This window comes from Moschus berezovskii, chromosome 9, assembly GCF_049115385.1.
Source record: "Moschus berezovskii isolate FMDL1 chromosome 9, NW_MosBer_1.0, whole genome shotgun sequence".
NCBI lineage: Eukaryota > Metazoa > Chordata > Mammalia > Artiodactyla > Moschidae > Moschus > Moschus berezovskii.
The window spans coordinates 49,095,648-49,336,445 of record NC_142468.1 but is presented as its reverse complement, the minus strand read 5'-3'; the positions used below and the strand labels follow the sequence as shown (position 1 = coordinate 49,336,445).

The 240,798-nt window shown below is 38.3% G+C and overlaps 6 protein-coding genes across 13 annotated transcripts; 4 read left to right on the top strand and 2 right to left on the bottom strand.

The window, feature by feature from the left end:
• The first annotated feature begins 25,898 nt into the window (after positions 1-25,898).
• On the top strand, positions 25,899-53,066 carry PYGO1 (pygopus family PHD finger 1). Its single transcript, XM_055436180.2, has 3 exons — positions 25,899-26,092; positions 43,792-43,877; positions 44,914-53,066. The coding sequence occupies exons 1-3, from the start codon at positions 26,044-26,046 to the stop codon at positions 46,033-46,035; spliced, it is 1,257 nt and encodes a 418-aa protein (XP_055292155.1). The 5' UTR covers positions 25,899-26,043; the 3' UTR covers positions 46,036-53,066.
• A 7,162-nt stretch (positions 53,067-60,228) lies between these two features.
• DNAAF4 (dynein axonemal assembly factor 4) lies at positions 60,229-139,912 on the top strand. 2 transcript variants are annotated; one of them, XM_055436790.2, is made up of 9 exons: positions 60,232-61,750; positions 62,145-62,292; positions 67,496-67,629; positions 101,760-101,991; positions 116,649-116,794; positions 118,076-118,185; positions 135,414-135,567; positions 137,149-137,254; positions 139,132-139,912. In XM_055436790.2, the coding sequence occupies exons 1-9, from the start codon at positions 61,628-61,630 to the stop codon at positions 139,242-139,244; spliced, it is 1,266 nt and encodes a 421-aa protein (XP_055292765.2). In that variant the 5' UTR covers positions 60,232-61,627; the 3' UTR covers positions 139,245-139,912. The 2 variants fall into 2 exon arrangements, with proteins under 2 accessions (XP_088695756.1, XP_055292765.2); XM_088839630.1 differs by lacking the exon at positions 137,149-137,254 and having other exon boundaries at positions 60,229-61,750.
• An 11,551-nt stretch (positions 139,913-151,463) lies between these two features.
• Positions 151,464-161,574, bottom strand: PIERCE2 (piercer of microtubule wall 2). Of its 2 annotated transcripts, none has more exons than XM_055437337.2 (2): positions 161,287-161,574; positions 151,464-151,808 (listed from the first exon to the last, which is right to left on the bottom strand). In XM_055437337.2, the coding sequence occupies exons 1-2, from the start codon at positions 161,302-161,304 to the stop codon at positions 151,464-151,466; spliced, it is 363 nt and encodes a 120-aa protein (XP_055293312.1). In that variant the 5' UTR covers positions 161,305-161,574. The 2 variants fall into 2 exon arrangements, with proteins under 2 accessions (XP_055293312.1, XP_088695753.1); XM_088839627.1 differs by lacking the exon at positions 161,287-161,574 and adding an exon at positions 161,114-161,161.
• A 150-nt stretch (positions 161,575-161,724) lies between these two features.
• Positions 161,725-207,390, top strand: CCPG1 (cell cycle progression 1). 5 transcript variants are annotated; one of them, XM_088839624.1, is made up of 11 exons: positions 161,729-161,858; positions 181,928-182,036; positions 182,158-182,226; positions 184,457-184,577; positions 189,149-189,225; positions 190,211-190,415; positions 192,273-192,368; positions 194,153-194,404; positions 198,700-198,821; positions 202,626-204,034; positions 206,588-207,390. In XM_088839624.1, exons 3-11 carry the CDS (start codon positions 182,167-182,169, stop codon positions 206,775-206,777), a joined length of 2,532 nt encoding a protein of 843 aa, XP_088695750.1. In that variant the 5' UTR covers positions 161,729-161,858; positions 181,928-182,036; positions 182,158-182,166; the 3' UTR covers positions 206,778-207,390. The 5 variants fall into 5 exon arrangements, with proteins under 5 accessions (XP_055293306.2, XP_088695750.1, XP_055293305.2 ...); XM_055437331.2 differs by lacking the exon at positions 181,928-182,036 and having other exon boundaries at positions 161,725-161,858; XM_055437330.2 differs by lacking the exons at positions 161,729-161,858; positions 181,928-182,036 and adding an exon at positions 162,049-162,217.
• PIGB (phosphatidylinositol glycan anchor biosynthesis class B) lies at positions 207,358-236,169 on the bottom strand. Its single transcript, XM_055437336.2, has 12 exons — positions 235,890-236,169; positions 232,957-233,090; positions 232,424-232,543; positions 228,757-228,861; positions 227,053-227,183; positions 224,416-224,556; positions 223,108-223,159; positions 215,400-215,611; positions 214,415-214,479; positions 210,276-210,489; positions 208,063-208,243; positions 207,358-207,733 (listed from the first exon to the last, which is right to left on the bottom strand). Exons 1-12 carry the CDS (start codon positions 236,023-236,025, stop codon positions 207,596-207,598), a joined length of 1,629 nt encoding a protein of 542 aa, XP_055293311.2. The 5' UTR covers positions 236,026-236,169; the 3' UTR covers positions 207,358-207,595.
• A 17-nt stretch (positions 236,170-236,186) lies between these two features.
• PIGBOS1 (PIGB opposite strand 1) lies at positions 236,187-238,953 on the top strand. Of its 2 annotated transcripts, none has more exons than XM_088839629.1 (2): positions 236,187-236,411; positions 237,605-238,953. In XM_088839629.1, exon 2 carries the CDS (start codon positions 237,680-237,682, stop codon positions 237,842-237,844), a length of 165 nt encoding a protein of 54 aa, XP_088695755.1. In that variant the 5' UTR covers positions 236,187-236,411; positions 237,605-237,679; the 3' UTR covers positions 237,845-238,953. The 2 variants fall into 2 exon arrangements, with proteins under 2 accessions (XP_088695755.1, XP_088695754.1); XM_088839628.1 differs by having other exon boundaries at positions 236,194-236,404.
• The last annotated feature ends 1,845 nt before the right edge of the window (positions 238,954-240,798 follow it).

Genomic DNA, 240,798 nt, shown 5'->3' with positions numbered 1-240,798 from the left:
TCAAAGCATTTGGGTTTGTTTTCGTTCAGGTTTTGTTTAGGGATAAGTATTCTGAGCTCTACTAACTTGTTTGTAGTTTCTTGAATTCTTAAGAGAATTTGGTACTCTGTTTAATATTCCTTCAGTGTCCATGCTGTGAACGAGGAAAGCTAACTCCAGTAGTGAGTTAATCCTCTTGCTGGTTTGAAATCCATAAACTGTTTACTTAGCCACACAGAATATGCCTTCTCTCAGTTTTAAGACAGTTACCTATTAGGTGCCCAGCAGTGGGAGATGATGAAGAATTAAACCCATGGTATAGAGAGGGAATCCTGTTATCCTTTAAAAAACATATCTTCAAATTATCTGGAAATGACTTTTGAGCCTCTTTTTAAAAGGAATCTTTATCCCCCCTTGAAACCTTTGTTTATAGACTGGGGATGAGGTCATGTTAAGTGGTGTTCTAAAGACAAAAAATTATTATTGGATGATAGTCCCATCTGTGTCATCTTCTTTCCCAGTATCTGGTGATACAACATTTTTTGGTTGTTTTTCAATCTGTAGTTTTGTGCCAAATTGGATGTGCTCAGAAGCAGACCACCATTAAGTGCCAGTTAATGCAGTTCTGAACTAAATTCACAGTCCTCCATTTAGTTACCTAAGTATGGGCTTCATGGCAAAACAAAAAAGCAGAGCTTTAGGTGAACAATCTGAGGCAAGGAAAAATGCTGCTCCTGCCTTTATAGCTCCTGTTTATACTACCTCCTTTTAAAGTTATTCTAGTGTTATTTTTTTTTTTTTCCTGTACTCAGGGAATGTTTTGTTACTTTTGAGCTGCCTCATGGAAGCATGGGCAAATTGACAGGGTATATCTTTGTGGGCTTGTAAGTAGAAAGTATGTGGGGCCAACTTTTATCAGTATCTAAAACAAAGGAGTACAATGAGTTCATTTTATTTTTTTTAAACTTTTGTTAAAAGGCAAACAAAATCTATCAAGTTGAAACATCCTCCATCCTGTCTAGGAGGCTATTCATTTGACTCATTTTAAAAGCCTAAAATTGATAATTTGAAGTCCTTAAGGAAAGTATTTTGTTTTGTTTTTGATGACTAGGCCCATAGTTATTGTAGATCTTTAGGCTGTAACTATTTGCTAATTATTTACCAGTATGTTTTTTAATCTTTCACCTTTTCATTTTGTTCTTGTATAAGATTTTTTCATAATAATCTTGTTACCAAAGAAGTTTCAGTAGAGAGTGAAAATTCAACTATGATTTCCCTCCACATTGAATTAACTAGAAACATCTATAGATATGAAGCTTATACAAGTAGTTACTAACCCAGAATAATAGGGGTTATATTGATTGTTATAGTTGATTAGACTAGTAATTTTAACTACCTTATTGTTACCAGAGCATTTAAAAGTTCTTTACCAGCAGATAGTTCCAAAGAATTTCAAGTGTAATTTTTTTTCTTCAGCAAGTAAATCTTCAGCTATACAGTATTATAGTATTTAAAAATTGTTGAAACTACTTGTCGGAGAGGAAAAAAATCTTTTCACCAAAGACAAATATTTTAGTATCATTGAATAAGATATTTAGTATACACCAAAGACTTCTTTTTACTTGGCCAAAGCTAGCTTCTTTGAAGTCTTAAGTATGAAATTGTAACTGAAATGTGAACGTTCTCATTCATCTTTCACAGTGGTGTTACTTCATGGTGTTTCACTCTGAAGGGGCCAATATGCAAATAGTAACTATTTTCTTTTCCAAAGACTTATTTGCTATAAGTACTAATACATGCATGTCATTTTTATGCCAAATATTACAAGATACTGCTCATCAGTATTTTCATACCAAAGACCATTTAAGTATATAGATTAGCCTGTAAGTAAGTAAAGATGAGCAGATTTGAAATAAATTTATTTAGAGGCTGATAGAGACTCTAGCTTTAGTAGCAAAGGGTATCAAAGGGCTAAGTTTACATAATTAAAAGCAATACAGTTATATTGGTATTTATCAGTGTTTTAATTCATGTGCTTTTTATCAGGAAGTTTTTAAAAAACCAAAGATAAATTTAAGGTTTCCTCCACATATGGGCAGATTTAGTTGTACATTAAACTGTTGTTTCTTATTTCTATGTCAACCAAACTTGTCTCTCCAGAACTCAGTCTGTATACAAACTGCATACAAAGGGACTTTCCTTTGAATCTGCTGATTCAACTACAGGATGTTTTTGCCAAACGATGCGATACTTTCCTAAGCACCTTGAGTGTGGGATGTCAACAGAAACATCAGCAGGCTCTTCCATTTCGGAGCATTGTGGCAACCCCTGAATCAGCCTGTGCAGCCTTCCTCCTGCTTAAAGCATTACCTGGTTTACTCTGAAGGCTTGAGGGAGTCACTTAATAACAAGGATGTTCTCATGTCTGGGGAGCAATGGGATATAACAAGGAAATGAATCATATCAATTTTCAAGTGGCTGTTCTTTGATAGATGTGCTCTTTGAAGTTGTTCGTAAATTGACATATTTTAATTGCAGCAAGGGAGCTTGCTATTTCAAATTTCAGTGGAACCATGGGTAAAACAAATACCTTGTTCATGAAATACAGAGTTTTATATTTTGATTAGCTTAAAACTAAGGACACAATTTTATCTACTAAGTGGCTTTAAAAAATTAGCCTTGGAACATCAGGGAAATTAGATCCTCTGGGAAGTGCTTTTTATTTGCCTTAGCTTCAAACAAGAGTGGTGCCAGCCTTGGGAACAATGACAGTGATTTGCATCGGTTTGTCTTGGCTTTGTTAAGGACATTGTGCTTGCCCATGGTGACGACTCAGGGTCATTGTTCAGGTCCATGAAGACACCTTTGGAGACAATTGAGGCTCACAAAAAAGATGGATTTGAAAGGTTTTTTTTTTTAATGCTAGAATATCCAGATGTGGTTCCACCTCAGCAGTGGCTGTCATGATTCACATGTACATTTATATTTCACTGAATGTAAAATTTTAATAGTGAATGTAAAACAAAGTTACAGTATATTGAAAGAGTCATGATTTAAGACTAAACATGTATTTTGTAGATTTTGTTTCTGACAGCTTGCCACGTGGGTCTCTCATAAAACTGCTTTGGTTTAATGCTCATAATTTCTGTGAGCACAGAATAGAGGGTTCTGGAGATCACCATACACAATCAGTTGTCTAATTGTGAATTTTATTGATGTTTAGGAGGACACATACATAGAATTGTGTGAAGCTGATTTATGCTCAGGACATAAGATTGCAGGCTAATGCAATGTGTATGTTTGCAGGCTTTAATCTTCTCAGGCGATTTCCCCTGGTAAGCTTTTGAAGGTGTTTAAGATTAACATGACAGTCTTGCATTTTTACCAGACAGATACTGTATTATTTTCTTGCTACCGCTATAATAAATTACCACAAAGAAGGCCTTAAAGTAACACAGATTTATTATCTTACAGTTCTGTAGGTCAGATGTCTGACACAGGTCTCAATGGGATAAAATCAAAGTTCATTTCCTTGTCTTTTCTGGCTTTTAGAAGTTGTAGATCCCACCCTCTGTCTTCAAAGTCAGCTACATAGCAGCTCTCTGACCCACTTCCATTAACATATCTCTTTTTCTGACCCTAACCAGCAAAGGCTTTCAAATGTTAAGGACTCACTTGATAAGATGGGGCCCATTTGGACAAACCAGGGTACTCTCTCCATCTGAAAATTCCTGACTTAATCACATCCTTACTGTCTTTTTTGCCCTGTATGGTAACATACTCAAGAGTCCTGGGATTTAAGCGTGGACTTCTATGGGTGGCCATTATTTTTCCTACAACAGGTACATTATTTCTGTAGTACTCTGATCCCCATAAAATGTCTATTGCATTACAGAGATTGGAAGTGTGAAGTCATGTGTCCCTTAGGGATCTTCAAAATTTCAAAGGTATGAAAACCTTGGCTTATCGCCTATCAAATGTACACAATAAGCTTTCTCTCTAAATCACTTGCAAAAACAATTCAACTTTAAACTTTTTGAATATGTATTTTGTGAATTAACATCTCAGTTCCATCTGTTTAACAGGAAAGTTTCCTATTATTTGGCTCTAACTTTACGGAATTTCATCAGAAATTTTTGAAACCTGTTATTATTATAGTTGAGGTTTGTCCTTTTTTCTTAAGTGATTGTTAGGGTAGAGTGGAGGAAAAGACCTCAAACATAGGAATTCAGAGTAGATGAACAGAACCATGCTCAAGTTCATTCTTCATTTCCTTTTAAAAGCATTTTGCAACATGCACGCCTTCTGACTTTTAAGTCAGGCTTATTTCTTCAGCTTTACAAGCCACTGTTTGGTTTTCAATTTGATAGAGCTTCTTGATTTTCCATGAGCCTCAGCTAGAGCCTCCACTTAACCTTATCAACATGTACAACTCCTGGGAAATTTTATCTTTCTTGTAATTCTTCTTTGATGTCAATTGTTCCTTTTCCTGGAAAGCTTTAGATTCCACTGCTGTAGTTTGTTCTGATTCCTAGGTCATGTCAATCAAGCCTTCTTTCAGATATAAAGATAGTTTATAATTCTACCCTAAGTTTTAGCATTTCTGCAACGAACAAGATAAAGCTTTCTCCTTTAAGAGGTAGAGCCCGTGATTATATTATGAGTAAGGTTAAGAGAACTGGTCATTTTTCAGCCACTTCTGATTCTATTCCTTCGAAAGGGATGTGCCATTTACTGAGCATATGTGATGTGCCATGTACATGCTTCAGCCATGCATATTGCTACTTTCTACAGAGTAAATAGTATCCCCATTTTAGAGATCAGGAAGTAGTGTCTAACTTGCCAAAGATCACAGCTAATATGGTTCTTAGCCAAGACACAAACCCAAATTGGTCCAACCGCAGCATTTACAGTATTTCTACTATGATGCTCATCTCAGCTAAGACATGATATTTAATTACCTAGGCTCATGGTACCTTCCACTCTGTCAATACAATCTGTCTACATAATCATAGCCAACCAACAGAGAGAAGTCTGTCTTACTTACATCCATTTATTCACAGGAGGAAATTAGAGGGGCTGTAATTCACTCTTTGTCATCTCCTAACCACCCTTCTTTGCTCCTTTGAAACCTTCAATTTCTTTTAGTCAGAACTGAGTGTGAAAGCTGATGCTTGTCCCTAGAGATGCATTAAATAAGGGAAATATGGTTTCTGGAGCCCTTAACTATTCAAGCATTTCTTTATTAGACTAGGTGTTCAGAATTGACTTTTTATTTTTTGTAATTTTCCTGTTGTCTCCAAATCTAAGTAGAAATTTATTAACTGGAAAAAGCCAGGCCTGTAACCAGTCATCCCTGTTTTGCTTGATCTGAAGAGCATAGGCGTTATTTGAATTCAACTTAATTAATATAGGAGGGAGCAAAGTTGAAGGTGAATCATATAGTAGAACAAGTATAATGTTAGTCTTTGGCACACCTAAATTTTAGTCCTTGACCATTTTGAAAATTGGTAGGAAAAAAATCCTTAACTCATTTTTTGTTCCTTTTATTCCATACTTTGTTGTGCAGAATGAAGCAGTAGTACTTTGAAAACTTAAAAGTATAAATAATTAGAATCCTAAAGTCATTTCTAGTCAGCTATGAAACATATCTTAATAGCTTTTTCTTTCTTTACCTGGCAGCCTTTCCAATTACATTTGCCTGTGCTAAAATGAAAAATGCTTTCGTTTTCTATATACGCACCAGAAAAAAAACTAGCAGAAGAAAGTGGGGGATAAATGATGTAGACAGGGATTTAAATACTCATCTTTAATGGAGGTAAATCTATATGCTGAACAGGGGGATTTACAGTGCTTTTGAAAGTACTAAACATGAAATCGTCTTACCCTAATTTAAATCTTTTATTTTTTGATATCTTGGCTTTTAAAGATTTAGGGAGAGAGTCAAATATCCCCAAAGTGGTAGATGGGTAAGGACAGAGTGCATTTTTAGGATTCTTCTCTAACATCTACTTTTTCAAGATTATGGGGCATTTCCAAATTTCTTTAAACTGTTTGGAATAAATTTTAGGGTAAGACATATGGCATCTAATTCTAGTTTATTCAAGTCAGCCTTTAAGGCTTATTGACAAGAATTACATGCTTCTCTTTTTTTAGAGAAAGAAAATATTTTCCCTAACTTTCTTGAACCAGCAAATATCACTCTTAGTATAATCCATGAGATTCTGAACACCTTTCTTGATTTACTTGTTTGTATCTTGTAAGTAGTTCATGGTATATAGACATAGTCCTAATTTACAGATTTTATCTTTAAAATTTATGTTATAGAAGTTTGTTTTTCTGCAGAACTATCTTTAAAAATAACAGCAAAAAATACTTAAAAATTTTTACCTGAAACATTTTTCTCCCTTTTACCACATTCTTTATTCTGTTTGCAAATGAAAATAATTACCAGTGATTTAACATGAGCCTGTTAAAGAAATTTGCAAAGCCTTAATCACACACATTGCCTTAGCCTGTCAGTAGACTAGAGGACATATATTGTCTGTCTGTTGCTGTTGTTGGACAATATTTTATGTCTGTGTATGTGTGATTTTTTTTTTTCTATTTTCTTCAAAGATGTGAATTAAATGAAAGTGTGGGAGCCAGCTGTATACTGTTTCATATCATTGGGTGTTCTGGATCCTTTCACTCTGTATACCATTTTCTTGTAAGGGCAGCATTTGCAGACTAGCTAATGGACTCTGGAGCTGAGCTATTTTAATTTTATACTTGACTCAGGGGATCAGCTCTGTGAACTCCATTGCATGAAGAAAGCAAATGTTTGCCTTGATTTTGAATGTACCTTTTTAATGTCTTCTTTAAACATATTTTGCTTAATAATGTGGGTTTGTTTTCTTTTTCTAGCATCATAGTAAATATTGCCTAGTACTTTTCCCATCCTCAGGATAGTTTATATACTATCCTACAGGTCATGCCAAAAATGAATAAAAGTTTAAATGCCAAAATGTTTATGAAACTGCTGTCTAAATACTGATTGATTGCACAGTTTAAATAAAAATTTTTCCTTAGTTAAAAAAAGAAAAAAAGACGTTTTCTTTTACTTTTCACTTTTGGGTGATAGAGAATGAAAACTTTGAGTTTATAAAATGATGGCTTTCATATCCTGCGATGGGATGATTATAGAGTCTACTCCAAGCAGTAGGAATAGAGCTGGGAGAAATATCAATAACCTCAGATATGCAGATGATACCACTCTAATGGTAGAAAGCAAAGAAAAACTAAAGAACCTCTTAATGAGGGTGAAAGAAGAGAGTGAAAAAGCTGGGTTAAAACTCAACATTAAAAAATCGAAGATCATGGCATCTGATCCCATCACTTCATGGCAAGTAGATGGGGAAAGGGGGAAACAGTGACAGATTTTATTTTCTTGGGCTCCAAAATCACTACAGATGGTGACTGCAGCCATGACATTAAAAGACGCTTGTTCCTAGGAAGAAAAGCTATAACAAACCCAGACAGAATATTAAAAAGCAAAGACATTACTTTGTTGACAAAGATCCATATAGTCAAAGCTATGGTTTTTCCAGTAGTCATGTGTGGATGTGAGAGCTGGACTATAAAGAAAGCTGAGTGCCAAAAAATTGATGCTTTTGAACTGTGGTGTTGGAGAAGACTCTTGAGAGTCCCTTGGACTTCAAGGAGACCCAACCAGTCAATCCTAAAGGAAATCAACCCTAAATACTCATTTGAAGGACTGATGCTGAAGCTCTAGTACTTTGGCCACTTGATGCAAAGAGATGACTGGAAAAGACCCTGATGCTGGGAAAGATTGAGGATAGGAGGATAAGGGGGCATCACAGGACGAGATGGTTGGATAGTATCACTGACTTATTGGACATGAGTTTGAGCAAACTTCTGGAGATAGTGAAGGACAGGGAATCTGGCATGTTGCAGTCCATAGGGTCATAAAGAGTCGGACATGACTTAGCAACTGAACAACAACAGCAAGGCATCTTAGAATTGTTTTCATATGGCATTTATTGAATAGCAGCAAGGAAAGAGCAATTTTCCCATTCCAGTAGATGACTGCTTACCTTAGAAATAAATAGCCTAAAAGCTATGACTCATCCAGATAGACACATTTCTAATTCAGTTAAAATTTTTGTTTTTTAATATTATAAAAAGTGATTGAGAAATATTGAAAGCCCTTCCACTTAAAAAATCTAGAAATAACAGGTAAAATATGACCCAAACAAACTTTGTAAGATAGCTGAATTATTTTTTTAAAAATCTCCCAATTTGGATAATGAAAGGGGAACTGAAAAACAGAACAGTAGCTTCTCAAAATGACATTGTGCTGACTGTGGAGGACATGAAAGAAAGAAGACAAAAGAGAACAAGAAACTATATCAAAAAAAAAGAAAAGTGAAAGTCACTCAGTCGTGTCTGACTCTTTGCAACCCCATGGCCTATACAGTCCATGGAATTCTCCAGGCCAGACTGGAATGAGTAGCCATTCCCTTCTCCAGGGGATCTTCCCAACCCAGGGATTGAACCCAGGTATCCCGCATTATAGGTGGATTCTTTACCAGCTCAGCCACAAGGGAACAAGTACATTAAAAAAATAAATGAAATTATGAAAAAAAATAGTTGTTGAATTTTTAAAAATCCATTTAACAGCATATCAACTACATTGAATATTCTAAAACTGGAAGATAGATGTGAGGAAACTGTCCAGGATGCAGCACAATAGATAAGTAGAAAATAGAAATAAACAGAAGATTCAGCATACATCTGACTGTCATTCTAAAGTGAAAGAATGAAGGCTAAGCAATTTTCAAAAAGAATATGACTAAATTTATGAAATCCTTGGATTTAGGAAGCATAATCCTCAGTCTAAAAATAAAAAAATCTACAGCAAGATGTCTTTTTTTTCATATTAAGAAAGTCTTGAGTTGTATTCAGCATTTTATCAGAGGCTCTAATGAGAGTGAAAGAAGAAAATGATTGTCTCACATTCAATTTTAAGGACTCTTTTAATAGTGAAAGCACACAGACTAACAATCTTGAATGTATGAAATGCATTGTTTACAATACACAAAAATACCATAAAGATTTTGTATCAAAAGGAGATAGTCTGAATATCTGCAAAGTTTCTCCAATCTGACGACTCCAACAGTCATTGTTGTTTTCCCCAATTCTAACCTAGAACTCTGGACAAAACAAACAATACAAAAAACTTTTCTAGGCAAAGGAGTCTCTGCTGCTTCAGTTTAGTCACTAAGTTGTGTCTGACTCTTTGCAACCCCATGGACCGTAGCCTTCCAGGCTACGGTCCATGGGATTTTCCAGGCAGGAATACTGGAGTCGATTGCCATTTTCTTCTCCCACATCAAGATGTGAAGTTGGTGAACTGCAGAACATCAAAGACAAAGATAAGAATTTAAAGGAAGTTAGAGGGAAAAACGGAGAAGGCAATGGCAAGCCACTCCAGTACTCTTGCCTAGAAAATCCCATGGATGGAGGAGCCTGGTAGGCTGCAGTCCGTGGGGTTGCTAAGGGTTGGACACGACTGAGCGACTTCACTTTCACTTTTCACACATTGGAGAAGGAAGTGGCAACCCGCTCCAGTGTTCTTGCCTGGAGAATCCCAGGGACGGCGGAGCCTGGTGGGCTGCCGTCTATGGGGTCACACAGAGTCAGACACGACTGAAGCGACTTAGCAGCAGCAGAGGGAAAAAATGATTAATAGATTTCACTAATAAGATTTCTCAATATAAGAAGCAAGATGGTGGGATAATATCTTCAAGACATCACACACAAAAAATAACTACAGTGTGGAATTATAGAACTCCACACTGTAAAGAAGTGTATAGCAGAAGAAGCGACAATAAGCAGGAGATACCAATCAAAAAGATAATGAGCTGCTGCTGCTGCTGCTAAGTCACTTCAGTCGTGTCCGACTCTGTGTGACCCCATAGACGGAAGCCCACCAGGCTCCCCCATCCCTGGGATTCTCCAGGCAAGAACACTGGAGTGGGTTGCCATTTCCTTCTCCAATGTGTGAAAGTGAAGTCGCTCAGTCGTGTCCGACCCTTAGCAACCCCACGGACTGCAGCCTACCAGGCTCCTCCACCCATGGGATTTTCTAGGCAAGAGTACTACTACCCGATATCTACTAGGATGACTAAAATAAAAGACCATAACAAGTGTTGACAAGAATGTGGAGAAATTAGGACCCTTTCAGATTGCTGCTGGGAATGTAAAAGGTATAGCCTCTAAACTATTTAGTTTAGCACTTCCTCAGAAAGTAACATAGTGTTACCATATGACCCACCAATTCACTCCTACCCAAAAGAAATAAAACATGTTAATACAAAAACTTGTACAGGCATAATCACAGCAGCAGTATTTATAATAGCCCCAAAGTGGAAAAAAACCCAAATATCTACCAACTTATGACTGGATAAATGGAATGTGGTATATTAACTCAATGGACTTTATTCAGCAATATAAAGGAATTAAGTACTGATAAATACTATAGCAAGCATGAGTTTTTTAAAATACTAAGTGAATGAAGGCAGTCCAAAAGAGCAACATGTGTCTATAGAGACAGAAAGTAGATTAGTGGTTGCAAAGGACTGGAAGCTTGTAGTGAATGGGAAATTATCACTGATGGGTACGAGGTTTCTTTTGGAGAGACGAAAATGTTCTGAAATTGATTGTGATGATGGTTGAACAATTCTGTGAATATAATAAATATTGAATTGTATATTTTAAATGGGTATATTGTATGGTATATGAATTAACTTTTTCTTTTTTGGGCCACACCACATGGTATGTGGGATCTTAGTTTACTGACCAGAGATCTAACCTGTGCCCCCTGCAGTGGAAACAGAGCCTTAACTGCTGGACCACCAGGGACGTCCCTGGTACACAAGTTACATCTCAATAAAACTTTAAAAAAAATTCATGATGCGCAAAGAGAGAAAGGTGGGTAAACCTAAATCAACACTGACTATATAAAACCAAAATACTACTAACGAATTTTATATTAAAACAAGGTTAAACTAAAATACTAGAAAGAGTGAACCATAAGGCTAGGAGAAAACTGAGCAGAGCCAGAGTATTCTACCATTCTTTTAAAAAATAACTGTGTTAAAAATTTAAGATTAAGTGCTAAAATAATAGAGTGAGAGTTGGACTGTGAAGAAAGCTGATCGCTGAAGAATTGATGCTTTTGAACTGTGCTGCTGGAGAAGACTCTTGAGAGTCCCTTGGACTGCAAGGAGATCCAACCAGTCCATTCTAAAGGAGATCAGTCCTGGGTGTTCATTGGAAGGACTGATGCTAAAGCTGAAACTGCAATACTTTGGCCACCTCATGCAACGAGTTGACTCACTGGAAAAGAGTCTGATGCTGGGAGGGATTGGGGGTGGGAGGAGATGGGGACGACAGAGAATGAGATGGCTGGATGGCATCACCGACTCGATGGACATGAGTTTGAGTGAACTCTGGGAGCTGGTGAAGGACAGGGAGACCTGGCGTGCTGTGATTCATGAGGTCGCAAAGAGTCGGACACGACTGAGCAACTGAAAAAAAAAAATAATAGAGAAGTTATCATTTCTAAGTCTACTAATTTAGGTAGAAAAGGAAGACACGATCAATTTAAGAGAAGAAAATGAAGTAGACAGTGGGAAAAAAGCAAAGATAACCGTGAGAAAAAGAGTAATATGGAATGAAAAATACAATGATATCTGTAGTAAGCAAACTACTTTAAGGGTTGGATGAAAAAATCTTCCTGTATGTTGTTGCCACTTAAAACATAATGACCCCAGTCTCCCAAGGCAATAGAAAAAAGCAAAAATAAACAAATGGAACCTAGTTAAACTTAAAAGTATTTGCACAGCAAAGGAAACCATAAAAAAAACAAAACAGACAACCTGTGGACTGGGAGAAAATATTTGCGAACGATTTGGCCAATAAGGACTTAATTTCCAAAATATATAAACAGCTCAGCATTACTACAAAGAAGTAGACAAATGGCTAACAAGAATATGAAAAGATGTTCAACATCCTGAGTCACAGGAGAAATGCAAATCAGACCACCACGAGATGCCACTTCATATCTACTACAATGGCTATAATGAACCCTCACACATGGCTAGCAGGAACACAAAATGGTGAAGCCAGTGTGGAAAACCATTTGGATTCCTCAAAAAGCTAAATGTAGAATTACCATATGAAAAAAAAAAAGAATTACCATGTGGGCCACCTCTTCTAGGTACATACCCCCAAAAATGAAAACAAAGACTGAAACAGATACTTGTACACCAGTGTTAATTGCAGGTTTATTCACAATAACTGAAGTTAGAAACAACCCAAATGTCCATCAACAGATGAATAGGTAAACAAAACATAGTGTGTCCAGAAAATGAAATATTATTCACCCATTAAAAAGACATTAAGTTCTGATACATGTCACAGCGTTGATGAACCTTGAAAACAATACCACCCCACATGAACTAGCTTAGTAGGTAGACTTGTAAATGAAGAAACTGTCATTACATGCATATGATGACTGTCTACATAGGAAATCCAAGAGAAGTCTATAGACAAACCATTGGTCCAAACAGAAGATTTAAGCAAGATTCTTGGGTATAGGATCAAAATACAAAGTGTAATAGAGTTCTCATTTATCAGCAACAAACCCCTACAATGTGTAATTTTTAAAGGTATAATTTACCATATCAACAATACTTAAGGATTAAAAATATCATACCAAACATGTAAGCCTTTTACAGAGAAAATTATAAAGCTCTGTTGAAGGACGTATTTGAAGAACTATTTACAGAAGGAGAGAGCCCAAGTAAATGGATAGGAACATTCATTATTTTTAAAATTTCAAAACCCCCAAATCTATATACTTAAGGCAATTCAAATAAAAATCCTATAAGATTTCCCACAGATATTTCCACATGAAAAAGATAATTTTGGATGCCTATATAATCTAAATGAACAAAATCACAGATAAATGAACAAAACATTTAAAGGCTTGATTGTAAAAAGCCCAGCAGAATCCTATATACACTTGCTACTATTCTAAGCACTTGACGTACATTGACTCATTTAATCCTCACAACAGCCCCTTGAAGTAGATGCTATAATTGTCCCTATTGTAGATGAGAGCGGTGAGGCACAGAAAGATCAAGGAACTTTCCCAGGATTACACAACTAATAAATGTAGAAACAGGATTTGAAGTCAGGCAGCCTGGATCTAGGTGTCTGGGTACTTAAGCAGTATACATACTGATTTCTTTTACATGTATTTATACATATATTCAGATCAGTATAAAGAAAATTAATAATTAGTAAAACTGCCTTTTGCTCTATTAGACCCTTGCTGACTTCCTCCAATTCTTAGTGTTCTCTTTCTCACCCTTCTTCATTTCTAGTTTCTTCCAGTTCAGTCTTATAAGAGCTATCTACTAATTTCTTTGTAAGGTGTAAACTATAAAGTGGTTAGAGCTAGGTAACATACATTTTTAATAGATAATTCTTTAAAACCAGGGCAATTTTACAATCCAAAAGCATGGTGCAGTGACATCAAAATAATAGTGGAGCAACAAGTGGTGAGGTTGACATTTTGGGGAAAAAAGAGCCTGACTAAAATTCAAACGAATGACCATATACTTTCAAACTGTGCATGTATACATGAGTGCATATGCTTATAATCTGTATGCATTGTTAATATACATTTGAATATGAAAACCTGTACTTTTACATTTTACTTATATTGTAACAAAAGCTATAATAAATATGGGAACTCTGGGAGCCAAGGTTCTCAATTCAGGAGAAGAAAGATACAAGGAGGGAAGGGGTAAAGACAAAGAACCATGTAAAATTGGTTTGGAATTAGAGGTATTCATATGTATTGATATGAATTCATGATTTACTGTATGTAGTTGCACCATATGAAACTGCATTTTTCCAGAGTCTATAAACAATGACACTTATTGGCAACGAGTGCATCAAGCACTCTGTTTTTTAAATACCATTTCCCACTAAAGGAACCAGGGCTCCTTGAGGAAAATTGCTAAATCTAGGGCTGGGGCAGAGACAGTCTTTAATCCTGGAACATCTTGTGTCAGAAGGAAAGTAATTGTTCAAGAAATTATGGGATATGTTTAAAAGATTACAGGAGTCACCCAAAGGGCTCCAACTAGCCAAATCTAGAAAAAATGGAATATTACAGTGAATAATGAATTACTATTATAATTCCTTGAATAAAATAAGTTAATTCTGACAAGAAATAAATATAGGAGGGAGAGAGGAAAAACAGGAGAAAGGCAAGCTCTTTCTTACACTAGAATGTCGAGTAAGAAATGTAGGGGAGTGGCAGAGTTAGAAATGACCATTTTGCAACTATGATAGTAATAACTGATTCATGTAAGAATCACCAGTGAATACAAAAGGGGGTGGCTGCTGATCAGCACAGTTTCTCTTTGGGGTGATGAAAATATTCAGATTTATTAGATAGTGGTGATGGTTGGCACAATTCTATGAATATACTGCTGCTAAGTCACTTCAGTCGTGTCCGACTCTGTGTGACCCCATAGACGGAAGCCCACCAGGCTCCCCCGTTCCTGGGATTCTCCAGGCAAGAAGACTGGAGTGGGTTGCCATTTCCTTCTCCAATGTGTGAAAGTGAAAAGTGAAAGTGAAGTTGTTCAGTCGTGTCCGACCCTTAGCGACCCCACAGACCGCAGCCTACCAGGCTCCTCCATCCATGGGATTTTCTAGGCAAGAGTACTGGAGTGGCTTGCCATTGCCTTCTCCAATGAATATACTAATATACACTAAAAAGTGAATATACTATATGCTAAATGGTATATATTTCAATGGTGAATTTTATGACATAAATTATATCTTCATAAAAAAATCTCAATGTACAAAAACTGGGAGAACTCAAAGAAATGTTCCTGTGCCAACTTGTTATTGTCTTACCTCCCCTTTCCCAATCTTTCCCTGCCAACACACATACAAACTAAAAAGGCTTAAAATTGGCACATTTTCTGTCTTTTAAAAGAGATTTCATTAAATGACAATTGTTCCATATTTACAGTTTGTTGTTTTAACACCCAGATTTGTCATGTTCCTTAGGTAGTCCTGCTGTGCTGTGTTTCATTCACAAATATGCACATATCTTTCTCATTCCCACATGCTCTTAAAATTTTCTCAAGCACCAAAGTGTTGCAGTCTGCCTATGTTGGCAGTATTTATATCCTGAAAAAAATCTGCCTCTTTTCACATTTTGCTGTAAGAAACAGAGCAAAACAAGGCAAAACTCCCATTTTACTTTGCCATATTGGTTTATCAGCTGTCACATAAGAGGTACGTGACTCACTATGTCTTTAGAATCAAAGATCAGACACAGACACAGGTGTCCCACTGGAGGCACCTCATTTAACCATGAATGCTTTAACCACATTGTCCCAGGAAAGATTCTGAGGACCTTCCTTGATTATCTTAAATTCAAGTCTGTGGTTATTACAAAGGGTATGTCATGTTCATATGACAGTGATCAAGATGAACAGTTACACACTTGTCCCTTTCTTGTATTGCTAGCCTCCTGAATATTTTAAAAGGATTCAGTTCAGTTCAGTTCAGTCGCTCAGTCGTGTCTGACTCTTTGCGACCCCCTGAATCACAGCACGCCAGGCCTCCCTGTCCATCACCAACTCCCGGAGTTCACTCAAACTCATGTCCACAGAGTCGGTGATGCCATCCAGCCATCTCATTCTCTGTCGTCCCCATCTCCTCCCACCCCCAATCCCTCCCAGCATCAGACTCTTTTCCAGTGAGTCAACTCGTCGCATGAAGTGGCCAAAGTTTGGAGTTTCAGCTTTAGCATCAGTCCTTCCAATGAACACTCAGGACTGATCTCCTTTAGAATGGACTGGTTGGATCTCCTTGCAGTCCAAGGGACTCTCAAGATTCTTCTCCAGCACCACAGTTCAAAAGCATCAATTCTTCGGCGATCAGCTTTCTTACATATGCCCAATCAATCATTTTCTTTGTTATTTTTCAGTAACAATTATCCAGGAGGAATTCTGAGAAAATGCTTGGTCTGAAATAATATATTTCATAATATATTCGTCTAAACTGTATATGACTGAAATTTGGCTGTGTCTGAAAGTCGCTCAGTTGTATCGACTCTCTGTGACCCCATGGACTATATAGTCGATGGAATTCTCCAGGCTAGAATACTAGAGTGGGTAGCCTTTCCCTTCTCCAGGGGATCTTCCCAACCCAGGAATTGAACCAGGGTCTCCTGCATTGCAAGCAGATTCTTTATCAACTGAGCCATCAGGGAAGCAGAAATTTGGCTAGAGGAATCTATTATTTAGTTGACCACTTTAAACATGAGTAGTTAATGTATCTTTTTTCCCCCAGCTTTAGAGTAGTTTGTTGTTTAGTCACTAAGTCATGTCTGAATCTTCTGTTCTTTTTTTCTTTTGGCTGACAAGTGCAGCATGTGGGATCTTAGTTCAATAACCAGGAATCGAACATATGTCCTCTGCAGTGGAAGAGCAGAGTCTTGACCACTAGACTGCCAGAGAAGATGCTGTCTAACTCTTTTGTGACCCCATAAACTATAACCCGCCAGGCTCCCCTGTCCATGGAATTTCCCAGGCAAGAATACTGGAGTGAGTTGCCATTTCCTTCTCCAGGGAATCTTTCCAAACCAGGGATCAAACCCATGTCTCCTGCATTGGTCGGCAGATTCTTTACCATGGAGCCACCAGGGAAGCTTAGAGTAGTTAGTATAAATTAATCAATAGACAAAGTTATAGAAGGTTAAGACTTTGACACTGAATTCTCAGCAAGTATATACTTCATTCATTCATTCCAAAACATGTTTGTTTAGCACATAATATGTGCCAAATAATAATAAATAAAAATCAACACAGCCCTTTTCTCATGAATTTTGAAGTCTGAAAATAAAGACAAAATGTAATCAGATAGTCACAAAAATTAATATGTAGTTTCAAACAGAGAAGTGAAGGAAAGTACATGAAAAAACAGAATCTGAGGTAGACTACAGGGAGGCTTCCCTGAGGAGAGAAATACTTGAGAACGAAAGAGTTTGAGTTAATTAGACTAGGAGTAGGGAGAAGAGCATTCCTGAAATAGAAAACAGCATTTGTAAAGCCCCTGTGGCATGAGAATGTTGCAGGAAACTTTTAAAAGGTCTGTGAACAGTAAGAGCAAGGGCAGTGGTATAGGATGAAGCTGGAGAAATCAGTGGAAATTATTGTATAAGCCTTATAGTTTGTGTTCAGAAAAAAGAAATCTAGCTTAATTGTAATAGCAGTGGGAAGCTATTGAGAAGTTTTATGTAAAGTGATGACAAGATGAGATTGTGTTTAAAAAGAGCACTGTCCATTTTGGAAAACAGGTTGGTGGTTATTTCAAACTAAAAATGAACTTACCATATAACCCAGAAACTGCATTAAATGAAGACTTAATTTTACACAGGAACTTGTTCATGGATGCTCATTACGGTTTTACTCATAACAGCAAAAAACAAACAAACAAAAAAGTAGAAACTATCCATATGGTTAACAAACTGTGGTACATCCATACCATGGATTAGGAGTACTACTAAACAGTTAAAAAGGAGTAAAATATTGACACACATTATAACTTGGATTAAGTTCAAGAAAATTGTATTACATGAAAAAAATCTCAAAGGGATACATACTGCATGGTTTCATTTGTGTAACCTTCGTGAAATAAGATAACTATAAAAATGCAAAATAGGTTAGTGGCTGCCACTAATGGGTTAGGAGAGTGGATGGGTGTAGCTGTAAAGAGAACTCTAGGGAATCATTATCAGGGAATCTTGTGCTGATAGTATGAGTATTTTGATTGTGGTAGTGGTTATACATGTGATAAAATTGCATAGACACACACACACACACTCATGTATGTATAATTGGTAAAATCTGAGTAAGTTCTATGGATTGTACCAATATAAATTTCTTTAAAATTTAAATTTTTGGTTATCAATATTGTACTATATTGTACAAGAAGCAACAGTTAGAACGGGACATGGAATAACAGACTGGTTCCAAATTGGGAAAGGAGTACATCAAGGCTGTATTTTGTCACCCTGCTTATTTAACTTATATGCAGAGTACATCATGAGAAATGCTGGACTGGATGAAGCACAAGCTGGAATCAAGATTGCCAGGAGAAATATCAATAACCTCAGATATACAGATGACACCACCCTTATGGCAGAAAGCAAAGAACTAAAGAGCCTCTTGATGAACATGAAAGAGGAAAATGAAAAAGTTGGCTTAAAACTCAACATCCGGAAAACTAAGATCATGGCATCTGGTCCCATCACTTCATGGCAAGTAGATGGGGAAACAATGGAAACAGCAAGAGACTTTATTATTTTGGGCTCCAAAATCACTGCAGATGGTGACTGCAGCCATGAAACTAAAAGATGGGTAAAAAAAAGTGATGACCAACCTAAACAGCATATTAAAAAGCAGAGACATTACTTTGCAAACAAATGTCCGTCTAGTCAAAACTTTGATTTTTCCAGTAGTCATGTATGGATGTGAGAGTTGGACTATAAAGAAAGCTGAGCACCGAAGAATTGACGCTTTTGATGTGTGGTGTTGGAGAGGACTCTTGAGGGTCCCTTGGACAGCTAGGAGATCCAACCAGTCCATCCTAAAGGAAATCAGTCCTCATTAGTCATTGTAAGGACTGATGCTGAAGCTGAAACTCCAATACTTTGGCCACCTGATGCATAGAACTGACTGATTTGAAAAGACCCTGATGCTCGGAAAGGTTGAAGGTGGGAGGAGAAGGGAATGACAGAGGATGAGATGGTTAGATGGTATCACCAACTCAATGGACATGAGTTTGAGTAAACTCTGGGAGTTGGTGATGGACAGGGAGGCCTGGCGTGCTGCAGTCCATGGGGTTGCAAAGAGTCAGACATGAATGAGCGACTGAACTGATTGTACTATAATTGTACATGGGGCTTCCCTGGTGGTTCTAGAATCCTCCTTCCAACCCAAAGAAGATGTGGGTTCAATCCCTGGGCTGGAAAAATCCCCTGGAGAAGGAAGTGGCAACCCACTCCAGTATTCTTGCCTGGAGAATCCCAAGGGCAGAGGAGCCTGGCAGGCTATAGTCCATAGCCTCACAAAAGAGTCGGACACAACTTAGTGACTGAACAATAACATAGTTGTACATGATGTTAACATTGGGGGAGACTGAGGGAAGAATGCACAGGACTTCCCTGTACATTTCTTTGCAACTTCCTGTTAAAAATATAATTATTTCAAGATAAAAATTTAAAAAGTAAAGAACACTCTAGCTACAGAGCAGGAAACAGATTGGAGTTAAGGCTGATATGGAAGAAACTACTGAGTGATTATTATAGTAGTCTAGGAAAAAGCTAAATGATCATGGCTAAACTTGGGTGGTGGCAGTAGGGAGGGAGAGATGACACATCAGAGAAATATTTAGAAGGTAAAAAGTAAAACTTATAGAATCTGGTGATGGATGGGATATAAGAGGTTGAAAAGAATGAATTCAAGGATATTTTGAAGCGTAACTTTCCCCCATATTTCATACCCTAGAAAATAAATATACATTTAGGACAAGACAGCAAAAAATTGGAAGCCATCATCTTATGACAGCATATTCCACAACCAAAGGTGATGTTGCTGTGAGTTGGGGAGCTTTGCTAGCCTCAAGTACACACTGTTGTGTCAAAAATCAGTTTATTATGGGGGACTTCCCTGGTGGTACAGTGGATAAGAATTTGCCTGCCAACTCAGGGCACATGGGTTCAATCCCTGGTCCAGAAAGATTCCACATGCTGCAGAACAACTGACCCTGAGAGCCACAAGTACTGAGCCTACATGCTGCAACTACTGAAGCCCAGGCACCTAGAGTCCATGCTGTGCAACAAGAGAAGACACAGCAGTGAGAAGCTCACATAATGCATTGAAGAGTAGCCTCCGCTGATCACAACTAGAGAAAGCCAGTGCATAGCAACGAAAACCCAGCACAGCCAAAAATAAATAAATAATCAATTTATTAGGGACTTCTCTGGTGGTCCAGTGGTTAAAACTCTACATTGCCAATGCAGGGGGCACCTGGTCATGGAGCTGAGATCCCACATGCCCTGTGGCATGGCCAAAAGATTTTTTAAAAAATTTATTGCCTCTCCATCCCATTTTACCCTTCTTTGTCTTTTCTCCAAAAAGGAAGATGAACCCTTTTTTTTCCTTTGCCAACCAGCATGATGTTATACTTTCTCAGCAGAGGGGGTTAGAGAGACATTACAGGAGGAAGGGGCTTTTCTTCCTGCTCCAGTTTCTCCTCTTGGTATGCTCTGTGCAGCAAGCATGGCTTTTCCAGTGTGCAGCTCCTGCCATGCTGGCAACTTATCCAGTGCCAGGATCCTGCAATCCAGGCAGCACCTAGGGAGCAACACTTTCTTGGCACTCCCCTTAGACTGCTGGCTGCACATTCTCCAGTCAGGTTAGGATCTTAGCCTGGAGAGAGACAGCTCTAACTCAGTTCGAAGGGTTGTAGCTCCTCCCAAATTATATTTGCATTTCTCCTATTTTTGGATTGTCTCTGTGGCTCAGATGGTAAAGAATCTGCCTGCAATGAAAGAGACCTGGGTTTGATCCCTGGGTCGGAAAGATCCTCTGGAGAAGGGAATGGTAATCCACTCCAGTATTCTTGCCTGGAGAATCCCATGGACAGAGGATCCTGGCGGGCCACAGTCCATTGGGTCACAAAGAGTCAGACATGACGGAGTGGCTAACATTACTACTACTACTATTTTTTAGCATTCTCTTTACTCTTTACTATCCAATCCCTTCCCACTGCAACCTTCTGCTATAGTCAGTAATTCTTCAATTAAATTATTGTTCAAATTACTACACGATTTTTATGTTTTGACTGAATCCTGACTCAAACAAGCAGTCCTCCAAAGTGTGCTGTTTTGATTCCCTCAACATTGAACGTTAATAACTCATCTGTATTTGTCAACAAAGGGATCCTGGATATAGGTGACCAATGTATGGAGGCTGAAGAACTGACCACGGTTTCAATTGTCTTCTGAAAGCATTTAAACCAGTATTGCAAATTTACGAAATATCTAGAATTGGGTTTTTTAATCTAAACCAACTTATTTTTGTTGTTCAGTTGCTGTCATTCTGACTCTGTGACCCCATGGTCTGCAGCACACCAGGCTTCCCATCCTTCACTATCTCCCAGAGTTTGCTGAAACTCATGTCCATTAAGGAGGTGATGCCATCCAACCATCTCATCCTCTGTCGCCCCCTTCTCCTCCTGCTCTCAATTAGCATCTTTATGTTTAACAACTCTACTATGTTCACTATGCTACCTATAAACAGGTAAAATTTTGAAATGTAAAAATTTAACAGCAAAACTATAAAAATACTTCAAAATATAAGAAAACAAGGAGATTGAGTAGATTCCAGGTCAAGGATGATATGACAGAAATGAGTATTTCTTTCTGTAGCATGTGAAAGTGTTTATCATTTCTCCCTTTTCTTGAGTGCCCTAACACTCCTATTTTTGTTTTTTGGTTTTTTTTTTAATTTTTAATTCCTTCTTATATTCCTTTACAGGCTCCTCTATTTCAGTCCATCCTTTAAAATGTCAGAATTTCCCTGGATTTTCTTCTTGGTATTTCTCATTGGTATTGGGTGAGTTTATCCAGTCTTAGGTAATGTCTTCCTTATTTGTATCTGCAGTCTATGCCTGTCCTCTGATCTCCAAAGTCTTTTATATGATCCAGTTTATAGTCTGGGGTCAGCGGATTACAGCCTATGGGTCAAATTCAGCACACTGTTTTTATATATGAACTCTTACTGGAACATGGCCACACCCACTTACTTATATATTGTCTATGGTTGCTTTCCTTATATAAAGACAGAATTGAGTAACTGTGACAGAGAATGCATGGCCTACAAAACTCATATTATTATCTGGGCTTCCAGAGAAAAAGTTTACTGATCCATAGGTTAGCCTAAGCTATGCATTCTCCTGTGGTTTAGGCATGACTGAGCATGTACTTTTTTAAATAAAGGGACAGGCCTATCAAGAACAGCTAGCTTTACCTGCATCTTTCCATCAGTTCAGTTCAGTGGCTCAGTCGTGTCCGACTCTTTGTGACCCATGGACTGCAGCATGCCAGGCTTCCCTGTCCATTACCAATTCCCGGAGCCTACTCAAACTCATGTCCATTGAGTTGGTGATGCCATCTATCTCATCCTCTGTCGTCCCCTTCTTCCACCTTCAATTTTTCCCAGCATCAGGGTCTTTTCAAATGAGTCAGTTCTACACATCGGGTGGCCAAAGTATTGGAGTTTCAGCTTCAGCATCATCCTTCCAATGAATACTCAGGATTGATTTCCTTTAGGATGGACTGGTTGGATCTCCTTGCTGTCCAAGGGACTCTCAAGAGTCTTCTCCAATGCCACAGTTCAAAAACATCAATTCTTTGGCAGTCAGCTTTCTTTATAGTCCAACTCTCACATCCATACATGACTACTGGGAAAACCATAGCTGTGACTACACGAATCTTTGTTGGCAAAGTAATGTCTCTGCTTTTTAATAAGCTGTCTAGGTTGGTCATAGTGTTTCTTCCAAGGAGCAAGCATCTTTTAATTTCATGGCTGCGATCACCATCTGTAGTGATTTTGGAGCACAAAAAAATAAAGTCTGACACTGTTTCCATTGTTACTCGGTCTATTTGCCATGAAGTGATGGGACCAGATGCCATGATCTTAGTTTTCTGAATGTTGAGCTTTAAGCCAACTTTTTCACTCTCATTTTCATCAAGAGGCTCTTTAGTTCTTCTTTGCTTTCTGCCATAAGGGTGGTGTCATCTGCATATCTGAGGTTATTGATATTTCTCCTGGCAATCTTGATTCCAGCTTGTGCTTCATCCAGCCTGGTATTTCACATGATGTACTCTGCATGTAAGTTAAATAAGCAGGGTGTTGGTGTTCACTTTTGTCATCGCCTGTTTGACCACTTCCAATTTGCCTTGATTCATGGACCTAACATTCCAGGTTCCTACGCAGCATTGCTCTTTACAGCATCAGACTTACTTCCATTTCCAGTCACATCCACAACTGGGTGTTTGCTTTGGCTCTATCTCTTCATTCTTTCTGGAGTTATTTCTCCACTGATCTCCAGTAGCATGTTGGGCACCTACTGACCTGGGTATCTCTCATATGAGAGACTAAAGACCTGGGCATCTCTCTATATGAGAGACTAAAGACAAACTCTGGAACTCATATCCAAGACCCATGAAAAAAGAGTACAGCAGCAAGGCGAAAGGATGTTTTTGTTAGGAATTTTGTCACACTGGGAACATAAGGAGTATCATGCACCATGGTCTTTTTGTACAGTCACTGAGAGAGCCGTACAGTCACCGAGAGAGCATTTAAAGACAGATTGCTAGACCTCTTCCTGGAGATTCGGATTCAGAACAATTGGGGAGAGCCTTGGGTATCTGAAATTTTGAGTGCTTTTCAGGTGATTCTGATATGGAGCAAGCAGTCAGGATTTGGAAGTCAAAATGACCTAAAAATCCATGGCCAAGTAAAATGGTCGTTTTTTTTTTTTTTTTTGCCTCCAATTTGCCATAGGCAGGATCTTAGTTCCCTGGCCAGGGATGGAACCCAAGCTTCTTGGAATCTCAGAGTCTTAACCACTGGGATGCCAGGGAACTCTTTTTATTCTTGATGAATCATTAAGAAGAGGCCAGTTTGTTTCTCTTCATTATATATTATTTCTGAGTCTCTAGCTTTAGGAAATACAATAAAGAATTCAAAATCTCATAGCCATGATTTTTCCCAACCACTTTTCTTGCACTAAGGATCATATAAAGAAACTCTGTTTCCATATTACCTGATATTTTCAAAGTGCTTTCACATCTTCTCTCAAGGACCATGTGAGTTAGGATATACGATCCAATACTTAGCATTTGCTTGAGTTTATCACACTTACCAAAATCCTGTCGATCTAGTTCACTAAGGACCACTTCCAGTTGCATTCATTCAACAACGAAAAAATGTTTGAACACTTGCCAGTCACTGTTAGGTACCAAAGGATAGCATACTGCATAAAATTCCTGCCTGCGTGGAGCTTACATTCTAGTTGTGGGGTCTGCGTTGTTGGGGGTGGGGGTTGGTGGGTGGTTCTCCTTACACGTGCCTCCTGTAAAAATTTTCCTAGCCTAATCTGAATCTTAAAATTAGAAATTTCTCTCCAAACCTATTAAATGAGAAAGGGTAACATTTGTTCCATGGTCACACCATATCCTGTCTTTGAAGCTGATTCCTCTGCTTCGGTGCTTGTTTGTCACGTAGTTCTTAAGACTGTACATCGGCTTCATGTTTACACCTGTTCTGTCATTATCCGTGCAACTCAATGAGTTCTATGTGTCTTGTCTTCGAAAGGAAGAGACTCCTGTTTGTAATCATATAATTAATGAGTGCTTCTCAGTGATTCTGGATCAGAATGGTCAGTGCCTCACCTGATTGAAGATTAAAGTCTACATCTACAGATGTCTTTAGCAGAACTGGAAACCTAACAAACAGGGAAAACATTTCCGTGAAAGTTAAGTCAAAGAATGTCAGAGTAGTAAGAGATCTCAGAGATGGAGCCCCACTGCCTTTTCAAGGTCAGAAATCTGAGACTCAGAGAGGTTACTTAAGTTGCCTTAGGTCACACAGCATAAATGGATGTGGAATCAGTAATCAATCACATGGCTTTGTGTGTTGCGGGGGACAGGGCGCGGGGGGGGGTCCTTCTCCTAAAATTTAACGTCTACATCAGGTTCAGGTGCCCCATCACTCCCACCCACCTTCCTTTCTTGTATTAATTCCGCATCGCTTTCTGAAGAATCAGGTCGTGAAAACTTGCAGTTGTGGCATTCTACAAACAGGTGTCCAGACCACGGGCACGGAGTGGGGAATCTGGGTCTCCACTTGCCCGCGGAGAACTCTCCAGCTCCCGCATACAAAGTTTTCTCGGTTCGTACGTTTCTCTTTCAGATCCCTGGCTGCGAGGCCAAGATGCCTGCTGCGGCCTCGGAAGAAGTTCGGAGATGCCGATTCCTCGAAGAAGCCGGGGCGCGTCGGCCGCCGAGCCGGGCGTCCTCTGGCCGGGCGGTGGCGGCGGCGGCGGAGGGGGAGCGCCGCGCGCGGAGCAGCGCGAGGCTGGGCCGGGCGGCCCCTCGGCGCGCGCTGCCCGCCCCGACTGCCAGGGCCGCGGGCCCGCTAGCCCCGCGCGGAGCGAGAGGCGCGCGCGGGCCGTGGGGGCTGGGCCGAGGCGGAGCGCTAGGCGGCGGCGGGAGGCGCCGCGGGACCAGGCAGCGGCCCCCGCCCCCCTCCCCGAAGTCCGTCCCCACGCGGGGCTGGGGAGCTCGGGGCGGGGAAGCCGCGGGGCCGCGCCACGTCCCTCGCCCGCCCCAGAGCGGGCTGTGCAGGCGGCTCCAGCCTGGGAGCTTTTGTGTCTGCGACTCGAGAGCGGCGAGAGCGCAGACCTCCTCCTCAGAGGGCGCTGTGAGTGCGCCGCCTGGGCCCGGCCGCCCGCCTCCCGCCTCCCCTGTCAGCGGCTCCTGAGGCGGCGGCGGCGGCGAAGAAGGAGTGGGAGGAGGCGGCGGCGGCGGCGCACTCGTCCTCCGCACACGCCGGCCCCGGGCGGGGGGCCGCCCCGAGGCCGCGCTCCCGCCGCCACCGCTGAGCCCGGCCGGACCCCGCACGCCGCCCGGCCGCCCGGAGGCCTCGTCCTCCTCCCAAACTTTGCAAAGTCGGCCCGCGTCCCTGCCGCCCTCGGCCGCGCCTCAGCTCTGAGGCTTGCCTCGCAGCCGCAGCGGCCCCGCGAGCAGGAGGAGGAGCCGCCGCCGCAGCATCAAAGAGACCGAATTCCCGCGGCCTGGGGGGGAGTCATGCTTTGCGGTCTGTAATGTCAGCAGAACAGGAGAAGGATCCCATTTCGCTGAAGAGAGTTCGAGGTAACCGAGAAGGGCGCCGGGCTGAGGGAAGCGGGGTGAGCGGGGCGCGCGGGGGCCGCGTGCCCGGCCGCCGGGAGGCCACGGGGCTCTGTCCGGGCCTAACTCCGCGCAGCCCGCGACCCGCCTGCGCCCCGGGGCCCGGGCTGCGGTCGAAGGCGCGCGGCCCCGGCGCTCGCCCGCCCCCAAGACCCCCGCGCCGGGCCCTGGGCGCCCCGACTTTGTGTTAGGAGGCAGTTGAAGCCGCACTCCGCATCCCTTCATACCCCGCTTCTCGCCCACCTTACCTCGTTGGCCAGAGACAGCACAATAGGCAGCTCAGAGGGTGAGAAAGAAACACCCCCGGCAGAGACCGCGAACGATGCCTACCCCCCACAGAAAAGTAAGTTGGACCGCACTGGAGTTGACGCTCTTGCAGAAGGTGTGCCGGGCCTTCGCGTCTCTCCCGGTCCCCCTTCAAACCCTCCAAAAGGCAGCAAACATGCAGCTTATTTTCCTTAGGAGAGGAAAAACTATATTCATTCAAAACGCTTTCCTCTATTGGCTTATGGATAAGAAGTAAGTCGCCCCAAATCAGTTGTACACACGGTCGGGTCGGCTGGCTTCTTCCTCGCACACGAGTTAGGAATTTCCCTGCTGCCTTACTAAGAAATATCAGAGGGAACGTGCGCCAAACAAAAGATACTGCCTATAAGTTCAGACGTCAAGTGCCGTCTCGAAATTTGGGGAGTGTCCTCCAGCTCTTTATTTCTAGCGTTCAATAAGGTTAAGGTTGAAAGTCCTAAAGTTGAAGTCATACAGTTTGCTCATTAAGCAAATATTTATTGAACATCTACTCTGTGCTCCCCACTGTTTCTGACACTGGGATACCACGGTGAACAAAGCAAAAAGACCATCTTCACCCACCAGGAATTCAAACTCGTGGGGTAAACAAATGTTGAACAAATGAAAGGTATAGAATGTCAAATGGTAAGTGCTATGGAAAAGATCAAAGCAGGGAGAGTGGTTAGAAAGTATGTATGGGGGTGGGGAGGTAGTGATTATTTATGAGAGGGCTCACCTGGAAGATGAAGTTTGGCAAAGATCCAAAGGAAGTGATAGAGCAGAGCCCTGTGGATAGGCGTGGGAATAGCAGTATTGGCAAGAGGAACAGCCAGTGCAAAGGCCCTGGGTCTGGAATTTGCCTAGTGTGCTCAAGCAGCTGCATAGAAACTCTTGTAAGTGCCATGGAGTGAGCAAACGGACAGTAGTGTGAGCTGAGCTGAAGGATAGGGGCAGTGTGTATTGGGGGTCTTGTGAGCCATTGAAAGATTTTCCTTTAGCTTTCACTCTGAGATAGGTGTGGGATGGTTTTGTCTAGGAGAGTGACTGATGTGACTTGGCTTTTTACTTGCCGCTGTGTGGAGAATAGACTGTAGAGAACAAGGCTCACAAGGGAGGCTAGTTAGGAGGCTATTGTAATAAGCCTTTCATCCAGACAGATAAAGTGCTTTATAAATCAGTAGTAAGGTAAATTTCCAGTTGATTTAAGTGATGTAGAGATTGAGGGCCGCAGCCATTCATCTGTGTTTTTGTTCCTTGTGACTAGAGATTAAATCTGTAGAACTGGCTTGAGACACAGTGACAATGTGGAATCCAAATAACATCACTTGAATTTAGATAGAGATTGATTTTCTTAACCATTTAAGCAAAAACATAATTTAGAGCAGAATATTGTTTTTACAGGCTTAACATCAGCACATTCTTTCTCTCGGTGAAGATTTCCTATTTCAACTTTTCTCTTTGTGGTTATGCGTTGTTGCCAAGCCTTTAAGGAGTAGACTTTCTGAAATAGTTATTTCTTTGATGTGTGTACCATATTGTTTTGCCTATTATTGTAAATTACTTTGGGCTTGAAGGAAAAGAAATCGTTATCAAGTTTATACCTTTGAATTCAATTGTCAGTCTTAATCAAATGTAATTTTAAATAAAATTGATGAGTATTTCATTGTGGGTCAAGAGCACAGATCTGTCTTTGTTACAACTGCGGGTTTTAACTTAGATGTTGGGAGTTCACTCAGGTGTCAGCTCAAGAATACTGTGAGAGTTAAGTACCAGAATAAAAGACAAAGCACTTTTTAAAATAAAAAGCCAATATGAAGAGGAGTTTTTATAATAAGTCGTTTTGTACTAATTAGAACATTAATTTTTAAAGCATTCTAAAATTATTTTATAATCCATAAAAGGTACAGTATATCTACATGAGCTCTTTTGGAGCACAGTTCTGCTGAACTTCACTGCCCTGAAGCTTTTGGTTATAATTTGTATCATCTGACTGCTTATAAGAATGTGGTGTTTGCAGAACATAATCTCTTGAACAGTGCTTCTCAAACTGTTTCTCCATACATTGATATACATAGACAGACTTTTTAATGGTTATGTATTTCATGTGTATAAAAAATGTAAGTCATCAGACCTCTTGCTGAGGATAAGGCTAAGATATAGATGATAGGCAGACATATATAGGTAGATAGAGCGCTCTACGTATCTGTGTATGTTTAGATATGCATATATATGTGTATCTGTCTATACATATATCTCTACATATGTCTGTCTATAGAGAGACCTATATATATATTTAAATTTAGAAGAATTATTAGAAAATAATATTATAGCTGTAACTCAGATATGGCAAAATTAGGACAACATAAATGACTTGACTTTATAATAGTATACTCTGTAGACCTAAAGCACCATGATCCCTTAGGATGCTTATAAAGAATGTAGCTTCCTGGACCCACAGAATTAGGATTTCTGAGAGATTTCTCTGCATCTTAATAAGCTCTGCTGGTGGTCCTTATGTTCACAAAAGTTTGAGAACTGCTGTTGTTAGACCTAGATTCTGATAAGTAAGTGGACCAGAGGAAGTGGATTGGAAGTTTTCCAAATTTGTCCTGATATTTTAATGTTAGATTCAGAGTTCATATTTAGTGGCAGAGTATCTTTCTTATATTTCCTACCAGTTCTTATCAGCTCCCAAACCCTCAGCCCTTGACTGAAAGACAGATCCATGAGGATATGTACAATATCTTATTTTTCTATTTTTTCCCTAACTGCTTTGCTCACAGGAGATACTAAATGAGTGAACGAGTGAATACATGAAGGAACTCTTTCATATCTTCATGCTGCTTTCAGACTGTCCATAGTCCCTCCCACCAATTTTTACTTGCCCTTTTCCCTTAAAATGTTAACATCATCCTTATTTTAACCAACAGTCCTGTTATCCAGTATTCTTAGCACTCTTAGGTGTTGATCTGATGACAATACTCGTTCATTTATTCAACAAATATTTATTGGATAGACAATGGGAATACATTGATAAGAAGACATAACGCTTGTCTTCACTAACTTTTAGTGTAGTCTGGGATACTGAAAGGTAATCATTTACAAACAGCGTGATAAGTGCTGTGATCATCTATGGACAAATAAACATATAACCCCTCTTTAAGGGAGTCAAGGAAGGCCTCCTGGAGGAAAGTTTTAAGAAGCAGTGGGTGTTCCTTTGTTTTAAATGTTGTAGAAAGAGCAGCAAGGAGGATGAGGGGTGAGAAGAAGGTCTAGGAACTTAGTGATGATTTTGAGAAGGCACTTTTGGGAGAAAACCACATTTCAAAGTACTGAGTATTAAGTGGTGAAGATGTGATTTGAAAGAAGCTTGGTGGCAGAAGGAAATACGTAGCCAATAGATTGGAAAGAGTCAAGATAAAGTTTGTATGGGTTCTCTTTGTTTACTTTTTATCTCTTGAAAAATGATAGACATATTAGTAGACCAACAGAAGGACCTGCTTTAGAGGAAGAGGGGAGAAACTGAAAAAGCAACAGAAAAAGAGGGTAATTCGTTAATAAAGCATTCAGTACATTGAAAAAAATATCTGCTGTGTGCTAGGTACTCGCTGTTGTGGAAGCTGGGCATGAAACAGACAAGGCTCCTATCCTCATAAATCAAGTTTCTGCATATGAGAGAAGGAATAGCATCAAGGATGCAAATGAAGAGTTACTCTTAGAGAATTAAAGAGAAAATGAAGAAGAAAAGCAAATTTAGAGATGAAGAAGGAAGTTGAAGCATTCATTTCAGATGAAATGCTATTTTTTTTACATAAATGTCACATTTACTGTTTCAAATACAATTCTCTCTGATTTATTACTGGTTTTGTGTGGAAAAATTAATACAGCTGACATTATATGACTCATGTCAGAACTGTGCTGAACACTATATAGTATCAAGATAATTCCATCTAGACTATGAATAAATGATAGTTCTTTAGTAGAAATTTCACTAGTCATGAGGCAAAAGTGATTTAAGTAGCTATCTGCTTTTAAAAAGCTGTACACCCTCAGGTGAAAAGCTTTTAACCAGAGTTGAAATGACATTGGAGAGGTGAGGATGTATTTTAGAGTGGCATGATAACACAGAAATGTCACAGAAGCATACAAGGTAGATGGTACTAAAAAAAATTACAGACCATCTTGATAACAGGAGTGTATGGAAGATTTGGAATAAGATAGAATAGTAAGCATAATTTACATAGTCATAGAACTGAGGGAAAGAACCAGTAAGAGAAAATCTAAAGGACAGGATTTTGAGGGGGATTGTTGTTTTTATTTTTTAATTAACATAAGCAAGTACTAGGCAGGGTGTCAGGAAAGCAAGTTTGGTTTTCAGCACATTGAATGAGTATCCCCGTGGGATGTTGCAGAATATGCAGGGGATATACATGGTTTGGAACTGAGGTGGGTGGTCTGAGCCAGAAATAGAGATCTGGAAGTTATCAGTAAACATGTTAATATTAATTTGGTGCCTTGCGAGTAGATGAGCTTACCCAAGAGAGTGAAAAGTTAGAAGAAAAAAGCATTGAGGAAAGCTACTTTGGGAACACTAATATTTAGGAGATAAGAGGGAAAAGAGGGCCCTGAAAAACAGAATGCCAAGGAGTAGCCAGAGAGATAGAGGAGGAAAACAGAAGACAATGTTGTCACAGATAAATAAAAGAATACATTTATGAGGGAGCGATAAATGGGTTTTGTTGTTAACAACTGGAATGAAAGGTGTCTGTGAGACCTTCAGCATGCTCTTTCTCCCATATTCCCTAACTTGATAAATATAATTTATTTAGTAACCCAAACCCATCCCCCACTGCAACTCAGCACTGTGCCAGAGTCCTAGATATTCTGTCTCTTTAGTTTGTTTTGCACCCGTCATCTCCTAGTCTTTCCACAGCTTCTTTAGTTCAGATTTTGCTAATCTCTTTGATTATTACACTAGCCCTGTCACTGGTTTCAGTGACCCATTTTGTCTTTTTTAACCCATTTTCCACATTGCTACTTACTGCTGGTGATAAATAGCTACCATTTATTAAGTACTTACCAAGCAGTTTTCTAAGTAGTTTAAATGGATCATCTTGCTTAATCATCTCAATAACCCTGTAAGTTATGTTATTATTCTAGGTTTACAGTTGAGGAATTGATGTTCAGAGAGGTTTAGTAACATGTGGTAATGTAACATATTCAAGTCTGCCTGCTAAGTTGCTTCAGTCATGTCTGAGTCTTTGTGACCCCATTGACTGTAGCCTGCCAGGCTCCCCTCTCCATGGGGTTGCTATTTCCTCCTCCAGGAAATCTTCCTGACCCAGGGATTGAACCTGCGCCTCTGGTGTCTCCTGCATTGGCAGGCAGGAATTTTACCACTAGTGCCACCTGGGAAGCCCATATTCAAGTCTACCCAGCTAGTAAGTGGCAAAGCTAGAACGTAAATTCTGGGGCCTCAAATCCTAGCCACATAGTGCTCCCCAAACACAGTTTAGTCACATTACTCTTTTTTGTAAAATTCTTAATTGATTTCCCATTGCATTTCTGATGAAAATCCAACCTTCTTATATTGACCCAATCCAACATTCCTATATTCTTATTTGACCCAGGCCTACCACTTAGTCCTCCATCCTTCATATTCATGAAATGTTCATCCTTGTCTCCCATGCTGCCTTTCTGAAATATTCACATTTCCTCTCTAGATGTCATGAGCTCTCTTGGGTTTACATTTTCTTTGCACATTCTGTTCCTTCTGCTAGGCATGTCTTCTTCTTTTTCCTAACTTTGGTAAGATACCCATCCTCAAAGAATCAGCTCCATTGAGACCTCCCATTATTAGAGGTGTAATTATATAGAGTCAGCTTTCCACTTGGACACCATCCACACACCCGTCCAAGCTTTACCTTTGTGAGCAGCCTTAAACTTCATGCACCGCCTAATGCAAAGATTGTTAGTTTGGGGAGAACAGCTGGCACAGAGCCACAAATATTTGAAAACTTAAATGACTGAGGCTGAGGGCTTTCTTAATTTAATATTTATTACATGCCCAGATTGATATAGGTTTGAGGCATCATATAGTGGACACTTTCTGCCTTGCATTCGAAAAGGAAATAATGTGTTTTTCATTTCAGTCATATAAAGCCATTTTGCCAAATGCTTTATGGAATTCATGTAACACTATATTCACATATTCACAATGTTTCCATTCCATAGTAGAGACCAGTATTATAAAAGTGTGTGTTTCAGGTGAAGATAAAGCTGTTTGGCTAAGAAGCTCACATCCAACTGACGTTATATGCTAGATTTCTGTGCTGGTATGAAAAACTGATATTTGACTGTCCAGGAATTGTGTCATCACTACTGGTTATTAGATATTTTGATAGGATGTTAAATACTACAGAAACTGAAGTGAGGTATGCTAGTGATAAAGTTTAAAGGAAAACTGAGGACTAGCAATTGAGTGTCTGCTCTGTGCCAGGCAATGTATTAGGTACTGTTTCAGTCTGTTTGGGCTGCTGTAACAGAATACCGTAGACTGGGTGGTTTGTAAACAACAGATATTTTATTTCTTACTGTCCTTTTTTTAAAAACTTTTATTTACTTATGTTTGGCTATGGTGGATCTTTGTTTCTGTACACAAGCTTTTCTCTAGTTGTGGCATACAGGAGCTACTCTAGTTGCAGTGTGCATGCTTCTCACTGCAGCGGCTTCTGTTGTTGCAGAGCACAGGCTGTAGGGCACACAGACTTTAGTAGTCACCCCGCACAGGCTGAGTAGTTGTGATACACATGCTTAGTTGCCCTGCATTCATGTGGATTCTTCCCAGATCAGGGATCAAACTCATGTCCCCTGCTTTGTTATTCAGATTCTTAAACACTGGACCGCCAGGGAAGTCCTATTTTTTAGATTTCTAACAGCTAGAAAATCTAAAAGCAAGAAGCCAGCAGACTTGGTGTCTGGTGAAGACCTACTTCGAGGTTCATAGACAAGTCTTCCTACTCTGTCCTAATATGGAAAGGGGTGAGGAAACTCTCCTAGGTCTATTTTATAGGGGCAGACAGAGCCCACTTGACCTAATCACCTGTCAAAGACCCCCACCTTGTAGTACCATCACACTGAGATTAGGATTTCAACATAAGAATTTTGGAGGACAAAACCTGGTTTCAATCAATTGGTCTAGCGTACAAACTTATTCTATTACATTCCCATATTAAAATACACACTTGGAATAATGCTGAAGCAGGTCGGTGTAAAGAAAAATACTAGAATACTCATTGGAAGGACTGATGCTGAAGAGCCAATAATTTGGCCACCTGATGCGAAGAACCGACTCATTGGAAAAGACCCTCATGCTGGGAAAGTTGAGGGCAAGGGGAGAAGGTGGTGACAGAGGATGAGATGGTTGAATGGCATCATCGATTCAGTGGACAAGAGTGTGAGCAAACTCTGAGAGATAGTGAAGGACGGAAGACTGGCATGCTGCAGTCCATGGGGTCACAAAGAGTTGGACACTACTGAACAACAACAAAAATGTTTTTAAAATAATGTAGTCACATTACTTATGAGAATAGTTACTATCACATACCAAACCATAATTGTGAATAGAATGAGTTTAATAACAGAAAATTTAAAATATATGAAGCACACTACTATCCAACGTAGAAGACTAATGTCTTTGCTCCCTTTAAAGACCTGATGCCAAAATAGATCGAGTCTTAAACCTAAAGAATAAAGAAGTTGTACCTAGACCAAGAAAAAACCATAAGAGGCCTAAAGTAAATAATGCACTCTTTAAAAAATAAAAAAATCCACTCTTTAAGAAATAAAAAGTGCTTACAAATACTTCCCTGGTGGCTCAGTTGGCAAAGAATCCCCCTGCAGTATGGAAGACCTGGGTTTGATCCCTGGGTTGGGACAATCCCCTGGAGAAGGGAATGGCTGCCCACTCCATATTCTGGCCTGGAGAATTCCATGGACTGTATAGTCTATGGGGGTTGCAAAGAGTCAGACACTACTAAGTGACTTTCACTTTGGCTTCCCTTGTGGCTCAGATGGTAAAGTGTCTGCCCGCAATGCAGGAGACCCGGGTTTAGTCCTTGGGTCAGGAAGACCCCTGGTTAAAGAAATGACAACCCAATCTAGTATTCTTGCCTGGAAAATCCCGCAGATGGAGGAGCCTGTCAGGGTATAGTCCGTGGGGTTGCAAAGAGTCGGATACAACTGAGTGACTAACACACACAAAAATGATTTTATCCTTATAAATGAGTTTCATATAAAAATCATTAATTTGTAGAGTCTTTAGATGGGAAAAAATAGCTTCATTTAATAGATTGGAAACTCCCCTAAGACGATAAGGAGAGAAATAAGCTTCCAGATCTACATAAAAGGTAAAAGTTTATTTTGATAATTGAGATTGATTGACATAATGAAGGGTGATAATATATGGATTAAATTTCTTTTACTTTCTTAGGATGAGAGAGGTTTCTTTCTCTATTGTGGACAACACTCTTTCCAACTTCTCTGCCCCTTGTGCGTTAGGAGGGCACTGGGCAGGTAGGAGTGAAGAGATGAGATTAAGAAGTTCAAGAATTAACAAAAGGATGAGAGTAGCCATTGTTACAACAAGCTTTGGAAGTTCCCCTTTTCTTGGTCCCGTGCCCCACGGCTCTCAACTTCTGTCTGAAATGGTCATGGTTTCCCTTGCAGAATGTAGAGCAGATAGAGAGAAGCTTTGGCATCAAGTTATTAAGATAACGTAAATAACTACCTCTATAACCACTACTTTCCCTTCCTCTGGATTTTGGCCTTGCAATTTCATTTCTAAGGAGTAATAATTACAGAAATTCTTGGTAGCTTATGTTCTAATTAGCCCCAATGAGCATGAATCTGATTTAACATGACTTATTACATCATGGAAATGACAGAACCAGCATTATTACAGACAGTGATGGGAGGGACCTAGGTAAGGCCAAGAGTCAAGCCATTGGAAATGGCATCATTAACTTTTTAGATGAATAATCAGTGGGGCAACAGAAACCAGTGGGAACTTGAAGGATTGTTTTATGGAGGAAAATATTAGACTCTTAAATAAAAAAGTAATACTATAAAATTGAATTTTCAAGAAAGAATTTTAGATGGCTTTGCTCACAGATTACTTGAAAATATGGAATTTATTTAAGTGATTCCAAATGTCAGAGTTTTGCCTTACAGTAAATATAGAAATTATTATTAAAGTTTTTAAAAGTGAACAGAGATGGTGGAGTACATTTTGTTCATCTTTAAATTACAGTATTTTAATAGAAAAAGTTACAGCTATTCAGTAGTCTTAATAATGCTGTGAAAAAAAGGAATTTATATGTGCTAGAAGAGACTAATGTATTAAACAGTTCAGTTCAGTTCCTCAGTTGTGTCTGACTCTTTGCAACCCCATGAACTGAAGGACCCAGGCCTCCCTGTCCATCACCACCTCCTGGAATTTACTAAAGTTATGTCCATTGAGTCAGTGATGCCATCCAACCAGCTCATCCTCTGTCGTCCCCTACTCCTCCCGCCTTCAATCTTTCCCAGCATCAGGGTCTTTTCAAATCAGTCAGTTCTTCGCATAGGGTGGCCAAAGTATTGAGTTTCAGCTTCAGCATCATCCTTCCAATGAATACTCAGGACTGATTTCCTTTAGGATGGACTGGTTGGATCTCCTAGCTGTCCAAGGGACCCTCAAGAGTCTTCTCCAACACCACAGTTCAAAAGCATCAATTCTTCGGCGCTCAGCTTTCTTCACAGTCCAACTCTCACATCCATACATGACTACTGTAAAAACTATAGCTTTAACTAGATGGACCTTTGTTGCAAAGTAATATCTCTGCTTTTTAATGTGCTGTCTAGATTGGTCATAACTTTTCTTCGAAGGAGCAAGCGTCTTTTAATTTCATGGCTGCAGTCACCATCTGCAGTGAATTTGGAGCCCCCCAAAATAAAGTCTGCCACTGTTTCCACTGTTTGCCCATCTATTTGACATGAAGTGATGGGACCAGATGCCCTGATCTTAGTTTTCTGAATGCTGAGTTTTAAGCCAGCTTTTTCACTTTCCTCTTTCACTTTCATCAAGAGACTCTTTAGGTCTTCTTTGCTTTCGGCCATACAGGTGGTATCATCTGCATATCTGAGGTTACTGATATTTCTCCCGGCAATCTTGATTTTAGCTTGTGCTTCCTCCAGCCCAGCGTTTCTCATGATGTACTCTACATTTAAGTTAAATAAGCAGGGTGCAATATACAGCCTTGATGTACTCCTTTTCCTATTTGGAACCAGCCTGTTGTTCCATGTCCAGTTCTAACTGTTGCTTCTTGACCTGCATACAGATTTCTCAAGAGGCATGTCAGGTGGTCTGGTATTCCCATCTCTTTCAGAATTTTCCGCAGATTGTAGTGATCCACACAGTCAAAGGCTTTGGCATAGTCAATAAAGCAGAAGTAGATGTTTTTCTGGAACTCTCTTGTTTTCTCCATGATCCAGTGGATGTTGGCAATTTGATCTCTGGTTCCTCTGCCTTTTTTAAATCCAGCTTGAACATCTGGAAATTCACGGTTCACGTTCTGTTGCAGCCTGGCTTGGAGAATTTTGAGCATTAGTTTGTTAGCGTGTGAGATGAGTGCAATTGTGCAGTAGTTTGAGCATTCTTTGGCACTGCCTTTCTTTGGGATTGGAATGAAAACTGACCTTTTCCAGTCCTGTGGCCATTGCTGCGTTTTCCAAATTTGCTGGCATACTGAGTGCAGCACTTTCACAGCATCATCTTTTAGGATTTGAAATAGCTCAACTGGAATTCCATCACCTCCACTAGCTTTGTTCATAGTGATGCTTCCTAAGGCCCACTCGACTTCACATTCCAGGATGCCTGGCTCTAGATTAGTGATCACACCATCGTGATTATCTGGGTCATGAAGATTTTCTTTGTACAGTTCTGTGTATTCTTGCCACCTCTTCCTAATATCTTCTGCTTCTGTTAGGTTCATGCAATTTCTGTCCTTTATTGAGCCCATCTTTGCATGAAATTTTCCCTTGGTATCTCTAATTTTCTTCAAAAGATCTCTAGTCTTTCCCATTCTATTGTTTTCCTCTATTTCTTTGCACTGATCACTGAGGGAGGCTTTCTTATCTTTCCTTGCTTTTCTTTGGAACTCTGCATTCAAATGGGTATATCTTTCTTTTTCTCCTTTGCCTTTTGCTTCTCTTCTTTTCACAGCTATTTGTAAGGCCTCCTCAGACAACCATTTTGCCTTTTTGCATTTCTTTTTCTTGGGGATGGTCTTGATCACTGCCTCCTGTACAGTGTCATGAAACTCTGTCCATAGTTCATCAGGCACTCTGTCTATCAAATCTAGTCCCTTGAATCTGTTTCTCACTTCCACTGTATAATTGTAAGGGATTTGATTTAGGTCATACCTGAATGGTCTAGTGGTTTTCTCTACTTCCTTTAAGTCTGAATTTGGCAATAAGGAGTTCATGATCTGAGCCACAGTCAGCTCCCGTCTTGTTTTTACTGACTGTATAGAGCTTCTCCGTCTTTGGCTGCAAAGAATATACTCAGTCTGATTTTGGTGTTGACCATCTGGTGATGTCCATGTGTAGAGTCTTCTCTTGTGTTGTTGGAAGAGGGTGTTTGCTATGACCAGTGTGTTCTCTTGGCAATACTCTTATTAGCCTTTTCCCTGCTTCATTCTATACTCCAAAGCCAAATTTGCCTGTTACTCCGGGTGTTTCTTGACTTCCTACTTTTGCATTCCAGTCCCCTATAATGAAAAGGACATCTTTTTTGGGTGTATTAGTGAATTCTTATTATTAAGCATTACCTTTTTCTATTTACACTTTTGTTATAATGAAGTACCCATAAAAATGTTAGGAAAGACAGGGCTTTGATGTTTGGCCCCTTTGTTTCTTTATATAGTCACTTTATTATTTTACCTCAGGCCCAGTGCCAATTCTTTTCCACAGAATTTCTAGGTATTCAGATTCAAGAACAATACATTTCTCTGTTCAGTATGTTAGTATATATTGTTATGGGAAACTGCATGCAAATTGTTAATATGAACTCATTAGTTCATTTTATATAGGTTACCGAAAGTTATATATTAATAAGAGGTTTAGTCATTCTTGAACCATCTGATTTTGAATAAATGACCTTAAGGAGTGAACTGGATCTGTCTTAGTGCTTTACTTACCATCTACTCAAGTGGGATTACCATGTCAAATTAGAATTGAAAGATTCCCTTTATTATTTTTTTATTAAAAAATTTTTAATGGTCAACTATATTTTATTTCAGTGAATGTGTTTATCTTTCCCAGTTTGTAGTTTTTTTAAATTAAAGTATAGTTGATTTCAATATTATATTAGTTTCAGGTGTACAACATAGTGATTCAATATTTTTTATAGATTATACTAAGATAGGAGTTCTTTAGTTTGAGCCAGAGGTTTCCACTTTTGCCTTTTGTGGGCCATTGAGGAAGACATTATATGTATATGATTTCTGGAAGGCAAACTTATATTTTAGATACTAAATAAACTTAGTTTTACTTAAGCAACAAAGCAAAAATAAATAAGTTGGACTTCACCAAAATTAAAAACTTAACGTGTTTTACATCTGATAAGATTCTAGTATCCTTAATATATATGTAAAGAATTCTTAAAACATAACAGAAGAGACAATCTAAGTGAAAAAATAGGCAAAGAACTTAAATAAGCATTTCTGCAAAGAAGATCAATAAATACATGGAAGGGTAGTAATTTTGGAAATGCAAATTAAAAGCACAAGGAGATACCACTTCACACTCACTAAAGTCACTATTAAAATAAAAAAAAACAAAATAAATCTTGGGGGGGATATGAAGAAATAAGAACCCTCCGACTTCCAAGGTGGGGAACATAAAATGATGCAGCCACTGTAGAAAACAGCTTAGTGTTTCCTAAAAATGTTAAACATAGAGATATCATGACTCAGCAACTCCACTCCTAGGTGTATACCCAAGAGAATTGAAAATACACATTCATTAAAAAAATGTATACATAAATGCATTATTCATAGTTTCTTCAAAATAGAAACAACCCAGATGTTCACCAACTGATGACTGGATAAAAATAATGTGGAATGTTGTTCAGCCATAAAAAAGAATGCAGTAGTTATGCATAAAATAACATGGTTGAACCTTGAAAATATTATGCTAAGTGAAAGAAGCCAAACACAGAGCCACATATTATATGGCTAACAGGTACATGGTTTCTTTTTGGGATGATGATAGTGTTCTGGAATTAAATATGGTGATAGTTACACTCCTTGGTGGTGGTGAATATGCTAAAAGCAAAACAAAAACCCATTGAATTACACACCTAAAAGCGAAAGAAAACAAATCCTAGTTTCAGATCTCAGAGCTGCTTTTTACCAGAGGTATGGCCCATACCTTTACAATTTCATTTCTCTTTGTTTCTTTTTTCAAATGAGGATGATTTTCCTCATAGGTTTGTTATGAAGATTAAGTGAATGAACATAGATATAGTTAGATAGAAACTTCTAAGATAAGATACTATAACAAACCTACAGAGTCTTTTCTTAAATTTCAAGTGAAATGAACCACAACAGTTAAAAAAAAAAAAACAAAAAACGGCAAAAAATGTCAGCAACAAACAAGGGAAGTAGCACAGCCCAGTAAGGTAAATCTGGAACAGTCTGAAATCTGAATCACTGTTTTAGGCTTCTAAAACAGCCCCTTCCTCTTGGGAGCTGTTGTTGATTTACAAAATTTTGAGAATTCTCACTAGTAACCCCAAGTCTGGAGAAAAGCAAATTAAATGAGTGTTCTTTTTGTCTCACTTTTTCGAGTGAGGAAAAAAACGAGTAAAACAGGTTTGTTGTTGTTTTTAGAGGACTCTCTGACAGAAAAGACGCCTTTAGGGATACAAGGTGAATAAGACAACACAAGGGAATACTCTAATGTGAGTGGGTTACTGCACCCTACAAATAGGTAGATATGCATTTAACAAAACCTCAAAATTAAGAGCCTGGATGTTTCAAGGAAACACAATAGGTTAATAACCTTACTAAGATAGGCAAACATTTTAAAGAGAATATCCAGTCTAATAAATGTAACTTTCATATTGGGTTTATTCTAGGAATGTCAGGCTAGGTTTAACATTAAAATAATGTAAAGGAAAAACATCATATGATTAGATACATACCACCTAAACCAAGAAAACCACCTAAGCCAGGCAAACAACCTTAGATACGAATAAAAGGGTCAAAGTCACATACATTAAATCAGAGCTTAAAAGGTCTGGGCAAAGTTACAAGGTAAAAATAAAAACATGGTAATTACTCAGACATACTATAGCAATCTAATGAACTAACACACATAGAGAAGAAAAAGAAAAACAGCATGCAGAAGATGAAGAAACCATAACCTACAGAACAAAAAGGAAGAAGGAAAGATTTATATAGCCCTCAACTTTCAATGCAGAAGTTGTCAACATTATTTAAAGAAAAAAGAAAGATCATGTTTTTAATGTTTTTTAATGTTTTTATTGATGTTTTAGCCTTAGAGAATTCTCTTTTGATGAAGAAACATTTAGCATATTCATCATTTTAACTTGTTTCTTTTTCCTTATTAAATTTGAATAAGTTAACATTTAATGTTTTTATTTAAAAATATCCCATTTTTGTAAAGATATAACTGTCACTTTATACACAGGAGTGAAAGTAGGTAGGTAGATAGTAAGCTAAAAGTCTGGACTGATGTTAACTTAGGAGTAATGATAGTTTCTGGCTGGTAGGGTTTGAGCTATGTATCAGTCAGGGTCTAATCAGGAGGCAGAAACTATACCAATTATTTTTAACGTAAAGAATTTGATATAAAGTATTGCTAACAGATATTAAACTGGCAAAATAGAATACTAAAGATTTTACAGAGGTAACAACTATGGAAGAAGCTCCCCATGAGTTGGAATTATAAAAATATGTCCACTCAGAAGAGGGACCCTGTGGAGTTTAAAATCCAGTCTCTGAGAAGGGGGTGCTGCTTAGACTGATATACATGCCCATGGGGTTAGAGGATGGGACTAGTGACTCAGTGCTGATGTCTCTGAGGAGGGCACAACCAGGCTATCTGGGATAATATGTGCTCTAAAGAAAAACAGTGTTATTTTGTTCTAGATGACTAGCCAGAACAGGGAGTACCTTTCCACTCATTAGAAGACTTCATCTTTGTCCCTCAATAGGGCTTTTTTAAAAAAGTTTTTATTCATACTGGTCTTGCACATTTCTTAAATTTATTGCTAGTTATTTTAGTTTAGTTTTGTTTCTGAAAATGAAAACTTTTCTTCTACTTTATCTTCTAATTAGTTGTGGTTTTTACATATGAAGGCTTTTGGTGTTTAAATATTAATTTAACATCCAGAATCCTTACTAAAATTTTGTTATTGTTTGCCATAGTTTTTACCTCCAGAGTGTTTAAACTTGTCCTAAATAGCCCTTACAGAAATCTGCTTTGCGTTTTGTTATGTGTGGGACTATTGCCAGCATGCTGATTTCTCTTTATTACCATGTACCATTTCTTTCCCTGAACTGCTGTTGTGAAGATATTACAGGTCTCACTGCTCTGACCCCATTCTCATCACCAGTTTATTCTCAGCACAAATGCTAATGTAATCTTTTAAAAACACAAATTGTGTTACTTTCCTGTTTGAAATTCTTAAATGATCATCCACTGTTCTCCAAATATAATCCTGATTCCTTATCATAAACTACAAGGCTCTGTATCTCAGTCAGCTTGGGCTGCCATAACAAGACAACATAGGCTGGTTGGCTTAAACAACAGAAGTTAATTTTCTCACAGTCTCATGCTAGGAAGTCCAAGATTAAGGTGCCAGCCAGTTTGTCAGTTCCTGGTCAGAGCTTTCTTCCTGGCTTGTAGGTATATGCCCATCTTCTTGTTGTGTCCTCACATGGTCTTTCCCAGTGTATACATGAGGGATGAAGGAAGGGAAGGGGAGAGAGAGAGAAAGGACAATCACTTTTTCTTCTTCTAAGGCCACTTCTAAGGGACCCACCTTTGTGACCTAGCAGAACCCTAATTACCTCCCAAACCCCTCATCTCCAAATACTCTCAAATTAGGGTTAGGGCTTCAATGTAGGAATTGTGGGGGGATACAGTAATCAGTCCATAACACTTTAAAATGATCTGGTCCCTGTGTGTCTCTTCAGCCTCTTCTGAAGGCACTCTCCAGAGTCCCGTAACACACTGGCCTCTTTTAAATGTCTCAGACACATTCATGCTCCTTTTTTATTTATTCTCTCTGCCTGCAGGCTTATTGTTCTGCTCTTCACATTTGTTGTCATCGTTATGTCTCAGTTTAAGTTTCTCTTTCTTAGAATCCACATGTATGAGCAAGTCTCCTGTAATCTTCTGTCAACCCATTGAATTTATTTATTATTCTATTATAAATATGTATTATATGGCTACATATATGTATACATAATTTTATTCTGTCTGCTTTTGTATATGTTCAGAATTCTCTATAATGAAAAATGTGCTTTTTTAATGGAAAAAAGTTCCATGATAAACTTACTTTTTAACATCGTCAAGCTTTTGCTTTTAATTGGTCATATTGAGAAAATCATGCCCACATTCATTGTTGTATTTTGACAATACCTTTCAGAATTAAAAGTCATATACCTTTGATGCCATAATTCTAGTTCTAGGAATGACTTGTACATGAGTGTAAAGACATTTATACATGGATTTTCATTGCAGAACAGCAAAGGTTTGGAAACAATTGAAATCCATCAATAGGGAGAAGACTAGTTTAATGAATTATGGTATAATCATACTATGAAATACTACTCAGTTGTTAGAGAATGGAGCAGTTCTATATGTAATGGCATAGAATGATTTCCAAGTAAGAAAGCAAGGTACAAACCATTGTTCCATACTAAACATGCCATCGTTTTTGTACTCCCTAGAGATATACTAGAATTAATCTAGATTATCTTTGGAAAGGTGGAGAGAAACTAGCAACAGTGTTTGCTTCAGGAATAGGAAACCAAATGACTGAAGGTTTGAGGGTAATATAGAGATTTACTTTTTTACTGAAAAAAAAAAAATTAAAAAACAATGCTGTGGGAGTAGAAGTGAATGACTCTGGCTGAGATTATGGGGAAGGCTTTTTGAAGAACAAAGATAATAAAAGCTTAATAAATACTTTTATCTAATAAAAATAGAAAACATATGAACAGGTAGCTATAATGGTATGGAAGATATAAAATTTCACGTATGAATAGAAATATTATTTGGATGTATTTACTTATTTTTAGGTGGTGATAGTGGACTGGATGGGTTAGGAGGACCAGGTGTACAACTAGGAAGCCCAGATAAGAAAAAACGCAAGACAAATACACAGGTAAATTGGCATTTTCTTTGTTAACAGTTTTTCTTCACTGATATGATCACACTATGAGGTAAATTTAACTTTGGTCGTGGATTTTGTTTACTATCCTCATTCTGAACCTAGTAGTAAATTCTGCAGTGATTGTATTTTTATTTAGTTAGTTTTTACTCTGCAACTCATGGCTATTATTGGACTGTAGGCCTAGAGTGAATACTGCAAGAAGGAAATGTAGGCAAATAAATTAAAATGCTTATTCTTAAATCTAACTTCAAAGGAATAGATGCCTGTAGTTTTATGGAAAGATTTAAAAATATATGGACACAAGTTTAACCTGGAGTAATGTTCAACTATTATAATAAATCAGTATGTATGTACGTAACATGGAGCAAAAAGCATCTTTTGTCTATAATATTTGGTCGTAATAAACATTTATAAATACTGACTTTCTTGGTTTTATCCTCTATAAATTTGAAGCACTCTTTTTGTTATAAAGAGTATAAAGTGTGTACACTTTACATTTCTCCATTTTGGCTACACTGTTAAACTTGCAGTGTGACTGAAACTGGCAGTTAATTTTTCTAGTCTGAGGTCTAGAAATAGTGCTTTGGGACTACTTCACTCCCTGAAGTTTAGCCAGGAAAAAATATTTAGGTCCTGTTTACTGCTATTTAATTTTATAGCTATTTGGAGGTGTAAAGGTATTTTTAGTTAAAATTTTAAGTGAAAGATTATAGTTATAGGCTAGCATATTAAATGAAAATTATGGTAATGAAGCTTCTTTTGAAGACTGAATACATCTGGAGTATGAAATAATTGATTTGAGCTCAAAAAAACATACTGTATTTCCTTTCTTAAATGAAAGAAACCTACATATTTTTATCATTAAATATAATTAAATATAAACATTATTTGGAATTGAAAGGTCAAGTGAAGAATTAAATTTTCATAACACTTCAAAAGAAATTTAACTAAAACTGGGTTCATAAATGTTAACATTTGTGACTTCTTTGATCAAAAACATGTATTTCACTTTACATTCTCATTTCAGGGGCCTTCTTTTCCTCCATTGTCTGAGTATGCTCCGCCACCGAATCCAAACTCTGACCATCTAGTGGCTGCTAATCCATTTGATGACAACTACAATACTATTTCGTATAAACCACTGCCTTCATCAAATCCGTATCTTGGCCCTGGTTATCCGGGCTTTGGAGGCTACAGCACATTCAGAATGCCACCTCACGTTCCTCCAAGAATGTCTTCCCCATACTGTAGTCCTTACTCACTCAGGAATCAGCCACACCCATTTCCTCAGAATCCTTTGGGCATGGGTTTTAATCGACCTCATGCTTTTAACTTTGGGCCACATGATAATTCAAGTTTTGGAAATCCATCTTACAATAATGCACTGACTCAGAATGTCAACATGCCTAATCAACATTTTAGACAAAATCCTGCTGAAAACTTCAATCAGATTCCTCCGCAAAATGCTAGCCAAGTATCTAACCCTGACTTGGCATCTAACTTTGTCCCTGGAAGTAATTCCAATTTTAGTTCTCCGTTAGAATCTAATCATTCTTTTATTCCTCCCCCAAACACTTTTGGTCAAGCAAAAGCACCACCCCCAAAACAAGACTTTAATCAAGGAGCTACCAAAAACACAAATCAAAACTCCTCTGCTCATCCACCTCACTTAAACATGGATGACACAGTGAATCAGAATAATATTGAATTAAAAAATGTGAATCGAAACAATGTCAGTCAAGAGAATAGCCGTTCGAGTAGCACTGAAGCTACAAACAACAGCCATGCAAACGGGACACAGAGTAAACCACGACAGCCTAGAGGTGCCACAGATGCATGCACCACTGAGAAAAGCAATAAATCTGCTCTCCACCCAAGCCGCCATGGGCATTCTTCTTCTGACCCAGTGTATCCTTGTGGAATTTGTACAAATGAAGTGAATGATGATCAGGATGCCATCTTATGTGAAGCCTCTTGTCAGAAATGGTTTCATCGGATCTGCACTGGAATGACCGAAACAGCTTATGGCCTCCTAACAGCAGAAGCGTCAGCAGTATGGGGCTGTGATACCTGTATGGCTGACAAAGATGTCCAGTTAATGCGCACTAGAGAAACATTCGGTCCACCTGCAGTGGGCAGTGATGCCTAATAACAGGCATTCACTTTGGTGTTTCCCCACCCTCTGTGTATTACAGAGGGTCAGTGACATAGGATTTTTATGTTTTACATAATTTTTCTAAATGCGTACATGAAAAGATTATTTACCTTTTAGTTTTTATTAATACTCCACTTCATTGCTAGGGTGTATTTTGTATTGTCTTGTTTGCTATCTTAAATAAGAATAATGTATATGGGGGTGCATTAGAAAGTACTATACAAATAAATTTTAGTTGTTGTTAAACATAAAAGCCTCTTGAAGCTTCAAGATAATGTATAGCAAACGTAGGCAAGTTTTTACTTTTTTAAAAGTTACAATCGTGGAAAAATGTGTCAGTTGACCCTTGAACAACACAAGTTTGAACTGCATAGGTCCACTGATTTTCTGTAAACGTATACTATAGTACTACATGACCCTTGGTTGGTTAAATCCTAGGATAGGGAAACACAGTTTTGGGGGCTGACTGTAAAGTTGTATGCAATTTTTTGACAGTGAAGAGATTGGTACCCCTAGCTTCCTATTGTTCAAGGGTCAAGTGTATTTCACTGCTGAACTTCGGCAATATCAAATTAAACATTTAGTTCAAAGAATATTTGAGAATCCATGTAATGTGTTTTCAGAAAGAATATATGTAACTAAAACATGAAAGCATACATTTTTATGGATCTTCTAACAAATAGTAGAGTATGACAACAGATTTCTCCCTTACTGGTGTTTCTGAAATTAGTGACTTTCATATTATCAAGTCAGTCTTTCCAGGATGTCTGTTTGTACAGATACAAGACAGATGTTAGCATATAGTAGATGTTCAGTACATATTTGTTGATTAACTTGTGGATTGTACCACATGAAATTGCTAACGTAAGATCAGTTGAAAATTGACTACAATTAGTAGAGTTGTCATAAAGGGTGTTTTTAGTTGTGCTCTTTAGAAATATAACAATATTATGCTCTTCACTCTTTGATTTTCCTTGATTATTGAGTTGTTTTGTTATTGTTTTCCAGAGAAATAAATAATACAGTATTCTCAGAAGAATTGTGAATACTTTTTTTAATATCATTTCAAACTGGGACATAGGAAAATGAATTTGGCCTTCCAGGGCTCTGCTGGCAGAAGAACTACTCAGTGGTGGTTTGAAAAATCTTGTTCTGGGGATCTGAATTTAAAAATGAGCCTCACAGGAGTTCAAAATCCATTTTAAGTGAAGATCAATTAAGAGCCAAGGTGAGAGCTTACTCACAACCGTTTGAGACCCTGCAGGAGACACAAGTTTCTGCTGGGGCTGGGGAGAGTGTAAAAATAGACTTAAAGGTATTCTCTTGAAAGAAGATCCAGAATGGAGACAGTTGGAGGTACACTCATTAAGATTTGAAACAACAGAAACCTGTTTTTGGAGTGGATCAAAACCTGTGACCCAAATAAAGGATTCTATATAGCAGTTGATAGCAATTTACACAATGGTTGGATGTTGGTAAAGCTCCCAAACTTGAACCATCATTACTGTTGTGACCAAATCTGAAGACTGTGTGGTGATCTGCAAGAGGGATAGTGACAACCATTTAAACCTTGGTGAAATGACGGCAGCAGCAATATTGCCAAGAAACTTAAATTACGCTTGAAAATTTTGATTATATGCCCTTTGATTAGTAAACATGAACCGACACTTTTACATGACTGCACTGGCATCACATGTCACAAGCCACTAACGCAAAGTTAATTGAATTATTCGATTCTGGCGTTTCCAGCATAGTCACCGGAACTTTATCCAATGAACTGGTGTAGTTCTCATCGTTTGGAGCTTTTTCTAAGAAACTACATATTCTCCAATTGAGAAACAGTAATTGGAGGGTTTGAACAATTTGTACAACTTAGCAAATGATGAATTTTATAAAAATGAAATATTTAATATCCTATTAGAAGAAAATTATTAATGCTCATGATGCGTATTTTGATTGAATAAAACTTATTTTTTTAAATAGTGTTTTAATTGTGACCAACAAAAACAGCAATTTCATATGGTACAAGGTAATATAAGGTTTTTTCCATTTACCTGTGACTAGTTAGAGGTGAGTACAAAATATTTGAAGTATAGTTGTAAGATAAATATCTTTATAGTTTTAGGAAATGAAATGATATAAACTCATACTAGGTACTCCTTTATGTGAAAATTTAACCAGTTGAAGCAGATTAAAATGCAGTACACTGGGCTGACTCTTGACATTTGATTGTTCAGTAGCATATTTGAAGATCATATTTTGCTTACATTGTAGCTTTTGTTATTTTCTAAATGTTTAAGGATCTAGTTGTGTTGATTTTGAAATCCCAGTAAGTGCTGTTTTTTAAGATATGATGCACTGCATGCTATAAACCCAGTTCTAGCATCAGATGGTGATTTTAAAAAAAATGAGTACAGTTAGATACTGAGTAGAACCTTCCAGTGTCCTCAGGAGTTAACACAGTACTCGCTGCGCTCATTGCTAAAACTGGTGAGAAGCCATTTCTAAAGCCCTCAGTTGCTTACAGTGTTATTAGTTAGTTGTTTTGTGAAAAGGAAATAACCTCTCTCAAATTAGTCTAAAAATACTTGATTTATAATGTGACTTTTATTTTCCATTTCCAAATAATTGTTTTTAAAATTTTACAAACAAGTGAATTTGTTCATGTGTTTAGGTCTTAAGAACACCTTACTTACTTAGATAAGGATCTGTTAAATATCCAAAAGAGAAAAAAACCATGGTTGATTCCAGCAATGAATTACAGGCAAACTGTAATCATAACTGATGAATGTTTTCATCTATTTGAATTATTTTCTTACTAGTTCTACATTTGTCTCTATATAACACTGTCAAAAGTTTTCTAGAGGCTTTTTGGTAGGGAAGTGATGAACTTTAAGAAGGCCAGATATTAATTTGCCTAATATGACTCAAAGAAGACTGTTACACAAATTGATGTGGCTTTCATAATGCAAGTGACCAGTTGCCCTAAATTTCAGAATATTTAAAGAGGGAATGAAATGCATAATCTTCTAGTAACATCACACCTTTTTTAGTGTAATCCTCTTCCTTCACTGAAAGGACCTCATCTCACATGCACACATGTATACAAGGACACACATAGGTGCAGTTGAGCAGGAAATCTTGGGATTTCTCTTACATTCTCAAGTTTTGCCAGAATTCAGCCTGGCTATCAGCAGCTGGCTCCCTCAACTGATAGAAAGTTTTAAAACATCAGTTCCTTTCTCAGAACTTGCTTTGTTCATTTCACGAGAGAATTCTTGAACCACTTGCTTCTAGATGCTACTGGACTCACTTATACAGAAATAATTTAGCTTGTAAAAGAAAAATAAATTATTCTTCAGATAGAGTGCTTAGAATTAGATTTGTGATCTGTGTTTTCCTTGTGTGTGAAATACTTTAGAGTACTGCTAGTATGATTCTTGTTATCCAAACTAGAAGATTATGTACATAAAACTGAAGATTTTCTTGTACTAGTGCTTATTCTTCTTAGATGAACACAATATAAGAAATCCAATTTGTGTGTGTATGTGTTTGGATTCCCAACTCTTCCTAGTGGTAGGAAAAAAACTGCAATAATAGGTCACCCTGATATCTGCTGACTTTAATCATCCAGGTAAAATACCGGGAGTTTTCTTTTAATACTCTTCCAAATTTGTTTGTCATGAACAAACTGAGTGCTAGTACTTACTATTCAACATGCCATAGTGATTGTATTTAATAGTAAATATATATATATATAAGCAATGATTTTTAAAAGGAGCTCGAGAGAGTTTTTTGATTTCTTTTTTGCAGTGTATAGAGGTTTCATATGCATGAGTGTTTTGTTATTTAAGATCTTTTTAATTAAAAGCATCCAGATTCCCAAAGTTCATTTGTAAATAGTGATTTAGAACTCTCTATAAGATGATTAGATTCTTAGTGAAGCTCATAAAGGCTTATTTAAACCATCATATAGTTAGCCAATAGTATCATGCTGAGTGCTCCTTCTTTAGGAGAACCAATCAATGTAGGAAGGAGAAAGGAGAGGTCTTACCTTTTCCTGATTGGATACAGGAAGGTTAAGTTCTTTGGTGTGAGTGTTTCCAAGTTGCCCTCCTACCATCCTAAATTCTCCAGTGGAATGCTCTAGGAACCAGCCTGCCTTTTCCCTTCCTGGATGTTCTGTACTTCAAAATTTCATATCTTTCCTCAGAATTCACACTTCTTTGTTGGCTATGGTTGGCTTGATTTTTAAGGGGAAAGTATTTTCCAATAAGTTTTGAACAAAGTGAAGAACATGGGATTAAATTTCTCTTTTTTTTTAAAGACTTTATGCAGAATGAATCTTAGATTTCAGACAGTACGACCATATTTCAGGCACCATAGAAAGCAGTATTTTTATTAGATCGATACCTTGAGAGTACTTCCCAATTTCCTTTGAGACTTTTCACTATTTCTTTTTCTCTACTTCAGAACTCAGAGATTTCCTTCTCATTTCCAAATTTCAGTAACTTCCCCATTTCCTGTATTCCATTTATCCTATAAAGTAGTATGGATGTCACATCTGTGTATTTCCAACTCTTGGTACAGTGATGGGAGCCTAGAGGCACCCCTGGAGTAAAGGAACTAGGGATGGCGTTAGTATTTGCCAAGACAAGTGGTCTAGGGCAAGTAAAGGGAAGGAAGTTTTCGTTGAAAACTTAATGAAACCCAATGGATAAGCTTCATCTTATGTCATATTTTGTCAAAACACATTATTTGTAATTATAAAAATTCTAAATACCTGTCCTTTTCTTGTTCTGTAGGTGATGTAGATGATGTTGCTTGTTAGTTAAAATACCTTTTATAAAAGAAAGTCCTGCTTCTTATCATGATGTATGTGACTTAAATGACTGTTTCATATTAAAACTATTTCTTCCTTATGTACTGCTTACATATACCTCTTTTTGGGATATTAGTTCAGTACTTTTATACAAATCTGAGTGTGTTCCACATTGGTGACATGTATTTTTGCAGTAAATTTTTGTTTTGTTCTTAGAGCATGTTTAAAGTAACACATGCATTAGTGCTGTGATCTGTGGCAAAATTACTGTAATTCAAATTGGAAAATAAAATGTTTCCAGACTTTGTCCAACATTTATTCCTATGGCAAAGGAAATTACTATGTAATACTAATTATTTCTTATGCTGATATGTTTAAGCTACTCTATGAAGTATGTGAGACATCAGTATTTATGGGTTAGTATTAATAGATGGCCTGATGTCTGAACTGGAAGAGAGGAATAAAATTTGGTATTGGCGGTTCCTAGAAACACTCATAATAAATACTTCTTAAAAATTTGATCTTACAGTTATAATTTACTAAGGAATTATCTTAACTGAGTGCATATTAGATTTTTTTTAGCCTGTATCATTAAAATTATATACTAAACTTTGAACTTATTTTAATGTCTTCCAACCAAGAAAGATATCATTTACTCCACCATAATCAAAATAAATAGTATTAGTAATCTTCATTTATTGAGAAGCTGTTTATTAAAGTAACATGAAATGCCTCTAGTTAGAATTTGTAACCATTGATACAGGGCTTGATTGGTGTTTGTGCTCTCTGATGAAAAGATTTGTTAATTAAAATGATAAGATTTTAAAGAAAAATGTTTAATCTTGAAAAAATTTTTAGCTTTTTATAAGCATTTATTTCAGAATAGTAGTTTAAAAGCATTCTTTTGTCATCAAGTACCCAAAATAATTATAATAGATAATACTTGAAGATTTGCATATTTGAAATTACACACTTAACAGAAAAAAATGCTTGTGAGTGCTTAAACTGCATATCTTTTTAAAATATTCAAAATTTCAGACTTTTATCAATTTAAACTATCCTGAATTGATAAGATTTTACTATATCAGTGATGTATATTACAAGGTTAATGTCTACTGATGTTGTCATTTTTGGCATGGTTGTTTTGGTATGTATCATACATTTGATTGTCAGCTATTGATAGAACGGACATAGCAATGAATCTGATTCAGTTCTTAAAATTCCAGATGCCATACTGTGTCATAATCCCATTATATTTTATTTGAATACTCAACGTTTTCATGGGTTTCTTTTATTTTATATGTTAGTTTACTTTTCCTGGTACTTCATATACAGTCTTTTAGAACTGGATCTGTTTCTGTTTTAATCATAGAGTTTTAAAGAAGTATTCGTATTAAATGATTCATGAATTGCTTTGTGGAAAAATTTGAATAAAGTATGAAATGACTAGGTTACCCCCAAATTTTTTATTTGTAATTTTTTATTTGTTTATTTTGTTTATGTAGTTAACGTGCAGGTTTCAGTTTTCAGAGAAATAAAATTGGCTTGGTAACTGAATGCAGTAGATAATGGGCAGTTTGGCTTCCAACTAGTAAACCAAATAATTCTCAATTCTAAATACTTACTGTAAATAATGGTAAGCCAGTTTTCATTTTTCTTTTTAAGATACTAATTTCATCTTCATTCTTTTTCCTTAAACATCTGCTAGAATTTTAAAATTGGAGTTTATCTTCCACATTTTAGTTTTTTATTCTATAGGTAAGTAGTAAGATGTGTAGAGGTTCTATCAAAACAGTCTGTGTTATTGTTGGCTGTTCTTTTCAGGGATCATGCTAAATGTCATTTGTGCATTGTATAAAGAATGTTATTTACCAGTATATAGACCTACTATTAGTTGAAATTATGTATGGCAGGCTTTCTTGAACAATATGTATTGTAAATTTGTTTCCTGTTAGTGTTATGCTTTAGATTCTTTTAAATAAAGCTAGTTTTTAAAGAGAAAAATAACTGTTTTTAAATACTTGACTTTCATCAAGACAAGTGTGATAGTCTTGGCTGTGGGTAGATGTGCCAGGAAGCGTTAAGCAGGGCGATAGCTCCACTTTACTAGGAATTTAGTTTTATACTGAGGAGCAATTGTAGTTTTTCTTATGAAGTTTGTACATAACACTGAGCCCTGAGTTTCCTTAAGAAAATGTGAACATACCTCTATTTTGATTGTTACAAATTAGGACTCTAGTTTTGTTAATAGAAAATTAATTGGAGAGGAGTTCTACAATCTCAGCAGCATAGTGATCCTTGAAGTAGAGATACAGTGTTGCTAATACTGTAGCAATATTAAGAACAAACTTGCTTGAATGATAAAATTAGGTTTACAAAAGACACCCAAAGTCTGTTTGAAACAATCATCAGGCGCCTTGAGAAAAACAAAGATGCATAAAATGTGACTGTATCAGTTGATGCAACTTGGTATTAGAGGTAATGCTGCTGCTGCTAAGTCACTTTAGTCGTGTCCGACTCTATGCGACAATAAGATAAAAGTACATCAAGGTAAAATTTGAATGTACCAAAGGTTTATTTAAATGTGTTGGAAGGGAAAAAAAAATTAGCCCATCTGTTGTAGGAAAAAGATGTACAGAGACTTTTGATCAAATAACATTATGAAATTGATGCTCCAAAGTATCACTTTGTTTCAAACATATGACAATGATAAATATAAAAAGATTGGGTTGAAAACACACGCACGCACGCACGCACGGATAAGAAATAAAGGAAAAAACATAAACTATGCTGAAGCAGCATCCTGCATGACTCTGAGCCCAAGGCAGAAATCTGTCAAAAACTCTAATCTGGCAGGGTAATGAGGTCTAAGTGCGACTACATTCGAAACTTGAGATGCAGTAACGCAGTACTTAAGGGGAAATGTATAGCTTTAGATAATTTTTCAGCCCAAAATATAATGAGCTAAGCGTTGATCTCAAGAGCATAAGAAATAAATAATCCTAAGGAATAAAATCCTAAGTAACAAAAATCATAAGGAAAGCAGAGGAAGGAAATAATAAGATAGTAGGAAAAAGAATAGAAAACAAGCACTAGAGAGGAATAATAGGACCACAAATTGGCTATTTAAAACATGTAAAAGATTTTAATATTTAAAAGATTTATTTAAATGGGTAATCTTTATCTTAAAAGATAAAAGTGTATTTAAAAGGTGAATAAAATTGATAAGCCTCAATTTGGTGAAGTTGGTGAAACTGATTTTTTTTTTTTTTTAATGGTCAATAGAACAGGAATAATCGCTTTAAGCCTGGTGGGAGCTGGGATTACTTGTGCTGCCGCCTCCCATGTGAAAAAGGTTAAAAAGCAAACTTGGCTCCAGCTGATACCTGGGACTCTAGCTTATAGGCCTATACACAGTTTTGTAATTTTCTTAGTTGGTAACTTGTGTACAGTATCACCAAATTGAAACAGTAAATTGATGTAAAACTTGGCTGAATTGGAGTTCCTAGGACACAGGTTAGAAGCCACTTAAAACTGCCAGAAAAGAAAGGAAGAACCTAGAAGAAAGAAACAAAAGTAAAAAGAATGGAAAAAAAAAAACCCACTGTAAATCAAAATTTCAAAACATGAAGAAAACTAATGATAAAAATAGCCAACAAACATCTTTTAAAATTTCGATCCACTCAAGATGAAAATGACAGCACAGCCTGAAAAAGACTTTAAGAGAAGTACAATTCAGGATCCTGAAAGATAAAGAATAAAAAACAAAAATTATGAAATCCAATATATAGATATTCATTCAGCATTTAATAATGAGTGTTATGTCAGTCACTGTTCTAACTGCTAAGAACATCACAGTGCATGCCGTAAATCAACCAGACAAAACTCATGAAATTTTTATTCTATAGAGAAAGAAAATAAACTAAAAGTGAATTAGAGAATAAGTGCTAAGAAGAAATAAAAAAGGGAATGCTGAGCCTGGAAAGGTGAGGTGCTAGAGCAAATAGAGTATGTTTCACTTTGTAAGAAACCACTAAACTGTCTCAATTTTTTGCATTTCCACCAGCAATGAATGAAAGTTCCTGTTCCACTTCCTTGTCAGCATTTGGTGTTGTCACTGTTGTGGATTTTGGCCATTATAATATGTGTTTAGTAGTGGTATGTCATTGCTCTAATTTGCATTTCCCTTATGACAGATGATGTGGAACATCTTTTCATATTCTTATTTATCATCTGTGTATCTTCTTTGGTGAGGTGTCTGTTAAGGTTTGGCTCATCTTTTAATCAGGTTGTTTGTTTTCTTAAGAATTCTTACGTATTTTGGGTAACTCCTTTATTATATATATCCTTTGCAAATATTTTTCTCCCATTCTGTGTCTTGTCTTTTCATTCTCTTGATAGTGTCACTCATAGAACAGAAAAAAACTTACTTTAATGTAGTGCAGCTTACCAGTTTTCTTTCACGAATCATGCCTTTGGTGTTGTACCTAAAATTTATCACCAAGTCAGAGGTCATCTAGATTTTCTCTTGTGTTATCTTCTAGGAGTTTTATAAGCTTACATTTTAATTTTAGGTCTGTGATCTAATTTGAATACACTTTGTGAAGGTTAGAAACACTATGCCTAGATTTACTTTTTTGCATGTGGGTGTCCAGTTGTTCCATTTGTTGAAAAGACTGTTTTTTGTCCATCATATTGCCTTTGAACCTTTGTTGAAGATCAGTTGACTATATTCCTGTGGGTATATTTCTAGGCTCTCTATTCTGTTCCACTGATCTATCTGCCTGTCCTTCCACCAATACCACACTGCATTGAAGTTCTTCAAACTTCATCTATCAATTAAATGCAATCACAATCAAAACTCTAGCAAGTTATTTTGTAGATATTGACAAATTGATTCTACAGTTTATATGGAGAGGCAAAATACCCGGAATAGTCAACACATTACTGAAGGAGAAGAAGAAAGTTAGAGGACTGACAATACCTGACTTCAAGACTCGGCACAAGGCTGGCCTGTCTTGGAGATTTCTAGGTGCTGGTATGTCTGGCTTTCTAGAATGAGTTAGGAAGTATATCCTCTGCCTCTGTCTTCTGAAAGAAACTATAGATAATTGGTATAGTTTCTTCCTTAATGTTTGGTAGAATTCACCAGTGACCCCCATCAGGGTCTGGAGCTCTCTCTTTTGGGAAGTTATTGATTATTGATTCAATTTCTTTAATAGATATAGGCCTATTCAGGTTGTCTATTTCTTTTTGCGTGAGTTTTGGCAGATCATGTCCTTCAGGAAGTTGGCCCATTTTGTCTAGGTTATCAAATTTGTAGGCACAGAGTTGTTCATCAGTTCAGTTCAGTTCAGTCGCTCAGTCGTGTCTGACTCTTTGTGACCCCATGAATCACAGCACGCCAGGCCTCCCTGTCCATCACCAACTCCTGGAGTTGACTCAAACTCTTGTCCATTGAGTCGGTGATGCCATCCAGCCACCTCATTCTCTGTCGTCCCCTTCTCCTCCTGCCCCCAATATCTCCCAGCATCAGAGTCTTTTCCAGTGAGTCAACTCTTTGCATGAGGTGGCCAAAGTATTGGAGTTTCAGCTTCAGCATCAGTCCTTCCAGTGAACACCCAGGACTGATCTCCTTTAGAATGGACTGGTTGTTCATAGTACTTTTCATATTCATGGTATCTGCAGTGATATCCCCTCTTTCATTTCTCATATTAGTTATTTGTGTCCTCTCCACCCCCCTAACTCCCCTGCTTTTTTTCCCTTATGTAGCCTGGCTAGAGGCTTGGTGATTTTATTCTCATAAAACCAGATTTATTGATTTTCTCTACTGATTTCCTAGTTTTAATTTTATTGATTTATGCTTTAATTTTAAATTATTTCTCCTTTTAAAAAACTTATGTTGGATTTATTTTCCTTTTATTTTTCTAGCTGCCTAAGGTAGACACTGATTGATTTTTAGATCTTTCTCTGATATATGCATTTATTTTTTTTATTTATTTATTTTTTTTTATATCTAAAAAAGAATTTTATTAAAAAAGCACAAATGCAAAGAAATGAACAGAGGAAAATTTATGCATCGAACCTAGACTGGTCACTTATGATAATATACATGCTACAATACAAAATGATATATGCATTTAATGCTATAAATTTTTTCTAGTCAAACTCTGATAAAACTCTTAGCAGTTTAAGCTCTGGTTAATTTCTTCCAAGGTAAGGTCTTACTAAGAACAAATAAATGCTCTGGCATATTTCAGAATCATTCATTTCCCATCCCCCTGATGAGAGTGTGAGGATATTTTTGTGTAAATATTCACTGTGAGAAACTGGTGGAATTTCAGAAAGTAAAACTCACAAAAATATTGGGGGCTGAGTCCCCCTGGAGCTTTTGTCTCTCAGATGTGCCCACAGTGAGCCTCGAGCAATTTGTTAACTACATTCAGGTTTTCCTGCCTTGGCACTAGTTCCCATGGACGTTTCTGCTTTGATTGGTTGTGATTCACTATAAATACAATCTCTCCCATTTGGGGGACAGTGGCTTGCCCTGTGACCTCACTTGTCTTGTGCAGTTAAGAAGAGTTGTTGATCTTTCATTTTCTTCCGTCTTTTTCTTGTTGGGATGGAGTGGTGACTTCCAAGCTCCATAATGCCAGATCAGGAACTAGAAGCACTTAAAATTCTTTTTAAAAAACTGATATGCTAAAACAAGTCTAGTAGGAAAAATCATTAAGATCTGCACTCTGTAAATATCAACCTAAGATATTTCGGCCAAAAATAAAAAGGATAAATGGACACTTCACACTCTCTACATGAGCTCTACCTATATATTCTTGTCTAGCTGTAAATCACATTGTCTTTTCCTAAAGCCCAAATTTAAAATAGTAAAATAATGAATGCATTTAAAACTTAGTGCTGAGATACTGACTTGAAAGCTATTCTGCATTAAAAAGAACTAAAGTTTCTTGGAGAATGACTGATTCCATTTCCTAGAGTAAAAGAAAAAAATTCCAAGTGGGTCTAAATCATTTTGTTGCAAGAATAAAGGCTTTTCAGAAGGTTTTTTAAAAAAGTTCCGAGGTGGTGTTAAAAAAAATCATAAATCAACCTTTCCTTATGGCCAAATTTGAGTTTGATGATCAAAGAATAAATTATGGTTAATTAATTTTAGGTGAAGAATAATAAATCAGATTTAATTTTTGCTTTGTAATGTACATTTGCACTCCCTAAAAGCCTGACAATATGTAAGCAGAAAATAAGGACATGCCTCTATTATAGAACTTGTTTTTAAATTTTTACTTTTTCTAATATTTGTTACATACAAAATAATATAGAGATTTGTACATGTACATTATGAATCAAAAGATGAATAAAGCAAATCCATCTCCAAAACTAGAGACAGAGGGGGAAAAAAACTTGGCAATTTTTTTGATGCTCTCTAATGCCATACTTTGTTATAATGAACAAAATAAAAAATAATTTGAGGTGTTCTCTCAATTTTTCTAGGGAACCAGCCAATATCCTCCTGTCTTCCAGTGGGAGGAGCTGCACCTGAGCTCTTTTTGCCAGTGCTAGTAATTTTTTTTTTCCAACTTAATCTTTCTGTGTGAATCAAGGTCTCCAGATACTGGGTAGCTGGCTTTCTCAGATAATTCTTATAGTTTGCACCTAAACCACCAATTGCCTGGGTCCCACTAGTTTCCCTCCTGAAAAGGTTCCCCTTCATGTTTGCCCTTACAGAAAAACTTAAGGATGACAAGATCACACACATGCGCATGTATGTGTATATAAACATACATATATTTAAGCTTTAACCTTATATGTTCTCCTTTCTTAAGAAAGGGAGGACAGCAAGGGGATGGAATTCCTCTAACGCAGAGCTATATTGCAGATCGAGCATATTGCTTTGGGTCCTATATGCTTCTCCTTGGGATGAGGGGAGAACGGGGGAACCTGTGTTGTTTTGTTATTTTCTTGGCTTTGTGGGTTTCTCCTTTCCCCTATTAAAAGCTATCTCTTACCCTTGTGGTTCAGTCTTTGGTGTGTATCAGAATTACCTGGAGGTTCTGTTAGAACACAGATTGCTGGGGCACAGTTCCAGATTTTCTGGTTCAGCAGGTCTTCAGTGGGATCTGGGAATTTGTATTTCTAGCAAGTCCCCAGATGATGCTGACATTGTTGTCAGGGGACCATGCTTTGAGCAACTTTGTCTTTATTCATGCAGTATGTCTATGCAGAAATCAGCTCTTTTGGCTACCACAGAGTGTCACTTGCAAGAGTTCCACCTAGGAGTTAACTGTTTTCCTTTCTGATATCTTAGCTTTCCTTTATAGTTTTACCACATATACAGGAATCCTTAACCAACAGATTTGCTTTTCATTAAAGTTTTATAAAAATGGCATTATTCCTTAAGGGTCTTTGCTTTTTTTCCACTCATCCACCCAGTATAAAGTTATAATTAATTTTTATTGTTATGTGATATTCTTTTGTATGAATATACCTACGGATATTTGGCTTGTTTTCAGGTTTTTGCTAGGAAGCCGCTATGGACAGTTACTTCTTTATTCAATCACAGTTACCCTCTCTTTATGAAAGGACCCAATCTAGAGGAAATCCTCCCTCCCTTTGACTTTCCCCCTAGTTCTGACCCCCCTTACTGAGACACTTAGTGTGGTACGTGTCCTTCCTTGCTCATTGACTGAATAAAACACAAGTTATTCAACTACAGATGTCCAATATATATTGAAAAATATATATCCTGTCATTCTTCATTGTGCCTGCTGGTGAATACAAGTTCTTAATCTTAGTTCAGGTTTTCAATCTTTTTTCTTTAACATAAGTGCTTTTTGATATCATACTTAAGAAAAGCTTAAGTGTGACAAGATCATACATACACACATGTATGTGTATATAAAAATACATATAAGTTTTTAATTTATATATCTTCATCTGAAATTCATTTTTGTGTGTGACACCATATGCATGTAGCAATCCAATCTCATTTTTCCCCCATATGGTTACAATTTCTAACACCAGTGTATTCAATAGTCATTCCTTTCTTTGCTTTTCCTCATTTATGTGCACACTTTTGCCATATATCAAGTTTCCATCTATACTTGGGTTAGATTAAGATATGTTTGTTTTTTAAATCTGTTAAGGAACACAGATAAGGAACACTTTTAAGACTGAATTAGTTTCAAGGCTTGTGAAACACTTTTTAGGGAAGTACCTAAATCTTGAAGTATAAAGATTAATGGTGTTTTAAATTGATATCAGCTGGTGTAATGATTCAGTAATAAAACTGATCAAGTTTTTTAAAAAAGATATTCAGAGTGCAAAAAGTTTCATAAGACTGATAGAACAATTTCATCACACAAGTTTGTATGTGCTTAACGAAGTGATTGTTAATGAATTTCCCTGAAACTCGCAAACAGCTCAAAGTATGCTTTTAATTTACCATAAATATATCACTTGTGTTTCTCTATAGTGGCAGAATCTACACTTTAAAATTTTGGAATACATAAACTGTCTTTAGAAGACACAGAGAGTTTGAAACAAAATGGTGAAAGTAGGCATTGAGCACAAGACGGAAAAATGCTAAAAGCAACATGAAAAGAATCTATAGGATTGATTTTTAGGTTTCTCTGCTTGGAAGGACAAGAGACAAAAAGTCTAACATTGTCCCAGTATTCAAAGTTAGGATATCTTGAGACGATGAATTGTACTGAGGGGTGGCCTGTTTGGGGGGTAAAAGATGATATTTTTCCCTCCCAAGTCTGTTGTTCCTTAACTTTCCTCAAGGATTTTTTTTCAGTAGCTTTTAAATTTGTATTAATGACTTCCAAAATAAAATGTTAAAAATCCCTATCCCTAGGTGGCAAATAGTTTGTAGGTGTTTAGCTTTCATGTTACTAAAAAAAAATCAAACTCTGGTAATTTTTAGTGTCTCCAAAAAGCATCCCAAACAAAGAACATTGGGAGCTACGGCATCAGGATCTTAATCACAGTGCAGCCACACTAATCCAAGTGACAACAGGGTTGGGTATATGGATCTCAGATTCCTTAAACACAGCATGTAGGAAGACTAACATGGTCTTCAAGTTTCCTTTCAGTGCGAAAGTTACAAGTCTCCCCAAGCAACTATAAAACATATCCGTGTCAATTTAACTTATCCTACAGTTGAGTTGCTGCCAAGCGTTCTTCAGGTGAGTCATACGGTCATCAGTTCTCAAACCGAGGAGCGAACCCTATCTACACGCCTGTGAGTGGCTTCCGACTGACAGGATTTGAACGACTATAACGGGACAGGCAAGCTTCTAGGCCAGAACGTCTATATGAGCAGGAAATTCCCCGAACAAGAACACCAAATGGTGCTAACTTCTACAGCTTCCGTCACAACAAACAAAAGGCCAGGCTGCCACGGCGCGTGGGCGTCGCACCTGCTTCTCGCGGGTGACGCTTTCCTACGTCCCTTTTTTGCATTTTCAGGCGTGAAGCTTCTTTCTTGCTTAAGCGGAACTGAGCCTGCTGCTTCGCAGATTCCCGAAGGGATAAGACCCCAACTAGCGGGAACGCCCCCACAAGCTGGCCCAGGCAGTCGCGAGGGGAGTCCGCAGGGCGGCCGCAGGGGCGCGCCCGGGGCAGGCTGGGAACGCTGGGTGCCCCGGCCCTCCTGACCCGGAAGGGCTGGTGTGTGGTAACCCCGGCTTCCCTAGCAACCGAGCGGGCGTGAGGCTGCCTCACTCGCGCTGGCTGCGCCCCAGGATGCCGCTGCAGGTTAGCAATTACAGCTGGCAGCAGACGAACACTGCGGTCTTCATCTCTGTGCCCCTCCGAGGCGTCAGCGTCCGAGACGCGGACGTGTTCTGCACCGAAAATTATCTGAAGGTAGGAACGCAAGTCGTGCCGGCTGGCCCCGGGGGTGTGGTCTGAGGCGTCTGCGAGGGCATGGCTGTGGACGCGCAAGAGGCGCGTCCTTGCAGATAAGCATCCTAAAATATTAGTCCTATTAAAAATAAAACAAAACAAACAAAATAAGATACGAATCTCATACAGGTGACACCTCGTCTGAAGATAGATGTCATCGGGTCAGGGATGATTTTATCTATGGCTTCCTTTTATCCATGGTTTCCGTATGCCTTGCTACTTTTATCGTGACCTGGGAATAAATTTATAGCAAGAATTTAAGAAAATGATTTTAGCCTCCATCACTTATTTCTTAAGGGGTGAGTCTTTCATTTTGTGTAGCCAAATTAACTTCCGTTTCCCCCCATCTGAATAGGTGAACTGCCCTCCGTTTTTATTCGAGGTGTTTCTCTATGCTCCTATAGACGATGAGAGCAGCAAAGCTAAGATTGGGAATAACACTATTGTTTTCACCCTGCACAAAAAAGAAGCAGCCATGTGGGAGACCCTTTCTCTGTCAGGTGGTAAGTTCTTTACTAAAAGATGTTAAACTGGTTGTGCTTTTTAAGCTTTATACCATTCAAAAATCTATCTTTTGAAATAATTATGTTGCTCTTCTAGGAAAACAAAGCACGAGTGTGACTTAAATGAGGTAGTGCTTCAGCTGCCTCTTAAATAACCTAATAACCTAATTACTGAGTAATCGAATTTCTAAAAAATTAGAGTCTGTTAATAATAGCTCTTAAACGATGTGAGCTTCTATCTTCAGAGGATATGGCCTCCTGGTGTGGCCTTTATGAGCACTCATTTTGTATTAGGCTTTAGTTCATCTATTCATCCTTGTAATAGTCTATCACTTAGGTACTCCACCACCCCTGCCATTTTTTTTTTTCTATTAAGGTGAGGCTACTGAGGTGCAGAAAGGTTGAGTAATTGCCAAAGGTCACACTCAACAGTGGCTACAGATTTGAAGATATATACTACAGAAGATAGTGAAGGACAGGGAAGCCTGGTGTGCTTGCAGTCCATGGGTTTGCAACGAGTTGGATGTGACTTTTGACTGAACAGCAACAGAACTTTTACAGAATACAGATGTCTGAATCTTCCCCTAGACAGATAAAATCAGTTTCTGGTTCAGTTCAGCTCAGTCGTATCCCACTCTTTGCAACCCCATAAATCACAGCACGCCAGGCCTCCCTGTCCATCACCAACTCCCGGAGTTCACTCAAACTCATCTCCATCGAGTTGATGATGCCATTCAGCCATCTCATTCTCTGTCGTCCCCTTCTCCTCCTTCCCCCAATCCCTCCCAGCATCAGAGTCTTTTCCAGTGAGTCAACTCTTCGCATGAGGTGGCCTAAATTGTTAAAATGGTTTTTAGAGATTAAAATGTACAGTCCCAAGTTGAGATCTCCTGTTGTCTGTACTCTTAATCTGTATTCTGTTCTTCTGCCAAGATCAGCTTTGTGGTCATTAATTGCCCTCTACTGCTTTAGCTCTTATTATCTTCCTCTCTGATAAAGTTATCATGTTTTCTTGTGTTTTCTGTCTACTGTCTGAAATTTCTCTTAGGTCTTTGGCTTTAAGCCTTGAGTTGGAACTATTGAGAATGGGGAAATTGCAGCCATTCTTTATGTTAAGTTTTCTTTATATCTTGCAGTGGAATTAAATTTTTTAGTTCTTAGTACTAGGTACAGAGAAGGCAATGGCACCCCACTCAAGTACTCTTGCCTGGAAAATCCCATGGACGGAGGAGCCTGGTGGGCTGCAGTCCATGGGGTCGCTAAGAGTTGGACACGACTGAGTGACTTCACTTTCACTTTTCACTTTCATGCTTTGGAGAAGGAGATGGCAACCCACTCCATTGTTCTTGCCTGGAGAATCCCAGGGACGGGGGAGCCTGGTGGGCTGCCGTCTACGGGGTCGCACAGAGTCGGACACGACTGAAGTGACTTAGCAGCAGCAGCAGTACTAGGTAAAGCTGAAACTCCAATACTTTGGCCACCTCATGTGAAGAGTTGACTCATCGGAAAAGACCCTGATGCTGGGAGGGATTGGGGGCAGAAGGAGAGGGTGGGGGCAGAAGGAGAGGGTGACGACAGAGGATGAGATGGCTGGATGGCATCACTGACTCGATGCACATGAGTTTGGGTAAACTCTGGGAGTTGGTGATGGACAGGGAAGCCTGGCGTGTTGTGATTCATGGGGCTGCAAAGAGTTGGACATGACTGAGCAACTGAACTGAACTGAACTGAACCCCTGCCTTACTTTTTGCTTCTTTAAGTCTGAGATGATGTCTGAAAATATGTCATGAAACACACACAGGATGTTCTGACTTCTCACCTAAAATTAAATGTAAATACTTTGATTTATTTCTTTTGATGTTGATAATCTTAATTTTGAAGTTAGATGAGACCAGAATCATCATCTATTATAACTTAAACAGATCACATACATGCTAAGTTGCCTCAGTCATGTCCGACTTTTTGCAGCCCCATGTCCTATAGCCCACCAGGTTCTTCTGTCCATGGGATTCTCCAGGCAAGAATACTGGAGTGGATTGCCATGCCCTCTTCCAGGGGATCTTCCTGGCCCAGGGATTGAACTTGTGTCTCCTGTGGCTCCTGTGCTGCAGTCTTATTCTTTACTGCTGAGCCACCCAGGATGCCCAAAAATAAACAGATTAGGGGTTGAGAACTACCTGGGTGGTTCTGATGACTGGCCAGGTTTGAGAACCACTGAATTAAATGTTTGTATGTATGTGCATATGTGTTGCTGGTGCTGCTGCCAAGTCGCTTCAGTCCTGTCTGACTCTGTGCGACCCCATAGACAGCAGCCCACCAGGCTCCCCCGTCCCTGAGATTCTCCAGGCAAGAATACTGGAATGGGTTGCCATTTCCTTCTCCAATGCATGAAAGTGAAAATTCAAAGTGAAGTCACTCAGTCGTGTCCAACTCCTAGCGACCCCATGGACTGCAGCTTACCAGGCTCCTCCATCCATGGGATTTTCCAGGCAAGAGTACTGTAGTGGGTTGCCATTACCTTCTCCATATGTGTTGCAGGTAACATTTTGTACACCAGCTTTTTAGGTATAAAGAAGAGTCATATCAGTAAACCTGTTGCTTTTTCCTGTTTCTGACTTGAAACACTTTCTTCTATATCATATTCTCTCTTTAACCTGGTTGGCTCCTTATGCAGGAATGGGAAGGGAATTTTGTTTTCTAACAATCCTCTCTGATTTACATATCTACTTTCATTGCACAGCTGCTTGATTCTTCTTTTTCATAGTTACATGGTCAGCTATTCCAAATTTTGACCATTTAAGCCAAGTGTTAGCAAACTTTATCGGTAAAGGACCATTTAATATTTTGGATTTTGTGGGCTGTGTGGTCTGTGCTACAGTTACTCAGCTATATCATTGTTATGCAAAAGCAGCCATAGACAATATATATTTATTGACACTGAAATTCCAATTTATTCTAATTTTTAAAAGTGAAAAAGTGAAACTGTTAGTCACTCAGTCATGTCCAGCTCTTTGGGACCCCATGGGTTGTAGCCTGTCTGGCTACTCTGTTCATGGGATTTCTCAGGCAGGAATATTGGAGTGAGTTGCCATTTCCTTCTCCAGGGGATCCTCCCGGCACAGGTCTTCTACATCACAGGCAAACTTTTTACAGTTTGAGCCACTTATGTCATTAAAAATTACTATTATTTTTGTTTTTTCAACTATTTAAAAACTTTAAAAATAATTCTTAGCCTATGTGCTATAAGAAATCAGGCAGCAGATTGGGTTTGACCATAATTGCCAATTAGATGAATCAAAACAGTCTTAAAACTAACTTACATAACAAGTAATGAACATTGACTTTACTTCAGAAACCAAGTTTGAGAATCTTTTAGAAGTCAAACTCAGTTTTTTTAAAATTTGTTAACCTTAATTTTTATTTTCAAACTCTGTTTTACATGCAATTCAGTGAAACTGTTTTAACAGTCTTTTTTTCCACATGTAGTATTATGAAACCCCAATATCTACTCCAAGCCTGCCTCCCTCATTATTCACAAAATACTGCTCCAGTTTTTTCTGAAGTTCCTTCTTGATCCATTTTTCATTTCTTTTAGATAAGGAGCATTTAATTTGGAAACTTGATATTTAAAGAATTATTTCTGCCCCTGAAACTGGTCCAGCTCTCTGCCACCCTGTTACTAAAATTTGTGGATGGTTGGGGAGAGGCTTCAAACCTCATTCCAGTCCTGATTTCCAGCCAGGATCTTGGATGGGTAAAAATTCCATACTCTTTACTCATTTTTAACTGAAATTTGATATTCCCTTCAATTATGAATGTAGACAACAATCAGAAGTAGTATCAATAAAAATCACAACATGTTCATATCAGGTACCTTTGTCTTTTAGATGCACTACTTTGAAATTATATATTAGACATTTTGCTATATATTATTTAATGCATTAATAAGCAGATATTTGTATATCACAAATTTAATGTTTTGTGTTATAACACTTAATATTTTGTAAGTATTTTAATATAACACTTTGTAACTAATTTTCTTTATGTATTATTTTCATATATTTTAAAACAATATGAAGGGTTAGTATAAGGGTTTACTAAAAAGCAATGGCACCCCACTCCAGTACTCTTGCCTGGAAAATCCCATGGATGGAGAAGCCTGGTGGGCTGCAGTCCACGGGGTTGCTAAGAGTCGGACAAGACTAAGCGACTTCACTTTCACTTTTTACTTTCATGCGTTGGAGAAGGAAATGGCAACCCACTCCAGTGTTCTTGCCTGGAGAATCCCAGGGACGGGGGAGCCTGGTGGGCTGCCGTCTATGGAGTCGCACAGAGTCGGACACGACTGACGCGACTTGGCAGCAGCAGCAGCAACAGCAGTCATCCCTCCACTCCTGCCCTCCTTGTCTCTTCTTCCTTCACACTCCCAAGTTTCCTGTCCCTCCTTTGTTTTTCTTCAAAGTCTGGATCCCTTCCTTCATCCTTATTCTCTTAAAATAATTTACCCCATAATGGATCACAGCCTGCAGTTTCTAAAATACTGAATCACTGAATAAAAAATGACTGTGAATGGTAAAGTTTTGTATGGAACATGTCATGTGACTTTATAATTTTTCCGAAAGCTTTCCCTGTGCTCTTCATACATAAAACTAACTGTTTATGTTTTTGAAGGTGATTGATCATGTCAGATCATCTCAACTCATATTCTCTTCTAAGAGACCTCATAGTGATGCTTTATTGTGATCAGGTTTATAAGCTAGTAGAAGAGAGAGGAGTACCAGTGTGTTCTCTTCCCTCCTCTCCGGCCCCCTTTGCCTCTCGCATCCCTCTCACTGCACACCCTCTCTCCCCGTCTTGTGGCCCTCTCCTCCTCCTCTCCCTCCCCTCTCCGCATCCTCATTCCCCTCTCTTGTTCCCTCTCTCCATTGCTCCTCTTCTCTCGTATTCATATCTTCCCTCTCTGTCTCTCTGTGTCTGTGTCTTTCTCAGCGCACAAAGGCATCTATTCTTTACAAATTCATTACTGTTACAGTCACTCTTATTAGCTTCTTGACTAGTTTAATACTGAGAAATGTTCCTTCTTCTCCATGTGAAGTTGGGTCCAAAACCATCTTATCCCAGATCAATATGTAAGAAAAACAAATTCTCCTAAGTAAAACAAATTCATCATGATTCTCATTTAGTGAAATTCTTTATGTTTTAGTTGACAAAGAGATGATGCAAAGAATAAGGGAGAAGTCTATCCTACAAGCACAGGAAAGAGCAAAAGAAGCTATGGAAGCAAAAGCTGTGGCAAGGAGGGAAGATCAAAAATATACACTAGATGTCATGATGAAGGTAAGTTGCAGATTGATTGGAAGGTCCTTTAATTAAAGATATAATAGTAAACTGCTGCTGCTGCTAAGTCACTTCAGTCGTGTCCGACTCTGTGTGACCCCATAGACAGAAGCCCACCAGGCTCCCCCATCGCTGGGATTCTCCAGGCAAGAACACTGGCGTGGGTTGCCATTTCCTTCTCCAATGTGTGAAAGTGAAAGTGAAGTTGCTCAGTCGTGTCCAACCCTTAGCGACCCCACGGACTGCAGCCTACCAGGCTCCTCCATCCATGGGATTTTCTAGGCAATAGTACTGGAGTAGTAAACTATGCAGTGATAATTTGTTCCATCTACTGTACTTTCTCACCTTTGTTTATACTTTGGTTACAGGACTTGCTGTGTTACATAGGCTGTCTGCTATTTCTGAAAAGCTGTATGAAAGCATGAAGGTTGAACAATAGAGTTACCTGTTTTAGGGAGAATGTTCTATTTCCAGGGCAACAAAAGTTATAAGGTTTTATGGTGGAAGTGTTTTACTTTTTTTTTTAATCTTGAAATTGATGGACATTATTATTTAAAGCAAGAAAAACATAGATTCAACACTGAATATTGACCAATAATATCTTTTAACTGTTAAGGCTTTCAAGTTAAAGCTTTAATCAGCAATATATTTTTTGAGCTATAATTCACATGCCATACAGTTTGCCTATTAAAAGCTTACAATTCAGTGGTTTTTAGTATATTTAGGGTTGTAAAACCATCACCACAGTCAATTTTAGAACATTTTCATCACCCCAGAAAGAAACCCTGCACCATGAGCAGTCACTCCCTGTTCGTCCAAACCTCTTACCCTAGACAACCAGTAATCTACTTTCTGTCTCTATAGGTTTACCTATTCTAATTTCTACAAATAATTTCCCATCTTAAATTCTCATTTTGAAATGACTAAGAAATCTATAACAAGCATTAGCTCATCAAAAATTCTGTGGACTCATGATTGTTCTTTTGCATTTGGATCACTAGTATTGTTTTTATAATCAACAATCCATAATTCCAAAGACTTCTCTGCTTCTTTATCACTTTTACTTAACTTTTAAATATTGCCAATGGTTAATATTTGTTTTTTACTTAATAATTGAACATGTGGTAGCCATCCAAAGATTCCTGTTTTCAGTATACTTGATGAGTTCCACCTTTTCTTGATCATATTATCACTACTATCAAACTTTTCCTGAATTTTAAAAAAATACAAGCAAAATAGTATAAAATTGGTGGCAGCAAATAAATATTTATTGAACTGATAAATAATAGCCCACATACTGCTTCACTGGTAAATATAACAAAGTTGAACAATTGATTGCCAGGCAGTACCACAATGCTGTACCTTGAAGTTGATAAATATCTCCTGACATATGAAAGCCTGACTTTGGTATTTGTGAAGGTAGTTTAGGGTCATTAATGTATAAACAACGAAGCTGTAGTTTACATTGAAGTGATAGAACCAATGAAAGTCTGTACCCTATACTACAAACTATTCATTTTGTCTGTCTCTTCCCCTGAGTATTGTTGAGAGTTGAGACTACATTTTCTTTCATCCTTATCATAACCATTGCCAAGTAAATAGTAGGTGCTCAAATATTTGAATAAATTAATGTGACTACATTGTTTGAGTACTCTGTAATCATAGTAAAATTCTATTCTGGTGGATAAATGTAGCTAATTTTACTCTGTACAATATAGACTCCATTTAGAAAAGAATTTTTATGGTCCCTTAAGAGTAAATGAAGCAATATGATGACAAAGGCAGCTCATTATTAGCTTAAACCATAAATTAGCTTAAAACTTGATTTACATATACCAAAAACAAGGTTTTTTTCCTCATAGTAATCTTTTAAAAACAGTGAGCAGGGCCAGTGCTAAGACTCACTGTTTCAGTTTGCTATGCTGTATAGTGGTAACCTGCTCGGGTTTCCCTAACAGAACACCACAGAGTGGATGACTTAAAGCAACACACATTTGTCTTTTTGCAGGTCTAGGGCCTAGAAGTGTCAGATCAAGGTATTCAGTTCAGTTCAGTTGCTCAGTCGTGTCCGACTCTCCGCGACCCCATGAATCACAGCACGCCAGGCCTCCCTGTCCATCACCAACTCCCGGAGTTCACTCAAACTCATGTCCACAGAGTCGGTGATGCCATCCAGCCATCTCATTCTCCGTCGTCCCCTTCTCCTCCCGCCCCCAACCTTTCCCAGCATCAGAGTCTTTTCCAGTGAGTCAACTCGTCGCATGAGGTGGCCAAAGTATTGGAGTTTCAGCTTTAGCATCAGTCCCTCCAATGAACATCCAGGATTGATCTCCTCTAGAATGGACTGGTTGGATCTCCTTGCAGTATAAGGGACTCTCAAGAGTCTTCTCCAACACCACAGTTCAAAAGCATCGATTCTTCGGCGGTCAGCCTTCTTCACAGTCCAACTCTCACATCCATACATGACCACGGGAAAAACCATTGCCTTGACTAGACGGACCTTGGTTGGCAAAGTAATGTCTCTGCTTTTTAATATACTATCAAGGTTGGTCATAACTTTCCTTCCAAGGAGCAAGCGTCTTTTAATTTCATGGCTGCAATCAGCATCTGCAGTGATTTTGGAGCCCAAAAATACAAAGTCTGACACTGTTTCCACTGTTTTTCCATCTATTTCCCATGAAGTGATGGGACCAGATGCCATGATCTTTGTTTTCTGAATGTTGAGCTTCAAGCCAACCTTTTCACTCTCCTCTTTCACTTTCATCAAGAGGCTTTTGAGTTCCTCTTCACTTTCTGCCATAAGGGTAGTGTCATCTGCATATCTGAGGTTATTGATATTTCTCCCGGCAATCTTGATTCCAGCTTGTGCTTCTTCCAGCCCAGCGTTCCTCATGATGTACTCTGCATATAAGTTAAATAAGCAAGGTGACAATATACAACCCTGACGTACACCTTTTCCTATTTGGAACCAGTCTGTTGTTCCATGTCCAGTTCTAACAGTTGCTTCCTGACCTGCATACAGGTTTCTCAAGAGGCAGGTCAGGTGGTCTGGGATTCCCATCTCTTTCAGAATGTTCCACAGTTTATTGTGATCCACACAGTCAAAGGCTTTGGCATAGTCAATAAAGCAGAAATAGATGTTTTTCTGAAACTCTCTTGCTTTCTCCATGATCCAGCGGATGTTGGCAATTTGATCTCTGGTGCCTCTGCCTTTTCTAAAACCTGCTTGAACATCTGGGAGTTCACGGTTTATATACTGCTGAAGCCTGGCTTGGAGAATTTTGAGCATGACTTTACTAGCGTGTGAGATGAGTGCAATTGTGCGGTAGTTGGAGCATTCTTTGGCATTGCCTTTCTTTGGGATTGGAATGAAGACTGACCTCTTCCAGTCCTGTGGCCACTGCTGAGTTTTCCAAATCTGCTGGCATATTGAGTGCAGCACTTTCACAGCATCATCTTTCAAGACTTGAAATAGCTCAACTGGAATTCCATCACCTCCACTAGCTTTGTTCGTAGTGATGCTTTCTAAGGCCCACTTGACTTCACATTCCAAGATGTCTGGCTCTAGGTCAGTGATCACGTTATCGTGACTATCTTGGTCGTGAAGATCTTTTTTGTACAGTTCTTCTGTGTATTCCTGCCACCTCTTTTTAATATCTTCTGCTTCTGTTAGGTCCATACCATTTCTGTCCTTTATCGAGCCCATCTTTGCATGAAATGTTCCCTTGGAATCTCTAATTTTCTTGAAGAGCTCTCTTGTTTTTCCTATTCTGTTGTTTTCCTCTATTTCTTTGCATTGATCACTGAGGAAGGCTTTCTTATCTCTCCTTGCTATTCTTTGGAACTCTGCATTCAGATGCTTATATCTTTCCTTTTCTCCTTTGCTTTTCGCCTCTCTTCTTTTCACAGCTATTTGTAAGGCCTCCTCAGACAGCCATTTCGCTCTTTTGCATTTCTTTTCCATGGGGATGGTCTTGGTTCCTGTCTCCTGTACAATGTCACGAACCTCCGTCCAGAGTTCATCAGGCACTCTATCAATCAGATCTAGTCCCTTAAATCTATTTCTCACTTCCACTGTATAATCATAAGGGATTTGATTGAGGTCATATCTGAATGGTCTAGTGGTTTTCCCTACTTTCTTCAATTTAAGCCTGAACTTCGCAATAAGGAGTTCATGATCTGAGCCACAGTCAGCTCCTGGTCTTGTTTTTGCTAACTGTATACAGCTTCTCCATCTTTGGTTGCAAAGAATATAATCAATCTGATTTCGGTGTTGACCATCTGGTGATGTCCATGTGTAGAGTCTTCTCTTGTGTTGTTGGAAGAGGGTGTTTGCTATGACCAGTGCATTCTCTTGGCAAAACTCTATTAGCCTTTGCCCTGCTTCATTCCGTGCTCCAAGGCCGAATTTGCCAGTTACTCCAGGTGTTTCTTGACTTCCTACTTTTGCATTCCAGTCCCCTATAATGAAAAGGACATCTTTTTTGGGTGTTAGTTCTAAAAGGTCTTGTAGGTCTTCATAGAACCGATTAACTTCGGCTTCTTCAGCATTACTGGTTGGGGCATAGGCCTGGATTACTGTAATATTGAATGGTTTGCCTTGGAAACGAACAGAAATCATCCTGTCATTTTTAAGATTGCATCCAAGTACTGCATTTCCGACTCTTTTGTTGACCATGATGGCTACTCCATTTTTCTAAGGGATTCCTGCCCACAGTAGTAGATATAATGGTCGTCTGAGTTAAATTCACCCATTCCAGTCCATTTTAATTCACTGATTCCTAGAATGTCAACGTTCACTCTTGCCATCTCCTGTTTGACCACTTCCAATTTGCCTTGATTCATGGACCTAACATTCCAGGTTCCTATGCAATACTGCTCTTTACAGCACCGGACCTTGCTTCTATCACTGGTCACATCCACAACTGGGTATTGGTTTTGCTTTTGCTCCATCCCTTTATTCCTTCTATAGTTATTTCTCCACTGAGCTCCAGTAGCATACTGGGCACCTACTGACCTGGGGAATTCCTCATTCAGTATCCTATCATTTTGCCCTTTGTTACTGTTCATGGGGTTCTCAAGGTATAGTGGGGAATAAGTCTATTCCTGGCTTGCAGATGACTGAAAGAGAGAGAAAAAGTCTCTGGTGTATCTTCATATTAGGGCATATCCTGTTGTATCAGGGCCCCACCCTTATGACCTCATTTATCTTTAGTTACTTCCTCAGAAACCCATGTAAACAGGAGTTAGAGCTTTAACACATTTGAGGGGACACAAACATCTAGTCTGCAGGAGACTGCCTGCAATACAATATGCCCAGGTTCAATCCCTGGGTTGGGAGTATCCTCTGGAGAGGAAAATGGCAATCTACTCCAGTATTCTTGCCTGTGAAATCCCATGAACAGAGAAGCCTGGCAGGCTACAGAATCAGTCACGACTTAGCGACTAAACCACCAAACCAAATATTTAGTCGATAACACTGTAAAAACTATCCAAACTTTAGTGGCTTAAACAGCAATCCCCATCTTTTTTGGCACCAGGAACCAGTTTCATGGATTTTGCTGTGGACCAGGAGTGGAGGTGATGGTTTCAGGATGATTCAAGCACATTACATTTATTGTGTGCTTTATTTCTAGTCTAATAACTGCCACTAATCTGAGGAGTTACTGATCTGTGGCCCAGAGATTGGGGACCTCTGGCTTAACACATTATTTCTCATGATTCTGCATGTTGGTCAGGCAGTTCTTGTGGTCTGAGTTTGCCTTTGTTGTGGCTGGATGTTCTAGGATGATCTCACTCACATGTCTAGAGCTTTGCCTGGGAAAGCCGAAGTCCCTCTCCATGTGGTATTTCATTCTCCAGGTTAGCACAGATTTCTTTACTTCATAAATAGTGTTTCTGGGAGCGGGAATGGGAAAGCCCTAATGTACAAGCCCTTTTAAACACACTTCTGTGTCACATTTTGTAATGTTACGTTAACCTAATGTTGCATAGAACCAAGCCCAAATTAAGGGTTTGCACCTTTTCTGGGGAAGGAAGATGAAGTCACATTGCAAAGGGACATGCTTATAACTAAGGAAGGAACTTTTGGCCATTTTACAACTTAGTTTGAATTGAAAAGATTGGAGTTTAAGCAATAAAGATAATTAGATTTCATCTAGCAGGAGAAATTCAGACACAGAGCAGTGAATCCAAGCCCTGACTCCATCTCTCTACAACATCCTTAGCACTGCCCTTTCTTTGTAACTGCTTCATCCTTAGGCTGGTAAGAAGATGATCCACATCTGCACATAACCAGGAACCAGCAGGAGACAGTCTGTCTATTCTCTTGGCTCTCTTTCAAGCCCCATAAAATGATTGCTTTATATACTGTAGAATGGTATTTCAAATGGCAGTCAGTTTTACATAAGTGCAGATATGTCTTTACTTCAAGTCTATTGCTTCAAACTTGGTTTACTGTGTCCATGTTGCCTTATCTTTGCTACTGATCTGTCATTCATTTGGCAGACATTTACTGAATACTTTAAAAGATATTGAGGCAGAGCTGACAAGTCAGTCTTCTATTTCAGTTTACTCATAGTGTAGAGAGGGTGACAGACAATAAAAAAACAAAGATTGCAGCCTAGTATGCATAAGAAATCATGAGCAGGTAAAGAGAAAACACTGGCCAAAGATTGGTATCTCAGTCTGAAAGGATAGTCAGGAAATAGGAGGCAGTGTAGTTTGTGCTGAATACTGGAGAATGAGCTACAGTTACCTGGGGATAAATGGGAAAATGACATTATAGTCAGTTTTATATAAGTGCTCGACAGAATTTGGCACAGTGAGGAACAGTTGTGATGAGAAATAAAATCTTGATATTTAGAAAAATCTCTTGAGGGGACTATTTAGGAATTTTCAGCAAGAATACAAAAATAATTGGTTTTGTGTTTTTGAAAGCTCATTCTGGCTAACGAGTATGAAGAGGTTGCAAGGAGGAGGCAGAACTTTTGTATTCTTAGGATGAAAGGATTTTGAACATATTTATGTGTTGAAGAAAGAAGCCAATAAAGAGGGAGAGATTGATAATATAACCAGGAGAGAGGATTGATGATGAAGCAGTTTTTTTGTGGTGGGATGAAGGTTGGAACAGGTGAAAAAATTAAGTCCTATGCAATAGGGGCTGTTTTATCTTTTGACTAAAGGGAAGGAATAAAGAATAACTAAGGGTTTGGAAAATTTTTCATGACACAGATAGTTAAAGTAATCCTTTGTTTTCATGGTGAAGAAGAAAGTTCATCTACCCAGAGCATGAATGATTGAGATGGAGCAGAGGTGACTAATAGAAGCTTGGAATATCAATGCCAGACTAATCTGAAACATGCTTTTCCCCCCCTTTACTTTGGACACTACTGCCTACTTTTCTTGTTTTCTTCACTCTTTGTTTTGTAGGTTATCTTCTATTTTGAATTTTTTGGTTCCATTTTATTTTCCCATTTAAGGAACTTGTTTTCTCACCAGTTTTTAACCTAAATAGGTCAAATTTGAAGTGCTTTCTTCTGCTATTTTTCATAAAGTTGAAACTCAGAAGCATGGAACTGTAAAATAACTTTGCCTGATTATGTGTGAGTTGATTTCTGGAGTTGTCTAGATTATACTGTAGGGGCTTTAAAAAGTCCTTATTGGTGAAACCACATGCCCTGTTTATTGGAAGCATGTATAACTAAGGTATAGAAAAGCTACAAGTAACTGCTTTCTCATTTTTGTTCTATGCAATTGTAAAGGTGATTGTTTTATTTATGTATTTAACCTTGCAGCTTATGGGATTCCAGTTCCTTGATTAGGAATTGAACCTGGGTCATGGCAGTGAAAGCCAGGAATCCTAACCACTAGGCCAGCAGGGAACTCCTGTAAATATGACTTTTAAATTTCTCTTTTTGATAGTTCGTCGTTAGTATATATAAATGCAACAGATTTCTATAGGTTAATTTTATATCCTTCAACTTTACTGAATTCATGAGTTAATTCTAATAGTTTTTTGGTGGCATCTTTAGGATTTTCTTTATATAGTATCATGCCATCTGTAAATAGAAGTAGTTTTACTTCTTCCTTTCCAGTTTGGGTTCATTTTCTTTTTATTATCTGGTTGTTATGGCTAGGACTTTCCATGCTATGTTGAATAAAAGAGGCAAGAGTGGGAATCCTTGTCTTGTCCTGATCTTAGAGGAAATGCTTCAGCTTTTTACCATTGAATGTGATTTGGCTCTCGGTTTGTCATATGGTCTTTAATATGTTGAAGTATATTCCCTCTTGTATCCACTTTGTGGACAGTTTTTATTAAATGGAGGTTGAATTTTGTTGACAGCTATCTGTGCATCTGTTGAGATGATCTTAAGATTTTTATTCTTCAGTTTCTTACTGTGGTGTATCACGTTGATTGATTTGTGGATATCCTTGCATTCTTGGGATAAATCTCACTTAATCATGGTGTTTAATCCCTTTAATGTACTTTTGGATTCAGCTAGCTAATATTTTGTTGAAAATATTCACGTCTGTGTTCATCAGTGATATTGGCCTGTAATTTTCTGTTTTTGTGGTATCTTTGTCTGGTTTTGGTATCAGGGTAATGCTGGCCTGGTATAATGACTTGTGAAGCATTCCTTCCTCTTCAGTTTTATGGAGTAGCTTTAGAAGGATAGATGTTAACTTTTCCTTAAATATTTGGTCCAGTTCACCTGTGAAACTGCCTGTCCTGTACTTTTGTTCATTGGGAATTTTTGAAGTCAGTAATCAATTTCAGTACTGGTAATTGGTCTGTTCATGTTGTATATTCTTTCTTGATTCAATCTTGGGAGATTTTACGTTTCTAAGAATTTATCCATTTCCTTTAGGTTGTCTATTTTATTGATGTATAAAATATGATCCTTTGTATTTCTGTGATGTTAGTTATAACTTATCGTTTTTCATTTCTGATTTTATTTGGGCCCTCTGTTTTTTTAATTGATCTGGGTAATAGTTTATCAATTTTATTTTTTGACAGATTCAGCTTTTAGTTTCAGTGATTTCTTAAAATTGTTTTTTAGTCTCTATTTATTTCTTCTTTGATCTTTGTATTTCTTTCCTCTTTGGATTTTATTTGTTCTTTTTCTAGTTCTTCAGTTGTATTATTAGGTTGTTTACTTGAGATTTTTCCTGTTTCCTGATGTAAGCTTGTATTGCTGTAACCTTCCATCCTTGAACTGCTTTTGCTTCATGGCATAGATTTCAGTCATTATGTTTCCATTTTCATTTGTCTCCAGGTATTTTTTTATTTCCCCTTTGATTTCTTCAGTGACCTGTTTTTTCTCAGTAGCGTTTAGTTTAGCCTCTACATGTTTGTGTTTCTTGCACTTTCTTTCTAAGCTTATAGCGTTGTGGTAAGAAAAGATGCTTGATATGATTTGTTTTCTTAAATCTGTTCAGACATATTTTGTAGCCTAGAATGTGGTCTATCCTGGAAAATGTTCCATGTGCACTTGAAATGTTTATTTTGCTATTTTTGAATAAAATGTTATGTGTGTGTATATAAATATATACATATAAGGCCATCTGATCTAATGTGTTATTTAAGGCCAGTGTTTCCTTATTGATTTCTTTGTCTGAATCATCAATTGATTTAAATGGGATGTTGAAGATCGCTACTTTTACTTGTTAATGTCAATTTTTGCTTTTATGTTTGTTCACATTTATGTATTTAGGTGTTCCTATGTTGAGTGAACATATATTTACAATGATTATATCTTCTTGTTGGATTGATTCCTTTATTATTATGTAATGTCTTTTTTCATCTCTTGTTACAATCTTTGTTTTAAAATCTGTTTTGTCTGGTAATAAATATTGGTACTCTAGCTTTCTTTCCATTTCCATTTGCATGAAATACCTTTTTCCTTTCTCTTACTTTCAATCTGTGTGTCTTTTCTCTTGTTGGCAGCATACAGATGGGTCTTGTTTTTGTATATATTCAGCCACTCTTTGTCCTTTGATTGATCCTTTTAGTTCTTTTGCATCTAAACTAATTATTGATAGGTACGTACTTATTGCCATTTTGTTAATAGTTTTGGGGTTGTTTTTGTAGTTCTTTTTATTCCTTTCTTCTCTTGCTCTCTTCCCTTATGATTTGATTCCTTTCTTTAGTAGTATGTTTGGATTCATTTCTATTTTGTGTTTCTATTATACATTTTTGGTTTGTGGTTACCATGAAGTTGTATACAGTAACCTATATATGTATGTGAGTGTTTGTTTTTACTCTCCCTCTTCCCATATTTAATGCTTTTGACATTATTTTTTACTTCTTTTTGTTTTGTATATCCTGTAACTGCCTATCATGGATATAGATGATTTTACTACTTTATTATCCTTCCTACCAACTTTATAAGTGGTTGATCTACTACCTTTCCTGTATATTTGCCTTGCCCAATGAGATTGTATTCTTTTATAGCTTTTATATTTCTAGTTCTGGTCTTTTCTTTTTTGCTTAGAGAAGACCCTTTAATTCTTTGTAAAGCCAGATTAGTGGTGCTGAACTCTTTGCTTTTGCTTGTGTGTCAGATTATCTCTTTCAAATCTGAAATAGCTTTGGCATGTATTCTTGGTTGTAGGTTTTCCCCTTTCATCACTTTAAATATATAACGCCACTCCCTTCTGGCCTGCAAAGTTTCTGCTGAAAAGTTACCTACCAGTCTTATGGGAGCTCCCTTGTATGTAACTAGTTGCTTTTCCCTTGATGCTTTTAAGATTCTCTCTTTATCTTTAATTTTTGCCATTTAATTTATAGTGTGTCTTGGTGTGGACCTCTTGGGATTGATGTTATGTGGGACACTGTGTTCCCAGGACCTGGATGTCTGTTTCCTTTCCTAGAATGGGAAATTTTCAGCTATTACCACTTCTAATAAGTTCTCTGCCCCTTTCTCTGTCTCTTCTCCATCTGGGACCCATATATTGTAATTATTTGTTTGCTTGATGTTGTTCTAGAGGTCTTTAAGACTGTCCTCATTTTTAAAAAATTCTTTCTTTTTTTCCTGTCAGCTTTGGTAATTTACACTACTTTGTCTTCCGATTCGATGATCTATTCCTCTATATCATATCTAGTGTTTTTTATTTCACTTATTATATGCATCAGCTCTGTTTGGTTCTTCTTTATATTTTCTAGCTGTTTGTTAAATTCTTTTCATTCTTAAATCCTTTATTGGTTAGATTGTTTGTCTTCACTTTGTGTAGTTCTACTTCTGGACTTTTGTCTTGTTCCTTTGTTTGTACATAGTCTTTTGTTACCTCATTTTGCCTAATTCTTTGTGTTTATTTGTAGGTATTAAGTAGATGGCTTATGTTTCCTGATCATGGAGAAGTGACCTTATGTAAAAGACAACCCTATGGGACCCAACAACATAATCCCCTTGGGTCACCAGAGTTATATGATCTAGGGCTAACTCCTGTGCGGCTTAGTGGGGCCTTCTCTTGTGTCAGGGCCAACTACTGTGGGCATGGGCATGTTGGTAGACAGGGCTCACCCCTATCCCTGTTGTATGTGAGGCCCTTCTGATAGGGAAGCAGTCAGCTGACAACGGACAGAGCTGGGTCTTGGTATTTTGGCTGCATGGCTTGGGCTGTCCCAAAGTTGGCACCAGTCTGATGGTGCGTGGGGCCAGGTCCCGCTAAGGCTGTCTGTGGGCAGGGGACCCTGGAGTGTCTGGCTGCAGGGCCTGGGGGATCTCGGGATTCGTGTTACCTGCTAGAAGGTGGGGATGGCTCCTGGGGGATCCTGTGTCTTGTGTCAGCCCACTGGTGGGCAGGGCCAGTTCCTAAAGTCTGGGATCTGGCCTTGGCTGGAAGGCTGTGTAGTCAAGGCTGGTGCTTGCCCACTGGTGAGGAAAGCTAGGTCTTCTTTAAAGCTTGCAGCTTGACCGTACATTTCCTGGTACTGGTGCTGATAGGCTGGTGGGCAAGTAAGCTTCCTGCTAGAGGGAGAACTCCAGAATGTTCCTAGCACCAGTGTTCTCATGGTAGAACAAGCTCCCCAGAGTGCCTGCTGCCAGTGTCCTTAGGAGGAATCCAAGTCACTTCCTGGCTCTTTGGAAAGTTTTCCAGTATTAGCCAATGGCTTTGACCTAAGCTCTTTTCACCTTACTGCCTTTGTTCTGGGTCTTTGAGTGTGTGAAATTTTGCTACTCAGCTGTTTTGGTTACTTCCCCATAACTATTGCTTTTAAATTGTATTTTTTTATCTTTCTCATCTCTGATATTTCTAATAACAGTTCTACAGACCAAATGCATGTTGGCTTTTTGTTTGTGTTCCTTCTTCATACTGCTGCCATGGTGACTTTTTAAATTTTTAAGCTGTTTTTTCCAGCTACTGCAGTAAAATTGACAAATAAAATTGTAGTATATTTAAACCACACAGTGTGAAGATTTGATCCATGTTTATATAGTGGAAGGAATCACATTTTCAAGTTCACTAATATATCTGTCACTTCACATAGCTACCTTTTTTTCATCTTTTTTTTTTTTGAGGTGAATCCTTCAGATCTACTCTCTTAACAACTTTCAATTATGTAGTACAGTTTATCACTATAATCAATATGTTGTATACATTAGATCCTCAGCAGTTACTCATCTTACAGCTGAAAGTTTGTGCCCTTTCAATGTGTTCCCATTTTCTCACCTTCCCTCCAGCACCTGGCACCACAATTCAACTTTCTGTGATTCTGATTTTTTTTTTTTAAGATTCCATGTATGGGCTTTTCTGGTGGCTCAGATGGTAAAGAATCTACCTGCATTGCAGGAGACCTGGGTTCGATTTCTGGGTTGGGAAGATCCCCTGGAGGAGGGCATGGCAACCGACTCCAGTATTCTTGCCTGGAGAATCCCCATGGACAGAGGAATCTGGTGGGCTGCAGTCCATGGGGTTTGCAAAGAGTCAGATATGACTGAGAGACTAAGCTCAGCACATGATACCATGCAGTATTTGTCTTTGTGTGGCTTATTTTGCTCAGTGTACTTCCTTCCAGATTCTTCCATGTTATTCTACATGGCACGATTTCCTCCTTTTTTAAGGTTGAATAATACTCTATTTTGTGTGTGTATGTGTACATATATATTTGTTGTTGTTTAGTCACTAAGTCGTGTCTGACTCTTCTGCAACCCCATGGACTGTAACCCACCAGGCTCCTCTGTCCATGAGATTTCCTAGTCAAGAAAACTAGAGTTTCATTGCTATTTCTTTCTCTAGGGGATCTTCCCAACCTAATGATCGAACCTGTGTCTCCTGGCAGTGGTAGGTGGATTCTTTACCACTGAGCCACCATGAAGGTCCATACATATATATAGAAATTAAAAAAAAAGCAAAGTGTACAATTTTTTGGCTTTGTTTATTCACAGGTTATACGACCATCATTACTATCTAATTTTGTAATATTTTCATCACCTCTGAAAGGTACCCCATGCCCATTAGTAGTCACTCCTCACGCTTCCCTCCCCTAAAAATCTCTAATATCCTTTTTGTGTCTATGAATTTGCATATTCTGGACCTTTCACATACAATATATGGCCTTTGGTGTCTTCAGTCTTCACTTAATATAATGTTTTTAGAATTTATCTATGTTGTAACATGTCTGAGACCTTTATTCTTTTTATGGCTGAACAATATTCCATTGCATGAGTGTACCGCAGTTTGTTTATCCATTCATCAGTTGGTGGAAATTTAGTTTCTTTTCATCTTTTGGCTTCTGTAATTCGTGCTACTGTTAACATTCACTTATAAGTATTTGAGTAAATGTTTACAACTGATTTGTGTATAAACCTAGGAATAGAATTCCTGGGTCATTTGTAATCATATATTTAATTTTTTGAGGAATCACCAAATAATTTCTCATAATTGGTATACCATTTTACATTCTTTCCAGCAGTATATGATGATTCCAGTTTCTTCCATCCTTGTTAACACTTGTTAGTTTACTTTTTTTTTTTTTTTAAATTATAGCCGTCCTATCAGATGTGAATTTGTATCTCAGTGTGATTATGGTTTGCATTTCTCTGATATTAGTGATTTTGAGCATCTTTTCATGTGTTTCTTGGCCATTTGTATATCTTATTTGCCAAAATGTCTATTTAAGTCATTTGCCCATTTTATAATTGGAATATTTGTCTTTTTGTTGCTTTATTCCTAGTTTTATAAGGAATCTCCATACTGTCCTCCACAGTGGCTGTATCAATTTACATATCCAACAACAGTGCAAGAGCGTTCCCTTTTCTCCACACCCTCTCCAGCATTTATTGTTTGTAGACTTTTTGATGATGGCTATTCTGACCAGTGTTCAGTGATATCTCTTTGTAGTTTTGATTTGCCTTTCTCTAATAATGAGCGATGTTGAACATCTTTTCCTGTGTTTGTTAGCCATCTGTATGTCTTCTTTGGAAAATGTCTGTTTAGATCTTTACCCCACTTTTTGATTGGGTTGTTTGTTTTTCTGGCATTGATTTGTATGAGCTGCTTGTATATTTTGGAAATTAATCCTTTATCAGCTGTTTCATTTACTATTATTTCCGCCCATCTGAGGGTTGTCTTTTCACCTTGCCTATAGTTTCCTTTGCTGTGGAAAAGCTTTTAAGTTTAATCAGGTCCCATTTGTTTACTTTTGTTTTTATTTCCATTACTCTTAAGAGGTGGGTCGTAGAGGAACTTGCTTTGATTTTATGTCATCAAATGTTCTGCCTCTGTTTTCCTCTAAGAGTTTTATAGTTTCTGGTCTTACATTTAGGTTTTTAATCCACTTTGAGTTTATCCTTTTGTGTGATGTTCAGTTCAGTTCAGTTTAGTCACTCAGTCGTGTTCGACTCTTTGCGACCCCATGAATCACAGCATGCCAGGCCTCCCTGTCCATCACCAACTCCCAGAGTTCACTCAGACTCATGTCCATTGAGTCGGTGATGCCATCCAGCCATCTCATTCTCTGTCATCCCCTTCTCCTCCCGCCCCCAATCCCTCCCAGCATCAGAGTCTTTTCCAGTGAGTCAACTCGTCACATGAGGTGGCCAAAGTATTGGAGTTTCAGCTTTAGCATCAGTCCTTCCAATGAACACCCAGGATTGATCTCCTTTAGAATAGGAAGTGTTCTAATTTCATTCTTTTACATGTAGCTGTTCCGTTATCCCAGCACCATTTATTAAAGAGACTGTCTTTGCCCCATTGTATATTCTTGCTTCCTTTGCAAAAAATAAGGTACCCATAGGTGCTTGGGTTTATTTCTTGGCTTTCTATCTTGTTCCATTCTATATTTCTGTTTTTGTGCCAGTACCATACTGTCTTGATGACTGTAGCTTTGTAGTATAATCTCAAGTCAGGAAAGTTGATTCCTCCAGCTCCATTCTTCTTTCTCAAGACTGCTTTGGCTATTCGGGGTCTTTTGTGTTTCCATATGAAGAGTGAAATTTTTTGTTCTGGTTCTGTGAAAAATGCCATTGGTAATTTGATAGGGGTCACATTGAATCTGTAGATTGCACTTGGTAGTGTATTCATTTTCACAATATTGATTCTTCCTACCCAGGAACATGGAATATCTCTCCATCTGTTCATGTCATCTTTGATTTCTTTCATCAGTGTCTTAAAATTTTCTGTGTACAGTTCTTTTGTCTCCTTATGTAAGTTTATTCCGAGATATTTAATTCTTTTTGTTGCAGTGGTGAATGGGATTGATTCCTTAATTTCTCTTTCTGATTTTTTATTGTTAGTGTATAGAAATGCAAATGATTTCTGTGTATTGATTTTGTATCCTGCAACCTTTCTAAACTCACTGATCAGCTCTAGTAATTTTCTGATACTATCTTTAGGGTTTTCTATGTATAGTATCATGTCATCTGCAGACAGTGAGAGCTTTACTTCTTCTTTTCCAATCTGGATTCCTTTTATTTCTTTTTCTTCTCTGATTGCTATAGCTAGGATTTCCAGAACTATGTTGAATAATAGTGGTGAAAGTGAACACCCTTGTCTTGTTCCTGATCTTAGGGGGAATGCTTTCAGTTTTTCACCACTGAGAATAATGTTTGCTGTAGGCTTATCATATATGGCCTTTACTATGTTGAGGTAGGTTCTTTCTATGCCCCTTTTTTGAAGAGTTTAATCATAAATGGGTGCTGAATTTTGTCAAAGGCTTTTTCTGTCTCTATTGAGGTTATCATATGGTTTTATCTTTCAGTTTGTTAATATTGTGTATCACATAGGTTGATTTGTGTATTTTGAAGAATCCTTGCATCCCTGAAATAAATCCAACTTGATCATGGTGTATGAGCTTTTTGGTGTGTTGCTGAATTCTATTTGCTAAAATTTTGTTGAGGATTTTTGCATCTGTGTTCATCAGTGATATTGGCCTGTAGCTTCCTGTTTTGTGTTGTCTTTGTCTGGTTTTGGTTTCAGGGTGATGGTGGCCTCATAGAATGAGTTTGGAAGTGTTCCTTCCTCTGCAATTTTTTGAAAGAGTTATAGAAGGATAGGCATTAGCGCTTCTCTAAATGTTTGATAGAATTCTCCTGTGAAGCCATCTGATAGAATTCTCCTGTGAAGCCATCTGGTCCTGGGCTTTTGTTTTTTGGGAGATTTTTTATCACAGCTTCAATTTCAGTGCTTGCAATTGGGTTGTTTTGGTCCTCCTCCTGTGTGTTCTTGCCTCCGATGTCCACAGCTATTAGAACTGGTGTGTTTTCTTTTGTGGCAGCTCTCAATGTCCTTTTATATATTTCATAGACAGAGTCTGCCTAGTTGATCATGTGGATTTAATCTGCAGCTTGTACAGCTGGTGGGAAGGTTTTGGGTCTTCTTCCTTAGCCCCACTGCCCTGGGTTTCAACTGGTTTTATCTCCTCTTCTGCATGTGGGTCGTCCACTGGGGTTTGCTACTGCAGCTGCCCTGGAGGATTGGGTTTGCCCCTGTGAGGGCCAGCTGTGGAAGTGGTGCAGCTGCTTGGGTCACAGGGGTTCTGGCAGCACCAGGTGCTCAGGGGAGTTGGCGGCTAGGGCAGCAGGAAATATAGTGCTCTCGAAGGGTATGGCAAGCATTATTGGCCAATATGCTCCACTATTCTTGCCTGGAGAATTCCCCTGACGGAGAAGCCTATCAGGCCACAGTCTACAGGGTCACAAAGAGCTGGACACAACCAAAGCGACCCTGCGTGCATAAATGCAAGACATTTTTTGCCTGTGGCAGCTCTTCCACAATGAGAGTTGAGTGTGAAGGTGGCACAGCTGCTTGGCTTCAGAGACCCTGGTGGTGCCAAGTGTGCTGGGACATGGACTACCTTTACCACAGGAGTTATGGCCCTATCAGTGTCTTTTTTTGAGCCTCTTGTAGCTGGAAGTCAGAAGGCCTTTCTGGCCAGTCTACCTCCACAGCTCCACCGTTCAGACACTTAGAGGGCTCCCTTGCCTGGGGTCCTTCTCTGTTGTTTGACACATCAAGCACATAGAGGGGCCCTCCTGGCTGGGGTCCTGCTCTGTAAATCACGCATCAGGCACTTAAAGGAGCACCCTGGATGGGGTCCTACTCTGTAGTTCAGTGCAGCTAGTGTTTGATGGGCCAGCCTCTGTATTGTTCCGCTGTTGATGCTGGCGTGTGGGGAGAGAGGCTATGGTGATGGCTCCACCCGCTATGCGTGACTCAGCAATACTGCCTTGCTTCCATGGCTGCCGGGCTTTCCTCCACAGGCATCTCCCACCACAGTCTCCTTCCTCACATCCCCTCTATCCGTCTCTCTGCAGTCAACAGCAGCCCTCGACCTGGGATTGCTCTACAATCCCTAAACTCCAGCTGCTGTGCCTTCCAGGGGACCTGTGTCCCTGTCTGCAGCAAGGACTATCTGGTTGTCATTCCATTTAGGCTGCCGCAGATCAGCTGTTTCACTCTCAGCCTTAAATGTTTCTTCTCTGACTCAGACAGTTGCCCCAGTGTGGGGATCGGACCCCTGCTTCAGTTCCCCTACCTGCTGAGGGCAGATCCAGTCCTACTAACATTCGTGTTTTTCCCCCTAGTTCCTTCGTCCTACCAAGTTTTGCATGGTTCTATATATTCTTTTCCGTTGGTCAGGTACTCCTATCTGCTCTCAGCTGGTGTTCTGCATGCACTTCTGTGTTTGAAGGTGTACCCTGATGTATCTGTGGAGAGAGATGTACTCCAAGTCCACCTCCTCCTCCACCATCTTGTTCTGTCTGTGTTTTTGTTGTTGAGTTGTAAGAGTTCTTTACATATTCCAGATACTAGGCGTTTATTAATGACTTTCAGATACTTTCTTCTATTTTGTAGATTGTTTTTTCACTTTGATAGTATCCTTCTTTGGTAGTATCCTTTGGTACACAAAAGTGTCTTTTTGAAAAACATGTCTTTATTTTTGGCTGTGCTGGGTCTTTGTTGCTGACTGGGCTTTTCTCTAGTTGTGGCTGGCAGGGGCTTCACTCTAGTTGCAGTGTGTGAGCTTCTCACTGTGGCGGCTTCTCTTGTGGAGCACAGGCTCTAGGGGGCGCAGGCTTCAGTAGTTGCCACGCAGGGTCAGTAGTTGTGGTTCCTGGATTCTAGAGCACAGGCTTAATAGTTGTGACACACGGGCTTAGTTGCTCTGTGGCATGCTGGGATATTCCCAGACCAGGGGGTTGAATGTTGTCTCCTGCATTGTCAGGCAGATTCTTTACCATTGAGTCACCAGGGAAGCCTCATGAAAGGTTTGAATTTAAAGGCCAATATTTTTTTTTCTTTTGTTGCTCATTCTTCTGGTGTCAGTCATATCTAAAAATCATAAAATTTGCCAAATCCAAAGTTATGAACATTTACCCTATGTGTTCTAAGAATTTTATGTTTTTACTCCTTATATTTAGGTTGCTGTTCCATTTTTAGCTAATTTTTGTATATGGTGTGCAGTATGGGTCCTGTCTCATTCTTTGGCTGGTGGATCTTCAGTTGTTCTAGCACCATTTGTCAAAAAGCCTATTCTTGCCCTCTTTGAAAGGTTTTGGCAACCTTATCAAAAACCTGTCAGTGCACAGATGTGTAGGTTTATTTCTGGACTCTCAGTTTTATTCCATTGGTCTGTGTGTCTGTCCTCATGTCAGTACCACACTTGCTTTTTTTAAATTTATTTTTATTGAGTTGATTTGACTGTGCCGGGTCTTAGTTGTGGCATGCAGCATCTTTCGTTGCAGTGCCCAGACTCTCAGGTTGCGGCACGCAGCATCAGTAGTTGTGGTGCACTGGTTTTGTTGCTCCGTGGCGTGTGGGATCTTAGTTCCCTGGCCAGGGGTTGAACCCGAGTCCCCTGCATTGCAAGGCAGATTCTTAACCAGTGGACCACCAGGTAGCCCAATACCAAACTTTATTCATTACTGGAGCTTTGTAAATAATATATTTTGAAATGGAGAAATATGACCCTCCCAGCTGTGTACTTTTAAAGACTATTTTGGTTATTCTGGGTCCCTTGTAGTTACTGCATTTGAATCTGAAGAAAGACTTTTCTATTTCAGTTAATATTATACCATATCTATGTGTTTTCTGACAATTTGAAGAGGCCTTTACATGAAATCTTAATTTTATAATTTAAAAAGTATAAAAAATGAATGGGGAGTAAGATCTCTTGTAATTTTCTCTTTTGTTTTTTGTATTTTTTTATGTTTTTCTAATAATAAACATTTATTTTTTCTGAATAAGAAAACATTTATTTTTGAAAACAGAACAGTGCTTATCTTCCTATGATTATTTTTAGACTTTTAATTTCTTTTTGTTCTAACAGGAATTTACTAAAACTCTGTGTACATCTACCAAATTTCCAAACATATCAAAAATTAACTGTAGCCATTAGCATGGTATCATGAGAAAAAGCAGTATCTTTGACACTGTCTTTCTTATATTTACACTTTGTCAAGTCTGCTGACTTACTTCCTTTTTGTGTAAGCATATCTCAAATTCACAGAGTCTGTGCCGAAATAAAATTTCAGCAATTATATACATGTCCACTTTTTTGTTTACTGCAGGCTTTTTCATCTTTTCCAGAGGTGTGGTTAAAATCTTTTTTTTTTTTTTTTTAATTTCATTTGTCCTGTTGCCTCATGAGCTTAGGGAAAGTCTTTGGTCAGTTTTTCAGAGCTGTTACAACTTGCGTGCAGGACAGTCAGTCTCCTTTTCCCTGGGCCCCTGAATCTAGACCCTAGTGAGCTTTTTGGGAATTTACTGAAGGTTTGTAAGTAGATAATTTTAGGACAGTAATTTTTTTAATGCTCTATGTATGGAGTCAGTTGCCCATACTTTATGGAGTTTAGCTTGAATACCAGTTGAGTTGTTAGTGGCTAGTATATGTATTATGGAAAAGAGATGGTTGGTGTAGGGTCATGCATTCATAATACTGATTAGGGTGTTTGTTAGCTTTGAAAAGAACAGAGTGTGGAAGAAGAAATACTTTTGTTTCAGAGAGAAGTTGAAAGAATTTAAGATGTTGATGCTTCCCATCATCTCAACAGCAAGGTCTTTTGAACCAGAAGTAGCTTAGTTCAATGGGACACCTCCAAAAAGAAATTGTTTGCAAAAGTCTGTTATGAGAGATGAATAAGGTTACTATTGAGCAGCAAGGTTAAGGTAAAGAGTAGGGTACAAGAGTAAGATATTAACTAATTTCCATTAGTCAAAATCTGGTTTAAAAAACTAAATTTTACTTCTATTCCTCCATTCTGTCAGTTTTGCTCCTTGAAGCTGAAGGCTAGTTTAATAGAAGCATTTTAGCATATGTAACATTAAATATATCAGTACTGTGTCTCTGTGTAGTAAACCCGAGTACTGACTTCAGGATGATTTCTTCAATAGTAAGCCAAAGCTGGATCTTTAAAAGATACCAGCAAATCATGATAAGACTGTAAAGTCATATAGTGTAAGACCAAATAATTTTCTATCAAGTAATAACTTTTATTCAAGGACAGATAGAGCTAACGCTTTAGTAAGAGTTTACTCTTATTTTTGTCTGTGTGCTTAGTCACTAAGTCGTGTGTGACTCTTTGTGACCCCCTAGAATTGGGCTTCTCTGTCCATGGGATTTTCCAGGCAAGAATACTAGAGTGGATTGCCATTTCCTCCTCTAGGGGATCTTCCCAACCCAGGGATCAAACTGGCATCTCCTGCGTCTTCTGCATAGCCAGGCAGATTCTTTACCACTGAACCACCCGGGAAGCCATCCTATCTACACATGGAGTTTCGAAAGCAGCACTTACAAATTGTTATGCTTTATATGAAAGTCCAGATAGCAGTTTAGTTAAGTAAACTGAAGGGTAGAATCCCTGCGTCCCAATTTGCTGGTGAGTTAAATAAGTTCCTGTCAGTTTTTCTGAGTTTGACTTTTCACTTTGTGAATTATTTAGCCTTTGGTTCTTCTTACAGCTCTCACTGATGTCTTTGGGCCACCTTTGACCTATCTGAAAATCTGCCAAAGGGAAAAGAAAATGTCTTAGTCTGCTTGGGTTGCCATAACAGGCCAACAGCAAAAACACAGACTGTACAGCTTAGGTAATAGAAATTTATTTTTACAGTTCTGAAAGCTGGGAAGCTCAGTATCTGGCTTCAGGTCAATTCATTTTCTGATGAACCCTCTCTGGCTTGCAGCTGACTGTGTCCCCACGTGATGGACACAGAGAGAGTGTCACTTCTTATAAAGACAATAATCCTAGTGAATCAAGGCTCTACCCTTATCACCTCATTTAATATTAGTTTCCTCCTTGTAATTGTGAGCCTTATCTCCAAATATTGTTTCATTGAGTGAGTGTTAGGGTTTCAACACACAAATTTGGAGGAACATGATTCAGTTTTTAGTGAGAAGAGAACTGAAATGAAAATCAATTTTATTATGTTTTAGCTTTGAACACATACTTATGTCATTCTAAACACTAGATTATATTTTCTACAGAAATAACTAAATAATTAAATTTAAGAAATTAATAGAAATTTTACACTATATGAAACTTCAGGCTGAATTAATAACACACAGCCGAAAAGTTGAGAGTTATGTTTTTACTAAGGACCCAACTGAGGACTGTAGCCCTGGAAACAGCCTCTCAGATAGCTCTGGGGAACTGTCCCACAGAGGTGAAGAAGGAACTGGGGTATCAAGGGGTCTTGCTGAAAAAACGAACAAACAAAAGCCATGTAGTCGAACATCAAAAGATTACTGCTTGTCACAAGAAACAGACATCTCAAGTTAATGTTTTTAGTGCTTTTCTGTGTATGGGAAGATGCTCGATAATGTGCTTATTGAAATTATTCCTTTGAAACTCTTGTTAACTGTCTAGGGCCAGTATCCTGCACCACTGGTGCATCTGCAGTGACTGATGGCTTGATGGTGAACAACATTGTTTATTACCAGAACGACAGGCAATGTTCTTTGTTGACAAGATAATAAGGCTTAAAGATACTCTTAGGCATTTTTGCATGTTTTTTTCCCATTAGCGCCCTTGACATATTAAGCAGTTATTTTAAATTCCATGCCTAATAATTCTTACATCTGTGTTGTATCTGAGACTGGTTCTGATTATTGCTTGTCTCTTTGCAATGTGTATTTATTTACCTTTTGGCGTGCCTTACAATTTTGTTGTTGTTGAACACTAGTCATATTGTATCAGGTAATAGAAACTAAGGTTAATAGGACTTTAGTGAGTAAATTTATTTACTTTAACAGGATTTGGGGTTATGTTTAATGTTAGCTGAGTTAGCTGTACAGGTATAGGTATTAGAGGCTTCAAATTCCTCTAGTGGGTTTTTTTTTCCATTTCTCTTTTGAATCTTGGCTTTTCGGCTTCTCTGTCTACTCATCCTCAGAGAGAGCCTTTGTCATACAGCTCTTCTGTGATCCAGTGTCATTATCCTGGAACCCTGTTGGTGTGGTGGTAAATTGTAAGGCAGTGGAAATATTCTCTCATCTTTCCATCAAATCCCAGTCTTTTCAGGGGTCTGTATCTTGGTTGTGTGATCTCTTTACACGTGTTCCTCCAGTGATTCAGCTTTTCTCCCCTGGCCCTCATTCTTTTCCTGGCTGCATTGTTCCTGTCTATTTTCCTGAAGCTTGACAACTAACTATGTTTTTTTTTTTCTCCCTTCAGGTGGGACAGGAAGTCTGGGGAGGACAGGAGTGGGAGGAATTCCCTTCTCCCAGTGCAGATAAGGGACTTTAGCTCTGAGAGGTTGCTTTCTCCTGGAGAGTCCATCTTTATTATGGAGAATGCTTTGGGTATTTCTGTATTTCACAATGATTTTTTAAAATTATTTTTTAAGGATAATTGCTCTACAATATTGTGTGGCTTCTGCCATACAACAATGTGAATCAGCCATAAGTACACATATGTCCCTTCCCTCTTGAACGTCCTCACACCCCCCATACCATCCTACCCCTCTCGGTTGTCACAGAGTACTGCGTTGAGCTTCCTGTGTTATATGTCAGCTTCCCATTAGCTATCTATTTCATTAATACATATGATACAGTATATGTTTTAATGCTACTCTCTCAATTTGTCCGCCCTCCCCTCCCCCATGCCTCATTGTGTCCAAAATCTCTTCTCTGTGTCTGCATCTCTGTTACTGCCCTGCAGATAGGTTCATCAGTACCATTTTTCCAGGTTCCATATATATGCATTAATATGCGATATTTGTTTTTCTCTTTCTGACTTATTCACTTTGTATAGCGGGCTATCAGTGATTATTCTTCCTTACCTTCTGCCAGAGTTCTTATTCAGATCTTAGTCATGGTAATCTAGTGGGGTTTCTGATGGTAAAGCTCACAAAAATATGGGGTCACCCTCTAAGACTGTGGCTCCCCAGACTTTCTCACTGCCATGCTGGGCCACACTTAGACTCCAGCATTTTGTCAAAGTTACGGTTTAAGTGTTTTTGCCAGTTTATAGCTCCAGTTGCTTCTGGAAAAGACAAGCAGATCTTTGTGTCTTTCTGGACACACTTGTCTCTCTGGGTTTCAGAGTAGCAGTTTTCTCTGTGACTTACTTCTCTGATGGGTCCAAAAGTCTTTGTTTTCAGTGTGTCCATCTTTTTCTGTTATAAGGATAAGAATAACAACTTTTTAACGTGTCAGAGTGGAAGCTGGAGCTCCTTTGTTGACTTTTTAGCTTTATACATACGTGTGTGTGTGTGTGTATACATACTCTGTATAAATAAACATAATTTTTATGAAATGAATATACATTTTAGGTTATTCAAATTTTTAATGGTTGCCATATGCACCTTTAGCTTATCACAATCTATGATCTACTTCAGTTTAACACTGACTCAATTCCAGTAAAATATAGCAAGTTTGCTTTATCAATTCAGTTCAGTCGCTCAGTCGTGTCCGACTCTTTGTGACCCCATGAATCACAGCACGCCAGGCCTCCCTGTCCATCACCAACTCCCAGAGTTCATTCAAACTCATGTCCATCGAGTCGGTGATGCCATCCAGCCATCTCATTCTCTGTCATCCCCTTCTTCTCCCGCCCCCAATCCTTCCCAGCATCAGAGTCTTTTCCAGTGATTCAACTCGTCGCATGAGGTGGCCAAAGTATTGGAGTTTCAGCTTTAGCATCAGTCCTTCCAATGAACACCCAGGATTGATCTCCTTTAGAATGGACTGGTTGGATCTCCTTGCAGTCCAAGGGACTCTCAAGAATCTTCTCCAACACCACAGTTCAAAAGCATCAATTCTTCGGTGATCAGCTTTCTTCACAGTCCAGCTCTCACATCCATACATGACCATGGGAAAAACCATAGCCTTGACTAGATGGACCTTGGTTGGCAAAGTAATGTCTCTGCTTTTTAATATACTATCTAGGTTGGTCATAACTTTCCTTCCAAGGAGTAAGTGTCTTTTAATTTCCTGGCTGCAATCAGCATCTACAGTGATTTTGGAACCCCAAAAAATAAAGTCAGCCACTGTTTCCACTGTTTCCCCATCTATTTCCCATGAAGTGATGGGACCAGATGCCATGATCTTTGTTTTCTGAATGTTGAGCTTCAAGCCAACCTTTTCACTCTCCTCTTTCACTTTCATCAAGAGGCTTTTGAGTTCCTTTTCACTTTCTGCCATGAGGGTGGTGTCATCTGCATATCTGAGGTTATTGATATTTCTCCCAGCAATCTTGATTCCAGCTTGTGCTTGTGCTTCTTCCAGCCCAGCATTCCTCATGATGTCCTCTGCATATAAGTTAAATAAGCAGGGTGACAATATACAACCTTGACGTACTCCTTTCCCTATTTGGAACCAGTCTGTTGTTCCATGTACAGTTCTGACTGTTGCTTCCTGACCTTCATACAGGTTTCTCGAGAGGCAGGTCAGGTGGTCTGGTATTCCCATCTCTTTCAGAATGTTCCACAGTTTATTGTGATCCACACAGGCAAAGGCTTTGGCATAGTCAGTGAAGGAGAAATAGATGCTTTTCTGGAACTCTCTTGCTTTCTCCATGATCCAGCGGAGTTTGCTTTATACTGCTTCATTTTCTCTCTTTATTTTTGGGCTATTATTGCCATTCATGAATAGGTATATGTATTTGGATTTTATAAGTAAACAATACGTGTTATAATTTTACTTCAAAAATTATTGTTTTTTTAAAAAAAAACTCAAGTTTTCAAAGAAAAAGAAGAAAAGCAATCAAATACTGTGTTTTAAAATTTTTTAATGGATAAAACATAAATAACATAAAACCATTTTAACCATTTATAAATATATAGTTCAGTCTCATTATCTACATTCACATTGTTTTGCCACCGTCACCAGCTATCCATTTCCAGAACTTTATTTTCCCAAACTGAAACTCTGTACCCATTAAATAATAACTTCCATTCCCCATTTCCCTAAGCCCCTAGGAACCAGCAATTTATGTTGTCTCTGTGAATTTGACTCCTCTATGTATCTCATGTAAGTGGAATCATACTATATTTGTCCTTTTGTGCCTGGCTTATTTCACTTAGCATAATGTCTTCGGGGTTCACCTACTTTTTAGCATATGTCAGAATTTTCTTCCTTTTTAATTCTGAAAAATGTTCTGTTATGATGCATATACCACATTTTGTTTATCCATTTGAATTGTCTTTTATACTTACCCATATATTTACCATTTCCCGTATTCTTCATTCCCACTTACAGCCTGAAGAATCTTCTTTAGAATGTCTTATTGGGCAGGTCTGTGACAAGTAGTTTCTCTCAGTTTTCATTTATCTTGGAATGTGCTTATTTCGTCATTTATGAAGAATGGTTTTGCAGGATCTAGAACTTGCAGTTTTAATTTCTTTCTGTCTGTGCTTTGAACAACAGGTCTTTTGCTGCTTTCTGTCTTGCATTGTTTCTAATGAAGAATCAGCCTTTAATTGTATTATTATTCCTCTGTACATGATGAGTCCTTTTTTTTCTCTGCTTTAAAGATTTTCCGGTTTCCGTTTGGTCTTTGGGTTAACTTAGTAGCTTGACTAAGTTTTATCTAGGTGTATCTCTTTGTATTTATTTTACTCTTGGTTGAAATTCTCTGAAAAGTGTAATGTCCTCATCACATTTGAGAAGTTGTTGGTAATTATTTCTTGATGTATATTTAGTTGGAAACTACACATTTTAGTGGTCGGTGGTTTAGTCATTAAGTTGTGTCCAACTCTTGCTACCCATGGACTGTAGCCCCCCAGGCTCCTCTGTCCGTGGGATTTCCCAGGCAAGAATACTGGAGCGGGTTGCCATTTTCTTCTCCAGGGGATCTTCCCAACCCAGGGATCAAACAGAGGTCTCCTGCATTGCAGGCAATCTCTTGCATTGCAGGTGGATTCTTTACCGACAGAGACACCAGGAAAGACATTTTCATGGATTATAATAATTCTGAGTTCTAAAAAATTTTTTTATTGATTGATAGTTGTTTAATGTTTAATAACTTGCCTGGAGTTTTAACTGTAGAGTCACTCTAGACTCACTTGTGGTAAACAACTGCTGATGTTTCTGCTGAGTTTTCTCATTCTTATTTTTAATTTCATATGTTTTTTTCTTGAGTGTCTTCCGTGTGTCTGCATAGCTAATGACTTGGGCATAGGTGGTAAATACCTTCAGCCTGAAAGGCTTCCACCCCTGTGCTGACTGGTGTGTATGTGGATTTGGGAATACATTCAAAGTTAGAGCAAGTTTTCAAGTATTCCTTGATTTTGTTTTATGCCAGGCTTCCTCAAGTATCCCCCAGTAATACATCACTTTCTGTTTAACCAGGGGTGTATGGTGAGTTTATTATAGACCTTCTATGGTTCTCTAATTTACATGCTCTTTCTTTTAATTTTCTGACTAGTCAAGCACTTACCCTAACCAGTACTTCAACCTCAGACCTCAGCTGCAAATTTTCCGTTTTCATTCCCGACTAAATTTACTACTTTTCTCCACCAAAGCCACAGATTTTCACTACCCCACCCTGAAATTAGTCCACTGTTTTTGCTAACAAAGCTGCTGGGTTTTTTTTTTTTGTTGTTGTTGTTAGTTTCATGTTAGCAAAAATGTTGGTATTGTCATCCTGGCTGGAATGAGTGGTTGGAAGAAACCTTAGGCAGAAGTGCAGAGCCTCTCACAGCTCTTAACCTGTGACTATAGCAGTTTCTCTGGAATCAACACTTATCAATTTGCAGGCTACCTTTGGTTAATTCCCACTGCCTTGAATTGATTGTTTTTGATATATTTGTCTAGTTGTATACTTAATCTTTATGGATGAAAATTGCCAACCTCATCATTCTTCCATAAAACCTGCATGTTTTCTGCTGTGGATGAATTTCACATTTACTTATTACCAAAATTCCTAAGAGTTCTGTTGGTATTTTGATTAGATTTAAATTGACTTATAAATTAATTTTTCAGAATATCAACATATTTAAGACATTGAGGTTTTCTTCCAGGATTGTGGCATTTATCTCTCTTTGTTCAGACTTATATTTTATGTTCCTCAGCAAAATTATTTAGCTTACATATAGGGCTGGGTCATATTTTGTTAAGCTTTTTCGTAGCATTACAAAAGCTTTTATGGCAATTACTAATGAAATGACCTTTTTTGTTGTATTTTCTGATTGTTGCCAGTTTGTAGGTAAGTTAGTTTTTATGAGTTTGTGTAAGTTGATCCTGTATGTGATTGCCTCCTTGAAATCTTTTCATTCTAATGTGGTGTGCTTAGTCACTCAGTCGTGTCCCGACTCTTTGTGACCCTATGAACTGTAGCCCGCCAGGCTCCTCTGTCCATGGGGACTCTCCAGGCAAGAATACTGGAGTGGGTTGCCATACCGTCCTCCAGGGGATCTTCCCAACCCAGGGATCGAACCCAGGTCTTCTGCATTGCAGGCAGATTCTTTACTGTTTGAGTCATCAGGGTAGCCCAAGAATACTGACTGGAGTGGGTAGCCTATCCCTTCTCCAGGGAGTCTTCCTGACCCAGCAATTGAACTGGGGTGTCCTGCATTGCAGGTGGTTTCTTTACCAGCTGAGCTACCAGGGAAGCCCTTTTATTCTAATAGTTTGTGAAGTTATTATTTGTATTCTTTTAGGTAGTCTATGATATTATTTGCAAATAATGATGGTTCTATCTCTGTATAATCTATGTTTGTAGTTCTTAAAGCTTTTAATTTAAAAAATGTATTTATTGTAAAAATTCTGTAGTGTCGGTTATACCCTCCAGGAAAATAGTAAAACAGTAGGCATATTGGCCTTAGGGACTTGACTGGAAATATTTCTAATGCTTCATCATAAAGTATGATATTGTGTAACTCCTTTTATTAATCCAAAAAAATTTTTTTTAGTATAAACTAGTATATTGGCATGTACTGAGATTATATTATTTTTCTCTTTTGAGTGCCTAATATCATAAATAAGAAACACCATATTTGATCAAGATGTATTATAGTTTTAATGTTTTCCTTGATTCAGTTTCCTAGTATTTTATTATTTTTGCATTTTAATTCATAAATGAGATTGGTTTATAAAGAATATTGCCTTAATAAAGCAGAGATTCATTCCAGATTGAAATATTTATAGGTTTCCCTTTCTTCAGGAATTTGGATTAGAAACTATTCATTATTCAGTTACTTATATTTGCTGTCTATATTAAACTCATATCCCAGACTATATGGCATCCTTTTTTGAGCAGTACAAGGGACTTAAAATCCAGTGCTTCTTGTAAGGCGATTATTTTCTAGCTTTCTGAATTTTTCTGTTACTACACATTCCTTCTTTAAATGGTATGTTCCCCTGATTGCATTTTGTAAAAAATAAGACCTTCAAGGATTATTTAATGTTTGTCGGTCTCTGTTTCTTTTCTGTATGTAGTCTCCCTTTTTTCTTTATCATGATCATAAGGTGTTACCTTCTTCATGTTTTTCTTTTCATTCCAGTTCATTCTGACCTGTTCTTTGATGCCTTTTGTAGTTCTTCCTCTTCCTCTTTAATCCCTGAGGACTAGTTTTATGTTTGTAATACAGCCTATTATGCATTGTATATGGAGAAGGCAATGGCAAGCCACTCCAGTACTCTTGCCTGGAAAATCACATGGTCAGAGGAGCCTGGTGGGCTGCAGTCCATGGGGTTGCTACTAGTCAGACACGACTGAGCGACTTCACTTTCACTTTCGCACATTGGAGAAGGAAATGGCAACCCACTCCAGTGTTCTTGCCTGGAGAATCCCAGGGACAGCGGAGCCTGGTCAGCTGCCATCTATGGGGTCGCACAGAGTCGAACACGACTGAAGCGACTTAGCAGCAGTATGCATTATATATACATATATATTTATATGTACAGTGAGCCGTGAACTCCCAGATGTTCAAGCAGGTTTTAGAAAAGGCAGAGGAACCAGAGATCAAATTGCCAACATCCGCTGGATCATGGAGAAAGCAAGAGAGTTCCAGAAAAACATCTATTTCTGTTTCATTGACTATGCCAAAGCCTTTGACTGTGTGGATCACAATAAACTGTGGAACATTCTGAAAGAGATGGGAATACCAGACCACCTGTCCTGCCTCTTGGGAAACCTGTATGCAGGTCAGGAAGCAACAGTCAGAACTGTACATGGAACAACAGACTGGTTCCAAATAGGGAAAGGAGTGTGTCAAGGTTGTATATTGTCACCTTGCTTATTTAACTTATATGTAGAGTACATCATGAGGAACGCTGGGCTGGAAGAAGCACAAGCTGGAATCAAGATTGCTGGGAGAAATATCAATAACCTCAGATATGCAGATGACACCACCCTTATGGCAGAAAGTGAAGCAGAACTCAAAAGCCTCTTGATGAAAGTGAAAGAGGAGAGTGAAAAGGTTGGCTTGAAGCTCAACATTCAGAAAACAAAGATCATGGCATCTGGTCCCATCACTTCATAGGAAATAGCTGGAAAAACAGTGGAAACAGTGTCAGACTTTATTTTTTTGGGCTCCAAAATCACTGCGGATGCTGATTGCAGCCATGAAATTAAAAGACGCTTACTCCTTGGAAGGAAAGTTATGACCAACCTTGATAGTATATTAAAAAGCAGAGACATTACTTTGCCAACAAAGGTCAGTCTAGTCAAGGCTATGGTTTTTCCTGTGGTCATGTATGGATGTGAGAGTTGGACTGTGAAGAAAGCTGAGTGCCGAAGAATTGATGCTTTTGAACTGTGGTGTTGGAGAAGACTCTTGAGAGTCCCTTGGACTGCAAGGAGATCCAACCAGTCCATTCTAAGGGAGATCAATCCTGGGTGTTCATTGGAAGGACTGATGCTAAAGCTGAAACTCCAATACTTTGGCCACCTCATGCGACGAGTTGACTCACTGGAAAAGACTCTGATTCTGGGAGGGATTGGGGGCGGGAGGAGAAGGGGATGACAGAGAATGAGATGGCTGGATGTCATCACCGACTCTGTGGACATGAGTTTAAGTGAACTCCGAGAGTTGGTGATGGACAGGGAGGCCTGGCGTGCTGTGATTCATGGGGTTGCGGAGAGTCGGACACGACTGAGCGACTGAACTGAACTGAACTGAACTGATGCATGTGTGGCTACTCACACACATATTTCCCTTAACTACATCTTGGCATAATAGAACTTTCTTGTTACTTTTGGTTGTAAGAACAGTCTTGTTTTTGGTAATTGAGACTTAGTTTGTGCATTTATAAAACTTTTAAAAATTTACTCTGCTTAATAGGGATTATGAGGGTTGAAGGTTTTCTGACTCTTCACATACTTTTTCCTCCTTCCACGTGTTGGAGCAGAGAGGAAGGAGGGGGGAAAAGGCAAACATATTACTAAATTAGGGGAAGTTGTCATTATCCTTTAGGTTGTGGCTACCTATAGCTAATACTGACTGTTCATCATGACCTGTTGCTGCTGCTGCTAAGTCACTTCAGTTGTGTCCGACTCTGTGTGACCCCACAGACGGAAGCCCACCAGGCTCCCTCGTCCTTGGGATTCTTCAGGCAAGAACACTGGAGTGGGTTGCCATTTCCTTGTGAGGCCTTTAAATGCTGGTTCATTGCCCTGTACAGATTTGTCCTGGTTCAACCTGTTGACAGCTCACTGAAGCTCTCTGAACTTAGGACATGTCGTAGTTAGCATCTTGTGTGCTTAGTTTAGGTCTTAGAAGCAATTCTGGAATTACAAGAAGCTTCTGTTAGTAATCTGTGAAATTTATTTTATTGTCAGTGTTTCACAGTTTAATAGGCAAAAAAAAAAAATTAGTCTCTAAAGGAGGGTATTAAGTCATGCAAATATTTCTTTGGTACTTCACAGTTTTCATACTTGTAGTTTTAATTCCATATCCTAAAATATTTCAGCCTCTTAGAAATTTCTTCCCAGCATGTCATTCTAGAGTTGTGTCAGATGTCTTATTTAAATGTAAATTAATTTAAATTTACATTAATGAAACTTAAGTAAAATGAACAGTTCAGTCCCTCAGTCACGCTAGCTACATTTTAAGTGCTTCATTAGCCACAAGTGGCTAGTGGCTAATGTGTTGAGTAGTACAGAACATTACTACCTCTGATAAAAGTTCTGTTAGACACTGCTTCTCTAGCAGATAGAGGTGAGAAATACTTGTTAACATAGGAAAGTTAGAAAAATGGAATTAACCATATATACTAACCAGTTACTCTGTTACACAGATTTTTTTTCTTGACCATATGAAGTTTGTGAAAGGGAGAAAAGTTGGCACACAATTGAGCAATGTGTTGCTTTCAGATTCATCTGATATTTAGCTTTTCATGTGGAAGTTTCAAATAACTGCTACTGCAAACGTAACTGGGAGAAGGCAATGGCAGGCCACTCCAGTACTCTTGCCTGGACAATCCCATGGACGGAGGAGCCTGGTGGGCTGCAGTCCATGGGTTCACTGAGAGTCGGACATGACTGAGCGACTTCACTTTCACTTTTCACTTTCATGCATTGTAGAAGGAAATGGCAACCCACTCCAGTGTTCTTTCCTGGAGAATCCCAGGGATGGGGGAGCCTGGTGGGCTGCTGTCTGTGGGGTCGCACAGAGTTGGACACGACTGAAGTGACTTAGCAGCAGCAGCAGCAAACATAGTTGACAGCAGGATTCAAAGTTCAAACATTTCCACCCACCAGAGACGAACTCCCTAGTTCCTGCTTTCTGTATCCCTTCTTCTTATTTCCTCATTCTTCAGATGAAGGTCAGTGCAACTTCAGTCCTAAGACAGGAAAAGCTGGTATTTTTGAAAGCCAAATGTTTGCATATACATATTTGTGTATATTTCTGGGAGAAATATCAATAATCTCAGATATGCAGATGACACCACCCTTATGGCAGAAAGTGAAGAAGAACTCAAAAACCTCTTGATGAAAGTGAAAGAGGAGAGTGAAAAGGTTGGCTTGAAGCTCAACATTCAGAAAACAAAGATCATGGCATCTGGTCCCATCACTTCATGGGAAATAGATGGAAAAACAGTGGAAACAGTGTCAGACTTTATTTTTCTGGGCTCCAAAATCACTGCGATGCTGATTGCAGCCATGAAATTAAAAGATGCTTACTCCTTGGAAGGAAAGTTATGACCAACCTTGATAGTATATTAAAAAGCAGAGACATTACTTTGCCAACAAAGGTCCGTCTAGTCAAGGCTTTGGTTTTTCCCGTGGTCATGTATGGATGTGAGAGTTGGACTGTGAAGAAAGCTGATCACCGAAGAATTGATGCTTTTGAACTGTGGTGTTGGAGAAGACTCTTGAGAGTCCCTTGTACCGCAAGGAGATCCAACCAGTCCATTCTAAGGGAGATCGATCCTGGGTGTTCATTGGAGGAACTGATGCTGAAGCTGAAACTCCAGTACTTTGGCCACCTCATGTGACGAGTTGAATCACTGGAAAAGACTCTGATGCTGGGAAAGGTTGGGGGCGGGAGGAGAAGGGGACGACCAAGAATGAGATGGCTGGATGGCATCACCGACTCTGTGGACATGAGTTTGAGTGAGCTCCAGGAGTTGGTGATGGACAGGGAGGCCTGGCATTCTGTGATTCATGGGGTCGCGGAGAGTCGGACACGACTGAGCGACTGAACTGAACTGAACTGAAGAGTTCTGGGACAAGTGACTTAACTTTCAGAATAACAAATTTTTCTTTTTTTTTTTTTTTAACCAGACTCTTACATATCATCTAATTGAATGTGTGCCTATATTTTACATACAAGTAAACAGCTTGGGAAAGTGACTGCCCAAGAACATATCAATGTGTGTGTGTTAGTCACTCAGTCATGTCTGACCCTGTGACCACATGAACTGTAGCCTGCCAGACTCCTCTGTCCATGGAATTCTACAATCAGGAATACTGGAGTAGGTTGCTATTCTCTTCTCCAGGGGATCTTCCTGACCCAGGACTCAAACCTGGGTCTCCTGTATTGCAGGCAGATTCTTTACCATCTGAGCTACCAGGGAAGCCTGAAACTAAGATACGTGTTCAGTGACACCCAGATTGTTGAGCAGTCTACTAAATCATTTGCCTTTCCCATTTTAATTCTTTATTCATTGCTAACTATTGCTGCAGTTTTAATGACAAGTGTTTAGAGGTGAAAGTAACTAATCATTATAATGAATTTCTTATTTTTAAAATGTTGCTTTTTATATGTTTTAAAGGATTTGGTAATTTAAATTTTTACAGATTGAAGAAGAAGAGAGGAAAAAAATAGAAGATATGAAAGAAAATGAACGAATAAAAGCGACTAAAGAATTGGAAGCCTGGAAAGAATGTCAAAGAAAAGCTAAAGAACTTAAAATAATTCAGAGAGAAGAAAAACTATATCATCAAGAAAAGCAAATGGAAGAAGGGAAAAAAAAATTAAAACATAAATGTCTTACAGGGAATTCAGCATCTAAAAATCTTGCCACAAAAGGTACAGTGATTAACAGTTTCTGGGAAAGTGAGTCATGTTAGTGAAGTATGTATGTCATTGTGTGTGTGTGTGTTTGTGAGAATCTGTCCACAGTATTAGGTCGTTATTTTAGTATATGATGTACTACAATACAGAGAATAAGGTGAAAGACTTACTTCTTCCAGAAAGTAATTAAGTTTTCATAATAAAATGAGCAAAGATTCAACATTGTTTTTACTCACGTGCTTTCTTTAGATTTTTAGGCAAGTGTTAATAATTATGTGTTTAACTCAGGTACAGTAAGACTTGGAGTGAATTAGCAGTACCAGGAACATTCATTTGTTTCTTTAGAGACAGGAAACTAGGAATTTCATTAAAAGGTTTTTTTATTCATGTAACTCAGGAAAGCAAGTACTAATAAGCAGATTTAGTTGTAAACAGATAAGAACTCTGATGGCTTTTGATTCTGGTATATTCAAAAATAAGTGAGAGGACACTTTGCTTTGTTGAAAACTAAGAGTTTGTTTTTATCTGATGTTAGAATATTAAACTTTGTTTTGGGCTTATTTATGTTTACTAAATGGAACATTTTGTAGTAAAATCTTGCACAATAGTGACTTCATATTTCTTGGGTGATTACTGTATGCCAGGTAATTTTATTGATTGTATCACTGATTTCTCACAATAGCACTTGGAATAAGTGCTGTTATTCTTTTTTGTTTTGTTATTCTTATTTTAAAGGAAAAACATGTTTTGAAAGGATAAACAACTACCCAATAAGCAAACCTGTAGGATTTGAACCTAGATCTGTCTGATTCTGAAACCTGTGTTCTTTTCAAAGGCTATATGTCTTTACTGCTATAACAGTGAGATCTAGCATGTTTAAAAGTCATTTATAGTGAATATTAAGCAATAGCCATTATTAAATTTATATATATTTCATGGTTTAATATTGACATGCCAGTTAACTACTGTGCTATCTCCTTTAATGCCATTTCAACAAAATATTGATACAACTAGAGAATTTGAAAACATTTCCTTCCAAATTTCAAATACTGCTAGACAAATTGATTGTTTTTAAATACTGTTGGAACCCAAACGTACTTTTATAGGTATGACATATCCTGAAGATGCTTTAACAAAATTAATCCATGGATATAAGGGAAATTAAACATGGTAGAGGGAAAAAAATACATGTGACCTTTTTTTTTTTTTACTCTAGAAGTCCTTCCCCCACCCTACCTTATTTCGGTAGTGTCATTACAGATGCCTGACAAATGTGGTTACTTTCTTCCGTCTTGTTCATTCATTTGACAGATATTTATTTACTGCATGTCTCCTTTGTGCTAGGAGTTATGGAATATACATTTATGACTAAACATGTGGCCAGTGCCTTCAAGGAACATATGCTGTTGTAGATACAGATATCTTCAGTTAGCTGGGATTTGTACATAACACCTTAAAAAAAACTCACAAACATCTCATTGGTCAATAAAGTTAGACCTCTTGAAGAGGGAAACTTGGACGCTCCTAAAAAGTCTAATACTACTGTTTTAATGTCACTGTTGACTAAAAATGTTCATTTGATAGCATTTTTAACTATAAGAAGCATATTGTATTATTTTCCCCAGAAACATTCTTTAGACAAGCTGCTTTTGTAGTATATATAGAATACAGATGGCGTGGCAGGTACTGTAGCTTGCTTACTCAATGTGTACTCTGCTTTTCACTAATGGAATCAGGACTAGGGGGTGGGGAACAGAAGAAATGTGTCCAACTAAAAAAAAACTTAACTATGGGAAATTTGACTATTGGTTGGATATTTGAAGAAATTAATAATTACATTTTTTTTCTTTACATGTGATAATGATATTATAATTAGGTTTATAATGTACTCATCTTGTAGAGGTGACTACTGAAATATTTATTGATTAAAAAATACAATGTCTGAGGTTTGCTTCAAAATAGTGTGGTATGTGAAAGTGGATAGAGGTAATGATGAGTGGTGTTGGCCATGAGTTGATCATTGAAGTCACGTTACGAATGCATGATGGTGATTCTTTCCTGTCTACTTTTGTACATATTTGAAACTTTTTATTATAAAATGGAAAAAAATTAAGGCTCAAACAGTGAACCATTTTTCAAAGTAATTTTAAATTAGTTAAAAGAAAAAAGGAAAACAAAATTCACCTTCAGCTCCCTCAGACTCTCTTGTAGGCAAATGACACGTGTATGTCATTTGTATATGCATGTCACTTGTATGTATATGTATGTCACACATACATATCTGTATGTACCTTGACACATGTATGTCACTTGTCATACATATGTATGACATGTAGCCAAGTGACACAACTCTGACTCTTGAAACAGAAATGTGCTAATGACTTATAGAAAAGTATTACTTTTCCAAGATAAGTGTCCCCAGTTCCTTTTTGCTTGCTTCCTCTTTCCTTTTTCTACCTAAGATGAAGATCTATGCCAGGAAATGCATAAGCTATCGTCTTGAGATCATTAAGAGGTAAGCCATACATTAAGAGTGATGGAACAGGGAAGAAGGAGGCACTTGGGACATTAATGATATTGGAGAGCTTATAAATCATGCTGGAGTATCTTTCTTCAAACTTGTTAAGTGAGAAAAACAAACCCATCTATGATTAAACCACTTTAATTGTGTTTGTTGTTCACGTATCCTAGAGAATTTTGACGGCTGGAAATGGCTAATGGAAGGCAAGGTTGATTTAGCTTTTGAAAATCATTCAGTATTGTTAACTGAAGGAAAGACATGATTATTTCAATATTACAAAAAGGCATTTGACAAAATCCAACACCCATGTATAATAAAAATTGCTTAAAAAACTAGGACTAGAAATTTTCTTGATCTGGTAAGGGCCTTCTACACAAAAACCTATAGCAAACATCCTATTTACTGATGAAATAATGCGTATTTTTCCCTTGAGGTTGAAGAGTAAGGCAAACATGTCTGTTTTTAGTGCTTCATTCAGCATTATACTAGAGGTCCTAACTGCTGCATTAAGACAAGAGGGCGCATTGGTGGTTGCCTAAGACCAGGATTAAAAGGAAAGAATGAACTGCACAGAGCTATAGGGGGCTCTTAGAGATGATAGAAATTTTCTGTCTTGATTGTGATTTTGTGAGCATGTATATCTATCAGAACTCATTTGATATGATTTAAAATAAGTACAGTTATTGTATATGAATTATTTCTCAATAAAATTGGAAAAAAATGTTTATTATTTTTAAGCACGAAAGCATCAAAGTGTATATGATTTCCTCAAATTCTTATTATTCCACAGTAGTGCTTAGGGCCAGGCATAGTGAGGCCATCCCCCAAGTGGTTTCATTTGAGGGTCCTTGCCTTTATGTCTGTTTTTATAAGGGAAAGTGAAATCAAAGAACATTAATTAGTTACATGACTATGGGAACTTCCTTGTCTTGTTAGGAAGAGCTTTGTTTAAAAGGGATAAACTCTTGAAGTCAGTTAACGGTATCAGCCTGTTGTGTTGAACTAATTTTGTGGTGCTGAGCTATCTTATTTGCTAAGCTACTATAAGCATTGTAGAGGGAAAGATGAGATTTCAGAACACGTGAATTTTTCCATTCTCAACTTGGTAGAGCTGCTGCTGCTGCTGCTGCTAAGTCACTTCAGTCGTGTCCGACCCTGTGCGACCCCATAGACGGAAGCCCACCAGACTCCCCCTTCCCTGGGATTCTCCAGGCAAGAACATTGGAGTGGGTTGCCATTTCCTTCTCCAGTGTGTGAAAGTGAAAAGTGTAAGTGAAGTCGCTCAGTCGTGTCCAACCCTTAGCGACCCCACAGACTGCAGCCCACCAGGCTCCTCCATCCATGGGATTTTCTAGGCAAGAGCTAGGTACTTTTAAAAGCAGGAGCAAGCATAAGTCTGGAGAAAATAAGGCTGGTTGAAAGCAAGTAAGGCTTTGCTTACCAGTTCTCCTCCCCTATCACAGCAGACAGCTGGAGGTTTACTTTCTGTTCACTTGAGGACTCGATGAGATTCTGCTCTGAAAATACAGAGATTGAGTGAAATTCTACATTATGAAAATCTAAATACTGATTCAAGAGATCCCTTCAGGTCCTATACTCTCTGCCGTATGCATACATGAGCCCAGTGCACCTGGGATGCAGATTGAACAATTCATGTACAGGGAAGCCAACTAGAATGCAAAAACCTTGTCATTTTTAATGGCCCAGCTAATTAACCATGCTGAAGCTTATTCATCAACAATCTTCAGATTCATGTACACAGAACTTCCAGTCAGAATATTTATACTTAGCATTTTTAATATGAACAGATAGCCAAGAACCAAACAGAAAAATGTAACTTGGAACAACTAGGTATGAAACTAGTAGGAATGGAAGAAGACTTAAAAAGAACCATAATAAATGTCCTCAGAGAGATGAAAACATATTTTAACCCTTGAACAAAAACAAGAGGCTGTAATAAAGAATTTTCCAAAAAATCAGTTTGGAAATTTAAAATGTATAAAACATTCAGTAGTAAATTTTTTCCAGAAAATAGAACAAAATGACAAAGAAATTTTAAAATAGAAAAGATGGAGCTTCTCTCATGGTCCCGTGGTAAAGAATCTGTCTTGCAATTCAGGGGAGACGGGTTCAATCCCTGGTTGGGGAACTAAGATTCCACATGCTGCAGAGCAGCTAAGCCTGGGCACTGCAGCTACTGAACCCACATGCGCTGGAGCCTATGTGCCACCACTGGATAACCTGCACGCTGCAACTACTGAAGCCCACCTACTCTGGAGCCTGCACTCTGCAACTGCAGAGTCCGTGTTCCAGAATGAAATCTTCCACATAACACAACGAAGATCCTGGGTGCCACAACTAAGACCTGATGCAGCCAAATAACAATAAATAAACAGATAAATTAATGTAATTAAATAAAATAGAACAGATAAAACAACTAGAGTATTCATCCACATTGTCCCAACATTCAAATAATAGAAATATTAGGAAGAGAGAAGGGAGAAACAGGAAAGGAAATGATTTTTTTAAAATCTTTTTTAAAATTTGGATATAACTGACTTATTATGTTTAATGTTTTGATATATGTATATATTGTGAAATGATCACCACAGTAAATCTAGTAAATCTGTCCAGCACCATACAATCGTTACACTATTTTTTCTTATGAGAACTTCTAAGATTTACTCTTAAAAACTTTCAAATATAAAGTACAGTGTATTAACTATAGTCATCAGGCTATACATTTCATTCCTAGGACTTGTTTATTTTATGACTAGAAGTTTGTACTGTTTGATCACCATCACCCATTTTGTCCACGTCCCAACCCCCATCTCTGACAGCCACCAGTCTGCTCTCTGTAACTGAGTCCATTTTTTGTTCTCGATTCTACATATAAGGAATAATTTTAAATTTTTTTAGTGAGGGGTTGTGGAGGGAGAAAGAAAGGAGGAGTTTGGGATTAACAGATACATACTACTATATGTAAAATACACACTCCAGTATTCTTGCCTGGAGAATCCCATGGACAGAGGAGCCTGGCAGGCTATGTTCCATGGGTTTGCAGAAAGTCAGACACAACTGGAGCAGTTTACCAGCAGCATTTGTAAAATAGAAAAACAGGGACCTGCTGTATAGCACAGGGAACTGTTTTCAATGTCTTGTAGTAACCTATAATGTAAAAGAATCTGAAAAACCATATATTTGTTCCTAATACTATTTTATTTTTCCTTAATCAATTATTGCATCATTTTGCAAATTTCATTAGTCTATTCCAAAAAGCAGTTTTGGATGTTGTTGCTTCTTTTATTGTTTATTTGTTTTCTATTGCATTAATTCGTGTGTGTATTTTTATTTGTCTGCTCCTAGTTTCTTTGAGTTTTCTCTGTTTTTTATATAATTTTTGAATCTTTTAATTCATGCATATGAAGTGTAACTTTTTTCTCTTAAATACTACATTAATACATTCATTAAGTCTTGTCATCTTGTTTTTTCATTGTCATGTGGTTGCAAATATTTTGTAAGCCATCATAATTTTTTTGTCCTCCAGTTATTAGGGAAAATTTTTAAGAAATTTACAAATGTATAGAAAGGCTGGACCAAAGCAAAAACGATGCTTAGTTGTGAATGTACCTGGTATTAAAAGTATAGTCTGATGCTGTAAAGAACAGTATTACATAGGAACCTGGAATGTTAGGCCCATGAATCAAGGTAAATTGAAACTGGTCAAGCAGAAGGTGGCAAGAGTGAACATTGATATCTTAGGAAACAGTGAACTAAATTGGATGGGAATGGGGGAATTTAATTCAGTTAACCATTATACCTACTACTGTGGGCAAGAATCCCTTAGAAGAAATGGAGTAGCCCTCACAGTCAACAAAAAGTCTAATATGCAGTACTGGGGTGCAATCTCAAAAGCAACAGAAATGATCTTGGTTTGTTTCCGTGGCAAACCATTCAACATCACAGTAATCCAAGTCTATGCCCCAGCCACTAATGCCAAAGAAGCTGAAGTTGAATCGTTTTATAAAGACCTTGTAGAACTAACACCATAAAAAGATGTCCTTTTCATCATTAGGGATTGGAATGCAAAAGTAGGAAGTCAAGAAATTCATGGAGTAATAGGCAAGTGTGGCCTTGGAATACAAAATGAAGCAAGGCAAAAACTAACAGTTTTGTCAAGGAAACATACTGGTCATTGCAAACACCCTCTTCCAACAACACAAGAAATGACTCTATACATGGACATCCCTAGATGGTCAATACTGGAATCAGTTTGGTTTTATTCTCTGCAGCTGAAGATGGAGAAGCTCTCTACACTCAGTAAAAACAAGACCTGGAGCTGACTGTTTCCAGTCATGAGCTCCTTATTGTAAAATTCAGGCTTTAATTGAAGAAAGTAGGGGAAACTGCTAGGCCGTTCAGGTATGGCCTAAATCAAATCCCTTATGATTGTACAGTGGAGGTGACAAATAGATGCCGGGGATTATATCTGGTAGACAGATGCCTGAAGAATTATAGATGAAGGTTCATAACACTGTACAGGAGGCAGTGACCAAAACCATCCCCAAGAAAAATAAATGTAAGAAGGCAAAGTGGTTGTCTGAGGAGGCCTTATAAATAGCTGAGAAAAGAAGAGAAGCGAAAGGCAAAGGAGAAAAGGAAAGATGTACCCATTTGAATGCAGAGATTCAAAGAATAGCAAAGAGAGATAAGAAAGCCTTCCTCAGTGATCAGTGCAAAGAAATATAGGAAAACAATAGGAAAGACTAGAGATCTCGTCAAAAAAATTAGAGATACCAAGGGAACATTCCATGCAAAGATGGGCACAATAAAGGACAAAAATGGTATGGACCTAACAGAAGCAGAAGATATTGAGAAGAGGTGGCAAGAATACACAGAAGAACTATACAAAGAAGATCTTTATGACCCAGATAATCATGATGGTGTAATTACTCACCTAGAGCCAGACATCCTGGAGTGTGAAGTCAAGTGGGCCTTAAGAAGCATTACTACGAACAAAGCTAGGGGAGGTGATGGAATTACAGCTGAGCTATTTCAGATCCTAAAATATGATGCTGTGAAAGTGCTGCACACAATTTACCAGCAAATTTGGAAAACTCAGCAGTGACCACAGGACTGGAAAAGGTCAGTTTCTATTTCAATCCCAAGTAAAGGCAATGCCAAAGAACGTTCAAACTACCATACAATTATGCTCATTTCACATCCTAGCACGGCAATGCTCAAAATCCTTCAAGCTAGGCTTGAGTAGTATGTGAATTGAGAAATTCCAGATGTACAAACTGGATTTCAAAAAGGTAGAGGAACAAGAGATCAAATTGCCAGCATTCATTGGATCATAGAGAGAGCAAGGGAATTCCCGAAAAACATCTGCTTCATTTACTACACTAAATCCTTTGACTGTGTAGATCACAACAAACTATGGAAAATTCTTAAAGAGATGGGAACACCAGACCACCTTACCTGCCTCCTGAGAAAGCTGTTTGCAGATCAAGGAGCAACTGTTAGAATCAGACATGAAACAACTGACTTGTTTCACGTTGGGAAAGGAGTATGTCAAGGCTGTATATTGTCACCCTGCTCGTTTAACTTCTATGCAGAGTACCGGGCTGGATGAATCACAAGCTGAAATCAGGAGTGCTGGGAGAAATGTTAATAACCTCAAATATGCAGATGACATCACTCTAATGGCAGAAAGTGAAGAGAAACTAAGAAGTCTCTTGATGAGGGTGAAGAAGGAGAGTGAAAAAGCTGGCTTAAAACTCAGAATTCAAAAAACTAAGGTCATGGCATCTGGGTCCATCACTTCACAGTAAATAGAAGCAGTGACAGATTTTATTTTCTTGGGCTCCCAGATCACTTGGATGGTGACTCTAGCCATGAATTTAAAAGATGCTTACTCCTTGGAAGGAAAGCTATGACAAATCTAAACAGTGTATTAAAAAACAGAGAGATCACTTTGCTGACAAAGGTCTGTATAGAGCTTCTCCATGTTTGGCTGCAAAGAATATAATCAATCTGATTTCGGTCTTGACCATCTGGTAATGTCCATGTGTAGAGTCTTCGCTTGTGTTGTTGGAAGAGGGTGTTTGCTATAACCAGTGCGTTCTCTTGGCAAAACTCTATTAGCCTTTGCCCTGCTTCATTTCATGCTCCAAGGCCAAATTTGCCTGTTACTCCAGGTGTTTCTTGACTTCCTACTTTTGCATTCCAGTCCCCTATAATGAAAAGGACATCTTTTTTTTGGTGTTAGTTCTAAAAGGTCTTGTAGCTCTTCATAGATCCGTTCAACTTCAGCTTCTTCAGCATTACTGGTTGGGGCATAGACTTGGATTACTGTAATATTGAATGGTTTGCCTTGGAAATGAACAGAAATCATTCTATCATTTTTAAGATTGCATTCAAGTACTGCATTTCGGACTCTTTTGTTGACCATGATGGCTACTCCATTTCTTCTAAGGGATTCCTGCCCACAGTAGTAGATATAATGATCATCTGAGTTAAATTCACCCATTCCAGTCCATTTTAGTTCACTGATTCCTAGAATGTTGACGTTCACTCTTGTCATCTCCTGTTTGACCACTTCTAATTTGCCTTGATTCATGGACCTAACATTCCAGGTTCCTATGCAATATTGCTTTTTACAACATCGGACCTTTCTTCTATCACCAGTCACATCCACAACTGGGTATTTGTTTTGCTTTGGCTCCATCCCTTCATTCTTTCTGGAGTTATTTCTCCACTGATCTCCAGTAGCATACTGGGCACCTACCGACCTGGGGAATTCCTCATTCAGTATCCTATCATTTTGCCTTTTGATACTGTTCATGGAGTTCTCAAGGCAAGTATCCTGAAGTGGTTTGCCATTCCCTTCTCCAGTGGAACACATTTTGTCAAAAGAAATAGATTTAAGGGACTAGATCTGATAGATAGAGTGCCTGATGAACTCTGGACGGAGGTTCGTGACATTGTAAAGGAGACAGGGACCAAGACCATCCCCATGGAAAAGAAATGCAAAAAAGAAAAATGGCTGTCTGAGGAGGCCTTACAAATAGCTGTGAAAAGAAGGGAAGTCAAAAGCAAAGGAGGAAAGGAAAGATATAAGCATCTGAATGCAGAGTTCTAAAGAATAGCAAGGAGAGATAAGAAAGCCTTCCTCAGTGATCGATGCAAAGAAATAGAGGAAAACAACAGAATAGGAAAAACAAGAGATCTCTTCAAGAAAATTAGAGATATCAAGAGAACAATTCATGCAAAGATGGGCTCGATAAAGGACAGAAATGGTATGGACCTAACAGAAGCAGAAGATATTAAGAAGAGGTGGCAAGAATACCCAGAAGAACTGTACAAAAAAGATTTTCACGACCAGGATAGTCACAATAATGTGATCACTGACCTAGAGCCAGACATCTTGGAATGTGAAGTCAAGTGGGCCTTAGAAAGCATCACTATGAACAAAGCTAGTGGAGGTGATGGAATTCCAGTTGAGCTATTTCAAATCTTGAAAGATGATGCTGTGAAAGTGCTGCACTCAATATGCCAGCAAATTTGGAAAACTCAGCAGTGGCCACAGGACTGGAAAAGGTCAGTCTTCATTCCAATCCCAAAGAAAGGCAATGCCAAAGAATGCTCAAACTACCGCACAATTGCACTCATCTCACACGCTAGTAAAGTCATGCTCAAAATTCTCCAAGCCAGGCTTCAGCAATACGTGAACCGTGAACTTCCAGATGTTCAACCAGGTTTTGCAAAAGGCAGAGGCACCAGAGATCAAATTGCCAACATCTGCTGGATCATGGAGAAAGCAAGAGAGTTTCAGAAAAACATCTGTTTCTGCTTCATTGACTATGCCAAAGCCATTGACTGTGTAGATCACAATAAACTGTGGAAAATTCTGAAAGAGATGGGAATCCCAGACCACCTGACCTGCCTCTTGAGAAACCTGTATGCAGGTCAGGAAGCAACAGTCAGAACTGTACATGGAACAACAGACCTGTTCCAAATAGGAAAAGGAGTACGTCAAGGTTGTATATTGTCACCCTGCTTATTTAACTTATATGCAGAGTACATCATGAGGAACGCTGGGCTGGAAGAAGCACAAGCTGGAATCAAGATTGCCGGGAGAAATATCAATAACCTCAGATATGCAGATGACACCACCCTTATGGCAGAAAGTGAAGAGGAACTCAAAAGCCTCTTGATGAAAGTGAAAGAGGAGAGTGAAAAGGTTGGCTTGAAGCTCAACATTCATTCAGACAACGAAGATCATGGCATCTAGTCCCATCACTTCATGGGAAATAGATGGGGAAACAGGGGAAATAGTGTCAGACTTTATTTTTTTGGGCTCCCAAATCACTGCAGATACTGATTGCAGCCATGAAATTAAAAGACGCTTGCTCTTTGGAAGGAAAGTTATGACCAACCTAGATAGCATATTAAAAAGCAGAGACATTACTTTGCCAACAAAGGTCCGTCTAGTCAAGGCTATGGTTTTTCCCGTGGTCATGTATGCATGTGAGAGTTGGACTGTGAAGAAAGCTGAGCGCCGAAGAATTGATGCTTTTGAACTGTGGTGTTGGAGAAGACTCTTGAGAGTCCCTTGGACCGCAAGGAGATCCAACCAGTCCATTCTAAAGGAGATCAATCCTGGGTGTTCATTGGAAGGACTGATGCTAAAGCTGAAACTCCAATACTTTGGCCACCTCATGTGAAGAGTTGACTCACTGGAAAAGACTCTGATGTTGGGAGGGATTGGGGGCGGGAGAAGACGGGGACGACAGAGAATGAGATGGCTGGATGGCATCACCGACTCTGTGGACTTGAGTCTGAGTGAACTCCGGGAGTTGGTGATGGACAGGGAGACTTGGCATGCTGTGATTCATGGGGTTGCAAAGAGTCAGACACGACTGAGCGACTGAACTGAAGTGAACTGAACTGACAAAGGTCTGTATAGTCAAAGCTATGATTTTTCTGGTAGTCATGTACTGATGTGAGAGCTGGACCGTAAAGAAGGCTGAGCAGTGAAGAACTGATACTTTTGAGTTTTGGTGCTGGAGAAGACTCTTGAGAGTCCCTTGGAGAGCAAGGAAATCACACCAGTCAGTCCTAAAGGGGATCAACCCTGAATATTCACTGAAAGGACTGATGCTGAAGCTGAAGTTCCAATACTTTGGCCACCTGATGGAAAGAGCCAACTCATTGGAAAAACCGTATGCTGGGAAAGATTCAGGGTAAGAGGAGAAGGGGGCATTAGAGGATGAGATGGTTGGATGGCATCATTGACACATTGGACGTGAATTTGAGCAAACTGTGGGAGATAGTGAAGGACAGAGAAGCCTGGTATGCTGCAGTTCAAAGGGTCACAAATAGTTGGACATGATTTAAGTGACTCAACAACAACAGCAGGCTATCATTTTTCATTTTTACCCTCAAGTTTTCCACTCCTGAGTTCTTAATTTTATTTTTCCATGTCCTGATACATTTCTTTGAGTAATTTACTCAGAAAAGATGGCTGGATGGTGTATTTACTTAGTTCTTAAATATCTAGGAATGTCTCCTGGCTTCATAAGTGAATAGTAGTATAAAATTCTTGAGACATTGTATTAGGTAGGTTCAAGCCATTTACTGAAATAAGAGGTCCAAAATCATATATTGGGCTTCCCTGGTAGCTCAGTTGGTAAAGAATCTGCCTGCAGTGATGGAGACCCCAACCTAATTCATGGGTTGGAATGATCCCTTGGAGAAAGAATAGGCTACCCACTCCAGTATTCTTGGCTTTCCCGGGAGGCTCAGATGGTAAAGAATCTGCCTGCAATGTGGAAGACCTGGGTTTGATCCCTCGACTGGTATGATCCACTGGAGGACATGGCAATCCACTCCAGTATTCTTGTCTGGAGAATCCCCTTGGACTGGCAGGCTGCAGTCCCTGGGATCACAAAGAATGGATACAACTGAGTGATTCAGTACAGCACAGCACACAAAGTCATAGATCAAATAAGATCAAAATTGAATGTTATTAATACTTATTATGTAATACATGGGGTCGCGGAGAGTCGGACACGACTGAGCGACTGAACTGAACTGAACTGAATGGTCATCAATCTAGGCTTGATTGATGTCTTTGTTCCACAGGGCCTTCCAGTCTGGTGGGTTAACATCTACTGTACCATTATTTGTCTTCCATCTGTGTGTCCAAGGTGGATAATGCAGTTGGCATTGTTTTTTAGCCAGTGGGATGGGGAAAGAAGATGTCCACTGCAAGTAGATTTACCGGTAAAATGATGATCTGTAAATTGTATACATCACTTATATTCACGTTCTGTTGTGTCAGGTTTGGCACGTAACTACACCTACTCTTAAACAAAGAGGGGAGAATTGATAGGACACTGGATGATAGCATTCCCAACCACAACCATCTATCAGTTCAGTTCAGTTCAGTCGCTCAGTCGTGTCCGACTCTTTGCTACCCCATGAATCACAGCATGCCAAGCCTCCCTGTCCATCACCAGCTCCTGGAGTTCACTCAAACTCATGTCCATCGAGTCGGTAATGCCATCCAGCCATCTCATTCTCTGTTGTCCCCGCCTCCTCCCACCCCCAGTCCCTCCTAGCATCAGACTCTTTTCCGGTGAGTCAACTCATCGCATGAGGTGGCCAAAGTATTGGAGTTTCAGCTTTAGCATCAGTCCTTCCAATGAACACCCAGGATTGATCTCCTTTAGAATGGACTGGTTGGATCTCCTTGCAGTCCAAGGGACTCTGAAGAGTCTTCTCCAACACCACAGTTCAAAAGCATCAATTCTTCGGCACTCAGCTTTCTTCACAGTCCAACTCTCACATCCATACATGACCACGGGAAAAACCATAGCCTTGACTAGATGGACCTTTGTTGGCAAAGTAATGTCTCTGCTTTTTAATATGCTATCTAGGTTGGTCATAACTTTCCTTCCAAGGAGCAAGCGTCTTTTAATTTCATGGCTGCAATCAGCATCTGCAGTGATTTGGGAGCCCAAAAAAATAAAGTCTGACACTGTTTCCACTGCTTCCCCATCTATTTCCCATGAAGTGATGGGACCAGATGCCATGATCTTCGTTTTCTGAATGTTGAGCTTCAAGCCAACCTTTTCACTCTCCTCTTTCACTTTCATCAAGAGGCTTTTGAGTTCCTCTTCACTTTCTGCCATAAGGGTGGTGTCATCTGCATATCTGAGGTTCTTGATATTTCTCCCAGCAATCTTGATTCCAGCTTGTGCTTCTTCCAGCCCAGCGTTCCTCATGATGTCCTCTGCATATAAGTTAAATAAGCAGGGTGACAATATACAACCTTGACATACTCCTTTTCCTATTTGGAACCATCTATAGAAATTGTTTAAATTTTTGTTGATGTTACTTTCTAGTTTGAGTCCTTATTCTTTCTTCCCTATCCCCTCTTTCCTCCCTTTGAAATGTTAATTCAGGCCCTTTTCAGTTTTTCTTTAAAGTGGAAATTTTATATCTTAATTATATGTGTTCATTTTATTTCAAAGATACAAACTATCATGTTTGTATAAAATCATTTTTGATCAGTTTTGATATTTTCACTTTTTAGTACCTTTCCTTCCTTTTACTTATATAGTTTATATTCTGATATATAGATTAATATTTTCTCTTATATTGACTGAACAATTATTATATCTAACTGCCTTTGTACAGATGTATAGCTTTTCATCATAACTCTTTGCCTGTTCCCATTAGCTTTCCCTAATAGCTGAAAATCTTTTCTGTCATTACCAGGAGGCCTATAGAAGATACTGCTGTAGGAGCTTATGGAAAGTGATGACTTTGCCTAGGTGCCCTCCTGTAGAGTTGACGTAGGTTTTAAGAGTGCCGTCCTCTATAAATAATGTAAGTTAGATACTGTGTGGTTTAACAAAGAGAACCCCAGAAAAGTAGCTGAAGTCATTGATTAAAGAACAGATAATTAGCTTCCATAATTTCAATGAGGAATTTTACATTCCTTCCTGTAGAAAATATGTTTGGATTATTTGTATAGGATTTTAAAAGTAACTTTAACGGGTAATTGCCTTAAAAGTATGTTTGATTGTTAACTAGGAAATAAGAGATAAATAACTTATTGCTAATATTGTTTTTGAAGGGAGAAATTCAGAAAATATATTTTTTGAGAAGTTAAAGGAAGACAGTATTCCTGCTCCTCGCTCTGTTGGCAGTATTAAAATCAGCTTTACTCCTCGAGTATTCCCGACAGCTCTCCGGGAATCACAAGTAGCAGAAGAAGAGGAGGTTGGTAGACTTGCTGTTAGTTACAGTCACCACAAATGAGAATACTTAATTTTTTACTTCATATGTTGAAACTTACCGGATCTGAATTTTAAAAGTATTCATTGCACTAAAGATATTACTTCATAAAAAAATTTAATATTTCTTTTTGAGAAAAATATATTTTGCAGAATCTATTTTTTTTGGCTTCAGAATGCTGATGAGAAAATGTTGATTTAATAGTGTTGTTGCTTATTCTAGGAGATGATCTGTTGCATATGCATTTATTTTATTAAATACATCATTTTCCATAATAGATTTGTAAACTTTGGGACTACGTGTGTTGTGGTAAGAAAAGATTTGTAAATTTATTATAACTATTTTATTACAATTAATTAGTAACATCAAGTATTTCTAATGCAACATTTGGCATTGATATCTTTCATTTATAAATTCCTGAGCTCTGGGATTTTGAATGTCATATATTTAGTTGTATAAGCACTAAGAATTCTAAGATCTGCTTTTATTTATTTTTTACTATAAGGTACGAACTGATACCTCTCTCAGTTGAAAAATTGTGAAAATAATTGAACTTTCTTAATATATAATGACAATTTATAAATATTAACTTTTTTCTTAATATTAGCAATATATTTCTGTATTTCATTATTTATAAAAGGATTTCTATAACTATAAAATTATCATTATTTAAAAATAATTTATATATTTTTATAATGTAAAAATACATATATATTTTAAACAAGAAAAGTAAAATAATATTCACATGAACTATCAGAAGTTTGGACAGAGTTTGAACTAGAAATTGTTATATATTTGATCTTAATAGCTAGTGAAATTAAAAAAGAAACTTGAAAATGTATAAAAGTTGGAAGTTTAAAATCACCATTTTCAAATATTATATCAGTCTGCTTAGAATATTGTTACAAAGTACATAGACTCACTGGCTCTAAGAACAGACAATTATTTCTCACAGTTCCGGAGGCTGAGAAGTCAAAGGTCAGGATATGGGGGTGAGGTGTAGAAAAGAGCATGCCCTCTAGTTTCTTTCTCCTCTTATACGGATACTAATCCTGTTTTGGGGGCCTCATCCTCATGACCTCATCCAAACTTAGTTATCGCCCAAGGGCCATAGTCCCAAATACCATCACATGGGTGGTTAGGGCTTCACCATATGAATTTTGGAGCACACAAACATTCAGTACATAACAAATAGTATGTTAGGTAGGAAGATGGGAAATCTAAAAGGAACAGTTGTGTCCTTCATTAAACGCATTCTCATTTCAGTGGCTACATAAACAAGCAGAGGCACGAAGAGCAATGAATACTGATATTCCTGAACTTTGTGATTTAAAAGAAGAGGAAAAGAACCCAGAATGGTTGAAGGACAAAGGAAAGTAAGTTGTTTACACCCTGGCCATGAGACTTACTATAAATCTATATAGATATTAGTACTTATAACATTTTCTAGATATCTTGACATATGTGTGAATGTGATTGTTGGGAAGAAATAATGTAAGTGTGCCAATTATGTAGATAGCACCTCTGTATTTAAAAAGTCAGATCCTATAACAATTAAATGAGATTCTTATTTTTATTTGCTTTTGTATTTAAATGTCATGGAAATGAAAAAATATAACATCTTTTGGACTGCTTATTAAAGTCTCTTTTAAAATTATTCAGTGTTTGACATGATTCCTTGCTAATACTTCCCTTAAAATCATGGTTCTTCAAAACTAGAATTACTTTGATTAGTCATATCAGTCTTTGAAAGCTTATCAGACTAGCTTGTTGCTCTGTCATGACCTGGATAGGTGGGATGGAGTGGTGGGGTGGATGGTTCAAGAGACAGGATATATATATACACATATAGTGGATTCACTTCGTTGTACAGCAGAAACTAACACAACACTATAAAGCAATTATCCTCTAATAAAAAAAAGATTATCAGTCCATAAATTATCATTTTATGTCTAGACAATCTATTTATTAATTTATATGTGACTGTAAATTTTAGACAATTATAAAAAATAATGAATTCTGATACGTTCTGTGGCAATTTGACTTCATATTTTGAGACAATTGTCGATATTATTTATTATATCTTATTTTGTATGTTTGTATTATTTTCCTGTTGCTGCCATAACAAACTGCCACCAACTTATTGGCTTAAAACAATACTAATCTATTATCTTATAGCTCTGGAGGCCAGGAGTCTAAAATGGGTTTTACTAGGAGAAGGCAATGGCACCCCACTCCAGTACTCTTGCCTGGACAATCCCATGGACGGAGGAGCCTGGTAGGCTGCAATCCATGGGATTGCATGCAATCACTAAGAGTCGGACACGACTTCACTTTCACTTTCACTTTTCACTTTCATGCTTTGAAGAAGGAAATGGCAACCCACTCCAGTGTTCTTGCCTGGAGAATCCCAGGGACAGGGGAGCCTAGTGGGCTGCTGTCTGTGGGGTCGCACAGAGTTGGACACGACTGAAGCGACTTAGCAGCAGCAGCAGCAGACTAATATCAAGTATCAAGTACAATATCAGGTATCAATATCAAGTCTCCTTCTGGAGACTGTAGAAGAGAATCTTGTTTCCTTGGGTTTTCCAACCTTGAGACCGCCCACATTCCTTGGCTTATGCCCCCAAAGCAGCAGTTGCATCACTCTAGCCTTTGCTTCCATAGTCACATCTCCTTTTCTGACTCTGGCTCCCCTGCCTCCCTCTTTCATTTATAAACACCCTTGTATTTATAATCCAGAGTAATCTCCTACATTAAGATTCTTAATCCCATTTGCAAAGCTTCTTTCTAACTAACCATTTCATGTATTCACAGGTTTTGGGGAGTTAGGGTGTGGCTATCTTTGTGTTTTCCTATTCGCATCTCTTCTCTGTTCTTTCCTGGTCTTTTCTCTTATCTAAAACACCACCAGAGATCGAGTTGTGGGGTTGAGCTGGAGTTGACAGTTTTTCTAAAGTTCAGAAGCCTGAGGCTCACAGGTTTGTTCCTCTTATTCCCTTCTCCTTCTCTTCCTTCTTCTCTCCCTTCCTCTCCATCTTTTGAACCATTAAATAAATATCTGTTGATTATTTATGGTTTGTCAGGCTGTAGGCTAGACTCGGAACTACAGAAATCAGTAGAGGAGAGAGACATATACAAACACTTAAACACTATATGGAAAGTGCAATACATAGAAAGCACATGATAAAATGAGAGTACAGAAGAGGGGCACTTAACCTTAAAAGAAGGAAGGTAGTTTCAGGAAGAGCTTCCTAAGGAATATAGCACCTGAATTACTCTTAATGATAGGTAGGAGTTTCAAGAGAAAGGGAGAGAAAGGTGTTCATTTTAGGCAGAGGATACAGTGTAAGCAAAAGCTGAGACAAGAATAGTGTGACATACAGGCCAGAAACTATGGGTAGCTTACTTTTTGATAAAACATAAATTTGAAGCTAAGAATAATAACACATGAACCTCGAAAAATAGGCAGTGGCCTTGCGTTATTCTTAAATTTTATTCTGTAAGGTGGAGGAAAATGTGTTCCATCAACTAAGGTGGAGGTGTTGAACAATGACATTGTTGCAGAGGGGGAAGGCAAGGGCAATGTGAGAAATATTCAGGAGGTAAAATAGGGAGGACTTCTGAGTGACTGTTGAAGAGTAGAGGAGTAGTTGTGGACATCTTCTGGGTTTCTAGTTTAAAGGATTGATTATATGCCACCAACTGAATTAGAGAACACTAGAAGAGGGCCAGTTAGGAGGGAATGTAGGTAAGGTCAGTTTTGAATATGTTGAGTTAGAAATGTCTTTTGGTCAAACTGACAGTGTCCAACAAGTTTGAAACCCAGAGGAGAGTCCAGCCCTGTGTTATCAATTTGGAGGTCATCAGCATTTATGTAGCAGTTGATTTATAAGAGTAGGTGAAGTATCTAAAAATAGGGTATAAAGAGGAGTAGTGGCCTAAGGCTAGAACCCTGTGATCCCCCAGCATTTGATGCTCTGGTAAAATAAAGTAGTACACAGAAATACTCTCAGAAGCTGACTGAATATAAACTTTTAAGAGTTTTTTCTGTCTTGTTCTTCTCTAAAAGTTCTCCAGGCAAGAATACTGGAGTGGTTCATCATTCCCTTCTCCAGGGGATCTTCCCAACCCAGGGATCAAACTGGATCTCCTGCATTGCAGGCAGATTCTTTACCGTCTGAGCCATCAGGGAAGCAAGCCCTCTTTACAAATAGAAAAGATTAAAAAAGATGTGCAGATGAGACAAAAGAAGTGGTTGAAATGTTCTCAAGAAGAGTGAGGAAAACTCAGTCAAGGCTGATGGTGAATGGATTATCTTGATTTTGTTACTCTTTTTCCTTTCGTTAAAAGTTGTATTCATTTTTACACTTTATAATAAAGATATACCTTTTGAAAAAAATTTACACTGCACATCAAATGTAAGTTCTCCTTGGTTTTTACCCAGTCTGCTGGCCTTCTGCCTTCCCTGCCCCTAAGATATATCCAGTCTAAATATTTCTATAATTGCATTTGCTTGTCTTTAAGCTGTCATTGTCATAATCACAGTTATTACGTTCATAGCTTGTGATAGGTTACCAGAGCTTTGCACATACTATTTCATTAAATCCTTACTACTGTAGTTAGCTAAGAACCACAGCTTTTGAACTCAAGCTCCAATACTTTGGCTACCTCATGTGAAGAGTTGACTCACTGGAAAAGACTCTGATGCTGGGAGGGATTGGGGGTGGAGGAGACAGGGATGACAGAATGAGATGGCTGGATGGCATCACTGACTCGATGGAGGTGAGTTTGAGTGAACTCCGGGAGTTGGTGATGGACAGGGAGGCCTGGTGTGCTGTGATTCATGGGGTTGCAAAGAGTCGGACACGACTGAGTGACTGAACTGAACTGAACTGAACAAATGTTTATCGTGAAGCTAGTTGCTTTACACAAGCTAGCTGTTTTAATTTCTTTAACAGTATAACTAGTTGTATATTATTATCTTTACCCCAAGTTTCTAAAATATAGAAAGAGGGCTAGAGAGGTTGAGAAATTTGGCTAAAGTGGTGGTTTATAAATAAAACCAGGATTCAGTCCCACATCAGTATGATTACAAAGCTTTTGTTCCAGATAGTATTGTATAACCCTCACAGATGAATAAAATTCTTGTTGTCCTTTTGTTCTGATTGTTCAGCCATAGTGAAGACAGCCCAAGTGGTGTGGCTATGAATTGCTCTTCCTTGAGGCCTGAGAGTGCTGAAGTGCACATAGCTGAATGTGCTCTCCTATTGGATTAGTTACTGAGGTCTAGAAAATACTGGAAGATTAAGTTGTAATAGAGAGAGAATGGGAAAGACTAGAGATCTCTTCAAGAAAATGAGAGATACCAAAGGAACTTTTCATGCAGAGATGGGCACAATAAAGGACAAAAATGGTATGGACCTAACAGAAGCAGAAGATATTAAGAAGAAGTGGCGAGAACACACAGAAGAACTTTACAAAAGAGATCATCATGACCCAGATAATCACAATGGTGTGATCACTCACCTAGAGCCAGATATCCTGAAGTGTAAAGTCAGGTGGGCCTTAGGAAGCACTACTATGAACAAAGCTAGGGGAGGTAATCAAAATCCAGTTGAGCTATTTCAAATCCTAAAAGACGATGCTGTGAAAGTGCTGCACTCAGTATGCCAGCCAATTTGGAAAACTTAGCAGTGGCCACAGGACTGGAAAAGGTCAGTTTTCATTCTAATCCCAAAGAAAGGCAATGCCAAAGAATGCTCAAACTACCACACAATTGCACTTACCTCATACGCTAGCAAAATAATGCTCAAAATTTTCCAAGCCAGGCTTCAACAGTATGTGAACTATGAACTTCCAGATGTTCAAGCTGGATTTAGAAAAGGCAGAGGAATCAGAGATCAAATTGCCAACATCCATCGGATCATCAAAAAAGGAAGCGAGTTCCAGAGAAACATCTACTTCTGCTTTATTGACTATGCCAAAGCCTTTGACTGTGTGGATCACACTGAACTGTGGAAAATTCTGAAAGAGATAGGAATACCAGACCACTTGATCTGTCTCCTGAGAAATCTGTATGCAGGTCAGGAAGCAACAGTCAGAACTGGACATGGAACAACAGACTGGTTCCAAATCGGGAAAGGAGTATATCAAGGCTGTATATTGTCACCATGCTTATTTAACTTATATGAAGAGAAATGCTGGACTGGATGAAGCACAAGCTGGAATCAAGATTGCTGGGAGAAATATCAATAACCTCAGATATGCAGATGACACCACCCTTATGGCAGAAGACGAAGAAACTAAAGAGCCTCCTGAGGAAACTGAAAGAGGAGAGTGAAAAAATTGGCTTAAAGCTCAATATTGAGAAAACTAAGATCATGGCATCCGGTCCTATCACTTCATGGCAAATAGATGGAGAAACAGTGGAAACAGTGTCAGACTTTACTATTTTGGGCTTAAGAAATCACTGCAGATGGTGACTGCAGCCATGAAATTAAAAGACACTCCTTGGAAGAAAAGTTATGACCAACCTAGACAGCATATTAAGAAGCAGAGACAGTACTTTGCCAACAAAGGTCTGTCTAGTCAAAGCAGTGGTTTTTCCAGTAGTCGTGTATGGATGTGAGAGTTGGACTGTAAAGAAAGCTGAGTGCCAAAGAATTGGTGCTTTTGAACTGTGGTGTTGGAGAAGACTCCTGAGAGTCCCTTGGACTGTACAAGTCCATCCTAAAGGAAATCAGTCTTGAATATTCATTGGAAGGACTGATGCTGAAGCCGTAACTCCAATACTTTGGCCACCTGATGTGAAGAACTGACTCATTTGAAAAGACTCTAATGCTGGGAAAGATTGAAGGCAGGAGGAGAAGGGGACGACAGAGGATGAGCTGGTTGGATGGCATCACTGACTCAATGGATATGAGTTTAAGTAAACTCTGGGAGTTGATGATGGACAGGGAGGCCTGGCATGCTGCAATCCATGGGGTCGCAAAGAGTCGGATAGGCCTGAGTGACTGATCTGAACTGAATTGATTTTCTGAGGTGGAAGGAAAGAAAGTGAAGACAAATGTGAAACTAGATAAGTTTCTAACAAAAATTGCTTAATGGGTACTATTAAGGTCTCTACTATTGAGGTCTCATTAGAGAGCATGAATTCATGGAGATGTTATTCAGTACAGCTATGTGATTTATCTTCTAAATAGTGTTTAGTGTTTCAGATATAAGAGTAGATCATTGAGCCAAGATTGGAATTCTGATGGACAAGTACAACAGAAGACTAGTAGTACAAAGGACCAGATTGGAAAAATAGTTTAGATATCTAGCTGTGATGTCTAGGCTGGGGGACTTCCTAGGCAATCCAGTGGTTAAGACTCTGCGCTTCCAATGCACTTGGCTCAGGTTTGATCCCTGGCTGGGAACTAAGATCCCACATGCTGTGCAACATGGCCAAAAAAAAAAAGAAATAATCTATTTTTAAAAAATAGAAATCTAGGCTGGGTTAGAAAGGAAGAGGTGCCATAGTGGCCCAGTAGACTAAGGAAAAATGGAGCAGTTAAGACATTAGAGGACACTATGAGGTTGAAGATTGATGAAGGGATAGTTTGCAGGATAGAAAGTTCTAGTCAGTGACTGGGATTCCAGAGTTCGATATCACTGAAGTAGTGTATATCAGGTGATGACAAGTCCAGGAGGTGGTCTTGGAGTGGGTAGCAAAAGTGAATGAAAAGTCATTTGAGTTAAAGTTGTTATTGTTTAGCCAGTGAGTTGTGTCTGACTGCAACCCCATGGACTGCAGCATGCCAGGCTCCTCTGTCTTCCAGTGTCTCCCAGAGTTTGCTCAAATTCATGTCGTTGAGCTGGTGATGCTATCCAACCATCTCATCCTCTGTCACCCCCTTCTTCTTTTGCCCTCAATCTTTCCTAGCATCAGGGCCTTTTTCCAGTGAGTCAGCTCTTCACATCAGGTAGCCCAAGTATTGGAACTTCAGCTTCAGCATAAGTCCTTTCAATAAATACTCAGGGTTGACCTTCAGCAATGACTGGTTTGATCTCCTTGCAGCCCAAGGGACTATCAAGAGTCTTCTCCAGCACCACAATTCAAAAGCATTGATTCTTTGGTGATCAGCCTTCTTTATGGCACAGCTGTCACATCGGTACATGACTAATGGAAAAACCATAACTTTGACTAGACGGACCTTTGATGGCAAAGTGATGTCTCTGCTGTTTAATATGCTGTCTTGTTTTTCATAGCTTTCCTTCTTTTTGTCCTTTACTTAAAAGGAGCAAACATCTTTTAATTTCATGGATGCAATAATCCAAAGTGATTTTGGAGCCCAAGAAAATAAAGTCTGTCACTGTTTTCCTTTTTTTCCCCTTTTATTTGCTGTGAAGTGATGGAACTTGTCCATCTGGAAGTTCTTGGTTCATATCCTGCTGAAGCCTAGCTTGAAGGATTTTGAGCATTAACTTGCTAGGGTAGGAAATGAGCGCAACTGTATGGTAGTTTGAACATTCTTTGGCATTGTCCTTCTTTGAGATTGAAATGAAAACTCACCTTTTCCAGTCTTGTAGCCACTGCTGTGTTTTCCAAATTTGCTGGCATATTGAGTGCAGCACTTTCACAGCATCATCTTTTAGGATTTGAAATAGCTCAGCAGGATTTCCATCACCTCCACTATTTTTGTTCATAGTAATGCTTCCTAAGGCCCACTTGACCTTATACTCCAGGATGTCTGGCTCTATCTAGGTGAGTGACCAGACCATGCCATCGTGGTTACCTGGGTCATTAAGACCTTTTTTGTATATTTCTTCTATATTCTTGCCACCTTGAGTTAAGGAGTCCTAGGCATTTCAGGGCTAAACTGGTAAATGGGTCATATACCTAAACTTTAGAATCTTCTGGAATTATGGCATGAATTGGGTTGGAGACAGATGCTGGGAGCCAGGTATCAAAGACTTCAATGAATAAGAGAAGAATGATTTTAAGCCAGTTAGATGACAGTGACCAGAGGTTGTAGGGTAAAAATGTCAGAGTCCTAAAGGATGATGATTATTTTTTCATTAAGGGAGAGTTACAACTTGGATCTTGGCAGAAGTGAGTCTGGAGAATGCCAGTGCCTATGGTCCTAGCCCCTCCCTTGATGTGGGGAGGGAATCCTCGATAGAGAAGGTGGTAGATATAGCAGTGCCCTCCAGAGAGAGCCAGGTGTACTTTAAGAAGCATTGTGTGGGAAAATTGAGGATTAAGAAACGATGGGGGTGGGAGTTGGAGTCAGTTATGCTCAAATCACGCTTAAGAAAGTGTAAAGGAATAGAGGGGGATGAGAACAGGAAAAACCAGCAAATGTGAACTTTCATGTGAGGGCAAAGAAGCAGCTGCTTTTTGATCAGTGCCCGAAGATAACAGGTTGTTGGACATAGTTAGAAAGTCCTTTGGCACAATGTGTTATGGTGCTGGGACTGGCTAAATGGTCCTAGACAGTGTTTAGTCTGGTTTTATTTCTTTTTTTATAGGTAAATTTATTTATTTATATATTTATGTTTTGGTTGTGCTGGATCTCCGTTGCTGTAGGGGCTTTCTCTAGTTGCAGTGAATGCGGGCTACTCTCTAGTTGGCAATGTGCAGGTTATTCTCTAGTTGCGATGCTTAGGCTTCTCATAGTTGTGGCATCTCTTGCTGTGGAGTGTGAGCTCTAGGGCATGTGGGCTTCAGTAGTTGCAGCTCATGGGCTCTAGAACACAGGCTCAGTAGTTGCGGTACACAGGCTTAGTTGCTCCACAGCATGTGGGATCTTCCCAGATCAGGGATCAAACCTGTGTCTCCTGCATTGGCAGGAGGATTCTTTACCACTGAGCCACCAGGGAAGCCCTGGTTTTATTTCTGATATACCAGTGATGTGATTTCGATTTGAATGGAAAGGACAGATAAGATCATTGAGCTAGTGTTGGAATTTTGCTCACAGGTACAGCAAAGAAAGTATGTGTGCATATGACAACTGGCAAAAGCATTGAGTTGGTAGCAACCTAGTGCAAAAAAGTGTACTTGATTGTGGTGAAGTGTGACTGGTAAATTATAATTACCTTAGTCTCTGTTGGTTTTTTGTACCTGTTAGGATGTAGGGTAAAGATATCAGAGTCCCAAAGGAAGCATTACTATGGACAAAGCTAATAGAGGTGATGGAATTCCAGCTGAGCTGTTTCAGATCTTAAAAGATGATGCTGTAAAGTGCTGCCTACAGTTAGGTACAAAGAGAAGCAAAATAGGAGAGTTAAAAATGAGGAGAGATGGAAGAAAACTTAGTAACTAGTGCCATCCAGAGAAACAAAGCACAGCTAGTGCCAAGTATGAACAGATGAAAGGTAGTAATTATTAGAGAGAAATGTATCCTCTCTAGCCATATAACACAGTGCAGAATATAGAAACAGACGTAATAGGCGCCATTCATAAGCAGTGTTGAATTTAAGACAATGGGTGAAATGCTTTCATCTCCACAGGCTTTGTTTCATGTTAGCCTTCTATATTTACACAGGCATAAACAGTCCAACTGTCCTTTATTATGTTTAAACTCACGGACACTTGTTCACAGAAGGGCAGAAGTGGACAAGCCTTCCAAAAGAACAATCATTTGAGAAAACTCTTCACAGGATTGTATCTACTCAAAAGAGATTCTTTTGAGTCTACTCTTTCTCAAAAGAGAAAAAGGCATAGAATGTTTTCATTTTTCTTTACCTAGTCTTTTATTGCTGATCTTTGGTTTTAAATGCCAAATCTACATTTCAGGAAAATAAACTAAGGTAATTTTATTTGTTCATGAAAACATTTTACCTTTTGCAATCAACATTATACCAGATAGCTTTTTACTAAGAATATTTCACATAAAACAGTCTCTGTGCTCTAATTTAGATTTTCACATGGTGTATTGTTATTTAACAGCCTTACATGACTCAGAATCTGTGAATAACTAATAACTACCCTTCCAGACACTTTTAGTCAGGTACGGTTAGCTCGATTGTTGCTTTATCCCACCTATGTTACTCTGTACTTGAGTTTCAGCATGAGTTTTTTTGGACTGTCTTAACTACAGACTGAAAGTTTCTTCTTCTCATGACATCAGTTCAGTTCAGTTCAGTCGCTCAGTCGTGTCCGACTCTCCGCGACCCCATGAATCACAGCACGCCAGGCCTCCCTGTCCATCACCAACTCCCGGAGTACACTCAAACTCATGTCCACAGAGTTGGTGATGCCATCCAGCCATCTCATTCTCCGTCGTCCCCTTCTCCTCCCGCCCCAACCTTTCCCAGCATCAGAGTCTTTTCCAGTGAGTCAACTCGTCGCATGAGGTGGCCAAAGTATTGCAGTTTCAGCTTTAGCATCAGTCCGTCCAATGAACATCCAGGATTGATCTCCTTTAGAATGGACTGGTTGGATCTCCTTGCAGTATAAGGGACTCTCAAGAGTCTTCTCCAACACCACAGTTCAAAAGCATCGATTCTTCGGCGGTCAGCCTTCTTCACAGTCCAACTCTCACATCCATACATGACCACGGGAAAAACCATTGCCTTGACTAGACGGACCTTGGTTGGCAAAGTAATGTCTCTGCTTTTTAATATACTATCAAGGTTGGTCATAACTTTCCTTCCAAGGAGCAAGCGTCTTTTAATTTCATGGCTGCAATCAGCATCCGCAGTGATTTTGGAGCCCAAAAAAATAAAGTCTGACACTGTTTCCACTGTTTTTCCATCTATTTCCCATGAAGTGATGGGACCAGATGCCATGATCTTTGTTTTCTGAATGTTGAGCTTCAAGCCAACCTTTTCACTCTCCTCTTTCACTTTCAATCAAGAGGCCTTTGAGTTCCTCTTCACTTTCTGCCATAAGGGTGGTGTCATCTGCATATCTGAGGTTATTGATATTTCTCCCAGCAATCTTGATTCCAGCTTGTGCTTCTTCCAGCCCAGTGTTCCTCATGATGTACTCTGCATATAAGTTAAATAAGCAAGGTGACAATATACAACCTTGACGTACACCTTTTCCTATTTGGAACCAGTCTGTTGTTCCATGTCCAGTTCTAACTGTTGCTTCCTGACCTGCATACAGGTTTCTCAAGAGGCAGGTCAGGTGGTCTGGGATTCCCATCTCTTTCAGAATTTTCCACAGTTTATTGTGATCCACACAGTCAAAGGCTTTGGCATAGTCAATGAAGCAGAAATAGATGTTTTTCTGAAACTCTCTTGCTTTCTCCATGATCCAGCGGATGTTGGCAATTTGATCTCTGGCCTCTGCCTTTTCTAAAACCTGCTTGAACATCTGGGAGTTCACAGTTTACATACTGCTGAAGCCTGGCTTGGAGAATTTTGAGCATGACTTTACTAGCGTGTGAGATGAGTGCAATTGTGCGGTAGTTTGAGCATTCTTTGGCATTGCCTTTCTTTGGGACTGGAATGAAGACTGACCTCTTCCAGTCCTGTGGCCACTGCTGAGTTTTCCATATCTGCTGGCATATTGAGTGCAGCACTTTCACAGCATCATCTTTCAAGACTTGAAATAGCTCAACTGGAATTCCATCACCTCCACTAGCTTTGTTAGTAGTGATGCTTTCTAAGGCGCACTTGACTTCACATTCCAAGATGTCTGGCTCTAGGTCAATGATCACGTTATCGTGACTATCTTGGTCGTGAAGATCTTTTTTGTATAGTTCTTCTGTGTATTCCTGCCACCTCTTCTTAATATCTTCTGCTTCTGTTAGGTCCATACCATTTCTGTCCTTTATTGAGCCCATCTTTGCATGAAATGTTCCCTTGGAATCTCTAATTTTCTTGAAGAGGTCTCTTGTTTTTCCCATTCTGTTGTTTTCCTCTATTTCTTTGCATTGATCACTGAGGAAGGCTTTCTTATCTCTCCTTGCTATTCTTTGGAACTCTGCATTCAGATGCTTATATCTTTCCTTTTCTCCTTTGCTTTTCGCCTCTCTTCTTTTCACAGCTATTTGTAAAGCCTTCTCAGACAGCCATTTCGCTCTTTTGCATTTCTTTTCCATGGGGATGGTCTTGGTCCCTGTCTCCTGTACAATGTCACGAACCTCCGTCCAGAGTTCATCAGGCACTCTATCTATCAGATCTAGTCCCTTAAATCTATTTCTCACTTCCACTGTATAATCATAAGGGATTTGATTGAGGTCATATCTGAATGGTCTAGTGGTTTTCCCTACTTTCTTCAATTTAAGTCTGAATTTCACAATAAGGAGTTCATGATCTGAGCCACAGTCAGCTCCTGGTCTTGTTTTTGCTAACTGTATACAGCTTCTCCATCTTTGGTTGCAAAGAATATAATCAATCTGATTTCGGTGTTGACCATCTGGTGATGTCCATGTGTAGAGTCTTCTCTTGTGTTGTTGGAAGAGGGTGTTTGCTATGACCAGTGCATTCTCTTGGCAAAACTCTATTAGCCTTTGCCCTGCTTCATTCCGTGCTCCAAGGCCAAATTTGCCAGTTACTCCAGGTGTTTCTTGACTTCCTACTTTTGCATTCCAGTCCCCTATAATGAAAAGGACATCTTTTTTGGGTGTTAGTTCTAAAAGGTCTTGTAGATCTTCATTAACTTCGGCTTCTTCAGCATTACTGGTTGGGGCATAGGCCTGGATTACTGTAATATTGAATGGTTTGCCTTGGAAACGAACAGAAATCATTCTATCATTTTTAAGATTGCATCCAAGTACTGCATTTTGGACTCTTTTGTTGACCATGATGGCTACTCCATTTCTTCTAAGGGATTCCTGCCCACAGTAGTAGATATAATGGTCATCCGACATAGGACCACTTGAATCCCATTTGCATACCTCACTCTGTACAGCAAATTATAATGTTCGATAGGAGGAAACTAAAGATATGTAATTCTGCAATCTAGTAGCACCCAGCAGCATATTATTGTCATGACATAAAATTACCTACACTAGTTCTAGTGTCTGAATTTTTTTTTCTCTTGACCTAAGTGCCAGCATTAATAACCTGCCTAATCCTCCAGTCCTTTAAGACTGAGGCTGTGATTCGCTTTTACTTTTTCTCTTGCCACCCAGGTTAATTCTGCTTCTGAACCCCAGCGTTGTGTGTAGGAACCTGCCATTTGCTCACTGACTCACCTAGTACCAACTTGTGCCAGTCTGAATCCCTGTTTGCTTGCCGTTTGTAAATTTTCTATAGCTGGACTCTGTCTGCCTGTCTGGATATCCTTTTACTTCATGTTGAACTTTTTGATGCTGATTGTTAACCACCCGTTACCAACTTCTCCCAACACAGGATATGGTTCTGCTTGCCAGATTGAATTTCTTTCTGGTACTTTGGTTTGGATCCATGCCCTGGCAAGAACTGTGATGAATTAGCCTACCACAGTTTCACAGATGCTGGCAGAAGTCAGGAGACTCTTGAGTCAAACATGAAGGACTTTACTATTCAAGGCATGTCAGACAGTATGACCTTCATGTTAGTTCCTTCTGTGCCTGAAATCCCATAGGGCCAATGCAGAAGTGGACCCAAGCGGATGCTGTACACAAAGTAGGTTTGTACCAGACCTGAGAAGGCCAAGCTTAAGGAACACAATTTTTTACAAGAGTATTATAAGCAAACCTGTCCAACTTTTGCCTCACAGGGTGATAATGTCTTTATTATACTGAACAGCAAACAAATCTATTATTTGCCTCAGAGAGAGACCATGTCTCTGTCAGCCAAGGGTGTCCACTATACAAGAGCAAAAGCCCTCAGTGCATCTGTTGACATATGACATGAAGGAGCATAAAAGACCCGTGGAGAATTGTCTCCCAGTATCCTCTTGGATCTGCCTACTTTCAGAACAGATCTGCCAGATCTGCCTTGCTCTGCTGATTTTTTACAAGTCTGTTTGTTTGTAGAGATAAGACAGTTTTCTTATATTGTCTTTTGCCTGACTTGAAGTTTAGAATCCATATTCTAAAATAACTTCTTTGACATAATTATGATTTTGTTTGTTGATTGATTGTATGCATTTTACAACATAGAATATTCAGTTGCAGTGCAGCCGCCATTATGGCCTAACTTGTCATTTTATTTAGTTGTCCAGCATCCTTTCCCTCCTTCCATCCTGAGTGCTAAATTGTACTGGTTGATGTTCCTTCACTATGGTACAGTAATACTCAGTTTTAGAAGCTCTTGAAATACCAAGAATGTTTTCTACCCACATAAGATGTTTAAAGAGACAAGGACCTTCAAAATCTTTTGGGGGGTAGATGCTGTTAGAGTACTTATTGCCCGCCAAACAGCTGTTGTGTCTTCTGTTGGAATATGTGTTACTCCTGGCCTCCACTGCTGTTTCTAAGCCCCACTGCTTTTGATTTCTCTTTAACTTCTTTTACTGTCTCTTTCTTTATTTCCCTCCACATTGCTTCTTTCTAATCACTTCTGCTTGTTATGACTGCTGTTATGTTCAACTGTTGCTCAAAATGTTTGGCCTTTCTGACTATTGCCAATCATGATGTTTCTTTCTTTACAGTGGAAGCCAATCAGTCATTGTGAAAATGACAGTAGTGTTTGCAGTTGTCCACATCTCTTCTGTTCTTTCTGTACACGCAGTACTATAAGGACTCAGTATGTTTTGAATGAGTATTTTTGCATAATTCTTTTCACTGGCATTGCTTTATTTGGAGCCATCAGGCGAGACTTACTGGTTATTAGCGTCTGTGTTTAAATTTGTTGTTCAAATGCTACTGCCCCTAAGACTGAGGTTTATTTTTTCCCCTTTTCCTTTTGAAATTCAGCTATTTCTGAGTTCAGAACCATTCTGAAAGTCATAAAACAAATTATACTTTATTGAATGTTTGTACTGTTATTAAACTTTTAGGAATATAATGTTCATTGCATTTACAGTTTAATATATATGCAAACATTGAAAATGTTTAATATTTCATATTTCTTCCTATTAAACCTCCTACAGTGGTTCTTTTTTTAAAATTTTTATTGGCATACAGATGTTTAGAGTGTTGTGTTAGTTTGAGATGTACAGCAAAGTGAATCAGTTATACATATACATGTATCCACTCTTTTTTAGATTCTTTCCCCATATAGGTCATTACAGAGTATTGAATAGAGTTCCTTGTGCTATACAGTAGGTTCTTATTATCTTTTTAATGTAGTAGTATGTAGATACAAGCTCGTGAACAGTTTTCTCAAACTATTGCTCTTTTGGAAGGCTTGTCCACCTCAACCATCTGTGTAAATATACAAGGCTAGTATGAAACAAAGCCTCTGGAGATGAAAGCATTTCATCCCTTGGCTTAAATTCAACAGAGGTTTGTTTTGGGGAGATAAAAACATTCTAGATACGGATGGTGGTGATGGTTGTACGAAAGTGTGTTAAGTGTTTATGTGTTTAATGCCACTAAACTGTACAAATGGTTAAAATGGTAAATTTTACCATGTTAATTAATTTAAAAAGAAGGTTTTTAGTAGACACAATAGATTAGCCAACGTTTATTGTCTCCTTTTATCCTTGCTGGCAGAGTCCCTGTTTTGTTTAGGCGTGTAGACCTTGTCTATGTGACTTAGGGTCACATAGACAGGAATAAATTCTGGATTGACTGCAGCATATCAAGATTATTGTCATGACACTGCTGGTGTGTGCATTATATATATATATATATATTATATACACACAGTAATGTTTATTACAGTATTGTTTATAAAAGCTGAATATTGGGAAACAAGACACATGAGTGTCCATCAGTAGGAGGAGACTGGTTTTAGAAATCCTTGCACAAATGAGGGAACCTCTGTGAAAATAGTATATTTCTGTATTTGTTAACATGGAAAGATGGTCATATTGTTGAAGCATTTAAAGAAGTTTCCAAACAGCAGTGTGTAGAACACAGGAGTGAAAATGGAGAAAGAGAATGGGTGGAAGGACTGAGAATGAGAGAAACTGGGAGGTTTTTTAAGGCAAAATACTTTTTAAGGCTTGGTATTTTTGATCCATGAGATTTGGGAAAGGTGGTAAACTGGGAGATTTCTGGCAAGGTTTTCTTGATCTCAAGAAGCATATACCAGCATTTTCTTTTAACAAATACCGTGCCCGAGTGTGGTGCCTTGAACCGCGCGTGAGGAAAACCGGCCACAGGATGAAGCAGGAACCTGAGGCCTGGGTAAGACCCGTGGGCTACTGATCACATGGGGCATGGAGCCTTTCCCTCTAAGCCGGTTTTATGTGAGGTGATCTGTTTCCTTCCTTGTTTAAACCAGTTTGAGTCGAAGTTCTGTTACTTGTGGTCAGAAGCATCCTAGCTGATATGAGCCATTTCAGAAATGTAAACTGTTCCCGCAGAATTAGCTTTTCTAGTTTGTGCAGGTTATTTTAAACTTGAGTCAGACTTAGGTTAGATGTCACTGTGGTGTCCTTTTACCTTTTATTCATGATTTGCAGGGTGCTTTTATGGGTCTGCTTTTGAAGTCATTGTGTTTAATATTCTAAAATTGTGAAGTGTATAGTACAGTTGCCTGGAAATGAATACTAAGTATTGTTTATATGGCACTTTTATATTTGGCAAAGACTTTCTATTTTCCTTATGTTTATGTATTTTTCAAAATACTAGGAATTGTGCATGAAAAACAGAAAAGAAATTACGTCTTAAATAAATCCTTTAATTATGTATATATCTTTATTTGAAGAGAATTTTGGGAGATTTGAACTGAAAGAGTGTATTTTTTAGAATGTTTTCGTTTGCAAGTAACTGAGAAACCCAATTTAAACTGGCTTAATGTTTAAAGGATGGATCAGTGGGTAAAGAAAATGCCTGTAATACAGGAAACACAGAAGATGTGGGTTCAATCCCTGGGTCAGGAAGATCTCCTGGAGGAGGAAATGGCAACCCACTCCAGTATTCTTGCCTGGAAAATTTCTTGGACAGAGGAGCTTGATGGGCTACAGTCCACAGGGTCACAAAGAGTCAGACACGACTGAGCATGCACAGGCATAAGCAGTATTTAAAGGAATTTATTTGCTTACATAACTAAAAAACTAAAGGTGTGTTACTTGTCAGTTAAAGCTTGATCCGACAACTTAACTGTATCACTAAGAACTCGAGTTTCCTTCTGCCTTATTATCCTTTTCATAATTCCATAGTATTAGCTTTATTTTAGTGCTGGCTCCTCCCACAGTTTCAAAACTGTCAGCAATTTTGGCTTGTGTGCGTTCTACATTTGTATCCAGCAGGGGGCGTTTTCCCAATGTTTTGCTGTCCAATTTAGGTAATATAAAATCACAGACTTCATTCTGAAAACGCAGTTTAGGTCAAAAATCCATCCCTGTATCAATCATTGTAGCAAGGAGGATGGGAATATGCCTACTGGCTTAAGTTACTAATTAACTGCCCTTGGAGGTGGAGGTGAGGCCAGTCCCGTTCAGATTACACACTGATGTTTGGAGGATAGGTACCATAGTGCCACCTGCAATGTCCAGTGTGTGATTCAAGGAACGGAAAGAGAGGTCAGCCATCCATCCCCTCTGCCAGATATCATTAGGTGGTATTTCTGTGTTTCTGTTTTAGTCTTACATTGGTTTTCTTTTATGTTTTTGTCTCATTAGCAAATTGTTTGCAACAGAAAACTATTTGGCAGCTATTAATGCATACAACTTAGCCATAAGACTAAATAATAAGATTCCACTACTGTATTTGAATCGGGCTGCTTGCCACCTAAAACTGAAAAACTTACACAAGGCCATCGAAGATTCTTCTAAGGTATGTGTATCTGTTTATATATATTGCTTTAAAATTGCTCTGCTCCCATTATTGATTGAAATGATGGCTTTATATTTTGTCGGGTAAATTTAAATAATTGAGATGCAATGATTTTAAGAATCTTCTTGCTTAATACATATTTTTACTGAAAAAAAATTTTTTTTATGGATAAGTTACTGGTGTAGTTTGAGACTTCAAATTAGATTAGAGATACCTTATCAGTTACCTTAGCGTATCAGTTGAAGTTCAAAAGGAAATTAGTAAATGATAGTCAGTTTGTACCCACCTTTTTTCTTAATAAAGTTTTGGAAACAATGGAAGACGGAAAGAGACTTGATGTAACTACAGCTTGCACTGTTGTAGCCACGCATTCCGGGAAACAAACTCACTCAGAAGGACAGTGCAGATAGTGAAGTGCAGTTTATTACACCGGCGGGCCCAAGGCAGAGTCTCCTCTTAGCCAAGGACCCCGACCAACATTTGTGAAAATCTTTTCTACCCCATGTGTACGTGTCTGAACCCACCACTCCAAATTCCTTGAGACTTACATAAACCAAGGAAAATACAACCCCAGTAACCCCATCATTCACGTGCTCTGTGCTCATGTGCTCAAACAGTCAAACAGTTAGCCAATAATCAATAAGCCTGAGGTTACACTCCAATAGATACAGAAAAATTTACGGCCTGTCTAGAGGAAGGGGTGATTAGTGTATGTGTTCTCTTAGGCGATGAGCAGCCTAGATACGATCTTCAAGGTTCCCCTGTCTGGAGGGGGTCTTATCCTTCTGTTGTTGTTTTCATAGGCACTAAACACAGAGTTCAGAGTCCATTGGAAAGGTGGCCGAGCATGATCAGCATGAACAGGCCTAAGATGGAGTCCAGGCCCTATGAATTCCTTCTTCAGCACAATAGAAGGATATCTCCTTAATCATTTTTCCATTTTCAGAGTAACTTAGTATATCCTAATTTCCATTGTGAATAGCATGTCATTATCATAAACTTCTAATTTTTTCTTTTTTTCTATATCAAAGTAACATTTTAAGGGAAACTCACATGCAAAATCTGTTACCCGTCTCTTTGAGATTGAGGATATGGAGGAAACAATTAAGTCCTCATATTTCAGTCTCATTAAGTTATTGAAGATCTGACAATATTTTCATGATCCAGTTTTCATTTTACTAGCACAATTTCATGTACAAATATTTATTGAAGGAATTAATAAACGGAATCACCAAATTTGAATATAAAAGCATTATATATAGTATGTTTATTATTGTAATTAATAACACTAACTAAATTAATGCTATTTAACCATCCCTGCTAGTAAAGGTAAAGCTGTAAAGGTTTCAAATGATAAACCAAAACATCAGTCTGGGGGCAAGGGAGTGAATCTCGTATAGGAACAATCAAACAAGTCCTAAAATTGTTCAACATAAATGTATGTATTTGATAAATGCCTGTCCAGTTAAGCCAAAAATTTAGGTGGGTGAGGGCCTGAGGCTTGTTTTAAAGTTGAATTTTATCTTGTTTTTGCTCAAGCTTAAATTGGGAAATTATGTTTTTCCTATTTTTTTCTGTAAGGCCCTAGAAATATTGACACCACCTGTTGCAGACAATGCTAATGCAAGAATGAAGGCACACATACGTCGTGGAACAGCGTTTTGTCAACTAGAATTGTATGTAGAAGGTAAGAGATGAAGTATTTTAAGTTCCAGGTTATACTAAAAAAAAAAATGTCATTGCCATTATTCAAGATGACTCCATTATTTTATACTTTTGCATTTAATTTATTCTTTGTAATTTATCTGGCAAAAGATGACTTGAAATATTTGTAAAAATCGTTGTAGAAGGGAATTAATGCAAGTTATAAATCCCTAGGTATATAGGGAGATGCTGTAATATCAGACAACTTTTTGTGGAAAAAATGTGTGATAAAGGATATAAATGAATCATTTAAGAAATAATGGAAATTTTAAAATTAGCTTCTTTGGTCAGACATACAGATAGCACATACTTACATACGCATGCTCAGTCGTGTCTAACTCTCTGTGACCCCATGGACTGTAGTCCGCCAGGCTCCTCTGTCCATGAAATTTTCCAGGCAAGAATATTGGAGTGATTTGCCGTTTACTACTCCAGGACATACATACATACATGCATAAGCTCAGAAACAATTGATGTAGTACAATGCCTGATCAATTGCTTATTTTTGTGAGAATGTACTAAGGTTTGTAATTCAGTCCCATGTATGTAGAAGCCATATTTATTTGATTTTTAGTGTTTTAATTTCTTTTGTTTTTCATTTTTAATGTATTTAAGAACTATTGCAGTTATTCATGTTGTCTCAGAGTTTTATCTTCAATGCTCTTCTCATACCCCCCAACCCAGATACCAGTTCAGTTTCTCTTCATTTAAGACCTAAAGGCCTAATTCCTGATAATGTCTTGCCAGGAAATGGGCTCTAGCTTATAAAGTTTTCTATTTCTGACTTGTTTGTAAGCTTATTTCTGTTATTTTTAGATTTTTCTAACCAAAGCATCCAAATTAGGTTTATGTGCCTATCCTTTCTTTGAGTCATACCCAGCGTCATGAAGATAAAAATTATCAAGACAGAAATGAAACACTGTAAGCATTCTTTCAGAATTATAGCATTATAGACTCTTTTGAACTTAAAGACTTTATTGAACCTTCATTTTAAAGATGAGAAAATGGAGGCTTGGAGACATTAAGTGATTTGCCTGAAGTGGCATGTCAAATCCATAGCACCAGGAACTCAAGTTTCCTTGGTGGTTGGTGGTTTAGTCCCTAATTTGTGTTCAACTCTTGTGACCACATGGACTGTAGCCCACGTTCCTCTGTCTGTGGGATTTCTCAGACAAAAATACTGGATTGGGTTGCCATTTCCTTCTCCAGGGGATCTTCCCAACCCAGGGATCGAAGCTGTGTCTCATGCATTGCAGGCGGATTCTTTACTGCTGAGGCCACTAGAGTTACTCACAAAGAAATTCTTCCCACTGATTTTTTTGGTAAAGATTTAGATTCAGTTATATATTTTTAACATCCAGTCTACAGTGCTTTCCTTTTTAACCAATTTTTCACAAAGAAATTTTATAGATAGGATAACTACAAAAAATAGCACAAACTATAGTCTGTGAGTTATATGAAGTATGGATTAAGTCTACCAAATTAATTTTTAGGATCTAGAATTTTGAAATAAGATGACATTAATTACTTTTTAATTGAGGTGATAAAAATGTCCTTTTTATATATGAGTTTTGAGTCTGTTCATGCTTTAATGAGTTTAAACTGTTAGCTTATTTGTATTTCAGTTTAAAATTACTGTGTCTTACTGAATCTTGGTTAAAATCATTATAATTATTTCTGAAATTACTTAAAAATTTCTTCAGTCTAGACCATGTATGTGAAAATGGGAATATGACCAAAACCTATTACTTATGCTGAACCATGGACTGAACGATTTTTTTTTATTTTTAAAAAATGTTGTCTAGATAACACAGGTTTTTAGAAAATATTTTATTGATCATCATTGCTATATAAATATAGGCCTACAGGATTATGAAGCTGCTCTTAAGATTGATCCATCCAACAAAATTGTACAAAATGATGCTGAGAAGATTCGGAATATAATTCAAGGAACAGAACTAGAATCTAAATGACTACTGGAAGCAACTAGGTATTGTTCTAAGTTTAACAAAATAACTGGAGGCATTAGAAATCTGTGCATATTATGGCTGATTATACAGAATTACTTTGTCTTTAGTTCCAAAGAGGGCAGAATATTATAAATCTGTAGAAAATTAAATGTTTGAATGGTTTTTGAATAAATCAAAATAAGAATAATTATTTAAATTATTTGTTTCATATTACTACAAAATTTTTTTTTGTTACTGAATTCAGCTTGCCCTTATAACTAACAGTGTATTTGTTGATATGATTACCAGGACACTTACTGACTCATTTTTAACAAGAAGTTTAAAAGATTGTGTTTATAAAATAGTTTTCTTTGTATTAAATACACAATTTAATTGTCTGAATGGTTGACCTTGGTATAATCAATATTGATGTTTCCACTTAGTTTCCAAATGCACAGAACCTTCTTTTAAAAAAATACTGCTCCACTACCTGTTGTTTTAGGTTAGACCAGTTTACCGTAGTGTTAATAAAACAACTGTTTGGGAAACCTTATCTTCAGCTGTAGGGAGTGTAGCCAAAGCATGGATCATATTTTATAATACTATCTGATGATGGTAACTTTTCTAGTAAGATTGTTTTATAGTACTGTCAAGTATACCAGGAAAAAAAAATAAGACAGCAAAGGGTGAAAATGTTAACTTAGAATATTGTGATATGGCACTGGATTGCACCACCAGTTGTGTTGTATCACTGTGATGATGCAAGCATTAAGCAAAACCAGCACAGCTTCCCTTTTGCATCTAACAGTTGTCACAATTCTCTGTGATTATATTTAGGGTTTTTTTAGGGAAAAAAAAAACACAAAATTTTTAGGAATAAGTTTTACAGTATTTGGTCATCAGATGTCATTCAAGTGGATCATAAAACAGTCTTTTTTTTTAAAAAAAAAAAGATGTAATACTCTTTTGAATATGTGAGAGTATCCTAGTTCAGCAACACTGAAACTTTTACTTCTATAAAGCAACTCTTAATAACTTCTGTAGCAGTCCTGCCCAGTTATCAGACCTTCTGGTGAGGTAGGATTGCTTTTTCTAATAATCAGCCCTGGTTTGTTTTTATTTTTAAAAATAAATGTAACCAAAGTAAAGGTGGTTCTCTGGGAAATGGAGTCACCTTAAGACCTAGAGATGGAAGCCTCATGTTAACCGTGGCCAAGATAACCCATCAACTTAGGTCCCAGAATGACTTTGCAAATCAGATCTACTTACCCATCCTGAACCACTTATCTGTTATGTGGGAGAAAAATGAACTTTTATCTTAAGTATGAAAAAAAAAAAAAGGTGCTTCTTCTGTATATCATGTTCCAGTTTGACATTCAGAATACTTTAACCAACCTAGTCTTTTCTCAGGCTCTTCCTACTGCAGGAAAAACGGGGCACGAGAGGGTGGTCATGTCCCAGGTCTCAGTGAGTCCCAGGGACAGGCCATCAGGTGAGGTTCCTTGGCTTTGGGCAGGAAAGAATTCAAGAGCGAGTCATATATAAAGTGAAAGCCGGTTTATTTAGAGATGCACATTCCATAGACAGAATACAGGCCATCTCAAAAGGTGAGAGCTGTTCCCGGGTGTGGGAGTAGTTAGTTTTATGGGCTGGGTAGTTTCATAGGCTTACCGAGTGGGAGAATCATTCCTACTACTGAAAGGTTGTTGCTGAACGAAAAGATGCTGGAATTCTTGGCCTTCGGAGGAAAATTTAATCTGGGGCCAGAAAGGAGGCTTGATCACTCAGAGCTTTTGTGTAATAAAGTTTTATTAAAGTATAAAGGAGATAGAGAAAGCTTCTGACATAGGCATCAGTGTTAGAGTCCAGAGTCGCCCTTCCCTCAAAGGAACAGAGGACACTCACGATAATGCAAGACACACAGCGAGGTTTATTTCCAGCTAGCTGGGGTCCAAGTGTCCGCCTGTCGCAGCGGGTTTCAACAAGGACCCCGAGCACTCAGAGCCAAGGGGTTATATAGCATTTTCAAATCATGATATTTCTAAATTACCTAACTCACAGGAATTTTTCATACACACACACACAGCAGTGCATATCTCTATCCTGGTGTCTTAACGAGATAAGTTTATCAGACCTGTTTACCTAATTTTCAGTGTCGCAGCCGCCCACATTCTTGGTACTTAAGATTAACTTGTCTCCCAGGTTTTATCTAGTTCTTCTTCCCTCAAGTCATGTACTCAGTAAAAATGGTTTTTCCGGCCTCTAAGATGGCCGTTCTTATGCTAACCCATTCTTACACAGAAGGGGGCAGAAGGAGTACCCCCCTGCTAGTCTTCAGCTGGATGTTGTATAGTCACTAGCAGTCTGTTAATGAAAGAAAGTAATGTCTTAAAACTCAGAATGGCATCAGGCCCCTCATCCAAAAGATGCATTTTGGGATAATCTTGGCACCAGCTGATTCATCCCGGGCCATAAAACGATTGACTTGAATCTTGTAGAAGGGCAGATTACCATACAAATAGTTTCATTTACATAGATTCGTTCCGTTCCGTAACTCATGTGTCCGACTCTATGCGACCCCCGTGGACTATAGCCGACCAGGCTTCTCTGTCCATGGGATTCTCCAGGCAAGAATACTGGAGTGGGTTACCGTTTCCTTCTCCAGGGGATCTTCCCAACCCAGGGATCGAACCTGGTCTCCCGCATTGGAGGCAGACGCTTTAACCTCTGAGCCACCAGGGAAACCGGGGAACAATATCTGAGTATAACATACTGGTTTGTCAAGTAGGTTCTATTAGGCGGAACCGATTTGAAGACAGTGTTTAGGGTAAAGGCATAGTACATTAACATCGCTTAAGACAAACATTTCCATAAGAAAAAGGCATTGGTTAACTCAAGGTTTGAGGATAGTTAACTTCAGGTGAAACCAGGTGTCATTATGGCAACACAGTATTTTAAGAGAAACCGCCTTTTAAATTTATATAGAGAAGGAAAAAAATGTCGCTAGTTTGTTTCCTCCTGCCGCTTAAGAGAGAGAAAAATGTCTGACACTTGCAGACTGTTTCTTACGTTTGGAGACCCCTGGCCTTCCTGCCTGTTACCCTTTCACTATCTGGGAGAAAGGGCAGAGATTTAAAGCAATTGGGCCACGCCCACTTTTTGGCCTTTTATGGCCCGCCTCGGAACTGTCATGGCGCCTGTGGCTGTATCATTTAGTTTAGTTCAGCACAATCGCTCAGTCGTGACCCACTCTCCGCGACCCCATGAATCACAGCACGCCAGGCCTCCCTGTCCATCACCAACTCCCGGAGTACACTCAAACTCATGTGCACAGAGTCGGTGACGCCAACCAGCCATCTCATTCTCCGTCGTCCCCTTCTCCTCCCGCCCCCAACCTTTCCCAGCATTAGAGTCTTTTCCAGTGAGTCAACTCTTCGCATGAGGTGGCCAAAGTATTGCAGTTTCAGCTTTAGCATCAGTCCCTCCAGTGAACATCCAGGATTGATCTCCTTTAGAATGGACTGGTTGGATCTCCTTGCAGTCCAAGGGACTCTCAAGAGTCTTCTCCAACACCACAGTTCAAAAGCATCGATTCTTCGGCGATCAGCCTTCTTCACAGTCCAACTCTCACATCCATACATGACCACGGGAAAAACCATTGCCTTGACTAGACGGACCTTGGTTGGCAAAGTAATGTCTCTGCTTTTTAATATACTATCAAGGTTGGTCATAACTTTCCTTCCAAGGAGCAAGCGTCTTTTAATTTCATGGCTGCAATCAGCATCTGCAGTGATTTTGGAGCCCAAAAAAACAAAGTCTGACACTGTTTCCACTGTTTTTCCATCTATTTCCCATGAAGTGATGGGACCAGATGCCATGATCTTTGTTTTCTGAATGTTGAGCTTCAAGCCAACCTTTTCACTCTCCTCTTTCACTTTCATCAAGAGGCTTTTGAGTTCCTCTTCACTGTCTGCCATAAGGGTAGTGTCATCTGCATATCTGAGGTTATTGATATTTCTCCCAGCAATCTTGATTCCAGCTTATGCTTCTTCCAGCCCAGCGTTCCTCATGATGTACTCTGCATATAAGTTAAATAAGCAAGGTGACAATATACAACCTTGACGTACACCTTTTCCTATTTGGAACCAGTCTGTTGTTCTATGTCCAGTTCTAACAGTTGCTTCCTGACCTGCATACAGGTTTCTCAAGAGGCAGGTCAGGTGGTCTGGGATTCCCATCTCTTTCAGAATGTTCCACAGTTTATTGTGATCCACACAGTCAAAGGCTTTGGCATAGTCAATAAAGCAGAAATAGAAGTTTTTCTGAAACTCTCTTGCTTTCTCCATGATCCAGCGGATGTTGGCAATTTGATCTCTGGTGCCTCTGCCTTTTCTAAAACCTGCTTGAACATCTGGGAGTTCACGGTTTACATACTGCTGAAGCCTGGCTTGGAGAATTTTGAGCATGACTTTACTAGCGTGTGAGATGAGTGCAATTGTCCGGTAGTTTGAGCATTCTTTGGCATTGCCTTTCTTTGGGATTGGAATGAAGACTGACCTCTTCCAGTCCTGTGGCCACTGCTGAGTTTTCCAAATCTGCTGGCATATTGAGTGCAACACTTTCACAGCATCATCTTTCAAGACTTGAAATAGCTCAACTGGAATTCCATCACCTCCACTAGCTTTGTTCGTAGTGATGCTTTCTAAGGCCCACTTGACTTCACATTCCAAGATGTCTGGCTCTAGGTCAGTGATCACATTATCGTGACTATCTTGGTCGTGAAGATCTTTTTTATACAGTTCTTCTGTGTATTCCTGCCACCTCTTCTTAATATCTTCTGCTTCTGTTAGGTCCATACCATTTCTGTCCTTTATCGAGCCCATCTTTGCATGAAATGTTCCCTTGGAATCTCTAATTTTTTGAAGAGGTCTCTTGTTTTTCCTATTCTGTTGTTTTCCTCTATTTCTTTGCATTGATCACTGAGGAAGTCTTTCTTATCTCTCCTTGCTATTCTTTGGAACTCTGCATTCAGATGCTTATATCTTTACTTTTCTCCTTTGTTTTTCCCCATGGACTGTAGCCTACCACAATCCTCCGTCCATGGGATTTTCCAGGCAAGACTATTGGAGTGGGTTGCCATTTCCTTCTCCAGAGGATCTTCCCAACCCAGGGATCAAACCTGGGCCTCCCACATTGTGGGCAGACGCCTTACCATCTGAGCCACCAGGGAAGTAGTGTTACCACTGAAGCAGACTTGGAAGTCTTTATTATCTGATTTGTTATCTTTGCTATTGTTCCTTGACTGATAAGAGTCCTTTGTTCTTTTGTTCCCGTAGGATCATTGTTATCAAGACCTGTTCAAGGTCAAGCATTGTGACCAGGCTTAGATCACAAAATAGTTTAGGCCTCAAATGACTTCTCTTTTGTCAAAAACTATATCTAGTTTTTTTCTCCAGGGACCCCCTACCCATCTGCTTACACAAGGATGAGACCTAATTAAAAAAGTGGTTCAGTGGAGCCTGTTTAGAGTTTGGTCAAGGAAAGACCACTTGGCATTGTTAAGCCAGATTTTTTCCAATACAACTCATCTATGTGGAAAATAAAGGGAAAGGACTTTTGCACATACTAAGTTGGTATGTGGTCTCTCAAGAATCCTGAAAACGAGGGTGTGTTTCATTATGTTACTGAATTGCTCTGCCTCAGTCTCACTCTCAAAGACCCGAGAGCACCCTCAAGACTGACCCATCTGCAAGGATCAGAGTCATATTAACCAGGTTCAGGAGAGTAAGTAAATCAGATGACATACTTATTACTAATGCAATAATCAGAAATTGACTGAGGATGTTCATGGTCATGGTAGGTTAAATGAAAATTCATTTCTGTTTATAAGCAGATTTGATATGGTAAATCATAAATTTGCTTGACAGACATGGACTCAGAACAAGGATAATTAGTTTAATGAATGGACTATTTCATTGCATCATGCATCCAGTTCTACATAACAAGCTTCCTTTTTCCTAAAATGTTTAGGCTAATTCCCTTTGTTTACAAGCCTTAAGACATGCCTCACTATAACTAACTCTCTTGTACTAACAATAAACCCAGGTTAACTCTTCAGGTCACGGCAAGGTAACCAGTATCATCTCTTTGAGATGTGATTTGCCTTTTTTTTCCTATGAAAGAACATTAATAGAGGAATTTATTTAGTTGATATTGTGATTCCCCCTTATAATATGTTTTAAAGGAATATGACTCCTAAGGGCATCTCTCTTCTTAAGACCGTCTCTTCAGGGGACTACTTTCTTTTTTTTTAAGGTGCTACTTTTGATAGTACTTAGAACACACCTCATTTTAGCCTTTGTATGACCTAAATAAGCATGGCTTTTATTTAATAAATGGACTGCCTTGTATAGTACCTAGAACATAATAAACTCAGAATAATTTTGAACTATTGTATATAGTAAAACCCAACATTATTCGGTCAAATATATTAATCAGATTATTGATGGGGTAAAATTATATTTATGATAGTCTTTTAGTTTATACCTAAAAGAGGAAAAAGACCTAAACAAACTGGCAAAATATTTCTTTGGGAAGATAAGCCTTTAGTTTAACTTAATGCTGTGTTTCCAGAAATAGTCAGTGAAAGTGCTGGTCACTCATTCGTGTCCGACTCTTTGTGACCCCGTGGACTGTAACCCACCAGACTCCTCTGTCCATGGAATTCTCCAGGCAAGAATACTGCAGTGGGTTGCTATTTCCTCCTCCAGGGGATCTTCCCGACCCAGGGATTGAACCCAGGTCTCCTGCATTGCAGGCAGTTTCTTTACCAGCGGAGCCACCAGGGAAGACAATCAGTCAATAAATGGAGGTAAAACTTTAAATATTCTGATAGTTGTGTAAAGGTAGGAAAATTTTCCTAAAGTATGTGAATTTTTAATATAATATGCTTTAAATATTTTCCAGGAGAATTGATTGTTTAAACTGTTACCTGAAATGGAGTCTTTCTTTATGGAAAAATTACTGAGTATGTTTATTTTTTACACTTTGGGATGACATAATTCAAATGTACTGCTTTATTCAGTGTAGCTCACGAAATAAATTAATACTTCACAGTCCATATTCTAATGCTTTATTTTTAGCTTGTTCTTATGTATCCCGGTTCTAAGTATACTATAAATTGATGGATAATTCTGTGTTCATCCTGTCTATACGTTTGATTTTATACACTCTACTATTTTTAGGTCATGTTAAAAAATATTACTCTGCAGTCATCTTTTGCTACATTTTCTCTGTGGAACTGATTACTGTGGGTGAGAGATTCTCAATATGTGCTTCCATCAAATACAGATATGCTTCTCTTTTTTAAAAAGTAACCTTTGGCCCCACATGTATTTCCAACTATTACCCCATCTCTCTATGCAGTGTAGAGAAAAGCAACTAAAAAGTTTTTACTTCTTGCAGGCTTTCATAAACCTGTTCTAGTACGGTTTTCCTCTCTACAACCTCACTGAATACTTCTCCCGTTGAGGCACCAGTTATCTTTACATTGCATAATCAAACCCTCAGGTCTCAGTCTGTGTGTCAGCTTCCAAGATAGTTTCCCAAAGCTGGATCATTCCCTGTTCAGGAAGCAAGTTCCGTACTTGACTTCTGAGTCTTCCTCATTTCTTCCTACTTCACTAGTCACTTCTTGGTCTCATTTGTTTATTCCTTGTCATCCCCCTGACTTCTAAATGAGTTCCCTAAAGATTATTCTGGTCTTTATTCTGCGTACACTTTGTTATCTTATCTCATGATTTTAAATAATATCTTTGTGTGAATATTGTTTAATTGATTATATTCAACTTCTCCCTTGAACATCAGACTAGATATTCAGTTCCCACAATAACTTGACTTTCTCTTGACTTTCTTCAGGGGCGTCATCAAATATGAACTGATCAGACACTCCTGTACCTTAAATAACTCCTTGTCCAAGCACTCTTCCTCCAACCCTGTTAGTTTTTCCCTATAATTCTTTTCACCTGGCATGTTGTATACATACATATATATATATATATATATATTTACATGTCAGTAACATGTAAATAAAATATTTACATAAGTAAAATTTATGTAACATAAATATGTAATGTTATAATTATATGGGGGTTTCCCTGGTGGCGCAGACATTAAAGAATTTGCCTCCAATGCAAACCCAGGTTCAATCTCTAGGTGGCAAAGATCCCCCTGAGAAGGAAATGGCAAACCATTCCAGTATTCTTGGCTGGAAAATGAGGAGCTGGCAAGCTACAGTCCATGGAGTTGTAAAGAGTCAGACATGACTAAGCAACTAACATACATACATAACATAAATATTTATGTGTAAATATGTACACATTATGGTGTTGCTATTAGTCACTCAGTCGTGTCTGATTCTTTGCGATCCCATAGACTGTAGCCACCAGGCTCCCCTATCCATGGGATTTTCCAGGCAAGAAGATTGGAGTGTGTTGCCATTCCCTTCTCCAGGAGACTTTCCTGACCTCGGGATCAAACCCTAGTCTTCTGCTTTGCAGGCAGACTCTTTACTGACTGACCCACTGGGGAAACCCAACATATTTATGTGTAAATATTTATACATATAAGCCAGTGAGGGTGCTCACAATAGCACCTTCTTCAAGGGCAATGACAAAGAATGCTCAAACTGCCACACAATTGCACTCATTTCACACTAGCAAAGTAATGCTCAAAATTCTCCAAGCCAGGCTCCAACAGTACGTGAACTGTGAACTTCCAGATGTTCAAGCTGGATTTAGAAAAGGCAGAGGAAGCAGAGATCAAATTGCCAACATCTGATGGATCATCGAAAAAGCAAGAAAGTTCCAGAAAAACATCTACTTCTGCTTTATTGACTATGCCAAAGCTTTTGACTGTGTGGATCACAATGAACTGTGGAAAATTCTTCAAGAGATAGGAATACCAGACCAGCTGACCTGCTTCCTGAGAAATCTGTATGCAGGTCAAGAAGCAACAGTTAGAACTGGACATGGAACAGCAGACTGGTTCCAAATAGGAAAAGGAGTATGTCAAGGCTGTATATTGTCACTCTGCTTTTTTAACTTATATGCAGGGTACATCCTGAGAAACACTGGGCTGGATGAAGCACAAGCTGGAATCAAGACTGACAGGAGAAATATCAATAACCTCAGATATGCAGATGACACCACCCTTATGGCAGAAAGTGAAGAGGAGCTAAAGAGCCTCTTAATGAAAGTGAAAGAGGAGAGTGAAAAAGTTGGCTTAAAGCTCAGCATTCAGAAAATTAAGATCATGGCATCTGGTCCCATCACTTCTTAGGAAATAGATGGGGAAACAATGGAAATAGTGAGAGACTTTGTTTTGTGCTCCAGAATCACTGCAGATGGTGACTGTAGCCATGAAATTAAAAGAGGCTTCTTGGAAAAAAGTTATGACCAACCTAGATAGCATATTAAAAAGCAGAGATGTTACTTTGCAAACAAATGTCCGTCTAGTCAAAGCTTTGGTTTTTCCAGTAGTCATGTATGGATTTGAGAGTTGGACTATAGAGAAAGCTAAGTGCCAAAGAATTGATGCTTTTGAAGTGGTGCTGGAGAAGACTCTTGAGAGTCCCTTGGACTGCAAGGAGATCCAACGAGTCCATCCTAAAGGAAATCATTCCTGAATATTCATTAGAAGGACTGATGCTGAAGCTGAAACTCCAGTACTTTGGCCACCTCATGCGAAGAACTGACTGATTTGAAAAGACCCTGATGCTGGAAAGATTGAAAGAGAGAGGAGAAGGGGACAACAAGAGGATGAGATGGTTGGATGGCATCACCGACTCGATGGCCATGAGTTTGAGTAGGCTCTGGGAGTTGGTGATGGACAGGGATGCCTGGTGTGCTGCAGTCCATGTGGTTGCAAAGAGTCAGACACGACTGAGTGACTAAACTGACTGATGTACATATATTTTACATTTATATATTTATACATGTAAATAAATATTTGTAAATATTTATATATCTGTTGTTCAGTTGCCCAGTCATGTCTGACTCTTTGCAACACGGTGGACTGCAGCATGCTGTATGTCTACATGTGTATAAATATATGTATACTAATATGTCAGTATAACATAAAGACAGAAACATTTACTTTCTATAACATTTATATATAAATGTGTATACATATGTCTTTTGGTGTGTTTTCCCCTACTAGAATTTATTAGAATCTTACCTCCATGAAGCTAGGTGCTAGAAGTCCCTGGACTTTAATAGACACTGAATGACTACTTAGTTGCATTCCAGACAACCTGCTTGATTCCATGATACTCATCCTTCTTAAGAATTTTAGCAACAGCAACAAAACAAAACAAAATGCCTAACCACCTATCATAGTAAGGAACTTTTGGTTAACCTCTAAATTTTACATGTTTAAAAAGTTGACTTCACTTGCTACAAATCAAGCACCTACAGTGAAGGAGTAAAATGGTTTGTATAGTTTATGCCAGAGAAGTCTAGTAAACTCAAATTCTGTTGCATCATTTGCCTGGAAATCTTGGGGAGTGCCTTGATTTTTGATGTTTCAGAGGAAGCAAATCTTTTTGCTTAACAAAGCCAATCTTTTTTTCTTTCCTGTGCCCATGTTATATTTTGGGATATTTGAAAGAATTTCATGAGGCTGCAAAGTTTGAGCTGTTTCCTAATATTCAACTTTTCTGATCCCCTGGCGACTCACAAGATTATTTTTTCTAATTGATGTTAATATCCTGAACCTGAAACCAACAGGGAAAAGAACAGTCATTCTGTTTTTTCCAGTAAAGGAGTTCAGTTCCAATTGAACAGGAGGTTTCAACAGATGGCAGCTGAAATATATCTCTGTGTAGTATAATTTCAGAGTTTAAAGAACTGTATAGGCCATCATTGGAGAAGGAAACGGCAACCCACTCCAGTATTCTTGCCTAGAGAATCCTGTGGACAGAGGAGCCTGGTGGGCTGCTATCCATCAGGTCTCACAGAGTCAGACATGACTGAAGCAGCTTAGCATGTGTGCATGCATTGGAGAAGGAAATGGCAACCAACTCCCATATTCTTGCCTGGAGAATCCCAGGGATAGAGGAACCTGGTGGGCTGCCATCTATGGGGTCGCACAGAGTAAGACAGGACTGAAGCGACTTAGCAGCAGCAGCAGCTTAGGCCATCATCTACCACTGCTCATGCTCTGTGTTGAAGATGTATCAGAGTAATTGCATTTGTGAAAATGTGCAATATTCTTTCATTTTTTTATTCTTTTCTATGTAAGATTTCTTTTGCCTGGACTGATGTATTTGGCTTTACCTTCTCCAGGATGTTTCTTCTGACCTTGTCTCTGTTTAAGCCAATTCTGTCACTATGTCTGAAAGACCTTTTATGTATTTTACATTACATAAATTATCACACATTATTAATTTGCTAATCTCATTTCCCCGAAATATTGTTTATTGAAACAATAAAACAAACTTTTATTTCTGTGTTCAGTGTACATCATATTTGCTGTTGTTTAGTCGCTAAGTCATGTACGAATCTTTTGTGACCCCCGTGGACTGTAGCCTGCCAGGCTCCCCTGTCCATGGAATTCTCCAGGCAAGAATACTGGAGTAGGTTGCCATTTCCTTCTCCAGGGGATCTTCCCAACCCAGGGATCAAACTCGTGTCTCCTGCATTGGCAGGCAGGTTCTTCCCACTGAGCCACCAGGGAAGCCCACTTATTTTGTATAGTGCCTGCCATTAGTAGGTGTTCAAATACTGAATGAAAGAATTTCAAGTCCTCTCTTCCACCAGCTTAGCAGTGAGAACTAACATTTCCCTGGGTTCTAAGCTATTAGTTGAAGAAACAGAAAAGTAAGAAATTTCTCATCAGAATCTTCCTTAATTCAGTTTTTCTAATTAGAATTCCTGTGTTCCTTTGTCTGTGTAAATATACTCAGTAGACAAGTTGAGATCCTGAAAACATTTTGAAGTTTTGGGACTACGTGAGCTAAATAAAGCTAGGTATAATAAAATGCTTTCTACCATTTATTCTGTTTTGAACACATTTTTATTTAAGAAGTCACTGTCATTCACTTATCAGTTGAAATGCTTTATTTGTCAAAGGTATTTTTAAAGATTACTTCAAGGCTTTTTTATATTTCAAATTAGATATCCTAGTCTTAGATTTAAAACTCATTTTTCCTGAATATATTTTCTCTTTAAGAGTAACATACTTTCATAGAGTGTGTTGAAAATTAGGGAAATCAAGGGTTCTTGTTCTGTCTGGTGCAGTGTTTAGAGTGTTATTTTGATAAAATCCAGTTGCTCTGATATGACTAGAAAACACTTGCTCTCTTGGAGTATAATAGCAGGGGAAAAACTGTGGCATAGGTAAAAATTCACCATAATTACTTGAATTGGTTTTATACATAATCATCTTAGGTTTTGATAGTGAGGTAGTCGTATGGAGTGTCTTTGGATCCAACATACATGAAAACACCGGATTGCCAGGATTCACACAAGGAGGCAGTTCAGGTTTCATTTCTGTGTCTGAATTTGAAGCTGAAGTAGTTTTCTTATCCTAAAAGATAAATGCATAAAATAATTATCAATTATACAGTTCTGAAAAAAAGAAAAGAGAATTATTTAAACTAAGCCCTAGTCCCTTGGACTGCAAGGAGATCCAACCAGTCCATTCTAAAGGTGATCAGTCCTGGGTGTTCATTGGAAGGACTGATGCTAAAGCTGAAACTCCAATACTTTGGTCACCTCATGCAAAGAGTTGACTCACTGGAAAAGACTCTGATGCTGGGAGGGATTGGGGGCAGGAGGAGAAGGGGACGACAGAGAATGAGATGGCTGGATGGCATCACCAACTCGATGGATGTGAGTCTGAGTGAACTCTGGGAGTTGGTGATGGACAGGGAGGCCTGGTGTGCTGTGATTCATGGGGTTGCAAAGAGTCGGACACAACTGAGCGACTGAACTGAACTGAACCTTTTTTATACAACTCACAAAAATTGACTGGAAAAAGATCAAAGACTTGAATGTAAGATCTGATACCATGAAACTCCTAGAAGAAAAGGGGAAAAGGTCCTTGGAGGTGGCCTTAGTAATGATTTTTGGATATGGCAACAAAACTACAAACAACAAAAGCAAAACTCAGTAAGTGTGGCTACAACAAACTAAAAAGCTTTTGTACAACACAAAAACAGCAGAATGAAGAGGCAACCTTGGAATGGGGAAACGTATATGCAAACCATATATCAGATAAGGGGTTAACTTCTAAAATATCTTAAGAACTCATACAATTCAGTAGCAAAAAACCAAGCAATATAATTAAATAATGGGCAGAGGATCTGAACAGACATTTCCCCCAAAGACACATAGATAACTAACAAGTACCTGAAAAGATATTGAACATTCCCAGTCATCAGAGAAATGCAGACATAAACCACAATATGATGTCACTCCATACCTGAAGCATGGCTGTTATCAAAAAGTTAAGAGAGAATAAGAGTTGAGGATGTAGAGAAAAGGAAACTGTTGGTGGAAATGTAAATTGGTACAGCCACTATGGAAAACAACGTGGAATTTCCTCAAAAATTTTTAACTAAAGATAAAACTACCATATGATCCAGCTGTTTCACTTCTTAGTTATCCAAAGGAAATGAGATCACATCTTGAAGAGAGATGTGCACTCCCATGTTCATTGCAGCATTATTCATAATTGCTAAGACATGGAAACAAGTGTTCATCAACAGAGGCATGGATGGAGAAACACGCACACACAGAAGGGAGTACTATCCGTCATAATAAAAGAGGAGTCCTGCCATTTGCAGCAATACTGAGGACCTTGATATCATTATGTTAAGGGAAGTAAATCAGAGAAAGACAAACACTGTATGATCTCACATATATGTAGAATCTTAAAAATCAAACAGCAGAATGGTAGTTATCAGGGGCTGGGGGTAAATGGAGAGATGAGGGTCAAAGAATACCAACTTTCAGTTGTAAGAAGAGTAAATTCTAGGGACCTAACATACAGTATGGTTACTGCCATTAACAATACTGTATTTGAAAGTTTGAGAGTAGATGTTCTCACCACACTCACACACAAAAATTTGTAATTATGTGAGGTGATGGATGTATCAGCTAATCATACTGTGTTAATCATTTCACAATATATATCAAAGCATCATGTTGTACCCCCTAAACTTACACAAATGTTATATGTTAGTTATACCTCAATAAAGCTAGAGAAACAGAAGAAAACAAAAACTTAGCCCCATGTACTCTCCTTTCCGGAGTCCTTTTCTCTTGAGGACATTGAAGAGTACCCATTATATTATATTATAATGGCTTCCTTGGACTGCAAGGAGCTCAAACCAGTCACTCCTAAAGGAGATCAACCATGAATATTCATTGGAAAGATTGATGCTAAAGGTGAAGCTCCAGTACTTTGGCCACCTGATGGGAAGAGCCAACTCATTGGAAAAGACCCTGATGCTGGGAAAGATTGAAGGCAAAAGAAGAGGGCAGTAGAGGATGAGATGGTTAAATAGCATTACTGACTCAATGGACATGAACTTGAGAAAACTGGGAGATAGTGGAGGACAGGGAAGCCTGGTGTGCTGCAGTCCAGGTGGTTGCAAAGAGTGAGACACAATGGACCAAGGAACCTGGCAGGTTACGTTCCATGGGGTCACAAAGAGTCAGACACGACTGAGCGACTAAGCACATATGTATGTATATTAAATTTATCTCTATTATATATGTCTGTACAGAGCAAACTTGTCAAAAGTATGTACAAGGTAAGTTTTAAAAATCCCATACTAGAACTATGAGAACTTATAAAAATGTGTAAATTATAGAATAAGATGCAATAGATCATAGTTCAAAGAGGACGTTACAGTTGAATTTTAGAGTGAAAAAGGAGCAAGATAAACACACATTCAGCAATCTTAACCTTGTGGATCTTTGCTTTGTGTATTAAGCAAATAATTACACAACAACTAATTACAATTGTGGTAAATGCTATGAAGGAAAAAAAAATTCAAGGTATTTATGAAGACTCGGGGGGTTCTAATCTAGTGTGAGGGCCTAGGAAGGCCATTCCGGTGAAGTGTCACTGAATCTAAGACTGGAAGGCAAGGAAGGAAAAGACAGAGGAGGGCACAGAGAAAAAGCGTGGCCCAAGTGGAGTGAAAATGGCTCGAGATGAGAGAGGGGCAGGGGCAGAACCTGAAGGGTGTGGTTGACTATGTGAGAAGTTTGGATCTTTATGGTAAAAGCAATGGAAAGCTATTGAAGAGTTTTAAAGAGAAACATGTCATGATGTAACATAATTTTTAGGACGATTACTTGGCTGTCAGAGCCTTGAATGGATGTGGAGAGGCGCTTCAGTAGTCCATGTGACTGACGATAATGATTTATAGAAAGATGGTGGCACAGAGAGACTAGGAAATAAATTTGAGACATATTTTGAAAGTAGAATCCATAGGACCTAGTGACTGATTTGATGTGCATGGAGAGGAAGAGGGACATATCAAGGAAGATCCCCAGATTTCTGGACAAAACATTTGGATAGATGGCCATTTGCTACAATTTGTAACATACATAATAAATTTAATAAATATTCAAAATAATTTAGCTATTTGGGGGAGGAGGGAAAAAGAATGAATACAAAAGTGGTATTTTCTAGCACATGAACATAACATGCTTTATCTTCAGTAAAGTCATGTCCATTAAAATCAACAAGCTTCAATCATGAAGGTGAAAAAATTCACATGTAACAGACTACATGGACCTTATTTATCATTCATTCAACAATTACTGAGTACCTACTGTGTGCTGAGCATTGATAGATGCTGGAAAAATAGTGATTAAAAATCTGAAGTTCCACATTTTATTATATAGGAGATAAGCACATAGGAAACCAGCTCAACAATGTTGGGAAATTGGTTAGTTATTTTTAAAAAAGGTAGGTCTTCACCTTCAAAATTAGGTGTCACCAGTTCTAGGTTCTGATGTTGCCAGTAATAAAAGCTGTGTGACTTTGATGAAGTTAATTGTAAGGATTCAAATTCCTTGTCTATAAATATAAAACATAGGAGATAGATTAGATAGCTTTGTTTCCTAATCTGAGGATATAGTTCAGTTCAGTTCAGTCGCTCAGTCGTGTCCGACTCTTTGCGACCCCATGAATCACAGCATGCCAGGCCTCCCTGTCCATCACCAACTCTCGGAGTTCACTCAAACTCATGTCCATCGAGTCGGTGATGCCATCCAGCCATCTCATTCTCTGTCGTCCCCTTCTCCTCCTGCCCCTAATCCCGCCCAGCATCAGAATCTTTTCCAGTGAGTCAACTCGTCGCATGAGGTGGCCAAAGTATTGGAGTTTCAGCTTTAGCATCAGTCCTTCCAACGAACACCCAGGATTGATCTCCTTTAGAATGGACTGGTTGGATGTCCTTGCAGTCCAAGGGACTCTCAAGAGTCTTCTCCAACACCACAGTTCAAAAGCATCAATTCTTTGGCGATCAGCTTTCTTCACAGTCCAACTCTCACATCCATACATGAGCACTGGAAAACCATAGCCTTGACTAGACGGACCTTAGTTGGCAAAGTAATGTCTCTGCTTTTTAATACACTCTTCAGGTTGGTCATAACTTTCCTTCCAAGGAGTAAGCGTCTTTTAATTTCATGGCTGCAACAGGATCCACAGTGATTTTGGAGCCCAAAAAAATAAAGTCTGACACTGTTTCCACTGTTTTTCCATCTATTTCCCATGAAGTGATGGGACCAGATGCCATGATCTTTGTTTTCTGAATGTTGAGCTTCAAGCCAACCTTTTCACTTTCCTCTTTCACTTTCATCAAGAGGCTTTTGAGTTCCTCTTCACTTTCTGCCATAAGGGTGGCGTCATCTGCATATCTGAGGTTCTTGATATTTCTCGCGGCAATCTTGATTCCAGCTTGTGCTTCTTCCAACCCAGCGTTCCTCATGATGTCCTCTGCATGTAAGTTAAATAAGCAGGGTGACATATACAACCTTGACGTACTCCTTTTCCTATTTGGAACCAGTCTGTTGTTCCATGTACAGTTCTGACTGTTGCTTCCTGACCTGCATACAGGTTTCTCAAGAGGCAGGTCAGGTGGTCTGGGATTCCCATCTCTTTCAGAATGTTCCACAGTTTATTGTGATCCACACAGTCAAAGGCTTTGGCATAGTCAATGAAGCAGAAATAGATGTTTTTCTGGAACTCTCTTGCTTTCTCCATGATCCAGCGGATGTTGGCAATTTGATCTCTGGTGCCTCTGCCTTTTCTAAAACCTGCTTGAACATCTGGGAGTTCACGGCTCACATATTGCTGAAGCCTGGCTTGGAGAATTTTGAGCATGACTTTACTAGCGTGTGAGATGAGTCCAATTGTGTGGTAGTTTGAGCATTCTTTGGCATTGGCTTTCTTTGGGATTGGAATGAAGACTGACCTTTTCCAGTCCTGTGGCCACTGCTGAGTTTTCCAAATTTGCTGCCATATTGAGTGCAGCACTTTCACAGCATCATCTTTCAAGATTTGAAATAGCTCAACTAGAATTCCATCACCTCCACTAGCTTTGTTCGTAATGATGCTTTCCAAGGCCCACTTGACTTCACATTCCAAGATGTCTGGCTCTAGGTGAGTGATCCCACCATCAAGATTATCTTGGTCGTGAAGATCTTTTTTGTACAGTTCTTCTGTGTATTCTTGCCACGTCTTCTTAATATCTTCTGTTTCTGTTAGGTCCATACCATTTCTGTCCTTTATCGAGCCCATGTTTGCATGAAATGTTCCCTTGGTATCTCTAGTTTCCTTGAAGAGATCGCTTGTTTTTCCTAATCTGTTGTTTTCCTCTATTTCTTTGCATTGATCGCTGAGGAAGGCTTTCTTATCTCTCCTTGCTATTCTTTGGAACTCTGTATTCAGATGCTTCTATCTTACCTTTTCTCCTTTGCTTTTCCCTCCTCTTCTTTTCACAGCTATTTGTAAGGCCTCCTCAGAGAGCCATTTAGCTTTTTTGCATTTCTTTTCCATGGGGATGGTCTTGGTCCCCGTGTCCTGTACAATGTCCCGAACCTCTGTCCATAGTTCATTAGCCACTGTATCAGACCTAGTCCCTTAAATCTATTTCTCGCTTCCACTGTATAATCATAGGGATTTGATTTAGGTCATATCTGAATGGTCTAGTGGTTTTCCCTACTTTCTTCAATTTAAGTCTGAATTTGGCAATAAGGAGTTCATGATCTGAGCCACAGTCAGCTCCTGGTCTTGTTTTTGCTAACCATATAGAGCTTCTCCATCTTTGGCTGCAAAGAACATAATCAGTCTGATTTCGGTGTTGACCATCTGGTGATGTCCATGTGTAGAGTCTTCTCTTGTGTTGTTGGAAGAGGGTGTTTGCTATGACCAGTGCATTCTCTTGGCAAAACTCTATTAGCCTCTGTTCTCTCTGCCTTGAGAACCCCATGAACAGTATCAAAAGGCAAAATGATAGGATACTGAATGAGGAATTCCCCAGGTCAGTAGGTGCCCAGTATGCTACTGGAGATCAGTGGACAAATAACTCCAGAAATAATGAAGGGATGGAGCCAAAGCAAAACAAATACCCAGTTGTGGATGTGACTGGTGATAGAAGCAAGGTCCGATGCTGTAAAGAGCAATATTGCATAGGAACCTGGAATGTTAGGTCCATGAATCAAGGCAAATTGCAAGTGGTCAAACAGGAGATGGCAAGAGTCAACGTAGACATTCTAGGAATCTGTGAACTAAAATGGACTGATTTAACTCAGATGACCATTGTATCTACTACTGTGGGCAGGAATCCCTTAGAAGAAATGGAGTAGCCATCATGGTCAACAAAAGAGTCCGAAAGGCAGTACTTGGATGCAATCTCAAAAACGACAGAATGATCTCTGTTCTTTCCAAGGCAAACCATTCAGTATTACAGTAATCCAAGCCTATGCCCCAACCAGTAACGCTGAAGAAGCCAAAGTTGAACAGTTCTATGAAGACCTACAAGACCTTTTAGAACTAACACTCAAAAAAGATGTCCTTTTTATTATAGGGGATGGGAATGCAAAAGTAGGAAGTCAAGAAACACCTGGAGTAACAGGCAAATTTGGCCTTGGAGCACGGAATGAAGCAGGGCCGAGGCTAATAGAGTTTTGCCAAGAGAAAGCACTGGTCATAGCAATCTGAGGATATAAGGGCTCTCCAATTGTAGCCATAGGAAAGTGATTTTCAGTTATTTGAAAAACATGAACGAAGAGTTTACATTTACTTGTGATAAGGCCCTTAAAAATGCATTCTGTGGGGTTGATGTCGACAAAAAATTTTGGCAGTTAAAAAAAGAAACCTAAATTTGGCAATTTCTGAAATACTTAACATCTAAGTCCTTTCAGATCAGAAATTATATTATTATAATCTAACCTGATAGGTTGGCAGGGTACAGTGCGTGCGTGCTAAGTTGCTACAGTCCTCTCCAGCTCTTTGCAGCCCTGTAGACTGCAGCTCACCAGGCTCCTCTGTCCGTAGGGATTCTTCAGGCAAGAATACTGGAGTGGGTTGCTGTGCCTGCCTCCAGGGGATCTTCCTGAGCCAGTTATTGAACCCACCTCTCGTATGTCTCCTGCATTGGCAGGCAGTCTTTTTATCACTGGTGCCACCTGGGAAGCCCCGGGGTACTGTAATTGTGACTTTTTAAGAAAGAGAAGGTTATGTGCATTAAAATTCTTTTTCTTTGAAGACTTTATAATAGATTCTTGTGATTCGTAAGGCTCATACCCTTTAAGAATTCTAAATCCTTAAAACTAGCAAGCATAAAATCTTGGTTTCTCCAACTCTAAAATGGAGGAAAGAATATTGGCCACGTTGTTGTGTCCGGATCAAATTTGGGTCAGATTAGTTTGGTTTCTCTTAAAATAGCTCACTCTGAATTCCTGGGTGATTCCACTTAATGTCTCAGCAAAATTGTTTCCCACTATCAGAAACCTATTTGTTTTGAAATCTTTAGTTCTAGTCTGCAAATGTGAAGTATTTACTCCACCTTCTTTTTTTTATAGCTTCAAAATTTATACCTATTTATTATTTTATATTCACATTTAATGGTTCTAATTTGAGGTACTAAAATTCATAATCCATTTTTGTTCACATTTGAAGAAGTATGATAGTTTTAGGGGAGTAGCACAAGGCAAGAACTGTGTGACCTACGTTTCAATCCTTTATCATCACTGCACCTTTGTTTTTATATTGCCTGTGAAACTGGTTAAAAAAATTTGCTGTAGTTCCTGTGGTTGGGAAGTGAAAGAAAATCAGATGTAAATGATATATTACTATATAAATGGCACCAATTTTTATCATTTTCTTTTTTGCAGGTATACCTCAATGCATATGCACCATCTTCCACAATTCAGTTCTGAAATTTACAGGTTAAGAACATTTACACTAGTATGCTCCCATTTACTAACACTCATTATCTTGTAGGAAGTTGGCAAAGCTGGAAATAAAACTCATCAGATCTTGCTATTTATCCTTTTTAATACTGCTTATTAAATTGTTCTAAATATCCAGAGCAGAGACATTGGAGCAGAGTAAGTCACCATAATGTTATGGCATTTTGACAACAGGTCACTTTATCGCAAAATATCAAGGTTCCCACGATTCTTAAGTGGGAGGTGCTGCCTTGTGACTTGTGAGAGAAAGTACCAATCTTGATATAATTTATGGACACCAGTCAGGTTGCCCAGGGCAACCTCACTCACAGAGGTTGTGACTTTCAAATCACCCTCTACAACTGGCTCTGAAATTCGGATCAACTTTGACTCCACTTGTAATAGAGAAAACAATGTAGTCAAAATAGAAGACAACTGAGCTGAAAAATTTTGTTGGCATAATCTGTACCATACAATCTGTAGAAGTTACTGTCCACCTAAATCTTTTGTACCTCCAGAACAATTCACAAATGTTTATGGACTTTGAAACAAAATACCCATCGCTTTTACTTTATATCCTAGGTCTTCACTGCAGCTTTCTTATTTAGGTTTCAGTTCAGTTCAGTCGCTCAGGTTTAGCCCTTTTCAGATCTGATATTCTTTTGAATATCACTTTTGAAATGTGGAGTTCAAAACAGATACATTAAAAACAAAACAGCCTAATACAAATAATAATAAAAAGATTACTTTAAATTCTCTGCTAGATTACACATTGAGTCAGCGACTGTTAGTGAAGGATAAGAAGAAGGTTAATGAAAATTATAAATGAATCTTTTAAAATCAATTAAGTGCCTTGAATGAAATCTACAAATAAATGGCATTGGCTTTCTTACTAATTTAATACTCAGGCTCTCCTAGAATTAGACTAGGCCACTTTGACTTTTGCAAGTCTTTTGTTATAAACACACATTTTTATAAAGATAAATAACAACGAGCCATTGAAATAATAAAAACTCCCATTATAGAAGCTGTAATTATAACATTAAAAGTGCTTTTTCTTCTTTGGTTTTGGTTTCACAGTTGATGTTAATTACAGTAACACCAAAAGCAAAAAATTCCTTAAAGCCTAATTTTTAGGCACCCTTTTGTTTTTCCTCAGGTCCAACCATCTTTCTTGTTCATGTTTTAAAAAAATTTTTGGCCACAATTAGGGACAGAGAATTAAACCTTAACTTTCTGCTGTTTCTATCAACAGTGATATAAATGCATCATATTCTTTCTCCCCCTCATATCCTTTTTTGAACAAGACACAATGTAAACAAATGTGAATTAATAAGGCACGTTTTTCTTGTTCAAAATCATCATCCCATTTTGCAGTGGGGTATGAGCTGCAATCCCCAATCATCTTTATACTTTTAGAGGCAATTCCGGCTTAATGCAATGCATGTTACATCTGTGTAGTCCAGTGATTGCCTACAAAAGTGGTTTTTTTTGGAGCGTGGGGGTGGGTGGGAATGCGAGGTGCCCCAAATTTATAGTAAAGAGTACCAACAGTCAAAAACATCCAGCCCTCTGCCCAAACCCACCCAGTCGCACTCGGTCATTCTCGATGTCTTCTTTATTTTTTCCGGAAACGCAGTGTTTTTCTGCAGCCGATGGCAAGAAGGCCAGCGAGCACCGAGGGGACGCGGCCCTTTTTCTACACCCAATTAAAGCAGCAAGGAGCTGGTGAGCGGTCGGCTGGATCAATAAGCATAAATTAATCCGCCTAATCCCAGGAGCGGTCCTCCTGAGTAGAATCCTGCCAAGTGGTTGTAGCAGCCCGTCTCCATAGTAACCGGCCGCGGCGCCTCTCCAGCGCCGGGGCCCGGATGTTGTCAGGATCTCGGCCGCGGGGCCCAGCTTCCAGCAGCTTCCCGGCGGCGGGCTGCGCTCCTCTTCGGGAGTCGTAGTTCTTCACTCGGCCGCCGCCCGGTATGAGGCGCGGACCGGACTACGAGTCCCGGCATGCGCCGCGGCGCCCCGCCGGCCGCCGCCTCCCGGCTGCGGACGCCTGTGAGCAGGTTGTTTTTATGAGAGGCGTCACTGCTCTCGGAGTTGTGACCCCCGCCACCGCGACAGCCAGCGCCGTCGGGCGGAGGTGGCGCTGCCCCTTCAGGTAGCGTCCTGGGCGGGTTTGGACCCAGGGAGGGGAGTCCGCGCCGACTGTCGCGGTTCTTGTGTCGGTCGTCTGGTGGAGGTATTCGTGGGGTCTCAGCCGAGGGGGAGGCTTGACCGTTAGGCTCTCGGAGTTTGCGGCCGCCTGGGTGGCCCCCTCAGAACGCGGGGCCGCAGCCTACGCGGCGAAGCAGCTCCCCAGGCGTCCGGTCCGGTGGTTCTGCATCCTAGACTTCTGCGTGCAGACGCGAGCGGAGCGCCGCGGTTGTAGGGGAGCCGTCGGTCCGGGGGACGCACCCGCCTTCTTCCACTGGGCTGGCTTAAGGCTCTTCTCGGTCCTGATTGATGAGAATCCATATGGTAAGAAGTTGTGTGCGTCACCCCGCCGGGTTTTCAGCCAGCCGGTCTTTTTTGGTGACGTTTGAGCCTCGTGATGCCAGAAACAGAAAGATTAAATAATGCATTTGATATTTCTGCTTGTGCGCCAGTCTAATAATCGTCAAATCTCCCTATCTTCCCCCCTCCCCCTGTCCCCTTCCTAATAAGCACCCCACGGAGCATCAGTCCACACCGTGTCTTGTACGTGTTACCTGTTTATTTTGTTTCACGAATCCAACTTTTTGCCCTTGGGAGCGCCAATTTTGACGAACTCGGCCAGTTAGGCACTTTGTTGAGCGGGTGGAATTGGTGCTGCTTCAGTCTAGCTTTAATTAAGAAATGGAATGGAGCCTTCTTGTAGCTAGACTAGGCAATTATTTTAGTACCGCAAATTTTAGGAAATTTGCCTCCAGTAAGGTCACATCTACTGAATAGTACTTGAAACGTCATTATTAGCCCATCACTTCTTTAGTGTCAAGTTTGAATCTTATTAGGCCCCGCATTTCTCAGGGGGCTATTTATCACATCTTGGACACTAGTGTGAATGGTTTACAATTTTCTACGCTATGGTCATAAAGGGGAAGGGAAGGGAGAAAGTGAGGGGATTATTTTTAATAATTTTTAATCCTTTACCCCAACCTAAGGATTGGCAAAGGATTCTAGTTAAAGAATCCATTAAAAATAGCTCTCAAATAGTATTTAAGGGTGTGGGAAATACTAGTTTTTAAATGAAAATAGGTTAGAAAGTAGTGTAATTCTAATTTTGTTTACTAAACTATAGAAGTGGTTATATGTCTTAGACTCAAAGGAGAGTCATAGTTAAAGTGATTAGATGATGCAACTACAATTTTTTTTTACACTTTCTAGTATTTTCCAAATTTTCTATAGGCAAAATTTAATTTTAAAAAAGTGATACAGATAAAGCAATTCCAGTTATGTAAACTCTTTAAACATTAATTTTAAAGAGCAAGTAACAACAACAAACAACATAGGCAGAGCCCCTGTTACTGCATCCACAAACTATGAATAACAAGTTTAAATGTAAGTTAGTTGTGGAGAAGTGACAAGAAATGCTTTGGTTGGACTGAAAAGGAAAACAAAACAAATATGACACATTCTTAGCATTTGTACATCTCATCTTATCTTGATCTGTTTTATTTTGGACAGTAAAATCAAAGACAAAATTCCTAACTTTTCTTCGGTTAAGGCAGTGCAGTCTTGATTATGCCTGTAACTCAAGGTGACAAAGCATGGGCATATAGCAGAATTTTTCATTTATCATTTGCCAGTGGAAATAAGGTTAAACATTATTATAAAATAGGGGATGTTAAGCTTGGTTTCACTGAATCATTTTAAGTACTGCGTTTGATACGCTTGGTATTTTGGATTATGTTTTTGTTTCATTTTCTATTATGAGTATGTTGGATATGGATGGTAAGTTGCATGTTTGGGCCACATTTTGTTTTCTGTTATAAAGAAAGGGCTGCATTGTTCTTTGAGAAGAATAGTCTGTGTATTTTTTGCAGTTATCAGTCTTGAAAAATTGGGGTTTACCTCAATTCCAAGTGTCCATTTATTGTTAATAAAATATCCATCCTAAAGCTCCCCCCCCCCCTTTTTTTAAACTGTAGAAGTCATACTTTGTTTTCTTAGATTCTTTTCTTTGGAGCATTATTTCTCTCCCCAAATTTCAGTTTCTTGTCAGTATTTTGTATTGGTTTGTGTGTTTTGTGCCCTGTGCTGGTTCAATACCTCATTAAAAATTTGAGTTCCTTTACAGGGCATAAGAAACATTCATAATTGCTTAACTTATCTGATTTACTACCTGGTTCTAGAATATAATATTGTATTTTTATGCAGGTTAAATATTTTAAAAATTATGTGAGTTTGAACTGAGATCTTAGAAGTAGTCATTTCTGACGTGTAAAGAATATGGACACAGTGTAAGGCCTGTTAAGCCCAGAGTATTTTAAAACAGAAAATGCAGACTCATCTAACAATGTAGAACTAGTAGAGGCTGAATTGTTTTTGTGTGTGGTTAAAGTGAGGAACTTGCCATATTGTAAGTAATAACTTATATTTTCAAGAATCTTCTTTCTGGGAGTTGTGCAGTTTTTGTTTTTTTATTATAAAGTTTTTTTGTAGTTTTTAACGGTTACTTTCCATTTATTGTTATTACGAAATACTGACTGTATTCTTCATGTTGTACAGTACATTCTTGAGCCTGTCTTATACCTAGTCATTTGTACCTCATTCCCTAACCCAGTATTCCCCCCTCACTAGTCCTCTATATGTCAGTCTGTTTCTTTTCCTGTTAAATTCATTAGTTTGTTGTTTTTTAAATTCCACATATAAATGATATCATACCATATTTGTCTGACAGTTCTGCAGTCTTGATTAATTTAAAACAGTTAAAAAATAAGAGTTTGTTTCAAAGGTCATGTTTATTGTATCAGATGAACTTGAAAAAGAACTTAAGAGTTCTAAAGTGCAATTTAGCTCTATAATGGGAAGATTGCAACTAACTGATTTGATTTAGAGGATTTTTTTTAAAGGGTATTTAGTGTGTGGAAACCGGTGTAAGGGTTTTCTGAAGGAAGTATTAGTATTAGCAGGAAGTCAGAATCTAATTTTTCTTCAGTATTTGCCCATGAAGCACTTTCCTAAAATCTTACTTCTGGTTCATGTTGCCAGCATGATGAAATGTGAAAAAATAATTGGATTAGGAGTCAGAATGTTTAATGATGTTGACAGTAATTCAGTTATGAATCTGTTGTTTCCAATTTTATGTTATAAATAACAGCCATTGCCACACTTCATGGCATATTCATGAAAATCAGATCTGATATAAAAATCATATTACTTTGTGTCAGAGTGATCTACCAATGCAAAGTATTATTGGCTTTCATAAGTAACATTTACATAAAGCATGTTATACATTTGAAATGTGATGACTTAATGTGATACACACTTTTGGCTGAGAAGTTTGATGGAAAAAAGTCAAATGAGATCTTCATTTGACTTTTTGGTAGTGCTTTTTGCCGTTTACTAGGTTCACGGAAACCTGGCCCCTTTCCTGACTGTGACTTTGCACTCTGCCGCATTAAAGGTCCTGAAATTGCAGTGTGCTTTTATGGTTGGGCCTTTAATTTTGGTTTTGAATTATTTTAATTGCGCATCTAAAGTATAAGGAAGATCATCAGTGTGACTTAACAGTAGGAAGTGAATACTGTTTTTAATGTTCTAAAACAGTACTGTAAGTTGATTTCATGAGTAGTAAGCCTACATTGAATGTCAAATCCCAGGTCTTCCCAGAGATGCCTGACGTGTGTAAGCATTTATCTTTGAGGGAGAGGAATAGTTTAGAGCTTAGACACCTCCTTCTGGAGCCGTCAACCCTGTCTGTATCTGACCATTGAGATTAACATCAAGTTTGGTTGACATACAGAGCATTCAAGTAAACAAGTCTCTTAGAAACTTATAAATCAATTCTGAGGACTTTATGAGAACAAATATAAGTGAAAGTAACAGTGGAGGTATACTTAATTGTCTGTTATATACTTTAAAAAAATGGAAAATGATAAAAATATATAAAATCTCTTTGGGGACTTCTCTGGTAGCCCGGTGGTTAAGACTCCGTATTTCCACTGCATGGGGCATGGGTTCCAGCCCTGGTCGGGAACTAAGATGCCACTTGCTGCTAGCGTGCCCCCCAAAAATAATCCCTTTGTTTCCCATCTTTCTGGCATTTTTTTCCCAACAGAAAAGTAGAAGAGTAAAAAAAAAAGTAAAAAAAAATTATGACAAATTATCTTTTTGTGGAAAGTATGCTAAAAATAATAGATATATGATTAATATACACATTTTATCAAGTAAAAACTTTTTTTTTTAATTGAGAGCAGAAGAAAACATCAAGCCATATAGTTTTACTTATTTATCTCTGCAAAGGGAAAAGGAGCCACCAGGGACTTAACAGTGTCCAAGTGAGGGCAGTATGGAGCTAGTAAAGCTTTTAGATTTACTCTTGGCTCTTTTAGCCTTTTCCAAAATTAAGATGTAACAGTTCTGGAAAGTTAGGATTCTTCTCGGAGTTGGAAAACCTGATGGAAAGGATATTTCCATATTAACAAGTATCATAATTTCCTTCCAGCATTTTGAATTCATGTTGTTTACTACTTTATTTCAAACTTTTTATCCAACGGTGTAACTTCTTTTCAGTTCAGTCGCTCAGTCCTGTCCGACTCTTTGAGACCCCATGAATCACAGCACGCCAGGCCTCCCTGTCCATCACCAACTCCCGGAGTTCACTCAAACTCATGTCCATAGAGTCGGTGATGCCATCCATCCATCTCATTCTCTGTTGTCCCTGTCTCCTCCCACCCCCAATCCCTCCTAGCATCAGGGTCTTTTCCAGTGAGTCAACTTGTTGCATGAGGTGGCCAAAGTATTGGAGTTTCAGCTTTAGCATCAGTCCTTCCAACGAATACCCAGGACTGATCTCCTTTAGAATGGACTGATTGGATCTCCTTGCAGTCCAAGGGACTCTCAAGAGTCTTCTCCAGCACCACAGTTCAAAAGCATCAATTCTTCGGCGCTCAGCTTTCTTCACACTCCAACTCTCACGTCCATACATGACCACGGGAAAACCCATAGCCTTGACTAGACGGACCTTTGTTGGCAAAGTAATGTCTCTGCTTTTTAATATACTCTAGGTTGGTCATCGGAGAAGGCAATGGCACGCCACTCCAGTACTCTTGCCTAGAAAATCCCATGGATGGAGGAGCCTGGTGGGCTGCAGTCTGTGGGGTCGCTAAGGGTCAGACACAAATGAGCGACTTCACTTTCACTTTTCACTTTCACACATTGGAGAAGGAAATGGCAACCCACTCCGGTGTTCTTGCCTGGAGAATCCCAGGGACGGGGGAGCCTGGTGGGCTTCCGTCTATGGGGTCACACAGAGTCGGACACGACTGAAGTGACTTAGCAGCAGGTTGGTCATAACTTTCCTTCCAAGGAGTAAGTGTCTTTTAATTTCATGGCTGCAGTCAGCATCTGCAGTGATTTTGGAGCCCAAAAAAATAAAGTCTGACACCGTTTCCACTGTTTTTCCATCTATTTCCCATGAAGTGATGGGACCAGATGCCATGATCTTTGTTTTCTGAATGTTGAGCTTCAAGCCAAACTTTTCACTCTCCTCTTTCACTTTCATCAGGAGGCCTTTGAGTTCCTCCAAAGGGGATACTTCTGTCTTCAAATATGGCAGTAGTTGCTTTTGTTTCCCCATTTGAAGGATATTACATCATAAAAGGAAACTTGTGAAGAAATTGTATATTGACTCACTTCTTGCAGAATTTGTTCTGTAAATCAAAAAGTTAACCTACTGTATTATAACAGTATTGCTGCCTCTTTCTGGGGTGGATAAAGTGAAATTATTAATACTATTCCTATTGGAGATTTTTCTCCAGATGCCTGTCTTTAGCAGTAGATTTCAGTGTTTAAATGAAATTCACTCCATTAAAACTAGGAAAGCCTGTTTGCTGTGGAGTGGTTATCTTTGAATCTACTTAAAATGTGAATGTAAACAAGAGGAAGGACAGCCATTGGACCCACATCTTGATCCTATAGTTACTACACTGTGGACTCTTCAAAGCCCTGGGTTATGTTCTTTTTTCTCTAATATTAGTTTTCCACAGTAAACTTCCAATACCTCAGATATAAGTATTTTAAAATGATTCCCTTAAGTCCTTTAACTTGTCCTGAAAAGACTGGTCCTCCAGAAGATGATTAGATTTTGTTTCAGTTAGTCATTTGCTTAATATCAGGCTGATTTTTTCATTTTAAAAAATGTCCCTTTTCCTGCTGGTTCAGTCGGTCGCTCAGTTGTGTCCGACTCTTTGAAACCCCATGAATCACAGCACACCAGGCCTCACTGTCCATCACCAACTCCCGGTGTTCACTCAAACTCATGTCCATGGAGTTGGTGATGCCATCCATCCATCTCATTCTCTGTTGTCCCCGTCTCCTCCCACCCCCAATCCTTCTCAGCATCAGAGTCTTTTCCAGTGAGTCAACTCGTTGAATGAGGTGGCCAAAGTATTGAAGGTAATAAATAGCTTATTGAAATTTAGCAGACACATTGCATGTAATTTTAATTTTTTAGATTTGAAATATACTCTTTAAAATTTTAATTCATTTAATGCATATAAATTAGTGTCAGTAGGGTTTATTTTTCTTTAACGTATTAACCTGTTTAATCTTTGTTCATCATTTAGGTGTTAAAGTAATTTTGCTTCTCTTTGTGTATCTTTGCTAGTAATGTTGAACATTTTTCCTTATAAGCTATTTTAATGTCTTCTATAAATTGCTTACTCATGTTCCTTGTTGAATTTTCTATTCAGTTTTAAACCTTTTTTCTTACTGACTTCTGGTGTATTTTAAATGTTTTAAAAACTCTGTTATATATATGTTACAAATATGCTCAGTATATAATTCTTAATTATATGACTTTTAGCAAATACGTTTATGATTTTTGTACAATGGAAAACTTCTCCTATATGGTTTCTAGGTTTTGTGTAAAGCCTAGAAAAAGATTATCTTTAAGATTTTAAAACTTTTCTGTTTTGAGTCTTTTTTTTTTTTTCCCTTGTGTTTTTATCTTACATGTTTAAATCTCTGGGCTGTATTTTTGCCAGGCGGTCTTAAGGTTTTATGAAGCCTTACATTAATAATGCTGTACTTGGACTAGGCATACTGGAGAAATGACATCAGTCTGAAAGCCTTTTGCAACATCACATTTATGAAGTCTAATTGAGATTATATTTTCTGAGTGATGCAATTTGGCAAAAAAAAAAAAAAAAGCTACGTGATTTACCCTTTTTGGGAGTCAGGAGAGAGAGAACAGTGAAATTTACTTTCTTTTTAAATTCAGAGGCGTTTTATGTGAAAATGGCTCTTCTCTTTTGCATCTCTTTCATCCTCTACCTTTCACAAAACCATAGAAAGCTTTTATGCTGTATGAGAATCCAAAATGTTAGCCAGTACTTGTTCCATATGCAGGATTGCCTGTGAGATCTTTTTTCTCTTGCTGCTGTTTGGAAGCAACTTTAGTTTGGTCTGTGCATGGTGAAAATATGCTGCAGGATTTATCTGCTATAGTTAAAATGCCATACAAAAACTCAGTCTATTTCAAGTAGAGAGTTTACTTGACCGTTCTAGCCAGTAAGCTTTAGGATTAGCTTTGCTAGTTCCTTTTTCCCCCCATAGCACAAAGGTCAGGCACTCCTTGGTTAGGCTTATTTATTGTCGGAGTTTGGAGGCTAAAATAAGGTTGACGTTGTAGGTGGGAAAAAAATATAAACTTCACTTAAGATGAGACTGTTTGGAAGACAGGAAGCAACAGAGTGAAAGGTTCCCTCCCCTTTCCAATGAACAGAACTGAAGACTCCTTAATTCCCCAAAGAGATATAGTTTTTGCCATTTACCTCCAGAGGTATTTGTCACAATACTTTTTAAAATGTGAATTTGTGCCAAATTACCATAAAGCATAGTGACAGTAACTGTTTTAGATGCTGCTTAGGCTGAAAATCTTGGGAATTTTTAAGCTTTTCTGTTTCAATCCGTTCGTTGTGGTGCTCAGTGATTTTAGTGGCCCTACCACACTTTTGAAAATAGGAATAAAAAAGTTCATAATTGTGCTACATTTAACAGAGGCAAGCTTAAGGGTGGAGCTGGACTTGAAATTAGACCTGTAGTTACATTCCTATTTCTGATCTTTTAATTCCTGATCTCAGTAAACATGCTTGTATGTCCTTTTCTGTAGATAAAATAGAGTATTAAGTGATTAAAGATGAGAGATTATTATGTTTGTATTGTATAACTTCTGACTAATAGAGAGCAGTTAAAATTTTTGAGCTATTATGAAGACATTAAAAATAAAATTAGAACTTCTTACCAGAGCTTTGAACTTAATACTAATTAGTAAAGTAACTCATGGATAAAAGTAATTGAAGCTGACATTAGTCAAGTTACACTCTGAAGTATAGAAGTTATGCTAATAAATAAATGCTGTACATTCAGGGAAAAGAGAGATCAGTGCGTCAGAAACATGAGGGAAAACTTCATGGAGGAGGACTGAGCCTTAAAGATAGAAGAAAGGAAGAAGGCAGGTATTCAGGAAGTATGACTTGAGTGGGTGGAGACACGGAGGATTGCAGTTCTTCCTCTGCTTGTAGCAAGTAGATGCCTCTGATCAGATGAGATGGTTCTGGAGGAGAGATCTCATCAACTGCAGTAATGGCTGGAGTCAGATAGTGGAACGTTTGGATGTCACCCTAAGGAGTTTGACTTTATAGTACAGAATTCTTATTCTCAAGGTCATGGAGAGAGTTTCTGCAAGGGAAGTTAAAAAAAAAATCTTAGCACTTGGGATAAGTATTATATGTAACCTGCAGTCAGTTTCATCATTGCCTATATTTAAGTGTTTTAGGGTGGTTGTGTGTGTTTAGGGAAGGACCAAGGACACAGTTGAAAAATGGCACTGTAGAAAGTGATGAGAGTACCATAGTCATTTAAACAGCATTGTTTTGGTGCTGGAATGTAGATCATTAGAACAGACCTGTAACTGATTCATAAATGTATGGGGCTGCATGTGACAAAGAATGGCATTTTAAATCATAGAATTAGGGACTATTTAATAGTTGAGATTATTTCTAAACTCACACTGAAAGGGAAAAAAATCCAAATTCATAGTTTAAATAGCTAAATGTAGAAGCTAAAATCTGATAAAATGTTTTATAATTTATAATTTTAATTTATAAAAATTTAATTGAAAAATTTAATTTATAGAATAATTTATTATTTTGAGAGGGAGAAAGACTTTCTAAAGCAAGGTGTAAAATATAGGTTATAGACAAAGACCCTATTCTCCGTCCTCAACATTTTACTACCTAAAAGTTAAAAACATATCTGTGATAGAAGCTATTAGTTATTTATTTTTGGCTGTGCTGGGTCTTGGTTTTTGCATGGACTTTCTCTAGTTGCTGCAAGCAGGGGCTATACTATAGTTGGGGTGTGTGGGCTTCTCATTGTAGTAGCTTCTCTTGTTGCTGAGCATGGGCTCTAGGGCTTGTGGGCTTCAGTAGTTGTGGCTCCCAGGCTCTAGATGCAGTGGTGCATGGGCTGAGTTGCTCCTCGGAGTGTGGGATCTTCCTGAACCAGGGATCAAATCTGTGTCCCCTGCATTAGCAGGCAGATTCTTTACCACTGTGCCACCAAGGAAACCCTGAAGATACTTTTTTTTAATTGAATTATTCTAAAAAAAAGTTAGTAGCAGATGAACTCATTGATGACCCAATTTTATTTATTTGCTCATGACATGATCAGAAATTAAAGATGGTTGTTACCTTTTGGTGAGGTTGTGGAGAAATAGGTACCTTTGTATGTTGGTGAAAGGCCTTCTCTAACAACCTTATTTAAAGTTCTGATCCCTCCCTACCCCCTACCCTCTGCATTGTTTTTCCCCCATTTACTTTATTTTTCTCCACAGTACTTTTCACCAGCTGACTTACTGTATCTTGTTTATTTCTGTAGAGTTGTTATTGGACAAAAAGGACTTTTAAAAGGTTTTTATTAGTTGGGATCTTGGGTCCTCTTTCCTTTATCCAACAAGGTCTGGTTTAAAGCAGGCATTTTCATATCCTTTTGGGGAGGTGAAAGTTCCAGAACCTTTGAAAAGCAGGATAGAAATAGGTTCCTGAAAGCTGTCTAGATTAACTGTCTCATCTTTGATCACATTTACAGTGCAGCAGCACTTTTGGGACCTTTGCTCAAAGCCCATTGGTTGGCTTCCTTTGGAATTGTAGACGTGTGGGAGAATAATGCCCCCATTCTTCTCCATAGTATCTAATTCTACAAGATACAGTAATGGAAATGGTACCTTTTTCATAGTAAAATGTAGCTACTCAGGAATGATGAGGGGCACCATCATATCAGGTAATATTCACTCCAGTTGTACTTTATTAGGTGAAATTAATATTGTTCCTGTTACTAGTTTTGACAGCTGCCACCTCAAGTTGTTTTAAAATTATGCCTTTAGTCTTTATCTCTCCTCTGGATTCAGTCCCCAGCTGCCTGCTTGATGTTTCAACTTGGATGTGATAATAGCTGTCTCAAATTTAGTATGTTCCCAACCAATTTACCTATTTTTTCATCACTTGCTGCTTTTAAAGTCTTCCTGTCTTAGTGGCCATTTTGTTCTAATATTTACTTAGGACAGGAGTCATCCTCATACCTTATATTCAATACATCAGGAAGCCCAGTTGGCCAATCCTTCAAAATACATGTATAATTTGTCCACTTCTCACTGTCTTTGCTACCGGTCTGGTCCAAACCAGCATCATCTCACCCGGATTACTGTTGTTGCTTTGCAGATGGTCTTCCTGCTTCTGCCTTTGCTCCCTCCCAGTGCTGTCCTCATGGCATCCAGGGTGATCTTCCTATTCCTTTCCTCAAAATTCTGTGGCTTTTAGTTTCACTCAGGTTAAAGTGAAAAGTCTCAGGATTTGTAAGGTCATGCATCATTCATCTCCCACTCCTTATCTGTCTGTCCTCATCTCTTCCCACTTTCCTGCTTGGCCACTTCTCTCTGATCACACAGGCCTCCTTGCTGTTTTTTAGAGATATGGGCTTGGTTCCAACCTTGTACCTACTGTTCATTTTGTCTCAAACACTCTTCCCCCAGTTAACTGCACAGCGATTCACTCACTCATTGAAATCTTTGCGCAAATATATCTTCTCAAGGAAGCTGTCCCTGATTATCCTTTCTGAAATTAAGCCTCTCCAACCGAGCGTTTCTGTTTTCTTTTCCCATGCTTTCTCTGTAGTAGGAAATACACCATTGAACACACAGCATGTCCTATAAATTTATGTTGTTTATTGGATGACTTCAGTGTGAAAGATGAAATGCATAGGAAAATTGAGATGAGTTTAATTCAGACTGTTGCAGTAGGGAGAAAGTTCATTTTTGAGGAGTATCTCATAAAACCAAGGAATTTTATGGAGACAAGTGAAATAAGGGGCTCAGGATGGGTGGAAGTCTAACCTGGGGTTTTTTGAGGGCAGGTTAGTCCTTTGCAAGTTAGCTGTTTGTCAGAACACAAAACAGGATGGGGACATTTCTCAACCTTCCTTGCTTTCTTGGAGCACAGGGCTCAGATAAAGTTTTACTGGTAGAATTTAAGCTTCAGGAAGGGAAGACTCTTATTTGCTTTATACATTGATATATTTTCAGTATCTTGCGTGTGATAAGAACTGAATAAATATTGAATGAGCATATGGATAAAGGAATGAATTTAAAATGGTACCAACTATAGGCCCATCTGCTGGAGAGCGTGATTATTCTAGTGAAGTATAATCCTTCTACCTTCAGTTCAGTTCAGTTCAGTCGCTCAGTCGTGTCCGACTCTCCGCGACCCCATGAATCACAGCACGCCAGGCCTCCCTATCCATCACCAACTCCCTGAGTTCACTCAAACTCATGTCCACAGAGTCGGTGATACCATCCAGCCATCTCATTCTTGGTCGTCCCCTTCTCCTCCCACCCCCAACCTTTCCCAGCATCAGAGTCTTTTCCAGTGAGTCAACTCGTCGCATGAGGTGGCCAAAGTATTGCAGTTTCAGCTTTAGCATCAGTCCTTCCAATGAACACCCAGGATCGATCTCCCTTAGAATGGACTGGTTGGATCTCCTCGCAGTACCTTAAGAAGCTTCATAAAGGAGATGTGAGAATTCGTGTAATAAATGTACATCCTAATATGACTAGTGAAATGGCAACCCACTCCAGTACTCTTGCCTGGTAAATTCCGTGGACACAGGAGCCTTGTAGGGTCCATGGGGTCGCAAAGAGTCAGACATGACTGAGTGACTTCACTTCACTTCATGCTATATTCTATATTGAAACCACATATTTGTAATGCTTAGTGTCAAATTCTCTTCCATAGAGTTCTACAAATCTTTCATGCTGTGAAGAAATGTTCCATAGGATTTCTTATGAAGTGAAAGTCACTTTCAATAATTTGTTCTGGAGGCTCTTATTATAAAGGAGTTTGGAGACTTTTGTCTTGAAGGCAGTGGAGACCAATTTTAAGTGATTGAGGGATTAAGTGATCAGGTTTATGTTGTAGGATAAACATAGTAGGGATAGCCTTGGGAAGGAGTAACCAGAGAGGAATTTGAAACTGTAAGCAGAGATCTGTTAGAGAATTGTCACTGTAATTGAAGTGAGAAATGATGAAATTGGATTAGGAATTGCATAAGGATTTAGACTTGGGTCAAGGCAAAGTTTTAGTTGTTTCAAATGTGCTGTGTTTAGAAGCTCAGTTGTGTTTAACTCTTTGAGACCCTGTGGACTGTAGCCTGCCAGGCTCCTCTGTCTATGGGGATTCTCCAGGCAAGAATACTGGAGTGGATTGCTATGCCCTCCTCCAGGGGATCTTCCCAACCCAGGAATCGAGCTCAGGTCTCCCTCATTGCAGGTGGCTTCTTTACCATCTGTACCACCCGGGAAGCCCATTTCAAGTGTTCAGTTCAGTTCAGTTCAGTCGCTTAGTCATGTCCGACTCTTTGCGACCCCATGAATCACAGCACGCCAGACCTCCCTGTCCATCACCAACTCCCGGAGTTCACTCAAACTCATGTCCATCAAGTCGGTGATGCCATCCAGCCAGCTCATTCTCTGTCGTCCCTTTCTCCTCCCGCCCCCAATCCCTCCCAGCATCAGAGTCTTTTCCAGTGAGTCAACTCATCGCATGAGGTGGCCAAAGTATTGGAGTTTCAGCTTTAGCATCAGTCCTTCCAATGAACACCCAGGATTGATCTCCTTTAGAATGGACTGGTTGGATCTCCTTGCAGTCCAGGGAACTCTCAAGAGTCTTCTCCAGCACCACAGTTCAAAAGCATCAATTCTTTGGCACTCAGCTTTCTTCACAGTTCAACTCTCACATCCATACATGACCATGGGAAAAACCATAGCCTTGACTAGACAGACCTTTGTTGGCAAAGTAATGTCTATGCTTTTTAATATACTCTCCAGGTTGTTCATAACTTTCCTTCCAAGGAGTTACCGTCTTTTAATTTCATGGCTGCAATCAGCATCCGCAGTGATTTTGGAGCCCCCAAAAATAAAGTCTGACACTGTTTCCACTGTTTCCCCATCTATTTCCCATGAAGTGATGGGACCAGATGCCATGATCTTTGTTTTCTGAATGTTGAGCTTCAAGCCAACCTTTTTACTCTCCTCTTTCACTTTCATCAAGAGGCTTTTGAGTTCCTCTTCACTTTCTGCCATAAGGGTGGTGTTATCTGCATATCTGAGGTTCTTGATATTTCTCGCGGCAATCTTGATTCCAGCTTGTGCTTCTTCCAGCCCAGCGTTCCTCATGATGTCCTCTGCATATAAGTTAAATAAGCAGGGTGACAATATACAACCTTGACATACACCTTTTCCTATTTGGAACCAGTCTGTTGTTCCATGTCTAGTCCTAACTGTTGCTTCCTGACCTGCATACAGGTTTCTCAAGAGGCAGGTCAGGTGGTCTGGTATTCCCATCTCTTTCAGAATTTTCCACAGTTTATTGTGATCCACACACTCAAAGGCTTTGGCATAGTCAGTGAAGCAGAAATAGATGTTTTCTTGGAACTCTCTTGCTTTCTTCATGATCCAGCAGATGTTGGCAGTTTGATCTCTGGTGCTTCTGTCTATGGGGTCACACAGAGTCGGACACAACTGAAGTGACGCAGCAGCAGCCTCTGCCTTTTCTAAAACCTGCTTGAACATCTGGAAGTTCACGGTTCACGTATTGCTGAAGCCTGGCTTGGAGAATTTTGAGCATGACTTTACTCGCGTGTGAGATGAGTGCAATTGTGTGGTAGTTTGAGCATTCTTTGGCATTGCCTTTCTTTGGGATTGGAACGAAGACTGACCTTTTCCAGTCCTGTGGCCACTGCTGAGTTTTCCAAATTTGCTGGCATATTGAGTGCAGCACTTTCACAGCATCATCTTTCAGGATTTGAAATAGCTCAACTGGAATTCCATCACCTCCACTAGCTTTGTTCGTAATGATGCTTTCCAAGGCCCACTTGACTTCACATTCCAAGATGTCTGGCTCTAGGTGAGTGATCCCGCCATCGTGATTATCTTGGTCATGAAGATCTTTTTTGTACAGTTCTTCTGTGTATTCTTGCCACCTCTTCTTAATATCTTCTGCTTCTGTTAGGTCCATACCATTTCTGTCCTTTATCGAGCCCATCTTTGCATGAAATGTTCCCTTGGTATCTCTAATTTCAAGTGTAGTTATCCTTAAATCTACGATTTTTGACCTGATGTTTGGTCGGTTTTGCTTTGTTGTTGTTGCTGTTGCTAAGTCACTTCAGTCGTGTCCAACTGTGTGACCCCATGGACGTCAGCCCACCAGGCTCCGCCGTCCCCGGGATTCGCCAGGCAAGAACACTGGAGTGGATTGCCATTTCCTTCTCCAATGCATCAAAGTGAAAAGGAAAGTGAAGTTGCTCAGTCATGTCTGACTCTTAGCGACCCCATGTACCGCAGCCCACCAGGCTCCTTCATCCATGGGATTTTCCAGGCAATAGTACTGGAGTGGGGTGCCAGGGTTTTGCTTATAACCATATAATTTTTGGTTAATGCTCTTTTCTGAGGTAGAAACAGGAAGAGCAGCAGAAAGATAATGTTAGTCTTGTTGATGCTGAGAAATCTACAAATAATCATCCAAAATACACTGGGAAAATCTGTAGCTGGAGATTGAGATAAGAAACTACCCTGAGGAATAAAAGGAAGCCTGAGTCTGGAACTTCCCTGGTGGCTCAGACCATCTGTAAGCATCTGCCTACAATGCGGGAGACCCGGGTTTGATCCCTGTATTGGGAAGATCCCCTGGAGAAGGAATGGCAACCCACTCCAGTACTCTTCCCTGGAAAATCCCATGGACGGAGGAGCCTGGTAGGCTACAGTCCATGAGGTTGCAAAAAGTCAGACATGACTGAGCATTTTCACTTTCACTTGAGTCTGGAAAAGGGTTTAAAGTTTATCATCTTCATAAAGTGTACCCTTAGCTTTATAACTTTAAGTTATTATTAGTAAGCCCCTCGAAGTGGAACAGGGGATGGGGTCAGGAAATGGTTCACAAAGTGATGCCTTAGCTGAGATAGAAGAGTGGGTACCGGAGTTTAGGTGAAAGTTAGGGGGTAGGAACTGAGATCAGAATATGCAGAGTGCCTGAGTTAAGAGAAAGCTAAGTTTTTTAGGTTACCTGAAAAGGTTAAGGGAAAAAGGAAGGAATGAAGAGGGGATGAGGTGCTAGAGACAAAACACTCGATATTTAAGGCCTGTCGACCCACTCCAGTAGTCTTGCCTGGAGAATCCCACGGACAAAGGAGCCTGGTGGGCTACAGTCCATGGGGTCACAAAGAGTTGGACACTACTGAATGACTTAACACACACATGAAAATCTTAACATTTTTAAGGAATGACAAAATACCGTTTTAAGCAGATAACTCTTTAGTGAGGAGCTTCGAATGCAATGGCAGTGTCAGTGAAAAAAGATGCACAGCTTAGAGTTTTACTTGGGACAAAATGAGGACTGCAACCTGAGAGACAGCACCTCAGATAGCTTTGAGAGACTGCTCCAAACAGGTAGTCGGGGAAGGTTGATACATAAGATTTTGGTGAAGGGGAGTTCAGTGCAATCAAACCCTTACTTTACTATCTAAAGACCTATTCCACCAGATTCCCTGGAGCACAGAGTGCCTCACTCCATCCTGAATGGCCTCAGAGGGTGTAATGTTAACAGTTGCAACAGCACAGGGTTCAGTCTCCACAAAGGCAGATGGCAAATTCCGTTGTTCAGTCACTGGCGGATGCTCTTGGCAAGTGCCAATTTGTAGTTGATAGAGGCTCTCAGAGTCAGTGTGTCTAGAATGGGGCTTAGACATTTACTTTCTAAAATTTTACAAAAGTAAAATTTGCACGCAAATTTTTGAAAACATCTAAATTAAGAGGGTTCTTTAATAGGGTTGTGATTTTTGCTTCTTCAGACTCTTGGAGTTATGGCCAGTAGGGAATCTTTTTTTCCTCATTTGGGCTAGATGTCAAGCTTATTCTTTCTCCAGGGCAAGTAAACAGAATTAAACAGGGATCTGATTAAAGTAGGCTCCTAGATTTGAGACGGAGAAGGCAATGGCAAGCCACTCCAGTACTCTTGCCTGGAAAATCCCATGGATGGAAGAGCCTGGTAGGCTGCAGTCCGTGGGGTCGCTAAGGGTCGGACACGACTGAGCGACTTCACTTTCACTTTTCACTTTCACACATTGGAGAAGAAATGGCAACCCACTCCAGTGTTCTTGCCTGGAGAATCCCGGGGATGGGGGAGCCTGGTGGGCTTCCGTCTATGGGGTCACACAGAGTCGGACACGACTGAAGTGACTTAGCAGCAGCAGATTTGAGAAATTTAAATATGATAAAAAGTCCCAGTTTAGCAATGTATGTAACTTTCTTTTGAAATCTTGTCTTTATCTCCAGAGCAATTAGAATTATTGATTGGTAAACAGATAAGTATCTGAGGACTATCTGTTTAAATGGAAATTACCTAGATAAGGGTAAGAGATACATACACATTAAATATCCCTGACAGGAAAGCCTGGTGTGCTGCAGTCCATGGGGTTACAGAGTTCAACATGACTGAGTGACTGAACTGACTGACTGATAAGGTCTGGTGTTTCTGAAGTTTTAGAAGGTTGCCTTGTGCAAGCCAGGATATGCACTGGGAAATGTTGAGGGGTGAGATGGAACAGCAGTGAGAAGATGGGCTACTGTGCTGTGCTTAGTTGTTCATTCGTGTCCAACTCTTTGCAAGTTCGTGGACTGTAGCCTGCCAGGGACCTCTGTCCATGGGGATTCTCCAGGCAAGGATATTGGAGTGGATTGCCATGCCCTCCTCCAGGGGATCTTCCCAACCCAGGGATCGAACCCAGGTCTCCCATGTTAACAGGCAGATTCTTTATTGTCTGAGCCACCAGGGAAGCCCAAGAATACTGGAGTGGGTAGCCTATCCCTTCTCTAGAGCATCTTCCCTATCCAGAAATCGAACTGGGGTCTCTTGCATTGCAGGTGGATTCTTTACCAGCTGAGCTTCCAGGGAAGCCCATGGGCTACTCAGTTCAGTTCCATCTCTCAATCGTGTCTGACTCTTTGCAGCCCCATGGGCTGCAGCATGCCAGGCTTCTCTTTCCATCACCAACTCCTGGAGCCTACTCAAACTCATGTCCATCGCGTCAGTGATGACATCCAATCATCTCATCCTCTGTCCGCCCCTTCTCTCCTACCTTCAATCTTTCCCAGCATCAGAGTCTTTTCCAGTGAGTCGGTTCTTCGCATCAGGTGGCCAGAGTATTGGAGTTTTAGCTTCCGCATCAGTCCTTCCAGTCTATATTAAGGACTGATTTCCTTTAGGATTGACTGGTTGGATCTTCTTGCAGTCTAAGGGACTCTCAAGAGTCTTCTCCAACACCACAGCTCAAAAGCATTCAGCTTTCTTTATAGTCCAGCTCTCACATCCATACAGGACTACTGGAAAAACCATAGCTACTAGAGGAGGTTCAGAAGTGGGGATTTGCAGAGGGAAGAGGGGCTTTCACATGGTGAAGAAAGAATGCCTTTTTAGGCTTCAGCCAGTTGTCTTAGTCTCAAAGCCCTGCCTACTTCTTGTTCTGTGTAGAGTGGTTTTTCCAAATACTCAGTCAGTTAAACCAAAATATCCTATATGTTCTCCCTTCTGTGTTTGATTATTCAGTTCTTTAAAAATCTTTCAACTTTGTCTTCTCAAATCTCTAACTCCTTCTCATCTTTTCTTTACCCTTTCCCCCTTTGTCAATACTGGTGAAATTTAGGTGCTCATCTTTTTCATGGAATATTGCACTGATTCTTTGTATCCCACAGGTCATTTTTTTTTCTGCCTTTGTTTCCCTAGTGCTTTCCTCATTCATTATCTCTTGGGAAATTTTTCCGTGTCATTTTGTTGTTGTTAATGAGGAACTGGACCTTAATTTCTTTGTGATATCTCTCAATTTAAAAATGTTTGCTATTCAGTTAAAAAACATGCCGTCTAGCATGACTGAAGTGACTTAGCAGCATCAGCAGCATGTCTAAAAACCTTACAACCTCAATTTGTAAAGCCTGCTTTGACCATTCTTTCTTCCTGCTAAGTTAACTACTCTGTGCAGTCTCATATGTTAATCTGTAACTTTTAAGCTGTTACAAAACAATTCACATACAAATAGTAACATCAGAAAGTTTGTTTTAAACTTGTGAAAACTGGTTCAACGAGAAATTGGGCCTTATGTAGTCAATTTAATAAGGAATGCGGAAATAAGATTGCTAAAATATAAAATTGGTTAATAGCCTATAGGGATTTAGACAGAGCCTTTGAGGGACAGTATTTTCTACTAGACAGAAAACATGTATTTCACTGTAATAGCTGTTTTGTTTATTTTACAGAGTTACCTTTAAATTTAGAAACTGCCTGGGCCCTAATTAGTTGTAAATCAAACAATCAGTTTACTTCAGGTAAACTTATTGTAAAACATTCTGTCTAGTGTGATATTAAAAGTCACACAATTATCTTTATGTCTTATTCTAGATTTTGACTAATTTATCTGTACTTATTTTGTAGTATTAGTGACTAGCCACCTCTCCATATCTTCTCTTTTTAAAATATTATTATAATAATTATTATTATTAAAATTTATAAGAGCTTTCAGAATCACTGATGAATGGGTTCATCTGTATTGTTTGCCCTGTTTTCATTTGTGCCTTAGTTCTGTATTATCTACAGTAGAGTTCCATTAATACACTAACTGTCAACTTGGATATAATGGATTCCCAGGATATAGGCAATAACAGAAACATTTATAAGATATGTATAGAAATAGCACTTTAATGAACTTAGTTTTGAAGTTTAAGTAGGAGTTTAGATAGCAAGGGAAGAATAAACCAGGTAAAGTGACCAGTGTGTTCTGATTTAGGACTTGAGTCTGTCTAGTCCTGGCAAAACAAGGAGATCCTCCTGAGCTAAAATAGTTAGATGGTCATATTGTGGAATGAAGGGGCAAGCTGGATCTGAAAGAAAATGTAGGATTTGGTCAGGCAGAGAAACAAAGGTGATGAAGAACTATCTGACTGAGGAAGTCAACAGTTGAGAGAATGATGAATGGGGAACAATCAGCTAGAGTTAAAGCCTATGTTATTGCCAGTTTCCACAACTTTCTGATCCACTTCTGGTCTTCTCGTGTTTTAATCTAACTGAAGCATTACCAACTTGGTTATTTTCTTAAAAACTGTTTTATCATCTTCCTTCCCTGCTTGAAAATATTAACTGCTTCGTGATTGATGACAACACAGTAGAATTCATTTTGCTTGGCCTTTTAACTCTTCCAGTTTCCCTATGTGGTTTCCTCAGCCATGATTTTCACAGTGCACAGTTCATTGAAAACATAGATTTTTACTCTAGCTGACTGTCCCCTAGAATGGTGAATTCATCATTCTCTCAACAGTTGACTTCCTCACAGTCCGATTTTTCTTCCTCAACTTTGTTTCTCTGCCTGACCGAATCCTACATTTTCTTTCAGATCCAACTTGCCTCTTCATTCCACAATACGACCATCTGACTGTTTTGGTTCAGGGAAATCTAAGTTTGGTTGTATTTGTTCATATTGATATGCAAACTTGTCCTGTCTGGTAAGTCTGTGGGTGGCTTGTCTCAGTTTCACCTGGGACGCAGTAAACCAGTCACATACTGTGCTGCCTATAGAATTTTTTAGAATGCTTTCCACATATCAATATGTTTTTGTATCTGTAGACCCGAAAAATGTCTGAGAACTCCAGTGACAGTGATTCATCTTGTGGTTGGACTGTCATCAATCATGAGGTATGTATTTAATATTTTTTTGTAAGGCAGCTTGTGGTATTATAGTGTTAATAATGATGTAAACTGGGTTCTTTGAAGGCCATTAGTTTTTTACATTTAAGAATAAGATTCCACTGATCTATAGCTTGGACATTTTCCCTCCTACGTTACATTCACTTCTGAAAACTCTTCATGAGGCAGCATCTTAATGTACATTGGTTTCCTCAACTTTGAGCCAGTAGGCAGATACTTATTGAGGGATTATTGGTCAGGCCTTGTGCTTTACTTATGTTCTCATATAATTTTAAGCAACCCTCTGTGGCATACATTTTCATTCTCATTTCATAGTTGAGAAAACCAACGCTTAGAGAGATTTAGTAATTTGGCCAATATTATAAAGCTAGAAAACATCAGCGAGTGCATTTAAACAGGCCAGAAAGGAGCATGAAGGACAGGTGTTTCACCTGTGTTGTGTTCGGTTACATTGTTATCATTGCAGAACTTCACAGGAAAAAAGACTGTGACTAGAACTCTGTCACAAAATGGATTTTATTACAGAAGTATGATGTTATATGACAGTATATAATAAATACTAATTTATTCTCTCACACTGGTAATATATGTTAATTACAGAAAAAATCATAAAATAGTGTGATAAATAGAAGCAAAAGGATAAAAATTATCTATACCTATATAATGTGTTAATGGATTTATCTATAGTTTTCCTGTTTTTTTCCAGCCTCTTAGACTTCACTTATTTTCCTGCATCAATAAAAATTTTAAATGGCATTTTTTTACAATTGCCCTGATAATTTAATGTTTAGACAATTGGTTAGTCATGTCTTCTAGACAACAACATTAACCAAACTTTCTGCAAGAAAGTTTTAACGTTCCTTAGCAGCTGTATTAGTTAAAATTGAGTGGTTTCTTTTGTTTCTTCTTCTTTTATTTTAAATAAATGGCTTTTCTATTTTTAATGTGTTTCTCCAAAGCTTAGATCAACTCTCATAGCAACAATTACTCCTTCAAGGATAATTAACAGTGTAGGAACAAGGCAGTTGTGGGAATTTCAGTGTGACATAAGAGAGCAAACCTCTCTGGCTTGTAGCCAAGTGTGCCATTTGGGTGTTCTGTAGTAGAGATACCTTGTCACAGAGTTGATTATCTTTGTACCTTTATTCCTCTTCCCTCCATATCTTGTTATCAGGTTCTGCTCTTTCTTGCTAATGTCTCTTATGTGTATTTCCTTTTTCTTTACCATTGCTACCTTTCTGGCCGAGGCCAGCACTGGTCTCCCCAGTGACTCAGAATTCAACCCAAACCTTGTGTCTGTTACTGCTGTTCTTCTGCCACTTCAGCAAGCCCAAAGTCTTACATTCAGAATTCTCTTTAGGATTCAACTCAAACTCACTCCTTTAATGAAGTCTCTTAGTTATGTTGAGTTACATGTTTCAGGAGAACTCAGACCTTTTGATTTCATGATCAGTAAACTATAGGAAGATTGAGGGAGGGATCTGGAGAGAGACTGAGTCATTTTTGGATAACTTATTTTGCTAATTAAGATGAGAAAAAAATCTGTTAAGATCCACTTTTATTAAAAAAAAAAACAATCTGACATGAAAGTAAAAACCTTGGAAGAATAAAGAAGAGTCTACTTTTACAGAGAACGTTTACTCTATTAGTGTAATGATGGTGGTGGTTTAGTCGCTAAGTCATGTCTGACTCTTGCGACCCTATGGACTATAGCCTGCCATATTAATCTATCAGATTAATTTTAATGCTTGCCCTTAAACTTTTTTAGTCAGATGTTGTAATGAGTAGTTATTAATATTTACTTGTGGCTGTTTTCTGAATAGGCTTTAAGTCTGAATTTTAGATTTCAGTTTTTTATACTCTGTGACAGCTCGCAAAATGCCTTGGCTAGAGTGGTTCCATAAATGTTGAGTAGAAGCAAATTAATAGAAATAGCTAAATGTAGAAATCCTCTGGGATTCAGATTGACTCTTGGGCTTATAGTGCAGTTAGAGTGTTTGACTTCTGGACTGACTTCTTTCAGAGTCTAAACCTGTGGCTCCTTTCTGCTGTTTCCCTGCTGTAGGTTTTATGGACTAAATTGAACAAAAGCAATAGATACTGTTCCCTTTGGAGTATAGCAGCATCTGGGACTTTTAATAATGGACGCATCTACAGGTAGTCAAATCTAGCTTTGGGTAGCTGATAGACAATGAACTGATTATCACTTTTTCTCTAGGGGTCTGATATAGAGATGGTGAATTCTGAACATGGTGCAGCTAGTGACAGCTGTGAGCCCACTCCAGAAAATGCATCTTTATCACAAGAGGAGCTGCAAGCATTGCCGTTAGAGCAGGGAGGTAAGTTTAAAGAAGTCTGATTTTTTTGTTTTTCTTGATAAGATATGTGAGCAACATGAATCTTGCCTTCTTTCTAGGTGGGCAGCCTTTGTGGCTGGTCTAAACCAGCAATCACTGAAAGACTAGAATTTTAGTGTGATGTGGTGGGCAGGCCTAAAGAACCCAGTAGCACCAACCTGCCCAGGGGCCTTATTTATAGCTATAGTGGGCTTCTCTATGAATGTTTGATACTGCTAGTGTAATCGGTAACTAAGTATTATTAATTTTAATTAAGACTGCTGATACACAGAATTATTTATTCATCAGAAGGGGTTTACTCAACTCTTCTACAGTTACCACACTTCAGAGTACCTTTGGTTATAGGTAGTGAATGGTATTTAACTACTGTATTAAATTGATGTTATATATTATTCTATGGGATTTGATACCCACATTAATTATAATAGAGAATTAAACCCAAATAATTAATGCATCTTTTATTTAAATTACTTATTAAAGTTTTTTAAAAAATCACATTAAAATGTAAACAGGACATTTCTCCTTCAGGAGAATAAAGTGGATGTGTTAAGGCCAGAAATATAAAAGATTTATGCCTGTTAATTTTGTTTTCAGCCCATGTGTTGATTGCTGTTCTCATTTGAGCAGTGATTTTCATCTTTCGTGGGTCAGATTTTCAGAATATGAAAGCTATGCATGGTCTCTTCAAAGAAATGCATATCTTTAGATATGTATTATAAAAGTTTTTTTTCATACTTCCTCAGGGGTCCTTGGACCCAAGACCAACTTTGTTGAGGAGTCGTATCTCCAGATTAATATTCTCTTGGGGCTATATCACATGCACAAATGGTGGTTTCTTTTTTTGTTGTTGTTCTTTTGTTATTTTGGAGGAGTTAGATAATGAAAAATACACATTTATGATAGAAAAGCAAAGGATGACCAAAAATTCAAAGCCATCTATAATTCTTTTGATTCTGGAGATAATGTTATACCAACAATGCATGTGCTTTGAGATACATAAAACCTAGTGCTTATTATGTACTGTTTCGTTTTTAGCTTCTATTAAAATTTTACAGCCTTTTTCGTTAAAAATATGACATTATAAACTAAATTATATATTTTTTTCTTATAAGTTTCTTATAAAATATATCTGTTATGGTGACATTAGTTTGTTTTTCTGTATTTGTCACTGTTTTTTCTAGTCCATTTTTTATTATAAAGAATTTGTAGTTTTGATCCTTGTGTTACCAGGCATTGACAGTCATTAGAATAGTGGTACATATAGGAATTTTGAATAAACTAAGAATTGAGGAAATGTGCTCTCACTGATCTGAGAATGAGTTTTCCATATTAACAGCTTTTTCTAAACACCTTGGCTTAAGTACTTTGGAATTGTAAAGTAGAGATTGTTCATTTAGAGATTATACTTTTTGTAAATTTTTAAATGAGTTCAGTTCACTAAAATCTCAACAATTTCCAGTAGTTATATTTGAAATGCAGAGATCTTTTTAACAACAATAGAGTGATTGTTATAATTGCACGGAGCTTTACATTCAGTTCAGTTCAGTTCAGTTCAGTCGCTCAGTCGTGTCCGACTCTCCGCGACCCCATGAATCACAGCACGCCAGGCCTCCCTGTCCATCACCAACTCCCGGAGTACACTCAAACTCATGTCCACAGAGTCGGTGATGCCATCCAGCCATCTCATTCTCTGTCGTCCCCTTCTCCTCCCGCCCCCAACCTTTCCCAGCATCAGAGTCTTTTCCAGTGAGTCAACTCGTCTCATGAGGTGGCCAAAGTATTGGAGTTTCAGCTTTAGCATCAGTCCCTCCAATGAACACCCAGGATTGATCTCCTTTAGAATGGACTGGTTGGATCTCCTTGCAGTATAAGGGACTCTCAAGAGTCTTCTCCAACACCACAGTTCAAAAGCATCGATTCTTCGGCGATCAGCTTTCTTCACAGTCCAACTCTCACATCCATACATGACCACGGGAAAAACCATTGCCTTGACTAGACGGACCTTGGTCGGCAAAGTAATGTCTCTGCTTTTTAATATACTATCAAGGTTGGTCATAACTTTCCTTCCAAGGAGCAAGCGTCTTTTAATTTCATGGCTGCAATCAGCATCTGCAGTGATTTTGGAGCCCAAGAAAACAAAGTCTGACACTGTTTCCACTGTTTTTCCATCTATTTCCATGAAGTGATGGGACCAGATGCCATGATCTTTGTTTTCTGAATGTTGAGCTTCAAGCCAACCTTTTCACTCTCCTCTTTCACTTTCATCAAGAGGCTTTTGAGTTCCTCTTCACTTTCTGCCATAAGGGTAGTGTCATCTGCATATCTGAGGTTATTGATATTTCTCCCAGCAATCTTGATTCCAGCTTGTGCTTCTTCCAGCCCAGCGTTCCTCATGATGTGCTCTGCATATAAGTTAAATAAGCAAGGTGACAATATACAACCTTGACGTACACCTTTTCCTATTTGGAACCAGTCTGTTGTTCCATGACCGGTTCTAACTGTTGCTTCCTGACCTGCATACAGGTTTCTCAAGAGGCAGGTCAGGTGGTCTGGGATTCCCATCTCTTTCAGAATGTTCCACAGTTTATTGTGATCCACACAGTCAAAGGCTTTGGCATAGTCAATGAAGCAGAAATAGATGTTTTTCTGAAACTCTCTTGCTTTCTCCATGATCCAGCGGATGTTGGCAATTTGATCTCTGGTGCCTCTGCCTTTTCTAAAACCTGCTTGAACATCTGGGAGTTCACGGTTTACATACTGCTGAAGCCTGGCTTGGAGAATTTTGAGCATGACTTTACTAGCGTGTGAGATGAGTGCAATTGTGTGGTAGTTTGAGCATTCTTTGGCATTGCCTTTCTTTGGGATTGGAATGAAGACTGACCTCTTCCAGTCCTGTGGCCACTGCTGAGTTTTCCAAATCTGCTGGCATATTGAGTGCAGCACTTTCACAGCATCATCTTTCAAGACTTGAAATAGCTCAACTGGAATTCCATCACCTCCACTAGCTTTGTTCGTAGTGATGCTTTCTAAGGCCCACTTGACTTCACATTCCAAGATGTCTGGCTCTAGGTCAGTGATCACATTATCGTGACTATCTTGGTCGTGAAGATCTTTTTTGTACAGTTCTTCTGTGTATTCCTGCCACCTCTTCTTAATATCTTCTGCTTCTGTTAGGTCCATACCATTTCTGTCCTTTATCGAGCCCATCTTTGCATGAAAAGTTCCCTTGGAATCTCTAATTTTCTTGAAGAGGTCTCTTGTTTTTCCTATTCTGTTGTTTTCCTCTATTTCTTTGCATTGATCACTGAGGAAGGCTTTCTTATCTCTCCTTGCTATTCTTTGGAACTCTGCATTCAGATGCTTATATCTTTCCTTTTCTCCTTTGCTTTTCGCCTCTCTTCTTTTTACAGCTATTTGTAAGGCCTCCTCAGACAGCCATTTCGCTCTTTTGCATTTCTTTTCCATGGGGATGGTCTTGGTCCCTGTCTCCTGTACAATGTCACGAACCTCCGTCCAGAGTTCATCAGGCACTCTATCAATCAGATCTAGTCCCTTAAATCTATTTCTCACTTCCACTGCATAATCATAAGGGATTTGATTGAGGTCATATCTGAATGGTCTAGTGGTTTTCCCTACTTTCTTCAATTTAAGTCTGAACTTCGCAATAAGGAGTTCATGATCTGAGCCACAGTCAGCTCCTGGTCTTGTTTTCGCTAACTGTATACAGCTTCTCCATCTTTGGTTGCAAAGAATATAATCAATCTGATTTCGGTGTTGACCATCTGGTGATGTCCATGTGTAGAGTCTTCTCTTGTGTTGTTGGAAGAGGGTGTTTGCTATGACCAGTGCATTCTCTTGACAAAACTCTATTAGCCTTTGCCCTGCTTCATTCCGTGCTCCAAGGCCAAATTTGCCAGTTACTCCAGGTGTTTCTTGACTTCCTACTTTTGCATTCCAGTCCCCTAGAATGAAAAGGACATCTTTTTTGGGTGTTAGTTCTAAAAGGTCTTGTAGGTCTTCATAGAACCGATTAACTTCGGCTTCTTCAGCATTACTGGTTGGGGCATAGGCCTGGATTACTGTAATATTGAATGGTTTGCCTTGGAAACGAACAGAAATCATCCTGTCATTTTTAAGATTGCATCCAAGTACTGCATTTCGGACTCTTTTGTTGACCATGATGGCTACTCCATTTCTTCTAAGGGATTCCTGCCCACAGTAGTAGATATAATGATCATCCGAGTTAAATTCACCCATTCCAGTCCATTTTAATTCACTGATTCCTAGAATGTCGACGTTCACTCTTGCCATCTCCTGTTTGACCACTTCCAATTTGCCTTGATTCATGGACCTAACATTCCAGGTTCCTATGCAATATTGCTCTTTACAGCACCGGACCTTGTTTCTATCATTGGTCACATCCACAACTGGGTATTGGTTGCTTTACATTACATCCACTTTAAAAATGAGAAATAGATTTTATTTACCCATATTATATGCAGACTATAAAAAATTGATGAAATATAATTGAATTGACCTTTGCTTTATGTCAGAGAGCAGCCAAAATGGCACAGTGTTACTGGGAGGAGCTACTTACCCTGCTTTGGAGGAAATGAAGTCAGCACTTGAGGTACCTTGTGTTTTACTCTGGATATTTGATAAACAGTAATTCTTAGAGAATACTAATTAAAGCTGCCATTTCTGTTTGTGCATTTTGTTCCTATAAATAGCTTTCGTTAAAAAATTTCCCTTTGCAGGTTGGTCAGTTTTAAAGTTAAAGTTAGCTTCCATTTTGATGCTTAATTAAGTGAACTATCTTTTAATTTAGAAAAGTGATTTTTTGGTATGCTTAAAGATTTATTTTAACATCTAATATTTTCTTTGGAAATATATTGCATTCTTGAATTATATTGAGAAATTAAGGGTACATATGTAAAATGAAAGTTTTCAAACTTGAGAACAAACTAAATCTTGTCCTTTGGCATTTTACTTGACTTCTGTGTACCTATGGCTGATTCTTGTTGATGTTCTACAGGAAACCACAGAATTCTGTAAAGCAATTATCCTTCAATTAAAAAAATTAAGTGGCAAAAAAACCCCACACACTCTTAAGTGCAATTGAGTATCAAATATAATACTGTATTGATCAAATATAATAAAGTAACAGTAATTGCTCAAAAAAAAAATCTAAATAGCTGAATGATCTTTACATGATATAGGTGTTGAAATCTATTAGAAAAATTTAATCTTTTATGGATTTCCTGACCATATAAATAAACCTATATTTATTTATTACAACCCAAATAAACCCATAGTACTGGTGAGAAATGAATCCTCTCCTTTTTGTGAACTTTGGGTTTGAAAGGTGGATTTGTTTCTCAGTTCCTGCAGGAATGAATGGTGGGCAAGCAGTTTGATTTAATTCTGAGAGAGAGTTGCTGTCCGGTTTGATGGTGTTTTCAGACTAAAAATGAGTCTACTCTTGAGTAATCCTTTCTTATTGAGCAGGACTTTTTTTAAACCCAGTCATCCTGCTAGTTAAGTATACTTAGGAAAAGTAAGGGCCATACATATTTGTTGAATATGTCTCTAAAATTATGGTTCTGATTCTAAAGGGAGAGGAAGAAAAGTTACCTGATGACAATCTCTATTTTGGAACTGTCAGTGATGATTCTGATATTGTTACACTTGAGCCACCTAAGTTAGAAGACATTGGAAATCAAGAAGAAGCAATAATTGTAAAAGAAGCAGAGAGTCCAGAAGACTTTAACATGGGCTCTTCCTCTAGCAGCCAGTATACGTTTTGTCAGCCAGAAACGGGTAAGAACTACATGGTTAATGCACTGATAGGAGGTTAGGACTCCTGTGATCACATTGTATGTAATGGTTGGTTTTCTGACCCTAAATCTCAAAGTTATGCATATATTTGGGTAAAATGCAAGAAAACTTTTTATAAAAATCTACCATTTTATCTAGTGTTTTCCTAGACCCAGGGCCTAGAGCACAGTAGTCCAATAAATACCATCTTTTATCATTAAAAGAAGGAAAAAAAAATAGCTTTAAGAGATTTGTTAATGTCTCAAACACTCCAAAATGCATTTGTCAATTTTAAGGTCTTTAGGAGTAGGAGATTGAGCCATTATACCTAAAAAGCAGGAGAATGTTAAGATCTTGAGTTACAGTGGTACAAATTTTTTATTATAGAAACAGTGAAAGAAACTTTTTTTGAGCCTTCCAGATCCATTTGATTATCAGTCACTCAACAATCATTTTTTGTGTGCTGCTGCTGCTAAGTCGCTTCAGTTGTGTCCGACTCTGTGAGATCCCATAGATGGCAGCCCACCAGGCTCCCCCGTCCCTGGCATTCTCCAGGCAGGAACACTGGAGTGGGCTACCATGTGCCAAACAGGATTTAAGGAACTGGCAAAACAGGAGTGTCCTAAAGCCCCCAAACTGGGATCTTTCACTTTAGACTAAGTTGTGAAAATGTACCTATTATAAGTCACATTCTTAATGCAGTTAATGCCTGTTGTCAGGCAGAATCATTTGGAGGTGAAATGTGAGTTACTGAGCTAATTCCTTCTGTAATTCTTTGGCTCAGTTTTAGGGACATATGTAACATCTTCTGGGGTCATATAAATATTTAAATACAAAGTTACGGAAAATAAGAGAACGAAATCTATATTTAACCAAAAGTTATTAACCCCCAGTTATAATTTAGGGTGGATTATGGGAGAGACACCTGGGGCATTGCTAATGTTAATAAGAATTTCCTAATTTGGTGCAAAAACAAGAACATGTAGTATTTATTTCAGATCATTTTCTTCCGTTTTTACCAGTCTTTGTTTCATTTGCCAGAATCAGACCGTGGGAATTCTGTTACTCCAATTTAAGCTAATAAAATTCAAGTAGGATTAAACCAGATGCTGATTTAATTTGAGAATATTTGTGGGCCAGATGTGTAGTCAGATTGAAGCCAGGAGCATCGCAGAAGAGTTCAAGTAGACATTTAAGAAATGATGCCACACACTGTTGATTGTTTTTCCATGAACTTCAGTAGTTGAAAGCACATTATTCTAGTTTTAATCTCCTTTTTGAACTTGGACTTCCTAGAATTTTAGATTCACTTAAGCAGAATATGTTTTAGATGTATTTTTATCTGTTGTTCTCTTTTTCAGGGAATTATTTCAGTAAAAGTAATGCTAAAAAATAATTTAACATTTTGGACTATGTTGAAAATAGTCTGTATACATCAGTTGTTAAGAATTTTTGTTCTCTTCCCTTAGTAGATATTTTTCTTGGTTGGTAAAATTTCCTGCTGTCTGTTGCTTAATTTTGTTTGTTTTTTCCCTTTCCTGGTCTTCTCCATCTCTATAGAATTTCACCTTTTTTTTTTTCTTCTTATAAATTAGATTCTTGTGGCAGTAATCTTTTCGTTGCTATAAGAACATTTCCCAGTCCCTCCATATGACCCTCTCCTCCCCTAAGGAAGCAGAGTTGGTAGTTGTATAAAAGTTTGTGTTGTATGTGTTTTTTTATAAAGTCATGATTATTAGATTTTGATGGAGCACGTGATCATGTTAAGTGATAATTAAAATATTTTTCAATTCTCTTTTTCCTTTTTATTCTTTGTAATAAAGCTTTATACATCTTTTTTCCCCTGTTTATTCACAAAAGAAAGATGGTGGGAGAAGCTGTGGAAGATTCCTGAATGCATAAGGGGATGGGATGATCAGCTGAAACACCACGTTCCTAGCCAACTCACTTTCCAAGGTGGTGTGACTAAATCTCATCAGCTTTTCTAGAGCTGAGTGTTCCTAGTCACCTCTACTATTTACTTAGTTCTTTAAAGATATCTATTGTAATCTGTGATACTCTGAACAGGTGTTCAAAATTGATCTTGTAATAAAGCTGGCTAAGCTTTTTGCATGCCTTTGCATTGCTTGCATCTTGGACTGTGGGCCAAATTATGCTTTAAAAGAAGTTTGAAAATCAAAGTATCTCAGCTGTCATGTGTATGGGTTAAAAAAGATGGAAGCATTAGATAAGAATGTGAATTTTTTCATTTGGGCCAGCCTGATCTGTTTATTCAGAATGCATAATGAAGGCAGTAAGTTAACGTAGAATTGAAATTTAAGAAATTTACAAATTGTTTGTTTTTATATTTACCCATCTTAATTATGTCAGAAAGTCTGAATTAAGTACTTCAGCCATGATCATGAATGCCTTTATATTATGTGATGCTTTGTTTAAGTCTTCCTTTCTTTCTCTTTGACCAAGAAATGTAAGCTCACAGCTGAGGTGATGACATCTTGGAAAAACTAGTGATCAAGAATAACCAGATAAACATGATGGGCATAAGGGTTTTGACCCAAAGATCACTCAGTGACATCTCTATCATTAACTATTAGGAATATTCATTCATTCAGTAGTGCCTTCTGTCTTTGTGTTTATTGTTGTAAGTGTGAGAGTCAACTGAATTCTCTTATGAACCAACTTTTAAAAGTATTGTCTAACCTATAGTAGCTTTGCTGTGGCATGGATATCCTGTCTTCTGAAGAAGTGTTTTGCTTTTCTGAAGCATGAATGTTTGTGGTTTTTGGAGCTCTTTGTAGCAAATTTATGTTCACATTTTATTCTTACTTGTAGTGCTTCTTTTTCCCCTTCTCCCTGGCCTTTGGAAATTATTACTGAGACATCTAATCTGCCTCAGCATATAGTTTATTGATATATGGGACACTATTAAAAAATAGTACATTTGAAAAAAATGAAGATGGTTTTTTCCAATGAATATGCTTCTAGTACTTGAGATTTCTTGTGATTTTTTTTTCTATTTGTTGTTCTTTATTCTTTCATAAAGGAGCAGCACAAGACTAGTGCTTAAAATCGGAGATAGCTGTTGTGTCACTTCCTCATGCTGACATATTTACTAGAGGGTAAAATTAATAACCTTCTAGTAAGAGTGGCAGTCGAAGGGAAGGGCTCATCTGACTTCTGGAAGCCTGGGTTAAGCTACAGTGCTTTGAACCTTGATTTGGGGCTCATAGGATGGAAATAAAACTAGGGGCTAGTACACTCAGGGAAACTTTTGGTAGTTATTGTCTTCTAAATCACAGGAACTGCTTATATACTTCCCTCTGTTCCTTAAACAGTTGAGCTTAAATTACCTCCATTTGCAATTAAATTGAAGAGATAGAGTTATTGTTGTTTTTTTTCCCTTCTAGAAATGGCATTTGTGACGCTAATAGCAGTGAAACTTAATAGGCTATGAGAATGATTGTTTTAATGGTGTAAAGTATAAGGGAGATTAATAAAAGGAAAAAGCCAAAACCAGACCCTCAGCGGCACACAGTATAGTTTAAAAAAGTCTTAGGTATCACAATTGAAATCTTTGGGTTTATGTTGATAAATTTGAAAATTTAAGTTTTGTTTCTGTTGTGTTGTTTTCATTCTTGGCTGTCTTATGTAAAAAGGCATGTAGGGATGGCATTCTAAATCATATTTACCAGGAAAGCTTTCTAAAATATTTAATATTTATCTCCATTTTTTTTAAATAGTATTTTCATCTCAGCCTAGCGATGACGAATCAAGCAGTGATGAAACCAGCCATCAGCCCAGTCCGACCTTTAGACGACGTCGTACCAGGAAGAAGACTGTGTCTAGTTCAGAATCTGAAGAAAGGCTACTTGCTGAACAAGAGCCTGAACCCCCTCAGGAGCTATGTAAACGGCAGTTCAGTAGTGGTCTCAATAAATGTGTTATACTTGCTTTGGTGATTGCGATCAGCATGGGATTTGGACATTTCTATGGTAAGTATTTGAAAATTTGTTTTATATAAACTGATAGGGAAGAGTGAGGCATTCTGGGAGCTGTTTTCAGTGTCATCCTTGAAATATATGACCTTAGAAAACTTGTACCTGTTTGAGCCTTAGTTTTCTTGTGGAAAATGGGGTTGGTATTGCCTCACAAAGCTATTATGCACTTAAATGAAAACGGTATTTAAGAAATGTAAGGGCTGTTCATATATATATATTATTAGGAGGATTATTTAAGTTCCATTTGTAACTATTTGTTACATTTGAAATGAATGTCACAGTAATTGGTGCTCATTTCTACCTTCAGGTTACATGCAGGCATTACATTTTATGACTCTTGTTATTACTTCTGTGATTCACATGACTTAAGAATTCACTTGTATTATACTTTGCTCAGTGTTATTTACACTGGTTAATTATTTTCTTAATGCAAAGCCTTTGAAACTATCCCGGTGAAAGAGGAAGGAATTCCACCTGGTATTTTTCTTTTGGGAGCCTAACCATTGAATCTTATTTAAGTTGTATATTTGTACAAAGATAAGACTATTTGAGAACTGAACATTCATACTTTTTGCTTTATTAAAAATTTGACAAAGTTTAAACAAATGTCTTCGATCTTGCCAACTTCACAACTTGCAGCTTGCCTTGTATTAACTACCCTTAGGATTTTTGCCTACATAATACACAGTTTAGCTTTTTGAGTAATCTGGTTTTTCTAGTTCCTTTCACTAGTGTGTTCCTTAATTTCAAGAATTACATGTACCCTGTGTTGATTCATAGAAAAGATGTATTATTATTCAAAGATGTATGTATTATTCAACATAGTGCAATATGAGAAGAAGCTTAGTGAAGATAATCAATTCTTGTTTAAAGTGAGAGAAGATAAATGTGTTTCTTCTTGTCTTTAACTTTATATTAATAAAAAATAAGTATTTAGATGCCTGGTGGATGTCTGCTTGAATTTAATACTGGGACCCTTTAATTTGTATCTTCCCTTGAAGTTTGTTATAGTGAGATTTGACTTGAAATATATACTTAACTTGTTTATTATCTAGCTGGAGCAAATGTATGAACATTTCTTTTGAGCATGGTTTTTTCCCATTGCAGGTAAACGTGGAGGTAACAAAGGAGAAGGTGTACTTTTAATCTTTTTTTGTTACTAAAAAAAAACTGGACAGTGATTTAATGTTAATCCACATTGCATTAAAGCCCTGCAAAATGCATGACCTTTAAGTATTTTGTAGAAAGATTAACTTTGGAGTGCTTTTAAATACTGATAAATTATTGCCCTCTTATTTAAGAATTTTGTTACTTGTAAATTTTACTTTATTAATTATATTGAAAATATTTTCCTGTAGTACTTCAGATTAGCTTTTCAGAATAGGAACAACCTTCATAATAATAGGTCTATATATTGAGACTGGCTAAGTGAACATACAAAACTTAATCTGAATGATAAGTTATTCATGGTTACTTTTAAAGGATATCACTTTTTTTTTTCTTAATTGTGGCACTGATCTCAATATTTTGAGTTCTTTTGAGTTGATGTTAGAGCCAACTTGAATTTCCCAGGCACTGTGAAGTCAGTCATTGCATTCCATAATTAGTCATTTGCTTTATAATCATTTATCAAGAACACACTACTAAATTAATCATTCAGAACATTCACCAACCTTGGCACCATGTAAATTTGGAGTGTCATATCCATGTTGGATGGAAGAGAGAACTATTTAGAAGGACTGAGGATAATAAAAGAATACTGTACGTATTTGGCACTGCTTCAGGTCCTGAAAGTCCTTACAAAAAATTTTTGAAAATCATGATGAAGCACCGATCTTGTTCTTTCTTTTACCTATAGACTGTTCATATTCTAAATTGACAGTGGAATTCAGTTGATTTGTTTTCCTCATGGAGTTGCTTTAAGTATAGGCTGCCCTGCTTTTCAGTAAATAACATAACAGTATAACTAGGTGCTAAGTTATGAAGCACAAACAAGAATCATAGCTCAGACTATGACACTGAGTCAGTCATCCTAGAGGAGGTAGGATTTGAGTTTGTTCTGGACTCCCACATACTCTGATGAGGAAGGAAAGCAGAACATGCCAGCAGTGGAGAACCTGATAACCTGAAAGTAAACTTGCTGAGTTTTGGAGCACTGAAAAAACTGGCAGGATTGTATAGCCAGGTATAGAATAGATCTTTAGAAATAATGGAATATAAGGTTGGAAGATGTGGGATGCTATTATACTGTAAAACATCTTGGAATCTGAGCAGGAGAGTTTGATTTATAGTGACCCGAAGCAGTAATTTTAGAGAAAAATTGCAAAAGATAAATAGTGTGGGATAAATTAGAATAGTCAAGTAGAAGTTTTGGTAATTCAGGTATTTGGTGATCAGGGCCTTGACTGTTCTAGTGAAGGTGGGGATGGAGAAAAGGTTGGTGAAATAAGGAACATAGAATACCAGTGGAAAACATAACTTTAAGCCAGGGATACTTGAGATAGTGATAGTTTACTTTTTAAATTCCAAGAAGTGTGTTAGCTTCTTTACTTTAGGTGGTGGGGGGAATTAGAGGGGTGAATTTTTTGGTCAGTGATAAAGTTAATAGATGGTGAGCACAATTTGGTTTACTTGGAGTGCTACAGTTCATGGGGTCGCAAAGAGTCAGATATGACTGAGCAACTGAATTGAACTTTATTTTAGAGTGAATTAGGGCAGGTGCTGAAGTGGTTTTTTTGTTTTGTTTTGTTTTACTGAAGACATCCCAAAAATTGTGCCCAGCAGGCAGATGGATGTATTGTGAAGCTCTGGTGAGACTGAGACATTTTATCTGTAGAAAAGAAGTCTTACTGCAGTGGTAGCAAAAACCGACAGTGGGTTAATGTGATTAAGGTAGGCAGATTTGTGGACATAACCAGAAAGCCTTACACACCTGGGTTGTAACACTTTATGGTTTACAGTTGAAGATGTAGAAGGAAAAAAAAAGCTAATGGTGGGATTGATTGATAAGGGTCATGTTGATAGTCACAGTACCACAAACTCAGATTTCAACACATAGTTTTAAGATATTTCCCAGTGGCCAAAGGAATTCATTCTGTTAGCAGTTTTGGAAAAGAAAAAAAAAAAGCAGTTTTCTGTTGCCTTGGAACTATAGATAAATTAATTTTAATATTTCAAAAGATCTGAGATTTTTTGGAATAATAGGGAGATAAATTTGACATGCAAATTTGTGAATTTTTTTTGTATTTCTGTTCTTGATTTTTTGAGAAGTGCATTCTAACAGTGTATAGCTGTTAACTGGTAACAGTTGTCTATAATTTGGCAAAAGTTTTTAGTGGTTTTCAAGATGTGTTAAATGTTTTTTTTTTCAGAAATCAATAAACTATTAATTATTATATTCTTTCACTACAAAATTCTGTGATGTGATGCCTCTCAGTAGATGTAGTATTATGATTGCCAGATGCATTTGGCCGCCTTCTTGATTTAGTGTTTTGTCTCATGCATGAAGCATGTAGCAGCATGTGAACAGCATGTCTTGGCAAATTAACAGTTTGATTTTTAGGCTGAAATGTAGAGCATCCTGGTTAATTTATGATTCACGCGGGTAGGGATGTTGATACTCCCATACAGGCCTAATTAATGCAGAGTTCTTAAAAGAGCTGGCTTTGAGAATGGTGGATAATCATAGTTAGCCAGTTGTTTTCCTTGCTATTCTTTTTGGGCTTATGCCATATCATTTAGGCAAAATATAGTGAGAAAAAATTTTTCTTTAGCGACTTATAACCTGTGACTAGACTGTGATTTGTTCTTTTCTCTGTTGAAATGGGGAATGCAACAGTTTATATACCTCAGAGAGCCCTTAAATACAACAAGCTTGAGTGCCTTCAATATAATAAGACAGAAATATGACATAAATTATTTTCCTTGGTAGGGTAATATGGTTTGGCTTGTTTTAATCTGAAGAACAGTGAACTATTTAAATATACCTGGTGTATGCTAAATATAATAATAAATATATTAACCTATTTGGCCTGATTTATAAATTAGCATCCATCTGTTGCCATTTAATGAATGACACCATAAGATTTTACTTATTCCTTCTTTGTTTATATAATCAGAATTTTTATAAAACTGTGAAATATTTTGTAAAACTGCAGTATTTTGAAGAAAATGATCCTCTCTGGATCAAGCAGTTAAATATATATGCAAATTATGTGTTTCATTGTATATTTTAAAATATTGGTAATTGTGACATTTATATATCTCTAATAAAAAATTTTTATTTTTAGGCACGATTCAGATTCAGAAGCGTCAACAGTTAGTCAAAAAGATACATGAAGATGAATTGAATGATATGAAGGATTATCTTTCCCAGTGTCAACAGGAACAAGAGTCGTTAATAGAATATAAGGTATGTACTAGTAATGAATTTATAAAATTGTGCTATCCAATAATTATTGTGCTATTCAGATACAAGTACAGAGCAGATTAGTAAATCAATAATAGTATTGGTAATTGTTGGAGAAGGAAACGGTAACCCACTCCAGTATTCTTGCCTGGAGAATCCCATGGAGGGAGAAGCCTGGTAGGCTACAGTCCACGGGGTCGCAAAGAGTCGGACACGACTGAGCGACGGAATGGAATGGAATGGAATTGTTGTCTGAGTACTTGTGTATCCTGGTCAGTGTTGTACCTTACATGCAGCATTTCTTGCCACATCCCAGTGAATTAAGCAAGTATTGAAACTAATTTCATTTTATAGGTAGAAAAGAGATTCAGAAAAGCTGAGTAACTTTCTCAAGTCTAGCAGTCAAGAAAGCTGAATATAGTTTTGTTTATCTGACTCCAAAGATTTTCTTCCTAATCACTATATTATAGTTAACATTATTTTAATTGATATTATATATAAAACATTATTAGTTGGCTTCCCTGGTGGTCCGATAGTTAAGAATCCACCTTACAATGCAAGGAACACCTGTTCGATCCCTGGTCTGGGAAGATCCCACATGTTGTGGGGTGGCTGAGCCTGTGTGACGCAATTGCTGAAGCCTGCGTGCCCTAGAGCCTATGCTCTTCAACAGGAGAAGCCACCGCAATGAGAATCCCGAGCCCAACATTTAAGAGTAGCCCCTACCTGCTGCAACTAGAGAAAGCCCTCGTACAGCAGTGAAGACCCAGCATAGCCAAAAATAAATTAAAAAAAACGATTATTATTATTAACATTATTTTTATAGAGCCAAGCAAAACATTTCATTCAGTGAGAGAGAAAGAGGAGAGTTTGTACTTTTCTCTAGGAGCCACCCTTGCTCATGGGGAATAATCGGGCAGTCCTTTTCTCTGGTCTCATGTCAGTTATGAAGACAGAGAAAGCATGTTATGAAAATACCTGAAATTCACCTAGCTCCAACAGGAATCTGCTTTCCATTCTGGGTTTATGAGGATTAGCAAAGTATTTCCTCTCTAGTTCTTGCTTTGGAAGGGTGTTGGCATTATAGTAAACTCAGGGTAGAAAGGTAAACTGTTCCTTTTTCCTTCCATTTCCCTAAATTTCCTTCACAATGTATATGTGTCACAATGTAAATTTCCCTTCTTTATGTATATACTCTTTGTTTTATTTTTTGTATATACTCATAGGGTTGTGGTTGTATTTCTTTGGAAGACAGAATCCCACTTAACATCTGAATTATATCTTTCAGGGATGGACTACTGAAGTTAATTGTAAATAGTGTAGTTTTCTCTGACTTGAGCTGTGTGATAGTCATTTCACACTCTGGGATCGCATGAACTATAGGCTGCCAGGTTCCTCAGTCCATGGAATTCTCTAGGCAAGAATACTAGAGGGGGTTGCCACGCCCTCTTCCAGAAGGGCGTGGCAACCTCTTGAGTTATAACCTCCTGAATTGCCTTGAGCAGAGGATGTTACAGAAAGGAGCAGCCATTTTCTTCTTTACTATCACCCTTTCTGGTTGCATAGAATGATGTTGGCTCTAAGGAGACTCACCCTGCATAGATCTTTACTGAGTCAGTTCTTGGAAACCTCTTGTCTCCAGCTGCTAAATGTGGTTTGGAGTTTGAAGATCTTCATGGAAGACCTGTCCAGGATCTGCTTCGTCACTTAAGTTTAGATTTTAGAGTTTACTGGATACAGAATATTGTACCCTCTAGTCATCCTGTGGCACTCCCTGTGCTTGTGCATTTAAAGATAATACTGCATCAGTCTGTTCTACTCCATAGTTCACTTAAAAAAAATTATTGAAGTTGATTTGCAGTATTATGTCAAGTGTACAGCATAGTTATTCCGTATTTTTTACAGATTATATTCCATTAAAAGTTATAAGATAATGGCTATAATTCCCTGTTCTATATACAATATGTCCTTTATACAGAGTAGTAGTTTGTACCTCTTAATCCCATACCATAATGTGCCCCTCCCCCTTCCCTCTCCTCACTGCTGCTGCTGCTGCTAAGTCGCTTCAGTCGTGTCCGACTCTGTGCGACCCCATAGACAGCAGCTGACCAGGCTCCACCGTCCCTGGGATTCTCCAGGCAAGAACATTGGAGTGGGTTGCCATTTCCTTCTCCAGTGTGTGAAAGTGAAAGTGAAGTCGCTCAGTCGCGACCCCATAGACTGCAGCCCACCAGGCTCCTCTGTCCATGCGATTTTCTAGGCAAGAGTACTGCTGGAGTGGCTTGCTGTTGCCTTCTCCACTCTCCTCACTGGTAACCACTAATTTGTTTTCTATGTCTGAGTTTCTGTTTTGCTTCTATTTTTGTTTGTATTATTTTTTAGATTTCCCATATAAGTGATATCATACAGTATTTGCCTTTCTCTGACTTACTGCACTTAGCATAGTATTCTCCAAAGTCCACTTCTGTTGGATAAATGAAACATGTTTTCTCTCACACAGGGAGAGCAGATGAAATGACTATATGGAAATTTTGATTTTTAATTTTTTCTTTGAAGATTAGTGAGCCAGACAGTGAAATATCCATCTCAGATAGTCAATTTTCAAGCGGAAAATCTTGTCATTAAAAAGGACTTTTTTTTTGTCTCTGTCAGATATTTTTATGGTCTGACTGAGAAAGATTAGTCATGGGACTTCCCTGGCAGCCCAGTGGTTAAGACTTCATGCTTCCAATGCAGGGGGCACCAGTTTGATCCCTGGTCTGGGAAATAAGATCCTATATGCCGCATGGCATGGCCAAAAAAAAAAGTCTTGGCAGTTTCCTTGTGGTCTAGTAGTTAGGACTTGGTGCTTTCACCGCTGTGCATGGGGGGTCAGAAAGTAAAAACAGAACAGTGACATCTTTTTTTTTTAAAGAGGGAACAGTCATAATGTTTGTAGTCAGTTTTAAACAAAGTTGAAATATCATTTTGCTGATTTATACATTAGATTTTATCTGACTAGATAGTGCTACAACCATTAATCTGTTTAAGCATAACCATTAATCTGTTTAATTTCTTGCTATTTTGATTAAAGTTTGTTACTAATACATGTATTGACAGAAAAATCAGACCCTTCAAGGCTACCCAGCACTGCAGCAAAAGTTCTGTAAACCTGATTGGACATAATTTCTCTCTCAGAAATGGTGCTGACTTCAGAGTTACATTGTTAATCTGGTCAGTCTCTTCAGAAACATTGAAATTGGAGAAATTAGTTGTAAATGTTACCAAGATTTAGTCTGTTCTCTGAAGTGTGGGAGAACTTATATGACTTACCTGAACTAGGGTGTTAATTTGCGTAGGACCAAGATCTTTCAAATAGTACTGAGATCATTGAAAATTTTTTCCTTCAGAGAGTGCCATGAGTATATAACGGACTTTTGAAGCCTAAAGTCATCTCTAACTATAATTTTACTTTTTATAAGATAATCTCCATCACTCAAGGATCAGAGAACCTTTAGTCCTTCCTAAATTCTCTCTAGGAGCCTTCTCAGTACAGATTGTGGCGTCCTGTAGTTAAAAGGTAGAAGGCAGTCTTCCTCCAGCACGCTTTATTTTCATGTAGCTCTTTGCTGTGCATTTTCTTGCATATGAACCTTTTATTTTCCAATTTTCATGTATTTAAAATACTACATAAAGGATAGTCTCTGTGGAAATAGACACTAAACATTTATGGAGTATTTGTTATACCATTAAGATTTAAATTCATCTTTTAAATTTAAATTCATATTTTACTTGATATTTTTCTTTCTTATCTTTCAAAAAATTTAGTCATTGAAGGAAAACCTTGCAAGGTGTTGGACCCATACTGAAGCAGAGAAGATGTCCTTTGAAACTCAGAAAAAGAACCTTGATACAGAAAATCAGTATCTAAGAACATCTCTGGAGAAGGAAGAAAAAGCTTTGTCTTCATTACAGGAAGAGTTAAGGAAATTAAGGGAAGAGATTAGGATATTAGAAGATAAAGGGACAAGCGCTGAATTAGTTACAGAAAATCAGAAACTTAAGCAGCATTTGGAAGAAGAAAAGCTGAAAACACACAGTTTCCTTAATCAAAGGGAGACTCTGTTGGCAGAAGCAAAGATGCTCAGGAAGGAACTGGAAAGAGAACGACTAATAACCATGGCTTTAAGGGTAGAACTCCAACAGCTAAGCTCCAGTCACTCATATGGTGACCCAGACTCACCCAGTGTAGTGACTGAGAAAAAGGAAATAGAAATGTTACGGGAAAGACTCACTGAGCTGGAGCGCAAGCTAACCTTTGAGCAACAGCGTTCTGATTTGTGGGAAAGACTGTATGTTGAAGCAAAAGATCAAAATGAGAAACAAGAAACTGATGGAAAAAAGAAAGGGCACAGAGGAAACCACAGAGCTAAAAATAAATCAAAGGAAACATTTTTGGGTTCTGTTAAGGAAACATTTGATGCAATGAAGAATTCTACTAAGGAGTTTGTGAGGCATCATAAAGAAAAAATTAAACAGGCTAAAGAAGCTGTAAAAGAAAATCTGAAAAAATTCTCAGATTCAGTTAAATCCACTTTCAGGCATTTCAAAGATACCACCAAGAATATCTTTGATGAAAAAGGCAATAAAAGATTTGGTGCTACAAAAGAAGCCACAGCTAAAAAACCGACAACAGTTTTTAGTGAATATTTACATCCACAGTATAAGGCACGTACACCAAACCAGAATAGTAGAGGCCCTACTATGCAAAGAGAGGGAAGGAAAGAAAAACCTCATTTTGAAGAATTTGGAAAAAATACAAATTCACAGAAATGCAGTGCTGAGCATGACTGTGGTGGAAATTATAATTCTTTCAGAAAGGCTTGTTCTGGTGTATTTGAATGTGCTCAACAGGAATCTATTAACCTTTTTAATGTTAAAATGTTTAATCCTGTAAGGATAGATGAATTTAGACAGTTAATTGAAGGGTATTTATTAGAAAAACTGGATAGTTTTCATCATTGGAAAGAACTTGATCACTTCATCGATAAGTTTTTCTTAAATGGTGTCTTTATACATGATCAGAAGCTCTTCACTGACTTTGTTAATGATGTTAAAGATTATCTTAAAGACATGAAAGAATATCAAGTAGATAATGATGGCGTATTTGAGAAGTTGGATGGATATATATATAGACACTTCTTTGGTCACACCTTTTCCCCTCCATATGGACCCAGGTCGGTTTACATAGCACCATGTTATTATAATAGTTTTTAACATTTGTAAATTGAATAGCGTTTTTATAATTTGATAAGTTTCTTAGAATGCTACTACAGTTGACCCTTAAACAACCTGGGGGTCAGTCTGCATATGACCTATGGTCAGGCCCTCTGTATCAGCATTTCTGCATCTGAGGATTCAACCAGCCACAGACCGTGTAGTACTGAAGTATTTACTATTGAAAGATATCCAGGTATAAATAGACCCAAGCAGTGCAAACCCACATTGTTCAAGGGTCAGCTGTATTTGTTGTAAAAGTACTTTTTGTAAACAAAAGTAAAAGTACAATTTGTAAAAGTACTTTATTGCCGTAGAATTTAGGATAAATTGAAAGATTAAATTTTAAGTTAAAATCTATTACAAACTGAAAATTTCATAAAATCAGTTTGACTTGAGCAAATGGCTTAATTTCTACCTTAAAAAAATCTGAGGATATAAAATTCTATTTTAGCCTATTTCATTTTTTTCATTATACTCTATATGAAAAGATAATCACCTTAAGTTAAATTATTTCCCTAATCTTTTATTTACTCACTCACTTTGGGAAGCTAGGAGTGAAAAATACAAATTTCACTTTGAAATCAGAGTAACAATTCAAGTGTCCCACTTGCTTTGTCTATTCTACTTACCAACTAAATTATGATATTTAATACATTTATTATAGAATTATTATTGGTAAAGGTAGAGGCATGATCAAAGGGGTAAACGTAGCAAGCCACAAGTTCTAATGCGTGTGCTTTATATATAACCTCTAAAAATAACATTGTATTATCCATTGCTTACCAGCTTTCTATTCTGTAACATGAAACTCTCCTAATCTTTGAATGTTAGCTTTATTTTTTAACTTTTGAGATAGTTTTCTCTATATATAGCTTTTTCAATAAATGTAATGTGTCAATAAAATAATGAGACTGATTTTGGTGTCTTTAGTCATTAAATACATATCTAATGCAAAGTACTGTGAGGCTGTCCTGAGGAAAGAAATGAAAATTTCTTGCTGTCAGGGAGCTCAGAAGCTTTTGGAGAATTAGGTCAATACAAGAAATGCAGTGGAGATGTTGAGGCATATGTATATGGTGACCTCAGTCAGCAGATGTTTGGGAAGGCTTCATAATAAGATGGCCTTTGAGCTGAACTTCTTTTTAACTGGTTTTTGAAGAAGTAGTGAGAACTTGCCTGCAGCAGATGGAGTACATTCCACTCAAATGGAACTTCATTTGTACTGATGTGGAGATGTAAAGACATGCTGTGTTAAGGAGACAAGGTAGAGCTGGGGTGTGAACAGAAGAAAAGATTCAGATCATGAAGAACCTTTATGCTGGAGGACTTGTTTTATTGCATTTTGGGTCACTGGCAGCAGCCTGAAGGGTTTATTAGAAAGAGTGAAGCTAGATGCTGAAAAGTGGTTTTTGAAGTGATACAGCCATGAGCTGATGAGTATCTGAACTAGGGCAGTAGCAGGAATAGAAAGGAGGGGACAGATTTGAACAGTATATAGTGAGTAAAATCGGTGCTATTTCTTGTGAAATAGAAGTAGAAAGTAACAATGCCTTTTGAGATCTCTGGGTTGGGTCACTAGTTATATAGTTACATATATATGTCTATGTCTATAGTTAGATGTGTATATATATATAACTGTCTATAGTTATATATAGACATTAGCTACACTAAGGAATACCAGAAGGTTTTGGGTAAGGGGAATTGAAAATGACAATTGTGTTTGGTATCTATTCACATATAAGTAGAGAGAATTAGTTGGCCATTGGTTATGTAACTCTGTCTCTAGCCCAGACTCTGTATATGTAGATAGTCTAGGCTGGAGGTGTTTATCAGACTCCTGAGGAACACCAGCATCTAAGGAGTTGTAGAGAAAGAAGGCTGAGAATGATGGCAGAGTGGCATTGTGAAAATCGAAAATCATCTCAAGTAAAAGGAATAATGTTAAATGCCGCCCCCCGCCCCAAATAAAAAAAGAATGGATGTCTTGGTTGGGAATTGGATGGCCGTGGGGTGTTTTGTCAAAGTAGTGACAAAGGTATGATTATGGAGATGAAGAACTACATGTAGATATTGTTTATAAGCCTTAGCTGTTAGAGCATGCATGCGCATACAGAAAAAAGAGGGAGAGAGATAGGGAGGAACTCTGTAGGAGATGTGTATGTAACCCTGCTGAGGGAGGAAGCCACTTGGGGAGGGGGAATTAATTTTAATAGGAAAGGAGAAAAAATAATGGAAACATCTCATTATTTTATTGTCACATTTCTATTTATCTTTTGAGTGTTTCCCCTCTTTGCCAGCAGTTATGTTTGTCCAGTTTTTCTTCCTGTAGGATAAAAGTATAAACTCACTGAAATCTTTTTCATATGGTTATACTAGGATTATATACTTCAGATTCTATCCTTTTTCAGTGTTCAGATAATAGATTAATGGAGAAAAAAAACATTAAAATTGTTTCCTGTTTAAATAAATTTAACTCTAACCTGGATGAAAAATGTGTTTACTGCTTTCAGTCGACCAGATAAAAAGCAACGTATGGTAAATATTGAAAGCTCCAGGCATCGAAAACAAGAGCAGAAGCACCCTCAGCCACAACCTTATAAAAGGGAAGGTAAATGGCATAAATATGGTCGCACTAATGGAAGACATATGGCAAACCTTGAAATAGAACTGGGGCAGTTACCTTTTGATCCTAAATATTGACCATCACAACTAAGTTAAATTAGAAAACTGTAACAGAAACTTGGATGCTTTCTTTACTGTTTGGTGTTGAAACTAAGATGAAATTATCAAGATAACAATGTCTTTTTATCATTTCTAAGTATAGTTTGATGATTTTATATTATTACTCAGAAGTATCAAGCAAAAGCTTACTAACTTGCATTTTCCTGTAGTTTAGCTTTGCTGAATTTTTTTTTTTTGGCACTGGAAATGTTCAACTGTAGTTTTATTAAGGAAGCCAAGCATGCAACACATTTTGTGCATGAAATGAGACTTCCTTTCAGTGTATGAGCTTAAAGCAAGCTCAAATTATACATGACAAAGTGTAATTAACACTGATATTTGTGTTAAATTTCCAGTAGAGCTTCAAAAAAAAGTACATTGTGATGGAATTTCATCTTTAACATTTTATAACCTTACACTTGCTTCTTGTCTTTTTGTGGGTTCAAGAGCCTGTTGATTTGTGAAGAATTTGCTGCCTTCTTATGAACTTGCTGACTTGTTCTCTTGTGAAATTTCTTGCACATCTGAATATTGTGGAAGAAACAATAAAACTACACCATGAGGAAAACTAAAGGTCTTTATTTAAAATCTGGCATTGCATTAATATATGATTTTATGTTGTGATTTTTTTTCCCATACATTTCCTCAGTAGTGCTATTTGGTAAAGCAGTTCATAGTGGTTTTTGCTAATTCCATGAGTTTTACCCAGTATTTAGTAGTATTTTTCAGCAACATCTGAATATTTCTGCTCAGCAATCTCTATTTCTCTGAGAAAGATCTAAACATAGTCCAGAATTTCATCTTTGGTTGAGTTTCCCTTTTAACTTCCGTTCATAGACGTATATGTGACTTCCAGTTCGACTCTCCGGAAAGTGAGTGTGGAAGAAAACAGCAGTTCTCTCATAGTTGTTTGTAATTAGGAAAGGACTTATTTCCTAGAAGTAAATAAATGTTTTTAAGCAAATAAAAGCTACCTTTATTAAGTACTTTTCATGAATTTAAGAATGACCTATTTGTTCTTCTGCAACTTTTTTCTTAATAAAACAATGCAATTTCATAATAAAATAACTCATGGTAAGTAACATATATTCCTTGGTAGTTCTATAGAACTAAGGGCTGATTTTGACTAGGGAAAAGACCAGTTAATAAAATATGTGTTGAAAGGGACCATTAAAATAAGTGATATTGTCTGTTTATCTGAGTGTTTGCTAAACCTGAGGTAAAATAAAAATACCAAGTTATACCTTTTTCCATATTCCCTTACCTCCTCCAAGACGCTGAAGATGATCAAGTGAGTAGGCAGTGGTGAATCATTTTGAAACTCCATATACAACCACTTTAGGGGATTTAGATAAAACATATCTGCTTCAACTAGATAATCAGTTTTTCCAGTCAGGTCTGGGGGACACTGGAGAAATCTCATTGGAAGAGGGTAGTGGACATGGCTATAAAAAGAAAGTTACCATTATAGTTACAAGAAGTTAAAAATTGTGACAGTTTCCAGATTACTCTTAAGATACATCATGTTCACATAACGAAATGTGAAATCTGAATCTAAACTGGGTTTCACTTAAGGTGAAGAGGCACATCTTTAATGCAGTTTTCTCAAAAAATGGAGACTAAGATTCTTACACAGTGTAGAATAACCTCAAGTCCAAAGTAAAGAGTGAAACTCCATGTGAAGGTGGGAAGTCGGTCCACAGATTGTGGGACTCAGTACTCTCTAACATTAGTATGTGTTCCAGGCATAGGGGCTTTGGGACCAGGTATGTTACTTGTTAATAAGAGAGTAATATCTGGCAAGGTAGAAAACTGGTCATAAACCTGAAAAAAAAAAACGATTCTTTGTTCTTTTCCTTTTTCTGCTCTGAATTCTTAAGCGACAAGTTTTTCCTATTTCTTTTGTTCTTAAATATTTATATATAAGTATAAATCAGTAAAAAGAACAACATGGGTTCACGGATCAAAATCCAAATAAGTAATGGTTTTACTATGGCATTGGAGGATTAGAGTGTATGTAGAAAAGGTGGTGGAGAAGGAAATGGCAACGCACGCCAGTGTTCTTGCCTGGAGAATCCCATGGATGGGGGAGCCTGGTGGGCTTCCATCTATGGGGTCACAGAGAGTCGGACACGACTGAAGTGACTTAGCAGCAGTAGCAGCAGAAAAGGTGTATTAAGCAGTTACTTAGGACATGCAAAAAGCCATGTTCATAACTTTGCCTCAGAAAAATTAATATAAATAAATATTTGATAGAGGTTTATTTTTATCTATGAAATGCATACAAAGTAAATTTACATAGGATCTTAGTACTTCATGACTTTTACAATTTTGAAGATGAAGGTCTTGCTTCAAGGGGAAAGCAGAAACAATTGAGAAAAGGCTGCCAGCCTTAAATTTCAGAGGTAGGTATTAGACTTTGGTGTGTGTGTGTGTGCGCTCCATTGTGCATTGTTGGAAAAACCCAAGATGAGAACTAGGTGACCTGTGCAAAGTCTCAGTCAGATATCAGTCACTACAACCATGTATGGGAGAGCATCATGGTACCTCTAGAATTCCTGTTCTCTGAAGTTACCACTCCTGACAATATAGGGAGAGTGAACATCCCTCTCAGCTCTAGTTTTTTTAATATAGAATGGGATCTTCAAGTTAAAGGGCTGTTTGGGGTCTTACATCCATTGAACTGGCTTTTGCTGGACAATCCCAGTTTTCCAAATAGCCTATTAATGATTGGCATTAGTGATTCAGTTAAGCAGAGTATTCAAAACTGTTAAATTACTGTAAAATGATACCAACTTTGATACTGACTGAATGTGCACCTGGAAAATTAACTTCGGATTAACTCTAGATAGGTAAAGAATTTTCTAAAGGAAAGCTGTTTGCTTTGTCCTTTTATCCTTATTAAGCAATTGGTGTATTCAGCTCCCTGAAATACAAGCTTAGTGTCCATGATGTGTTTTTAAATGCCCTGCATAATTAAGGCACTTCCACTGTTATTTCCCAGGCACACTTAATCCAAGCATTAGAATATCATCTAATTGAATTCCCTAACTTTTACAGGCAAGACAGCTGATATCTAAAGAAAGTAAAAACACTGGTTTAAGACCAGGACAACAGTCCCCATCAGTAAATCTGGACTTGAATCCCGTGTTCTGAGGTCATTTAAAAACTATGTAAATATAAGATGTATCACAAAGACTTGTATTAAGATCAATGATATCTGAAAATTTTTTTTTTACTATGAGTACCTTTTAAAGGTAGTATAAAATACTGTATAGTTTTATTTGATCAGAGTATTTAAATGTAAGTTGTTTTGAATATTAAAGTTTATTTAAAAGTGGTTATGATTTTCATTGACATACACAGGAGTTTCAAATGCCTTATAATCATCTGACCAATTAATTTAAATTCAGGAATCCGAAAGGAGTTTTAAAGTAGTTTTTATAGTCATAGCGTTTAGGGAACAACTTGTATTACCTGTAATAAGGGGTAGAGTGGCAAGGCATCATCATAAGTACTGAAGCTGAAGATACATTTGTATTGTTGTAAGAGAGTTCTTGAATATTAGTCATGACATCAAGAGTACCTCGTTGATGAACTAAACCAGTATAGAGGGCAAGGAGCATATTTGATAAAAACAGAAAACTTAGAGCTGGTTTCTTCCACGTTTTCAAGTTGTTTAGCGAGTATCCTATATAAAGACAGACACACTGAATGGTAACACTGGTAATTTTTTTTCTTACAGCTAAATGAATATTAATTGCAAATACATTTATAATCTTTAGTGGAAGTGTAGTGCAAGCTGAAATGTTTGGGTCATGTTTGTAATTTCTCTTGACTATTCACTGTCATTGTCCAGTATCATCCAGGTTTTGACCTTTTTCTAGAAAAAGGAATTGACTATAAGGAGTCCAGATTTGAATTCTAGCTTTGGCATTAATTTCCCCATCTGCAACAGTACCTTTTTCAAATATTAGGGAAAAATGTACAGCACCAGTCCTGATACATAGTTGATAAGTATATAGAACTTGGTTTTATTCCATTTACTTATCTCTTTAATCTCCCAAGCACTAGTGATAGATTGTGTACATACAAGTCTCAGTAATTCTGGAGGAAATGTAACTATGTATTATTCTTAGAAAAATATACCACTAGGCTCCTGGGAGGTTTTCACGGTCAGTTTGTGAGTGGTGGCATGGATCTCTTTTTGGAAGTAGATTTATGTTTGTTTGTTTTTTTCTTTCACTGTTGTGTTGGGCAGTTTGGAGATGCTGAACAATTAAGAGGGTATAAGTGATGCCTCTGAGCATGGTTATGGGGGGAGGGTACGGGAACCAGTTCTGTAACACTGGCTATCTGACTTTTGAAACAGCACAAGTGTGGTTTTGCTAAAAAGATTCAGTTCAGTTCAGTCGCTCAGTCATGTCCGACTCTCCACAACCCCATGAATCAAAGCATGCCAGGCCTCCCTGTCCATCACCAACTCCAGAGTTCACTCAAACTCATGTCCATCGAGTCGGTGATGTCATCCAGCCATCTCACTCTGTCATCCCCGTCTCCTCCCACCCCCAATCCCTCCTAGCATCAGTTTTTTCCAGTGAGTCAACTCGTCGCATGAGGTGGCCAAAGTATTGGAGTTTCAGCTTTCGCATCAGTCCTTCCAATGAACACCCAGGATTGATCTCCTTTAGAATGGACTGGTTGGATCTCCTTGCAGTCCAAGGGACTCTCAAGAGTCTTCTCCAGCACCACAGTTCAAAAGCATCAATTCTTCGGCGATCAGCTTTCTTCACAGTCCAACTCTCACATCCATACAGGACCACTGGAAAAACCATAGCCTTGACTAGACGGACCTTGGTTGGCAAAGTAATGTCTCTGCTTTTTAATATGCTATCTAGGTTGGTCATAACTTTCCTTCCAAGGAGTAAGCGTCTTTTAATTTCCTGGCTGCAATCAGCATCCGCAGTGATTTTAGAGCCCAAAAAAATAAAGTCTGACACTGTTTCCACTATTTCCCCATCTATTTCCCATGAAGTGATGGGACCAGATGCCATGATCTTTGTTTTCTGAATGTTAGCATATGGAAAACAAAGTGGCCTAATCAGAGACGAGCAGGGTCTGCAACGGCCACTGTAGTAAAAACAAATTAAGCAAAAACCCAACCCAGAACTGGAAACAGCTGAAATGACAGAAGTTCAGTCTAAGAATTTCAGCGTTATTAGACTAGTGACACTTTTCTTTTACAGGTAAGGAAACTGAGGTACAAAGTTATACAGTTCACTAAGGATCAGAGTCAACATTCTGATCTAGAATTAAGGTGTTTTGGGTAGGATTGGGGAAAGTTCAAATTAGGCAAGACAAGTTATTGTAGATTGAAAAAAAACAGCTGTAATTTCTCTTCTTGTGTCCTGTCCCCACACTAGCTTGAAGTTTGTCATCTCTTAATCTAGCTTGGCTTTGTGACTTGGTTTGAGTAAAAGAATGTGGTAGAAGTGGCAGTGTGCTGGTTCCATGCTTGGGCCTCCCTTGGATCCCTGCCTACACCCAGCTTGTTCAACACCAGATAGCCTGCTGGAGAAGGAGAGCCCACAAAAGAGCTGAGGTACCCTGACCAATAGCCAGCTGAATCCCAAGTATGTGACAGCCCCAGCCTAGTTCAGCAGAGCAGCCTACCTCTTCCGCAGCTGATTATATTTGCATAAGTGAGCTCAGTGGAGAACTACCCACCTGAGCTGTCGATTTGTAAATAATAATTGTAAGCCACTAAGTGTTGAGGTGACTTGTTACACTGCAATTGCCAATAGAATTGTCATGTTTATATAAAATCAGGTTAAAATAGGTCACATAAGAATAAAGTAAAAACAGATTTGAGGTGCAACATAACTCAAGATTTCAAGTGGCTAAGAAAGAAAATTGGGCCAGAAAACTGCCATTTAAAACATTTGGAGACTGTTGTCTGAAACCATTCCTGAACATCGAGACTGGTCTAGGTGAACTTACTACTTAATTGGTCTTGTTGGAACTCGGCATAACAGTTCTAACTCTTAGTGGAAGTATAAGTCTCCCTTTGGCTCACTCAGGAACCTTAGTACACGTGTCTGAGGGAAAAGCTCACATCCTGTGAGAAGATCAGGGGTTTTTCTAGGTCTCTGTCCTTGAAGGATCTTTCTGAATGGACACAAGATGGAAGAGAGGCAGACTCTTCCAATTAGAAAGGTGTCTCTACAACCCACATGAGCATTTTATCTCAGTGTTTGGAACTGGAAACAGGTTACTAAGACCCTTCCGGAAGACTTAAAGATTCACTCTCTTGGAATAGGAATAATGATTTAGACAACTCAGTCTTTAAAAAACTCTAAAGACACAGAGCAGAGAAATAGAATGCTGGAAAAATCAGATTATAAAAATGGAATGTAACCAAGTTCTTAACCAAACTAAACAAAATGTGCACAGAAATATTTGTCCTCCAGCAGTATCTGGCAGTGTTTACCTGGGTGAAAAGTAAACAATTATTACTAACTCAAGTGGTTGTTAAAAAGAAAAAAACACCCTAAATCTGAATATTAATTTATGAACAGAATTGTTCTGTTAAATGGTCCCATTATTCTTAAGACTTGCCAAATAGCTCTTAGACGCTTATATTTTTGTGTCTGCATCTGTAGATGAAGTAAGACTATATAAAGATACTATACGACACTAACTTTGTTTCAGTACTTTAGATATTTCATATATATAGATATGTATTTTTGTGTCTGAAGAGAGTACATACAGCTGAGATGTGGGAGATGATATTTATACTTAACCAAAGAATGCTGCTTAACTCAATGAATTTGGAGGGGGTTTTGTTTGTTTTTTAAGTAAAAAGTTTGATACCATTAATGCCCTCATTTTTCTGAGCCTCCAGGTCCAGTTTGATTATCATGTCTTCCTTCCCTAGTCCAGTGATTTTTCTTTTTTTAGTGATTAATATTTGAAGCAAGCCAACAAATCATTCTGAATTAAACTTTAAGTTAATAAAGTTTCAATTCATAAATTTTCCAAACCAACATAAAAATTCATATTTTCCAGAGGTTAGTAATATAAAACTTTAGAAATCACATGTAGAAAACTTACTGCAAAGATCTAGTGGAGATTCGGAGAAAGGTGGCAAATGAAACCAGAGGTGTGAATCACGTTAAAAACTGCATATTCATTGGGACTGAGTCTTGAAGGGATAAATGTATATAAAGCATTAAAAACTAGTTTCAACATTAATTTTCCATTTGTGGAATGTAGAACTTGTAGTTTAACCATAAATTTAAATTAGCTATTCTGAAATAGAGGTATTACTTTTTAGTGAAAGATTTCTAACAGCCAGAAACACCACCATCAAAAGGTGCTATGGATGCTGGATCCTTATATTTTTATCTCACTTTACAGGACACAAGAAAAAGGACATTTAGGGAAGAAAAAGGATATTTTGGCTGCAGAAAGGGAAAGCTTCAGTAATATAATCAATTTGTAATTAAGGAGCAATCCTTACTTAGCCTAGTAGAAAATAATATTTTAGAGTTTAATAAGATTGTCCTTGGTTTCTTTATTATTGGTTTTTTCCTCTATTTTACAAAAATACTTACCACAGAACACCATACAAAATGGTAAAACTGGATAGATAAACCTGAATTCTTTGTGGCTCAACATGCTATAATAAAAAGATATTCAAAGAAAATATTATTTTCTCATATTAAATGATGGTTTAAGAAATTAATGTATTTAAAATGAATATAATTAACATGATCTGTTTTTGTAATTATGAGACTGAATTTCATGCTTCAGGAATCAGTCTCATTATTTTTAGTCATATGATGGTGATGTGTTAAAAGTAATGCCAACAGTTGATGTCAATGTGAAATTCTAAAGTACAATTGCATTCTAAAAAAGGATTTCTGTTACCAACCCAAGTAAGTTATATTACTCAAATTTCAAATAGAAATGCATACATTTTCATTTAGAAATACAGTACTTAAAATTTTGGCAGTTTCTGTTTTTTAAAAGCAAATACAATTTTCAACTTCTTAAAATTGAATGTAATCTTATTAAGCAAACTATATGTATCAGAAGGGCTTCACTAGTGTGTCAGACTGTAAAGAATCTGCCTGCAATGCAAGAGACTTGGGTTTCATCCCTGGGCTGGAAGATCTGGAGAATGTATTAAAAGTATTCAGTTGGTCTGAGCATCAGCATTTGTTTGTTGTTATTTAAACGCTAAGTCATGTCTGACTCTTTACAACTGTATGAATTGTAGCCCACCAGGCTCCTCTGTCCATGGGATTTCCCAGGCAAGAACACTGGAGTGGGTTGCCATTTCTTTTCTCCAAGGGATCTTCCCGACCCAGGGATTGAACCCACGTCTCTTGCATTACAGGTGGATTCTTTACTACTGAGCCACCAGGGAAGCCCTGAGTACCAGCATAATCACTGTATTTTTAATCTGCTAAATAATCCCCACTAACAAATCATAAGAATTAATGAACCTACAAAAGATAATTTACCTTTCAAAGAATTTATTGAATTTCTTGGTAACATTTAAAAAATGAACTATTTGAACAAATAAAACCTTACCTATAAACTAGCAGGGTCCATAGCACAGTCACCAAAAATATCCTGTACCTCTTTGGGGCTAGAAAGCAGCCATGAATAAAGAAGGGTAAGTGAGTACCCAGGACAGCTGGAAATCCTTGACTGAAGTACCAGTGCCATGAATGAGAACCATAAAATGATCCTAAATCCTGCAGCACGTTGAATTTCAAAAAATTGTATTGAACCAGAGTCCACTGGGATAGTTGAAGGAAAAAGAAATAGAAATGTGTTAATGCCAAGTATGAATTTTTGGCATTGGGGAGATTGGCATAATCATGAAATTAAATCAGAATGAAGTCTGAACACTAGTAGTTTACAATGATAATTTTGAATATGCAATAATTCTTTTTTATACTGTATGGTTTATAATAGTATACTGAATACAGTTCCCTGTGCTATATAATAGAATCTTGTTTATCCATTATCCATATAATAATTTGCATCTGCTGCTGCTGCTGCTAAGTCACTTCAGTCGTGTCCGACTCTGTGTGACCCCATAGACGGAAGCCCACCAGGCTCCCCCGTCCCTGGGATTCTCCAGGCAAGAACACTGGAGTGGGTTGCCATTTCCTTCTCCAATGTGTGAAAGTGAAAAGTGAAAGTGAAGTCGCTCAGTCGTGTCCGACCCTTAACGACCTCACGGACTGCAGCCCACCAGGCTCCTCCGTCCATGGGATTTTCCAGGCAAGAGGACTGGAGTGGCTTGCCATTGCCTTCTCTGAATTTGCATCTACTAATTGTAAACTCCCAATCCAACCCTCCCTCTACCCTCTTGCCCTTGGCAACCACAAGTCTGTTCTGTTATGTCCCTGAGTCTGTTTCTGTTTCACAGATAGGTTCATCTGTGTCCTATTTTATAGATTCCACATATAAATGATATCATATGGTATTTGTCTTTCTCTGACCGACTGACTTCATTTAGTATGATCATCTCTCGTTGCATCCATGTTGCTGCACATGGCATTATTTCAGTCTTTTTTATTGCTGAGGAGTATTCTGTTGTATGTATATCCATTTATCTGTCAATGGATATTTACGTTGTTTCCATGTTTTGGCTATTGTGAATAATGCTACTATGAACAGAATGGTGCCAGTATCTTTTTAGATTTAAGTTTTGTCTGGGTATGTGGAAAAAAGCCCAGGAGTGGGATTGCTGGATCACATGGTAATTCTGTTTTTCATTTTCTGAGGAACCTTCTTACTGTTTTCCATAGTGGCTGTACCGTAAGCTTACATTCCCACCAAAGGGGAGAATTACATTCTCCACATTCTCTCAAGCATTTGTTAATTGTAATTTTTAATGATGGCCATTCTGACCAGTGTGAGCTGGCACCTCATTGTAGTCTTGATTTGCATTTTTCTAATAGTGATGATGAACATCTTTTCATGTACCTATTGGCCATTGTATTTCTTCTTTGGAGAAATGTCTGTTTAGGTTTTCTGCCCATTTTTTGATTGGGTTGTTTGTTTTTCTGTTATTGAGTTATATGAACTGTTGGCATATTCTGGAAATGAAGCCCTTGTTGGTTGTATTATTTGCAAATATTTTCTCCTGTTCTTTGTCTTTTTGCTTCTTTCTTATGGTTTCTTTTGCTGTGCAAAATCTTTTAAGTTTGATTAGGTTCCATTTGTTTTTTATTTTTTTGATATTTTTCTTTTTTAAAAAATTTAATTGGAGGCTAATTACTTTACAGTATTGTAGTGGTTTTTGCCATACATTGACATGAATCAGCCATGGGTGTACATGTGTTCCCCATCCCCATTTGTTTATATTTGTTTTTATTTCTATTGCCTTGGGAGACTGATGTAAGAAAACATTGGCATGATTTATATCAGAGAATATTTTGCTTATGATCTCTTCTAGGGAGTTTTATGGTGTCATGTCTTATATTTAAGTCTTTAAGCAGCCATTTTGAGTTTATTTTTGTGTATGGTGAGACAGTGTATTCTAACTTCATCGATTTACAGGTAACTGTCCAACTTTCCTATTACCAGTTGCTGACGAGACTCTTTTTTCCATTGTATATTATTTCCTCCTTTTTCAAAGATTAATTGACTGTAGGTGTATGGGTTTATTTCTGGGCTCTCTATTCAGTTCCAATGATCCATACATATATCCATTTTTGTGCCAGTACCATGCTGATTTGTTACTGTAACTTTGTAGTATTGTCTGAAGTCTGGGAGGGTTATACCACCTACTTTGTTCTTTTTCTGAAGGATTGCTTTAACAATTCAGGTTAAATATGATTCCATATAAACTTTAGGATTGTTCTAGTTCTGTGGAAAATGTCATGAGTAATTTGATAGGAGCATTAAATCTGTAGATTCTTTGGGTAGTATGGCCATTTTAACAATATAAATTCTTTCAGTGCAAGTGCATGGGATATCTTTTCTATTTCCTTGAATCATCTTAAGTTTCCTTTATTAATGTTTTATAGTTCTCAGTATATAAGCCTTTCACTTCCCTGGTCAGGTTTATTAGGAATAAAATACTTAGGAGTATTTTATTTTGAGTGGTGTGATTTTGAAAGATATTTTTTTTTTACATTCCCTTTCTGATATTTCATTGTTGGTGTAAAGAAATGCAAAGGATTTACGTATGTTAATTTTGTATCCTGCTACCTTGCTGAGTTCATTTATCAGTTCTAGTAGTTTGTGTGGAGTCTTCAGGGTTTTCTGCAGATGATATCATGTTATCTGTTATAATGACAATTTTGCCTCTTCCTTTCCAATTTAGATACCTTTTATTTCTTTTCTTATCTGACTGCTGTGGCTAGGACTTCCAGTACTATGTTGAATAGAAGAGGTGAGAGTGGGCATCCTTATCTTCTTCCCGATTTTAGTGGGGAGGCTTTCAGCTTTTCACCATTGAGTATTATATTGGCTATGGGTTTGTCATGCGTGTGTGCTCAGTCACTCAAGTCATGTCTGATTCTGCAACCCCATGGACTGTAGCCCGCCACACTCCTTGACCCATGAGATTTTCCCCAGGCAAGAATACTGGAGTGAGTTGCCATTTCTTCCTCCAAGGGGATCTTCCTGACCCAGGTATTGAACCCACGTCTCTTGTGTTTCCTGCACTGGCAGTCATATTCTTTACCATTGAGCAACTTGGGAAGCCCATGGGTTTGTCTTAAATAGCTTTTATTATGTTGAGATATGTTCCTTCTATACCCACTTTGGCAAGTTTTTTTTTTATCATGAATGTTGAGTTATGGCAAATGCTTTTTCTGCATCTAGTGAGATAATCATGTGGCTTCTGTCTTCTGCTTATGTGTTGTATCACATTGATTTGCCTATGTTGAACCATCCTTGTGAACCTGGGGTGAATCCCACTTGGTCGTGGTATACAATCTTTTCTATGTGTTTTTGGATTTGGTTTGCTAATATTTTGTTGAGAATTTTTGCATCACTATTCATCAAAAGTATTGGCCTGTTAATTTTCATTTTTGGTGATATCTTTGTCTAGTTTTGCTTCATAGAATGTCTTTGGGAGTGATCCTGATCAGTATAAGCTCTTCTTCACATGTTTGGTAGAATTTGCCTGTGAAGCCATCTCAGTCAGTTCAGTTCAGTTCAGTCGCTCAGTCGTGTCCGACTCTCCGCGACCCCATGAATCACAGCACGCCAGGCCTCCCTGTCCATCACCAACTCCCGGAGTTCACTCAAACTCATGTCCACAGAGTCGGTGATGCCATCCAGCCATCTCATTCTCCGTCGTCCCCTTCTCCTCCCGCCCCCAACCTTTCCCAGCATCAGAGTCTTTTCCAGTGAGTCAACTCGTCGCATGAGGTGGCCAAAGTATTGCAGTTTCAGCTTTAGCATCAGTCCCTCCAATGAACATCCAGGATTGATCTCCTTTAGAATGGACTGGTTGGATCTCCTTGCAGTATAAGGGACTCTCAAGAGTCTTCTCCAACACCACAGTTCAAAAGCATCGATTCTTCGGCGATCAGCCTTCTTCACAGTCCAACTCTCACATCCATACATGACCACGGGAAAAACCATTGCCTTGACTAGACGGACCTTGGTTGGCAAAGTAATGTCTCTGCTTTTTAATATACTATCAAGGTTGGTCATAACTTTCCTTCCAAGGAGCAAGCGTCTTTTAATTTCATGGCTGCAATCAGCATCTGCAGTGATTTTGGAGCCCAAAAATACAAAGTCTGACACTGTTTCCACTGTTTTTCCATCTATTTCCCATGAAGTGATGGGACCAGATGCCATGATCTTTGTTTTCTGAATGTTGAGCTTCAAACCAACCTTTTCACTCTCCTCTTTCACTTTCATCAAGAGGCTTTTGAGTTCCTCTTCACTTTCTGCCATAAGGGTAGTGTCATCTGCATATCTGAGGTTATTGATATTTCTCCCAGCAATCTTGATTCCAGCTTGTGCTTCTTCCAGCCCAGCGTTCCTCATGATGTACTCTGCATATAAGTTAAATAAGCAAGGTGACAATATACAACCTTGACGTACACCTTTTCCTATTTGGAACCAGTCTGTTGTTCCATGTCCAGTTCTAACTGTTGCTTCCTGACCTGCATACAGGTTTCTCAAGAGGCAGGTCAGGTGGTCTGGGATTCCCATCTCTTTCAGAATGTTCCACAGTTTATTGTGATCCACACAGTCAAAGGCTTTGGCATAGTCAATGAAGCAGAAATAGATGTTTTTCTGAAACTCTCTTGCTTTCTCCATGATCCAGCGGATGTTGGCAATTTGATCTCTGGTGCCTCTGCCTTTTCTAAAACCTGCTTGAACATCTGGGAGTTCACGGTTTACATATTGTTGAAGCCTGGCTTGGAGAATTTTGAGCATGACTTTGCTAGCGTGTGAGGTGAGGGCAATTGTCCGGTAGTTTGAGCATTCTTTGGCATTGCCTTTCTTTGGGATTGGAATGAAGACTGACCTCTTCCAGTCCTGTGGCCACTGCTGAGTTTTCCAAATCTGCTGACATATTGAGTGCAGCACTTTCACAGCATCATCTTTCAAGACTTGTAATAGCTCAACTGGAATTCCATCACCTCCACTAGCTTTGTTAGTAGTGATGCTTTCTAAGGCCCACTTGACTTCACATTCCAAGATGTCTGGCTCTAGGTCAGTGATCACGTTATCGTGACTATCTTGGTCGTGAAGATCTTTTTTGTACAGTTCTTCTGTGTATTCTTGCCACCTCTTCTTAATATCTTCTGCTTCTGTTAGGTCCATACCATTTCTGTCCTTTATCGAGCCCATCTTTGCATGAAATGTCCCCTTGGAATCTCTAATTTTCTTGAAGAGGTCTCTTGTTTTTCCTATTCTGTTGTTTTCCTCTATTTCTTTGCATTGATCACTGAGGAAGTCTTTCTTATCTCTCCTTGCTATTCTTTGGAACTCTGCATTCAAATGCTTATATCTTTCCTTTTCTCCTTTGCTTTTCGCTTCTCTTCTTTTCACAGCTATTTGTAAGGCCTCCTCAGACAGCCATTTCGCTCTTTTGCATTTCTTTTCCATGGGGATGGTCTTGGTCCCTGTCTCCTGTACAATGTTGCGAACCTCCGTCCAGAGTTCATCAGGCACTCTATCTATCAGATCTAGTCCCTTAAATCTATTTCTCACTTCCACTGTATAATCATAAGGGATTTGATTGAGGTCATACCTGAATGGTCTAGTGGTTTTCCCTACTTTCTTCAATTTAAGTCTGAACTTCGCAATAAGGAGTTCATGATCTGAGCCACAGTCAGCTCCTGGTCTTGTTTTTGCTAACTGTATACAGCTTCTCCATCTTTGGCTGCAAAGAATATAATCAATCTGATTTCGGTGTTGACCATCTGGTGATGTCCATGTGTAGAGTCTTCTCTTGTGTTGTTGGAAGAGGGTGTTTGCTATGACCAGTGCATTCTCTTGACAAAACTCTATTAGCCTTTGCCCTGCTTCATTCCGTGCTCCAAGGCCAAATTTGCCAGTTACTCCAGGTGTTTCTTGACTTCCTACTTTTGCATTCCAATCCCCTATAATGAAAAGGACATCTTTTTTGGGTGTTAGTTCTAAAAGGTCTTGTAGGTCTTCATAGAACCGATTAACTTCAGCTTCTTCAGCATTACTGGTTGGGGCATAGGCCTGGATTACTGTAATATTGAATGGTTTGCCTTGGAAACTGAACAGAAATCATCCTGTCATTTTTAAGATTGCATCCAAGTACTGCATTTCGGACTCTTTTGTTTTGAAGCCATCTAGTCCTGGACTTTTGTTTGTAGCGAGTTTTTTAAATTACAGATTCTGTTTCTCCTCTAGTGACTGAAAGAGCACAATTCAAGAAGTGAATCAATTTCTTCTTGATTCAGTTTTGGTGGACTGAATGTTTCTAGAAACTTGTCCATTTCTTCTAGGTTATCAGATTTGTTGGCATATAATTGTTCATAGCATTATGTTGCTTGTATTTATGCAGTATCAGTTGTTAATGTTTCCTTTTTCATTTCTTAACTTATTTGGGTCCTCTCTCTTTTCTTCTTGGTGAGCCTGGCCAGAGGTTTGTCAATCTTGTTTCTTACCTTTCAGAGAACCAGCTCTTGGTTTTACTGATTTTTTTCATCTCTTAATTTTCTCTATAATCTTTATTATTTCCTTCCTTCTGCTGACTTCTGGTTTTTTCTTTTTTTAACTTTTAAGTGGTAAGTTTAGGTTGTTCATTTTATATTTTTCTTGTTTTTTGAGGAAAACCTGTATCACTATGAACGTCTAAGACCTGCTTCTGCTGCATCCCAATGATTCTGTATGGTTCTCTTTTTATTGTCATTTATAATAACACTGAAATCATTTATTAACTTTTTATAAGTATTAATGTGTTCTTTGTAAAACACTAGGTTTTTGAGATTCAAGAGAGTATAATCATTTATGCCCATTTTTATGTAGACATAAAGAATCAGTGAAAATAATTTTTATATGTGTTTGGTACCCATATTAAAAATTTTACTGTAGCACAATACCTATTAAGATAAAGCTCTGAAAACACTGCATTTTGAATTACAGCATAAAGTAGGTAATAACAATAGCAGCTAACATTAAGTGCTCACTTTTGCCATGCAATGTTGTAAGCATTTTACATGTATTAATCTCATTTAATCCTCCAACCTTAAGAGACAAGTACCACAATTATTTCCAGATAAGGAAACTGGCAAGAATAACTGGTCCAAGATCTCACATCTTAATACAGTAGGCTTCAGACAGTAGCATCTGATTCCAGAACCTATATGTGACTTAAAAACAGGGAACTAAAAAACAACCAGAGGCTATTACCAATTAGATTAAACCTATTACCATTATTATTAGATTTAACCTATATTACCAATACTAAATCTATTACCAATGAAATTAAACCAGATGCTTAGAGAATATTCTGGTTAACATGAATTCTGAATAATTGAGGTTAACTAAAATAATTTAAAAGTTAACCTTTATTGTTACAAACCTGACAACAGTACTTTAAATGGATTTCTTAGAACTTTAATTAATACACAGTTCTGTTATATGGAAAGTACAGCAAAGTGAACCAAAGGCATATGCTACTAGCTTTTTCCTAATATATCCCATATCATTAAAAAAATGTTTTGCCTGTTTCCAGATACTCATGGAAACTTAAAAAGTAAGGCTGAGTTTTTAGTGTAATAAATGACTATATTAAAGTAACTTTAAAAAAACCATTATTTTTACTTACTTGACCAAAAAAAATACGATCAATTATCAGAGACAAACTCAAAGTGACAAATCTGAAAAACAAAATAGAATGGTGACTAACATTTTAAACCTACTGAAAAATCCAGCAATGACATATGACTTAGTGGCATATAGCATCAAAAGCCACTTTAAAAATGCTTCAAAAGTTTCTCCAGCTGACTATGGATTTACACATTTTGAAAGATATTTCATTGAGAAAAGCTGTATTTAAACTTTTTAAAAGTAATAAATTCTGTATTACGTATTGGTGCATAATGAATTACCGCCAAATGTTTTGGCAACCTAAAACTATGAACATTTATTACCTCACTGCTTCTGTGGATCAAGAATCCAGGCACAGCTTAGCTGGGTATCTGACTCAAGATCTCATAACTTGTTAGGATATTGACTGGGTCTGTAGTTTTAGCTGAAGGCTCTCATGATTTTTCCCTATAGCATGCATTGTCACTTCTCAAGTTTCCCCAACTTAAATTAATCATAGTTTTTAGCTGTCTCCCTGAACTGGAATGTATAATTCATGAAAGAATGAACTTTGTTTTGTTAAACTGCTGTATCTCTAGCATGTGGAACAGCACCTAGCACATATTAGGATTAAATATTTGCTGAATGAATGCAAATGACAATAGTGGCAACTTAGCCACCATGTGATTTTGTCCTTTTTAATAGCTACCAAAAATAGCCTATACAAAGTGAATACTAATATATTAAAAAGATCACTTTTAAGAGTCAAAGTGCATTCATTCCTTCAATGAATAATTATTTTGTATATTCCACCAGATATCTGGTATAATTCTGATCCTAGGAGCTCAAAATATAGTTAGAGAACCTGTGTTTCAATCCCATTTTCATCACAGCAACCCAGTGACACTGGCTAATTTACTTTAATTTCATCAAGCCCTCCATTTTTTGTATCACAAAGTAAAAACACACCTACATTGCCTAGATCCAAGAATTGTGAAAATCAGGTAATATGTGAATATATATTGTATGTTTATTATAAAGCCCCATACAAATGTGAAGGAATCAAGTATCTTTAAAATATATTTGAAAAATATTTAAGAAATAAAGCATAGGAAAGTTCTAATTTAGAAAAACTCCCAGGATCCTCATTTAAGCAAATTAAAATACTCAGAATCACAACTACAAATGTAAAATTAGAAATACTATGTTTCCTTGGTCTGATATTTCTCAGTGATATTAGAAGATATACCTGACTAAAAAGATGTAAGATCTTGTTCATAATCTTTAATTTATTAAAATTAATATGATGGATTGTAGCCATACTTACCCTACAGGTAAAAACTGATGTAGAATAAGATCAAGTTTTCTCTGTTCTTGCCAGAAATGTCTGAACAGCAAAGGTATCCATGGAATAACAGCTGTGGGACGGATTATGAAGGCAAGTGCCACCAGGGATGAGTACTTCACACTATATGCAAGGAAAAGGTATTAAGACAACTTGGAAATGAGTTCAGAGGTTATCTGTTTACTCTGTTGTAATACATTTTTTGTTCTTTTTAATTAGAGCATTTCTTTTTGGTATAAATAGCTATCTGAACATGGGGAAGTTACCTAAACTTTCTGGTTCTTAATTTTTCTCATCCATAAAAAAGAGGTAATATGTAAGGTCTTTTCCAGCTTTACTTAGTATTCTAGTTATTTCCAAGTAAGTTATTCTAATCTTAATGTTAGTTTTATTTACTGAGAGGTATATCAACTTTTAACCATAAACCTCTGTCAGGTCCTTTTCTGGTGGAAGTGTCTCCTACCAAGATAAAAGACAGGCACACATTTTCTAAGGGGGAAAAAAAAAGCTCTTAAAGAAACATCAGGATTATTTAGGCAATGATGGGCTTCTGGGCACATGTGGTTTTGTTCAGAAAGTAGGCTTGTAGTTTTGCGCATCTGAACGATACATATATCTATATATACATATATAGATATACACCTGATTTTAAAAAAGCTTACTGTAAAAACCTATATGATCATGGATAGAAAGGTGGGTTTTTACTATTAGGACCTCTCTCAATAAATAGTTGAAGGACAGCACCAAATAATTTAACCATCAAGACGACAGACAGTGGCAAAATAACTTCATGGTACTATGATATACCTATTATCTAATAAGTAACTATAAAGAAATTTCCAATGTTGGTGAAGATGTAAGAATAGGGATTTCAAGTTCAAATTCTTAGGGAGACCAGGTAAGTAATAAATATTTGCATGGGACCTCCAATAGCGTCATGAAGGAATCTTGGCCCAGAATGTTGCCAGGCCTTACATTTTTTCAAGGGAAACTAGAAATCAAGATTTTAGGTAAGATCTCCCAGTTTAAAAATTTTGCCAAGTAGTTAACGTAAAGAAAAACACTGAGCAGGTGAAATAAAACACCTCTGGCTTGGTCTGAACTTGTAGTCAGTGTAATTGCAAATTCTGCCATAGTGAAACTACCCAGAGGATGCCCACGTGTATCTAGTCCTACCTAACCTCACTCCAGATTTTCCAACTTGAATTTCTACTCCTTTCTGAATATTTCTACTTAACTCTTACTGGAATTTAAAATCAAAGTATATGAAATAAGCCCCACAACTTTCTCACAAACCTATTTAGTGTCTAGTATTTAACAATATCACTCATTTTCTTAGTCTTAAAATTTGAAGTCACCATAAATCCCAACTTTTCATCCCACACATCCACTTTCCTTCCCATTGCCATGATTTTACATCAAGTCCTTTCACTTGCCTAAAATCTTCTCATAGTTGTGTCACTTACTTGGAATCTTCATAGTCATTATTTCTAATTTTGCACAAGTATTTCTTAAGAATATCATTGTCACCATCAATACTTACTCAACACTGATTGTGTAATAGGCCACACTGTCTATAGAGTCTCATTTAATTCTTGAAAGTGGCTTTATTCTCATTTGATAGAAATCAATGTTTAGACATCCTCATCTATAGGTAATGTAAGTGAATACTTACTCACAGTCGAGTCTTAACGCAGGAGTGATCTTATTTGGTTTGATCCTCAACAACCTTGTATATAAGGAAGAATGGATACTAGCTTCTTAACTAGATTCCCAGATTTTCTAGCTTTCTCCCTTTTGGTATATCCTCAGTACTGCTACTAGGAGAGAATTATTTCTAAATCAGGTTTAATTGTTTCTTGCTTCTCAAAGCTACCGGTACCCTGCTACTTATAAAATTTGAATTCTGGAGAAGGGCAAAGTGCCACGCTAACCTCATTCCTCTCTTCTCCCACACATCCTACCACACATTAGCTCCTCCAGACAACCTGCCCAGAATACAGTGAAACCCTATTCTGATGTCCCTTTTTCTTAGAATTTATACCAATTTATATAAACGCAAACCATGTCCATGTATTTTCTACTTGCCTGCCCAGAGTGTAGGGAGGGTGACCTGTGTGGACTGTATCAATGGGCTGTCTTGCTCTTTGGCTTCTCATTAGCACTGGTTAACTGGAGGGCAGAAGAGTCAGTGTATGTTATTCACCCTGCTCTTTCCTTGCTATGGATAAAGGCTGGCTGTACCCTTCTCTTGTTGGGGTCCTCTCTAAAAGAGTTCTAAGGATTTCAGTAACAATTTCCTCTCCTTACTCCCTAAGGCCAAAGGAAACAAACTTCCTGTGTGACTAGCCCTCAGGTATTATGATATCCCCTTACTAGCTTTTCTAAACATTGTTTATACCTTTGTAAACAGTCCTTTTATTAAACTCTCTTTGGTTATCTAGTTTGAGTATCTCTCTTTCCTGCTGTAATAAATATATCAACTGTGAATTTGTGGTTCTGATAGCCTTCATGAATATTGGGGGAGTCCACTGGATATTGCAATATATTGATAATTTAAGATTTTTCAAAACCATGCTTTAGAGTTTTGTACATAATTGTAACAGTACTATAACTCACCTGTTCATAGACTTTGAACCTTCCAAAGGATAGTAGAAAAGAGCAATTATAGTGAGAACAGTTTCCATGGTGTTTGTAAGAGTTCTGGTACAGCAATACCACGTGAACCAAGAGCATAACTGGCAAAAAAACTAAGAACAATTATAAGCAAATATATATATGGAGTGGGAAATGGAAAAGCGTAGTATTATCATCTAAGGAAAATAGCAAGCAAGTCTAATGGTAAAAATGGGCATGCCCAAACATTGTTTTTAAGAAGTTATATCAAACACATGTCTATGATAATCAGATCTATAGTTGTTAAAAGTTAAGTTTATTCTTTTAGGTACATTTTTGTGGCATTTCATTTGATTTAAATCTCACTTCACACTAATAACAGATATAAAAAATACAGATTCCTTGATGGCAGAGTTTAAAGAAGACTGAAATTCATAGCTAGAGTTTTATAATCAGTATTACTCAAATTGTCTTACATTACTGACAAGTATTTTATTGATATTTTTATTGACCTTGGTTTGGAAAGTTGTCCTATTTCCTGATGGGAAATTGAAGACAACACACACACACAAAAAGTGACTTATCAGGAAAAAGCATTAAGTTTTAATTTGGAAATTGACTAAATTAATAAACCACTTTTTTGGTAGAACATGCAAACAGAAGCATCATTAAGTCTGCAAAACAAATGCCTTTAAAAGAAACTTATTAGTTGCTTCAAAGATGTTAAAACATGTCATACCAGCTTCCTATCTCTTCCAATACAGACTTATGTTCCCAATTAACTTTTGGTGAAGTTAAAGGCTCTTCCTGAGCTCGAAGATCGCAATGCTGCCACTTTGGAGGAAGGATTTTAAAGGCATTATGTCTTTGCTGTTTTAGGTTCAGCCTTGGGCACATGTATATAAGCACAAAGAGACTGACTTAATCCTTGAAGGACTCGATTGCTACAGTAATCTGTCTTTAATGCAAATCAACATACTGCAGAAATGTATTAATAATTAATGTTAATAAATTAACACAAAAGTATATTTCAGAAATGTGTTGGTAAATTGGTTATCTGGAATTTGAAACGTATTTGCCAACAGAAATATAAAAAAGGTAATAAGATTTCTAAGTTGGCTTATATAAGCTTACTTAATTGATAACTCTTTAGGATAGTTTAACTGGGAAAATCCATTCAGGATTTGAATGGGAGATTGAGAATCTCCTCACTGTGAAATAAGTCAAATGACAAAAGACAATCTTCTGTACCTATTCCATTATTCTAGCCAAAAGTGAAAGAGTGAATCAGTGAGAAGGGAATTCTCAGGCCTGAGTTGCAGGTAGTTGGAGGAATAGTGCAAGGATTGTAAACGTCTGAGGTAATCTGTGAGGTAGGCAATAGTTTAGAACCATTTCCTACTGAACTTATGGCAAGTGAGACAAGGACTCAGCCCTGAGGCATGGTGCTTCCCAAGGCTGTGTCCTCAGCTTCGGCCTCTCTAGGGTTGGAGGGCACCAATTATTTCTACCATGTAGGGCTCATTCAGAAGGAGACAGCATGTCCACTTGCATCTTACTGTTCTGAATAAGGCACTGGAAGTGCCCTTGTGAAGTTGTACAAGTTATCTTCTGAAACTGCCTTAATCAGTCATGAACTGCCCTGTTCATGTGCTTCATGCTCACAGGAATGAAGGAAATAGATTTTCTAACGTGTTTAAGACTTACCACCCATCGCGCTACTTGATGATTTTCTAGTTGCTTCATTAATGAGTAAAGCCTTAAGTCTGCTATAGCAGACAGAAGTGCTTGGGCAAGTCTAGGAATCCAAATCTTCATTAGTTTAAAAAAAAAAAGATATTAAAAACATCTGGTTAGTTCATACTTTAAAACCATAAGAAATCAACAAGCTTATGCAACATTGATTGAAAGCCATTCTTAGTTTTAAAAAAAAGATGTATTATTCTATTCTTCTGCAAAAATACCTGTTTTTCTACAAAAAAACTACATAAATTTTCATGGAAATACCAAAAGGTAGTTTTATCTTTCCGATTCTCTCTGTAATATATGTATTACAATACTACTAATTTTAAGTAGCCAGCAGCCCATTTCATTGTGTGAAGGCTCTATTTTAGAAGCACATTTAGTTGTTTTCATTAGCATAACTAATTTTTAATGAAATATTTACAATACTGTGGGCTAAGTATCATACTAAGTACTTCATGTATATCAGCTCATTGGTCCTTCTGTCAATCCTGTGAGATAGAATTACAAATAAGAAAACAGGGACAGAGAGGTTAATTGATTTCCCCAAAACTGCAGAGCTAGTTAGTGTGGAGGTCAGGATTCAAACCCAAGTCTGCCTGATTCCAAAGCTTAGCTACTACGTTACATTGCTTCACTATCCTGCAATATCAATAATGTGGGTTACTTTTTTTTTTTAAAGCTTTAAGTAATCTATTATTATAGAAATATGGTTTTCATATGAGATTAAGAGTAAAAAGAAAGTAAATGTATTATAACAATTACAGTTAATGATTCTATATTATACATTAAATCTTTGAGTTTTAAAATGTATCACAGTTATCACTAACAAACTAAACACTTGCTGGTAGATCACAATTTTAGTTTGTTCAAAAGATGTGTTTCTAAAAGTTTACATGTACATCTGTATTTTATTGCATCAAATTTCACTAATTTTACATTATAATTAGAGCTGCTTTACTTTCAGTTGTCAGTGGTTTCTAACACTTCTAGCTTTATGTCCTTTATCAGTACTCTGTAAATATATGTTTAAATTGTAACGGTACATTGTACTTCATAATTCCACTTAAACTGTGCCCGTAAAATACAGTAAAAGGCACCTCTGTACTCACCTTCTGTTTGCCCTGCAAAAGAATCTATAAGCCTCCTCCTCAGTTCCCAGGTCTGCAAATACTTCATGTGAAAAGTTAATTTCGCTACAAACTTGATAGGAGCTGAGTGTTGAGGTAGCCATTAAAATACTAAAAGAATTCTTGTGCACTGAGAGAAGTATAGTTATTTATGAACTTAATGAGCCACTATATTCTGAGCTACTTGCCCTGGCTTTCAATATTGTGTTCAGTTTCAAGACCCACATTTTAAGATTAGACATTAATAAATTACAAGATGATGATGAGGTTTTAAGACTGGAGATGTTTATCCTGGGTAAATAGGACTTTTTGAAGTGTTATGTAAAAATCTTGAATTTAAAAGAAGGTAGATTTTAGCTGAACACAAAAATAAATGGAATTGTAAATTTCCAGTTGTTAGCAGTCTCTCCAGACTTCATCATAATTTTCCAGGTTATAATAAGGCCCTGACAAGAATTAAAGAGTTACACATGGCTGCTGGAGAATAAAAACTAGTGTGATGGAGTAAAGAGAAGATGCAGTGTGCCAGGAGTGAACCCTGAAGATTAGGCCTTTGTTGGCAGTTTACCATTCTATATTCCTGTTCTTTAAGATCCTGACCCTTCCTTTCCTGAAGCTCCAGGAGCCGGATGCCTGTGTGCCATTTTCTGACTGGTCAAAACCCCCACTGGTACACCACCCTCCCCCAAACAGGTCTCCTTTCTTATCCCTCTTTCTTCTCACAATAATCCAAGCCAGTGCTCTCCAGTATAAATACAATGTGAGCCACATACTAAATTTTAAATTTTATAGTAGTCAAAAAGTGAAAAATGTCAAAACAGGTAAAATGAACCTCAATACTTTTATTTAACTCATTATATCTAAAATATTTCAACATTTAATCAATGTAAAAATTACATAAATATTTTACATTCTTCTTTTGCTCTAGTTCTTTGACATTTGGTATGGATTTTACGCTAAGAGCATGTCCCAATTTGGACTAGCCACATTTCTAGCATTTCTAGTCTTGAGTAGCCACATGTGGCTGGTGGGTGGCTTCTGTATTGAACAGAAGAGCTCTAAGCCATCCTTAATTCTGTCCACATACCTTATGAAGTTTAGAGAGAAATTATCTGGAAAGAGCACTGGACTGAATAAGTAGACATAGGATCTGGTTTTAGCTTTTAACATGCGTGACTTTTGTCTGTTTTCTTCATCACTTCTCTGACACCTTCTGATTTCAGAATTATATAATCTATTTTAAAATAATCAAGATGAGAATATGATGACTGACAATATCATAATGGTTCTCTGTTCAAGTTTTGTCTTGAAGACTCCTTCCTTCATAATCTAACCTATTTTCTGGGATATTATATACATTTGCCTAGGCAAATATGAATATCCTGCATATCTAGAAGCTAGTGGGTAGTCGTGAGAGATGAAGAAACAATTCACAGTTCCTAACTTCTACATGTGTTAATGGGAGAAACAACTCCTACTGCTCTCAATTTTCCTTCCCTGTGATATTCTCAAAAGAAGCATCAATTTCACTGACATGGCCTTTGTTTTTTACTAATGGGTAATTAGGTATCATTGTAAAGGGAAGGGTACAATACAGCCTTAAAAAAAAAAACTAAACAAAACTACACAACCTCAGTGTCTTTCCAGACTTCAAAAAACCCTTCAGGATTTGGGCTGCCTTTAGAATTCTGGGCCACTTCCCTGACAGAAAATGGGAAAGGCCCAAACTGTTGAGTCCAACTTGATGATGGCTTAGATGTTGATAATGAGGTTAGGAAAACTTGCACTGTTAGTTCTATTTTATCTTTTCCTGGCAACTGACCCCAGAAATTCATTATCTAGGGATTACAACCTTGCTCACTCTTGATGGCTAATTACTACACAGCACAATAACTGTACATATCAATATATTTTTGTCAAGTTAATTTTTTAAATTTTTAATTTCAACACTAAATCCTGAGTAGGTTTATATGTATTTAGTTTTCATAGGCTCACATAACATGGCCTTCTGTTTACAAGTTAAAAAATAAGATATAACACTTTCTTAAGTGATTCTTTTATGAAGGAAATTTACTTTTAAAGTACAAATAATATATAATATAGTCATTCTGAACATCTGTATATCTTAACAGAATTTCTCACAGCAGAACACTTTAATGCTTAATGTTTTTAGCACATATTGAACGCTTTTACACATCACTGCGTGTCTTTGAACCCTGGGCTTCCCAGATATGGTCAGAGTTCAGCAACAGTAGTCTTTTAAAAACAAACTTCCATAAATAATAATTAATTATCATTAACATTTAATAAATAATTAATATACATGACTCGATAGACATGAGTTTGAGTGAACTCCGGGAATTGGTGATGGACAGGGAGGCCTGGCGTGCTGTGATTCATGGGTTGCAAAGAGTCGGACATGACTGAGCGACTGAACTGAAACCTTAAAAAAAGGATGAAATCTGTTAATGACCATTTTGACTACCTTTATTTAAACTTACCAGCAAGTGAACACTATCTTTCCCCAAAAGATGTAGAATCTTGTAAATGCTTGCAAAGATTAAGGGGTAAATATAACCCCTCAATCTTTCTGTCCATTCCCAGGTCAAATAACCATAATTAGTAATATTAAGGACTAATGTTAAGTAGAATTGAAACAAAACCTCTTTTCATTTCTACATATAAAACTTATTTGTCAGCAAAGAAGCTTAAATAAAAACATAATATTTTATACAGGGTACTGGAAATAAAAATGTAGTTGGCTAATTAAACTTAATTTCTTCAAAGCAGTAATGTTTTCTATATCCTCCACATTACTGAGCACCGTGGGAATATATGCCAAAAAGGCTTAGTACATTAATACCAAAGAAAGATACAGAAGAAATATTAGCCTAAAATAATGGCACACTTTTATAGGTTAAAATTACTTGGAGAAAATATAGAAAGTTGATTGAAAACATGTCATAGAGCTGACACAGTTTCTGAGATGAATACACATTTTCAGTCCAGGAATAGAAAACTACAAAGGATATTTGAAAACCATATGATGTGCAACTTCAAGAGACTGCCAGTATTCATCTGGAACAAAACTTGTCTGGACTAAAAAGCAGTTACATATTCGTAATGCTATGATAAACAAGACCAGATAAATGTTTTCACCAAGAAGATCTGAAAAAAATGAACAAACAGGTAATTGTAGCACAAGAGTTAGGCAACTTCCACTTGGAGAACTAATATCTGCTCTGGTTGGCCCCTTGCTCAGGCTCTGTTAAAGTGCAGTGGTGAACTCCAGCCCCTCCACATTACTCAAAAGCAGACCTGGGTGGAAGGTTAGACAAAGTGCCATAGCCTCATCAATGGGGAATTACGACTCCTTTCATTTAACAAATCAAATGTTAAGATACATTTTGAAAAAGAGATTGGGTTAACTAAGGCCTTAAGCTAATATATGTGTATATAATGAAAGAAACCAGCTAACAAATTACTAATTTAGGAAGCAACATTTTGTATATGTGCATATACTGGCATATAAAATGGTCCTTTGTACACTTTTAAATAGTCCTTATTGATGCTTTTGTATGCTAGGCACTGAATTCATTCCTTTCAATGCACTATGTTATTTAGTCCTCATTGCTATGGGGAAGTTATCATTAGCCCTATTTTATATGAGAAAACTGAGGCTCAGAAGTTAAACTGCCTTCTCCCAAGTCAGAAAGGTTGTAAATAAACAGGATTCAAAACCAGGTCTGTATGTTGACTCGAGTCCTGCTCTTAATCACAAATGGACAGCTTACACACTAAATATTTTTTAATGTGAATTTAGTTGCCAACATTTAAAAATCAGATTTTATGTTAACATCTGTATTGTAGCATATCAAAACTCCTTAAGATCTGGCAACATAGAGCTCAACTGGGAAACAACTGGCTGGTACTGAAATATAGGGTCCGTTGACTTCTTACTTGTATTTAGCCTTGCCTCTTCTGTCTCCTGACGACTTCAGTTTGTAGCCTGCCTCAGACCCACTGTGAGTCTTTTACTATCATTCTGGGTTCCTGCACTTTCATTCCTTATTCTTCAGGAACATTTCCTTTTTTAAAATTGGAGGGTAATAAAATATTGTGATGGTTTTGCCATGCATCAGCATGAACTGGCCACAGGTATACATGTGTCCCCTCCCTCCCCGACCCCGCTCCCAGCCTTCCTCCCCACCCCATCCCTCCAGGTTGTCACAGAGCGCTGCCTTTGAGTGCCCCGTGTCAGACTTCCACTGGCTATTATTTTACATAGGTAATATATATGTTTCAATGCTATTCTCTCAAATAATCCCATTCTCTCCTCTGAGTCCAAAAAGTCTGTGCTTTATGTCTGTGTCTACTTTGCTTCCCTGCACATTGGTACCATTTTTCTAGATTCCATTGTTCAGTTGTCAACATATACATGCACTAATATATGATATTTGTCTTTCATGAACTCTGAATGACAGGTTCTAGATTCATCCACCTCATTAGAACTGACTCAAATGCATTCCTTTTTATAGCTGAGTAATATTCCATTGTGTATGTGTATTATTTTCTGATGGACATCTAGGTTGCTTCCATGTTCTAGGTATTGTAAATAGTGCAGCAATGATCATTGGGGTACTTTTTCAATTCAAGACAATGTGTATTTTTTTAATTCTGGTTTCCTCAGAGTATGTGCCCAGTAGTGGGATTTCTGGGTCGTATGGTAGTTTTATCCCTAGTTTTTTAAGGAGTCTCCATACTGTTCACCATAGTGGTGGTATCAGTTTGCATTCCCACCAACAATGTAAGAGGGTTCCCTTTCCTTCACACCCTCTCCAGCATTTATTGTTTGTAAACTTTTTGATGATGGCCATTCTGACTGGTATGAGATGATACCTCATTTTGGTTTTGATTTGCATTTCTCTAATTACTGAGTAATGTTCTGCATCTTTTCATGTGTTTCTTAGCCATCTGTATGTCTTCTTTGGAGAAACGTATGTTCACGTCTTCTGCCCACTTTTTGATTGGGTTGTTTGTTTTTCTGGTATTGAGCTGCATGGGTTACTTATATATTTTGAAGATTCTTTGTCAGTTTCATTTGTTATTTTCTCACATTCTGAGTATTGTCTTGTCACCTTGCTTATAGTTTTCTTAGTAGTGCAAAAGCTTTTAAGTTTAATTAGGTCCCACTGGTTTATTTTTGTTTTTATTTCCATTACACTAGGAAGTGAGTCATAGAGGATCCTGCTGTGATTTCGGTCAAAGAATGCAGGAACACATTTTAAATGTTCCCAGCTGGTGCATTCAACACTACATAGTGCCTCGTCTGAACTTCAATCTTTCAGAAACAAACCTCCCTGCTGGACTGTATCCGCTGTCCGAAAACCTTGTTGTTCTCTCCTTTTCTCCTCTTAACTTTGTGGCCTCAGGCAGAAGAAACTGTACTCAGAACTGGCCCTTAAATAACAGCCTTTGGCACATACAAGACACAATATATAATGAATGAATGAGGAACCTATCTACATATTAAATACCCCCTCCAACAGATCAGAATCCCACTTGCTGGGGTGATGTCTCTCCTGTCAGGGTGACAACTAGACCAAAGAGAAGGCGGAGGGGCCAGCAGGAAAAAGCAATGTGGCGGGTGTCAGACCTGGTTCCACTCCAGGAATCAGCCCTACGAAACTTTGGGAACACTGGGTTAGGGTGGCCACTCCCTCGCTGTCTTGGGATGGCCACATCATGCTTATTCACTTCACATGGCTGCGGAAAGCTGGCACAAAACAATGCAGAATACAGTGCCCTGCAAGAGACGGGGATCCCGAATCCCATCTCCAGCGCAACGCGATTTCTTGGCACACCATACCCCCCCACTCCCGGCCCCCCAGTAGATGCAGCCCTCGTTCAGGGTCGCCGATTTCCCGCCACCACCACCCAGCTCGGCGTCCACACCCCCTCACTCACCCCCGCAGCGCCCGGTGCTCTTCTGCGGGCTGAGATACAAGGCGGACTTTCTCGTTCGCAGCTTCGTCTTCTTATGAGAGCGGTTCTGGAGACCGCGGAAAAAAAGGCCGCCGCCTCCGCCGTCGTCTCGCTCCATTCTGCATTAGCTCTGAGGTCCACTGGGGACCGCCAGCAGCCAACGTCCCCAGCAATGGATGGCTGAAGCGGCGCGCGTTGCTCTTCCGCCCACTAAGTTTGGCCTTTGTAAGCTGCCGTGCCGCAGGCGCGAAGATAGCCGGGAAAAGGCCTCTTCGTCCCGCCCACCCCCAACGGTGGTCCCCGCGGCCCACTATTGCTGGTTCGGCAACGCCGCGGGCTGGTCGGCGCTTTCCCTACTACGTTTTTTTCTGAGGGATTGTTCCCTTCCTTTGGTTTTGTGGTCTCTGCGGCTGGGGTCCTGAAACTGCTGAAAGGAACTGGATCTCACCTCTGCGGGTGCGGGCAGGAGACGGCGGGGAGCTGAAGCAGAACGCTGTGTGAGTGGTAATAATAGTACTGATAACTACAAACGGAAGTGTTGGTGTAACGTTGCATGCTTTGGGTGATCTTACAGTGACTATTTGTTGAGCGACGTAGGCGGGATAAGGGTAATTTAGCCTCTTGTACTGATGTGGAAAATGAGGCCCTCCAAAGGTTAAAGGACCTGGTCAGTGTCACTTAGCGAACTAGTGGCAGAAGGGGAACCTTCCCGAATTTACTTGCGGTTTAATTGTCTGTTTTACAAGGAGCTGACTTGCAAATGTCTCCTGTTCTTACACTCAGTAATCTTCGAACCAAAACATGCTTGGTAAAGTTCTCATTTATCTAGTTAAGTGTAGAGTCCAGGAAGACTTTTCCCCTCAGAAAAATAGTAAATTACGATTTTAGTGATATATTAAGAAAGAAGCTACTAGTTACTCCGCCACTGTTGAGTTTTGTGACCCCGGGGACTGGCTTAGGAGGCTGTGAAATATTGTTATAATAAAACATAAAAATGATTCGCTCTGTTTTACCTGTTTATAAATATGTACTTGGTATCTCCGAACCATAGAACTTATCAGACTATAGACTATTGCAAGGAATGTAATTTTCTGAGAAGTTTTAGAGTCTTAACTCTTCAATTGTTAAAAGTAAAACCAGTGAAATCCCTATTTTAATTTTTGTCAAAAATGGATGGTAGATGACTTAGAGGTGATGTCAGTTTGTATCTACTATAGCATTAAATGAACTAGAAAATCTTTTAGTTTTTAAAAGTTGTTTTTAATATCACATACTGTCATGAAATAGTAAAGAAGAGCCAACAATGAAAAGTAACAAATCTCTCCCCTTTGAGATGAGATTGGCAATCACATTTAACTTTCGTGGACGGCTGTTTATTTTAATAGTTTTTGTATACCTTTAAAGGCTTAAAAAGTATGTTCCTCTATTTTTTCACACTTCTGCCATTTAATAAAGTATCAGTTTAAAACCTCTGAAAACATTCTATAGTAGCATTTAGCTTTATCTTATACACCATCCCCTAACCCTCATTTCTCATATTCCCTTTGTACCTATATTCCTATTTTAGTTACATCAAAAAGAGTATTTACATATTATGAGAAAAATACTGTTTATGGAGGAGCAAAGTTGTGGCATGAAGTCTTTATAAAGGATACTGTGCTGAGTTACTGCTTTGTTCCCATTTTCTTTGTATACAGACCTGAAGAGAGTTCCTGGATGTGGAGTTTGTTATTTTAGAGCCATCCTTGTGCTGTGAAGTGTTTGATGAAAAAATGTTTGGAAGATTGACTTTTCCACAACTGCTTTTTGCTAGCCTCCTTGGAATTGCTGGAGGAATATATATTTATCAACCAATATTTGAACAGTATTCCAGAGATCGGAAGGAGTTAAAAGAAAAGATGAAATTGGTACAAGACTCAGAAGAGAAGAAAAGTTGATACTACATGGGGTTAAACTGTAATTGCTTAATATTCCATTGAAATTATACATTGAGTATAAATAATCTAGTAAAAAGTTATTCACTATAAATAATCTAGTAAAAAGTTATCAATTATACTTTAAATGTAAATACATTATTGATAGTGATTTTAAATTAGCTTTAAAAGTAGCACTGTCAGTTTTAATGTTTATTTTTTGCCATTCTATTTCTTTTCACTAGGATCTATGAATATGTTTCCTTTTAAGCAAAAATGAATATGTATTAAGGAATATTTTATTTCCTACTTGAGGCTTATTTTTCTGGGAATGCGGCCTATACATTGGCAGTCTAGAGTATATAAACTAGCAGGGAATTGTGTTTACAGTTATGTTTGTAAATGAAGTTAACCAAGTTAACTACTTCATGCAGACTGTACCTCAATTATTCTACTTTAATATACTTCAGCACTCTTTCAATTCCTGACTTTCTCATATCAGCAAAATGGAGGTGTAAATTGAGAATCAGGATGGCTCAAATTAAATAGAGGTTTTTGAGAAGGTAGATGGTGTCACATGGGGTGGCAAACATGACACAGATCTGTTTACTTAACTCACTAGGCAAATTTGCCTTAATAATCGCGATCATGGAAGAGTTAATTTATTATGAAGCTATTCATATAGTTAAAGGGTTTTTTGGAAATTGCTAAGAACTGATTTAATTTTATATTTTCAGTGAGAGCTTAAATGTAATCACATGTACAAAATACTATAAATCAACTCATTGTTTTTTTTTAAATAAAGTCATTATAACTATAAGCTATCTATGTTGGGATCAGTGTAAGTAATAAGATTAAGAGAGAGAGGCCAGGAGGAAGCATGAAATTGTAAGCTTCTGCTTAGTTGCCACAAATGTCTCCTTATATTCTGCTGATTTAGAGCATGTCACATAACCATGGGCACGAATATATTATCTTGTTGCCCAAGGAATGATAGTCCTGTTTAACATCACGCGAAGTTAAACTACTTTTGATCATTTTGAGAAGGATGCACCTGTCTGTTTGGTAGTCATATACCAACTGTCAGAGAATGAGTCGTTTTTTTTTTTCCCCCAGTAAAGGTACTACAGCCATTCAAATCAAAGCTATAGTGAGATGCCACTTCACATACACTAGGATGACTGCAGTCAAAGAGAGAGGAAGTAGTAAGTGTTGATGGGCATGTGGAGAAGTTGAAACCCTCCAATATTGCTGGTGAGGATATTAAACAAGTTTGGAAGTTGTGAAAGTTTGGAAGTTCCTCAAAAGGAAGAACATATAGTGTTAGCATATGACCCAGCAATTCTGCTTTTAGACTATATCCCAGAGTAGTGAAAACATGTCTGCAAAAACATCTGTAAATGAATACTCGTAGCATCGTTATTATAATAATCCCAAAGTGGAAATAATCCAAATATCTCAGCTAGTGAATGCATAAATATATCATGGTATATCCACGCAATGGAATATTACTTGGCTGAGCACAGAAGGCCACATATTGTGTGATTCTGTTTATATGACGTGTCCAGGATAGGTCAATGCATAGAGACAAAGTGGGTTAGTATTAAATATTTCCCAGTGATTAAGGGGAAGATGGACAGGGAGGCCTGGCGTGCTGTGATTCATGGGGTCGCGGAGAGTCGGACACGACTGAGCGACTGAACTGAACTGAACTGAACTAATGGATATAGCATTACTTTTTAGTATAATGAAAATGTTTTGGAACTAGATAGTGGTGTTCAGTGACAGATTTGTGAATATATTAAAAAACACTGAATTGCACACTTTACAACTTTATTGTGTGAGATTATATCTCAATAAAACTGTCAGGACTTCCCTGGTGATCCAGTGGTTAAGAATCCACCTGCCAATGCAGGGGAGATGGGTTTGATCCCTGGTCTGGAAAAATTACACGTGCCATGGGACAACTAAAGCCTACATGCCACAACTACTGAGACCACGTGCTGCAACTACTGGAGGCTGTGCTCTGCAACGAGAGGCCGCTGCAATGAGAAGACCCTGCTTATTGCAACTAGAGTCAGCTTGTGCATAGCAGTGAATACCCCATGCAGCCACATAAAATTTAAAAAAAGCACTGTCGGGGAAAAAAAAAACCCCACTGCTTCCAGCGTAGCAGCTGCAGTTGGGGTAGTCCATTGTTTTCTTCTATAATCCATCTAGTATATGTGTGTGGTATCGAATATACATAACATAAAATTGACTATTTTTATGATTTTTAAGCACATTTCAGTGCTATTTAAGTGTATTCACATTGTTGTGTGACCACCATCACCATCCATCTCTAAAACGTCTGTTTAGTCTTTGCAAGGCCCAAAGAAGTGAATTGAATGGCAATTTGGAGATGCCCCACCCCTATATCCTTCATATATTTGAAGGTGGCATTAATGTCTGCAATTCTTTGTACTAATTGCTTCCAATTTGCTGTCATAGTCAGGGAAAGCAGATTCAGGGGCTTTCAGTTGGTTCTTTATACAACAGTGATGGGGTATGGACTGAATGCATCCCCCCATTCATATGGGGGGCAGCCCTGATCCCCTTGTGAGGGTATTTGGAGGTGGGGCATTTGGGAGGTAATTAGGTCCTGAGAGTGGAGCCCTTATCAGTGGGATTAATAGTAGTGTTAGTCACTCAGTCTTGTCCAACTCTTTGTGACCCCATGGACTGTAGCCGTCAGGCTTCTCTGTCCACAGAATTCTTCAGGCAGGAATACTGGAGTGGGTGGCCCTTTCCTTCTCCAGGGCATCTTCCCAACCCAGGAATCGAACCCGGGTCTCCTGCACTACAGGCAAATTCTTTACCATAGTGCCACCTATGTTTAAAAGCATCAGTGGGATTAGTGCCCTTAAAGAAAAGATACCAGAGACATGCTCTCTCTCTTGCCCATGTAAGGATATAGCAAGAAGTTGCTGTCTGCAAAT

Bases quoted from the DNA above. Each gene is read 5' to 3' on its own strand.
- PYGO1 (XM_055436180.2), top strand. From the start codon at position 26,044: ATGTCAGCAGAACAGGAGAAGGATCCCATTTCGCTGAAGAGAGTTCGA. The intron at 26,093-43,791 runs GTAACCGAGAAG...ACTTATTTTTAG, and splicing joins TTCGCTGAAGAGAGTTCGAG to GTGGTGATAGTGGACTGGAT. The intron at 43,878-44,913 runs GTAAATTGGCAT...TTCTCATTTCAG, and splicing joins AACGCAAGACAAATACACAG to GGGCCTTCTTTTCCTCCATT.
- DNAAF4 (XM_055436790.2), top strand. From the start codon at position 61,628: ATGCCGCTGCAGGTTAGCAATTACAGCTGGCAGCAGACGAACACTGCG. The intron at 61,751-62,144 runs GTAGGAACGCAA...CCATCTGAATAG, and splicing joins GCACCGAAAATTATCTGAAG to GTGAACTGCCCTCCGTTTTT. The intron at 67,630-101,759 runs GTAAGTTGCAGA...AAATTTTTACAG, and splicing joins CACTAGATGTCATGATGAAG to ATTGAAGAAGAAGAGAGGAA.
- PIERCE2 (XM_088839627.1), bottom strand. From the start codon at position 161,146: ATGCATTGCATTAAGCCGGAATTGCCTCTAAAA. The intron at 151,809-161,113 runs GTATAAAGATGA...TTTATCTTTTAG, and splicing joins AGCCGGAATTGCCTCTAAAA to GATAAGAAAACTACTTCAGC.
- CCPG1 (XM_055437330.2), top strand. The intron at 190,416-192,272 runs GTAAGAACTACA...TATTCACAAAAG, and splicing joins GTTTTGTCAGCCAGAAACGG to AAAGATGGTGGGAGAAGCTG. The intron at 204,035-206,587 runs GTCGGTTTACAT...TACTGCTTTCAG, and splicing joins TCCCCTCCATATGGACCCAG to TCGACCAGATAAAAAGCAAC.
- PIGB (XM_055437336.2), bottom strand. From the start codon at position 236,025: ATGGAGCGAGACGACGGCGGAGGCGGCGGCCTTTTTTTCCGCGGTCTC. The intron at 215,612-223,107 runs GTAAGTAAAAAT...CAACTATCCCAG, and splicing joins ATCGTATTTTTTTTGGTCAA to TGGACTCTGGTTCAATACAA. The intron at 214,480-215,399 runs GTAAGGTTTTAT...TTTTTATTATAG, and splicing joins TGGACCCTGCTAGTTTATAG to CATGTTGAGCCACAAAGAAT.
- PIGBOS1 (XM_088839629.1), top strand. From the start codon at position 237,680: ATGTTTGGAAGATTGACTTTTCCACAACTGCTTTTTGCTAGCCTCCTT.